Below are 243,280 nucleotides of genomic sequence, written 5' to 3'. Positions count from 1 at the left end.
AAAACTTGGCATATCATTCATTCATTCATTGCCAGTGCAAACTTTACGTGGAAGTCATGTGCTATCCCCCTCGAGAACAAATTTATGATGTCAAGCAACTTGGTCTGAAAAGCTAAAATATCAGAATCCTCGAACTTTCTTGTTTCTTCTTCTTCTTCTTCTTCTTCTTCTTCTTTTTCTTCTTCTTCTGCTTGCTTGTTTCTTTCTCGTTTCATTGTCTTCTTTTCTGTTCCTCATGGAAGAAAAAGCTCCAAATCGAAGCAATTTGATGGTGTGGCAGATCCTGATCATCACCTCTCTTTCTATTTGAATTTTTTCCATGGATATATGTATATATATATTTCTTACATATTTTTCATGTAAATGTGCACAGATATGTTCAAAACTTACAATACTTGCAGTATGACTGTCATCACCTCCACCACAAATGTTTAACATAACTTGGGTCATCATATTATAAACACTATCATCTTAATCATCACTGTACGATCACCATAAATCATTACATCAACACAATCATCATTACCATTATCTTCATTTTCATCAGTTCCGTCGGCCATCATCTCTATATTTATAGGAGGAGCCTCGTGCGCTGAGTATTCTTTTGTTGAAACTAGTTTGAATTCGTGATCAACCACATGCTCATAGAAAGAACTGCTCATGTCAATTATTAACTGTCACAGGCTTTTGCCACTGTTGGAAGTGAGTTAGGTTCCTTGAACGATGCTAGAATCAGGCAAAATACTTGGAACAAGTCTCGATTTGACCATCTTCAGAGCTTGGCTAGCTAGTGCAAGGGTCAAAAAAGAAAGAAACCTTGCAGAACTGCACTATTTGCATCCTCCTCCACGTTCAGAGATGTTGCAGGAGCTTTTGCAAACACTGTGGATGGTCCTCCACAGTAAAGAAGTCAGTGAACTCAGATGCCTTTTACTGGGTCCAGGTGTGGAGAGACCACTACCCATTTCTGAAGTCTGACTGGTGTCAAATGAGTATGTGGACGGCGTGGCTTGAATTCCAGCAAATAAGAGAGAGAGAGAGAGAGAGAGAGGTTTAGCTGAAATAGGTTAAGCTGTAGGCTTGGAGATCAAAGACTTCGATGTTAAACTGGATTGGATTGTTGTGTTACACAACAAGGGGAAAAGAATGATGAGTTATATGAATGCCTGATTGAGTTGGAACAACTTCACCCATTCATTCCAAGTCAATAAGAAAAGTCGATGTACGATGCTAGAATGATTATTTCATGATAAAAAGGATTGTCATTTGGGGAGGTACTTCAGGATGTGATTGAATCTATACTAGTTTGAATTAGATAATTCTTTTACACTAATTATGCAATCTTATTGATGCAACTTTCACTTTTAGATGTTACAACACATAAGTAACCACATCAATAAATGTAGCAAAATATTGATCAATTAAACTTTGGTCTTTTCAAATCAAATTTCCAATGATTTTGCTAGTAATTATAATAACTTCACTGCATTGTGATTTATAAGTAGTAATTCCTACAAATATGCCCAAAACAATTTCATTTGATCAGTTTTGAGTTATGGGGAACTATGTAATCAGTTATGTTGTGCTTACTCCTAAGAAATATATGTCTTGTGATATCAATAGCTTTCATGGCTATATCATAATAGATTGGTGGCTCATAAGATCATATGAGGCTGTCACCTTGGACTGTTAAGGATGGCAAGTCCTGTCATGGCATCACTTGGTTCATAAATTAGCATCTTCTGGTGATCAGGCAAAGAGCGGTGGCTCAATCTCTGCATCAAATCACTTGTTTTCCCTATGGTTGAGAATTCACAGTAAAATTAGCATGTTTTCGGGAGCTCCCACTCACCACAACTTTACATCACACTAGGTAGTGTCAGGGAAGACGATGAAAGCATTGGCTATGCTTCATGTGTCAATCCAAAGGTGGCATTCTGCCCATCATTATTCTCCTTAGTCTTGTCATTCCAATTTATGTTTAGCTCTATTTTGTTGATGAATTGGTGTACAGACTTGGACAATCTTACAACACTCACAACCTGAGAAACTGATCATCCATCTATTTCTTGGTACAAGACTTTGGTACCTCAAAATTTGATGGGTTTTGAATTAAGGCAAGCAAATGTACTACATAAAATTTAGGTTTTTTCTGTGTATATTGTGACGAAGGCCATCCGAATCTTTTCAAAATTAGCAAGGACATTAGCCAGCCGACACGATCGTATTATCGATAGTCGAAAGCACTTCATTTGGACTGATGTCTCGAGTACAATTCTTGTGATTACAGTTTGTAGTGGTCCAATTTTAGAGCTCACAGTGTGACTTTTGTCCAAGGAGGACTCAGACTTGCATAGCTGCAAAAGTTCCACACTATCATTTAACGCAACTGTTGTCATGTTTTTTATGCATGTCGCTTCTCCTCTACATGTTAGGGTTTTTTGTGTGTGTGTGTGTGTGTGTTCACAGAAAGAGAGAGCTGATGGAATTTGATGCTTTTCTAAGAACAAATGGGTCTTAGCCGATGAGAATGTGAAGGCAGACTTCCTTTCCGGGGAACAGCAGATATCCCACATGTTGGAGATCAGACCACACTATGTGATTTGTCTACACCAACTTGAAAAGGCACCATGGTATCGTGTAGCCACTGATCGAGTTGGCTGATGAGAGAGAGAGAGAGGTCACATCTTTGCTTCTCTCATCCAAAGCCTACAATGATTGATTTGTTTGCTCCACCTTCCTTTGAGCCTGCAGAATCTCCTCCCCTTCTGACCTGTGTGTCTCATCCATCCCTTTCCATCACCCATTTCAGCCTTACACAGGCCTCTCTTTCTCTCTCCAATGGAGAGAGTCCACTACGATCCTTTCCGCTCCTTTTTTATTTGATCTTTTTTGACCACAGACAGATGTTGGAAAGGTGCCATTGTGAGGTTGAGCATTGATGTGGTTTTGTTGCAGAGTGGGCTACCCTTGCAGGCATGCACAGGTGTTAGGTTTGGAATGAGTGTGCCATGACAAGGACTTGAGGTTGGTCATGCAGAGCTGGGAAGAAAAAGGTCAGAGGACACGAACAAGGAAGGAAGAGAGAGAGAGAAGGGGAAACACTCAAGGGTGGAACATGTTAGGGCTGAAGCTCAATAATGGTGGTGATAGGAGGAGAGGTGGTGCATGGCTTTTGCTGGGTCCCAACTGCTCCAGCCTCTCTTGTTCTTGCAGGAGAAAAGGAGGCAGCTCTCACAGGTTCAGATCCTCATCATTGTACATACCTTTGACCATTGGTCTCCCTCTCCCTCTCTCATTTCTTACCATTTACATTTACATCATCATCTTTACCAACTCACACAAAGTGCGAAGCTTTCGATCCCCCCACCTGCAGCATTGTCCTATAAATCCGTTAACCGTTGTAACGGTATATGCCTTGATTTCAAAGAAATCATCAATCAATTGGTCTTATTCATCTTATTTCTGCAAATGCTGTCAGCTTTTTTAGCAGGCATTTCATTGTGCTCTTTTACTGCATTGATGTACTGCAGACTGATGCAAAGAAGCAGTGAATTGTTCTACCTTGTGCATTATCATCTCACTCTGTTTTTTTCTTCTCTCTCTCTCTCTCTCTCCGAGGCTAAACAAGAATCCTGATTAGATTCTATTACTAAAACATCAATAATCTCCTTTTTTATAAATTGAGTTTACCCCAGCATAAAATTCAGATCATCTTACAGTTTTACTGTTCCACCATAAACCTCATGTTACTCCCGCGTTCTTCGAATCGGTGCTAAATAATCACATATGTGACCTAAAAAAGCACGTAATCGTTCCGAGTATTAACGATGATATCAACCCAATGGTCAAATACCATACTACAATAGGCCTCTAGGTATATTCTCTAAGGCTCTTACCAATTTAAGCATGAGGAAAAGCCTTGGTTTTTTTGTATATAACATCTCTTATCGAATTCATTCATCTCTCGACATCAATTTTGTGATAGAGATGACGAAATTATGATTTCGGAGACAAATCTACTTTGAAAATATATCAAAAGTCAAACCCCTTAATTGACTTCAAAGAGCAAATGCTGACTTTTCACGGTCCTTGCACATCATGATGCGTGCACTGTGCATGATGGGCTGATCGAGATTCCCACTGCTGCAAACAAGCAGCAGCAGCAGCATCACCATCATCAGTTGGGCTATACATTCATGAGCGACAAAAAGGATGATATCCGATGCGGGCTTCCTCATCATTTGCTGCTGAATTATAATGTTTTATGCTTCCACGGGAACAAAGTTGGTTTGCCAATGTCAAAAGAGTTGTATATATGAAGCCAGGAATAGATCAACTAAATAAGTCATTTATTCATGGGTACAACATCGAATTCAAACTAGTCACAGTTTGTGTAGCAGTCGCAACGAATTTTTAAGTAGCACTTGCCTCCCTCGAACCCTAAGCTTGTACACTCTTCGTTGCAGACCTTCTCAACGCAAATTTGCCATATCTTCTTCGTCTTGGGCGTGCACAGAGTTGCATCATCAACCTTTGTCAGTGCCTCTGATGAAGAAGACCATGGAAAGGTAGGGGAGAAGGATCAGAGAAAATAAATAAATATATGGATGTATGTTTTGAATGTTCATGGTTTTGATAGATCTGTTGTTGTTTACACGAACAAAACATATCGATTTATATAAAGTAATAATGAAAACAAATTTATTCCTTTTCTCCATGTCTGATACTAAAGTTTAGACAGGATGAGGAACCCTAATATCTGAGCAAGTGCAAGAATTCTCGTCGATATTGAAAAGAAGAGGAGGAGGATTACTACCCGAAGCAAGTAGGAAGAAGAACAGGAACACCAAAGTGATGGCCACACCCCTTTTGTCCATTCTCGAATACCACCTTCTACCTGCAAGAAATCCTTATGCTGTTATTTATAATGTAAATCGATAGACCATATGTATCTACGTGAAGGATCCATCAGATGCGATCATGCACTTACTGCACGTAGGAGCATAAATGGAAGATCAAGGGTGTTTGGCAAGAAATAATATGTATATTTCATGCCGATGTGGCATATACCAAGGATTCTTTAGATGTTTTGCATCTTGAAAGAATACATCGTATTTGAACATCGCTCTTAAGCTTGGTCCAAATCTTCCCTTGTGATCAACATCAATTATAAGAATAATGATCCATAGAGCCTACTATAAAAGGGCCCCTTAGGTGTGTTCCTGATAGATATATTTGTTGAACACCACTCTTAAGCTTAGTCCAAATCTTCTGAATCTCCCAACTAATTTAAGTATTGAAGAGGTATTTATCGAAAATACCCCCAATGTAGTTTCATAGGGTTTAACACCCCGATGTAGGATGAACATGCCTTAAGTCAAGATTGAACTAAGACAAATACCAAAGAAGGCCTTGATTAGCTCCGAATCAACATCCAGCTCGGACAACCAATATTTGGCTTAACAAGAATGTGTCAAATACTTTAGATACTCTTTTTATTTTAGATTGATGCATCATGTACAAATGAGACCCTTTAGAATGTATTGAGCACTTCAAATATTATGTTTCTTTTGCGGACATATTACACACAAATGAGATGCTTATGATATTTTTGTTCTTGGTTTTTGCACCACTGGTATAGGACAGAAACGAAAAGAAGAAATTACTATTAGAAAAGATTCTAGCAACTGACCTGAGAAAAAAACACCACCTTATATTGAGTTTTCGATGATTTCATAGATTTAGAGGAGGCCTTTATTTATTCTTAGGTTTAGGCTATAAAAAATAACTAACTAACAATGTGGGATTATTGAAAGAAATATAAAATATAAAAATTAATAATATGGGATAAATAAAAATGATAAGTGGTAGCTTGGTCTTTTGAAAATAGTCTTCTTTTGCTTGTTCCGCATTAATCCCCTCAACTTGAGAAAAAACTCACCCTTGAGTTTTATGTCTGGATTCGATGGATTTTCATATGGAAAGTAGTTATGTAAATCTGCAACATTGAATATCTTTGAGCCCTCCAAATCATATGGTAAATCAATCATATAGGTATTGTTATTTATTTCCTTTAAGAGCTTGTAGGGACCATATTTCTTCGGATTCAAATTTTATAAGTGCCTATAACCATATCTCATTCTTTGAATATATTCTCTCTCACATGCTTATCAGTTGCTTCTATGTACCTGCCATTAATAGCTTTTAACTTTTTGAGTATCAATAAAGTTGGGATTGCATATGGGCTCATAATTTTTTGAATGTCGCTTTTACATCAACTCTTTTACCTTGTCCCTCAACGTCTCGTTCTCTTTTGGGTTCATCTAATAGTGAGATAAATTTGATAGATTTGCTCCTAGAGTTAAATTAATTTGGTGTTGAATATCTCTCAGTTCATCTGGTATCTCTTCAAGGATGATCTCTTTGAATTATTCTAATATCGATCTCAGTTAGTTTGAAATATTTACTTTAGGTGATTTTTTTTCTTTTATAATAAGAGTATAGCATATTCTTATTTATTTAGAATTGGCAATAAATTCCTTAACAGAGTTAGAAATAGATAAGAGAGACTTTCACTCTACTTTAGAAGTATTGGTTTCATCTCCCTTTTTATAGTCAATAGAATGACAATCTTCTTTCCGTTCCATAAAAAAAAATATATATATTATTTTTTCAAAGTGGGTTACATTCACATCATACTACTATGGTCTTCCAAGTAGTATATGACACATATTCATGTTAACTACTTCACATATAATTTCTACCTTGTAACTTTTCCTAATTAAGAGAGGAACTCTATAGATCTTAATTATAGTGATAGTTGGGCCTTCTTTAATCCATCCTACCTTGTATGGTATTGGATGAGCTTATGTGTGTAATTTTAAGTGTCTTATCAATGATTTGGATACAATATTGTTACAGTTTCCATTGTCTATAATTAATGCAGACACTTTGTTATTAACACTACATCGAGAATGAAAGATTTTTTGATGAATCTTCTTGCCTTGAGGTGAGTAATAATCTTTTCACAGCACATGAGATGTGTTCCCCTTCTTCCTCTATTATTTTAGCTTTGTTAATATCATCAATCGTATCATCTTAGGTATCTTCTTCTTCAAAATTATATTTATGATTTGTAAGGTTAGCATGACACTCGTTGGAATGATGACCAAGCTCCCCACATTTGAAACACTTCTCAACTAGGGGTCGAGCATATGGATTCTTTGTGATAGTTAGGATATGCTTAGCTTGCCTTATTACTCCTTCGGTATTTGTGCCTTGAGTTATAGGTTGCATTGATTCAATCACAACTTGCTCCTCTTTATCAAGAATAGGTGGTATTGTCAGAATAGAGAATTGCTAGGCAGCAATTGGAGGTCGAGTCAACAACATTTCAGTCTTTTGACTGAAATGCATTCTATCTTTAATTATAAATTTCAGTTCGTTGACGTACCTTATTATTTGCTAGTCTTTTGACTCTTATAAGTTACAACTAGTTGAAAGGTGTAAGAATTTATCAGTATACTCGGTTATAGATCGAGTGCCTTAGATACAGTTTTAGTATTGTTAGAACAATAATTGTTCATGGTTTGGGTGTAGGAATCTTCTTTTGAAATGTTGCTTTATCTTTCGTCATGTCTATGCTCGTATTTTTCCTATCTTCTTTTGTTATTTTGTAATGTATCCCACCAAGCTGTTACATCTCCTTTCAACTTGTATACAACAAACTTGACTTATTTGTGATCAAGAGCATCCATCACCTCGAAGAAGTTCTCTAATTCATAACACTAATTAAGAAAAGTTTTAATGCTAAGATGGCCATTAAAATTGGGGATGTCTGCTTTATGGCAATAATATTCAAATAACCTATTTCGTCTAGGTGGTGCTTGATGTCTTCTGTACCTTTCACTATCATTTTTAAGTCATCATCATATACTATTGGTTGGTGTGGGTGGATAGTACCATGTGGGTGAAAGTGTTGAGGTTGAGTTGCATCTACACCTCTTCTTTGTTTAGTTTTGTGATAGTCCATAATTTTATCTTCTTCGTTTGATACACATCTTCATAGGCTGATTGCATATGTTGGATTGTAGGCTTATATATGCTGGCCTTAAGCATCAACTCTAGCATGATTGATCCTACCATAATCACGAACTCTATTAGTGCCCAAACCCAAGTTAGTGAGCATGTCATAAATCTGTCGAAGTTCCTGGGTCCTCCTCAATTCTTATGCTTTGAACGCTGCCCGTAAGGCTGGCACTCTCTGATCATTACTATTAGGGTTGTTGTCATTGCCTCCATCATGAAGGATGTCACCATTAAACTTGCCACTGCCATCATCGATAATGTCATTGCCGTTGTTGGCATTATTACCACTAGACCTTATCTTGATGGGTCATAGGACTATACTTAACAAATTAAGTTTTTGATATGCAAAATCCACTATACGTGGCGAGTATAGAGTATACTCCTTAATTTCCTAACCACAAACCTTTTATGTTAACATCAAGAGCAAAGCTATGATACCAACTAACGTAGGACGAAAACAAAAATAACAACTAACCTGATGAGGAAAAGATAACTCCTTATAGTGAAAAAACCTTCGCAATACTTAAATATATTATTTTTTATTTCATAAACTTAGAGGAGACCTTTATTTATACTAGTTCTAAGCCATCAAAACTAGTTAACTAATAATATGGGACTATTGAAAAAAATATAAAATATAAAATATAAAAATTAATAATATTGAATAAATAAAAATGATAAGTGAGTAACTTGATCGCATCGAGCTTTTAAACTCAACCCTAATATTGATAGAGTTGATATTGTATATCCCTGCATGTGATTATCCACACGGGCACAGATTAACACGTGGTACTCCACAATGACACTCGTATACCCTTCGACATCAACTTCAGAGTCGCCTACATGCAGCATGCACGCCATGGGTGAGAGCCACTGCATGTTATTCTCTACTCTACGTAGCTATGGCATCGTTATCACATGCAAGAAACATCTCTATCTTTCCTGCTCAGATTCGACACTACACACAATCGCATACGTGGCCGAAAGAAGCACATAACCATTCTGATTATTAACAATGACATTAATCCAATGTTCAAATATCATACTATAAAATACCCATGAAGTTCTTAAGGGGGCTCATTTTTAGTAAATTATTCCATTTATATTCAGTATATGATTGAATGCTTCAAACTCCTTAATACCTCAAGCATTGGATGGTTTTATTGGGTATGTCTCTAATATAATAATTCTTTTTTACACCATCTTTTGTAGAATCAACTCCAACTCATCTCTTGACATCAAGTTCATGACATATCTGAGTGCAAGAGCAACCCTTGTAGTTGCATTATATCACCCTTTATAGTTTGACATAATTGAGAAATATGTGAACCCTCGAAAAAGGTTATTCCTAACACCAACGTGACCAAACGCCTCAACAAGACAACTTCCTATACTATAATGGTTGAATCATCAAAGAGGTGATTTCAGATACTAATATGGTTGAACCATCCAAAGAGGTGACTGCCCACACCATAATAGTCGACCATATGAAAAGGTGGTTCCCTATCCCAACATAGTTGAATTGCTCGAAAAGATGACTTAAAAGAGGTGACTCCCCACACCATAATAGTTGATCTTCCGAAGAGGTGGTTCCCTATCCCAATATAGTCGAACTACTCAAAGAGATGGCTCCTAATATCAACATGATTAAATCATTCAAGGCAACTCCAAATAATAATATGACCAAACTCAGTCATAAATCATCCCTCCACAATGATGTGCATTCTTTTATCATGATGTGATTGAACATGGTCATAAATCATCCCTTAACAACAACACATCCTAACTTGACAAAAAAAGCATTCTTCTATAATAATGTGATGGAATTCAATCATAAAACATCCCTCGACGATGATGCAACCTTCTTAGTTCAAAAATATCTCTTAATAGTGGTGCAGGCCAAATTGACCATCAAGCTTCTCTCAATAACAACATAGGCTAAATTGGCTCAAAAATATTTCTTGATAATAGTGTGATTAAATAAGTCTAAAGTGCTTCATTAGATGATAGCACGATTGAGATGACCCAAAGCGCTCACTTTGACGATAGTGCAAACAAAACGGCTTAAAGCACTCCCTTCAACAACATAGTTGAAATGACTTGTAGTGCTTCATTTGATGACATTATGAACGAAATGATATAAAGGGCTCACTTCGATGACAATGCAGCAAAAAGAATCCAAAATATTATTTTTAATGATAGCATAGTCAAAATGGTTTGAAGCGTTTCAGTTGACAACAATATGCCTGAAATGACGTGAAATGCTTCATTTGATGATAAGATAACTAAAACAACCCAAAGTGCTCCCTTTGATGACAAAATAATTGAAATGGCCCAAAGTATTATCTTTTATAATAGCATGATCAAAATGACCCAAAGGTCTTCCTACGATGACAGTATGATCGATACAACCTAAAGCGCTCCTTTTGATGATAAGATTATTAAACCATTTTTCTAGGATCAATAGTTAAATAGAAGTCATATCATGGCTTGAAATTATTGCATTTATCGAGATATGATATAGGAATAATGACATAAGAAGGATGGACGACACCATAATGTCATATCACTTATATCTTAGTACTACATGACTAACACCTAATACCACGTGCTGGACACCTCGCAACCATATGGTCGACACATTACAACTATATAACCTACACTTTATCATCATGTGATTGACACCTCATAACCATGTGGTCGACACTTCACCACCATGTTATCGATAACTCATGACCATGTGGTTGATATCTCATCACCACATGGCTGACATCTTGACATCATATACGTGATGCATCCCGTTCAAGTGTGTGGCAATTATCTTAGCCCTATGAAAATTGGTACACAGAATATGATTCAACCATGTTCCGTGGATTTGATGCTTCAGCATCGCATATGTGGCCCCAAAAAATATATAATCATTCTAAACATTAATCATGATCTCAACATAATGGTCAAATATCATACTATAAAAGACCTCCAAATATGTTTTCAAGGGGACTCTTCTCTCTCTATTGAATGACACTTTATATTTGGCACTTAATCGAATCATTTGAATCCCTTTATAATTTAAGAGATCAAAGAACCAAATTATGCTTTAATACCTTCCAAGTTGGGATTTTGGAGAATAGTAATTTAATGTCTTCTCACATATCCAATTTTGTCTGAAAAATAAACTAAAGTATCTTTTCTTTTATTTGAAAACACGAATCAGTAAAAACAAATCTACGCTGAAAATTTTCTCAAAAGCCAAATATCTTATTAATTCACTTCAAAAATAGAAATTACGAAGGATTTTGTGTTGGATACGAAGAATAATATTCTTAGCAATAAGATTCTTAATCTTGATCGATTATTGAAACATTGCTATGACATCCACATGAAAGAAGTATACTTAATCTATGATTTCCTTATATTATGAAGAGCCAGCGTTGCGTGAAAAATCGAGGATCATTTGAATTCTAAGTCTTCACACTCGATGTTGCAGACCTTCTGAACGCAAATCTGTCATATCTTCCTCCTCTTGGGGAAGCAAAAACCTGCATCAACCTTTGTTCGTGCCTCCGATGAAGAAGACCATGGAAAGGCAGGGGAGAAGGATCAGAGAAAATCTATCCATGGATGCATGCTTTGAATGTTCATAGTTTTGTGATACCTCTGTTGTGTTGTCAACTTGCATAAAACATATAAATTTGCTGAAAGTAAAAATGAAAAGAAATGAATTCCTTTTTCTGAGACTAAACTTTAGACAGGATGAGGAACCCTAATTTCTGAGCAAGTTCAAGAACTCTCTCAGTATTGGGAAGAGGAAGAGGAGGATCCTGTCATGTGATTCAGATTTTTCTTTAATATTTTGGATATATCTTTTTGTGAGATACCACACAAGAAATACTTTGAATACCTTTTTGTCCTATAACCATCATTGTCCTTTCCAAAGAATCCAAATCAACAACTATCTACTCTCGTCTGTAAAAGGAAATCCTACAAATAGATTCTCCATCTAATTTGAGCATTAGAATCATCCTTGTCTCATCGAATCCTCAAATGGGAGCCCTATCTTGGCATGGGAGGTTTCTGAGACACTGCACCAAGTGTTCTAGACGTACGATTTAGATCATAGCCAGCAATTGCAACCTTTAGAGATATAAAGATTACGAAATCATCCATTTCAAGCATGTTTTTGGAAAGAGAAACTCCCAAATCAAACACCAACTCTTCCTCTCAACCTAAACACCAACATGGAGTTGCCACAAGCGAGAGTACCTCAACCAACACTTGGGAGACTCCATCAGCGGAGCAAGGTTTCTGGCAGAGACAGCGGCTGCTGGCAACCCTGCAACAGCAATTGAATCAGGTATAAGAAATGACAAAGAGACTATGGTGAAGCTAAAGGAAAGAGGACAACACGAAATGGAGAGAAGATACCAGGCTGAGCAGTATCAGCAGGAGTGCACACGAGATTGCTTCTTTTATCTTTGCATTACAGTAGTCTGTTGTATAAATGTTGCATGACTACCAAGAGGAAGAATAGTCTGTTGCATTACAATCATGATAGATGTCCTTCAAACTCAAACTAAATCGTAAAAATGTTGAGCGAATCCAGAATAACATTTTATTTCATAATGTGGAAACAAAAAACAACTAAAGCCCCTCATCAAAATTGTAGCTTAGATATAGTCCATTTGAGCAAGCCAAATCATATCTCAATGTTTTGCGTTCACCAGCACCATATGCTCAATCAGGTCTAGCACTCGGTTGCTGAAAAAAATAGTGTTAAGGTTTAGGTTGATGTTGCAAAGATGGAAGATCATAAACAAATAGTTAGCAATGTCCTAACCTGTAGCCCCACTCGTTGTCATACCACGTCACAAGTTTCATAAACGATGCACTTAGTCCAATGCCAGCCTTAGCATCAAAGATACTTGACCTGGAAAAATAGAATGGGTGTAGTTTAGAACCTATGCAACAAGTCCAAGTAGTATAGAAGAGTTGAACCAAGTTTTACCTTGAGTCACCAACAAAGTCATTAGAAACAACATCCTCATCGGTGTATCCAAGTATGCCTTTCAGAGGACCTTCTGATGCATACCTGAAAGATTCTCAAAAAATTACATGCACATCTCATGAGATAAATTTGGGGGGAAAAAAATGGAAGAAAGAAAACAATGCTTGCAGGTAAACAGATGAATAAAAAATAGAAAGCAACTTATATCCCTGTATGAATGCATGCTCAATATGAGAGTTTCGACAAAGTCCACTGGGATACAAACTGACATAAATTACTAATGTATTAACTCCTAAAATTTCATGCATATCTTTTTATAATGGCAATGCTTAAAGTCTCATAGTTTGTTAATTACTTCTTAAAAAGGGCTCCTTTTCCACTAAATTGTATATGTGTATGCCATTTTTCATCAACTGCCAGTAAAACATTTTAATTCCATTAAGATCCCATATGCATACATCTGTATCTCTGACACAGGTGCAACTTTCCTTAAGACAGGAGTACTAACTTAGGTATACGTTTACAATTAATATCAAAAACACCTGCCACCTTGAAAAGAAAGTTAAATCAAATGTCGATGTCTCCAATAGCCAAAGAAAAAAATCAGTAAATAAGGGCACAAATAGAGTCCCATGTCTCCATAGTGGTCTTTCAAGCTTAAGCATTTAACATAAAAACACTGATATACATTAAAGAAAAATGTATGACTACGAAACTTAGGTGCCCAGCTTGCATTCTATAAGCTGTGATCGAAAAATAAATTTATTAAATGGAGCCAAAGACAAAGTATGGGATTGATATTATTGAAAAATACTGTAATACCATTAAGAAAAACAGTACTGACAAAAACTAAATCAATTTTAGTGGTGTCAGTAAAGCCAACCAAATAAAATCAAATGACTAACAAAAAACCAAAATGCCTCATATTAATGCTAATTCAGACAAAATGACAAAGAATATTTTAATATAATCAGGCATTCAAGTAATGCAGTCAAAGATGATGATCTGCAAAATATCTTAATCAAGCATGGTTACATACTTAATTGATGCCTTCACGTCATCATACGAGGCACTTTTCTCAAGTCGACAAGTTAAATCCACGACAGAAACATTGGGCGTAGGAACTCTGAAAGCCATACCGGTCAACTTCCCATTTAACTCTGGAAGCACTTTTCCAACCGCCTGCAAACACAAGATGAAAGTTATTTGAAGTAATAGTTGCATTACAAACCATTTCAATTTTTCAATTTCACCTTTGCTGCACCAGTTGAGCTAGGGATGATGTTTTGGCCAGCACCACGGCCCCCTCGCCAGTCTTTCATTGAAGGACCATCAACAGTCTTCTGTGTTGCTGTGAAAGAACAAGGACAGCCATATATAAGCATCATGATGTCAGAAAAGAAGGCCCTAAAGGTTGCAAAGCACATTCTGGCAGCTCTGATCTGTCTATGAGTGCAAGACAAAGACACCTGTGGTTGCATGAACAGTTGTCATAAGGCCTTCAACAATGCCAAACTCCTCATGTACCACCTATAAAATGCGACAATTGTTATTAAGCACTACACTTTACAAAGTTATGCTTCATGTTGCAAGAAACTCAGGTCCCAAACAGGCATGACAAATGTGCATATAATGACAAAAAAGGAAAAGAAAAAAATCCCTAAAAACACCAAATACAATTATAGAAGTTTATCAAGCCTTACAAGATGCCTGATAATTATAAATTTATAATAATTATCAGAGATTATTGCAAATTAAAGGGATCTTTTAAAAGAGAGGCTCTATGATCTAGATTTAACATACCTTGGCAAGAGGAGCAAGACAGTTTGTTGTGCAGCTAGCATTAGAAACAACATTCATGTTTGGCTTATAGTTCTTCTCATTTACTCCAACAACAAACATTGGAGCATCCACAGATGGAGCTGATATTACTACTTTTTTGGCACCACCCTGTGGGGAAATCAGAGAGAGGAACATCCTTTAGACCCTTTTTGTTACTATAAAAACAAATTTTAGCACCAAAAATAATATAAAGAAGTTTAGCATGCAAAATAGAATCTGCATACCTTCAAATGTGCTGATGCCTTATCCATTGTTGTAAACACACCAGAAGATTCAACAACAAATTCAGCACCAAAATCACCCCAAGGAATGACAGCAGGATCTCTGGGAAGAAGAATATTCAGTTTATTTTGATCTGGAAATATTCATGTAGTTCCTATCAATGACTCATAAGCTATCAACTGTCCACATAATCTCTCTTATATCCATGAGCTGATAATAATTAAGACATCAAAATCTTCTACAACTACTTCAGAGTCCTAGAATGAAAGGAAATGAAGAACATGATAAATGATTGCCATTTATGTTGAATAAAATTTCTAAAAGGAGTTTATTACCTTGTGGAGTAACTAATGCAATCAGTAGTCAATTAGGTTTAAGTTAGATCCTAGTTATACACAAGTCCAGTCAAAACTAAGACCAAATCGGGCTTTCTGTTTCTTGAATATTTACTTATAATATATTTGAATCCGAGTTTAAGTTGTATTGATACTTATGAGTCTTATTTCAAAATATTCTAGATCAAGAAAGTTATTTATTAAGTAGGATATAAGATTGGAGAGTTCTATGAGAAATTGAGACTTTGTAAACTTAGGTATTAAAGAAATAAAAGTCTTCGATTATGAAATTCAACTGCCTTAAGAATCCAAATTTAACTACAAAGTCAGTCTATGAAGTCAAAATATTAGAAGACTGTTGGACTAAGAAAAATCCATAATGTACATAAAACTTTTTTAGTTTAATATTTCATTGAAGAAAGGACCTTTTTTTTCCTCTCTTAATTTTTGAATGTTTTCATGCTTCTACCTAAATATATCTTCCTTGGCACCTTTCTAGTCTCCTATATGTCATTACCTTCCTATTGTTTATTATCTTGTCAAATTTATATGTTATTCATGTTTCAGTTAACCACAACGCGTGTGTCCAACTTGTGTCAGTAATGCTACAAGATACTGGGTTGCTTTCTTCCACTGACACATTAAGTTTCTTAAAGGAGCCTATTTTTGTATATGAATACTTGGCTCGTAGAACCCCTTGATAGGAGGAAAAAGGAACAAGGAAAATAAATTTAAAAATTATACACGAAGGAACCAGAAGTTACATCAGACCAATCTTGAAAACATATGTGAAATACCTTTTGCTTGTAACTGCAATCCTTTTCCCATTGATTTCTAAGGTGGACCCATCCACAACCTTAATCGTTCCCTTGAATATGCCATGTGTTGAGTCGTACTTAAACATATATGCCTGAAAAAAAAACGTTACTATTATTTTAATAACTCATACATATTGCCCAATCCATATAAATTAAGAAACATGTTACAGCTAACAAATGATGAAGGCTGATTTAGTATCTCAGCGATACGTGCAGTACCACCAGTCCACCACTGATTTAAATGCTTGAGAATTATCAAGCATTTAAATCAGTGCTTACCTAATTGAATTCAGCAAAACCCATTTACGTGCATACCTTAACTCTTTCTGGAATCCGTTCAATTATAACACATACAAATTATGCCCATTTGAGTGGACCCATCAAAATTTTCTGTTCCGGTGATACCATTACAAAGTTTGATTGTGCTGGGAGAAAAAAATGTAAAATTCACAAGCTAAAAGTACTAAACAATTTGTGAATTCAACTTTGGTCAGAATGCTGATTGATGGGATATATCTTATTAATCTAACCAAGCAATTATTTCACTATCCTCTCGGGTCCCAAATTTTCAGCAAGATGGTAAAGGCTACTGATAGTGTGTCTGATGTTTTTTTTATCCCTCTAGAAGTGTGATCCTCTAGAAATGGCTTTTACTAGAAATCTTATCTAATAGGAAGATTCACAGATCACCAAATAATATATATATGTCAAGTGTTTTCAGCAATAATATGGTCAATATACCATATAGCTTTACCAACCAGAAACTAAGTAAAAAAAAGCATAAAACAAACAACAAATCGAGATACAAATTACAGACCAAAGAGCTAAAACTATGAAGGAAACTTAAAAATAGATTGCATAACAACTCAAGCATAGTGGCCATTACTTCAAAGATGCTTAGCCCACTAATTTTCTATCTCAAATGCAACATACACAATTCACTGCTTTTAGTACCAATACAACCCCACAGAACCAACAAAATGACCAAAATAAGAACAAGCTTCCTCACCATGTACTTAGCATCAATGAAGGGGTCATTTACTGCTACTACTTCGATATCATCTCTTGTGGTGGCAATGCGCAAGACAAGTCTTCCAATACGCCCAAAACCTGTATGAAAATACAACTCAAACTTACCAGAACTATGCAAAAAAGTAGCAGCAAAAATTTTCAATATTTAAGACAAAAGAAAGCCTTCATGATTATAGAATATGAAACTAAATATTCTGAATATATCAAATATATTTTTTACTTCTTTAAATTATTCCATTATAGAACGCCAATTCATTATTAAGATATATATCTGATCAAACAAATATTCTAGAAGTTAATACACAAACACAATTAGGCACAGAACATGTTGCTTTGGCATTTCGCATTTGTTAGCTCCTGGCTCTCACTTATTCACATAAAAGATCTTGAATGCACTGACACCACTAGAACATCTATGGTAAAGCCAATTAAACTCTTTTGACTATAGGAAAATGTACATTTCATATAATATAACAAGGCTTTTATCTAAGATTTTTTACCTATCACTCAATTAGCTAAGCACTTAACATTCTCATTTGAAAAAAATTCACAATTTTTCTAGGAGAATGACAACATAGCCACCCCATACTTCCCATGAATATAAAAAGTTGACCTCGCTAGTTGATTATATAAGTAACTGATGCTTCAAAATACACAGTGAACAATGAATACTACAACAGGGAACAACATGAATTGGTGCATGAGATGACGAGAATACCTGCAAAATGCAGATAAGGTTCAATGCCTGAGACAAACCTTTTCCATAAAGCTATAGATGTCTATAAGAATATGGAAGATAGTTAAATTGGTCTCCGTACTCATTCCTAGTGGGCTGTCTCAATCAATACTGATCTTGTAACACCCCCAATTAGTCTCACATCGGAAGTGGACAAGATTAAGATTGACTTCTAAAATTCTGATAAGTATACTACTATCAACTTCAGTTTAAATATTTTGGTCAGTGGTTTAGACCAAACAAAGTTGATAGGCCAATTAACCCATCAGGCTCGGGTCGTGACAGATCTAAGCATGGAAGATTAAGCAATCACATTTAAGTCCACAGAAGGTCAAAGGTTAAGCGAAAGGAGCACATCTTTGTAAGCAATGAGACCACATGTGCTTCTTTTTTATATTCTTGGTAGTTGAAATATCAGAAGTTATCACGTGTTGGATGTACAAAGAAATTTGGCTTACTAATTTTAATGTTAATATTTGATAATGAAGGTGAGTTATGCTGTATATATACATCTATATATAATAGAATAATTCTGTTAAAATCCAAATCTGAATGGAGTCACAAAGAGGAAGAACAGAACATTAAGAACCATTAGTCCCACCAAAGTTTATGTCCACAAATTTTAGCAGCTAAATTGAGACATATAACTATATAGCGAAACATGATGATGACATGGATAGCATGACTGTGTTAAATACAGATTAAAGCTACAGGCTACAACTGAATTTACCATTAATTCCAACTTTCGTCCTGCCACCACTTGGAGAACCTATAAATAGAGCACAATGAAGAAATCATTATCACGACAGTGAACGTATAAGTCAAAACTACCAAAGCAACTTACTTTTCACAAAAGGAGGAGCCTCGGTTGCTGTGGCCTTGATAGGCTGATTGTTTCTTGCACCAGATCTCCTGAGAACATTAGAAAGTCCTCGTTAGCCTGCTCCTAAAAAGAAGATAACAGCAGTATAACTACCAGTAGAAGCAATAGAACCAGACGTTAGAACCTACTGCGACGAGTAGGCTTCCACGGAGGGGAATGAAGTGCCGAAAATGCTTGAACGATTCCCAGCTGATCGAGGACTCCGAATGCAAGATATCTGAGCTCGAACAAGATCAACAGAAAAAAATTATGGCTCAAGAATTGAACATTGTAATACAACTAAACTAAAGAGATCAAGTCTGTCAACAAATCATTTGTATAATGAGAAAATGGTAACTTGCAATTTCTTTACCAGAAAAGAGTAAAAAAAAGAGGCCATTTTTGTCTAAATATCAGCACACAATACCCAAACAACGTCAGATCGAGTTGGGGACTAAGCTCATCAACCAAAGCAAGAGAGAAGCCACGAGGGTAGACACGAGGGGAGGAGCCCAGGATCGAACCTTGAAGGATGGCGGAATCGGAGCTCCGGAATCGGAGGGGAAGCGATCGCAAGATCCACCGAGAGCCGGAGCCGCGGATCTGAGGAGAGTGGAGAACGCCATCGAAGAGTTTCTCCCCTCCTGTCCCTCGTCTTCTCGTCTCTCCCTCGAAGAAATCGCAGAATGAATAGAACGACGAAAACGGGAAGCAAAAGAGAAGCGAGGTTGTCGACGACTTCCCCTTCCAGTGTTTTAAGCCTTCAATGCAATGAATCGGATCCTAATCTGGGTCAAAAGCAAGAGATCCACGGACCCGCAAATAACCCATAAGGGGAGCACGATCCGTTTAGAGACAGGTCCGGTGCCTCCGCGAGGAACCGAGTCATGATCGTCTCCGCTATCTTTGCCGACGAATCCGTAATCACGACCATCGATCGAACGGCTAATAACTCTCGAGATGCCTCCTATTACCTTGCTCTAGCGGCTCAGTGTACCGATTAAAGATCACGGCACGAGCGAAACGTGAAGACTCGAATCAGACCGGCGGAGTCACACCATCAACACCACCTTTACCAACCAATGTGGACCCTACCGCCGCTGAAAGCAACATATGCGGGACCCAGAAAACGGGTATAACTTCGTCGTCGAGCAAACTCAAACATGACACACGTCCATCATTATAATAATATATTATTAATATATATTCACAAAACAAAAAAAATCAAACATTGTTAAATGACTAATCACAGCACTGCACATGAAACGAGGTGGCGGATCATATAAAAAATCAAACAAAAATATAATTAATGGAAACATTGAAATATTTAAAAAGAAATCCTACAGAAAATGGGGATTATATATATATATATATATATATATATATATATATATAGGTATGATTTAAAAAAAATAAAGACAATTATTTGATAAATATTCAAAATGTAGGATTTTTTTTAGGAAATCGCCCTTCTAACTTCTTCAATCTTTCCTTTTTTCTTTCAAGAAAAATCTGTGCCAAAAAATATTCACTAGTTTTTCCCTCAACCCTTAATTCCTAGTTAGATCTCTCACTTATCAGAAACATAGATATGTTTAGCACAAGAGATCACTTCTTCTTCCTCTTCCAGGGTTAATGTTTAAGTTAAAATTTTGTTCACAGAGTTCATGTTGAATTCTCAGTTATTTATGCCTTTTTTATTAGATATCTACCAAAGTTATGTGACTTGGTGTTAACTTTGGAACTTACAGCAGCTTCCAGCGTGAGTACAAACACCAAACACTTGTTTTGGTGCCAAATGCTGCTCTACTACACGTTTAAGCAGGACAGAATCTTGCTACAGAATCTAAGATAAAGGCAGGCACTTTCTCGTCCTTGCGTACCTTGCCCACCCAGAGAGTCCATGCTCGGTGCACCGCAGATGGATTTCCTCTTTATGGCAGGAGTGTCCAGGGCTCAGTGGATCTTCCCAGCTGCAGCATTTGCTTGCGGGAGGCTCAAAACTTGAGCTCCAGGCATCACTTGGCTTTACTCTCTCTCTCTCTCTCTCTCTCTCTCTCTCTCTCTCTCTCAGCATATTTCCCGATAGAATGGAAGTCATTCATTCATCTACATTAAGATCAAGTATAATGAATTTTGAATGGAATAATATGATAAAACATGAGATACAATGGTTAGGTTGACGAGATACAATGGCCGTCAAGGAGGAAGAAGATAATGGAGGAAGACTATTAAGGCTGGCTGGTGTTGGAGCGCACAATTCTATAGAACTATGCAAGGAATGCGTGTGTTTGTTTGCAAATCTACAGATAACTATCTTCTAATTACACTCGGCAATCATACAGCAAAATTGAACAAGATCTAAACCATCTTTCATCGATCTGTCCTCTTTTTTTGTCTACAAATAATACCGATTCACACGAACCAGATATGATAATTATTCATAAACAGCATCTGTTCCAATAAAACAAACATTCTTTATGCTTGCAACCCCAAACTAAGATGAACAAGTACCTATTGGCTCCAAACAGCAGGCATTCAACCACAGCAAAACCACTTCCGCTGAACCAAATCAAAATATCATGGTTAGTTGGAGCACTGTGCTTGTGTCGACAGAAAGCAGCAAAAGACGGTTTCAAACTAGTTTGACTTTGAAATAAATATCATCATGGATAGGAGTGCAGGGAATCTCTTACGACTGCATAATCAAATCCCAATGATGGGGTTTTCAATCTTTTTCTTTCCTAATCATCAGATCCAAATTTCAGTAATGATTAAGGAACAGAAAAGCATAAGTTAGGATCATACACTTTTTCTTGGATGCTGATAGGTATCATCTTGTTGGAAACCACCTGCATCATTTCTTGGTGGTGTTGCTGTTGCCCCGGAGTTGGCACCTGTCTTCTTTTCATCTCGAGCTTTGTTGAATATAACAGTGAACCCCTCAGCTGAGGCAGGATTGTTGACATCCCACTCTCCAAACTTGGGCAGTGGTTGACCCTTCTCCTGATGCACTCAAAAGATAAAAGACTGAACGAAAACCGAAACTGTAAATAGGTGAGGAAGAAGCTTGAAGTAGCAGCAATAATCAAGCAAGCAATTGCTAGTTAATTTTAAATGACAGTGAAGAACCTGTAGTCATTGGTTAACCAGTCAAACTAAGGACCATCATATCTATTCTTTCTGAAAATTACTTTTAATATCTTCCTTTACTTCTCCAAACCAATGCATCTATAGGTCTTCTCTCAGTTTTATCCTCATTAGAACTATTCTTAATGGTTCATAAATGTATAATTTTTCTGTTCCTTCATTATTACAAACCCATACAATTTATGTATCTGAGGATCCTCTCAACAGCCTAACTTTTTGTATAATATCTTCCACCTCATCTGACATAGGTATACATGCTTTAACAAAGAAAGAAACACATTTCTCAATTTTCCCAATGGAACATCCATTCTGTTGAATTGCTGACCCACCTGATGTCAGTGAGAGATTGTAGCTTGGAATTTGAATGTATTAGCATCTAAATTTACAATTATTAGAACAAAGAGTAAGGACTAAGGATCATGTCATGGCAGAGTAGCAATCAACAGGCAAGCTTCTTCAACTTCTCACTATTAAAAAAAAAATCGAACCACCTTAGGAACTACATAAGTTTAAAAAAGGAACAAAAACAGCCTATGAGCACATTGCAGTTAAGCTATGTTAGCATGTCTATAACCACATGTCTCTTTGTTATTAATTATTCCTAGTTCTCAACACAGAAGATTAGCACAAGTTTTTGGAGTCTTTATTCCTTGAATAAACTTCAATTATCTCCTTAAATAAATTTTAATTCACTTGAGTACTCCCATAAGCAAGAGTTCGAAAAGTGAAGGTTCACTCAAGGACATGAAAGCACAATAATCCTTCTCACAAGTATAACAAAGTAAAACTTTGAAAAGAAACACTTCATTCAAACACATAATTTGTCTGACATGAAAATACAACAACGTAGAAGATTGAGAAGGCAACATACATAAACTATAAAAAACCTAACAAATCGACATGTGAGATGAAATCTGTAAGATCAGGCATTGATTGATTTATTTATTTCTCCCAGAACTATGTTTTATCTGGCAACTCATCGGGCAATTGTATGTACTATGTATATAACAAATGGTGAAGTTGGAGATGAACAAGGAGCTTACCAGACACAGGTAAAGCTAGTATTATCAATGGGGCTTCAAAATCATCTTTGCTACAGTGTGGAAAAATACATGTAGAGAATTTATAGTTATAGTTATGAAGAGCAAAGAATACCATAATAACCTAACCAAAAAATTCATGGCTAAATTTGAGATAGAGTTAATTTTTACAGAATTTGCAAAAAAAATGGACCTACTGATTTGGCTTAAAACTAATCTAATTATCCTCAGTTAGCATTACAACCAAAAGAGAGTATCCTCTTATATTAATCCATGATTCTCTTCATCCCACCGAACTTAGAATAGAAAACACCCCAGGAGCCTCAGATGACAGAGTAGAAGACACTCCTAGGAGCCTCAAATGAACCCAAGACTAATTATTGAAGAGATCCTATTATGTTAAATGTGAAAAGAAAGCAGGATTATTTGTGTTGTCAATAAGAGTTGAGACAAGATGAATTATATCAAAGCAAAGTATACATACATGGTTAGTCCAAAGAATATGCAGAGTGATTAGTAAAGTTTGTGTCTGCAACAAGAAGCTAAATTGGTAGATGCTCATGAGAAGAGCATGTTGCATAAGAAGAGATTATTAGGTTTTAGCTGTCTTAACAATTATATAAGGTTTAAAGAAACGCAGAGAACAATGTAATATGGCAGCCAATTGCAGCCAATTATATAAGGTTTAACTGATCTTCACTATAAGTCCAGAAGGAATAAAGTGGAATGGAGGAGCAAACAAAGAAAGAGGAAGGGAGGAAGGAGGTGGGGGTGGAAGAAAGAGAGAGAGGAAGAGGATCAAATTGATGCAAATATTTTGCAGATCCCTTATGTTGGTCAAGTTTTAGTGAAGCTCCTATATTGGTTCTTATGGTTAATGAGTTTTTAAAGACTGGTGGTACTAGAATTTATAAGACGGATTGCTGTTTTTATGGTTGTTGTAATTTGCATGTGGATCACAAAATAGAAGTAAAAAGTTATGTTTATCTTTAGCTATCAAACAATTTCACCATTGCTTCAATAATAAAGTTCTTCCAGTGGATGTAGTAAAAAAACCTAATCGAACCAACATTCCAGTATCTTCTGCAGCTTATTATGTTAATACTTCATTGTTTCATTTTTAATACGCTCTAAAAAATTAAGGCCAAATGTCCCTAAGAATTTCCCAAAAATAAGAGACATTTTTTATAAGAAACATCATACCAAATTTATTTATTTATTTAATTCCCGCTTGGAGAAGAAAGGACAGTGTCATCCTCTTACATTCAGTGTGAAGCTTGACAGTAGGCGCTAAGCTGAAAAAAGTGAGAAGCATGATATACCTAATTCTAGGTAGCTGCTTGTCCAGCTGTAACTAAATCAAGTATCAACAGACATTTCTAAAACCTGTAAATATTTTCAAGTTAATATGATCTGTATAAGCACTCTAGGTCAAACAATCTCTTCAGACACTCCAAATTGAAGTCTTGGGTTAACAGAAAATTATCTTACACAAACAGGTAATGCATGTCTGGATTTCAAACTTCTATCATAAAGCCTATGACCCGAATTACTTGACGTCATGCACTTAGAACATGAAAATGCATCAGAAATACTAATTAAACAAAAAGCACAAAAGACAATGAAAGACGACACATCATAAAAAAACTGGGTTTTACAGAAATAAACCTAAAATCGTCAATTTCTACATATATGTAAGAACAATCAAGTTCCATAACCTATCAAATCGATACACCACAGTCATTCTCCCGCAACATTCTGCTCATCACCAAACGGGGCAGGAACCAGTAGGCGGACCTAAACAAACCACTCATTTCCCAAATTTCCCTCGATTAGGAAACTCCGAGGAAAGTATCACACTTGTTTGCATAATCAACATCCGATTCATCGATGTCGAAGAAAGAAGAAAAACGAACATTATAGCACCTATCGATTGCAAGAAGAATGCAACCCGTGGGTTAACTCGACCGAAAAGGGATCACAAGTCGCACAGGAACTCCGTAGGAGGATAGGATCGCTTACCGAAGACATGATCGACGAGATCGGACGCTAGGAAGCCCGAGAGATCGGAGGCGAAGAGGAAAGAGAGCGGGGGGGGGTGCCGTTGCAGAGGATTGAGAACGAGAGCGACGCCTTCACGTCTGAAGACGACTGGTTTATATATACATATGTATATATATATATTTATTTATTTATATGTCGTTATTAGTATTCAGCTCCGTCGTTCTACCCAAATGAAATGTTCTAGGGCACTGACCTGCGGGGTCCGAAATGATTCTTCAATCACGTACGGGTAAGAATAAGGGGTTCGATTATCTAAAAACCAGAAACTGCGGGAACCTTTCGTCGCTTGTTTCGGCCGCGGAGACAACGGTGCGCTTGCCGTCGCGAGCTCCAACGGATGTCGACTAGCCGTTGGATCAGAGAGTCCCCGCTTTAAGATTCGGTCTTACTACCGATGAAGGTCGCGATGTGGGCCCGACGTCAGAGTTGGCGCACGATAGGAGCCTTTTTGCTGTGTATTCGAAGATTGGGCACCAAGATTTTGACTTTGACCATGGGTATATTTCTCCTTTTTCTTTTTCTTTACGATATTTCTTGATAGCCACAAAAATGTTTAATGGAAATGCGACCGATCACTTGGCGAAACATACGGATGATTAATGAAACTGCAGAACAAGCAGTCTACTGATGATATCCAAAGACAGTTACTGCAAATGCATGTCCATAGTAACTGTTGACGACAACAATGAGAGACCACTGACATCAAACGCACAACACGAAGTTTAAAGTTGAACTATGATCGGTGCTGCACTGTTATTTTAATCGGATACAGAAAGCAAGCACGGTATGTGAACGCTTTTATTGCCTCACTTGGTGAAGTCAATCCGAAGACCGCCGACGGAAACCTTGCCCTTGCCTGCCTTGGGCACGATGGTGACGAGCACGCCGTCGTCGGCCTCCCCGCCGATGTCCTCGAGCAGGTCGGTGATCCCCAGACACAGCCTCGTCGTCCCCTTGTTCTCCTCCTTGAGGTGCCTGTGCCTGTGCGGGGCGTTCACGAAGCTGCCGGCGAACTCGCTGTCCGCGGGCGTGATGCCGTCGCCCTCCGTCGCGTTCACGATGACGTCAAACTTGATGAACTGGTCGCGGTCGAACTCGATCCCCTCCACTATGAGTACTTCCTCCTCCTCTTCCTTCTCCTTGCGGCTCCTCCCCACCTTGGGCCTCTTCAGCGTCGCGCTGACCGGGGATTCCAGCGTCACAGGGAACTGCGCCTCCGCGGTGGGTTTCAGCGATCCGCTGGCGGCTTTCCTCGCCTTGGTGAGCTTGGGAGTCGGTCGGGCTTTCACCCATGGGATCTCCACGTCTTGGTACTTGTAGCGCAGCCACCGGGTCTTCAAGCAGTCCTTGACCTTGACCCGAACTAAGTCGGCGTTCTCGTCGTAGAAGAGGAAGGAAGTTTTCAGCCAGTCCGAGTCATTGAAGTCCCGGTGCTTACGGCTGAGCTTCTTCCACAGGGACCACATGCGATCGATGTTGGCGTGGTGGGCGAAGAAGATGGGGTCGCGTCCCGCCGAGTAGAAGGTGCCCATGTCCTCGAAGTCGGGACGGGTACGGTCGCCGGTCCACGTGTGCACGTTGTTGTGCGGCGTGTTCTCGACGGAGCCCCCGCCGGGGTTAGGCTTGTCGCCCCCGCGGTAAGCTGAGCCTAAGAACAGCAACGGCTTCTTGCCGTTGGAGAAGAATTGGCGGTACATGATCTTGAGGTTGTGATCGATTTGCTGGGCGTCGGTGAAGCCTGGGTCGGTTTCATTGAAGTCGAAGTCGACAAGGAAAGGAGGTTGGTGCTTGGCGTCGCGAAGGTTGTCGTAGAGGGGCGACGAAGGGTCGGCGTAGATCGACGGCAGCATCATTCCGCCGAGCGAGTCCCAGTTCCAGAAAGGGAGCGTGAAGTTGTCGTCGCCGATGAGCTTGCCGAGGATCCTCTCGTTGAAGTAGAGGTACCAGCGGTGCCAGGGGTAGAAGAACCAGTTCTGGTGGACTTGGATGTCATGGTCGGGGATGCTGTCGCAGTGAACGCAGTGGACGTTGGACTGCTGGATGAAGTTGCGAGGGTCGTCTGCCGGGAGCGCCTTCATGAGCTCGATGGCCTTCTTGTACTTGGCCAGGTACTCGGGGTCGACCAAGTGGGCGGCGGGGCGGACGCGGAGGGGGGAGGACCGCGATGGCCGCTTGAAATCCACAATCTTCGCACCGGGACGGATGGGCAGGCAGCAGTTGGCGGCGCACTCGCCTCCTTGGGATCCTAAGTTTATACACTCGTTGTTGTTCTTGGGGTCGCAGAAACTTGCATCAACCTTTGTCAGTGCCTCTGTTGAAGAAGACCATCAGTGCTCCTGTGTGTCTGTGTGTGTGTGTGTTTGTTTGTTTTGAATGTTCATGAAGATCTGTTGTTATAGATTTATATAAAGTAATAATGAAAACAAATTTATTCCTTTTCTCCATTTCTGATACTAAAGTTTAGACAGGATGAGGAACCCTAATTTCTGAGCAAGTGCAAGAATTCTCGATATTGAAAAGAAGAGGAGGAGGAAGATTACTGCCTGAAGCAAATAGGAAGAAGAACAGCAACACCAAAGTGATGGCCACACCCCTTGTGTCCATACTTGAAGACCACCTTCTACCTGCAAGAAATCCTTAGTGTGCTCACTAGATTTCTGGTATTGTCACCAGGAGTAAGGGTATGTTGTTATTTATAATTTGCATCGATCGACCATATGTAGCAGTAGAAAATCTCATGAATGCAAAGATGGTTAGTAGTAGATAGATACAAGGTATCCAAGTGAAAGAGATATATCTGATGCCACCATGGAGTTACAGTGTTCATGCACGTAGGAGCATAAATGGAAGATTAAGGGTATCTGGCAAGGATTAATGCTATTATAACCTGCTCACGTAACATATACCAAGGATTCCACATGTCGATGCTTTACGTTTTGCATCTTCTGCGGACACATCATATGTAAAATGGGACATTTTGGATTTGCTTGGTCGCATCAGACACTTCCAATGTTTTTCGATTTTAGACGCAAAGAGATACTTAAGAATTGATATACGAGTGGAGGCATGGTTGACACTTCAACATTGTGGAGTCGACACATTAATGCTATGAGGATTGATACTTTAGCATCGCATGGCTGATACCTCGATATCATGTGATTGATATCTCAACACCACGTTATCGTCAACTTTTTTGAAACACCTCTTACGATAATATCATCGACTTAGTTGGAACTGCCTAAGTCATGAGGCACAATTATACTAATATTATGGACTTAACTAGAGTTGTCTAAGTTATGAAACATCCTTACGCCAATGTCATAGACTTAACTAGGATTGTCTAAGTTATGAAACTTCTTTGCGTTATCTGTCCACAAATGATAAGCCTAGCTACAACATTGCTCGGGTCTCATAGGACCTATAAAATAGTAAATTGATTAGTTGGAAAGAGAACGACGAATAAGTCCTAATATCTTACGAAGAGGGTAGCTTTACAAGTAATTCACCAAACACTCGATATATAAGAGAGAATGATGAAAACAAAGACTTTAGAAGACAACCGAGTAATTACAAGTCCTTAAATGATTGGCCATAGGATGTCGAGCACGATGGCAAGTTCTCGTAGACTTAACATGCGAACTTGTGAAATCTAATTGACGCCCAACACAACAACAAATCTTTATCTAGCCAAATGCCACCTAAGGGGTTCTAGGATACTAATATAGCTGATGTTTTGCATCGCACCATAGCTTGAAAAAAACAAGCTGTGACACACAAAAACGAATCTATTTTGTGGAAGTTTTGCCCATCATGATGAGCGATCGCTTTGTAATATTTCAATCTATTCTTGCTCATAATTTTCAAGTAAAAATATACAAAACTAATGCAAAACATACTATCAAGCAACTATACAAGTATACAAAAGTGACGAACGATTCATTAACGAAGATGTTACGAGTGCGCAACGACCATTCATGATGTGGAAAAACATCTCAGCACCACATGACTGACACGCGATCGACACAAGACCAACAATTAGATGACAATGATAAGATCAAGTCAATCTTCAAGGTTTCATTACATCTCGCGATGCGATGAGAATGATTAAGTCCAAGATAAATGCACAATCCCCTCATGATCAACATCAATCATAAGAAAAATGATTCATAGAGCCCCACTATAAACATATTTGAACATTGCTCTTAAGCCTTTACACGATTTGGTATACACTGAGCCTCTCGGTGTATGCAAAAGAGATGCTTCGACACTCTCTTTTTTATCTTTGAATTCAAATCTCTATCTTTATAATATAGTAACTTTTTTTTAACTAAAATAATAATATCTTTTTTATAGTGTTACTAAGTGATGAAAAGTCTCATCTATCCAAACCTTCGACATATTAGAAAGTAGTAAACTACTCTAAAAATAAATATATGATAAAGAAACATCAACAACCACACATGTTCATAGTAATTTTTAAAAAATTATAAAAATAATATCTAATATTCATAAAATATATATAAATATCAATAATTTAACATGAAATGAAAGCATACCAATTCATTATGAAACTCATGTATAGGTAAATAATAATAATTTTTATACAGTAAACAAAATAGGAAGATCAAAGTGATGGCTGCATCCCTTCTGTCCAATCTTGAAAACCACCATCACATTCAACCTACAAGCAATCTTTAGTGTGCTCACTATCTTCTTGGTATTGAAACGAGGACTTAGGGTATGTTTTGTTCAAGTAAACAACAACAGATCTATCAAAACCATGAACATTCAAACATATATATATATATATATATATATATATATATATATATATATATATATATATTCAATAATTGATCAAGTTTAAGATTAAAGAATCTTATTACTAAGAATATTATTCTTCGTATCCAACACAAAATAATTGATAATTTCTATGTTTTGAAGCAAATTAAGAGGTTTGACTATTGAGAAATTTTCAGTGCAGATTTGTTTTTACTAATTCGTGTTTTCAAGTAAAAGAAAAGTTACTAAATTAAGTTTATTTTTCATACAAAATTGGATATGTGAGAAGATATTAAATTATTATTCTCCAAAATCACAACTTGGAAGGTATGAAAATGTAATTTGGTTGTCCAATACATGGGGAGAATTTTGGAGGCAACCTTTGTTGATGTCCAAGTCTATCAAAAATTTGATATCGGGCAATGAGTGGGTTCAATAAGGGATCCTGAAAAAAAAATAAAAAATACTACGTTATACCCAACAAAAATGGGTTCGAAGAATTTGGTCAAATATCAAATAAGAAAAATGTAATTCAACATAGAGGGGAGAGCCCCCTTGAGAACATACTTTGGAGCATTTTATAATATGGTATTTGACCATTGGCTTGAGATCATAATTAATGATTGGAATGATTATGCATTTTCTCCAACCATATGCGATCATGAAGCGCTGAAACCGCCGAACATGGTTGAATCAAATTATGTGTATCAATTTTCGCAAGGTCGAGTCAATCGCCTCATCACCCATCTAATGTCAAGTTGTCGGCCATGTAGCGATGAGATGTCGACCACACAATCATGAGTTGTAGGTCACATAGCGGTGAGGTGTTGAATACATGGTTATGATGTGTTAGTCACGCAATGTTGAGATATATGCCATGTAGTGGTGATATGTCGGCCATGTGGTGATGAGGTGTCAACCACGTGGTTGTGAGGTGCCCATATGGTGTTAAGTGTTAGTCATATGGTACTAAGATATCAGTGATATGACATTGATGTATCGATCGTCCTTCTATCATTATTCCCATAGCATGTCTCGATGAGTGCAGCGGAGTCAAGGAATGATATAACTCTTACTTAACTACCAAACTAAAAAAAATGATTTATAATTTTATCACCAAAAGGAGCGCTTTAGGTTGTATATATTGCACTATCATCATAGGGAACATTTTGAGCCATTTCGATTGTGCTATCGTTAAAGATAGCACTTTGGAACATTTTAATTACATTGTCATCGAAGTGAGCACTTTGGATTGTTTTAGTTATGCTATCATTAAAGGAAGTATTTTTGGGTTCTTTTGGCTGCATTGTCATTTAATTAAGCACTTTAGACCATTTTGTTCAGCATCCTCAAATAGAGCACTACAAGCCATTTCAACTATGTTATCATTGATGAGAATGTTTTATGTTGTTTTGGTTGCACTATCGTTGGACAAAATGCTTTGGGTCATTTTACTTATGCTATCATCGAATGGAGCGCTTTGGACCGATTCGACCACACCATTGTCGAGAGATGCTTCTAAGCCAATTTAGCCTACGTTGTTACTGAGAGACGCTTCTAGGTCAATTCAGCTTGCACAACTATCAAGAGATGCTTTTGAGCCGAGGTTGCATCATCATCGAGGGATGTCAAGATTCGGAGCTAACCGAGACCTTCCTCCTTATTTGTCTCGTTTCAATCTCATTTCAAGGGTTGGAAGGATTCGAACCAAGCTTAAAAGCGATGTTTAAATGTATATAGGGAACACACTTGGAGAGCTCTTTTATAGTGGGCTCTATGGACTGGTATTCTTGTGATCGATGTTGATCACAAGGGATTGCATGTTCATCCAAAACCCAATCTTTTCATTATCATCCAATTGTCAATCTCATGCTGACTATGTGTTGGTCATGCTGACAATTGTCAATCTTGATTGTGTCTCATGTTGAGATTCGCGGTGCTAAGGTATCGATGATGTGATACTAAAGTATCTATCACATGATGTTAAGGTGTCGATCATTCCTCCTCCACTAATACATCAATCCTAAAGTATTTCATTTGTAGATAATGTGTCCAAAATGATCCTTATTTTGCATATGATGTATCCGCTCAAGCTACAAAACATCTAGTGCGTCGACACAATCAAGCAAGTCCAAAACGTTGCTATGCAAGCAATGCGTTTTCCCATGACAAGAAAACAACTAAAACATAACTTAATCATTTTCTAATGCATGTATTAGTGGTCGATGTCATCAAAAGGATATTAAACTCCAAAAATGAATAAGTCCTTACTTCAAAGCACAATTGGAAACAATGATATAATCATTATTTTCAGCTAATCGATACTTGACATGTGGAATCCTTCGTATATGCCATGCCATCATGAAGTATTTAAGGTTACAATAGCATTATTCCTTGCCAAATACCCTTGATCTTCCATTTATGCGCCTCCTACGTGCATGAACATGCTAAATTTTGACTACGGTTACTGCATGGTAGCATCTGACATATCCTGCGATTAGGTGCCTTGAATCTACTGCTATCTATGCATTCACAAGAATCTTTCCTGCTATATATGGTCGATCGATGCACATTATAAATAACAACACACCCTAACTCCTGCTGACAATACCAGAAATCTAGTGAGCACACTAAGGGTTTCTTGCAGGTAGAAGGTGGTCTTCAAGAATGGACACAAGGGGTGTGGCCATCACTTTGGTGTTGCCGTTCTTCTTTCTATTTGCTTCAGGTAGTAATCCTCCTCCTCTTCTTTTCAATATTGAGAATTCTTGCACTTGCTCAGAAATTAGGGTTCCTCATCCTGTCTAAACTTTAGTATCAGAAATGGAGTAAAAGAATAAATTTGTTTTCATTATTGCTTTCTGCAAATACATATGTTTTGTTTAGGTAGACAACACCAGCAAGCTAAGCTATGAGAGTTTCGACAAAGTCGACTGGGACACAAATATATATCTTTTTATAATGATAGATATGCTGACAAGGAAGTTGAAGGCCGAGTCACCTAGAGGCAGTGTAATCGAGATAGTTATGACTTATTAGCCCCCATAGATAACAGTCAATGAGAGACCATTCGGACTAGCTCTATTGGCCTCCGTGGACAGCAGTCCACTGGAGATTGTTCAGGCCTGCCCCCTTGGTTTGCCTCCATGGACAAACAAGAGGGCATTATAGTTGTTACAAATAATTCTCTCGACCAATCAGATATAAAAACTGATCCAAGAGTCGAATATCTCTGCAAATAATCTCTTACACTACATATCACTCTAAAGCTAGCTTGAGTATCGGAGGGTCAATTCAGGAAACTCTTCCTAACACTGACCTTTATTCAGTAACCCATCGAGGAGTCGAACTCCACCTCAACCTTCCCTCAAGACCACCTTGGACATTCATATTTTACCCCACGACCACCTCGATGCCTTGGTGCCCCATCAACTGCTTCATTAGACGACCACGAGGATTCCTCAGACAACACTACACCTTCGAGTCAAAACCAAGCCGTGTCAACTCATGATTGATGGTACTTTCCCTACAACACTTTGGCATTAGGAGGGCCCGAATATCGTAGAAATATCTGCCTATGAACTCTCTCAATGAGTACTCCAACGATGAGGTATTATCCCAACTCATAGTACTTTCACACAAGGCAGGCAATTTGCCTCCATCCCTCATGTGAATGCATCCACCTCCACTCAAACACCGGGGCATTACTAGCGCTTATTTAACAACCCCAAACTCTCACTAGAGGGATGAATGCAAGGCACCTAGTTGTCCTCGCTAATTTATTATTGAACCTCACTCACCAAATGCAAATGTTCATGGGGATGATGTAAGTTATCGCCCAACTTCTACCCCAATTAGCTCAATAGACTACGGTGCCATTACAACCATGATCGGTGTCTCAACCACTATTAGTACTAGCGCCCACTAGGGTTCCCCCGACTGATCCAGTACTGGCAACCTAGGATTGCACTCGACCAACTGAACTACTGACAAGAGCATCCTCCTCCCCAAATAGTGGAGTTCAGTGTGCCATTGCACCAGGGCCCAACATTACTTGAATCGAAGACCTAATTGACAGATTCAATGAACGACTCCTTGAGAGCCCAACTACGATAGATGGACCAACACCTAGATAAGATGCATTAAGAGTTCTAATAGTCCAAAAGGGAAGATGTAGATGACCCCACCTTGGGCCGCTCCCTTTTCGTCCAAAGCCTCTAGGAGAAGCTGATGTCTGCAAACTTTTGTCTCCCATAATTGGAAACCTTCAACGACAACTTTGACCCAACAGAGTATACTGTCGCTTTCCGAGCTCAGATGTCTTTATACGATATATCAGACGCTCTAATGTGCTGAGCGGTCCCAACGACACTGAGGGTCTCGGCATGAAAATGGTACAATTATCTTAAACCACTCTTGCTTCCTTCACTTAACTCATGAAAGAATTAGAACTCCACTTCTACAAGAACATATGCCCGAGGCCGTCCACGACAATGCTGGTTGAGCTGAGATGAGACGGACAAGAAAACAAAACCCTCTTTGATTTCGTCACGATGTTCATTGGCAAAATCTTTGGCGGGGACATAGATATGTTTAGTACCAGAGATCTCTTCTTCTTCCTCCTCGTTAACGTTAAAGTTCAAATTTTGTTCATAGAGTTCATGTTAAGTTCTCTGTTATTTATGCCCTTTTCTTAGATATCTACCAAAGTTATGTGACTTGGTGTTAGCTTTGGAACTTATAGCAGCTTCCAGCCTGAGTACAAACACCAAACACTTGTTTTGGTTCCAAATGCTGCTCTACTAGAAGTTTAAGCAGGACAGAATCTTGCGACAGAATCTAAGATAGCAGCTCACTGACGTAAAGATCTCCTGTTGTCTCTTATGCTACCTAACAAAGCTGCTCCGAGATTTCCCTTGCAAGTGAAGATCCTGGAAGAACAAAGAGAATGAGAAACAAGTCACCATTACTCTGCTTTGAGATAAATTTACCTCAAGAAAAGAAGCATCGTCATTGGTGCAACCAAGATTACTGTAAAGTTCTTGATCTCCAGGGCACTGTTTCAATATGCTTGTTTGCAGATCCACATCTCCAAGATGAGCCATAAGTATTAGGTGATGAAGTAGTTATTAAATTTATTGGATGTTGGTTGGTAGATTCCATGCTTGCTTGGTGGATTTGGTTAGAAGAATTTGGTAGCCTAATATGTTCCAAACTCCATGTCAAAGAAAACACGCAGTCTGCAATTCTCTGTCAGCTGAAATAATAATCTTAATTTGTCTTAACAGAATAGTATAAACTAGAAAATTAGATTATATAAAGACAGAGAGGTGAAGAATGACTTGTATATGACCACAGAGAATATATATGCTTCACATGACCTGCCACTGGTGGTCGGACGCCGAATGGCAACACGAGACGTTTCGGCGGCTTGCGGTCGGCAAATATTGAGATGTTGTTTTCATTTGGATTGCCGATCTCTGCCATGTTTCACAGGCAAATCTTGCTCTGCTCTCTTTCTCTTGTCTTCTTGGAGAACACTGGATGACAAGTCTTTCGCCTTTAGCTTCCGTAGCTCATCCATAAACAGAGGGTGCTAATTTGAGCAGATGTTGACTTGCTGGGAAGGGAAGAAATTGCATTCCGAGGAAAAAGATCGCGTCTTTCACTTTTTTCCCAGCATCCATGTACAGTTTATGCGCCAAAGATTTCAGCTTTGAGGCCCAAACCCTATTCCTTTGCCCCCCCACCCCATGTGAGTCCCGAGGAGGAAGGCTCCAAAGGTTTCAGCTTCGAGGACCAAACCCTTTTCTTTTGCCCCCACTGTGAGTCTTCAGGAGGAGGTTCCTTGTCTTTTCTTTTCGTCTGTCTCCTTGCCACCCGATCCACTTCCACTTCCTTCAAAAGGAGGGGCAATCCGTTCGTTCCTTTGGCCCGTGGGTTTTCTCCTTCTATGTCCGCGTGATCGGAGGAGGTTTGTGCCTGAGGAGCACTTGTTCTCTGCAACCATGGTAAGGCGCCATGGATGGCAGCTTCCTGCTCACACCTTCCAGGTACCTCCTCCCCTGTTCCGACAATTCCTTCTTTCCCTTTTGGTTTTGCCCTTTGGATTTCTCGGAAGATGTGGCTTCCGAAGGGTTTAATTGTTTCAAAAAGCCTTCTTGGTTCAAGGTGCATTGATCTTATTTCTAGGTTTTCTTTCTTCTTCTCCTTACACATCGATCGTGCTCTTACACAGTCCAAGTTGGTGTCTTGGATGATTCTTTCTCCCCATCTTATGAAACCGGGGAGCGTGCGATGTCTGCTCACTTTGATTTTTGTAGCAAATCTATACTGATTTCATGTCTGAGCTTTACTTTGTCTTTGTTTGAAATTGGGCCGTTTCATTGCTGAGATGCCATTGTTTAATTTTTTTTTTTCTTGTGGAAGCTTGGCATTAGTTTCGTTTAATAGTTCAGCAATGTTCTTATTGGAAATTGAGAAACTAACTACATCAATTGATTACTTGATGTCATCAGGCAAGCTCGTAACTTCATCTTTACTCACATGTTAAATTAACGAAAACTTTCAAGTGGACCAGTAAGAATGCTTTAAAAGAGCTCTGGTTACATTGTAGATTACTAAGTCCCTAGATCACACATAGACCTTGCATAACGAAAATCAACCATGATATGGAACAGAATTTATTGTTTGTCCACGCAAATGTCTCACTTATAGTTGGGAGATAGTGCCTTGGCAGAAAGGAAATATTGCACATGGTATATGGTTCCATGTTATTAGAGTATTTGAGTGCACTCGTGAGCTAGGACCTTCCAAATCCATATAAACCTACAATTTCTAGCCTGATAAGTTCTTTGTGGGTAAATGCATTTCTTTGGCTTAAATAGTGACAAATTAAATGAATCAGGCTCCTGCCAATGAGAGTCTAGGGAGGGTCAACCTATGTATTTCTCTTCCTTGTTGTTTATAAATGTATGCCTTAAACGGTAGTCGGTCCAGAATGAAAATGTTAAACATTCTTCAGTGGGCCCATCAATATATTCCTATTTTGTAATATCAGGTAGGAAAACTCCCGAAAGAACATTTATCATGGAGTGTTTTGTGAATATATCTTATTGCTATTCTCATGATGGAGTTATAACTTCAAGTGAGATTGTATCATTCTAGGGGAGTTGTTATAACACCTTTTGTCATAATGCATTTATGTATTCCCAGTTTTTTCTATATCACTTTAGTCTAATTGAAATTAGCCTAAATAACTAGCATTAACTAGCAGTTCTAGTTTTTACTCATTTGTGCAACTAGCAATGGTTTTTTCTTTTACCTTCTTTTGCAGGTTGTTGCTATAACAGTGTTCTTCCTCCTGGTTGTTGCATTCTATGCCTTCTTTGCACCGTTTCTTGGTAAACACATCTTTGAATATGTTGCAATTGCCATTTATACTCCTGTGGTGAGTGAGCTCTTCTTATCCCATGATAACACTAACACAGCATGTGTTTATCTTGTATAAATGTCAATTCTGACTATGGTCATGTGGATTCCTCATCTCTTATCACTTTGTTTCAGGCAGTTGCAGTTTTTATACTTTATGTGCGTTGTACACGCATTAACCCTGCTGATCCAGGAATCATGTCAAAGTTTGATAACAATTCCAAAAATCAACAAAGTGATCAAACTGGATTGCCAGGTGGGCCTTTATCTTGTGAAGTTGATAATAATGCAACTGAAGCACATTCTTCTCCAGCATCAGCTTCCAGAAGTTCTTTAGATGGTTCTACTAATAGAAAATATTCAGCTGTCGGAGATGTGAATACAAATATCTCAGTAAGTGTAGGAAAGCAAAGTTCATCTTGCTGCAGCTTTGGAGGATTTATGTGTCCATTGTTTATTAAAGAAGATTGCCGGAAACTTGAAGAAACTGACCAACAAGCTGGCGGCGAAGATGCTTTATTTTGTACTTTGTGCAATGCTGAGGTATATCTTCTAGATGATATAATGTGGATTATTGCTTTTAAATCATCCAATCCATTCTTTTCTACTTTGATAAAATAAGTACGATTGGCTTACTTTCATGAAGTGAAATAATATTATATGTTTTACTAGTTGTAACTGTATGATTGTATAAATCATCATATAATAAAGAGTTCAATTGCAAGTTGTAATTTTATGTGAACTTGTTTGAACATGACAATGGCTAAAAAGGATCAAAATGTTGTAGCTCAGATCTGTCTAATTTCTTACACAAGCTCTTATTACCTAATATTTTATTAGTTCATTACTGATGAAATATTAGGACCTGTTATATTTGATCCTTGTAAAACAAGATTTGTAGGGTAGGACATTAGTATGGGTTTTTCTTTGAGTGGCGCAGAGGAGTGTGGAAATGAATGAATATTTGCTTTCTCAAAATTTGTTTGTTCTCTTGGAACTTTAATTTGCAATATATGCAGAATCCTGACTATTTGAGTCACTTGTGTCGATCTTCTCCATCTACTGAAGTCTGTCCAGGGTAATATCAGACATTATTTAACTGGTGACTCCTTTGGAATTTTAGATATTTTAGACCTCTCCCACTAATTGTCCATTCATGCAAATATATCTTTTTCTTTTTTTTTTAATAGCCCACGCATCCATCTTAACATTCTTGTCTCTAAATGATAATATATATATAATTTCATGACTACCAAGTAAGCATTAATAAATATGTAAATTTGATATTTTCAAGCAAGGCACTTAGATTCTCTGAATATATATGCATACATATATATATATATATATATATATATATATATATGCATATATATATATATATATATATATGCATATATATATATATATATATATGCATATATATATATATATATATATATATGCATACATATACATACATATATACATACATTGGTAATTTAAGACATAATTGTATTTCATAACTTCACAGTCTTGCCTACATCAGGTTCTTTTGTTGTTTCTTATTTACTACTAGTTTGTTACTTATTAAAATCTCTGCATTTGAATATAATGCTTTAGATTAGAATTACATACTAAATAATAGTGACTAAAACTTGTATCTCTAGCATCTGATTTCCTAAGTAGCCACTAGATGAAAATTAGACAGATTATCCTGGGTGATGAAGTATTACCACTGGTTTCTCTTGTCTGTTTGTGGTTACTATTGTTAAGCATCTAATCATAATGTTGCAGAATGTTCTTTTTTTTTACTTTGTGGTACACGGCCATTTCAGTTTGGACTTCTACTTAACATCATCATATGTTGAATCTTTTTATTTTGCAGGTGCGCAGATATAGTAAACACTGTAGAAGCTGTGATAAATGTGTGGATGGGTTTGATCACCATTGTCGGGTAATTTTGTCTTGAATTATTTTCCTTGTTCTCTGTTGAATACTAAGAATTTTTATCATTTATATTCTCAATTGCTTACAGTGGCTTAATAATTGTGTGGGGAGAAAAAATTATGTCACCTTTATGGCTCTTATGGCCACCAGTCTCATCTGGGTATGTGGAAGATGTTACCATTTTGACTATTAATATTTTGACTTGTGAATCAATATGCATAGAGCTTGTCCAACTATAACATTTTCTCCTTCTTTTTCTTTTTCACTGCCATTTACCAGCTTGCACTGGAATGTGGAGTTGGTATTGCAGTTTTTGTACTTTGCTTTGTCGATAAGAACAGAATGGAGAACGATATGGAGGAAAAGCTCGGAAATGGTTTTTCTCGTGCTCCATTTGCGACTGTTGTGGTAAGTTCAGCAGATCAAAGTTGATATTGTTTTATTGGTATGATTTCTTTTTTCTTATGGACACCTTTTTTCCCTAAAAGATGTCCATAATTTAAGGCCCCCTAGACACAACTGTTGTTTGTTTTGCACATAGTTCACAAAATTGGTATTGGGATTGAAAAATATTAGAAATGATATAATCATAATCTGCATAATTGATTAGATTCAACGAACAAGAATGACATCAATTGAGAAAATAATTTTAAATGTGAATACAAAGAACATAATAGCAAGGTTTGCCGTACCGGACTGTACCGCCCGGTACGGGCGGTACGTACCGGTCCGATAGGCCAGCGGTACGCGGACCACTCCGTACCGTACCGACACTGTAGCAGTGTACAGTAACACTGTAGCAGTGTACAGTGCTCGGTACACGTGAGTGTACCGCTCGGTACACCTGGGTGTACCGAGCGGTATACCGTACCGTACCGGTACCGAGCCCGGGTCGAAACGCCGGTACGGTACGGTACGGCGAACCTTGAATAATAGTAATAAATTATTTTAAATTTAATAAATATAATATGGTAAAATGATTCTTTCACACAATATTTAAAATATCGAAGACAAGATTTTTATAAAAGATAAAAATGGTGAAGTTTTAATTGATTAATAATAACTACAATATATTTAATAAAAAATTATATATATATATATATATATATATCATTAGAAGGACCCAAGAATGTCACTTTGAAGGTAGGTTGGGTACAAATATTCCATTCAACCCAAAAAAAAAAAAAGGTTATGTTGCTCGTTGAAATGTCCAATTTGCTTGCTAAATGGATAATCTTCTCTTTGTGATGGGTAGGTAGGTATTTTGTATTCTTAATTGAAATTGGAAATTCAATAGCAAGATTTTAGTACCTATGTACCCACTCAACTGTTGTAATATTTTCCTCTTTGAATGTCCTTTTTGGTTATTTTTAGTTTAACAAACAAAATGAATTGGTTCTAGAATATGTTTGCTCAGTGAATCCAGCAAGAAGATAACAGCTTTAATCATGGCATATTCTTGCTAAAACTTGGTTTTGTAGGCTGTTTGCACTGCAGTTTCAGTATTCGCATGTGTACCTTTGGGAGAACTTTTCTTTTTCCACATGATTCTGATTAAAAAGGTTTGTCAAACAAAGCTCAAACCTATCCAGATTCTTCGTGCAACAAATTTTTATACCTTTCCCTCCCTTTACCAGGGAATTACGACCTACGAGTATGTTGTGGCTATGAGAGCGATGAGCGAGGCACCTCCAGCATCTGTTGATGAAGAAGCACCAAACCCTGTCTATTCTCCAACTAATTCTGCAACAACCGGCTTAAGTGGTGGAAGTTCCCTTGGTTTCCAGTACAAAGGTGTATGGTGCACCCCTCCAAGGATATTTGTTGATCAGCAGGTAAGCCTTCATTAGATACTCATATTCCTGCTATAATTATTAAAAGTTTTGCATGAGTTAGTCATAGAAAATCAATTCGTCAAAGGTTACTTTTCATCGTACTTTGTGACTTATGCCTGCTCGTGTCTATGAATAAACTCCAAAACAGGCTAATGTTTCTCAGCTGTCCATGATCTTGGTTGTTCTTAATCCGTGTATACTTCATTCCTAAATTTCTGCTACAGGATGAGATTATCCCACACTTGGAACCTGGAATGGTACCATCAACTGTAGATCCAGATGCAGCTGGGTATGTGGAAAAGGCTGCCAAGTCCAAAAAGGCTGTTAAGAGAAATCCTTGGAAGCTTGCCAAATTGGACCCTAGTGAGGCCATGAAAGCGGCAGCCAAAGCCAGGGCATCTTCTTCAGTTCTTCGGCCCATGGATGCTCATCGTGTGCTTGTTCCTGATCTAAGTTCCAGTGTAAATGCAAGCAGCAGGAGTAGTTTAAGCATAGAGTACAATGCTACTAAAGGATCAAGAGGGGAACTAAAATTATCTCCCCTAGGAAACTCTTATCCGCAAAGTATTGCTAGCAAGGATGATTATGAGACTGGAACACAAAGCACAAGCAGCCTGAGCAGTCCGGCTCATACTCATGAATTGATTGCCCCGAGCTCACTTCTTGTGCAGCATTCGCTTCCTGATCGACCTCCGCCATATATTCCAGCAGGACCTCCTCCTGCCACCCAGCTCGCCAACACAATGTTCCAATCTGCCACGGCAATGGCCAGGGAGAATAGAAGGGCTTCTGTTGTTTGGGATCAAGAAGCTGGTCGCTATGTCTCGGTACCAGCAACTGCTAGAACTGAGAATAGTGCAGAAGCCCCAATTAAGACTTTTTGGATTCCCTTGCCTATTTCTTCTGCGGAAACTGGTGCTTATGGGAGGAAGGCTTCTCAACCTAATGTTTCTACATCAGTGACGCCTCCTCTACAGCAACAAGAGAGTTTAACCTACACTGGGCAGTCTATTTTCTTTGGCGGGCCTCTTCTAAATGCCCCTCTTAAAGATACTAAGAGAAGCGATGGCAGCACCATAACAAGACCACCGGAATCTGAGAGCACACCAAGTACGAGTCGCGACACAAGGGAAAGGGCACAAGCAGTGGACTCATTCCCAGTGTTTGCTCCCGGAACTTTCCAGAGAAACCTTCCATCTAACCCCAGGTGATCCCTTCTCCTCATCTGTGGCTTCATCGTCGTTGGAACTTCCAAGTAGCTACGTCGAAATGCTCTCTGGGATTCTGAGGTAATAATGCATCAGCGTGCCATCCTAGAACCTTACCGAGAGCGTGCCATCCTAGAAGCTTATCCACCTGACAACAGAGCGATGACATAACTTGTTCGATAGCACGAAACTTATCGAGAGCGATCGCCTGATCCTCATGTTTGTCGTAACTTCGTCGGTATCGGTGTTCATTGGTGCTTTTTCTTGTCATCAGACACTTTCTCTAGGTAGTCACCAGTTGTAAATTTCTCTGAAAACAATGCTGTTCTGATGTACACATTTTTCTCTTCATTTCTCAATTAATAAGTTTATTCCCTGATTCAATTTGGATAGTGCAAGCGTCTACTTCTTAATGTTCAGAAGAAGGAACATTAAACTATGGAGTGTGGCTGAACTTGATTGCTTAAACTGTGGTGGTAATTAAGGAAATGAAAAGCTCAAACTACAATGATACAGCAATTCAATTCATAACTGATAAAAATTAAGAAAAACTATTGTATTTTGGTTGAGAAAAAATATGGTCGGGAATGATGCAGAAGATGTTGTTCTATGACAATACTAAGCTAAATATTGCAGAGCAAATTTCTTTTCTGGAAAAAATCTTCTTGTTAATAAAATTCTGATATGATGGGGAATAAAATTTCTATGTTTTCTCTGCCACCAATTCGTGCATAAGACCTTTCGTTTGTAGGGGGAAAAAACAAAAAACAAAATAAAATATGCAACATAGCATTAATAGAAAAGAACTTTAAATCAAAATAATATCATATAAGATGAAGAGAACAACAAGTAACAATTCAGGAATGGAGAGAGAGAGAGAGAGATTAGTAATTAGAGTTTTCCTGAAAACTAGAAATCCACGAACAGGTAAATTTAGTTCTGATTTCTTCATACAAAGAATGAATCGGATTTTTCAGAATAATTTACTTTCTCTTGCAGGAATTTTAAAATAAAAAAATTAATTTTTTAGTCTAATTATAAATTAGACCTCTATACAATCAAAATCTCGAATCTTTTGATTATTTTGATTTTTAATTAAATGTTTGATTAATATTACTCTTTTTTCCTTCATAATTTATTCCCTTATAGACTAAATCAACATTATTTTACTTAATAATTAGTATAATTATATTAATTGATATAAAACGTGATGAATGACACTAAATCTAAAGGGGCTTACTATTTAAACCCTTCTTCTTATTATTTATAATCTTTATTATCGTCTACTCTTCCCATCACATAGTAGTTTATAAAGACGTAGAATATAATTTTTACATTAATATAATTGACCTACAACATAATATCTAGAGGAACATTATAGAATTTATGTAATCCTAAAAATATTAAATTATTATAACAAACAATAAAAATTAATTTTCATCTCCTCCTCTTTGTTCTTCGGCTCACCTTATTTCTATCATCTATTTTTTTCCATCACTTTATATCACCTCAAATATATATATATATATATATATATAACAAATAAAAAATAAAATTAAGGATTTATACGTCTATTTATTTATAAAAGAATAACATTAGGAATCGTCGACTTCTTCTTATGAGACTATAAATAACAAAAAGAGTTGCAAAAGAGTAATCTGCAATCTAAAGGGTAGTATAGACATTTCCCCTACACGAATTGGGTGATCCGATCCAAGCCTTTGTTAGAGCGAGGAAGCGTTCTTGCTCGCTGCCATGGCCTCCACCGCAGCCTTGACAACATCCTCTCTTCTTCGGTACTCTCTCTCTCTCTCTCGTTCTTCTTCTTTCTCTCACATCGATGTTGGCAGGCGTTCTCGTGCGCTACGAGGCCATGTGTTCCCAAAACCCCTACCAAATCCATCATCCATCAACCTCGCCCGGCCTCCGCCCGCCCTTCTTCGCCTTCGCAGGTTCGAGATCTCTTGCAATCTTTCCTTTCATCTCTCATTGCCGGATTTGGCTGTATGCTACTCAAAAGTGCAATCTTGGCACACATTTACGTGTTGTGCAATGACGATCGAGAAATTCTTTGGTGCCTGTGAAAATTTCTTACCCTTTTTGTTTGGTACAACGAGTCAGGTTTATGTGCCGTAATGCTGCCTCGGGCGATGAAGAGGCTGCTGCCAAAGCAGCTGCCGAGATTGCGGATACTGGAGCTCCAACCATGTATAAGATGGATACTGTTCCTTGCTGGATAAAAATTACATCTTGCAGTGGCTTGATGTCCTACTCTTTTTACATAGTTGACTGATTTAACATTAGATAATTAATGTATCTATCTTTCTTTTTTCTTGTTTAGATTTGATAAGATAATAGCAAAGGAGATTCCGTCCACAATTGTTTACGAAGATGACAAGGTATTGGCGTTTCGAGATGTTAACCCTCAAGCTCCAGTTCACATTCTGGTGATTCCAAAGATAAGGGATGGATTGACCCAACTTGGAAAGGTGCCTTTGATCGCCCGTCCTGATTTTTATTCTTTTAATTTATAAGATAAAGAAAGTAATGCTCTTGACCTATTACAAACATTTACTGAATTGCTACTTGCCAGGACAACAGTATACAAAATTTTCCCACTTATGCATATATTTCGTTTATCGCTTATGTTAAGCATATATGAAAATGGAGAACTCTTGATGTTTCTTAAAAGCCTTTATACTCTATCTTGGCAACAGAAGTTTTCTGAAGATGGTCTACTATGAGATCCGGAAAAACAGTGCTTCTGTGGTACCAGAAACAGTAAAATGCTTTCTTAGTCGGCTATATAAATACTCTATTATTGCTTGATATGTTCTAATAGTAAATTCTGCAGTTAGAAAAAACAATACTAGTACTCACATAGACAGAAGAAACAGAAAACAACATATACCGAGTGCCTCTGATTTAGTTAACCATTGCCTTGGTTTAGATCTTTTACTAATGAGACTTTAGAGACCTCAATCTGAATTTTTCCATACACTTTGCTGTAATAACAGCTGTAAGTAGTCATAAGAGCTCATTAAGATGATCTAGATACAAGAATACTGGAGCAACTTAACTAGAAGGTTTGGAATAAATCTCTGATAAAGCCACTGTCAAACTAGATGATATATTTCAAGACAGCATGAACAGGGAATAGCTATAATCAATAATCTTTTGAGAGGTTTTCCAATGAATCCTGTAAACAAATCTGTTCCTTCATTTCTCATGCAAGGAACAAATATCCTACTTCAATGGTTTTTGGTAACATGTCATCCCATCTTCTTTGTTAAGCCCCTAAGATCATTGTGAATTACTTGTTTCCACAATTATTTATGAGAATAGAATACTAATACACTGGGACATTAACCTCCTGATATATTTTTTATAACTGGGAGCTTGGCATTCTGCATCTACAACTCCTTTATCCACACAGTATAGTTTCCTGCACCATTAAATTGCGGATGACAAAATCATAATACTGTACCGTTGAATTTTAGCCCATGTGTTGTTATTCTCTAAGTTTATAAATTACCGTGTTGTTCAATATATTTTTTGTTATGACTCTCCTAGAGGCTCCTGAATTTTGTGCATAACTTAAAGATAGAAAAAACTATTTTCCTTGACTTGTCAATTTTTTTATGTCAGTTTTTGCAGTTCAAGTTTGTTTAGAAACATATTTCTATGCTCATCTGATACTTGTCTTTGAGCCAGGTTTTTTGACTTGTTATGATATATAAATGCCTTCCTTAGTCGCTGGCCCACATACTGCATCTACGAGGCATAACAATTTCAAATTTTTGTGTCTCTGCCAATGACATTTATCAGACAGTATTTGACACATGTTTGAAAGTTCAACATATTACGACCATTGTACCATACAAGTTTAATATATCACACATAGGTTGGACACTTAAATCATATACATAAAGCTTTAACATCTGCAGGGTGCGTAACAATTTCAAATGTTTGTGTCTGCAATGATGTTTATCAGACCGTATTCAACACATGTTTGAAAGTTCAAACATATTACGACTATTGTACCGTACATATTTAATATATCGCACGTAGGTTGAACACTTACATCATATACATAAAGCTTTAGCATATATATGGGGTATTGGTGATATGTAGGTAATTGATAACTTTTAAGTTACCACTTGCTGAATTTGTTAGTCACACAAATGGTAGTGATGCTCCTTTTGAGTTTTATACAGTATGATCGATCAGAGATTGCTACAATGTAAGAAGTATAAAGTTACAATAATTACTGTGTCCATGTTGTTTTATATTGTGTTTTATAAGATTTATTGCTTCAAATGAAGGTAAAAAGGTGTATATTACGAGCCAATCAACGACCACTTTTTTGAGTTTATATGTGCCACAATTAACTAAAATTATTACTTTCTAGTTTCTACATCAAAGCAATTGGGTTCTAGTTGCTAGATGCTTGGTGCCATGCTACTCTTGATTGTTAGAAGGTTAAAGGGCATACACTTGCAGACATCAGACCATGAAACATCTAATTGAACAAGGACTATACAGATAATCTGCATTTAATAAATTAACATAGGTGGACATCATCATGTTGCCTTTCATTTTATCGGTCACCACTTCTTTAGAAATTAGTAACAACCCGACTGACTGCTTACTTAACTGCTTGACCTATTTCTTTACCTTTTATTTTGTTGAACAGTTTTGATACTTTGGTATATAAAAGCAATGAATCACATTGAAGGATGGATAGCAATTTCTTGTATCATGTGTTGAGTATATGTTGTCGAACTAATTTATTTCAAGATTGATTTTTTATTCTCTGAGGTGCTGAAGCAGAATTTTTTAAACATGTGATTGTCTTTTTTAATTTTTATCTATGTATTGTCTCGATAAGCTTCTATCCCGGCTGCATGTTTAAACATGTTCACGAGCTTGTTCAGGCTGAACCGAGGCATGCTGAGGTATTAGGTCATCTTCTATTTGCTGCAAAACTAGTGGCTGAGAAGGAAGGTATAGTAGATGGTTTCCGTGTTGTTATCAACAACGGTCCTGAAGCATGTAAGTCTCTCCAATCTTTCTTTACAGATTGTTGATATCTATGGCTTGTCCGCAGCATCATGATCATGTCATTCTGCTTTCAGGTCAATCAGTCTATCATCTACATTTGCATGTACTTGGTGGAAGGCAGTTGAAATGGCCTCCTGGATAACTCCACTGCTGCTATAGATGCTTCCTTGCTCATTATCTTCTTCTAAACTTGTCTTCCGATTTTATGTTCTTTATGGTTGGTATCATGAGATATCAGTATGTTATTGCTAAAGCCATGCTCTGTTCAGTCCAATGGCTGGAGACTATCAAAATGTTAATACCCATAATAAGTTGTTCTTCATGTTTACTTAGTGAACCTTTGCAAAATGATCTACAGAGATGTGAAACTGTTTTCCGTGGAAGTGTATGCTTGCCTTTTCTAGTTTGCTCTCCATAGAACTGTTGAATGGATGATGCCTTCTCTCTTAGTTGTTGAAACATGTCCCCATGCAGAGCTTAGGAAATGGATATTGTTCTTGCCAATGCTGTCAGAAGCTATCTATGTTGTCGTCAATACGGGATCTGGAAAAGGATCAAAATACCTAGTCTTACCCCCACAAAGCAATCTATGTTTAAATGGATCCAACTCAAATTTGATTTGAGTTCGTGAACAAGAGGAGAAACTGTCTGTAGTGTCATTACAGTGTGCATATATCTCATGGATTACTGGATTAAACTGTCATATATCAAACACATTCCTTGCCTCCTTGTGCATTGATCTAATTACAGTAGTAACTTGCTCGATCTGCTCGTCCGTGGTACAAGATGCGAGCAGCACTTTGGCGGTCCCTCCATCGGGATAGCAGCCCGCATCAATCATCTCTTCGAAGATCTCCAAGCATCTCTTGTACTGCTTCTTCCGTGCATATGCGCTCATCTTCGAAGTCCATGTCACCACATCAGCTTTCAGTCCCCTGCTCGTAAGGGACCGAAAGAGCTCCTCCATTCTGCTGAGGAATCCCGCCCGACCGTAGATGTTGATCAAGATGTTGTAGGTGCTGATGTCCCCTTCTAACCGACTGTTCTCCATTGCGGTCAGCACTTCTTCCATCTTCTCAAAGCGACCGACCCTGCCATAGGCATTCAGCATCGAGTTCAGCGCGAAGGTGTCGGGCTTGAGACCAGATTTGTGCATCTGGTTCATGATGAACTCGCATTTGGGGATGTTTCCTGCCTTTGAGTAGGCTGAAAGGAGCAGCATGTGAGACTTCATGGTTGGTGTCATGCCTTGTTGCTTCAGTTCTTCAAACACAGCCTCGGCTTCTGCAGAAAAGTTGTGACAAGTATAAAATTTCCGTCACCACCAATCCATCTAAAAGCTTAAAAGCCTATAGATGCATAGTAAATTCGTTTAGTTCTTCCAAGTAATAAAGTAAGTTGATTATTTTCCATTACTTCAATGCATCAAGGAATGTTGGAGCGCAGAGTGATAACAATGACCAAGAAGCTTGTTGATTGCAGATGTATATTAGAATTAGGAAATGAAACAAATGATTAATAATGAACAAAATTAGTTCCCAATTGCAGCTACTATCCAGCATGGAGACCACAAGTAAATTATTCCATCCGAAACAATTTATCATTCGTCGTATATATGTAATTGTGTAAGCATAATCTATGTTGTTAGACACCACAACAAAATAAAGGAAGAACTCATAACATATGCCACTATCAAGAAAAATGCTCTTACCTTCATGAAGACCAGCTCTTCCAAATGCATCAACCATAATGTTGTATGAAGCTGTGTCTGGTTCACATCCCATGTGTTGCATCAGAGTGAAGATCTCATAGGAACCAAATGGAAAACCTGCACGGCTTTTGTATCGGAAACTCATAGGCTCACTGACTGCATGATCATTGACTCTAATTACAGAGGATCATCTTAAGTTCATCAATTTTACCTGTATGCTTCCATGAGGGCATTATATGCATAAACATCAGGCTCATGTCCAGCTTCTTGTAGCTCCTCAAATATTTCTTCTGCCTTCTCACAAAGTCCATCTCTTGCAAATGCATTGACCAAAGCAGTATATGTACATATATTTGGCTTGCACTTCTCAGTTTTCATTTCATCAAAAACCTTTAAGGCAATAGCTGATTGATTAGCCTGCCATTGCAAGAATAAATCCATCAAAAATATACGAGAAAGGGATGGATTTGCATGCATCGGATAAACAAATTGACGCACCGAAACATTACCTTCCCATACAGGTTAATCATCATTGTGTATGTGTCTGTAGATGGCCGGCACTGATCACTCTTCATCCTCCGAAAGATCTCCACAGCCTTTACAGTGTTCCTTCCCTTTAACAACCCATCCATGTATGCATTATATACAACCGCACCTGACCAAAATTGATGCTCTTTCTGCATAAACTCGTGACTTCATAGCTTTCAGAAGATCTTTACAGAACAAATACAAATTGAGCAATATGCAAATACCTCCGAAAACAATCTAGAGCATCCAAGTGTTATAATTCAGTGCCAAAAGGATATCATCTAAGAAGGGATGTACCCGGAGGAGTGCCATTCTTTCGCATCTCAGTAAGGACAGCCTCACACTTCTCAAGCAATCCACATGTGCAGTAAGCCCTCAAGAGAAGAGCATAAGTATCCTCGGTTGGGATGCAGTGAGCTTCAAGAAGCTGCAAGTAAACTGACTCTGCCTTCTTGTGTTGCAACTTCTGGCCATATGCATCTATAAGCAAGTTGTAGCACAGTACATCCGGATGGAAGGAACTCTTGTACAGTATCCACTCGCAGACCTAGATATGACAATTCCAAGAAGTTAAACCTTCAGACATGAACAGAAAAGAAAAGCAAATATGTAAAGACCTTTGTGATGTGTGATCAAAAGAACAAGAATTTAGATATATTCGGCATATATTAAATACACAGGACATTGTTTCTGACTAACAAAAGAACTACTCGTGTACATGGGCTAATTGATTCAAAATTGGAATCCAATCCAGCAGCCCTTCTGGGACTACGAATTTTTGATCCAGAGTATACATCAGAATATGTACCAGGAGCTGACACACTGTCCTCGAAAGTAGAATGTCAATTAAACGGTGACCAGGTGACCAACCAAATCAGAAAAAATACTGAATAACTATGAAAAAGTAAGGAGGAGGTTTGGACAACATGAACAAATATGTATCTAACGCATCATTAATTCACAGGTGAAATGAGTGAAAACGAGAGTTTCAATAACAAAATGGAAGATGATCCTTACGGAGATAATAGGATCCCAATGTTTGTTGAGACGAAGCTGAACAGATATACTAATAAGATCATCCCACAAATTATGAGTAGGAGGGAGAGTGTCAAGCGAAGCCCAAATTTTGGCAGCATCGGATTCCCTCTGTACAAACTTTAGAATCTGCTGAGCCATGGGACTCAGGACAGGGAAAACTCCATCTACAAAACCAGATCCATATTTCCATCCCCGTCCCCTTAGCGAACCACCTAATAAGAAAAAAGATTAATGTAGTGCTAATTGTTACGAAAATGTTTGCGATTTGAACTTAAACTAAGCTTGTCAAGAACACAATGAAATCAAATTTAACTATTACTAAAAAGGCACATAAATATAAATTTATGTACATGTGAGAAGTTCTATCCAAAAGTCCAGTGAAATTTTATTGGCTACTCCAAGTAGCTTCTATCAATCAGGTTAAACTGCTGTGACTTCGAAAGTTATCATGTACCAATTAATTTGATGCCACTGCATTGGGCAATTCACCAACATCTTGCCCCAAAATAATATCAGAATTAGGTGTTTCTGAGGTACACTAAACTAGAAAACTATATAGTTGTACAAACGAAAGGAGCTTTGTGGTATGCAAGGTTGCAAAATTAAGATATAACAGTTTTACAGTGATTGTTTTCTCGGTTGCAGAAAATATATTGTCATACCCTTTTTCCTGGACAACTTTTTGGGATTAGAGATTCTCCATTTCCCGCGTTTGTCAAGAAAAATATTCTGTTTTCTCTCTTCCCCAAGAGTGATGCTGGGATCCTTGCCTCTTTGTCTTAAAGTCCTTTCGGAGCCACTTACGCTGAATCTTGATCTTGGAAATGGACCATACAAGACAGCCTCAATGGTAAACCTACAAGAAAGGGTACCAAGAAAACAAATCATAATTAAACAGACTGACTCCAAATACTTTGATAGTCCATGAAATAAGCTTTCTAGAGGATAACCCATTTCCATAATAGGGCATTACAGAAAGTTGGTAAACTAGATATCAACAATTTGAAGATCTTAGACTTAAGAAACCATATTACCAATATCATATCTTCTGTTAACTAGATAATAAGATACCATGATTTCTGAACCAGTATGCAGCACCAGGCCACAGGGCCATGATCCTATACTGCAGCACAGAGAGCTAATGTTCTCTGTTTTCTAGCCCGAACTCTGCTTCCCACAGTCTCAACTAAAGAATTACAAATCTTTACAAGAAGACAAAAGACAAATGTTCCTGCTTTCTATGTTCGAAAGAGCATAAAATCTAAAGCAAAAAGGGTCCGGTTCTCATTTGCAAGGCCCAAGCAAATCATCGACAAGGGTTCTTCAACCTCTTAATCATGTCTTGACCCCCCATAATTTCAGAGCTAAGGGATCGATCACCTTACAGCTATTATTAAGGTAGCCGTTCCCAACGCAAGCTGATGGCTTATTTACCCAATAAAAGAGGGCAAAATAGCCCTTTTTGTATTGTTTTCACGACAAAGATTCCACCTCGAGAACACATTCCGCGCAGACAGATCGTGCATGACACTAAACATAAACTAATCCCAAAATGCTCGACAGACTCGTCGTAAGAGCTTCATCAGAAGAAAACCGCAGTGTCGCCGGCCACAAAGTGACCATCAGTGGAAGCAACATCAACAATGAAAGAAAAGATTAAAGCGCAAAAAGGCGACATTTTTCTCCCCCGCTCCGCTTCAGACGTAATCCAACGTCAAAACGAGAAAAAGAATGTGAAGAATCATGGAGGAGAAGCGACTGACATGGATGATACCGAGCTTGTGAAGGGAGCCAAAGAAGCAAAAATCAATTGCACGTTCCCATATCGATATGTGGGAAGGTGATACCGAGGAGAGAGAGAGAGAGAGAGAGAGAGCGAGAGAGCGTGTGATAAGAGACGAACGATCGAGAATGTCTCCAACAATATCTGAATGCGGAAGCATTCTCGTTTCTTTTGTTCGTTTGTGCTTCGTAAGGCTTCCTTTTTTTCCTGTTCTTTTTCTTTGTTTAATTAATCACAAAAAATGTCCAAAAAAATCTGAATATGATTCTTCCAAATCCCAAATAAAAAAGTCAACTTTTTCCAAAGATATATATATATATATATATATATATATATATCTTACATTTTATTATTACATTATATATATATATATATGCTCTATACATGTTACATTTTACATCAAAATGATTAAGATCAAAAGCACTGTGATTGGTTGATGCAGTGGGAACATAGTAGTAGCCCAGTAAGAACACACAAGGAAGGAAGAATTAGCCCACGACAGGTGAAGTAATCTGGAGTTGACCATCTTTGAAGATTTTGTTAATCAAGCAGAAGAAAGAAGAAGGAAGACTTCTTCTTTTCATTCAACACTTCAGTTCCTCGTCATCATCAATTCAATAGGATGATCCTGAAAACTTTTTTTGTCACCTGTCAGAGCCATTGAATATGCTTTGCCTCTTGGTGATCATCCTCTACAGTATGTGTGTTCTTGTGACAGATGCTTATCACAAGAACCATTCGATAATGGCTACAATTATCTGCATCTAGAAATGCACAGGTTGGTGTCAGCGTGATGCTCACTGTAATCTCTGTATCTTGCTTGCCAAGATCCTGCAGGTTGGTACCCGAAGCTGATGAACGCTGCAGTAATGATGGTAAGCAAGACCAGACCAGTATCGATTAGAATGAAGAGGAAGAGGAAGAGGATGAAGGAGGAAGGAAGGAAAAGGGAAGACGGGCAGCAGCCATCCGATGGTAGATTGATGGATGGGTGGGTGGGAGACGACGAAGATAAGGTGGAGATGTGCAGCCACTGGCAACATATTGCGACTGTCCGAATCATTTAGGCTATGGTGATGGAAACCAAACCAAACCGCAACAATCAGTGATGAGTGAGTAGAAAAACGAAGACGCTTTTGTTTCTGAGATGAAACATCAACATCTTTTGGTAGCGAAAGGAGTCTGTGGGTTGCAGTGGCTTTGTGAGGCAAGGAGGGGCAAAGCACATGCTTGCTTAGGGTTAATTGGTGGTGTTATCAAGACCTGTTGCACCAACTCCTACCACACACATGTCCCTTCATGCTCTTTGCCAACATGTATCCAAGGAGAAGAACACGACATTCTTGAGACATCATGATGCTGACATTTCATTCAGGCCTGAATTTTTAGCTGAATTCATGTGTCCTCACCATCCTTCTTCCTAATATTCTGAAACTTGTTCTGGTTGGTGTTAAAGAGTTCTGTTTTCTTGTTCATCCGACCCTTGTGCAAGATTGATCTCATGTTCCCAATGAGAAGCTTAAAACATGGATGAGAAACTGAGATCTATTGGTCTTCTTCTATATTTTTGTTCTCTTTCTTCCTTCACTCAACACACATAATTCCAAGTTAAAGTGTGATCGAGTATCATCATAACTAAGTCACAGTGAATTGCCAATGTAGCAAAAGAAAGATCAGAGCTTTCTTTTAAGCAATAGAATGATGTTCTTCTGAGTTGGCTTATTGTTGTGGATGTGGAGGAAGCTCATCAGTTCATCTGGTAGGGATGGGGTTGATGAGCAGGATGTCCTTGCAGTATGTTGGTTGTTCTCTAGGTTTTGTGGTTTCCTATTTACTATCCATAACTAGAAAAAAAGGTGCAGAATAAATCCACCTGTGTGATTTCAGCAGGGAAACCATGGCATTGTGGAAGGAACTGAAGCAGCAAACAAAGGCACATGGATTGTTTTTCTTTTGAGAAACACATGAATTGCTAGCATTATGAGGAACAGTAGAACTGCCACAGTTGATGCAGCAATGTCTGCCAATGGAATATAAGCATTAATATTTTCTTGCAGAATGCTGCTGCATATGCAGCATACACAACAAACAGCAGATCTTTGTGTATCCAGGAAAAAGGTTGTTGTCTCATGCTTTAATTATGTATGTGTCTTCTGCTTCATTTTCATCTGCATTGCCTAATCTTTCTTCAGATGAACCATTTTGTATTGGATTAATTATCCATTTCCTTCATTTAAAGATTGCTGCAAAAATATAAGAACACATTAGTTTCACAAACCAGTCCAACTCACTCCTAATCACCTCGATCCTTACCTCACCTGACTCAACCTAGACTCAAAACTGAAACTGGCTGCATTGGGAGAACAATATTTTTCCGCGTTTCTTCGAAATATTTAGACACCATGATACACAAGGATTTGGATCACTATCAGGACCTTCAATTTGTCTTTTCTTCCTGGAGAATGCTAGGAGAGATTACTCACTGATCCAAGTCCTTGGAACTTCCCAAGTGAAAAAAAACAAGGATCAGGAGAGTGTCTTACAGATTGTTATGCTGATACATTGAGAAGCCAGGGTCAGCAGGGAGGTCAACCATATGTCAAATCTTTTGGGTACCAAAAGTTTATGATCTTATTGAGAAGACAATGGGGTTAGAAGGCCAGCTAGGATAACAGTCACAATTTTGGACTATTAGGCAAGACATTCTGAATTAATCTTCTGCTTGTTCTTCAGGTTCAGAAGCTGAACACAAAAACAATTGCCAAGAAAACTGTGTATGATTACTGAAGTGAGTAGTAATTCACTTACTCCCTTTATGCTGCTCCAACCACTGTGTGATAGTGCTGATGGTCATGGAGTCCAATAGCATTTTAGTTTGCTGACAACAATGAAAGTAGCTTCTCTCACCGCCAAATTGGATCTGTAAGATTGTTTAGTATAATTTACATGTATGCAGAGACTCATCTGCATTCTAACAATGAGTAAAACTTGTGTGATCTACTAAAACATGAATGTTCACCTGATACTACTCAAATACCTTACCTTTAGGTCTTATGTATCATTATAATATCGTCCCCCCGGATAAAATTGTAATGAATTCACAGCTACATATATGTGGTGTCAAAATCTGATGGGGGCAGACTGATGGATATGGTGATGATAGTGTCTGACTAGAATTCTGAAACACCAGTGATGAGATTTCAACAATATGGAATGGTGTTATTTTTTATACATGTCCATTACATTCTGTCATATGTGGGCATGAGTGGACACCACCAAAATTTACCTGTGTACTAATATGCCTTCTGTCTCATCCTATTCTATTCTCTAAACCATGGAACAGAGCACAGAGTTTTCATCCAACCCTATAGTCTGTCTGTATCAGAGATGTGATTTGGTGGATCTGTTGCTAATGTGTATACATGCATGAATCTTGACTGTATATTAACTTCAATTATGATTCATTGCTGACAGAGAATGGTGAGGATGGAAAAATCAACAGCTTGATATGTATGTATGTATGTAAAAAGAAATCAAAAGAAGAAAAAGATTGAGAATACTTTTGCAGATAGTTTGTACCTTTTGTGAGCTTTCTCTGCAAATTATGAGCAAGCATTCAGCCTGTCATGAAGAGAACCAGAAAGTGAAACCTTCTGTTGGTGAGTGAGTGATTGAAACTGCCAGATGATCTGATGGAGTCCAACCAACTGGTCATCTTTCTCTTTCTTCCTCACTCTCTCATGGTGGAATGGAAGCTAATCTAAAATCTACTGGTTTTGATCCCATCACCATGATCAGGCTGAGTAATCTTCCTACAGCTAATGCTTATGGGAGCTCTAAAGTCTAAACCATGAAACAACAACTCTGGACCAGATCATGCTGGCAGCTTCAACCTCTCACACCAACAAAGAGAATTATAAGGCAAGAACTGGGGGGGGAGAAGAGGGTGTGAGAACCAAAAATGAGAAGATTGATGAGGGGAAAAAGAGAAGTGTGGGCTTTGACATGCCACCACCACAGGGTGGTAGAGGTAGGAAGCAGATGAGAGAGTCTGCTCCATCGCAAGCCATGCATGGTGGTTGCAGCCCAGAGGACTCTTCTATATCCTCATACAAATGCACCTCGTCACCAAGAATCCCCCTCTTCTTGCAATATATTACTTCAGTGTATCTATCTATCGGTGGCCTTTCGGTCCCTTCCTACAGCTAGTGACAGTGACTCTGGTCTCTCTACAAAACAACGATATCGACAGACACTCACTCCTCTTATATTCAATCCGACATAGTTTTACGCTGGTCGTCACTGATCTAACGCGATCCTGCGTTACCCGAACTCGAGACAAAAACTGAACAACACAGACAAAAGTTCTTCCCTCGAGACGATACAACTACAACATCATAACAAAAACTTGTTTTAGAAATTACAGCAATAGTAGCCATTTTGCTGATGGAATGATTTTGTTGGTTTCATCAGCAGCAGCAACTACAGAACAACATCGACGGGGAGGACATCATGCAAAACAAAGTTACGTGAGCAAAGATGTGAGGACCTCTTTGGCTGTCTGAGTGCATCTCTCATTTGATTGAAGCAAATTGTCCTTGTTTGGCTTTGTGTAATGTTGTTCACTTCATTAAATGCTTGCAGTAAAAGAGAAACGAAACAAGTTCTTCCATCTCCCCCCTACGCAGGCAAACATCGTATGATTACAACATGAGGACCTCACGATCGAAGATGATCATGAAGGCTTTGTACACTGGATGGAGAGAAGCAACAGTAGTAGAGCAGCAAATATGGTATAGTGTACTGGTTTGTGCTCTTGTCGTGCTTGTTATTGATCTATGGATGCAAACCCTCTTGAAACATACTCTGTTCAGCTTGTCATCTATCTTGAGCAGCTCCTATGGACAACAGTCCATCTGTGCATGTCCAGTGTCCAAAAAGAAAGATTTCTTCTAACAGGAACGCCCTAAAGACATTGAGATAACAATGTCAGTGACAGCATCTAAGCTCCAAATGCCAATTAGCTTAGTGTCTTGTGCATGGATTAATGTATGCTTGTCTTTTCCCAAGGGTGGTTCCAGTGTCATGCAGATGACAGCCATTAGAGACATGGGCAAAGCCCTCAAAAGAGGGACCACATGCCTCTGCATATGATCAATAGAGAGAGAGAGGCACATGGCTGCCCTTTGTACTGTAGCCAAATTAATCCTTCCTATGGCTGAGTTTTGTGGACAAAGGACTTGGGGACTTCACCTCTTCCAACCCCTTTGCTACTAACCTAAGGCTTATAGGATATGTTGTGTTCCACCATGTTTGAGGTTTTGTTGGATTTGGAGTGGTGAGAGTTCATTGGATTCTCATCCTTGTTATCTCTAGCTGGGTAGTTCTGGCAAAGCTTACTTCATTAAGGCCAATGTTTGACCATGTGATATTTGTCATAGTTTCATTTCTGTATATCTCACAATATGCTGGAAAATAAAATTTGACATTTAGGAAAAATTGGTCTGGTCACTAAAAGATAATTTATCAATGCAGAAACTTTGTAACCTGGTCACATAATTGCATTACAATGGGCATGTTGTGGCTTGACAAGAGTCTCATTTTGTACTATCTTCACAGTAATATAAATATATGTCTAACTATTTATTACAGTATGTGCTTCAATGGCAAGATCTGTGCTGAGAGGCAAAAATCCTTCTGGTGCCATGATACATGGTGAGTGCTATCCAATTTCAAGCATGCAGGTTGCAGGTAATGCTTCTGTTCCTGCTAAGATATTGAACACCACAGCAAGTGAAAGAATGACAAGAGAGTAGCTATCTGAACAATTCAGAATTTGCATTCTCTGAGGCTACATCTTGAAACAGAACATATTGAGCAAGAGAAACGAAAAGAAAATATTCATCCAGAATTCAACCCATTTGCACAAACTGCAGATTTAGGTCTGGTATACATCAAGTGCCAGTTCATGACCTTGTTACATGATTAAGTTTAAAAATGAATCCAATTCCAAATTTACAACCCTTCATAGCACATAAAGCAAGAGAAGAAAGAAAAAAAAAAGAAAAGAATCTTCATTCATGAACCAACATATCTGCACAGACTGCAGATTTTTAAGATGTGGTACCTAGCAAGGCCTGTTCATGTTTCCCTACAGCTAACAACATGTCAAACAACAAACTTTACCTTCATACAAGCATCGATATCAATTGGGTAGGACAATTATCTCAATAATTCTCGTAGCTTCACCGAAGCAAAAATCTCATTCAAGTACATTTAGAGTATCCTATATGAATTTATTATTTGGCATTGAAAAAAATGTCAACCATTTTTCTTAATTCATTATTTGATGTGTAATCATCCAACTTCAATTAGCCTAAAAGCTAATTAATCATGAAGAAACAAAGCATGCCTGAGCAGTTACGGCACACTGTTTCATGCAAAACTTGTTAATATCATCATCAAAAGCTATGGATACATTAAAACAATTTTAGATTGGATTGCCTGATGAATGATCAAGCTGATTTAAAATTAAAAAAAGACTAGAAGCTTGTGTATAGTATGAGCAACTTGCAATCTACTTAGGTATAACTACAGGAACTAAGATTTGATACACCGTAAGCCATCAGAATCCTTCTTCCAACAGCATAATTCCATATTGTACTGAAGACGAATGGAAAACCACACACAAGTAATCGAATCAATATGGAGTGAATCTGTCCATACTTGCACTCAAAACCTCAGAATCTGAATTTAAAATTAACTTGAGAAATCAAGAAACATTAGAAAAAGCCTAATTCAGAAATATTTTGGTAACTTTAATAATAAATAAATAAAACTTGGCCCAAGTTTATACAGATCTTCAGCATCAATTTCTGATGTACTGCAGTCAAGTATAACAGCAATAAGGTTAACCTGATACCAAGATGTAAACATTTGTTGACCGACCAGTAAGCTTTTGAAGGATGTCAATATACAACAAAAGTAAATCCAGACTCGATTGAACAAGCAGTTGTGCTGAATGAGTGCAAGAATATGCTATCCCAATTCCACAATCTGTTATCAATTTGCAAGACAATTGGACTCCTCAAAACTCCTATAGCATGCTCAATCTTCTTAGGTTGCCACAGTACTAGTCCTCTGACTCTATTGGTTCCCTATATAGAAGCTTCCTGAAAACCATAAGCATGCGATTAGAAAAACTAAATAAAGCAAACAGATGGCTTTAATTACATATGGTGTAATATACCTTTGAGGCAAAAGCTTCTCATCAGATAAAACCTTATCTAATCTTTCTTCGAAAGGCGTCGCATGCCAACTAACTCGCTGATCCTAATAATGAGAACAGAATTTATTTTAAACCTTCGTAACAACGAAGCACTTGTTGTAAAACAAAACTAAAGAATAAGTACCTCCTTATACTTGGTTGTTGAATTTGGAATTCCATTACCATTCCAATGCCCGTGGGAATTAGAACAGGCATCGTCGTCAGTCCAATGTGCAGCAACAGTTCCGATTATAGGCCTCTCAGCATCAAAATTCATCACAGGACAAGACTGTTCATTAGAAATGAAGGCAGTAACATCAAAATTCCTATTTTTAAGAGGCTTAGGCTTCAGCCACCGAGATAAGCTTGAGATTATGAGCTCTGGAGTATCTGGTTCAACGTCTACTCGATCTCTGCCACTTGAAATTAGTGTCAAGTCAGGTGGCATTATCTTGTCAACAGATTTCTCTGTAAAGATTCGGTCTCCAACTTGATTTTTCTTTCCACAGGAAGATAGCAACCATGAATTGATAAACTGTGAATCCTGACGAGCTGGAGTCAGGAAAACCTTTTTTCTTCTCTCTACACTATCTGTTCTGGAACTCAACTGCTGCTCAAAGGAATCATCCGACTGAACATGCTGGCAAGAGCCTCGTCTCAGTGCATCCCACTGAGGTAAATTCTCCACGGGCTTCAAAACAGGATATACATATTGTGTGCGGATCCTGGTGTGCTTCCCGGTTCCAAGACTATCCAGATTCACTGGATAAACTGTTCCAGGGGTCTGCATTTCATTGGTTAAATTCAATGGAGTAGGATAGGGTGAATCACTAGAATCAAGTGTTTGAGGCTTGCTACCACCACGAGAAGGAGAAATATCCAAATTAACAAGATCCGGTGCAGGATCTACTTGAGATACATGCTTAGTCACATCAAATTGCAGAACCTTCCTTGCTTTCTGTTGTTCCTCTAAGATAGAGCTACATAACATTCAGAAGTATAATCATCAGCGCTAAAGGTTAAAATTAAATAAATAATAGAACTTGTAGATATTTAAACCTATAAGGGAAGAAAAAATTTTACCCTTCAAATTCATTTTCTGACAGTCCAAAACGATCGTCCAGTTTCTCCACGCTGTGCGCTCTTGGATCACTCTGTTCGTCCAAATTATCATCTATTCCATATAATCCAGGAAGTCGCAAGGGGAAATTAAGAGACGAGTCATCCTTAGATGCCTGAGAAAATATTTTGTTTGGCGTTCTCAGTATTTCTTCAGGAATTTTTGATAGTGCACCACAATTCTTTAGAAATTTAGCCTGGCAATAATTCATCAAAAAATATAGTGTCATTCTTCAGTTAACTTGAAAAACTAAATGATTGTTGTATAAACCAAAGCAATATGAATATGATATTTAGCCAATTATCAAGCAAAACAAGTTAAGACCCAAATGCATATGATAGGGTTAACATAACATAACAAGTTAAAGACTCAAATGCAAGGCCATGAACATTATCCTCAATAATAAATCCGACATGAAGGCCATGAAATACATTTCTTAATAAGAACAGAGTACAAGTAGAGTAGTTGGTTTACATGAATTATACGTAAAAGTAATCATAATATTGTAATCAATTAATAAATTCAACTATCCAAAGCATGCACGAGGCGTTCATATCAGTACGTGATTGAACTAAACTAGCAAAATTGATGCCTAGTGACATGGTAAACAAGACTTGCTGCTTCATCCACACCTGCAATCCATGATGGCAATATCAGTCTAAAGTGAGCAGATTCGATGCAACAAATCCTATTCAAGAACAAACGGGATCGCAGTTGCACACCTGAATCTCAAGATCCTTCTGAAAGCTACTTTCTTCAATATTCTCCACGACACACGAATATGCTTCTTGCTCTGACCGAGAAAGTTCAGGATTTGTTAGAGAAGTTAAAGTCGAGATTCAAGCCACAAACCATTCAAAATAACTATCTTTCCTTTCAAGGATCAGACATTTACCTCGAAACAAGGAATCAGACGCAAGCTCCTTTGTTGATACCAAACAAACCTAATAGATCACATAATAACACCCCATAAATACCAGTGAAAGACACATGATTCGAACAAACAAAGAGCGGACAAGCATCTCATACCCTGTCCTCGGAGGAGATCGAATTGGCGCATGAATCGGTCTTCCTCCGAGCATCATCTTTGATCCGAAAGCAACCGAAGAAGCAACTCATCAGCACGGATTCGAAGAACCCCAGGACCTGTTCGATGACGCGGAACTTGGAGCGCTTCATGGGGTGGAGCAATCGAGGGAGATGACGGGAGACTCCTCGGAAACCCTGCGCGATCAGAGTTTGCAATCGCCTTCTTTCTTCTCGTCCGTCGTCGAGGGCTTTCGTTTCGACCGGAAACGGGAATTTGAGGAAGAATGGGAGTGGATTTCGAAATTTAAATCGGTCTTCTAAGAGGGAAACGGGAAAATTGAGAGAGAAAACCGGACCGATTTGCTTCCAAATCTGGACCGGTCTAATCAACCGGTCCACCACGGCATTCTCTTCATTCAGGACCGAGTTAGATTAATATATTTTGTTACATGCCCCTATTTGCTAATATTTTTATCATTATATATATATATACATATTATGTTTTTAAATATAAAGTTGAATATTACAGAACGTATTATGGAAATTGAAACGTTGAGCTTTTAATGTTATCTTAATAGAATGTGTAATACAATTAAGATTTAAATTGAATTTTTGTCTTTAAAAAAGGTAAGATTGGATAGTAATAATTAGTGTATCCATGCCCAACTCATGGGATCTTAATTTAGGATCAACCATATACTTGAAGGTCGATAAAGATCATTGTTCATTAAAACTGAATTTTATTTTTAATTCTTTTAGAGATTTAAATTTTTATTTTGACAATGAATCCGTGATTATGCCGTCTATCTTGACTTGACTCTTGATCATTTTTTTATTAAAATATTTTATGAGTCAACTATTTAATCTTTTGACTAATTTGAAAGCGTTTCTTCGTGATCTTTCAGAATATAAAATAAAATTTACGAGACAAGGAATCAACTTTTGATCAACAAAGATTTCTAGAAACAAATTTAAGATGGTTGATTATAATTTTTTTTATAGAGGATTAGTTTCACAGAATTGTATGCATGTAATCTAGGTTTAGGGTGACATGGTGAGCAGTGTTCCAAGATATTTTCATTAGCAAAAGTCCAATTATCTACTTGTATGTTTTGCAGCCAAAAGTCAACCACATTTACACCATTTTCCTTGGAGTAGTTGGGTCATAAAAGATAGCATGTAAGTCTCCACATTTGCACTAGATTGCTGTCTCTGATCATTGCTTTCGAGACTCTTACTTACCAAAGAGAAAAGAGTTGGGCTTCAGCAGTCTTTCTATTCTCCTACATTTCAACCAAAATCATGATGTTTTTGTTCTTGACATAAAAGATGAGAAATATTCATTTGTAGAAGGAGAGTTTATACAAAGAAAAAAAGAGAGAAAAGACCAAAAAATACAAGTAGTGACAGTATATAACAACAAGAGCAAGTTTTTAGAGCACAAGTCAATCCAGTCGAGTACGAAGAAGTACAAAATCTATAAGATAATTCTCTGAATAAAGTTCTGACAATCCTTCTTGATTCATTCAGTTTCAAGAGATCCTTCCTCTGAAGTCAACCAGAGGAAGGAAGCAACTCGACAGTACAATGAAGTCGACGCAAAGCTAAAGCCAAGCTTCTAAGGTCATTCACTGCAGTCTCATTGACAATGCCTGATTGAAGATGATCCACTCTCATCAACTAATTATAATTCTCTTTTCTTTTCCTTTTAATTAAGTTGATATCGAGTGACCAATTCGAAGCCTCACGACGTTCTACAAATATTCTCTTACCACATTCTATTTCAGCATTTTCTTAGCACTGTTTCTTCTGAAGATACATCACACACAACCATTTTTATCTCAGACAAAAGCTTAAAGCTTAAACTGATAAATGTCGAGTCTATTCATACGTTATGATGATTTATAGTCTTTACATGTTAGATAGTACCGAAAGTTCTGATGCAATCAGATCTTTTTGTTTATCTTCTTTGAAGTCTCATATCCTGTGGTTGTGGCTATAAAAAGGATTATTCAACCTTCCAATCTTTGGGACAAATAGGAGTTGAATTTTCTGAGCTTTTTTTTATTGGATTATTTGAATCGAACTAATTCGTATCCTTCTAACTCACATTGTTGACCCAAAAGCTCAGGAAGCAGCTGTGCTGCTTTTCTTATTGGTCTTTTGGTGGTGCGAAGAATGTGTTGGTTTGATGTCCTACTAATTCTCCTTCGCTTAATGACAAGTTGATTGGTTTGGACACGGCAAGCAAGCAAATGAAACAAGTTCAAAAGTAGGCACCGTCTTTGGATTACATGGAGTGAACTCATTGGATAGATCGGAGGAATTAATGTGTAAAAGTCATATCTTGAGGTTGATGGGTAAGCTTTTCGGCTTTGGGTTTCTCCCATAGTTATTGTTATGTGAGTCAAATCATAAGCCAACAAAAAGGTGGTTGAACACTATTTAGAGATCGGTGAAGCGTGAAGAAGAACCTCTCTAATGGAAATCTATCTCTACTCCAATTCATTCAATGGAGTTCAGCAGTGATTTCCTTTGTTCTATCTCAGTTTTCAATTGTTATTTATACATATACGAAAGTCACGTAAATTACGGAGATAATTCGATCTAGTTTTAGATGGCAACAATTATCCTCGACAGATATTTCGATTAGTGGTGGAGGAAGAAAAGTCTGTTGATAGGATCCGAAAAGGTGAGCTATGCATTTCGGAAAATTTTAACCTCATGAGAGAAGATCTAAGTGTATTCAACTCGATCCTTTGGATGTCTAAATCAAACAATTTTTCTAGATAAAAAGTAGGAAAGAGAGAGAGAGAGGAGAGAGAAGATCTTTGGTTATGACGGGTGATTGAGATTAGGCTCTGACCATGTTGATTGGATCCTCATCTTGCTGGGTTGGTGCCTGAGAATGATCTCAAAGCCGTTCTCGATTGAGATGGCTATCGTTGACGACGCCGCCGTGCTGTTTGCTTCTCTCACAAACCTTCTCTCTGTTGTTGTGGACAAGTGAGCCAAAGGCGGCATCCTTTGTCAGCATTTCACTCCCGCAAGGCTTTCATGTCAACCACAAGCTGCATAAAGTAATCCATCAGCTTCGAGCCATGAAACAAGCACGACGAAGACGCACCATTCCTAGTCGTCCCACCGTACCAAAAGATCTGTTTCTGTACGGAAATATGATCCAGAAGAGGGAAGAGAAAAAGTATTCTTGGACCTCCGCGATCCATCTGCCATTTGCTACAGTGCTTCATGTGGAAACCGATGCTTTACGCATCCATGAATAGGGAGGGAGCGATGCCATTCAACGCATTTGTGGGAACGAGGTCTGTGGAATCATTCAACCATTGACAGTTTCTCTTACATGGCTGGTGGCTCTTTGAGTCCTGACAGCAATGCTAAGCTTCGTCTCCATATTCAAAAGGACATGGTATTGTACTGGCGTTGCTGTTCTTTTCTCGAACCGCAGGGCATTCCTTCTACCTCTTTGGAGGGCTGTGGGAATGTTTGACCGAGTCCTGTCGTAAAGATCAGAAGCCTCCCTCCTACATAAACAACTTCATCGGCTCGGCCAAGATATCAATATACCTCGGGAAGGGGGAGTACGGATCAAGGCATGCGATTCTTGGGAAGAAGGGTGAGGCAGTACAACAGAACCGACGCTCCTCGCATGCGATGGACGGAGGAGCTGCATCGGTGCTTTGTCGAAGCAGTCGATTGCCTCGGAGGAGAAACGGGTAAGTCGCCAATGACTGCTTTCTCTCACGAGCACATAAGAGAACCATACACTGCCATCGGAAGACTCTGTTTTCCTTACTTCTTCTTCTTCTTCTTCAAAATGTGCAAACAGACTAAACCTTTCTTGTTTGCATACATACATTCCTGCAGAAGCAACTCCAAAGAGAATTCTAGAGTTAATGGGCGTAAAAGGAATAAGCATATCTCATGTCAAAAGCCATCTGCAGGTAATTTGTTCCGATCCTTTTCCATGAGAAAACAGTAATGATTGTTTACTTCTTCTGCACACTCCAATTCTTCTAATCTTCATCTTACCACATCTGTCACATATATCCATCAGTAATAGAACAGTCAAATGATCGGAAGAAACAAATGTTTGGTCACAGCTTTTTTAATGTTCCATATCAATTCCAAAGGTAAGAGAGAAGTTGGGTGTGTGAATGGTGAAAGAGAAATGTGAGTCATATCTCAAAGTCAAGGCTGCATGTTTCGGATTCACACATGCCTTCTGATGCCTCTCTTGGTTCTTCTTCTGGTAGCAGATGTACAGAAGCACGAGCACCCACTGCGAGAAGAACCGAAGCACGCAACGGGAAGCACCGCGGCACGACGTCCTCATGGATTACAGTCTGCCGAAGCAGAGAGCGGACGCACACCTCGGTCTCACCCGTTCAATTCAATCGTACGTGGGTGTCCGGCTCCTTCACTTCTCTCTTTCTCTCTCAGTGTCTTTCTTGCAGCAGACATCTTCTTCTACCTCTAAAGCGTCGACTCTGGATTGCAGGCCGACGTTTGAGGAGCTGCTGAGAGACTGGGCAGCAAAGAACATGGCCTCCATCTTTCCAAGAGACACGTTGACCGAAGACAACAGCCAGGTTTGACACCCTCATCATCACATTCATTGTCCTGATCACAAGCGGTCGATCCCACTGTTCCTTCGTCGTTGCAGCTACTCCAGCTCGCTTATTCTCAGCGATCGCCGCCGAAGGAGACCAACTGCGAGCCGAGCTTATCGTCTTTTGCCTACCGGAATCAGAGAAGCATGGCAGACACGGGCGACCGGGGATCAAGTGCAGCAAAGAAGCACGTAAACTTGGAGCTGACCATCTCATCACCTGCCTGTTCCTGACACGATGCTTGTAGTCAACCATACAAGTTAGCAGAAGACGAGCAGATCAACAATGTTTTCTTGAATCCACTTCGGACGACCCGAAGGATCTAAGAAAGATTGTTTAGATGTTCGTAGACACTTGTAAATTTGTTGTAGCCCTAAAAACAATAATTGCATTTTGATCAGTTCATGCGAGTACAATCGAAATCTCTCTCTCTCTCTCTGTCTCTCTCTCGTCTCTCTCGTCTCTCTAAGGTTGGGTTGGGCCGTTTCAAGGACGGGTCAGGTTTTAATGAATGTTTGGTGCTTTGGATCTGTACATATCCACACATCCTAAGGGTGTAGATGTGGGTTTGCTTTGAATGTTTGATATTTATATCTAGAATATATATGAATATATTTAATAGTGATAAAAGATTCTCCATCTTAAATAATTAAGATTTACTATTTGATTGGTATTGTTGCTGAATATATATCAACATAAAATTCAAAAGATACTCAATAGTGCCCTTATTATTTTTATTATCATTTTTTTCCGAAAGATGCCCTCTTTTTTTTCCCTCAAATGATGCTTCTATTTTAAATAATATCAAAAATATCATTAGGGTGCAAAGATATTGAAAATAATATAAAACTACTAAAAAAACATGTAAGTGATTTCATATTATATCTTTAAGTTTATAGTTAGTTTGGGAAGATCAATAGTCCATTTGGATTATTTATAATATTTTAAATATATTTTATAGTATTTTTATTACGATAGTCAAAATACGCGAAACAAATTATAACATTCACTTGAACCAAAATTAGATGGAATAATTAATATCTTAGGGCTAGTAAGGGATATTTTTAGTTTTACTCAAAATAGAGATACCATTTGAAAAAAAATTAAAAATATGGTACTTTTGAAAAAACAAAAAAATTCAGAAAAAATAGCTAAAAATGTAAAGAGATGATGTTGAAATTTTAAAAAAATAGAGATATTATATATATGATAAGAAATAAAACTTGGTTGTATCTCATATTCTTTATTTATCTTTATATTTTATTAAAAAATTGAGAATTTGTCTGAAATTATATATATTAATTTTAATAAAATATTTCCATGGTCTTAGATACATTGTGGCACGTTGTTGCTTTTAATAAAATATTTTATTTTTGGCACACAGAAAGAGAGAGAGAGAGAGAGAGGTACATCCCAAGGAAAACTAATATATAATCTTATGACACACCCAACTGTCATTTTAGTGGGCCCGCTTGGTTTGGTTTTGACCGTTCTTTATTGATGGCGGGTGGGGCCCGATTCGTTTTCGTGGCGTCAGCTACTCACGCGCGGGAAGAAAACAAATGGCTGCATTAATTGACTCGCCACGTGTCACGATCAGGCGCCCTTCTTCCTGCATTAAATGTCGGATAGGGACATCCGTCATTTATTACAGACGGAGTATGCAACAGTCTTTTTAAGTTGAGCTGACGGCAGACGACGACATTCCCTTTTCACCAATTAAAAAAAGCAAGAAAAATATTAATATAAATAATTATTTTCAAATATTAATTTATATTTAAGATATATATATATATATATATATATATATATATATATATATTTACTGCATTAAAATGACTGCAGAGAAAGTCCAATTCAATTATTTAGTTGGTTACAGTAGTCTGTCCCATTCCTTGTGATTGTTACGCGTCCTTTTGGAGGCCCCCATTAAGGCTTCCGCTGTACAGTCTCCGCACCCGCATGGCTATGTGCAAAACACCAACCAAGCAAATCACCGGTGAAGGGTTGCATCAAGAAGGAGAGAGCATCCTGTGACAAGTGAGATTTGAACCCCCAAAATTTAATGGCAGGTTTAATGCCCAGAGAAGGGCAGAACAAACTGCTGCACGATGATCTCATCTCACGGTGGAACACCATGAACCGAGAACAAATTCTTACAGGCGCCAAAAATGGAGAGGCCTTTCTTCTTTTTTTGACCCTTGTAGTAGTAATCGTCTTCTACGCTCGGGAATCGAAGATTTGGGTCTTGTTCTCGCTTCTGTGCAGGTTTCAGTGGGATGGGAGGGAGGAGTTGAGGTCGATGCGCGGCTTCTTCTTGAGGTCGTTCACCGGCACATGCGCCGCGCACCTGGGGCACCTGGGCTCCGCCTTGGAGACGAGCACGTAGAGGAGGCACACCGGGCAGGTGGCCACCGCCATGGTGCTTCCCGCGGCGCCGACCTCGTCCGGCGAGGTCGGCGCCCGACGCTTGGTCGAGGCGGCGGAGGAGGAGGAGGAGGAGGAGGTGGTGGTGGTGGTGGAAGAAGGGGGCGGGGACGCGGGGTTGGTGGTGGCGACGAGGCGCGACTCCCGCTCCAGCGCCGACTTGACCTTCTCCAGGGTGCAGACGCTCTGGTACTCGGCGGAGGGTGACGCCAGCTCGAGGGCGAGAGAGGCGACGGACGGCGACGGCGGCGACAGGTTAAGGTCGTGCAGATGGCGGGGAGCGGGATTGGGGTCCCGCTGTTCGAGGCTCGCCTTCCCGGACTGCAACCATGGGAATCGAGATGCTCTTAGTCGAATCAAAGCAAGAATGAACTAGGACGACTCAAATCGGCAACTTCGACACGAGTTCATGGGGAAAAAAAGGATTCTTTCTCATCGAAACAGCTTCTTTTACCGATCGAAAGACCAAAAACAGAACCTTTTATTACAATTAAATATGCATCGAAAGCGCGAGCGACAACTAAATAATTAGGGCGCGGAATCGGCGGGGAATAGGAGATCCAGTACGAGATAAAATGGATGCGGCTGTACGATCCACAGAATCGTTCGTTTGGGATCAAAAGCAAGAGAATCCTTGGTGCTTCGGACTCGAAGGACCACAGCAATCCGCACCGACGATAATCGATTCAACGAAACGATCCAAAGAGGGGAAAAAAGGAGAACCTAAATCTTGGAATCAATGAAGGCCAGATCAGATTGGAATTCCAACAAGCGACGCGACGAACAGTGAATTGAGCTACGAGCAGCGACACATACCGGGAGGTCGATGCGGGTCGGCCAGCCGGCGGGGACATGGAGCTGTAGATCCACGTCGCCGGCTCCGCCGCCGCCGCCGCCGCCAAGCAAGTCCCGGGTGACGAGCTCGCTCTCTCCATCCGCTTCCTCCTCGTATGCCCCGAGGGTTGTCGCCAAGGAGCTCACCTCCGCAGCCATCCCCACGTCTATTTTCTCTGCGAGTCCTGCAGCGAACAGCGCAAAAGAGAGGGGAGAGGAGAGGTAAGTCATAGAGAGGCGGTAACTGTGGCGAGGCCACCTACGTATTTATAGACGTCAAGCTTCAAAGTAACTCGTGGTGATGAGATTAAATGAACAGTTAATTATGTAGCGGTGTTCATGTTATCATGTGTCGCAAATAAATGCTGCTTGATTCCATGACAACATGTCAAGGAGTAAATAATAATAATTTTATTTTGGCCAACTATTTCGAGTAGTTGACTAGATGGGCGTAGTTATCAGAATCAGATTCTATAAATAAATATATATATATATATGTATATATTTATATGTATGTATATGTATATATATTTATATGTATATATATATATGTATATGTATATATATATACATAGATGTATATATATATATATATACATAGATGTATATATATATATATATATATACATAGATGTATATATATATATATATATATATATATATATATATATACATAGATGTATATATATATATATATATATATATATATATATATATACATAGATGTATATATATATATATATGTATATGTATATATATTTATATGTATATATGTATATATATATATGCTAATTACAGGTAAATCTTTATTTTCTAAATAAAATCGAGTTATAAAATGGGTATTTGAGTAATATCATCATTGAGTAATATTAAATGGGTACCTAATCTCTAATTAAGCAGGGAAAAAAAAGTGAAGTTATATAATTAAAATAAATATATAAATTAATTTATATAAGATGATGATAATGTGAATATGACATGTAGATTATAATCAACACAATATGTTTGTCGATTAGCATCGATAAGATTCTGTTGCTATTGTCACAAGCACATATATTCAACATGTATAACATAAATAATGTGTTCATTGCTATTGTCACAAGCACATATATTCAACATGTATAACATAAATAATGTGTTCATATCAAAGCCTATTTTCAACATATCGAAACTGAAGTAAACAAATATAACATCCCTAATTAGTCTCACGTCGAAAGTGGACAGGATTAATATTGACTTATAAGGGTCTGATGAGTTTACTATTATAAATTTCAACTTAAGTATTTTGATCAGTGATTTAGATCAAACGAAATTGATAAATTGATAGACTAGTTAACTCATCAGGCTCGGATCGTGACAACAAAGATAAAAAATAAATCATTGATAAATCTTTACAAATATAAATCGGTTATAGACTAATCATTACCGATACTAATATGATGCTAATAGACCATTTGAAAAGAATCACTAATTATTTTTTTTTGCCCATGCAAGCATTTAGTGTAGAACTGTTTACAAGCTTTGCTCTTCACCAAATTCTTCAATCTGCTATGAGTTAAAACACATCATCATAACCATACAATTCCAAACTCAATTTGTTGCCCTGAACTCATTCCAAAACAGTTGCTGAATATTTATGGCCCCTTTGGAACCTAACACACACACACACAATACAAGTGATTCTGCCTTCTCAGAGTATAAATTCCATGGAAAATAATTTAGTTGCATCATGACAATGTCATGAGAAACCACTACAAACTGGATTATACCGCAGAGTGAAGCTTAACAAATGACATTTCTAAACATAACGGGATTACACTGCAGAAAACAGCCAACAATGGCAACATCCTAGTATAAACTTCATTTTTTAGCTCTGGCAGCATTGTTTCCCTCGATTCGGGCACGGTTATCCAGCTTCACGAAGCGTTTAAGGTCTTCAAATGGGAGAGATTCCGAGTCCTTCCGCCGCAGTTCACTCAGCGTTGGGCGTTTGTCTAGCAAGCGCCACAGCCAGTCTGGGTGCTCAGAATCGGGCATTATCTTCGGATCAGTACCATCCTTGAGGATATTGGCTCCAACGACTGTTGTGCTCTTTACTTCATGGCTCATAAGTGAAGCTTTAGGCGCATCATTAGCGCCACCTTTCGGGCCCTTCTTTCCCTTGCCACTAGCTATTGCGAACCCTCTCACACCCACCAATTGAGCAGCCCTGTTAGTGATGCTGATTCGCCTTGAAAACCAAATGCAACTCATTGCTATAATTGTCTACTTTGTGTCAATTTTGCTGCAGACAGGCATGGTCAAATACAGATATTTATGATATGAATCTGACTTGAATCACCAATCAAATAACATTTCCACGGGTATAACACAAAGGTGTGGAACATAATTGAATTAGGTAGAGTTTTCATCAATATAGCAGAATAGTATGAATAACTCAACCATTCTTTAAATACAAACTAAATAGATAAGAATCAAGTATTTCATCTTTCATTGTATGTCAAAAATAATAGGAGGATATTTAACCAGGATGGCAAACACAAAAATGTTCCAATCTCGCAAAATGGTTTCCAGTCTGTAAGTGTTCCACTCCGGTCAGAAATAACAGGAGGATCTTTAACCAAGATGGCAAACACAAAAGAGTTCCACTCTGGTAACAATGTCTGCTAGAAGCAATGTGCACACGAAATGGTTCTTAAAATACAAACTAAATGAATTAGAATAATATATTTCACTTTTCGAGCATGAAAATATAACAAGAGATTCATCATCAACTAGGATGGCCAATTAGAAGAAAACCACAAAGAAGCACCAAAATGATCTACTCTAACAAATTAATATCTACTGCAGCAGAACACTTGAACTGAAAATCTTCATATTTTTTTTATTCCTCACAAAATTATTAGCATCTTGACAGGTCTCACAAAAACCCACACACACACCAAGGCCATCATCTAGGGAATAGAGGTGTGATTCATTCAAGGTAAACATGAAAATATACAAAGTATGCCCTTCAAAAACAATCTACAAGACTCAACTTTTTCAAGATATAAAAGCTCTTTTCTCCCTTCATCCATAACAAAAGAAAAAGAACCTGATCTAAACCCCAAAACAACAAAATCACCAAGGACAATCAGAAGGCAAATGACCAAGGACAAGACTCAACTATGAAGATTAAATAGTTGGCTCATAAAAAATTCTAATAAAAAATTGATCAAGAGTCAAGTCAAGATAGACGGCATGCATAATCACAGATTCATTGTCAAAACAAAAAATTAAATCTCTAAAAATAATAAAAAATAAAATTCAGATTTAATGAACAATGATCCTTATCGACCTTGAAGTATACGATCGAATGGTTGATCCTAAACTGAGATCCCATGAGTTGGGCATGGATACACTAATTATTGCTATCCAATCTTACATTTTTTAAGACAAAAATTCGATTTAAATCTTAATTGTATTACACATTCTATTAAGATAACAATAAAAGCTCAACGTTTCAATTTCCATAATACATTCTGTAATATTCAACTTTATATTTAAAAGCATAATATATTATTCTATTATGTTATATCGGTCATTTGCTGAGGGTTGGGTTTTGGCCCAATTATCTGATAACTATCGACCCATTAACCCAATTTAGCAGGATGACACGGTGTTCTTCCATCGGACGTTGTCCTTTCTCACATTAGCTAAATTAGGTTAGCTTCCTTCTCTGCAATAAATAGGAGCGAGCGGTGGGTTTGAACCCCTCGCCGCTTTCAAAGCCGCTTCCGGATCGATTGGAGCAGCGACGTCGAGCGTTTGGGAGTTCCCAAGAGATGAGGGCGAAGGTAAATATTTGATGTTTCCCTCTGTTCATTCTGCTTTAATCGTTCTTTCACTTGCGATTGTTTTGTTTCTGAAGGTATATTAGCTTCTTATTTTCTTTATAGCGGTTCAAATCGTAATAGAGTAGCATCGTTTGGCGATCTGATAGCAGGCTGTCGAGAGTTCTCTTTGATCTTTTAGTGTTTCAGATTACGACGAGATTCTATACAATGATTGGTTTCCCCTTGGTCTCTCTTTTTCTCATTTGGTTAAACGCATCATTGTTTATGCGGGCAGATCTTGTGTTTCTATTGCTAATAAAACTCCACGTACCGTATGATGAAGAGACTCATCCCTTGTCCATCTCATGTCTAGAAGTTGAGCCGGCATAAGAATCATCAAATCCATACCGAACACACGCAAAGTTGTTGTCTTTGTACGCATATGTCGGTTAGGTTGTACTTGAACCTAAACGTTATTTAGCAGGACCTTTTCTTATAACTTCTAATCTGAATGTTTTTCTTTTAATAGGATCATATATTTATCCATTTTATCATCGTTTTGTATCAACATAACTAATCTAACTAAGCCAATGTAAGCTAAGCAGATGCACTTTGTGCTGATAAGATTTGTTCTTGAATAGATACTTTAGGTTTTGTTAATTGAGTGTTAATTTAGTTGATACTTAATAGCTTGGAATTTGATTGTATTTTGTGTTGAACTAAATTACATATGCCACGCAAAGTTTCACCTCTATCATTAACCTCTCTCACTATATGTCTTTGTCGCTTTTAGTGTAATATTCATTTGTATTAGTTTATAATATTACCTTGTCAAGTTAAGAGGAGTAGGAGAACGAGGGGAGTGATCGAAGTGATGAACCTTCTTGATTTTTTTTTATTTGGATGAAAATTTGTATGGATCAGATAACTTTGTCATTTTTCCTGGTAAGCTAGGCCAATGCCATGCTGCTTATAACCTATAACCTTGTGAATACCTCTATCGAAAACAGAGAAACCCAAAAATAAGGTTTAGCAGGAAGAATTAAATACCAGGAAAAATGACAAAGTTATCTGATCCATGCAAATTTTCATCCAAATAAAAAAAAATTAAGAAGGCTCATCACTTCGATCACTCCCCTCGTTCTCCTACTCCTCCTAACTTGACAAGGTAATATTATAAACTAATACAAACGAATATTACACTAAAAGCGACAAAGACATATAGTGAGAGAGGTTAATGATAGAGGTGAAACTTTGCGTGGCATATGCAATTTAATTCAACACAAAATACAATCAAATTCCAAGCTATTAAGTATCAACTAAATTAACACTCAATTAACAAAACCACAACAAAACCTAAAGTATCTATTCAAAAACAAATCTTATCAGCACAAAGTGCATCTGCCTAGCTTACATTGGCTTAGTTAGATTAGTTATGTTAATACAAAACGATGATAAAATTATAAATATATGATCCTATTAAAAGAAAAATATTCAGATTAGAAGTCATAAGAAAAGGTCCCGCTAAATAACGTTTAGGTTCAAGTACAACATAACCGACATATGTGTACAAAGACAACAACTTTGCGTGTGTTCGGTACGGATTTGATGATTCTTATGCCGGCTCAACTTCTAGACATGAGATGGACAAGGGATGAGTCTCTTCATCATACGGTACGTGGAGTTTTATTAGCAATAGAAACACAAGATCTGCCCGCATAAACAATGATGCGTTTAACCAAATGAGAAAAAGAGAGACCAAGGGGAAACCAATCATTGTATAGAATCTCGTCGCAATCTGAAACACTAAAAGATCAAAGAGAACTCTCGACAGCCTGCTATCAGATCGCCAAACGATGCTACTCTATTACGATTTGAATCGCTATAAAGAAAATAAGAAGCTAATATGCCTTCAGAAACAAAACAATCGCAAGCGAAAGAACGATTAAAGCAGAATGAACAGAGGGAAACATCAAATATTTACCTTCGCCCTCATCTCTTGGGAACTCCCAAAAGCTCGACGTCGCTGCTCCAATCGATCCGGAAGCGGCTTCGAAAGCGGCGAGGGGTTCAAACCCACCTCTCGCTCCTATTTATTGCAGAGAAGGAAACTAACCTAATTTAGCTAATGTGAGAAAGGACAACGTTCGATGGAAGAACACCGTGTCATCATGCTAAATTGGGTTAATGGATCGATAGTTATCAGATAATTGGGCCAAAACCCAACCCTCAGCAAATGACCAATATAACATAATAGATTAATATATTATGCTTTTAAATATAAAGTTGAATATTACAGAATGCATTACGAAAATTGAAACGTTGAGCTTTTATTGTTATCTTAATAGAATGTGTAATACAATTAAGATTTAAATCAAATTTTTATCTTAAAAAACGTAAGATTGGATAGCAATAATTAGTGTATCCATGCCCAACTCATGGGATCTCAGTTTAGGATCAACCATTCGATCGTATACTTCAAGGTCAATAAGGATCATTGTTCATTAAATCTGAATTTTATTTTTTATTATTTTTAGAGATTTAATTTTTTGTTTTGACAATGAATCTGTGATTATGCATGTCGTCTATCTTGACTTGACTCTTGATCAATTTTTTATTAGAATTTTTTATGAGCCAACTATTTAATCTTCATAGTTGAGTCTTGTCCTTGGTCATTTGCCTTCTGATTGTCCTTGGTGATTTTGTTGTTTTGGGGTTTAGATCAGGTTTTTTTTCTTTTGTTGTGGATCAAGGGAGAAAAGAACTTTATATCTTGAAAAATTTGAGTCTTGTAGATTGTTTTTGAAGGGCATACTTTAGATATTTTCATGTTTACCTTGAATGGATCACACCTCTATTCCCTAGATGATGGTCTTGGTGTGTGTGTGTATGGGTTTTTTTGAGACCTGTCAAGATGCTTATAATCTCTTGAGGCATCAGAAAAATATAAAGATTTTCAGTTCAAGTGCTTTGTTGCAGCAGATATTAATTTGTTAGAGTAGATCATTTTGGTGTTTCTTTGTAGTTTTTTTTCTAATTGGCCATCCTAGTTGATGATGAATCTCTTGCTATATTTTCATGCATGAAAAGTGAAATATATTATTTTAATCCATTTAGTTTGTATTTTAAGAATCATTTTGTGTGCATACTGCTTCTAGAGTGGAACAAAGCACTCTTTTATGTTTGCCATCCTGGTTAAAGATCCTCCTATAATTTCTGATCGGAGTGGAACACTTATGGAGTGAAAACCATTTTGCCAGAGTGGAACACTTTTGTGTTTGCCATCCTGGTTAAAGAAAGAGCACCTGCTCGAAGTGGGTTGACAAAAAGAGATAGGAGTAGGAACAGGAAGGGCCAATAAAAAAAAAAAGAAAAGAGCCTCATCAAGCTTTGACAAGCTCATATGTTGACAACCATGGGATCCACGTACCTAACCACTCCCCTCTTCTGCTATGTTTCTTACAAAATCCTCAATTGCTATTTTATCTTCCTCCGTTGTTTGGAGAAAATAATAAAAGGGAAAAAACTGAAGCTCTTACACCAATTAGCCGACCATGGCCAATGCCATGCCGTTTATAACCTATAACCTTGCGAAGACATCTATCGAAAACAGAGAACCCCAAAAGAAGATTTAGCATTGTTCTATTACATCCATGTTGTTTAATTAACAAGTCCATCATAACCAAAGCAACCGATAAATGCAGTAAACAGTTACAAAGATCGCTTGAGATATAATAAGATAAGATGGTGTCAAGTTAGATATTAAAGAAAAGCTTAGAAGCGATGGGAATAATAGAAGAAGAAAGAAATCAGCATATCTCACACCTCAATATCGCAAAGCAGATTCAAGGATGGGGTTCTCGGTGAAAAGGAAAAGCTTCAATAAACAACAATGTGTTTAACCGAGAAAGGAAAACCAATAATCACGATTCTAACCCTAAAACTCAAAGACAAAGATCTCGATAGCCTGCCTACTTCATTACGATTGGAACCGCAATAAAGAAAATAAAACCCAAATCTGCCTTCCGAGACTACAAATCGCAAGCGAAAGAACAATGAAAGCGGAATGATCGAAAGACAAGATCAAATCTTTACCTACGCCCTCATCTCTTCGGAACTCCTCGCGAACCCTCGACGATCTCCGTCGGTGCTCCTCTCACCTGAAGCGAAAAGGGGGTGACTCGCCAAGGAAGCCAACCCTAAGGATAATCTAGTCAATGTGGAAATTACTCGTAGGATGGATGGATGGATGGACGGACACGATGCCATCTTGTTAGAATGGGCCAATGGGCTGAGGGTTGTCTCAGATAATTGGGTTGGTTTGGTCCCAAAATCCTTAAATATCTATCTTGCAATTGGGATTAGTATATTTATCCCTATAAATTTATATAGAACATATATGTTCCTGTAGAAGCTCTTACACCAATTAACCGGTCATGGCCAATGCCATGCCGCTTATAACTAATAACCTTGTACCTCTATCGAAAACAGAGAAACCCAAAAATAAGGTTTAGCAGGAAGAATTAAATACCAGGAAAAATGAAAAGTTATATGATCCAGTGATTTAAAAAGCGCTAGGCGCCAAAAGGCGCCAAGGTCCACAAACGCCCGAGGCGCTAGGCGCTCGCCCGAGTGAAGCGAGACGCTAAAATATAAAAATATATAATATAATTAATAATTTTAAATAAATAAAAATTAATAATATTAAAATCAAAAATAATATATTATTAATCTATTAACAGAAAATTAATCATCGAGGAAGCAGCGGCGAGCGGCGGCAGCAGCAGCGGCGAGCGGTGGCAACAGCAGCGGCGAGCGGCAGCGGGAAAGGGAAAGGAAGCGCAAGGCACGAGCAGCGGGAGGGCTCGCGGGAGGCGCGAGCAGCGGGAGGGCTCGAGGGAGGCGCGAGCAGCGGGAAGGCTCGCGGGAGGGCTCGCAGGAGGCGCGAGCAGCGACAGGGCTCGCGGGAGGCACGAGCAGCGGGAGGGCTCGCAGGAGGCGCGAGCAGCGACAGGGCTCAAGGGAGGCGCGAGCAACGGGAAGGCTCAAGGGAGGCGCGAGCAACGGGAAGGCTCGCGGGAGGCGCGAGCAACGAGAGGGCTCGCGGGAGGCGCGAGCAGCGACAGCGGCGAGCAACGGCAGCGGGAGCAGGAGCGACGAGCAGCGAGATCGCGATCGGGATCGGGATCGGCAGCGGCAGCAAGTTAGGGTTGGGTAAGGGTTAGGGTTGGGGGTATATCGGTTTAGTTGGTTCGATTGAACCAACTAACAACCGAACCAGGACTGAACCAGACCTAAAAATCTGGTTCGGTCGCCTGGTTTAACCCAGGCGCTCGCCCGACGCCTGGGCTCGGGCGAGCGCCTAGGCGGCGCCTCTTTGAAGTGAGGCGCCTGAACATGAAGCGAGGCGCTCAGGCCTCGCCTCGCCTCGCCCGAGCGCCTATTGAAATCACTGATCTGATCCATACAAATTTTCATCCATATAAAAAAAAGTCAAGAAGGTTCATCACTTCGATCACTCCCCTCGTTCTTCTACTCCTCCTAACCTGACAAGGCAATATTATAAACTAATACAAATAAATATTACACTAAAGCGACAAAGACATGTAGTGAGAGAGGTTAAAGATAGAGGTGAAACTTTGCGTGACATCCGCAATTTAGTTCAACACAAAATACAATCAAATTCCAAGCTATTAAGTATCAACTAAATTAACAAAACCACAGCAAAACCTAAAGTATATATTCAAGAACAAATCTTATCAGCACAAAGTGCATCTACCTAGCTTACATTGGCTTAGTTAGATTAGTTATGCTGATACAAAACGATGATAAAATGGATAAATATATGATCCTATTAAAAGAAAAACATTCAGATTGGAAGTCATAAGAAAAGGTCCCGCTAAATAACGTTTAGGTTTAGGTACAACCTAACCGACAAATACGCACAAAGACAACAACTTTGCGTGTGTTCGGTACGGATTTGATGATTCTTATGCTGGCTCAACTTAGACATGAGATGGACAAGGGATGAGTCTCTTCATCATACGGTACATGGAGTTTTGTTAGCAATAGAAACACAAGATCTGACCACGTAAACAACGATGCGTTTAACCAATGAGGAAAAGAGAGAACAAGGGGAAACCAATCATTGTATAGAATCTCGTCGCAATCCCAAACACTAAAAGATCAAAGGGAACTCTCGACAGTCTGCTATCAAATCGCCAAACGATGCTACTCTATTACGATTTGAACCGCTAAAAAGAAAATAAGAAGCTAATATGCCTTCAGAAACAAAACAATCGCAAGCAAAGGAACGATTAAAGCAGAATGAACAGAGGGAAATATCAAATATTTACCTTCGCCCTCATCTCTTGGGAACTCCCAAATCTCTGTCGCTGCTCTAATCGACTTTCTCCTCTCCGGAAGCGGCTTCGATAGCCGGTAAGGATTCAACCCCTTCGCCCGCTCCTATTTGTAAGCAGAGAAGGAAAACGTAGGATGGACGAACCGCATGCCATCCTATTAGATTGGGTTAAAGGGCCAACAGTTCTCAGATAATTGGGCCGAATTGAGCCGAAACCCAACCCTCATTAAACGACCGATATAACATAATAAATTTGGGATTAGCATATTAACCCCTATAAATTTACTATAACGTAATAATTTCTCAAAATATTAGCAAAATATCCATCCAATAACGTTATTATTCACATTTTGTATTGCGATTGACGTTAGTTTGTTTGAATTTAAAAATATATAAAAGCATACATTATATATAATTATCTCATTTTCTAAAATATCATTAAAGGGTATTTATATCAATTAAACTTTCAATTATTAGTTCCATGCCAAGCAACCAAGTAAATACCAATTTCCAAGTTAATTAGTAATTCCACATATGTATATATATGTATATATATATATATATATTATATTATATATATACATTCACATATACATACACATACAGCTAAAACGAATGTGAAAAGGGTTTGGATCAAATGATTAGAAAAACCAAGGAAATACTTTAGAAGTCTCCGATAGAAACATACATATTATTGGGCATTGTCACCAAAACTCATGAACTCTCAGCATCAGTGAGATAATTTAGTTGCATCATGACAATGTCATGAGAAACCACTACAAACTGGACTATACAACAAAGTGAAGGTTAACAAATGACATTACTAAACATAACGGGATTACACGGCGGAGAACAGCCAACAATGGCAACATCCTAGTATAAACTTCAATTTTTAGCTCTAACAGCATTGATTTCCTTGATTCGAGCATGGTTATCCAACTTCACGAAGCGTTTAAGGTCTTCAAATGGGAGAGATTCCGAGTCCTTCCACCGCAGTTCACTCAGTGTTGGGCGTTTGTCGAGCAAGCACCACAGCTAGTCTGGGTACTCAGAATCGGGCACTATCTTCGGATTAGTACCATCCTGGAGGATATTGGCTCCAACGACTGTTGTGCTCCTTTTACTTCATGGCTCATAAGTGAAGCTTTAGGCGCATCATTAGCGCCACCTTTCGGGCCCTTCTTCCCCTTGCCACTAGCTATTGCGAACCCTCTCACACCCACCAATCGAGCAGCCTTGTTAGTGATGCTGATTCCCCTTGAAAACCTCATGCAACTCATTGCTATATTTGTCTCCTTTGTCTCAATTTTGCTGTAGACAGGCATGGTCAAATACAGATATTTATGATATGAATATGGCTTGAATCACCAGTCAAATAACATTTCCATGGGTACAACACAAAAGTGTGGAACATAATTGAATTAGGTAGAGTTTTCATCAATATAGCAGAATAGTCTGAATAACTCAACCATTCTTTAAATACAAACTAAATAGATGAGAATCAAGTATTTCATCTTTCACTGCATGTCAGAAATAACAGGAAGAATTAAAAACCAAGAAAAATAACAAAGTTATCTGAGCCATACAAATTTTCATCCAAATAAAAAAAAATCTAGAAGGTTCATCACTTCGATCACTCCCCTCGTTCTCCTAATCCACCTAACTTGACAAGACATTATTCCAAACTAATACAAACAAATATTACACTAAAACGACAAAGACATGTAGTGAGAGAGGTTAATGATAGAGGTGAAAGTTTGCATGGCATACGCAATTTAGTTCAACAAAAAATACAATCAAATTTCAAGCTCTGAAGTATCAACTAAATTAACACTCAATTAACAAAACCACAGCAAAACCTAAAGTATCTATTCAAGAACAAATCTTATCAACACAAAGTGCATCTACCTAGCTTACATTGGCTTAGTTATGCTGATACAAAACAATGATAAAATGGATAAATATATGATCTTATTAAAAGAAAAACATTCAGATTGGATGTCATAAGAAAAGGTCCCGCTAAATAACGTTTAGGTTCAAGGACAACCTAACCGACATATACGCACAAAGACAATAACTTTGCGTGTGTTTGGTACGGATTTGATGATTCTTATGCCGGCTCAACTTCTAGACATGAGATGGACAAGGGATGAGTCTCTTCATCATACGGTACGTGGAGTTTTGTTAGCAATAGAAACACAAGATCTGTCAACGTAAACAATGATGCGTTTAACCAAATGAGGAAAAGAGAGAACAAGGGGAAACCAATCTTTGTATAGAATGTCGTCGCAATCCCAAACCCTAAAAGATCAAAGGGAACTCTCGGCAGCCTGCTATCAGATCGCCAAATGATGCTACTCTATTACGATTTGAACCGCTATAAAGAAAATAAGAATCTAATATGCCTTCAGAAACAACACAATCGCAAGCGAAAGAACGATTAAAGCAGAATGAACAGAGGGAAAGATCAAATATTTACCTTCGCCCTCATCTCTTGGGAACTCCCAAACGCTCGACGTCGCTGCTCCAATCGATCCGGAAGCGGCTTCGAAAGCGGCGAGGGGTTCAAACCCACCGCTCGCTCCTCTTTATTGCAGAGAAGGAAGCTAACCTAATTTAGCTAATGTGAGGAAGGAAAACGTCCGAAGAAAGAACATAATGAAAGAACACCGTGTCATCCTGCTAAATTAGGTTAATGGGCCGACAGTTATCAGATAATTGGGCCAAATTGGGCCAAAATCCAACTCTTAGCAAATGACCAATATAACATAATAAATTTGGGATTAGCATATTAACCCCTATAAATTTAATATAACGTAATAATTTCTCAAAATATTAACAAAACATCCATCCAATCACGTTATTGTCTGAATTTAAAAATATATAAAAGCATATATTATAGAGACAAAGATCACTTGAGATATAATAAGATAAGATAGGTGTGGAGTTAGATATTAAAGAAAAGCTTAGAAGTGATGTGAATAATAGAAGAAGAAAGAATTCAGCATATCTCAAACCTCAATATCGCAAAGCATATTCAAGGATGGGGTTCTGAAAAGGAAAAGCTTTAATAAGTAATGAAAACTAATCATCGGATATAATCTCATCACGATTTCAATCCTAAAACTCAAAGACAAAGATCTCGATAGCCTACCTACTTCATTGCGATCGGAACCGTAATAAAGAAAATAAAACTCGAATCTGTCTTCCGAGACTATAAATCGCAAGCGAAGGAATGATGAAAGCAGAATGATCGAAGGACAAGATCAAATATTTACCTACGCCCTCGTCTCTTCGGAACTCTTCACGAACTCTCAACGATCTCCATTGGTGCACCTCTCGCATGAAGCGAAAGGGGAGACTCACTAAGGAAGTGAACCCTAAGGATAATTTAGCCAATATGAAAATTACTCGTGTGATAGATGGATGGACGGACGAACACGATGGCACGATACCATCTTGTTAGAACGAGCCAATGGGCTAAGGGTTGTCTCAGGACCAATTTGACTCCAAAATCTCAAAATATCTATCTTGTAATTGGGATTAGCATATTGAGCCCAATAAATTTAATATAAAGTAATAATTTCTTAAAATATTAACAATAATCATCCAAATAATTGACTTGTTTTTTATGCATGCATTACATGCATGGCTTACCAACATTAAATTAGGCAGACGTTTCACAGCACTACTGCTTTGCTCATTTCATGCAGTAGTACTATTCTCTCTCTAGATTGATTCAGATGTCTGTGTATGTTTTCCTACTTAGGCATATAGTAGATTAATGAAGGAATTGTTGAACATTTGCTATAGATCTTTTGTTGCAGAAGTGTCCTCTGCAACAGTTCTCACTGTCGAGCTTAGATGCATGGCATTCATCGAAAGCAAGAAGGTTATCACAGTCAAAGCCATCAAACAAGAAGCTAAGCATTTGATTGCAGTGCCATCTCCACTTCTACACAGAGAATTGGGATCATATTAAGGGATCACCAGCCAACATTAAGTTGAGGAAGATGGATCATACGGACTCAAAAAAGAAGGTATGCAGAAATACTTCACAAGAGTTCACAGAAGAGGTTGCGGATTTAGGAAGTAGAACAGTTTATATATGCCTATTGACAACAGTGAGATCACAAACTAGTACTATGATCCACGATGGAAATGGAAGGCTGCATCTTTCCGATGGATTTGGTCATCCATTCCATCTCTGTGATGATGACCTCTTCGGCAATTTGACTTGTTAGTATCTGTAAGAAGCATTTGTGATTTGGTAGTTGGTTTTGATCGATGTGTGTTGGCAGGCCTATCTTAGTTAACTCTCTGAATATTTGAAGAATCATGATCTATATTCATAGCCAAATGCATCGATTATAGGTATTACGGTATCAAAGTTTGACTACTTAATAACAACAATAATAAAAAGTAACTAGGCCAAGAAAGCATTGTAATTAAAGCAGAAAATTAAAGGTTCAGAAATGATGAGAAGATACAATATTCTTAAAGATTAAAGGGGAACGTTAAAGGAATAAGTACGAGAGAATATCATGAGCACAATATGTTCGATATAATGTTTGTGTATATTTGTGTCTTTCGATTTTGTTCATTCTTTACATGGCATGTAGAGGATTATCAGACCATCTTACTTTTGTAAATACAAATTATGTGTCATCGTTAAGTAAAGATAAAATTTTCAAGAACATATTATCTAACCACGATTATATTGGGAGTCTTCTAGCTCCGCTGAGTAATGCAAAGTGTAAGCCAATATACCACTCTGAAGCTACTCGAATAGCATATAAGTGGACGAGCTTTTGAGGTATTATCTAAGGCTAATTTGTTATCTTGTCCTGTGATGATGTTATGTTGAAGACTTTTGATCGTGATAGATCACCTCGGATCTTTTGTCACACGTTTATTCAGAACTCGTAAAGTTTATGTTTGTAACATATTTTATTTTTTAAGTATTATTAATATGTTTACTTGTGAAATCTCGAGTTAAACATTTTCTATCCGAAGCTATCTTACAAAATAAAACGAACAGGAAATATCAAGTGAATGTGAATAGGAGATAACATTATTGATCAACCAACTACTTTTCTTGAAAATGGAGCTTCACGCTGGGCAGAGATGTCCATTATATAGAATGTGTTGTGCTCACAGAACTGTTGGCACAATGATCTTTTCAATACCTAAGTGTAGTCTTTCGGTAACATTAAATCTCCATGATGAATATGATACAAAACATGATAACAAACAGTCAATTCAACATAAAAAATGTTTACTTGATTAAGACTGGTAAGCAACAAAAAAAGAGAAACGTCTCCTATTTGCACTTCTGTGGATATGACTACAAAATGCAATCCTTGATTACATAAAAGTTTGCTTAACATGGAGAGTATGACTCTCAGCAAATCAGATAGCAGCAGTTTGTTTTGTGTTCATAAAACTCTACCATATAATTGCTCACCCACAGCCAAGCCAAAAAAAAAAGCATCCTGCAATTGTTGTCGTTTTTAACACACAGTAAAATGGTCTTCATAAATCTCATGTCAATCTGGTGCCCAGATGTAAAAGGCTAGCTCATGAGGGAAGATACCTTCATAGGAAACACATTTTAAAGTGTCATTTGGCGGCTCGGCTAGCTCTAGAACAGTTTTTCCTGGTAAAAGGAGGCAAAAGACATCGATAGGTTAGGTAATATCGATTACAGATTTTGCGTATAAATAGTGCTGGCATGAAGAGTCAATAATCAAATAAAAATCCTCTTGTTGCACTTCCGGAGACATCTCTCATTGGCAATTTTCAGCAAAATGAACTATGGAGTTTTAATTAAAAAAAGTCGTCTTTGGTTTTCGTACTTTTGATTCTGGCAACATTTGAGCAGAATACTGGATTGAATTAAGTTTACCAGTTGATACCAACACTTGTTTAAGCTAGCAAGAACAGCTAAATAAGCACAAGCAAAATAACTTATGTTAAAAGACAAAGATCGACAACAAGTATTCTGAATCAATAGACAATAACTTGAAGTGAAAACCGGTAATCGCCACACGATCTGAAGTTTAAAAAAGCAACGAATGTTGCTATTTAGCAGCCTTGGCAAAATCCTGACATACATTGGCTTTTCAGAATGATTAAATCACAAACAATTAGCTAAATCTCTCAAAAGAATTAGAATTCTTCAATGATTCCGAGAAACTATTTCCTTTTTACAAGGGAAGGATCACTAACATGACAAACTTCTTAAGATTTTGTACCAAGGAGTTACAGTCACAAGAGATCAAGCATAAAAGCTTTAGTACTGGGAAAGTGATACAACCACTTGCCTTTTCTGATGGTAAAATAGCTTTGGAATACCAACACCAGCAACTGTCTACAGAGAACAATGTCGAAGGCCTTTTGGCTCTCGAGGAAATCTTTGAATCTTGATGGCTACGTTAAAGGTTCCTCATCTCCTTCTCGGACAAATGGGAGTGAGAAAGACACATCTGCGAATCCTAACTCACCACTCCCAAAAGAATCCCCATCTCCACTCTTCCTGTATGCTTCGTGCAGGTGCAAGACATATTCCAAGTGCCAAAGTACCTCCCCCATTGTAGGTCTGTTCTTTCCCTCGTCTGCCAGACATTTCTCTGCAATCTCTCCAAACTTCTTCAGAGACTCCAGAGAGTAATCTCCTGCCAATCTGGGATCCACAATCGACTCAAGTGACCGTTGCCTTTGCCATCGCAGTGCCCATTCAGCCAGGTTTATTTGATCCTTCGGCAAACTTGGGTTTATCACTGGACGAGCACAAACAACTTCAAAGAGCACAACTCCAAAGGAATACACATCTGATTTTTGGGTTAACTGCTGCCTCCGAAAATATTCAGGATCAAGGTAACCAAAACTCCCTTTCACTGCAGTACTCACATGGGTCTGATCCACAGAGGGACCGGCTCTTGACAATCCAAAGTCGGCCATCTTTGCGACAAAGTTCTCGTCTAACAAAATGTTTGTTGTCTTGACATCTCGGTGGATAATACCCCTGTCTGCACCAGTGTGAAGATAGTGTAGACCGCGTGCTGCACCAATGCATGCATCAACCCGCTGTTTCCATGATAAAGCTGGAAGAGCAGTGCCATAGAGATGGCTTCGAAGTGTCCCATTTGCCATGTACTCATAAACCAAAATCATCTCTCTTTGCTCCTCACAGTAACCGATCATCACGACGAGATGCCGATGCCGAAGCTTTGACAGCATTTCGATCTCTGTTTCAAATTCTGCTAGGCCCTGCTGTGACTGTGGATTTCCTCGCTTCACAGCAACCAGTATCCCGTCATCAATCTCACCTTTGTAGACCTTGCCAAAGCCTCCGGTTCCGATGACCAAGGAATCGTCAAAGTTGCTTGTCGCAGCTTTAATTTCTGCTAAAGTGAATCTTCTACCAAGCCTATAAGAAGCTGCTAAACCATCATTGATCAAAGGCAGTTTGGATGTGCCAGCATTTGTGGTGCTTGCAATTGTCTCATGAAGGAAAAGCGGATGCCAACCAGGAGGATTCTCCTTAACACCATCTGCTTTCCTTTTCTGAATTCGGTGGCAATAAAAAACACATGCCATGGAAATGGTAACCACAGAAATAATACCACCGGTGGCTGCCCAAAGAACTTTACTTTTTGTCCTCTTTGTACCAAATCCTTCCCCACCAGTACCAATCCTCTCTGAAACATGAGCTAAATTTCCATTCCTGCTGAGCTTGAAGATCTCCACACCGTTGAGGATCGCATCAATACCCAAAGCACCTATCGATGAATCAGGCCCTAGCTGAAGCCAAAGGGTGTCTATCTGCTGTGGTACAATATCAACATAGTCTTCATGGTAGGCTTTGTTCATCCCTCCTGCTCGCATAAACACATCGTATTCTTCCGCCGCAGTTTTATTATTGATGTAGATTCTGAAAATTCTCTGGTTTTGCTTGTCATAGATCAACTCACAGAAGTGCAACCGGACCAAGTAGTCAAAGTTGGGATCTATGTCAAACCTCCATGAGACATTGAATCTCTTCTCAACAACTTCATTATCAGACATTATTCTGGCTGTCTCATAAACCAATAGAGGTGCAATCGAAGAGTCATTAACTGATGAATAGCTTATCTTGGACATACTACTAATTGCAGTAGCAGCATTCACAGAAAACATAAATCCATCATCCGGCTCCCATGTTCTCCACAGATCTCGATCTTTGCTTGATTCAAGTGCCGGCCCTCCAACATTTAACCGGTACATCGTCTCAATTCCAAGGTCATTCAGACTCAAAGGAACCTTCTCCTTGCTGCCTACTCTGTTGACAGAGTCAACAAACAAGTTGTTGTGTATTTCGAAAACCTCGATGGCATTGACAAATGCAAATGACCCTGAGTTCGGTACAAACCGAATTCGCAGTTCACTTGAACTGATGTAAAGGAAGTACTCTTTCACCAGGGAAGTAATGACCGAGTTGTTTGTGGTGCTCCGACATGAGATTTCTGCCAGCACATTGAACTTAGAAACCAACTTGAGCTCGTTCGCGGTTACGTCAAACACTGAATCATTGACATTCAAATTTACAAACGAGAAGGGGTAGAAATGAAGCCTCAAGCAGTAACTCCCAGAAGACACATTGAAGCCATAGTGAGATGGAGTATCAAATATTCTAGCAGTCTTATATAAGGACTGGTAAACGGAGTTTTCTTCCACTGTGGAAGTCGATGCAGTAGTTCCAGGATAGCTCAGGGAAAAACCATCACCGGAAGAATCTCCAACCCATTTCCTACCATTAGCATCAGTGGTGCTATAATTAGAACCACAATCGACGAGAAAGCTGTTCGCTTGAGCATTTCCAGTTCCAAAAGAAAATGATGCAAGACCCAGAAAAAGAAGCCCAAGAAACGTCATTCTTTGATCCAATCCAAATCTTTATCTGCTACCAAGCATCCTTCAAGAAGATCTACCAGCAATGCTTAAGAACGTAAAAATTAGAACAGCAAAGAGACAGAAAAACGAGAGTTTTCCTTTTGAGATGCTCCCAAAACCCAGAAATCCGAGGAATTGACGTGAACGAGGCAAGATCTCAGACGATGAAATCCTTGACACGATCAACCGATCCGTACAGATCTCCCTCCTGTTGCGTCTGATACACCAGCTTTTCTATTCATCCGAGCAAAATAGCTTACAGATCTGATACGAAACGGTCCTCCGACCAAGAACAAACTGAGAACCCAGCAAAGACCGGCGAAAAGAAGCGATCTTTGCGATAAAGGCAGGAACTTTCTCGTCCCTGCGTACCTTGCGACGACGAGAAGCCCACCCAGAGAGTAGATGCTCGGTGTACCGCAGATGGATCTCCTCCTTTATGACAGGAGTGTCCAGGGCTCAGTGGGTCTTCCCAGCTGCAGCATTTGCTTGCGGGAGGCTCAAAACTTGAGCTCCAGGCATCACTTTGGCTTTACTATCGCTCTCTCTCTCTCTCTCTCTCTGCTGCAGCTGTGACAGGGGATGTGGGTGCTGACATCACCCAAGTGAGGGAGAATCCACACTGAGGGTGATGGGGCACATGCTGTTGCTGCTGTCTGCGGGTGGATCATCACAACCACTGTCGACAGACTTATCTCTCTTTGGCTTTTCTTCTTCGTCATAACTCAGCTACATATATCCATCCCTGTTATGTGAATCACCCTCGCTCACAAGGTTTTGCCCCATCCGATCTCTTCGTCACCGAACATCCAATTTCTTGATCCATCACAACCTTACTCGACTCCATCCGGAGTCTGTCACAAAACATGCATCCATGCTAATCATGTCCGCTGCTTCGATCCTTACAAAACAGTGCACCTCTTGATCTATCAATGGATGGGAGCTTCATATCATTTTCCCAACACGCAGTAAGAAGAAGCACAACACATTTGCATGGAACTTGAACGACTAGGGACCGTGTGCTCTGGCACAACATCAGGCCATGATTCGTGTGGAATGTGGTTTTCCATGTTGCTCGGTGGCTGGAAATGCCAGCCAAGAACAGAGAAAACTATTTTGCCTCCGGACTATGTCTCTGTCATGGGAATTGCTCCCAGATTCAGACCTTCAGTAACAATCATAGGCCCTAGAAATTTCTACAATATTATGCCATAGAGAAATGATGTGTAGATTTGAAGAATCTTGAGAGTGTTTCATAAGATTTAGGACAACCAATCATGGCAGAGGTTGAACTATTGGAAAGATTCCTTGGGGCCTTATCTTTTTTAATGGCTGTAGCAGAAATGAGGCATGTGAGGTGTTGTTGGCTGAGGTGACTTTGGTTTGCCCCCTTTTTTTTTTTTTTTCTTATATTTACACTTTGGAGTTGCAATTAATATGAAAAATGCATGGGAAGATGACACATTTTGGACCTGCAATTGATATGATAATGACTTGGGAAAAACATGCATAATATGGATTAGAATTTAAAAGTATCGAAAAAGGAAATGGATACTGAGTTGGGAAGAGCAAATATAATTAAATAAACCCAAAATTGCATATATATATATACATCTTCATCATACTCCAAAGTAATTACTGTACTTTGCCTCTTTAAGTTTACGTTTAATAAACCAACATCTATAGGTCTCGACAACTTAAATATATGAAATCACACTTCATTTCTCTCAGAGCATATTTCCCGATAGAATGGAAGTCATTCATTCATCCTCAATAAGACCAAGTATAATGAATTTTGGATGGAATAATATGATAAAACATGAGATACAATGGCCGTAAAGGAGGAAGAAAGAAGATCATGGAGGAAGACTATTAAGGCTGGCTGGTGTTGGAGCGCACAATCCTATAGAACTATGCAAGGAATGCGTGTGTTTGTTTGCAAATCTACACACAACTATCTTCTAATTACGCTCGGCAATCATACAGCAAAATTGAACAAGATATAAACCATCTTCCATCGATCTGCCCTCTTTTTTTGGTCTACAAATAATACCGATTCACACGAACCAGATATGATAATTATTCATAAACAGCATCTGTTCCAATAAAACAAACATTCTTTATGCTTGCGACCCCAAACTAAGATAAACAAGTACCTATTGGCTCCAAACAGCAGGCATTCAACCGCAGCAAAACCACTTCCGCTGAACCAAATCAAAATATAGTGATTAGTTAAAAGAAGAAGAACAGAGCACTGTGCTTGTGACGACAGAAAGCAGCAAATGACAGTTTCAAGCTAGTTTGAGTTTGAAATCAATATCATCATGGATAGGAGTGCAAAAATAATATAAATATGGGTTTTCGATCTTTTTCTTTCCTATCATTAGATCCAAAGTTCAGTAATGATTAAGGAACAGAAAAGCATAAGTTAGGATCATACACTTTTTCTTCGATACTGATACGTATCATCCTGTTGGAAACCACCTGCATCATTTCTTGGTGGTGTTGCTGTTGCCCCGGAGTTAGCACCTGTCTTCTTTTCATCCCGAGCTTTGTTGAATATAACAGTGAACCCCTCAGCTGAGGCAGGATTGTTGACATCCCACTCTCCAAACTTGGGCAGTGGTTGACCCTTCTCCTGATGCACTCAAAAGATAAAAGACTGAATGAAAACCGAAACTGTAAATAGGTGAGGAAGAAGCTTGAAGTAGCAGCATTAATCAAGAAAACAATTGCTAGTTAATTTTAAATGACAGTGAAGAATCTGTGGCCATTGGTTAACCAGTCAAACCAAGGACCATCATATCTATTCTTTCTAAAAAAATATTTTTAAGATCTTCCTTTACTATAGGTCTTCTCTCATTTTAATCCTCGTTAGAACTATTCTTAATGGTTCATAAATGTATAAATTTTCTGTTCCATCATTATTACAAACCCATACATTTACGTATCTGAACATCCTCTCAACAACCTAACTTTTTGTATAATATCTTCCACCTCATCTAACATAGGTATACACGCTTTAAACGAAAAAAGAAACACATTTCTCAATTTTCCCAACAGAACATCCATTCTGTTGAATTACTGACCCACCGGATGTCAGTGAGAGGATTGTAGCTTGGAAATTTAATGTATTAGCATCTAAAGTTACAATTATTAGAACAAAGAGTAAGGATCATCTCATAGCAGAGTAGCAATCAACAGGCAATCTTCTTCAACTTCTCACTATTAAAAAAAAAAATCGAATAACCTTAGGAACTACACAAGTTAAAAAAAAAAAACAGCTTATGAGCACACTGCAGTTAAGCTATGTTAGCATGTCTATAACCACATGTCTCTTTGTTGTAGTTATTCCTAGTTCTCAACACAGAAGATTATCACAAGTTTTTGGAGTCTTTATTCCTTGAATAAACTTCAATTATCTTCTTAAATAAATTTTAATTCAGTTGAGTACTCCCATAAGCAAGAGTTTGAAAAGCAAAGGTTCACTCAAGTACTTGAAAGCACAATAATCCTTCTCATAAGTATAACAAAGTAAAACTTTGAAAAGAAACACTTCATTCAAACCCATAATTCTTCTGACATGAAAGTACAACAACGTAGAAGATTGAGAAGGCAACATACGTAAACTATAAAAAAACCTAACAAATCGGCATGTAAGATGAAATCTGTAAGATGAGGCATTGGTTTATTTATTTATTTCTCCCAGAATTATGCTTTAGCTGGCAACTCAACTGGCAATAAAACAAGTTCACTATTGCTTCAATAATAAAGAAACTCATTGTTCCTTCAGTGGATGTGGTAAAAAAACCTAATTGAACCAACATTCCAGTATCTTCTGCAGCTTATTATGTTAGTTCTTCATTGTTCCATTTTGGATATGCTTTAACAAATTAGGTCCAAATCACCCTTGGAATTTCCCAAAAATAAGAGACATGTTTGATAAGAAACATCATGCCAAATTTAATTTATTTAATTCCGGCTTGGAGAAGAAAGGACAAGGAGTGTATGGAAACAAATCAACACCATCCTCTTACATTCAATGTGAAGCTTGACAGTAGGCGCTAAGCTCAAGAAAGTGAGAAGAATGATATACCTAATTCTAGGTAGCTGCTTATCCAAATATAACTAAATTACATATCAACAGACATTTCGCGGACCTGTAAACCTTTTCAAGTTGAAGTCTGTCTAAGAACTTGTAGTCAGCACTCTAGGTCAAACAATCTATTCAGACACTCCAATTTGAAGTCTTGGGTTAACAGAAAATTATCTTACACAAACAGGTAATGCATGTCTAGATTTCAAACTCCTAACATAAAGCCAATGACCTGAATTACTTTACATCTTGTACTTAGAACATGAAAATGCATCAGAAGTACTAATTCAACAAAAAGCACAAAAGATGAAAGACGACACATCATAAAAAAACTGGGTTTTACAGAAATAAACCTAAAATCGTCGATTTCTACATATATGTAAGAACAATCAAGTTCCATAACCTATCAAATCGATACACCACAGTCACTCTCCCGCAACATTCTGCCCATCCCCAAACGGTATAGGAACCAGTAGGCGGACCTAAACAAACTCACTCATTTCCCTCGATTAGGAAACTCCGAGGAAAGTATCACACTTGCTTGCATAATCAACATCCGATTCATCGATGTCGAAGAAAGAAGAAAGACGAACACTAAAGCACCTACCGATTGCAAGAAGAACGCCACCCGTGGGCTAACTCGACCGAAAAGGGATCACAAGTCGCACAGGAAGTCCATAGGAGGATAGGATCGCTTACCGAAGACATGATCGACGAGATCGGACGGTAGGAAGCCCGAGAGATCGGAGGGAAGGAGGAAAGAGGTGGGGGGATTGAGCACGAGGAGCGACGCCTTTTCTGCTCTCAAGACGACTGGTTTATATATATATATATATATATATATATATATATATATATGCATTATTAGTATTCTTTTCCATCATTCTACCGAATCTAAAAGTTCTAGTTTCCCTCATGCTTATACCATAATCACTGACCTGCGGGACCCTATAAAGCCTTGTGGAGATTCTCCAATCACGTACGGGTACGAATAAGGGGCTCGATTTTCTCACAACCCGAATACGATGACAGCGGGAACCTTTCGTCGCTTGTTTCGGCCAAGGAGACAACGGGGCGCTTGGCGTCGTGACCTCCACCGCGTGGCGACCAGCCGTTGGATCGGAGAGTCGCCGCGTTAAGATTCGCGATATGACGGCCGAAGAAAGTAGCGATGTGGGCCCGACGTCAGAGTCGGCGCATGTCGGGAGCCTCTTTCCTGTGTGTTCGAAGATTGGCCACCAAGATTTTGACTTTGACCATTGAAATATTTCTCCTTTTTATTTTTCTTTTCGATATTTCTTAATAGCTTCAAAAATACTACTGGAAATGCAACCTATTTAACTTCGGGAAACATACGAAGACTGATACTGCAAATGCATGTCCATAGAAACTGTAAACAACAACAATGAGAGACTACTGACATCAAACGTACAACACGAAGTTTAAAGTAGAACCATGGTCGGTGATGATGCACTCTTATTTTATTCGTACATTGAAAGCAGGCACGGCACGTGAATTCTTTTATTTCCTCACTTGGAAAAGTCAATCCGAAGACCGCCGACGGACACCTTTCCTTTGCCTGCCTTCGGCACGATGGTGACGAGCACGCTGTCGTCGTCCTCCGCGCCGATGTCCTCGAGCAGGTCGGTGATTCCCAGACACAGCCTCGTCTTCAGCTTATTCTCATCCTTGCGGTGCTTGTGCTTGTGCGGGACGTTCACGAAGCTGCCGGCGAACTCACTGGCCCCGGCCGTGATGCCGTCGCCCTCCGTCGCGTTCACGAAGACGTCGAACTTGATGAAGTAGTCGCGGTCGAACTCGATCCCCTCCACTATGAGTATCTCCTCCTCATCTTCCTTCTCCTTGCCGCTCCTCCCCACCTTGGGCCTCTTCACCGTCACTTTGACCGGGGATTCCAGCGTCACAGGGAACTGCACCTCCGCGGTGGCTTTCAGCGATCTGCTGCCGGCTTTCCTCGCCTTGGCGAGCTTGGGAGTCGGTCGGGTGTTCGCCCATGGGATCTTCACGTCTTGGTACGTGTAGCGCAGCCACTCGGTCTCCAAGCAGTCCTTGACCGTGACCCGAACTAAGTCGGCGTTCTCGTCGTAGAAGAGGAAGGAAGCTTTGAGCCAGTCCGAGTCATTGAAGTCCTGGTGCTTCCTGCTGAGCTTCTTCCACAGGTACCACATTCGGTCGATGTTGGCGTGGTGGGCGAAGAAGATGGGGTCGCGCGCCGCCGCGTAGAAGGTGCCCATGTTCTCGAAGTTGGGCTGGGTGCGGTCGCCGGTCCACAAGTGCACGTTGTTGTGCGGCATGTTCTCGATGGATCCCGCGCCGGGGTTAGGCTGGTCACCGGCACGGTAAGCTGAGCCTAAGAACAGCAACGGCGTCTTGCCGTTGGAGAAGACTTGGCGGTACATGATCTTGAGGTTGTGATCGATTTGCTGGTCGTCGGGGAAGGTTGGGTCGGTTCCATTGTAGTCGAGGTCGACAAGGACAGGTGGTTGGTGCTTGGCGTCGCGAAGTTTGTCGTAGAGGGGCGACGAAGGGTCGGCGTAGATCGACGGCAGCATCATTCCGCCGGGTGCGTCCCAGTTCCAGAAAGGGAGCGCGAAGGTGTCGTCGCCGATGAGCTTGCCGAGGATCCTCTCGTTGAAGTAGAGGTACAAGCGGTGCCAGGGGAAGAAGAGCCAGCTGTTGTGGACTTGGATCTCAAGGTCGGGGAAGCCGATCTGGTCGTAAGCGCCGTCGCAGTAGGCGCAGTGGACGTCGGCCTGCTGCATGAAGTTGCGAGGGTCGTCGGCCGGGAGCGCCTTCATGAGCTCGATGGCCTTCTTGTACTTGGCCAGGTACTCGGGGTCAACCAACTGGGCGGCGGGGCGGACGCGGAGGGGGGAGGACGGCGACGGCCGCTTGAAATCCACAATCTTCTTGCCGGGACGGTAGGGCGGGCAGCAGTTGACGATTGGCACGCCGGTGGGGAGGTCGGCAGGGCCGCACTTGGAGAGATCAGGGGCCTGAATGGGGTTAGCGAGGGCGGCTTTATCGAACCCGCCAAGGCCAGCGGCGGCTCCGCAGAGCCCACCGAGGCCCACGAGCACGTCGCGTCGGTCGACCTTAGCGGCGATCTCGTGCTCCTCGCCTGCCTTGCATGCGATGTTGGGACGAACATGGAGTGCTCTTCTGGTAGGGTAGGGGAAGACAAGCCCCTTGCTGCGGAAGGGGCATGCAAAGGAGTTGGAGGAAGCGGAGATGGTGGCAGGGTGAGGAGCCGAATAAGGAAGGCCGGCCATGGTCGTCGCTTTGGACTGGTAATCGATGTGGGACTGGGAGGGACGTGACCTACTTATAGTGGGAGAGGGACGGGGAGCCTGCATGCTGTCATTTGCATGACTTTTTGGTTACGTGCAGTTCGGTCCTACACATGAATTTGGAGACCAACGCGTGACTAAATGGGGCAAGTTAACATCGAGGTTTAATTACGTGCTGGAGTTCTCTTGTCATTATTGTGGTAGTTTGCTAGGTTGGTGTTAGAACCCAACTTCTTAGAAGATGATCCATCTTAAGTGATTAATCCACACCATTATATATATATATATATATATATATATATATATATATATGAATGTTAACAAGATTTGTCAGGAAGCACAATGGGAACAAACGTTGAAGTGCATTAACTAGAAGGAAGGGAAATGTAGGCAAAGAAAAGTCTAAATGCTGTGTCTGACTTGACGACGATGAAGGAAAGAGTTCCCACGAGACCAGCAGCTCCTATTGGGGAAGGACTCTTGATGTGGATAGAGACAGGACTTCATGAATGGGATGGTTCCTGTGAAAAGTAGAAGTTCTTGTGAAGTAAGGAATAATGAATGAGAGGATGTTATCTACCGGCATGAATAGTGATTTTGTTTTTTCTTTATAACATGCGATTAGGTGAGTTTTTGTTAAAGCAATGAAATTGAAGTATCATTAAATGCATTGACAACTATGAAGATGTGGACTTTTCTTGTAATCTACTTTCGATGGCTAGACTTGTTTCCGTCCTCTGGTTTGTGTGTGTGTGTTGGAATATATTGCACGTTTCTTCTCTCTCCTGTTCTCTTTTCTCTATCTTTGTTGCTTTACCTAACACCCTATTCAGTCAGCTGAAAATGACTGGATAAATGGCATCACAAAGATAAAGTTGAATCCTTTTACATGTATCAAAATGATAGGATTCATCCCACCAATTAAGATTGATACTGGAGCTCAAATGGCTTATCTGAATCTTCAATGTGAATTGGGGTTTGGAAGCATCCTCCAACCAAACACAGTCTTCAAGTTGTTCTTTGCTAAGAGACACTCAATCTGAGCTCTAATTATCTAAGAACATTTTTTGGAGACTAAGAACAGATCGAAGTTGGAAGGATTGATATCGAAACATCCATGTCATCTAGTGACATAAAGTAACACTTTCTCATCGCACTCACTTTCATCAACCAAAGATTTGGTTGTTGAAACTTGAGCTGGATTCAGATAATATTCAGTTCATCCAATAGTGAAGCTTGGTCAACTTGCTGTTGATTCCTTGAAACCATGTTCTCTGACTTGGCACCAGATCATAACTTGTATAGGATAAAGCCAATATTGTCCAATCAGTATCAGTTTCTTCAACGCTATTTGCATTGTTCATGAGATAATAACCTCCATAAGATAAAGTTGATGTCCTTTTTGATCCAACCTAAGGTCCTCATCTCAATGTCACTACTTCAGCCTAGTTAGTTCACATGGCACTATCAGTCGATGCATGTTTGCTGCTACATGGCTACTGATCTACCAGAGGAGTGGGACATGTTACCACATCATACCTTCCATGGGATGAAGCTGTACATCTCTTGAATTGTTGGGTGTCTCAATGCACCTCGTTCAGAGATACATCGATGAGGTTGCTGCCATGAAAGAAGGTTTTGTGGTTTCAGGGCTTGTTGTCTTATCACAAGTTGTTTTTACTCCTCCACCATGCTAAACCTAATTGGAAATCAAACACAATGAGATCCAAAGATCACAAATGATAATTAGCTTTTATGCTATCAAGGAGGCAGGTGAAGCATAACTTTGACTATTCTTATCAAAATAGGACATTACATTAGAGGCCAGTGGAAGTCTTTATAAGCAGCAGTACTTCCGCATGATGGTTGGAAAAGAGCCTCTGAAACACATCACACAGAATACTGTGCATATTGTTGATGTCTATCTTAACTTTGATCCGTGTGGAATATGCCATACTCTTTGCATTGAATTACCAGCTCGTGTAGTTGCAGATCAGCATCGAACATATAACATGTCTCCTCGAGGGAAAAAGGAGGCAGAGCAAAAGTATCCACAGCTAGACAAACTTGACTCTTCCACAAGAGTAATGCGATTGCTTGCAGACATACCTTACACGGACCAAAAGGTCAAAGAGTTATGTTCTTTAGTGGTGAGCAATCTAGGATTGGTATATGTCATTTAGAAGACATGGTCATATGCGTGTCCTACACACCATGCAAGTTGGCAACGTACTTGGGAACTCCATGTTCATTGCCTTTGATGACTCGGAGAAAGCGTCAATTGCGTCCATTGATGGATAAAATCTTACATGTTGAGGATGTTCTTCGCATAGAATAGGCTTTCGAGTTCGTCTCCTTATCTCTCTTATGCTTGCATCCGAAGTTTCTGCTGAATTTTCAATTCAACCTAAAGATTAGGTAATATTATCTCATGTAATTTTATAATATTTTTGGGCACTTCTTCTTCTTCTTCTTCTTCTTCAACGATAAGAACTAATATTTTTATTATGGGTTATTGTAATAAAATAAAAGATCTTAGTTGACTTGTTTAATTTTATAAAGGGTAAATAACAAAGATATGATTTGGACTTAAGACTGTACGATCCAATCTTTCATCGCCTTATCTCGATTTTTAAAGATTATGTTGGAGTTTTTATAATTTAATTTATTTTGAACAACGTGTCTATTTCTTTGGTAGAATCTTCGTACATGAGATCACGTTGAATTGACGTGATCTCATGTACGGTGGGCGTGGCGGTGGTGGTGGTTGCCGACACCGATTGGGTCCGTCAACGGGAGATCTGATCCGTGAGCACTGCACTTAAAGCTTTTTCTGTGTTGTTTTACCCCGTAACGCGCAGAGAGAGAGAGAGAGAGAGAGGGTTGGAATGGATGATACCAACGTTGCGTTTGTGTTGGAGAAGAGAAAAGAGAGAGGAGAGTGAGTGTGAGAGAGAGAAAGAGGCCTTTAGTTCACTATCTCTTTCTTATTCGTCGAAAATGGAGGAGAGTATGAAATCGAAAAAGAAAAATGTTTTCACATAAGTAAAAAAAAAATTAATATCGATGATAATAGCATTGTGAAATTACCTTTTAAACCTTGTTTTAACGTTATTTTTCGGAGGATAATCCCGATGTAATTTTTAAAAGTATAAAGATCGATATACTAAAGATAATTAATTACATAAATAATATATAATTAATCGAATTGCTTCCCGATTCAGTTCGGATAACTATGGTTGCAGTTGTCATCATCACCGACTGGAACAAGAGAGAGAGAGAGAGAGAGAGAGAGAGAGCAGTGCAATCGATGGTACAGAGAATGCTCATCGCTTTTGAAGACTCTTTGGCAAAGCTTTAAAGTGGAAGAATATATGCAACCGAGAAGCTGCTCGCTGAAGCTCCCATGTCATTCCTAGTCCACATACATCTCTCCCTCCCAGAGCTGCGTGATGACCTCCATGTTCTAACAGGCCACTGCTTCTGGAAAGAGATTTATTCTCCGCATAAATAAAGGTGAGAGCACTACGAGAAGAACACAAGAAGTTTCCTCTACAAAGATGAGCATCTACCTATCATCTACAACAATACGAATAAATGATGTATTTTAATGCTAATTAAATAGTGAATACAAGCTATCCATTTTTCCTCGGATACACAAAAGACATTACTAGAAGAATATAAATCAACTTTCTCTCATAAAAAAAAAAAGAGTATGAACATTCAAAACATCAATCATTTCCGCGGAAAAGATAAAAATTAGGTTTATTTCATGAGGTGAAAGTTTAAATATCTTGTCGAAAAGCATATTGATCAATATAGATTGTTAGAGATTATAACAGTAAGTTTTGTGAAAATGAATAGATTAAAAGATAATTTAGATTTTTCAATAGACCTCAACATAAAAAAAATCAAGCATTAATGAAAATAATAAGATCTATGCTTGATGAAATGGGTTTACCTAACATCTTGTGGGTTGAAGTAGTGTATATAGTGATTACTGATTTCAAATGGTTCTATAAAGTGATTATAATGCCATACGGTTTGACGAAAAAAAATAAAAAGAACCAAAATTGATGACAAAAGATTACTTTGCTTCTTTTTTTTTATTACAGCAAAGAGTATTTTTTATTATGTTTATATATTTTTTGCAAGTATTATTTTCTTGTAGCACAATATTTTTGCAAAAGTAAGGTATATTTCAGCATGTATGACTGACTACTTCTCATATAATCTAAGTAAAATTCTCAAAAAATATTGAAGAACAGCAAGAAATATTTTATGATAATAAATTAGCTATAGCAATGGTTAGAAAACTTATATGGGACATACATATATTACACTTTTCATAGATTGAATGAAAGACTCAATTGGTGGGGTTGTATATGAAAACAATGAAAATGTAATGTAACTGTAGTTCATCCATAGATTGTATGAGAAGAATGGAATCAAACTTTTTCTCTCTTCCTCCTCTCTCTTCTTTGAGATCTCTAATCTATTGTACCAGTCCTACAGATCAAGCAATCTCCATCATTTTATCCAACCCTAACGAGTACACTCCACCAGCTTGGAGTCTTAGTATTAGAAACCCCATCTCTCTCTTTCTTCCTCCCTATATCTTCTGTGTAACAGTGACATGGGCAACGTGGTGGCTCGGTTTCTAGGATGCCGGCCCAGCTTCCTGGACGAGGACGAGCAGCCGACGACCGAAGATGAAGCTTCCAAGAGGAGTCGACGGAGGCAGAAATACGCCTACATCCCTGACAACTACACCTCAATCGAACAGGTTGGGTGTCATGATGTAGATCTTGCAGGATCTCCTTGGTCCTTGCTTGCGCTCCTGTTACTGTCAACACGGCGGATTTGATCTGTTCTTCCACGGGCGTTGATTGCTCAGGTCGCCGATGCCTTGAGAGACGCAGGTCTGGAGTCATCGAACCTCATACTGGGGATTGATTTCACCAGAAGCAACGAGTGGACAGGTTTGTGTGACGCAGCCCGGAAACATGGTGTTCTTCCTGTTCGATCCCGCTAACGACGCTGCTCATTTCTTCCAAGGCAAACGTTCCTTCCACGACCTGAGCTTGCACAACATCAGCAACCACCGGTTGAATCCTTACCAGCAAGCGATCTCCATTATTGGGAAGGTTTTGGCCTCGTTCGATGAAGACGACCTGATTCCTTGCTTCGGATTCGGCGATTGTATGGCCTCCTCCTCCTCCTCCTCCTCCTCTGCTGCTGTCGCTTGGTTTGGATGTGATATTTCCCTACTTCTTCTTCTTCTTCTTCCAGCGACCACCAAGGATCAAGGGGTGTTCAGCTTCCGCAGTGATCGTTCGCCCTGCCATGGATTCGACGAAGTCTTGCATTGCTACAGGGAGATTGTGCCACACTTAAAATTATCAGGTATGCCTCTTAAATTCTCCGCTTGCTGTTCGTGTTGTGGGAATAGGGTAATCCGCACATACGATCTGGTTCGTGAAGGGCCTACTTCCTTTGCACCGATCGTGGAGACCGCTGTCGACATTGCCGAGAGCAGTGGCGGGCAATATCATGTGCTGGTCATCATTGCAGACGGCCAGGTTCTGCTCTCCCCTGCTTTCCGTCCCTTGTTTCTCGATCGAGCTTTGAACACCTGCCTCCCTCTGCTGTGAAGGTCTCCAGAGACCCCAACAAAGAACCGGAAACAATCGAGTCAATCGTGAGGGCAAGGTACGTGTGTACATATTACATGATCGAAGTTGCACGCTGGTGCAGTTCATGATAGCTCATCTCTAAAGCTGACAGTGCTTATCCATTATCGATTGTGCTTGTTGGAGTTGGCGACGGACCATGGGATGACATGAGGAAGTTTGACGACAGGATCCCAGCGCGTGATTTCGACAATTTCCAGGTATTCTTCTTCTTCTTCTTGCAGCTATTCCAAGACTCAACATGCTGTACTGGTCTTCAGCTTCTGTCGCACGTACGATGCAGTTCGTTAACTTCACTGATATCATGGGGAGCAATGCAAACGCAGCGGAGAAGGAAGCAGCCTTTGCCCTCGCTGCTCTCATGGAGATCCCCATCCAATACAAAGCGACGGTGGAGCTCGGCATTCTCGGGTAAGACTGCTGAACCCCAGACTTCTCCTGTGTCACACAGCCTCTCTGATCCCTGTGCACGTTGGTCAAAAGACGTGAGACAGGGAAGCCCAAGCGACGCGTGCCGCTGCCTCCTCCATTGCCGCCCACCTGAAGACAGAGTACAACAAAAGCCTGAGCCAAAGCAGTGACGAAGAGAGGTAGGTAACACAAGCTGTTTCTTCCTCGAGTTGTACGGTCATCATCTAAAACAACCTATCATCTTTGTGTTGTAGGTTTGCCCAATCTGATCGACCGATGCAAAGAACCGAAGGCTTTGGCTGAGGCCGCATGGTGAAACCCCATCACATCAGCCTTCTTGTGTTACCTCTCTCCCTGTAGTATCTGTCCCAGCATGGCATTTCCTTTGACTGTGTGGCACGAACTGTGGTCAGAACTTTGACTATGCTTGTGATGAAGGTAGCCAGCCTCTCGAGGAGATATCTATACACATTGATATGGACTCAAATTAACCTAAATTAGGGTTTTAGGAACTTTAAAATCCGACTCAAAACCCTTTCCCGAATGCAATGAATGCATTTGCCAAGTTTCAAACAATTACTACAATTTTATTATGGTTTTAATATGCGCCTAAAAATAATTAATTCATTAAATGATAACAGTCCCTGGAATTCAAAAACTGCAATTTTTAAGAACCATTTACCCATCTATACTAACTTCAAAATAACCGTGATTCGTTACTGGTTGATAGAAATGGCCCCGTGTATATAGCAATCGAATAACAGGTAAATGTTAGGGTAGATTTCAGCGGGTAGGTAAACATATTCCTCGACGAAAACAGCCGACACTGCACCCAGACGGCTGTCGGTGGGCCAATGTGAGCTGTATGGACACGTGCCGCGTCTCCATAGGGTGGGTGCGCTGGATCCTGCGATTCCGATTCCGGCAGGTATAAAAGACCTCCGACCGCCTCTAAATTGTCGGTAGCTAAGTCTCGCCGAGCCGGAAGAGGGAGGGAGACGCGGGCGGCGGAGGTGGCGGCGGAGATGATGCGGCGTTCGGGCTCGGAAGGGGGGTCGAGTGGGGGGTCGGCAGAGGAAATGTGGGGGGAGGCGGCGGGGTGGGAGATGAGGCCGGGAGGTTTGCTGGTCCAGCAGCGGGCTCCGGTCCCCGGGAGACCGCCGCCGCCGCAGGTGCGTGTCCGAATCTCGTATGGCGCTGCCAGATACGAGGTCTCCGTCTCCTCCGTCGCCACCTTCGGTAAGTTTCCTCCTCTTTTCTACTTCGATTTGCTATACTAATTAGTTCCTTATCGTTGTCGACGCTGTTCGCGAGTGAATCCTGATGTCAAGCTAGCTTCTTCTTTGGTGCTTCTCTTGTCGTTTGATTTCGTTCTCGCTTCCAAGCATTTCCAATTCGGGGTCAGTAATTGTGTGAAGCGATCAAAATTGGTCGATCAATTAGCTGGAAAGGCTATAGAAGGGATTAAAGTTATAGTCTCTTTTTTTTTCCCTTCTTGTCCGTTGCAGATTATTTCTCCTAGTTCCTTTAAATTTGTCGTTTTCAATCTCCTCTTTCACAGTACAAACGGCATAGTTCTTCCAAGAATCGAAAACATTGTTCGCTTGTTACTCGATAAGTTCAACAAACTCTTAGAAATAATGGTTGGAGGTCACAGGTTCCCATCTTTCGTTGGGATTCTACACAGCTGGAACTTGAGATTGCTTTGTCACTTTAATATTCAATCCAGTAGTCAACTTGGAATTAATTATGTAATTAGATTCCCAAACCAGCAATTTTCAAATGGGCAGCAATTTCTTTGTTGCGTGAGCCATTGAAATTATTGGATTCTGTTGATCCAACATCCTAAATTTATTGGACCAATGGTGCAGTCCACCGACAGTTTGCCTATGCCCCACTTAATTTAATATAAAGGTGACAGTTGATTGTGGTAGTTAAGTACTAAATTGTGAGTCTTCTTAGTAATTCTCTAACTATCTGATCTCTTCTACTGTAGGAGAATTGAAGAAGCTTCTGATGGCCGATTCAGGGTTGCAGCCTGCCGAGCAGAGGCTGCTTTACAAAGGGAAGCAGAGAGGCGACAGCGAGTACCTTGATGCATGTGGTGTGAAGAACCGGTCTAAGATTGTATTGGTTGAGGACTCGACAAGCTTGGAGAGAAGATATACTGAGATGCGCAAGAATGCAAGGATGCAAAGGGCCCACCGAGCCATCTCCACCATTTCACTAGATGTTGACAAATTGGCAGATCAGGTGCAACAACCTCATCCCTTGGAACTTTGTGTTATGTACTAGGACATGCAAGAGTAATCTTCTACTTGATATTATTATAATGTTGCTGCAGAAATCTTATAATTGAAGTTAGGTGAAATTCTTAAGTGTATTATGTATAGAACTCATCTGCTAAAGATACATCTTTTGCAGTGTCCTACAGCAACCTAAATGATTTTCCATGAGCTGATAATAATAGAAAATGTATGTATAGAACATAACTCGCGCCCACCTTTTTTTTTGTGTGAAAATGATAATTTCAAAATGGTCATTATCCATTGATTGCTTGACTATGCAACTGTAGAAGTGACCTTTTAATTGCCTTCACAGAACATTAATGTGTATGTAAAAGAATAGATTTGTTTTAGTTATTTATTACTGCTGCTACAAATTTCAAATAGTTTGATCGTTTTTTTCAACAGTATTGTCTTTGACTTACATGCTTCTATTTTTCTTAAAACTTTTGTGCTAGGTTACTACCATGGAGAAATATATTAGAAATGGAAATAAAGTTGCTGAAGTACAGATCACAACATTAATAGAGTTGCTCATGAGACAAGCTATTAGACTGGATAGCATTTCCGCTGAGGGAGATGCTTCTTCCCAAAGAAATCTGCAGGTTTGGGTATACGGAATTATTTCTTATTTTATTTCTGTGTAGTTCAAAATTTCAAATATCAATATAGTAAGAGGTGTAATGTCTTGTATATATAGAATTTGTCCAATCTGTATCTTCTTTGATTTCATGTTGTTATATATATATATATATATATATATAAATAGTTCAATCAGTTCTCTGATCTCATGTTGCTTGCCTGTGCTTGGTATATATTATAAACCCTTTCCACAAAAAAATATAGTATAAACCCAGGAATCATGTTATCTGAGTAAACCCATGTCATACGCTGATAGCAGGTCGAAAGCCAGCATGCTTGTGGAATAAGAATTTTCAGATATCATATTATCCTTGTGTTCATTATGGACTATTCAAATTCTGATTAGAAATTTTCTGCATTATTTAGTCAGTGAATATGCAATTGAATGGAAGAAAGAGTTAGTGTTAGATGAGATATGAATCTATGCAGATTAATGGAGCTTCCAACTGGAAGTAGAGTTATTTTTAAAATAGAATAAACTTTATGGCATAGTAAATTCTGCACTATACTATCTATATATTATAGTTTATTGTTCACAACATCCGTTGTTAGAAATAGTCAGAACCAGTTTTGAGCTGTCAAAACATTTTCTTCTAAAAAACAAAACAGTCGATGCAATCTCTGGTGCTGTCGGTTTGTCATTTTTTCTTTGATGAGATCTGAAAGACATCAGTAGGGCTGTGGTTCATGAAAACGGAAGTTTGGTGCTGTTCTTCTTTAATCACTTTGAGCTAAAAGAAAAGGCGGATTTCTGGTTCTTGACAACTTAATGGACTTTCTCATGTTATTATACAAGTTTGATATTTGTCTTTCCAGATTAATTCTCTTGAATATAGTTTTCAATTCTATATTGAACCACACTAATGTTGTGTGTTATTCTCCAGGCTAAAAGAGTACAAAAATGTGTTGAAACACTGGATGTGCTGAAAGTTTCCAACACCAAATTGAAGCCAGTGGTAGTGACAACAAAGTGGGAGACATTTGATCCACCAACAACAACACAATGGGAGTATTTCGAGTGATTCTACTCTTTCTCCTCCTCCTCTCATTCTTTTGGTGTATTGTTCAAGTGTTCACCAGGTATGCAGTAGACAAATTGAAGTGTTTTCATACATTGATCAGCTCAATAACAATTGCCTCTTTGTTTGCCATTTCCTGGCTGTTTTTCTTTCGGAGAGAGAAAATGCCTACAGCAGCCACATCAGAAGGTTTCCGCCTGATGTGTCTGATCCATTGAGATGGCAAACTTTTGTATTAAGTAAACTCTTCTTCCTCAGGCCAAGCGTAAAAATATACTCATTTTTTATGCTTAGCCCAAGATATTTTTCTCAGGCTAGGTTTTTAAAAATGCATCCGAGATGTCTCTCTCAGTTAAGTATAAAAATGTGTCTAAAATATCTTCCTTAGGCCAAATATGAAAATATGTTTGAAACGTGCTTAAGTATGAAAATATTTTGGAAGATGTTCTCTCTTAGGTTAAATGTGAAATATATCTTCCTTAGGCCAAACATGAAAACACACATTGTGAGAATACACCTTTTTTTTTTCTAGTCTGTCTTATTTTGCCAGCTATAACTTTACTTTGGACACATTTGTATGACTCAATGTTGTCTAGCATCAGCATATTAAAATCTTTAATAATAATAATAATCATCATTGGTAGACGGATCAAATCAATCAAATGGGTGATCAGACAAGAAAGCAGGTATCTCTGATGGTCACATTATTTAAGACCCTCAAAACATAAAATATTGCAATACAAGTTAGCTCAAAATTAATGTTACCTCATGTTGCTTAGATCGGCTCAACCTTCTGCCAATTCAATGTGCTATCTCCAATGATACAAAACTTGGGGATAATAAATAGTATAGTAAAATATCTATTGAATATTTGTTTGTCTATTTAGGAAAAGACTTATTCATAACATATTTTGTTCATCCAAAGTTTGATATATATATATATATATATATATATATATATATATATATATATATAACTATAACTATTTACAGCCCTATTTTTACTATTTACAACACCCTTATTATTCATGATCCCTTAAAATATTTAAAAATAATAATATTTTACTATTTACATCCTCTCTTATTTCATTTTTACACATTCTTTTTTCTCGATAGCTTTCGTTGATGCATCTACCATAATTTACAAAGGTCCAGAATTTAACATTTTAACTGACCTAGAAGATGATGTCTTCTGGATTATTATAAAATATATATAATAATAAAAATGTTAAATTATTATAATAAATATCAAAAATATTTTTTACTTTCTTCTTTTTTGATCTTTAGTTCATTTCATTTCATCATTTATCGGTGATTAAAAAAAAAAGGAAGATGTGGAGGAAGAGAAGGGGAAAAATAAAAAGAAAAGGATGGTAGGTAAAAGGTAAAAATATTGTATCAAAATTAAGTTATAAATTGAGGATATATATGTGTTTATTTACGAAGGGATAACTTAGAATTATTCAAAAGTTCTTAACATGGGATTTTAAACAACACTAAAAGGATTGTAAATAATAGTAATCTCCTTCTATTAATCATATTAATTTTAAAATATCTAAAATACCCTTTAATACTTTCACTAGTCTTAAATTTAAAAGGATTAAATAAATATACATATTACTAATTTATATAACTATTTTTGAAAATATCAATATCATTTATAATTTCAACATCATTATGCTAATGATCCACTAATTGAGAATAACCACAACAGCATCTACATTAGACTCAAAAATCACTAACTTAGACGGATACATAATATCCTACAGCTTTGGCTATATTTTCTCTGGTGACCAGCCACAGAGATAGATCGGCAGAGGGCAAAAGCATCGGAAGTCCCCCCCCCCCGTCTCAGAGGCCGTCAAATGTGGGGATTCCTGCTGCGTTTTGTTGTCATGTTCAGCCCACTCGGTGTTCGATGAAATGCCACGCCAACCACAGTAGTGAAAGAAAGGATAATGGCGGAAGCACAAGGAAGCCTTCTTATTGGAGAAGAGGCGGTTGCAGGAATCAAACCTCCTGTGGTCCGATGCTGGGCTCACTGTGCAAGGCCACCAAGCACGGGTGAGTACTGAAGCGATGCAACTTGTACTTGAAAGCCAAATTGGTGGCCAATTATAATTCTTGTCATTCATTCACTCATTCATTCCACTTCATATCATGTCAATAAATACAATAATATATAATTTATATAAATTATAAAAAAAATATTAAAACTGTTTTGAAATATCATTATAGTATTTTCTCTAATTTAATAGCATAACAAATATAATAAATGAATCAAAATCGTCAATTATTGGATTTTCCACATTTGGTTGATTTTTTTTTTCTTTTTTGGCTATCTAACCCTTATGACTCATTGAAATCTCTTTCTAGGCTTAGCTTCGGTCACTGGGGGACATGTTTCTGAGGCACATTTGGAAGGTTTGCTGTCATGCAAGTAATGACAATGCTAGCATATGAAATAATACACATGAACAAAAATGTAGAGATTGAAAGATAGTAGACAAACGTAGTCCGTATAATACTACTAACTTACCGCTACTCGGCTTGTTATTGTAGATAACGCTGGCCCCACCAGGTACGAAGACGGGTGGTTCGATAATCGAGTCTACGTTGTAATCAATAATTCGTTCGATGCTGATGTTTGATCTGGCCATATCATCTATCATCACCATGATCATGATCAGTTATCGTTCATCATTCATCGTTGCCTCATAAGAGCGTAAGGGAAGCGACAAGCGGTCGACGACGTCGCCGTCTCCTCTCTCGAAACTCGTAAGCGCTTACCTCCGCCGGGTGCCCGCCATCGTCGATCGCTGCCGCCTCCAGGGAAAGAGAACCATTAAAAGGATTTCGGAAGCAGGGAACCTCTGTTTCACCGCACCCGGTGTAATGATAAAGAAGGCGAGGACGTTCCCCACCAAAGGCACACGGGATTGATGCCCACCACCGGCCGGCCGGCCGTCCATCCCGCCTACCTTCCCCTGTAGGTATTGAGTCGTCTTCCGCCCCGGACTCTGGATTTTGTCCTACCGATTCTTCTTTTTTGAGTTGGTGCACAATCTCCGTCTCGAAAGTTGTGCGAGATCTGGTCGCTTCAGTTCCACTTATTGCTCTTGTTTCTACGCTGTTCTTCTTTTTTTTTCGTTTTTGTTTCTTGAAAGAGACGAGGAAACAATCCTTTTTTGCGTTTGGCAGATTCTGTTTCCGGAGTTTGTGTGGCTCTGGTCAGGTTCTCCTGGATAAGCTTTTCACCAATTTGACTTTTTCGTGTATGTCTTTAAGGCCAAGATGGATTCTTTTATCCTTTTGGTGTGTCCGCTTTTTAGTGTGAAAAAAGTTGGGGCCATCTCAAGAAGTTGATATTCTTCTTGTATATCTTTGCAGGCAAGATGATTTCTTTTTTCCCAGTTCTTGTGTCCGCTTTTTAGTGCAATAACGGTTTTCTTTTCAAGAATCTGAGTTTTTCTTGTATATCTGAGAGACTGAGAGAGAGAGAGAGAGAGAGAGAGAGAGAGAGAGAGATTTTCCTTTCCTTAAGCCCGCTTTTTCAGAGGGTTTGGTTCGTTGACGCGACTCTTATGGGCCTATTTTGTGCATTCAGTTGATTGATTCTTGGAGTTGCTATTTGAGGTCTGCTCAGTGAAGGAGTTGCGGTTTGAGGTTCTTGGAAGCCATGGGTTTCAAGCCGCTGGTCTGGTACTGCCAGCCAGAGAAGAATGGAGCTTGGGCGAAGGTGGTTGAAAACGCATTTGGTGCGTACACACCCTGTGGCATGGAGAGCTTGGTCGTTTGCATCTCTCATTTGGCCCTTTTTGGTGTCTGTTTCTATCGAATATGGAGGACCAAGAGGGATCTCACCGTCCGGCGATACTGTCTGAGGTCTCCATATTATAATTATTTGTTGGGCCTGGTTGCTGCGTACTGCACAGCGGAGCCGTTGTTTAGGATGGTAATGGGCTTTTCGATCACAAACTTGGATGGACACACAGGTCAGGCTCCCTTTGAGGTGAGTGCTTACCCAGTCTCGTAATTAGTCTTGTTTTATAACAACTCATTACCTATAATACTGTGCCTTGCATGCTAAAATGGGCTTACGGATTTTGTTGGAGTGATTTTTCTCCCTGATCAGTGTGACAAACTTCATCATATGCACTTAATCTATATGGTTTCAGTGGTTGTAATTTTGCTTGCAGCATGTCGCTGAACAGCTTTAAATTGGGATGCTAGAAGATACTCTTTAAGATTTTATATATATATATATATATATATATATATATATATATATATATATATATATATATATATATATAAAAGGGTCGATTACATCAATCATAGTACTTCTCACACTGGTAAACTAGGTTTTTATCACTCTCACCTTCTAAGAAAAAAAGTAGACAAATAATTTCCTCCATAAGTGTTAGCGTGCATCTTACTTCATGAGCATCCTCTTTTAATCTTTCAGAAGCCTCTGCATTCATGTCATTTGAAGTGTCACTATCTAGAGGAGCTTCTTCACCAGTTGGTTCTGGACTTTTCCTCTTATGATCCATTTTTTACTGATTTTGATTTTGCAGCACGAGGTATCTGAATTTACAAGTTAATTATAATTTATGAACTTCTTGCAGGTACTTTCACTGCTCATCGAGGCTGTTGCTTGGTGCTGCATGTTTGTGATGATAGTACTGGAGACGAAGATTTATATTCACGAGTTTCGGTGGTATATCCGTTTCATAGTTGTCTATGTACTGGTTGGTGAAATTTCTATGTGCAAACTTGTTCTCTCTGTGAGACAATACTATGACAAGTAAGTTGCTTGAATATTCATTTTTGTTACTTTTTAACTGATTGATTATTTTCTTTGTTGCTGTATGCAAGCATGTAAAGGGAACCAATTGTTATAGACATCTAAAGCTTTTAAATCCTGAGAGTATATTGATCCTACTCAAAACCAATTATAGCTTTCAAATGGTTTTACAATGTCTAGTACATGTGGAAGTTGATCCTCATTGGTTTACAATTTCTATGCATGACTTGCATTATCTGACTATAATACTTTACATTTTAGAACTAGAGAATCATTTATGTTATTTTTATTTTCTGCAGATCGATCTTTTACCTGTACACCAGTGAGATCGTGTCCCAGGTATTTATATTTTTCTTCATTTATCTTACTAATATGTCATATAAATTCTGTTTTAAATTAGTTAAAATTATCTTTGAAGGATGAAATATCATCTTAGAAGTGTTTTAATGCATGCGATGCTTACACTCGATAATGGTCTTTGAAGGATGACATCTCATCTTTGAAGTGTTTAGGGCACATGATAATAACACTTGATAATCCTTTGTTCACAATGTCAGCTCTTCAGTGCATCTATTGGCATGGTGGAACTGAGCTTTAAATAGATCTATTTTTGTGTTCAAGGACATGAATTTTACTTAGGACATTCTTTTTTTTTGCGATGCAGTTTTTGTTTGGTATCCTTTTGCTGGTCTATGTTCCTAGTTTGGATCCTTATCCTGGCTATACTCCAATTAGAACTGAGGCATTGATTGATGACATGGACTATGAACCACTTCCTGGAGGGGAGCAGATTTGTCCTGAGAGGAAGGCCAACATACTTTCCAGTGAGTATCTATAGAAAACTGATTCTTTATGTAATGTCTTGAATCTTGATAGTGGTATCTTGGACGCTCTTGGATGCTCACTTACTGCTTTTACCCTAGGAATATTCTTTTCATGGATGACTCCTCTCATGCAACAAGGCTTTAAGAGGCCCATCACTGAGAAAGATATTTGGAAATTAGATTCATGGGACCAGACAGAAATACTGAATAGCAGGTTTGCATCCCCAGTCTCCGTGGCTAGTTTCTCATAATGTCTCTCTTTTCGTATCCTTGTAATGCTCTCTTGTTTCAGGTTTCAGCAATGTTGGGCTGAGGAATCTAGGAAACCCAAACCTTGGCTGTTGAGAGCATTGCACCGCAGCCTTGGGGGAAGGTATAAACTACTAACTGGTTGAATTTTCATATTTCTTGGAGACATCCGTTTTTTGATTTTATACCCTGTAGATGACCTTTTTGTTCTATTTTTCAAACACTTCAGTCACTTTTTTACTTTCTCTACAGATTTTGGCTTGGTGGCTTTTTCAAGGTAATAAATGAAAGTTTTTGTTATCGTTCTGTGGTGTCTCTTTTGATTGAGTTCTTCTCTTTCACTTGAACTTAAAATAGAAATAAGAACATTGCAATTGACTTGGTAACAACAAAGCTTTTTGTTATCTTTTATGTGAAAGTTCCTGTTATCAGATAATAATAAATATTTTGTTTAATGTTTCCGGCAATTCCAACAATTCATGGCACTTATGCTGCAAAACCTTTTCTTTAAATTTTCAAGCACAGATTATTCGCTTTTTTTTAATAATGGGAAAGAAAAGGATCCCTGCATTTAGAGATGTCAAATAATAAGCTTAGGTGACATGACGGATTAGTCGATAATGCTTGTAGCCTTGAACATTATATGAATTTTAGGTCTGTTTAAAGTTTTATCCAGATGAGATGGTTCATATCTCTATTTGATCATAATTAATTTTCTCTCAGCAATACAGAAAATGACAGAAAGAAAAGGATTCTATTTAGATAAGTCTTGACTTGTGGTCAGAGTATCTTGGTAATTTAATTGCCGTGCTTCCTCTTTCCTATGGAGTTTTCTGATGAAAGCTATATATTAGTTTTCCAAGAGTAAAATTTTTTTTCCCTACATCAGCTTCTCTCCTGCAGTGCCACTAACTGTATTACCTGAAGATATCTTGTAAATTAGAAAGAAATTGCCAATTTGTTGCCAGACATATACTTGCATACTATCAGTAGGACTACAATAATAAGATTGATGCTTGTTTGAGTTAGAATTCAGTTAAAAATTATAAGATGAAGCTCCTTTAAGGTTACTGCTTCAATATGTAGAAACTCGATTCTAGTATACATTTTCCCTATTGCAAACAATACTTATGCTAATGTGAGTTTGACTTGATGCATGAGTTGGCCATGTGATCAGTATTCAGCAGTGAGCATTCATTGTTAAAAGTAGCCCAGATGCATCTTTCCCCTTACCTAGGGTCAATAATTAGAAATCTATTTAGCTGGATTGTGTCTAATAAATGAACTTAATTTTGATTAGGTATGAATTTATTCAGGGACAAGAAACATTTTTGATATATGATAATTGTTGATTTATGGCGGTAGTCCAATTACTTTCAACTAGTGATCGATTCATAAAGTAGCAGTGAACCAAGTTGATGGAGAATAAAATGGAAACCACATTTTGCAAATTTCCGACTCTTTGTATGGCAGTCTTTATATATTTCATGATTCTTCTTGGATAACTTTTTTTCTTCTACTTGGCTCAGATTGGTAATGATGCATCTCAATTTGTTGGTCCATTAATTTTGAACCGTCTTTTGCTGGTAAGTTCATTTTTTTACAATAAGCATGCAAGTGCTGTGCTGTCTCTTAATTTATGAAGCTTTTGACATTCCCTCTTTTTTGTGCTTGTATACTGGTCAAATATTTATTTGTTGTCTAAAGTCTAAACTAGCAAATTCTTGAAGTTGCTAGTCTTTCATGATTGAGTTTATTGATCGTTTTTTGTTATGGCTGAAAATTTTTCAGAACACTGTCATGCTCTATGAACCCCTCTTTTTGTATTAACTAAGGGTGTTCAAGGTCTAGTCAACTGGTTGCTACCAAGTTTTACTGGAGTCTGAACCAGGTTGAGTTTTCCCTTGAGCAAAACTAAGAACTATTACTGTCTCAGTGAATTTGTGGACCAATTTGGTTCCTTGGTTTCCCAGTTATTCAAGTTGAGTTATACTTGTTAGAAAAAGGGCACCATAATGGTGAAGTATAACATAGCCAGTGGTGGTGGTGTGAGATGATTCCTGTTCCGTCGTCATAGTAGAGCTTGCTTGTACATGTGTAGTGACCTTGGAGACCGGAGAAGTGAGAAGACCACAGCATAGGCACCAACAACAGAATGAGGGTGATTGAGAATTTGAAATGGAGGAGGCACCTAAGATATCGAGTGGTGTTTATAGGGAATCATGGTGATTATGGACCTTAGGGCTACTGTTGCAGAAGAGCACATCTCTAACAAGACTTTGGGATTGTAGAAAGAAGTAAATAACTCTCATGTAACAGTGATTTTGGAACTATGATTATAACATTCATATACTTGTTTCTTGTATGTGCATTTGAGTTAAAAAACTTCTGTTCCATTGGAACTTAAATTGTCCTAACTGTACACTATTAGGAAAAGGATATCTGTATGAGTGACTCTTGGATGCTTTTTGACCTCTCCCCAAGCATGGACAGTTGAGATGAACATTAGACATTATCTAGGTTGCACCATGAGATCACATCCTTAATTCTCCCATTATGTATGTAGGCACACAGACACATATGTTAGACGTGATTCCGCTGTCAAGCATTTTTCCAATTTCAGGCGAATATGCCGTCCAAGTTGTCAATTAGAAAATATAACTACCAAGATAACAATTTTTTATAGAAAGAACATCCAAGCATGAGCTTTAGGCTTGACAAGCACTTATGTTTACTACGACTTTGTGGGAGGGAAGTTAGTCTTGTTATCCTACAAAATCTTACCAAAAGTAATCTTTACTATTCTGAAATGTGAATCTCAAAATTAAAATTTTTTGTTTTATACTAGAGTATAATGGGGCTTTAGAACACCAAGTGGGCTTAGAAAAGACTATAAAAACTTCCTAAATCATCAACTGAAAATAATGACAGAACGACAATAATAGAAAAATAAAAATTTATTACTACTTGGCATTGGCGAGGTGGGCTTGATCAACCCTCCCCTTTCTTGACTAGGAGGAATGAGTTGAAAAAGCTTCAGTCACTCTGTGGTAAGGTTGTCTAATGCATTGAAAAAGCTTTATATATGTCATATATGTATATATATTCTTACAAATATATCATGTGTAAGAATATATATACATATCTGATATATATATAGAAGTATAAACATAAATGGGTTATCTAATGCATGACTACTAATAATGCAGGTCTTGAAAGGATCAATATATACAGTCTTATTCCTACAAGTAAAAAGGTTGACTTAAACCTTGGTCAGCTAGATCTCAAAGGAGCAAGCTTATTATGATCAAGGTTTGCGATTTCGAATCGTACTGCCCGTATCAGGCGGTACGTACCAGTCCGCCCGTGAATCGGTATGCGAACTGCCCACTATGGGGGTCTGCTCGAGTTCGATACGGGGTTATTTCGGACGGTATCAGCCTGGCTGCGGCGAGGCTAAGGGAGAAGCATTGAAGAAGGAAGAAGGAAAGTGCGTTCGAAGAAGAGGGAGAATTGGGAGAACCTCGACGTGAACTTGTTTCCACATCCTTTCTCGATCTCGATCCGGTGTCACGTCCCTCAACAATCTCGATCCAGGAGGTAACGATGAGGAGATTCATAAAGAGGAGGATCTAGAGGCGCGGGGATCAGGAGAGGCGGTGACTAGAGCAGCGGAAGAGGTGGTCTCTTTCATTGCCTCGTCTATGACTCTGCGGCCTTCTTCTTCGCTATGTTCTTCGCTGAAGTGTCACGGACAAACTTCTAAACAAGATGTTGGATGTAATGCTTATGTGTGTCCGTGTCTTTTGGCATGTTCATGCCTTGTACAACATGTAAAGGGGCGGCCGAAGGCTTAATAGTCCCATTTTAGTTGGGTTGGTGGCCTCTTTAGGCTTGTAAATAAAGGTTGTGTCATGTGGACACGCGCGAGAGCTTTTCGGTCTGTAATGGACCATTTTACCCTTTGTTGTGCAACTGTTCAGAGCTTGTAAAGTCTGTTTGTAATTTGCATTGTCTATGAAGTGTTTTTCGGAGATGTTTGCTTGTGGATCCTGATTGAGGCGTTCACTTTAACCCGTTCTCTCTTTTGTTGGTCTTAAGGGACAATGGGAGGCTTCGGGGAGGTTGACCTTTGCGGACGGACGCGCGAGGGTGCCGCACGACTTAGGCAAAACCAGCTAAGTCCGTGACAGATGGTATCAGAGCGGGACAAGCACTCATAGAAACACTTGACATGCAAACGTGGGGGACCTAGCAGGGCTGCGTTGAGGGCAGTCAGCAACGCGCGACCATTTGAGGGAAAACGGGCATGGAGATGTAGGGAAAAGAGTCGCTCAGAGGAGCGGGAATCTAACATTGGCATTCAGAGGAGCGGGCATCTAACATTGGCATTCAGAGGAATGGCCAACCCTTCGCGCAAGAGGCACCACGAGAACAGGCAAGCTTGGAAGAATGCGGAGCGCACAAAGGTTGGGATGGCTGAGTTTGAGCTACGGCTCAACGTTGACAACTTTACTTGATGGTGCTCAAGGCAAGCGTGGCGCTTGGCAAAGGACGAGACCATGCAAAGTGGAATGAGTTGCTCAGCGACCGAAAGAGTTGTGCAAAGCTCACAGAGGTGAGGGGAATTGCTAACTCGAAGAATTCGGTACTCATCCATGGGCTTGTATGCGGACGATGGAATGTTCGTGGCCATCCCAAGGCGGTCGAGACTCGGCGCCATGGAGCATTGAAACTTTCTCTTCGGCATGCGAAGGATACGTCCAGAGGAGGCTAAAGTGTGCAACGAGTTCAGCATGTTGCTAGACCTTGAGGGGTGCAGCGGTGGCTGTATTGACGTGGAGGCGCAATCTAGCAAGTGCGTTTGCAAGAGGCAGAACAATGCACAGTTTGTTTAGCAGATCGGAGTAGTCTAAGGGGATGGTGGTCTCCGAAACGAAGAGAGTTGTTGCTCCAACGGGACAGTTATCCAGGAGGGATAAGTCTCGGCACTCCAGAGGGAGAATCATGTGAGACGGACTTCACATGTTGAGGAGGAGTACCTCACAAACAACAACTCCACGAAGCTCAATGGACCGAGCAAGCAGCGAGGAGTTGCCGCATGATCTCGCTCGAGAGAATGCATTGGTGGATGCATTGCGAGATCAAGTGGGGGAGCGACCTGAAGCAACTTAAATGAAGGCACACTTAGAGTCGATATGGAGATCAGACTCAAGGGAGGGCTGACCCGTAGAATGGTGGGCGCGAGGGCCACCATCGACTCAATGCAAAAACGAGGAGTGGAGCAACTTGGGTGTAACTTGGCGAAGTACCCAAGCCGCATAAAGGGAGCCAGCAGAGAAGTTGGAACATGGAGCAGAGGCACAGTGCTTTTCTTAGACAGAGGTCAAGGACATGAACTCTTGCAGAGGCAAGAGCAGGACCATGTTGTTCCATGGGTCCTTCATTCTGACGGAGTGGACTCATCTTGCATGTTGCCAAAGACGAAGGGAGCTTCTGGGCACATGCACCTTATCTCGGAGGAGCATTTGATGGAGGAACTAAGGCGACTCAATTTGCAGAGGCGAAGTTGAGTTCAGAAGACCTTAGCACGGGGCAAGAGGACGTAGAAGCGGGTACTCTTGAAGAATATGCCACAGTGTTGCCATTCGAGCTGCTATGAAGGAAGCAGTGCGCAGCGGAGATTGTGCTGGTAGGGGCCGAGGCCCAGGATCCAAGCAATGGTGCACAAATTACAGCGAAGTCAGTGGACTTCGGGAGCTACTAGGCGACGGACTGTCCTAGAGCGGTGCTTCATCTAGGTGTGACCCAAGAGTGGGTGGAAAAAGGTCGATTGCCAAAGGAGCGAACAAAATCGAAGGTGGAAGAGACCCTGCGATGTATTGGCAGAGGCCACACATGGAGGGTTCACAATTCGAGTTTATTCCACGGGGATCAGAATGCAATGGAGATGTCACCAGTGTTGAATCTCGGATTTTGATGATGAAGTCAATTGTCATTTGTTGTCTAATCTATGTGTTGAGATAAGTGTGCAGGATTAACTACGATGAAAGTTAGACAAGCAGCAGGAGTTGCGCCGGAGTCAAGATCATGATCACGTTGGGAGTTCGAGAGTTCGACGGAAGTTCGGACGGTCGTCGGAGGTTCTGCGAGAACAGATCCGAGAAGTCCAGAAGCTTGCCAAGCGAAGCTCGTCGGAACTCGCCAAGTGGATCGTCGCAAAGTCCAGGAGTTTGCCGGAAGTCCGCAGAAGAATCACCGAGGGTTCATCGGATGATCGACGGAAGTTCGCCGGAAGAAGCGATTGACGCATCGGAGCAAAGCTGCAGAAATTGTCTTAGATTTAATCGTAGTTAGCACGTTGATTAAGTTGGAAAATGGGAGGTGATCCCATTAGCTTAATCTTGGGGCAATTGGGCCCCTGAAAAGATTGAAATTGGGCCGAATGGAGCTAACCATTCAGACCCTGATTGCACCAGGAGGTGCAACCGCCTAGGCCAGGAGGTGGCACCGCCTGGGCTAAGTCTCCCAGCGAGACTGGGCGGTGCAACCGCCCCAGCCAGGAGGTGCAACCGCCTGAGCTCAGTCTTCGAGCTAGACTGGGCGGTGCAACCTCCCTGACAGAGAGGTAGCACCGCCTGAGCTCGGTCTTCAAGCTCTGGTAGAGAGGTGCAATCGCCTCAGTCAAGAGGTGGCACCGCCTGGGGCTCAGTCTCCGAGCCAAACTCAGGCGGTGCAATCGCCCATGACAGAGAGGTGCAACCGCCTGGGCTCAGTCTCCGAGCTTTGCCAGGCGGTGCAACCTCTCCAGTCAGGAGGTGCAACCGCCTGATCCCGGAATTCCGGGATTTAATCGTTTTGGGCTCCAAATTTGAACTGGGTTGGGGCCTATAAATACCCCACCCATTCAACACAGAAATTATATAGACCTACACCGAAATCTTGATTCTTTCTGTGATTCTAAGAGCTCAAAATTGTTGTAAAGCCTTTAAGTCTCCTCCTTCTGTTCTTTAAGCTTCTGAATTGTAAAGTGAGGAAAGAAAGGTTCTGTAAGGGTTGTCTCCTGAGCCCATCAAAAGGAGTGAAACTGTAAAAGGGCAGTTGGCCTTCGCCCATTGAAGGAAGGCAGCTAGTTGACGTCGGTGACCTCGTCGGAGGAGGAAGCCAAAAGTGGAGTAGGTCAAGACTGACCGAACCACTCTAAATCTCTGGTTTGCTTTTATTTCGAGTACCTTATCATTACTGCAAACCTCCTACATAACTACTGCTCTCTGCGCCTTTACGAACAAGTTCTAAGTGCTGATCTTTTCGAATATGCATTCAGACGTAAATCTGTGTTTTTCGTACGATCAGCTTACGTTTGTGTTTTGATTCTGCAAAACTGTCTTCTGCGCTTTTTATGAACTAGCTTCTAAGTTTAGATCTCTTTGAAACTGTTTTAGACGCAAACTACGTTTAGACATAAAACTGCGTTTAGACGCAAACTGCGTTTAAACGTAAACTGCGCAAACTGTGTTTAAACCAAGGTTCGCCGTACCGTACCGTACCGGCGTTTCGACCCGAGCTCGGTGCCGGTACGGTACGGTATACCGCTCGGTACACCCAAGTGTATCGAGCGGTACACTCACGTGTACCGAGCACTGTACACTGCTACAGTCGGTACGGGCTGGTCCGCGTACCGCTGGCCTGTCGGACCGGTACGTACCGCCCGTACCGGGCGGTACAGTCCGGTACGGCAAACCTTGGTTTAAACATAAAACTGTGTTTTAGACGTAAACTTCTTTTAAACGTAAAACTACGTTTAGACGTAAAATTGCGTTTAGACGCAAACTGCGTTTAGACGTAAAACTGCGTTTAGACGTAAACTGAGTTTAGACGCAAAACTGTGTTTAGACGCAAACTGCGCAAACTGTGTTTGGACATAAAACTGTGTTTTAGACGTAAACTACTTTTAGACGCAAACTGAGTTTAGACGCAAAACTGCGTTTAGACGTAAAACTGTGTTTAGACGCAAAACTGTGTTTAGACGCAAACTGTATTTAGACGTAAACTGTGCTTAGACGTAAACTGCGCTTAATCTTGAGTAATCTTAGAATCGGCTTTTACATCAAAATCATTTTTATCGGACGAACGCAGCTTTCGTTTTTAAATCGCTGAAAGATTTCCGCTGCACTAATTCACCCCCCCTCTTAGTGCTCTTGATCCTAACAACCAGGAGGCGACATGGTGCAGCGGATCGTGGTGGAATAGTTCGTGGCAATGCGATACACACAATCTAGTCCCGTGAGGGATAGATCATACGGAGGTATGTTCGGGAGCTACTGGGAGCTCCACTTCGGTGAACAACACGACGACAAGAAGGGCTATGGATTCAAGGAGTGAAGGCCATGGTACCGCAGAGGCGGGTCTTCCGTGCGTGCATCGAATTTTGCATCGGATGAAAACCTTGGTCATCAGCATATGGGGGCTGTGTTCCACCAAGGGAAAAGTTCGAATGCAAGTACCAGTGAGTCCCATGGGAGGGACTTGATCATGCAGAGGTATGATCGAAGCAGCTGGAGAGTTGGACTACTCCAGAGCTCATATTCGCTTAAGGGAGCCCGACAAGTCAGAGGACAAGGTCGAGTAAGCGAACGCTGCTACCAAGGAAGCTAAGGAGAACAGAATCGGTGCAAACCCTACAATGTGATGGCAGAGGCCATGCATGAGAGTTGCAGTCTGTCTTTCCATCGACCAAACAGACTGCTTGGAGAACACAGAGGTGTTGAAGCAGGAGGTCGAAAGGGGCGAGGAAGCGACGACGAGTCCAGAGGGACTTAGCTACCCAAAATCAAGAATCAGTGAGAATGGAGGTGGACTCAGAGGAGTGTCACAGAGACATCTATTGATCGTGAAGAAAAGGGATGCAGATGCGAGGCGACGGATAGTAGGGCCATGGGCATGGCAGCGCCATGGTACCGCAGAGGCGGGACTTCCGTGCAAGTCATTGATCCCTTGCTCTCATGGAGGGAGAGCGCTTGGTCGTGAAAGGGGCCGAGGAGGTAGAGCATGCAGAGGCAATCTCCAAGTACCGAGACAAGGCTGAAGGGCAGAGGCCAAGAAACTTCGTAAGACCGGTGTCAACAAGTTTCTCATCAAGATAGCCGTAAGTGAAGGATTTCGGGTCATGCAAGAGTGCACGACCAACGAACGAAGCAGGCAGTACGCGGTGCTGCAACTTTGCTACTCAGTGGAGTAGGCGGCAGGGTTGATGGAGAAGACGGTACAATCCCAGAGGTGACCTCATCTATCAGAGAATTACTCCAAGTTGGGGTGAAAACTTCCTGCATTCCAGAAGTTCAATGGCATTGAGAAGGTGAATCACAGTAGCTAACTCAACGCAAGGAGTGCAAACACTTCAAGTGCTTCAGAAGTGTGAGTAAAGAGCAGACGAAGGCCAGTAACCAGCTCGATGCATGAAGTACAACGTCGAGGAGGCGGGCGAAGTCAAGTAACCTTTGCCTTCTCAACTCTTAAGAGAATGGGCGAAACCGAGTACCCCAATTCTCTTATCTATCCAGCAGAGGAGCTCTGCACAAGTTCAAAGACCCTTTGAAGAGAATGGAAGACAATAGTTGTCAAATCCTCACCAACGGTGATCAGTGCTACTGAGAGTAGATTGTCCGCTTCATTTCCCAACGAAATGCCAATCGAAAGCGGAAGTGATGCGAACCTACTTGGATGTAACAACTAACTGAAAGAAGAGTCAATGAGCAGATGTTGTGGAGGAAGGACCCAAAACTTCAGAAGTTTGCGAGGCGATGCTCGTTAAAGCTCCAACAAGCATCCACCCAGTTCAAGCAGCATGTGGAATTTTTGAGAGACTGGCGCAGTAAGGATGGTCTTTTCCTTCATTTGGTGGATCCACAGGAATCAACGAGGATCAACACAACTCAGCCAACCCCACACCAGAGTCAGAGTCATTGGCTAGTTGAAGCAGCATGGCGGATCAAAGGTTCGACTACTCAAAAACAGCAGCGGAGAGCAGCTGGGAGCCAAGAGGCGCATTGCAGCTGGAGCAGAAGATTGAAGACTCAGCAAAGGCGAAGAGTTGCAGTGTTCACAAAGGCTTCGACGAGGACGTCGAAGGAATAAGTGGGGGAGAATGTCACGGACAAACTTCTAAACAAGATGTTGGATGTAATGATTATGTGTGTCCGTGTCTTTTGGCATGTTCATGCCTTGTACAACATATAGAGGGGCGGCCGAAGGCTTAATAGTCCCATTTTAGTTGGGTTGGTGGCCTCTTTAGGCTTGTAAATAAAGGTTGTGTCATGTGGACACGCGCGAGAGCTTTTCGGTCTGTAATGGACCATTTTACCCTTTGTTGTGCAACTGTTCAGAGCTTGTAAAGTTTGTTTGTAATTTGCATTGTCTATGAAGTGTTTTTCAGAGATGTTTGCTTGTGGATCCTGATTGAGGCGTTCACTTTAACCCGTTCTCTCTTTTGTTGGTCTTAAGGGACAATTGGAGGCTTCGGGGAGGCTGACCTTTGCGGACGGACGCGCGAGGGTGCCGCACGACTTAGGCAAAACCAGCTAAGTTCGTGACAGAAGGTCGAAGACGTTTGCAGCCTTCATCGCGTTCTTCGCCGAAGGCCAGAGACGTCTGCAGTCTTCGATGTCTTCGTCACCTTCTTCGCTGAATGACGTAGACAAGGCGACGAGAAGAGGAGGAGGCGATGTCGCCGAGGCTGCGTACACCTTTTTTTAATATTTTTATATTTTTGTATATTGTTTTTATATTTTTATATATTGATTTTTATATTTTTAGATCTATATATATAAGTGTACCGCTCGGTACGCCGTATCATACCGTACCAAGAAAGCTCGGTACACTGGTACGATATGAAATTTCGAACCTTGGTCATGATACTAAGGCCTATCCTCTATATTCATTTGTATATATACCTAGGTATATTAACACATACACATATCTTTAAGACTATAAGTAAGTGTTAGATGGAATTCGGTGAAAACTTTGTAGCAAAACAACATGGATGGTTTGATTACCCCTATTGTCTGGTTTGTTTTTCCCTGTTTAAAACTGTAAGCTTTGGTTCCATGGTAAGGTTGGTCCTTTGTTATCTAACCGATCAAGTTTCAAATTATAGAAACAAACACTTAGCTTGTAGGGGTAAAGGGGTAAGATTGTGTGCATTGATCACATTGACTGCACTGATGGAAGTCCCATGCATTGTCCATCCTTCTGTTCATTTCAGCTCCAAATCATGCTTTCGATTTTTTTGGTTTTCTTCTAATATCCATTGTGTTTACTTACTCTTTGGTTTTGGTGTTGTTATGCAACTATTCACATTTGATAAATTCTTTTACTTTGTATCTGATTTTAATTACTCTTAAGATAAATCTAAGAGAACACTGGCATGATTTGCAGTCCATGCAACAAGGGGAACCGGCATGGCATGGATACATTTATGCTTTCTCAATTTTTGCTGGAGTGGTATGTGTTCTATCTTATGCAGGTCTATTGTTCTTAGCCCAAGTACTTTTACTGCATAATGTTGATAAATGTGATTGAATAATGGTCTGTGCTGTGTTAGTCCACATGCTGTGTAGAAAAGGATGCATGTTTTTGTGCATGTTCATGCATTTGTTGATATAAAAATTCTTTCCTCTTTGTTGAAGATTAAACATTATTTGTGTTTAAACCTATGTACTCCCTGATAACCTATAAGTAAAAGCACTTAGCATATATTTGGTGGTTCATTAGGAGGTTGAAAGTTTCTCTTATTTGGATGGGAAAAATATTTTTCGGGAGATGTATTGTGGTATTATAGTGCATCTTATGGCAATCTCTGCTGGTTATAGCAGTGGTTGCTACTAGTGTCTGCTTCAATGAAAGCCCACATTCATCACAAAGAACTGTTGGCATAAGTTGGAAAGCATATGACCCAACTATAAGCTGGCAATAATCCCAGGTCCATGGCTTTGTTTCCTGCATGGCAACAACAGTAAAAAACAGGTTCATTATGCCGGTATGCATACATCTAGATTTATTTATGAAGACCAAAGCTAGGAGCAATATCTAGGATCATCTGCACCATAAAAGTTGTCCTGTATGGACATATGCATGGACTAATAGAAGTATGCTTCTGAAAAGGAAAGGCTACACTGAAGCAAGGAGATTCATGTGGTTAGGAGTGACTTGAATGTTGGCCTTATTTGCTCTTCTTCATACATTAATGAACACATGTGATAAAGAATATATAACAGCAAAAAAAAACTGTCACAAAAATAGAGTGAAGACCACATACTAATAGAGAATATAATTGACCCTCTAAGGTGCAACAATTGAATATAATTGTAGACCATATGCCACTATTTTCAAATATAGCCATGTTCATCAAATGCAAATGGCCAAACTATGAGAATTGTCTTTTAAACTATTGTTGATAGCAGTTTCTCTCTTCAGTGAAGAGTATGTTATACCTCTCTTTTCTCTTTTGAAGCTTCAACATAGTGCATACAAATATGAGAAAGATTAAAGCACTAGTTATTTGCTTGCTGACGAGTATTTTTTGCTTTCAGTCATTGGGAGTCTTATGTGAAGCACAATACTTTCAGAATGTCATGCGTGTTGGCTTTAGATTGAGAGCTACCTTGGTATGTTATTCGTATTGCACATCTTTTGCTGTTATTAAACTCTATGATCAAAATATTGTACATATTTTGATGTTATCACTTATCATCATTGTGCTAGCATTTTTTGAGTTCAATACAATGCTAATAGATTTTCTTGCATAGATGATATGGATCCATGCATTGAAGTATTGCAGTGCACCAGCTGTATTTTTCTGTTCTGACCCCTTACTTTTATGTAATATACTGACTGTAGTGTACCACGTCAAGTATCCTGAATCTTCTACTATTTTTTTTGAATTTATTTTTTGAGTATATGGAATACTAGATTTAGTTCCTTGATGCCATCTACATGCTCTTCGTAACTATGACCTATGTATTTCTTTCTTACCATAAGTTACTTGGAATTATGCCATGGTTTTGGTATGCTTCCTGGGTACGATCAAAACAGGTTGGTCCACATCTCATCTAGCTCTCAGACCTGTACATTCCACCCATGTTATACCATATCAGGTGGTACCACAGTTTTATACGACATTTCTTGCTCTAAAATGAAAACAATTCTTATTCTCTCTTTTTATTTCGGCTGCATGAGCTCTTTGTGCATATTGTTTTTTAGTTGCATAACACTTTGATTCATAATGCATGGTTGGCTTTTCAGTTGTCTTAGCCTCTTAGGGAAACATAATAGATGCATCAAAATCCCTTGGACCCTTCTCCATTTTAAACACCCAAATTTTACAATATGAATAGTGTATTTACAATGTCTTCTTCATGATGAATAATAGATCCAAGAGGACCAAGACATTCTAAAGCTTGAACTTAGAGGAGCCTTGTGTCCATCCATCTTAACTATGCCCTCGTTTCTTTTGTATACACAGGACTTAATTCTAACTAATTTATAATCTTTAGTTTCTAAGATTTGTGTCCATCCAAAACTAAGGTTTGTATGTATATGTTCCCTTTTTAAAACCAAATCGATCTGAAAACTGGGTGGTCGGCTTACCGTCCGGTTTGTATGTGTACTGGTCGTATTTTGATCAGTCAGCATGGGACAGTAAGTGTACCGCTTGGTACCCCCTGTTTCTAATTAGACCAGCTGAGATTGGCTGGTCCATGTGCTAGTCTTTTGTCGATATGTACCGGGTGTACTGGGTGGTAGACATGGAATTTGAAATGTCACTTCCATCTATTGTCTATTTCTAAGGCTAAGTTATTAATAGAATGTTGAATAGTTTATAGAAATAATTTCTTCATCTACCCTTCATATCGTTAACAAGTGCCTTTTGATTTTCATCCTATAATCTAATGATATTAAAATTTAGGTATCCAATAAAAATCCTTATTTTATAAACTAGGATATGCCTTGTATTTTGCCAAATGCAAAGCTTACAACTTCTTTTGTCTCATTTTTAGCTACTATATATCTTTTAAAATTCTTCTCATTTTTATAGATTTGTCAATATTGAAATCATTGTGTTTTTTTTTTTTTAACATTCTCACGTTATCGCCAACTCTCGCGTGACGTTGCATCTTTACCTTTAGATTCTTCAAGAGGCTCTTTTGCCACATTCCTAAATTAATCAGTCATCAAAATTGATGTCGTATTAATATTGTCTTTGTTTAAATTTCAAACATTAGACATTATTGAAGTCCAAATTTGGATTATTAATTTAGTTATTGGATTTTCCTTGAAAGTTTTTTCCATATGTATCATGTTGTTTTCTAGAGAGTCAATTGGTGAAACAAAAAAGGAAAACACCTTTTCTTAATTCTTATACTAAATAGTTTTCTTAATTATTGCACCATTTGCTTCTAAAGTAAGTGCTTTGGCTGAGAATATATATGTCATTATGGTATGCTTAATGAGTTTCATTTTGTATTCACTTCACATATTTACTCTGTTTCATTTTGGAATATTATTGTTCTAGTATGACAATTTGATTTATTTGCCTTCAAAATTTTGAGACTGCTATCGTATTGGGACTACGTTTGTTGCTTTGATTTCTATGATTAGTTTCATTCCATGCCTGCATTCTTCTAAGGGAACTGACTTCCTTTTTTTTTTCTCATTACAGGTTGCAGCTGTGTTTAGGAAATCATTACGATTAACCCATGAGAGTCGCACTAAATTTTTATCGGGAAAGATTACCAACTTGATGACAACTGATGCAGAGTCACTTCAGGCATATTCTTTTGCTATACTTTGAGATGTGTGTGCATAAAAAGATGATGTCAAAGAAAAAGTTACTTCAATTTACTGAACTTTATCAAGAAAGTTTCCTCAAAATATTTGTTGTTGAAGATATGGTATGTAGTACCGAATGGTACTGCCCGGTACGGGCGGTATGTACCGGTCCGACGGTATATCGGTACGCGGACCGCCCAGTACCGCTACAGTACTATAGTACTATAGTATGAAAAAATATACTGGTACCGTACCGTACCGAGCCAACCTCGAAACATCGGTATGGTACGGTATTGCATACCTTGGTTGAAGATATTATTGAAATAATACTTGTGTTCTCTTACCTGAATCAGGGAATACCTCATGTACCCTGGTTCTATATGTTAATAGGGGTTAACTATAATATATTTCCTCATGCTTGATAGCTATTTAAAGGATAAACATAGTGTCTTATGACTAACAAGTTAAATCAACTGGATGACTGAGTTGTCAAATTTTATTCTATTAGGTTCATTAAGGTTATTTGGCATAACTAAATATAAATTGTTGCATCTTGCCATTTTTTTTGTACAGCAAGTGTGCCAACAGCTCCATAGTATATGGTCAGCTCCTTTTCGGATTACCATTTCAGTTATTCTTCTTTACCAGCAGCTGGGAATTGCATCTCTTGTTGGTGCATTTGTGCTGGTTCTTCTAATTCCTATACAGGTAATCTCTTGTGACATTGTGTTTTGTGGGAACTTCCCTTTCCTAAGTTTGTGTTTGTATATCTTCGCTTTGCTTATTGAATTAAATTAGATGGAATATGCAATTACAGTGGTAAAGCATGGTCATCATTGAAGATATTAGGTGAGTCACTAGTGTTTAAGTCCAAACTTAATGCATATACAAAGTAGTGCTACCTTTTGTAGTTCACAGAAGCAAATCTTTTCAGGTTGTATAACTTCAGAATATGTCTGACCTGCCTCTACCTTGAAATTTGACAGAGAATAGAAGATTAGAGATTTTTACAGTGATTCTTATAAGTAGTAACTTTTTGTATCTCCTGGAACTAGTTATTCAGAAGCTAGTCCTTCCAGATCCTATTTTTTGTGCATTTTTGTTTTTTTAATTTTTCTTCTAAAATTCATGTCCAGTTGAGACTGGAATTTCATGTCTGAAACACATTTTCAGCTCCAAAATCAGACTTTTGTTGGCAAAGAATTCTTCAGGTTCTCTTTTATCAAAGGAGATGCTATTAAAACATCTTTATTTTTTTAATATAAATGAGAGCATTGTTTTGGACCTTGCAGTTCTCTTTATACTATACTTTTCTGAGAAATTCCACGGTTCTTCTCAGTATTATACATGTCTTCCTTTCTTATGCTAATCTTGTGTGTGAGTGATTTACTTAATTAGAAAAACACATCCCTGGGCAAAACATGTTCCGTGTTAGCTTGCTAGAGCAGCTAACCAGAATCCATGTTTATGGGTTGTTTACATTCAAAGTAGTGCTTGGAGTTTGTCATTTGAATTTATACATGGTGCCATCTTTTTCCACTTGACCAACATGATTACGATTTCCCATATTCTTTTTTATTGGCATATTTATCAAGCTAAAGAATAATTTTCATGGGAAGGCTAGTACTACTAGTTCTTTTGAGCTCAGTAACAGCTAGCCTTATATTTTTCCCACCATTCTTACTTTTTTCTGGTTTCATGTGGAATCAGACATTTGTGATAAGCAAAATGCAGAAACTTTCAAAGGCAGGTTTGCAACATACTGACAAGAGAATTAGTCTTATGAATGAAATATTGGCTGCTATGGACACAGTGAAGTATGTTTTTCATCAAATGGAATCCTTTTAATAAATATAATTTTGGTTGATCATATCTACTCATCTGGTGTGGCAGATGTTATGCGTGGGAGAAAAGCTTCCAGTCAAAAGTTCAGAGTATTCGTAACGATGAGCTTTCATGGTTCCGCAAGGCTCAGCTGCTAGCAGCGGTAAGGTCCAAAGAAAACATTTCTTAAATTTCCTAATCAAATAAGATATTTTCACTGGTGAAAATGTCAATTTTATTCCTTTTTTTCATTTTTCTCTTAGAAAGTTATACATTCTTCTGACTTACTAGTTACTACTGTGTTGTGCAGTTCAATAGTTTCATTCTGAACAGCATTCCAGTTTTGGTTACAGTGGCCTCTTTTGGGGTGTATTCTCTTCTTGGAGGGGATTTAACGCCTGCAAAGGCATTTACATCACTTTCATTGTTTTCAGTGTTAAGATTTCCTTTGTTCATGCTTCCGAATCTAATAACTCAGGTGTGATACTTCCCCAGAATTTTATAACTTTCTTACAAAAGTCTTGCTTTTCCATGTGATGATAAGGTACTGCAAGCTGTTCTGTATACCTTGAATTTTCGATAAATTGAAGTACCAATCCTTGTATATATATAAAGATATTAAATTTACCTTGCTGCAGGTTGGGTTTGTAACTAGATTGTTGCACACTGCTGATATCAGTGATAATCTCATTTTGACCAAATTAGCGAGTAGTTATTTGTCCTATCTATGAATTTGATTTTTAGATTTATACAGCTTTGTTATTCTGCTACAGAAAGTTAATTTTGTTAATATTTTTTCTTGTTTCTTTGTTTTCCTGATTTTTTTCTAGAATCTTTTCTGAATTTCACTGTAGAAGAGACCATCGAGATAAATCATCTTGCCAAAATCTTAGGTTCCAAACAGTTTCTTCAAGAGAACAAGGGGTACCACTCAGCTGATTCCTGTTTGATGAGCTAATATGGAAAATACAATGCTTGTTGCAAACTTCTGATATCATTGTAACCCAGTTAGTGAGAAGTAGTTATCTCTGCAGCTGATTTTAGATTTATACAGCTTTGATGCAGTGATGTGTTGTACTGTCAGCATAAAGCAGGGGAAAGATGAAGTGTGAGACGAAAACATTGAGCAAAGAATATATAATATATATAATGCTTCCTACTTTTATCTTTGAATATATAATTGATGAGGATCCCACTTTTCTAAACCAAGACTGGATTATGCATGCCAACTTCTTGGTAAAATGTCCCTACCTTCTCTTCCGTTTAATTGATAATATCCTTTTGCATTGAAGATGTTCTGATATAAAAATATCTACCTTCTTCTTGTGGAATGATATGTATAGCATAGCTTTTGATTGTCATGTTGGTAACTTGCCAGTCATTTATTTTGATGTAAAGCTCTGCAAGCTTTTTGTCCAGAAGAATCAGCATATTCTTAATGTGGAGAGCCAGACAAATGGGAATTGTATTCTTTTTGGCTAGTTTCTCTGAAGAAATGTGGTTCTAACTTCTAAGTTCTTTTAGGATGACATTTTATTTAATTAAGTTCCTGAACTTGGATAGTTGATTATAATCTCAAATTTTTGTGACCATTCATTCTTCCCATTGTGTGGCAAAATCTTTGAAGAACATCTGAAAATAGAATCACACGAAGAACTTAATACCGAACAGGCACACAATGCTCTTATAATGCTTGATAGTTATTTGTTTTTGGCAGGTTGTCAATTGCAATGTCTCACTTAAACGTCTAGAGGAGCTTCTCCTAGCTGAAGAGAGAATTCTTTTGCCGAATCCACCTCTTGAACCACAGCTTCCAGCAATCTCAATCAAGAATGGATACTTCTCTTGGGATTCAAAGGTCTCTTAAAATTATTTAATCTTCCTTAGTTGATTTGGTATTATGTCAGAGTTCTAGTAAACTGGAGGGAGAGGACCACTTTCTCATTATTTATTACCACGCTTAGTGATGCTTTTCTCTTGGCCATAGTCTTCATGGTATATACTAAAATAATACACCCATTTACATTGATTTGACTTGTTTTATTTTTTTCTTTTGTCGAGGCACTTAAATATATAACTGTTGTGCATGGCAACCATTCCCCACCTGACTGAAGCTAGTCATGCTTTCCAATATCAAGCGTCCTTGTAGCTGATTCATGGAGCATTTGCAATTAAGAAAAGTCAATTCTAAATTATTCTTTCTAATTCTTTTTCAGTACTACAGTATCACATAAGTTTTGATTTTAAGCCTGGAGGCTGGAGCCTCAAATTTCTTCTGTGTTTTCTTTTTGTTTATAACTATCTACTATTCATATATATCACTTTTCTTTTCTTCTTTCGAATTAAGAATAGGGACTTGAAATTTAAATCTTCAAGAAGTTTTGGAAGCATCATAATCTTTGGGTCTAAAGAAATGCAAGGATATTATATATAAATCCTCATAGAGGAAACACATATACGTTAAAAAAGTCAAATAATCCATTAACTTAATTTGAATAGAAAAATGTAAATCTTGATTTTTACGTTGGTAATAGATTACACTAGTTTGGTTATTTGTTTTGAATTACCCAAATTACAAAAACCAAAGACTCAAATAATCCATAAACATGATGTATATAAATATAATGTAAACCAAAGAGCACAAGAATTGCACTAGTTGTAAATTTTGGCCAGCTTGTTTTTTTTTCCATGATTGAAATGCTTGGATTTCTATGTTATTCATTATCCTAAGTTTCTGTACAACATATTCTTTAGTGCAACTGAGATGTAAAAGAACACTGTTTTTGAACCTTGGTCAGGCATATCTCCTCTTGCGTTGGAACTGCTTGAGACTAATGAAATAAGCAAATAGGAAAGAAACAGATATTATGTGCGAATTGGTGATAACTTTTTGCTGTTGTATCTTAAAATTAAGGTCATTTTCTGTAGTCTTCCGTCCAATCATGTGAAAAGAAGGCATTCAATGCAGAAGGCTCCTGCTAATGTGGGGTTTGGGAAGGATCAAAACATGTGTGGTCTTATTTTTTTACTCTTATAGAGAGACTCTTCCTTCCAAATAGGTGCTAGGCCTAGAGTTAACTGCACATTCTTCCTCTATGGACCCTGCATGACAGGCCCAACTTTCTTCAATAGCTAAACATTTCACTTGGTAGGATGATTTTAATTACTGTGTTATATTGACTATACTAGTGCACTGACACATCAAACAATTTTTAGTACCTTTATAAGTCTACTTAGGCCTACTATATTGTATTTTTGTTCTGGTATTTAAAACATTGCTTGCTGTATTATAAATCCATAGGGCCTGATTTAGGAATGTAATGTCATTTTTAGGGATACTTACCACATTTTTTAATAATCCAACAAGGACGTGCAAAACAATTTAATAATTATATACTTATGATAGTCATCACTGCCTTGTGGCTTATAAGATTTATCTGTCACTAGAATCTTTTGTATAAAGCAATGGTCACTTCTTATCATCATCATTATAATGTTTTTCATCATATATAACAAATACTTTTGCTTGGTTTTACTTAAATGCACAACTAGTCTCCTACAGTGCTGCAATTCGCACCATTACTAACACAACAACTGCCAAACTCTTTGAGGAGCTTGTTTCTTGTCCAGGCCCACATCTGACTCATAGTAAAATCATCAGCCTGTTTCTGATGATGACAGTTATAATCCTGTGTTCTGTGTAAGTTTGTGCTCCATGTAGCTTTAAAAAGTTGTTGACTTTTGCTAGGTGCCAATCTCAAGCTAATGTGATTGAGGTGTCCACATGTTATAACTAATGAGTACTAGCTAGATGAAAACCTTTTACTGGCTGATAGCTCCACATTGTTATGATTTCCAACTTGTTGCTTCCATAGTGTGATGTAGTTCCTGGTGAGAAAAAGCCCTAATGTACATTCTGAATCTCTTCTTAGTGTCAATAATTTAATCTGTCAAACTGTTTCAGGCAGAGAGGCCTACACTATTCAATGTGAATGTGGACATACCTGTTGGTAGCTTGGTTGCAATAGTTGGAAGTACCGGAGAAGGAAAAACATCTTTAATATCAGCAATGCTAGGAGAACTACCACCGGTGGCTGGAACTGAGACATCAGCGGTCATACGAGGAACTGTTGCTTATGTTCCACAAGTTTCATGGATATTCAATGCTACTGTCAGTCATAATTCATGTGTCTTTACTTTTATTGAACTATCAAATAGATAGTTACTGTAACTTTTTCTTGTCCAATACAGGTACGTGACAACATATTGTTTGGATCTCCTTTTCAACTATCACGCTATGAGAAGGCAGTTGAAGTTACTGCATTACAACACGACCTTGATTTGCTCCCAGTAAGTGCGGATAAGAGACGCGTGTTTGTGTTTCTGACTCGTGCAACTCCCTGCCCTCTCACTCTCACTCACGACATGCACAGAAACATTCACTTTGGCATGCTTGCAGCTAATTATATTGAAAACACTTTCATGCACATGGTACGATGTTGACATATATTCCTGGTCCAGAGATTTCAAAAATACCAGAACATGTATGCCTCAGCAATCAAATAAGTAGGAATCCTCATTCACACATATATAACCCGTGTGCTTAGTGAAATTATCTAGAATCTTCCATCATTCCAGTTCTGCTATCTGTGTGAAACATGTCTTTATAATTTCCTTTGCTCCAGGGTGGTGATCATACGGAGATTGGTGAAAGAGGAGTCAATATCAGTGGTGGGCAAAAGCAAAGAGTTTCCATGGCAAGGGCAGTATATTCAGATTCGGATGTATATATATTCGATGATCCTTTGAGTGCACTGGATGCTCATGTTGGTCGACAGGTAATACTGGTCATTAAACATTAGGAAAATTATCTTATCATAAACACTGTTATTGCTGTATTTGGTGACCCATCATGTTTAGTAAACACCTTGCCTAACATTTACATTGTCAAAAGTAACACAAAGTTGGATAATTCAGCCTTGCCTTTTTTAGCATGAACTTCTGGTCTTTTAATAATATGACTAATTTATTCACTGTTTATTTAAATTCGCTCTTTTGATTGCATCAGATGCAACTATGTATTGAAAGAACCATGTGGAAGAAGAAGGAAAAAAGGATGTTTGTTTTCTTTTGGTTTTTTCTTCTTCTTTTTTTGTTGGGGTTGTGTGGGTGGGTGCGTGGTGGTGGTGGGGGGGCAGACAATAAGGGGAAAAAGGGAAAAAAAATGATGCCTACTCAAATGAAATGCTGACTGTATAGTTTCTAATTTTATCTATCTGTTTCAAGTATAGTAGCCTTCCCTTAAGCACTCAACTTGAGGATCTAGTTCATCCCTTTTTGTGCTGGAAATTTAAGAGAAATAGTTGACAGAAACATTCAGCTTTTCTTCGCTTTTAAATTCTCTAATTGAGTGTGAATGATTAGTGTTCTCTTTATAACATTCTGATTTGGCTCTCTATTGCATCCAGGTTTTTGATAAATGCATCAAGGATCAACTGAGAAATAAAACTCGAGTCTTGGTAACAAATCAGTTACATTTTCTACCAAATGTGGACAAAATTATCCTGGTTCATGAAGGAATGGTGAAAGAAGAAGGTACATTTGAAGAACTTTGTTCTAGTGGAATACTATTTCAAAAATTAATGGAAAATGCTGGGAAAATGGAAGAGCATGAAGAAGAAATACAAGGTGAAAGTGCTGAAGAGAATGCAAAATCTTCTGAAAATGGAGAGGTCACAAAGATGGTGAATGCTTTATCAAAGAAGGAAGAGAAACCGAATAAAGGGAAAGAAGGAAAAACTGTGCTTATCAAACAAGAGGAACGTGAAACAGGTGTTGTTAGTTTGAAGGTTCTGGCGAGGTAGATTTTGACCCACTAATTTAATCAGATTTCATATCTTTGAATTGCAATATTTGACTTTTAGTTAGTTTTTTCATCTTAAGACTGAATACTGAAGAAAGCTTTTCATCTTTATGTTCTAACTTCAATTCAGAGTGTTGTTAACTTTCTACTGAACTACTTCCGTATTTAAGATTGCTACAATTTGTCTTAGGTGCATTACCCTTGTTTCAACCTTTTCTTGATTGATCCACTGATTGTACAAAGTTTTTCTAATACCTTTGGCCTCGGCCTATTCATGCCTCTTGTCTGTGATGATATGTTGGTGTTCTAGCTTTGGTATATCAGATTGAAGTTCTGCATGTTCTATTCTTTTCAATGCTTTTAGCTTATTTTGTATGATTATGGAATCTCACCCCCTATGAGTTCTCAAATTCTCTTGTATTTGTTTGATTGCACACTAAGACATTTTTCTTCAATACCAAGTTATATGGTGATGGTAAATGCTTTTCTAGTTCTAATATTTTCTTTTGGAAATATTGCCCCTTAGTTTCTCACAGAAGTAAATACTTTATTCTGTGGATCAATTATAATCTGGAAGTTCCTATGTACTAGAATTAGAATAGATGCATATGATAGCCCATGGTTTATGTCATGTTCATCGTTATTGGCCCAACTTCTTGTATGAGGTTAAGATTCTAACTTTTACAAGATTTCAATAATTTCATGTTTTTGCAGGTATAAGAATGCGTTGGGTGGAATGTGGGTTGTTCTTATACTTTTCTCTTGTTATACCTTGACTGAAATTCTACGGGTTTCAAGTAGCACATGGTTAAGTGTTTGGACAGATCAGAGCTCTCTAAAGAGCCATGGGCCTGGATTTTACAATTTGATTTATGCATCTCTTTCTTTTGGTCAGGTACTACCTCTACCATGAAAATTTTCAAAATCATAATGTTCATAATTAACTTCATACTTCTTAGTTGCTCAGGCTTTACATTTGCCAGCAGCCTCAAGATTGGTAGAATATCTGCTTAACAAATGCTTCTCTGGAGTCTGATCTTTAATGTTTTAATGTTTATCTAGGTACTTGTGACTCTGACAAACTCTTATTGGCTCATTACTTCAAGCCTTTATGCAGCCAAGAGGTTGCACGATGCCATGCTTCACTCTATATTAAGAGCCCCAATGGTGTTCTTTCATACCAATCCACTTGGACGCATAATTAATAGGTTTGCGAAAGATCTTGGTGATATTGATCGCAGTGTTGCAGTCTTTGTTAATATGTTCCTTGGACAAATCTCGCAACTTCTCTCAACTTTTGTTTTAATTGGCATCGTGAGCACTACTTCTCTGTGGGCAATAATGCCACTTCTGATTTTGTTCTATGCAGCCTATTTATATTATCAGGTATAAGATTTATAATCAAGTTTAAACATATTTTTCACTTTGGTTTAGTGTAGTGTGATATTTTGTTTTCTTCATGTAGAACTAGTTCTCTTCTACATTCATATGAGTTAGCAAGTTATGTCAGTGATTATATATCATGCAAAAGCATTGTTTTTGACTGCCTAAGATATCATGAGTTATAGTGCAATAGCTTGTTCTATCCAGTAAAGAAAAACATAATAGGAGAGTAAAATTAAGGTAATGCTTCTTTGACTTTCTTGTGCATTATGTTGATCTAGAAACACAGGTTTGTTTGATATAAAAGGTGCAACAAATATTTGTAAAGAAAAGGTGTGGTTTTCACCTTCACTAATCCTTGTTAATTTCTTCATAATAGGAATAATAGGCAGCCTTACATCTGTGGCAAAAGTTTCACTATAATGCATCAGATCTTTTTATGATTATATATTTTCAGACTTGTACTAACTTTGCAAAGTTTTGCCCTCTCTATTTCAGTCACTTGTTGGCCATACCTTCACCTAGCATTGTCACCCTTTTTTTAATAAACCTACATGTAGCTATGCTTTTCCTGTTCAACTTGGCTTTCTTAATGAAACATCGTTTACATACTATTTGCCTTCATTCTCCAAAATGTATTTCTTAGTTAACTCAATGAATGAAACTTAATTCTAGTGGTTCAAATTTCTTGGTCAACTTGAGGGTCTTTCTTTTCAAGTCAGCTTTATACATTTTAAGACAAATTTTTAGCTTTGAACCATTGAAATTCTGCAATAAACTTATATGCAACAGTGTGGTTGAGTATTGTTCAGAGATATCACCAACCTGGAGTCCTTGATTGTTACCCAGTTAGTCATGTCATATATGATGTCATATCATATATTTTAGTGATTGAGGTCTTATATGCCATATGAATCCCGCATATTTGTATCTAGTGTGCCAAATACATGTCATTTTGTCTCCTGGCCTCCTGGGACCTGTGCATCTCTGGATTTGTTTAGTTGGACAACATGTGGCACACCATTGTTGCATGACCATTCAATATCCACACGTGACCTGTGGTCTCTTAGTCGATGATTGTTTCATTGACTCTGGTGTCTGTTTTGGGATAACAAATAAACAGACCTGTTTGTCTTGCTGTAAACCAGAAGATGGTTCAGTAGCATACCGTTAAATGACGTGAGTTGTTTAACAATAATGAGTTTACTTAACTGTTACTGGTTGCAATTTACTTATTTCAACTAGTTAATGTTGGTTACATCAGTTTCTTTCTTATCTTAAAATTATATTCTCCAGAGTACAGCACGTGAAGTGAAGCGTTTGGATTCCATTACTAGATCACCCGTTTATGCACAATTTGCAGAAGCATTGAATGGTTTATCAACAATCCGAGCATACAAAGCATATGATAGAATGGCTAGTATCAATGGTAAATCAATGGATAATAATATAAGATTTACACTTGTTAATATGGGTGCTAATCGGTGGCTTGGCATTCGGTTGGAAACATTGGGAGGCATCATGATATGGTTCACAGCTACTTTTGCTGTCATGCAAAACCAACGTGCAGAAAATCAGAAAGCATTTGCATCAACTATGGGTCTACTTCTTACTTATGCTTTGAACATTACCAACCTACTTACAGCTGTTCTAAGACTTGCAAGTCTTGCTGAAAATAGTTTAAATGCTGTTGAGCGAGTTGGAACTTACATAGAGTTGCCTTCTGAAGCTCCTGCTGTTATTGAAAACAATAGACCACCTCCAGCTTGGCCATCATCTGGGACTATCAAATTTCAAGATGTCGTTCTTCGTTACAGGCCAGAACTTCCCCCTGTTCTTCATGGCATATCATTTACAATTGAAGCAAGTGAAAAGGTTGGAATAGTTGGTAGGACTGGGGCTGGTAAATCTAGCATGCTCAATGCTTTGTTCCGCATAGTGGAGATGGAAAGAGGAAGAATATTTATTGATGATTGTGATGTTTCTAAGTTTGGCCTTTGGGATTTGCGAAAAGTGCTTGGAATTATTCCACAATCACCAGTTCTATTTTCAGGTACCATGTTTACTTCCATCACTATGGGCTACTTGAATTAGAAATGATACTATTTATGCAAGTTTTGTTTAAAGCTAAATTTATACTTTTTTTTGTATAATGAGAACTCCTGCATGATAGTCTTCCATTAATCGCTCTACTCGAGTCTTTTAAATAGGCATTTGACAATTTCAGTAGCAATGCTGTGTCCATATGCTTTGTTGACCACATTCAGGATATTCTCAAAGATTTAAGGTTTTGTTGTTTACCAGTTACATCACATAGAGGTACTGGCGAGAATGGAATGATGCCTTATAATACATTAACTCCAAACAGGTGAAGTGTGAGTTGAATAGAACTATTACTACAAAATATTTTGGTAGTGGCAAAAATTAACAATGGGGTTGGCAAGTTTTTCATGGACCTGATTTTCATAAAATTGGCTGGATATATTACAAGATATATCAAATTTATTTATCATAATGTTAAAATAGAGATGATTTTCACAACTCACAAGAATGTTGCTATGATTTTACATTTTGGAGATTGATGAAATGCTTTTGTGGTTTATTAGTTTTGTTATATATTGCCTAAGAAGAAGAGAGAATATTATACAAGGGAAAAGTGAACTCTTTTTGCATGTGATAACTATGACCTAAGAGAGAATATGATACAAGGGAAAAAGAGACTCTTCTTTTTCTTATGATAGCTAAGAGTTAAGAGCTCCAATACAAGGATTCATAGATTAATTCAAAGTTGTTCCTCAAACTCCTTTCCCCTCTCCTTTTGTAAATGACTTGCGCATTATATATCTTAATTATCACCTACCCTAATCAATTACTTTTACTCTCACCAACCCCTATTAATTATCACAAGTAACAAAAGCGCATTAATGGACCACAAATTACAGAACAGCATTTGGTGCCTCGGGACTTAGTTGTCTAGAAACTTGATAATTTGATTTGCAGCTTGATGGCTTTGCCTTGAAAGTTGAAACTATATATTTTGAGACTTAATAGTTTGAAACTTGAGATTATTAATTCATGTTGCTGCAATCTCATTCTTCAATACTTCTAGTTATGCACTACATCAAGTTGTTTATTGTAAAAATTCTAATCATTTGAAATTGTTGCAGTTTTGGGTTGTTGGCTCCTGTATTATCTCAAAAATCTAGCAGTTCAAGTTCTGCCATTGTTTCGCTTTAGCCTGTTTAGGAAATATATGACTTCATCTGTAGACCAATGTTTCTTTTCCTATCTATGTGTGTGTTTGTGACTGTCTGGAACAAAAAATATTGCAGGAACTGTCCGATTTAATCTGGATCCCTTCAGTGAGCACAATGATGCAGATCTTTGGGAGGCTTTAGAGAGGGCACATTTAAAAGATGTCATTCGGAGGAATTCATTGGGACTTGATGCAGAGGTATTCTACATTTTGTTCTATGTATTATGCATCTATGTTATTGTATGCATTATAATGATTCTATTGTTTTCTTCTTGTGACTTATGGCAAGGGATGCTTAACATTGAAAGAACTGATGCTAGATGATTCTCTGTTTCTTCCTAATAATAGTTAATTCTACTTGAATATTTATTAGTTGGAATATAAAGCATGACTGCTCTAGCAATCTCAAATAATTTCTTAACATGACTTATGTTTGTTTCTTCCAAATGTTATAATTATGCCTGGAATTGAAAATTCAAAGCTATTGTTTTATATCTTTGATCGCCATTAAATAAAAAATTATCTTATTATGATAAAAATTGTCACATAGAACAGCATATGATGTTTCTTATATGTCTAAACTTGTGAGAGCATCTCTCTTTGGGTTTGTCTTTTCCTGGGCTTTTGTTGATACTGATATAGCGTCAGTGATGTCAATAATAAGCAGATGCAAGTACGTTTCTAGAAGTTCAAATTTTAAGTAATGTAAATCAGGGTAATAAGCATGTTGACTGCAAATTTTCCTTTTTTCTTTGTGATGATTTTGCACATTTTTGGCTGAAAATATTACCTCTCAATGTCATTATTCATTAGGTTTCAGAAGCAGGTGAGAATTTCAGTGTTGGACAAAGACAACTTCTGAGTCTTGCTCGAGCATTGTTAAGGAGATCAAAGATTCTTGTTCTGGATGAAGCAACAGCAGCGGTGGATGTTAGGACTGATTCTCTTATTCAGAAAACAATAAGAGAAGAGTTCAAATCATGCACAATGCTCATTATAGCTCATCGTCTGAATACCATCATCGACTGTGATCGAATTCTTCTCCTCAGTGCCGGACAGGTATCCAGTGAGACTTTAGTTTTTACATCACAAGCCTACCAGGATAAATAATATGACATCCAGAACTTTCTTTCCCTGATCAGGATAGTATGATTATCTTGTTTTGATTTTATCTAGGTAACTTAATGCAATTTAAAACCAATTGTCCACTCCAATTCCTAATGTTCTATTATAAATATTCTTTAATGTAAAAAAGGATTTCTTTTTGGTTTTTTATTTATTTATGATCTTTGGATGCTGTGGTCAGCCATTAGCATGTTGAGGATTTTTCTTTTTTTTAAAGTAATCATAACAGATTGACATATTGACATGAAAACCATAGTGTAAATAGTTAAATTCAAACCTTGCTTGGTCCAGCCAAGTTGTGTCAATGTTTATGTTGTGTTTGTGTCTGCAAGGATAAATCTGTGGATGCCCATCAGGTTAAAGTAAAAAGAGGTTGTGGGGCATAGGTGAGAGGAGAGAGAGAGAGGATCTGGATGTGGGATGAGTATAGGACAAACATACCCCAATTCTTTGAAGATAATATTTATTATTTTCAAGGTTCGCTGTACCGTACCGTACCAGTGTTTCGACCCGGGCTCAGTATGGTATGGTACCGGTGTACTGGGCGGTACATTAGGGCGTACCGAATAATTTTTTTTTATACTGTAGCAGTACTACTGTATAGTACTGTAGTACTGTAGCGGTGCCGGACAGTCCGCGTACCGATAACTTGTCGGACCGGTACATACCGCCGGGTATGGGTGGTATGCTTTGGTACGACAGACTTTGATTATTTCTTTTGCCATATAAGTTCTTTCGTATTTGTTCAAATTAAAGGGTAATTTCTAGCCAAAGTCAACAAGACAGACATGATTTCAGGTTTATGGTTTTGTTATAGATCAGTAAGAATCTGCCATTTTTCTTGTGAAATATCTTCCGAAACATTAATTTGTGTTCAAGCATTTTCATTATCATGATAATATTGACAGAAAATATACAAGCATGATCAACATCAAGTTCAATGCACCCATCTTGCACTATAAAGCTTTGTCTTTAATCTTTATTATTAACAACATTCTTAATTCTTATACCGAGTCGTGAAAACTACCAAAGCATGTTGATCTCTATCATAAGACAATAATGATTATTATTAGACTTGACCAGGTTTCTTTTAGAGTAGCTGAGAATTTTATGTAAACCTTGCTAAAAGGTACTCATCGTTGTTGTGGTCCTTCCACTAGGTTTTTTTTAATTAAATTTTTTTTGTTACATCAAATGCATACATGACGCTCACACATGGACTCGATCCTGAGACTTATTACTTGTACAATCATGCACAAACCAATTCGGATGTCTCAACAGAGACCTCCTAATTCAGATTATTATTATTAATGAATTTTTTTATTTAAGATTATTATTATTTAACTTAATTGGTTAAGTGTGCATGCAGAACTGTACTCTCAATAATCTGAACCTTAGTAGCAGGAATCTGGCTTATGTCCTAAGTTACCCACACTCAAGTATCTTTGTTCAGATTTCAAAACTTTGCAGTAATAATGATTCCTAATATTTGGAACTATAACATGTAATATTTGGAATTGTAAATCCATCAAACTGAAATGTACAAGGGTATTAAGAAGTTCGGAGCCACTTTTTAAAAAAAAAATTACATAAATAGAGTACAAAACCTTTCTTCAGTCTATGTATGTTTTTAATTGCAAGTAAGTTAAAGAAAAAAGTTAGTTAAAGTAAATTGATTGCTTATCTTTCTGGTCTTATGTTTGATGAGTACATTCGTATATTAGTGAAAACATGTATAAATTGATACTTCCAGGCTTCTTTATCTGTCTGCTTCTAGATACTTACATCTGAACATGTATGGTGCTCACCTTCCAGTTAAATCCTGTTTAGTGCTTTACTAATATCTATGAGGACTATATTCATTAGATTTCACTGATGCATATCAGCTGCACCTGACTTTATTGGCAGGTTTTGGAGTTTGACACTCCAGAGACCCTTCTATCAAATGAAGAAAGTGCTTTCTACAAAATGGTTCAGAGTACTGGTGCTGCCAATGCCCAGTATTTACGGGTATAAGCACATGCCCTGTTCTTTTTCTCTCCTTTATTTTCTTGTCTAATAGTGTTTGTAAATAATATATTCTCATATGTTATCACTTTAATCCAGACATTTGGTCTTTCCTTTTTTGTCTTCATGTTTCATGAGATGCAAATTTTAGAAGTATCTTAGTAGACTACTGAGTACTGACTGCATTTTTTAACCCTAAACTTCCAAAGAACTTTATTAGGCTTGTATGACAAGGTTTGGTACTGGTCCTGATCTTGGCAATTGATGCATACCGGCCCTACAGGATATCATTATGTTTGTGCACCAACATTACTGATAAAAATCATTGCAAACAATTTTTTAAGTATTCTTTCAGCTGTGTACTGTACTATTCCACGAGGATTATGGCATAGATATCAGGTACTAGCATGGTTCATCTTATCGATCTGTACCAATATACCGTCCAGTTGTCAGTACGGTATGTTCCGAGCTATACTAAGTATATCGACACAGTACATGGGGGCATGCCAATGTACGGCTTGTACCGGTCCCCTATCGGACTGGTATGTATTGCCCGTACCGAGCAGTATACTGCGAAATGGTGAACCTTAGGTACTAGTACTTGATTACTTGTTTATATAAATTTGTTTTCTATTATGATTTTGTCACTCTTTAGTATCTTAATTAATCCATTTTAACCACAGATCTTTGGAGGAAGGATAAATTTTAATGCTTTATAATTAAACTTGACACAGTATTGAAATCTCAGGTTGTATATCACTATATTGTAAATTTAGCTTTATTACCAAAACAATAAATACTCACTTAGGAACACCCTCTATTAAGATCTAAATTTGTTCTGCTACTCCAATTACATTAGAATCATGGCTTGTCGAGGAAATCATTTGTTCCAATTTTCGGTTGAAGCATCTACGTTGAACAACAAAGGTGACATGAATCTGATTACCACGAATTTAAAATTTTGACTTGGACTACTTACCTAACTAAACATCTGAAACATATGCCAGTGTCATATTGAAGAACTTCAAAGTTTGTTCATGATCAGCTTTTGCATTTATGATCTAAATCACACACAACAAAAACTGCTGTGCAAGAATTAGAGTTGGGCTAAAATTGTCGCATAGAACTTTAAAGTTTATGATCAACCCAAAATTTATAGACAAAGCGGAAATAATTCCATTCAGGGAACAGTCAGGATTAGCTCCTGATTCTGAGTTCTGAATATGAATGTTGGCTGTTTGTCGAGATTATACTTACCACAGACATTCTGAGATTGTAATGATATTTCTGGATTCATTTGCAGGACTATAATATGCAAAAACATCTTCTCTAATTAATCTGAAAAGGCTATATATGTATTGACTTCCTGATCTGGATTAAGTTTGTCTTGGTTTATCTTTCCTCTTTGAACAACATAATTAATAAAGATTTAGTAAGAAATGATATGACAATCTTGCTTTTCGAGACTTCTTTGTCAACATCCTAATCTCTTCCAGGTTTGCTATTATTTTTACTTGTTGATAGGATATTAAGCAAATTGCTAATTCACCAGTTCAATCAGTTATAGATTTGAGTATGCAGGATTATCAAATATTCTCTTTTTCTTTTAGACCACAAGTCAAAATGGGTATCCTGGTAAATGCAGTGTGAAATCAGTTAACCACTTTGAGGGCTCTTCCTGCTCAGTGCTATCAGATGGTGTTTTGATGGTACAGATCCAAACTCCTCAATGTTGAGAGGGTAACTGATTGAAATAGGTCTAATCAGTGTAACTCCTCAATGTTGAGAGGGTAACTCATTGTATCTTATGGGAATGGATCCCGTGAAGGCCTGTAATATCTTATCATGCAGGTCCTAAGTGACACTCTTTTTTCCTTTTCTTCGGGGGACGGGGTTAAATAAGTTTTAACAATCCATTCAACTGAATACAAACTAAGGTGAGATGAAGTCAACGCTTTGTTCCTAATTGCACCAGCATTTGAAAATTGTTACTAGTAATTGTTGTTACCTTGTGAACCTTTGGCAGTATTGAGTATTTAGGTCTTCTGGGCTATATTTATGTTGCTTATCTGCCTCTTTTTTAGAATTTTAATTCTGCACTTTTGGCCTTTGGGGGAGAAAACCACAGGGTCTGGTCTTTGGAGCGGGGGAGAACAGGTCGAGAAGGGAGGAGATCAAGAGACAAGAAGGTGAACGGAGATGGCTGGCGTCTTCACGCTGGGTAGCTGCTGCCCAATTTGCACTTGCGGTCAGCCTGACATCCTCACAGAATGACCTCCATCAGCTGGAGATTGATGATGAAAACAACATCCTTAATAGAACAAAGGATGCCGTGATCACATTGCAGAGCATTTTGGAAGGGAAGCATGACACTGAAATCGAAGAAAAGCTTGAACAGCACAATGTCCCTAGCAGTAGATGGTGGTCATCACTCTATAAAGTGGTTGAAGGTAAATCTTTGGCACATGCTTTACTCGTAAAATGTCTGCTTGAACAGAGATTGCTATGGTCTGTGGTGTTGATTTTACTTTTAAAGTGCTAAAGTTCATTGCATGATGAAAACACATTTGTTAATTGCATGAGTTTCAGCACTGCACTCGGCTAGTTAGGAGTTTTGTCAGGTATGTGTAGGACTCGACAAGACGACTACAGGAGCCACCTGGCAAGAGTTCAAAAAAATTGGGAACCAAAAATTAAATTTAGGGGTTATATGATTTATAAAGTGCATGTCTATTCAAGCAAAACATCATCGGTACTCTTTCTTTTGATGGTAGAATGTGACAAGAAAACCATGTATTAGATCATCGGTGGCTTATATATATTATTTATCACTTTCAGGTCTTGCAATTATGAGTAAACTGGCACGGAACCGTCTCCAGCCTGGTTCCGAATTTGAAGACAATTCAATCGATTGGGACCAAGTGGTGATGTAGCAAATGCAGTCATCTTCCCTCGATGATCGCCGGAGTTTGGGAGGATTCAATGGTGCTTTTAGTGCAGATGCATAACCAAGAATTGCTCCCTCGGTAAGCAGGTGATTTGATTGTTCAAAACACTGATCTGCTTTTGTATGAGGTGTCAAGTAGTCTTCAAGAACAAAGATGTTAGTTAGTGTGCTTCTTTTGACAAAGGGATGAGTTATAAATCAGACTACAACAATATGCATTTACATTAACAACTATAAAAGGCCAATGCAGTTAGCCTCCTGCAAATCTGTTTGTGTGTGCTTCCAAAGTATAAAAAATTTGACAGGATAGGATGCAGCATCCTTGTTGGCAAATCTTTCATGCATATGTATGTCAGACAGAGGTTTTGTATTCCTCAAATTGTTTTTGACTATATGCATATCCCTCTTAAAACCTCAAAAATAACAAATGCATCCTTTGTCGCTGGTGTGGGTGGGTGAGGTCAACCAAAATTTATTTTATTTTATGTAAAAGGGAAAAATCATTGAGGCACAGATTCTCCTCCTTCCTAAATGTTTTGATATTTTATTTTGTTTTGATATGCATCCTCTCTCTCTCTCTCTCTCTCTCTATCTCTCTCTCTCTCAATCGAAACCCTCCTGACAATAACCATAGTCATATTTTATTTTGTTTTGATATGACTGATAGAGACGTGGAAAAGAATAATAAAATCCTTCTTCTTCTTCTTCTTCTTCTATTCCTTACCCATCACCGGATTATGCTGTGATTTATTTGCAGAAAAGGAACCTGAACACTTAATTTGCCATTTCTAATTGGGAAATCATCTCGCAGATTAGCGGGATCGGACGGTGCCCGTCCGCCGATGCGATCCACGGAATCGGGGAATCTGAAACATAATCTGAGCGACGCGTGTCGGTACGTAGGCGTCGCAATCTGGGCAGTCACCGGCTGTTTCGGTCAAAGCCGCCCATAAATATCGAGCTGTAGCCTACCCATGAATACCTGCCTTTTGGAACGGATGGGTTCCACGTAGGTAGCTTCTATCTCTCCAATCACACGCAGGTAGATCAGCGGTGCGTGTCGCTGGGGTAGCTGTAAAAATGCTTCGAGCTTTATACTCGGAAGCGGGAGCCTTTGAACTCTCTCTCTCTCTCTCTCTCTAAAGATATTTACATGTGACTGTTAGAATCTCCGGCACCCTCCCTCCCTCCCTCCTCCGGTCATCTCCTTCGTTCCGGCTCTGCATATTCCTCCACAGGTAACAATGGCGACATCCATCTATCTCCTCCTCATACAACTGTGATCGCGTCCTGTCTTTGTCTCTCTGTTCTTCTTGTTCTGTTTATTATGCATAATTTGATGCGTTCTTGGATTGAATGGTTGATCTAAAACTGTCACAATGCGACATGGAATTCTTTCTTCATGATTAATTTCTACCGAAAATGTAAAAAGCTGTTCTTTGTGGCCTTTGATTATTGCTTAATTGGAACAATCTTAAAGCATGAGAAAGAAAAATAAAATAGATTGAGAAGTTCCTTCTTCTTCGAATCCTACCGATGACGAACTCCCATGATCTGGTAATTGGAATTCAAGAACAAGATCATTAATGGATCTTCGTATGCCTCACAACATGTCTCGTGATGTGTTCCGCTATGACTGAACCCAAACTGAGACCCGCATTGTAGTGTTTGACAGTGCTTGAAGCGAAGACCACATTGGAATGGGGACTATTGCCACTGAAAGGAGAGGAGGAGGAGGAGGAGGAGGAGGAGGAGGAGGAGCGAAACAGAGGAGGGCGGGCTGCTGCTGCACCAAAGATGAGTTCCTCCCCGATGAATCATTCCAGAGCTGGGCCAACTACATGAAGGCTCTGAGAGAGACCGGAATGCGGCTCAAGAATCGGATCGCCGCCCGGTCCATGGACGACACAGAGATCAACGAGGTTCGAGCTAGGAGCGGATACGAGATGAAGCGGAACCTCTCCTGGTGGGATCTCATCTGGTTCGGCATCGGTGCTGTCATCGGCGCCGGCATCTTCGTCCTCACCGGACAGGAGGCCCGCAACGCCGCGGGCCCTGCGGTGATCCTCTCCTTCGTCGTCTCCGGTGTCTCCTCCATGCTGTCTGTCTTCTGCTACACCGAGTTCGCGGTGGAGATCCCTGTCGCAGGTCCGGGCTGTGTTTGTGTGTCTTGGTCGCTTGTTGCTTGAGCTGACGGTTGCGTCCATGCATGGCTGTCTCAGGTGGCTCCTTCGCCTACCTACGCGTCGAGCTGGGCGACTTCGTGGCCTTCATCGCTGCCGGCAACATCCTCCTCGAGTACGTGGTCAGCTGCGCCGCGGTCGCCCGCTCCTGGACGTCCTACTTCGCCACCCTCCTCAACCACCAACCCGACGACTTCCGCATCCACATCGCCTCGCTCTCCCCCGACTACAGCCGCCTCGACCCCATCGCCGTCGCCGTTATCGTCGCCATCTGCCTCGCCGCGGTCTTCTCTACCAAGGCCACCTCTCGGTTCAACTACGTGTCCTCCATCATCCACCTGGCCATCATCGTCTTCATCATCGCCGCCGGCCTCTCCAGGGCCGACCCCAAGAACCTCTCCGACTTCATGCCCTTCGGCGCTCGTGGGCTCTTCTCGGCCTCCGCCGTGCTCTTCTTCGCCTACGTCGGCTTCGACGCGGTGTCCACCATGGCGGAAGAGACCAAGAACCCCGCCAAGGACATCCCGCTCGGCCTCGTCGGTGCGATGTGCATCACCACCCTCTGCTACTGCCTCCTGGCGTTCACCCTTTGCCTCATGCAGCCGTACTCGCAGATCGACCCCAACGCGCCCTTCTCGGTCGCGTTCGAGGCCGTCGGTATGGACTGGGCCAAGTACATCGTCGCCTTCGGCGCACTCAAAGGCATGACGACCGTCCTGCTGGTGTCGGCCGTCGGCCAAGCTCGGTACCTCACCCACATCGCTCGCACGCACATGGTGCCGCCATGGTTCGCTCAAGTCCACGCCACCACCGGTACCCCCATCAACGCCACGGTCGCCATGCTCGTAGCCACAGCCACCATCGCCCTCTTTACCGAGCTCAGCATCCTCTCCAATCTCCTCTCCATCTCGACGCTCTTCATCTTCATGCTGGTGGCGGTGGCTCTCCTCGTCCGGCGATACTACGTCAGCGGCGAAACCTCCGCGGCCGAGCGGAACAAGCTGATAGTTTGCATCGTGCTCATCCTGGGCTCCTCGGTGGGGGCTGCCGGGTACTGGGCGGCGGGTGTCGACGGGTGGGTGGGCTACGTGGTGGCGATACCCGTATGGTTTCTCTCGACGGGGTTCCTGTGGCTGGGGGTGCCACAGGCGAAGAAGCCGAAGCTGTGGGGGGTGCCGATGGTGCCGTGGTTACCGTCGGCGTCCATCGCCATCAATATCTTCCTGCTAGGCTCGATCGACGGGCTGTCGTATATGAGGTTTAGCATATGGACGGCGCTGCTGCTCGTCTACTATCTCTTTTTGGGGCTGCATGCATCATATGACACCGCCAAGGCTGCCGCTGCCGCTGCCGCCGCCGCCGCCGCCGCCGCCGCCGCTGCCACTGCGGAAGGTGCAAACCGTAGGTAGAAGTCATCTCAGTGTTACTACCTACTTGTCTTACAAGGTTTAATTGTATGTGTATTTATTTTTGGAGATTTCTATTGCCTTTTCTTTTTTAAGGGTTATTTGCAATCCTTTTACTCCATACAATCATTAAAAAATAATAAAATATAATTTTACTAAGAATAATTCCTCAATTACTAATCATATTTTTATATCTCATAATCCGTTGCTACGATACAAAAGCCTAGAATATCATATTTCCAATTTATAACCTAATATTATTATTTATAAAAATATTAAATCAATCGAACAAACTTAAAATATAATTTTGATATGGATCATTTAAATTCTTATGGTTTACTCAAATTATAGTACGTAAGCCTCTCTCGTTAAGTCAATTAACAAACGTTAGAGTCTTCTTACTTGATATGCTGACACATAATAAACTATTAATATAATTTAAATTAAAAAAAATATATTTTAACCTTATAATTTTGGTCATGGATCATATAAGCCCTTATGGTTTTGTTTGTGTCTAAAATAACCCTTATATTTTAAAAAACATAGCGTATAAACTTTTCCTATCCAGTTTGAGTTAAAAGATATTAGAATTTGTTTACGTAGTATATTGACTTATAATAAAATATTAATATAATAATATTTATAATTTAAATTAAAAAATTAAGACCGTCATCAATGGCGGGAGGAGACATTATCGTGAAAGCGACCACTAGTAGCAACACCAGTCATTGCTACCAGCAAGGCATCATACGTATGCATCCTCTCTCGTGCTGACGACAAGCTTAGGAGCTTATGATCTTACCTCAGGTGCATGTGCGTCGACTAGTTCAACGCTAGGCATACAATGATCTCCTGATCCCTCTTCCTTCTCTTGGGTTTCCTCATCCCCGCCACCTCCCATTTCATCCTCTCTTACGCCCCCACCTATCGCGCCTATGATATGGTGGTCTAGCTTATTAGGATCAAGAGCACTAAGAGGGGGGGTTGAATTAGTGCAGCGGAAAACTTTCGACGATTAAAACTGCGTTCGTACGTTGAAATCCGATTCCGACGTAAAAGTCGTTTCGTGCAGATAATAACTTTGAAAGCTTACGGAAACGTATTTGAAGTAAAGTAAGGAAGGCAGTTTGCAATTAAGATAAATAACACAAAGGAAAATGCAAACCAGATTTTAGAGTGGTTCGGTCAAACGTGACCTATATCCACTTTCGGCTTCCTCCTCCGATAAGGTCACCGGCGTCTACTAGGGGCCTTCATTGAATAGGTGAAGGTCAATCACCCTTTTACAGTTTCACTCCTTTTGACGAGCTTAGGAGACAACCCTTACAGAAATTTCTCTCCTCTCTTGAAAGATCAAAACTTGGAAGAAAATAGGGAGGAGAACTTTTAGCCTTTACAACACTTTTGAGCTCTAAAAATCACAGAGTAAGATTGGATTTTCAGTCCCCTTTCATGCAGGAAAGGGTGGCGTATATATAGGCCCCAAATTGGTTTGAATTTGGAGCTCAAAAATATCTTTTCCCGGATTTCCGGGGTCCTGGCGATACTACCTCCTGACTAGGGCGGTACAACCGCTTGGCAGCTCGGAGACTGAGCCCAGGCGGTGCCACCGCCTAACTGGGGGACCATCTCCTGGGCGGTGCCACCGCCGACACTGGCTGTGCCACCGCCTGGCAGGAATTCTAGTCCGATTGGGTTGATCCATTCGGCCCAATTTGGGTCTATCAAGGGCCCAATTGCCCCCATATTAAGTTAATGGGATCACCTCCCATTCCTAACTTAATCTATATGCTAACTACGATATTTCTTAAGACATTTACTGCAACTTGCTCCGGTGCATCAATCGATTCTTCCGATGAACTTCCGACGAACCTTCGGCGATGCTCCGACGGACTTCCGGCAAACTCTTGGACTTGCGACGATCCACTTGGCGAGTTCCGATGAACTTCTTTGGCAAGCTCCTGGACTTCTTGGATTTGTTCCCGCAGAACATCCGACGACCGTCCGGACTTCCGTCGAACTCTCGAACCCCCAACGTGATCATAGTCTTGACTCCGGCGCAACTCCTACTACATGTCTTACTTCCATCGTAGTTAATCCCGCACATGTAAAACAAAACTTCGATCGAGACAATTAATCTGAAGCAATTAACCAAGTTGTCCGGCATGTCATTGGTCCCTCGACGCTTCGTCCGATTATTCGGCGCATCGTCCTCTCCTGCGGCCTATTGCTCAATCGGTCAGTTGACTCCGCAACTCCGATATCCTTGGCACAATACCCGCTTTTCTTAGCCTGATGCCCGAGTCCACGGCCCGAAGCCTTCTGTCGATACGTCGACCGATCCACCGGCCCGATGTCCAATCTTCTGACATATTCCTCCGACACAATATGATTTTTTCTGCTTTAATTGTCTCATCTTGATCGAAGCATCCTGCGTCACAAAAAACGCAGATTAAAACATAAACACATAACAAGTGGTTTAATCATCAAAATACGAGATTCAACATAGCTCTCTCTCATCTTTGTCTCCGACCTCTTATACCTTTGCCTCTCCCCCTTCGTCCACCGCTATAGCCTCTACCGCTTCCTCTTCCTCGACAAGATAAATTTTTTTTTAAACTTAAATTATATATGTTATTATATTAATGATTTATTGTGAGTTAATATGTCAGACTCGAACGTCTATCAACTCAAACTTATATACTATATTTTTAAAAATATAAAAGTTATTTTAGATATAAAAGAATCATAATAACTTTGGTCCATGATAAAAATTAATTTTATTTATTTAAATTAAAAAAAATGATCCACGACCAAAACCACGGACGATTTCCATTTGGAGAGTGTCCCGGAAGCTACTGGTGATTTGGTGCACCTGAGATACATGGAAATCCAACGCAGGAAGAGAGTGAGGATGCCGCTTCCGGAAGCCTTGAGACGACCGACGTGCTGCTCTCTGATCCTATGCCACTTCCGGAAGGTGCAAGTAAGTAATCTGATCAACCTGCGGCATCTGAAAGCACATCCAGCATCAGTTGCTGCAGTACCAAGGATGGGGGCGCAACTATCTTCTCTTCAGGAACTGGGGCAGTTTCATGTGGAAAAGGCGGCCGAGGGGTTCGCGATCGATGATGAATCGAGTGGACTTCAAGCTGGGGGTGCACGAGCGGAAGGGATATAGAAGCCCGGAATCCCGAAGAGATCTTGGAAGCACTCGGACCGCATCAGCAGAATCCGATAGAGCTGCAGATTCCACGATATATGGGTTTAGAGTCTCCGAGTTGGCCGGAGACATCATGGGCGTCAAATCTGGAGCGCATCCCGCTGTCGCGTTGCTACCATAGAACATATCGGGGTGGAGTTCTACGGCGTCGCCGGAGGAGCTCAGCTTCGACGAAATGTTCGAGTGGAGGGATTGGTCGGCGATCCAGTCAGGCCGCGACTCGTTTCCTTCCCTTGCTGAACTCTGCATCGCCAGCCGTCCCAAGTTGAACGGACCCCTACCCATGCAGACTTCACCAAGACAAGACAATTTGCCATCGTCACTTCGACAAAAGTATAGACAAAGCTCCAAGAGAAGAAGGGTTTTGCCCAAAGAAAAAGAATCCAACATTAAACTCGACAAGGAAGAAGAATGACCTTAAGACCTTTATTTCAGACTATATCTACTGCAGCTCACAAGCACAGGAGGAGGAGGTTTGTGAGCCCACTCAAAAAAGTAAACAAAAGTTCTTCTCTCTCTCTCTCTCTCTCTCTCTCTTATTTTAGTGATCTACATATTTAGATGCATCTATCTACGCAAAAAAAATTGTCTCTCGACCCTGTAAATATCAGCCTGATTACACTGTTGCTTCAAGCGCCTCGTGCGAGTGCGTAAACCTGCTCTGCTCTCGTTACAGGACCTTCCGAATCTTGTTTAGGTTCACTGTTTTGCCTGCATAATAGTCACCAAGAATGTCAGCTTCTTTCACCATTGATTTTTAAGAGCATCACAGCTATCGAAAATACAGACTTGATATTCTCAAGACAAGTAATATATGCATTGTGATGTCAAATTGTAACACATGAATCAGAATCTCTTTGTAAAACATTGTCTTGACAATAATAATGATCATAAATATTAAAAATTCAGACACCAAAACATTGACATCCAGCTTATCATAATATGCATGGCCAACTAACTCAAAGGTCATATGCCTATTCATTTTTTGTGTACATCTATCTATCTTTCTCTTGTGCCATTCAGATCAAGTGGATGGTCATGACAAGAGCAACAATAAACCATTTTTAATAGGCCGATCAGTGATTCTCACAGGCAATGGGCAGCATCCATCAGTGACACCGGCATAGATTAAGTGCATCTTTTTATTCTAATTTAAAGAAATAAAAATTGTTAAGCTTATAGAGAACTATCTTGGCTGAGTCCTAAGTGGGAAGAGATAAGGAAAAAGAAATCAGACAAATATACTACTAATAAAATGTGACCGAGTCAATGAAACACTTCCCCTCTCTCTCTTTCTCCTTGAGACACTTCCCTCCATCATCTTTCCTCTCCATGTCTCCTTTCCATTAAAAACAAAAAACAGCAAACCCATTGTGGATTTCCGGGTTACACATCGACAATATGCAACTAAAAACAATATAAAATCTTTATTATCTGGACAATGTATATAAGAACTTCACATTTCGTTTTAAGCAAATATACAAGTGATATTTCATGCAATCTGCTTGTGGCTTTTCAGGCATCTTAAATGGACCATCTAAAATCCTAGTCTCCACAAAAAGTAATGATAAAAATTTACCTGGGAATAGAGGAAAGTTCCAAGGATAGCAATGGCAGCTCCAAGTGCATTGACAGGTTGAACAGGCGTGTGGAAGATTATGATGGATGAGACAATGACAGAAATACGCTTCATGGTGTTCCCAATACTAAACGTCAAAGGAGAGATTTCATCCAAGGACATGTATGAAACCTGGTTGTACAAATGGTAGAAGACACTCTGGGCAGCCACCCACCTAACAGTTTGCAGTTTCATAGCCACATCAATTTAATAGAGTAGCTAAAAATTATGAGGTTACACAAACGACATGGTATCTAGCACAGAAGTCAAAAGTTAACCTCTAAAAGAATATAATTATCTAAAATAGTGGCAGCATTAGACATGTTTAGCATGAAGATGAGTATAAACTTGGAGTAAAATCAGAAAAAGTCAAGGTTCTGAAACAACTAAAGCTCGATTTCTGATCTTTTAAATACACTAGTTCTAACTTTTGAACGTCAATCAAGTGACGGAAAAGAAACACTCGAACATAAGGTGAGGAGCACATTTTAAATTTTAATATAATCATACCATGAAAAGCTCAATATTACAAACAGACTAAATAGTTTCCTAGCAAAAATTTGAACACAATGGATGCTTGGTTTGCTGAATGCAGATCGGGCCATTTTAATAACAACTTTCCAACACAAGCCACTGGGAGTACACAATGCTAAGGTCCTGCAACTAGCAAGAGTTAATTTTTGACAGGCAAATAGGAACAATGGATGTTTAAGCTACTGCATGAATAAAAACAAAATTCATAAATGAGACACACCGATGAAAAGGTTATGGCATACCAGACGAAATGTGGACCAATCTGTGAAAGTGCCTTCTGCCAGCCAGCAGTCCACATCTGCGGGCCCTCAATTGCAATAGCAAAAGGTGTGAGTATCAACAGGGATAGAATCGACAGGCAAGCATAATAGTTCATCCCACCAACTGACTTCCCTTTCATCCCCTTCTTAGAAAATATGTTCCGAAACACAAATGCAAGATTCGATATCATTGCGCCCACAAAACCTGAAATAGGAAAAAAATCACAGCTAATACTCTCACCAATAAGTTCATAGAGGATTGATTACATCTAAAATCATAAAAATTATAATTCCAAGACAGCCTTCCAGTATTAGAATGCTTTGGTTCCCTTGACCAACATAATTCAGTGAGATTACTTTCTGAGTCATTTTCATAGACATGGCTCACATATGTAACAGTAATACCGATTAATAAAAAACTCTTAGCAGTTGCAGCATGCTCATGTAACTAGGAAGCAAGCATCAACAAACTAATTCAGCAACAGCGGCATCTAAATTAGGAAATGTTGAGATAGCATAGAAAGCAAGGGATATAACCTGAATAAAATACTAGAATGCTTGTGAGCAATAACTTCATACTGCAGTAATTTGCTTGTCATTGACCAAGCAGTTTGATCAGAAAATTCACTAATTTCTGGTTTAGTTAAAATAGCTCAAAATTGCTATTACATATGAACAAAGATCCATAGAGGTCAACTTCATGAGTTAAGCATTATTGTATCTCTTCTTACCGGTCATGTTGAAGTTGAGCTCGGTCACCGCCGCCAGGGCACAACCGCCAATGATGGGGACCAGTGACAAATACACCGGCAGAGGGAAAGTTTCACCCAACAGCAACCTCGACACCAATACACTGAATGCAGGCTCTCCACTCTTTATTATGTGGGTAAATGACACCGCCACCTTCGACATGCTCACCGTCGCCGCCACATGGCCGATGGTATGAGCGACCGCAACCTGGTCAAAGAAAATCCACCTGAGAAACCGAACTAATCACGAAAATCCCTTGTGTTTGACCAAAAGATCTCATTTTTCTCACCGGTGCAAGCGCCTTCCAGAACTCAAAGTCGGTCTCGGGGGCCTCGGCTATCCCGGTGGCCCAGGAGACGAGCATCATCAGCGAACCCGTGGCGAGGGAGAGAGTGGAGGTGAGCCAGGGATACGGAAATGCGTTGAGGACCTTCTTGTTGTAGATGTTGAACACCACGTTGAGAGCCCACCAGGTGGCGAAGTAGATCCCGATCCTTAGCTTCTGACCCGCGGCCGACCGAGCTTCCTGGTGCGAGATCTCGATGTTCTCCGACCTATCGGCTTCGAAGGCCTCGCGCTTGAACCCGAGACCCCGAGGCTTCACGACCGACGGGAAACCAAGTCCCTCCAGGGAGGGGAGAGACAGGGGCTTCCGAGTAGAAAGCTGGAAATTAGAGTTTTTGACAGCACATATGGTCGGAAGGATGCTGATTCGAGGTGCAACGAGCAGAGATTTGGGCCTGACAAGATCCGCGGCGCCCAACGCTAAAGCGGATTGCTTCACAGCGTAGATCATATCGAAGTATCGAAAAAAGCCGATTTCTAGGGCTTAGAGAGGCCGGGGTAGCGATTCAATCAATCTAATAAAGCTTGCACCTTTCCTCCCTCTCGATCCCGAGACACTCGAGAAACCCAAGAATGTTCCCTCCTCTCTCCAATTTCGGATCTATAGAAGGAGAGATCTCAAGGGCAAGCGACGTGGGATCGAAGGTGGAGGTCCGCCCTCATATAAAGACCCCGGAAAAGTGGAAAACTAGGTGTGCCGGAGAAAGAGCCGGGAGAGACGAGGTTCAAGGGAGCCATTCGCGAGGAGGTGTCCATGTCGTAACTGCCATCTCCATCTCCACGCAAACCGCAACGGCGTTGAGTGAAGCCGCGACGTAAGTTGTAGCACAATGGGCGGTCGAGCGAGGGAGGTTTTAGGTTTGCGGCGAGGAATATTCCCATGAAATTCCAGGGTGGCCTTTCATGGGCGACGTGGACCATGACCCTTTGCCACCGAGGGAGGTCACCCATGACTGAATGATCCATGATACTGAAAGATGGTCTGATTTGATGAAAGGCCATGAAATCAAATAATTTGATGATCTGATTATTAATCACCAATTTTATGGTATCTGAATCCGGTTTAAATGAATCGAGCTTTCGAGCTTTCTTAGAAAAATAAATTTAACGATGATCCGATTCGTTTTCGGAGTATTATCGTCTTCAAAGAAGAAAATATTATTTCTTGAGAGCATGATAAAAAGGCACCTTCAGTTGCATACATAAACTTTGAGTAAATATTGGCAATTGAGAGTGAAGGGAATGGAAATCCACAAAAGGGAGTGATAGATGACAATATTTTACCTCTGTAACATATAGTTGATGTTAGGGTTCATGGCTATCTAATATAGAGTACCAAAAGGGTGTGTGACTACATATCCCTGTGTAACTTAATTCAGTATCTCCATCATGGGTCTCAGACTGTTCTTCTAAACTTGCAATAAAAGAAGACATAGTCAGCTGAGCTTGACAAGTGATTAGTGAAAGAGCACACCCAGCCTCCATATCATCAAATTTGGATAGGGTTATCATTCAAATTGCAGACATGGATTCTGGGTGTTCAGTGGGAAAGAAAGTGTGACAATCTGGTCTACTGAACAACTTTAAAACTCGAAAAGATTGAACAAATATTTTTTTGAAAGAAAGGCAGATGAGAATATCCAATCCTTTACATGTAAAAGATAACCCTAGACCAATCGGAATTCCCTTCGCGTCTCACCGAAATCTTCAAACGCAGTGGAGTATGAATCTCTCGATGCTGATGATCTCGACGATCTCGCTGGTGATGGGGATTTGGCCTTAGCCTTCTTTGGTTTTCTCTTCTTAGGGGCTTTTGGTAAGTCTGGGCAAGGATGGTCTGTGAAAATCTCAGGTGGTGGTTGTAGCTCTCTTTGCTGATCAAAATCTGTTGCGGCAATAGTTAGTAAGATAAAAGTAGAATAATTCAGAGAACAAGAACAATGACAAATCAAGTGACTGCTTGGCTGTTAATTGCTTTTACAGGAAACAAATCAAGCTAATAATGAGATTGCACATGTGAATAGCAATCGCATGTAGCATGCAATGACTCATCCATACTTAGTGCTATGCAGTAACAATGCATTCCTTTTAAGGAATTCTTCTTTCATGCTTGCAAAACATGCTACTCGGTTTATTTTTGCTAGTGCTAGGAAGGTTCGTTAAAAGCTTGTTCCGCATTACTATGCTCCTCACATGCATGTAATCGTGGTTCATGTCGGGCTAAATAATGTAAGCTCCAACTCATCCATACTGGTAGAACATATTATATGTGCAGACCATGAAAGCTAACTTGTTGAGACATGTCAAGTGCAATCCAAGTTGTAATTAAACAAGAGTTGTTTCTGGCTAATGAACAGTATAGAATTCTTAGTTTCATGAATAATAATGTTCCTAGGAATCCTTCACCACAACAAATTATCATGGTGTGCCTACCAACCTAAATATGCAGTTCCATGCCAAAAGAATGAGAGTTGACATTTCTATCTTAGGTTGGAATACAATATTTCCAGGACAATGTGACCGTTGATTCAACATAATGTTCTGGTAATTGACAGTAATTAACTGCAACAAAAGTTATATTCTCAATCTTAAAAACACAGAAAGTTTTGAAGAAACATTTAATGGCATACCTGAATAATCTTGTGGAAGGTGGGGATAAAGGAAAAAAGGTAATTTTTATCACAATAAGTTGGAGTATAGAAGCCTTAGTGGAATGTACTCAATGAAGAATACAAAGTGATCACAATCAAATGATAATGACTAAGCTCAAATATCTCTCCTTTTCGGATCTTCATATCAGTAACAGCTTACTGCTGTTTTGAACTTAGGTTATGCTAGCTTGCCATTTGGCTAAAGTAAATTCTTTCAACTTGTTGCAAAATATATTTATTAGATGAGTCATGAGTGTAGCAGAATTTGATACATAGAAGAGAACTTCCTCTGAAATTTTGTCTTGTTTAACATAATGATAGCTTAATGTTGGTAGAGAGATGGATACTTGTTTTATTGCACAAGACTAATCCGTAGTCATCAGCAGATGCCAATAAAATTAAGTCGCTGATGATGTCGTCTACCACAGTCATGAGTTGTGTTTTCTTTTATGGTCCTCATTTAGGTTAGTGTTGGTTTATTATCTTGTACTGTAGGTCATCATATGTGTAACGTTATGATTTTGTGAAAAGCCAACATGTTAACAAACAATTATGATTTAGTTAGTTAACCTTAAAACTTCAAGTTATTGAGCTTTCAAAAAAGATCATCTTGTGAACTTGAGAACTATGGAGGCCTATATTTCAATAAAAAGAAAAAGAACTACAGAAGTACATTACTTCAAATATCTTAGTATACTGCAAAGTAGAGTTGCAGAAATCTCAACAAGAAACCTAACTCCTTTAGTGGCAATTGGCATCATTGTTGGGTTCCTAAATCTTACTACTGCTTTCTGGAAATATCATCTTTGCATTCCGTTTAAATCCTAGTCAATATTTGCATCCTTAGTAATTATAAAGTACCAAATTACATTATCCATCTTCTAATAACAAAAAATATCAAAATAGTGATCTAATACTAAGTAGATCACCAAATGAGACAAATGTTTCAAAGAAGTGATCACAAATGGTAAGAGATGCAAAGAACAAACCTTGTGAAGCCCACGAGGGTTCTCTCGATCCGAAGTTGCTAAGGGAACCTGATGAGAAATCAGGTGATGTCTTGTAATCATTCATCTGCACCACAAAGTCATGCAGAACTATCAGCACAAATCAACCTCCTTGTTTTGGTTTACAAGATCTCCTCAAAGGTTTTAAAGAGATCACACAGAGACATAAGCATAAGCTTTTTAGCATTAGACCATTACCCAAGAGGGAGAACTCCCATACAGGTTGTCGAAGCCAACATGTGCAACATGCTTTACATCTGTTGGATACCCTATTTCCATCTCCTGCTCCTTGTGCACTGCAAGAGAATCATCACAGAAAGTACTCCAATAAGAACACACCAGATCTTAACTGTGATCATCTGTTATGGAGATAGTAATAGAACAAAGAAAATTAAAGGAGTCAATAAAAGCAGTACCAAATATATGAGAGATGTATTTGATTCCCTTGAGAAGCCCCTTCATCTTAATTGCCATTGCACTGAGGCTTTACAGAACATGCACTTGACAATAAGAATCTGAAAGCAAACAAGATTAATCATGCAGTTCATTGCCGATGTAGACTGGCAGGGAAGCCAAGGAAGCATACCTTTAATTTATGGCTCCAAGCCAAAAGCTATATTCCCATCCATCTTTCTCTCTAAAGTTTCCAAAGATGATGGGGTTTCAAACTTCAAAGTACCCAAGAAAAATGAAGGAACAAAAAAGAATTGGTTTTGGCTTTTAGAGAGAGAGAGAGGAAGGGGAGGAGGCCAGCAACAATGATGATAGTTTACAGTTGGAGTAGGGGGTCAAAAGGAGAGCTCTTGATGTCCCAATGCATATATAGTTATGGCAGGTGGGTGGTCCTTCCAAAAGGAGGAAGCCTTTAACTTGCCATTGAATTAATCTTTGTTGGAATATCTAAATGATGGAGATGTCATCCTGCTTTGGGTAACCTGCAACAAAAAATCCCACTGAAAAATAAGGCGGTCTGCTCCTATACTGCCCCACACCAAAAGCATACAAACAAACAAAAAATGATTTTCTTTTGAGCTGATTAAAATGATATTTTCCTTCATCAAGATCTATCTGATCTAATATTCAAGAAAAGGATCTCACCCAAGGAAGAATTGTCTTATTAGCAAAAATGATATTTCTAACTATTTCAGGTTGAGTAATACAAGATGCAAAGCAGGTTACCTTGATTTGCTTCAATTTGTCCCTGTAAATGGGTTATACTGGTGCAGCAAATTTTAAATATCTAATGGCTATATACAAAAAATGAGAAATGCATTGGAGATTGATGACATTATTTCAAGAACACGAAATGCTAGACCTTTTATCATATTAGATGGAGAATTTTTATCTATTCTTGTCCATGCATAGGACTAATCTTAGATTAAGGAGATTTTTCTTATGGTATCTGTTGAAGATCATTATAATTTTCCTCATTTAAATTGTACAAATAGCTGTAGCTTTGTATCTATCTATAGCTGGTGTAGGAATGTTTATGTGCAAGAAAGGTGCTCTGTTTAATATCCAGTTGCATCTGAACCATATCTGTGGAGGATATCTCTTGTCTATTAAATTTGTCTGATATATTTCTGCCTCCACCATTTCTGGGGATTCAAACCTCTCCTTGAAGTCCACATCATTCTCATGTGAGCAACATCCACCATGATTAAAAAATACCTACAGAAGCATATTATCAGATACATAATCTTTGGGCTTCCTTCTGAAAAAGCTTGGCAAGAAAGATCTTACATCTAACACACAACTGCATTGAAGTAAAGAATAGAAGTAGGTAAATAAAATGTATACTTTATTTCAAGGATCAGAAGATTATTAATAACTCTCAGAGACAAACTATTAGAAGAGAAAAAAAATAAACAGTTTACTTATTCCAACATGCTTTAGCAGAATGCATATCACTGGTTAGAGACTAGTATACTCATAAGGAAAGCTTTCAATAACCAAGTCATCATTAGAAAGAAAATAATTTTGAATAGAAGATATTATTAACTCACATTATCTAATTCTTTCTCCTGTTTTATAATCACATACTGCATATCTGCACAAAAACCAGCTAATAGTTCTGGAATTTGAAAGTATCGGTAGTGCAGTTAGTGGACATCATCGATATATGGCAAATTGATGGATCAGTCTGTTGGCCCTCATATCAATATAAGTGGCATTCAACCACTTAAAAAAGAGAGAGAGGAGAAATGTTTTCTTAATTACACTAGACTAGTTCAAAAGTTTATCACAAAGAAAATTCAAGCCTCATGGATGATGTGATGAGGCTGGTCTGACAGAGGACAACAGGAGAGTTATTGTACAATTCTGACTCAGACTTGAGTTTGCTTTTATGGTCATGGTATTGAAATAAAGTATGACTTCAAATTTACAGCTGACAAAAGCTCTGCATAGAGACATTTAATATAGACTATTGAAGTGATTTCAGGTTAATCAATATCAACTTGCATCACTAGGTAGCAAAAAATCAATAAAAACCAAAGTTCCAAACCACTTTCTGGATATTTTTCTTTTCCCCATTAAAGAGTACTGTCCTCTGTCCTACCCCAAAGTATGTTTCAATGAACTTTGAAGATTGTTTGACAGGTGAAACACTCTATTGAGCACTTTCAGTAGGTGCAGTCTCGAGCACCCACAAGTCATGGGAGATAATTATCTAGGTTGCCAATAGTAACATACATAAAATTGTGCAGGTAAGTTTAATGCAATTTTTTGGACAGGCATGGCTGCACATCCCCCATACTAAATGGATGCCAATTCATCTGTCATTCACTGACATATGGATCTGTAGATCTTGTAGGAAGCCTATCAGCATCAGAACAACAGAGGAACATAAACAATTCTTCTGATTTGATTTGGCTTCATCTCACATGTGCTTGACATGCCTTTCTGATTCACTGGGTCATGTGCCAATGGAAGCTCCCCATGCTTCTGATATCATACTGGCAAATCATCTGCACCCATGTTGTTCCAACAAGAGATCAACATGTTGCAGAAATTACAATATTGTTTTGGTGCAACAACTAAGAGACATCTGTATTGTTTTATTTTTATATTCCACAAATGTCTTTGTTGTTGTCACAGCTTGAGGCAATGCATTGTTTTGTCTAGGGAGTTGTCTGATGGTTGGAGCCATGTCTTGGAGGTTGCTGCTTGGCCAGTGACAAGTTCAATCTTTGACACTCCATTTTTAGAGGCATAACAGTTGACCCTAACCTAAAAGAAGGAATGCTACTGTTCTATATTTATGAATAAATATACGGTATGATCTAGTAATAATATTTTTATTAAATTTATTATTTTCAGTATATATACACACACTATACTAATTACTAAATGGATTGCACAGCCTATAAATTCAAGGAAACCCTCTAAAATATTCAAAAAATGAAAAAAAAAACTTCTTAGAAAATGTAGAATTTTAGACAATTATGTGCATTTAAATCTCAACAAAAGCAAAGTATATAAGACATCTATCCAAATCTTAGTTGATTGATTTGCTAATATTGAAATCTAAAACATAATAAAGTTTGAATTTAAATCTTTCTTAGTCAACTAATATAATGTTTAAAACTGGTATAAAAAATCAAACAAGTAATTCTAAGATTGATGAGAGAAAGTATGAATTATCTTATAACATTTCATGCTAAAATTGATCATCGTTCCTGTAGAATTGCAAGAGCAGAATACTCGGTAGATTTTTGTCTTATCATTTTGTAAGTTAACTCCGACAAAATGAGCAATTCTAATGAGTAAAAATTTGATAAACCATTCATTGAAATTGCCATACACATAATTATCTTCCCACTAACTCTAGGACTGAAAGAGTGTCACATAGTATATGCTTGACAGTTAAACTGAGAGAGTTCCTAAACTTCTCAGCCATGTGAAGTGCATGGCCAGCAACTGTAGCTAAGCATGAGCACCCATTCCTTACATTTGACACTAATAACATCAGTATCAATAGGAAGTGGACTTCTTATTGATATATAGGTATCTTGACAAAGTCTCAATGGACTCAAACTTCACAACATATGACTTCACACTGACATATAGTAGTCATCAGAAAACCATAAAGCAGCAGTTTTCCAGTGGTGCCACTCAGAACCCATGCTTGTACTACCATATTAATAGTCCAGGTAAATCTGCATGACCAAGCAACAAGCAAGCAACTTAGGTGACATAAAAGTTACATAAATTATATGTACCTCAAAATTTTAGCAGTCCTTGCTTCAAGTTGAATTTCTCTGTATGATTAATAGAGTGAAGGTCAAGAAAATGAGCAACAGGCAGGAGGAAGAGGAAGAAGGAACAGGAATGAGGAATAAAAAGGAAGAGGAAGAAGGGGAAGAAGAAAGAAGGAAAAACAGGAGGAAAAGAAGGCAGTGGAGGATGCAAAGGCATACTGGAGCAGGTGAAAGACACATGGGCAGTGGCAGGCCACGATCATGCAAACAGCTCCTCGGTTTTTTAGCTGGTCCTCCTCCTTGTGACTCCTCAGCTTCCCGACTCCTCACAACAGTTCAGTCGAACCCTGGGTAAAAGAAAACAAATGGTGATTTCTCCGGAAAAGCCTCACTTTATAGGTTCTTACCTAGAAACACCCCGCTTTTCATAATTTACTTAAGGGCAAACAAATCTGCTCAAATACCCAAAAAACCCCAAATCAATTGACTAAACTACCAATATAAATGAACTGAACCAATTCATCCTGCACTCACTTCTCCCTCTTCTTTGCCACCATCACCATCGGGACCCACCTATGGCCTCCTCCATTCTTCCTTCATCATCCATCTGCTTCACCAAGGTAGAGAAGACATTGGAGGAGAGGAAGAGACATGTGCAGCGAAGGTAGAGAAGGAGATCAGGGTCAGTGGAGGAAGGAGGAGGCTGCTCAATTTTGGATGTTTTCAGAATAAAACATCCAAAAAAAATATTATATATATTTCAACCAGATTGGACTGCTTGATTTGGGATGGTCCATGTACAGGTTGACAATTGGACGAGCAAATACCAATCAAATCATACCGAACCAGCCAGTTAAGAAAACCATGGTGGCCGTGGGCATGATTGTCGTTTGCAACTAATGTCCATCGAGCAACAAGGAGCTTGCCCAATGGCATACAGTCTTTGGGCTTAACATGAGAAAAAGAGAAAAGAGAGAAGAAAAGGATTAAACAAGAGAAACAGAAAGAGAAAAAAATATCACCAAACTGAGAAAAAAACATGATCATTGTCCGGAAATGAAGATGCAATATACTATACTAGGAAAGAAGAAACACTCTTCTGCTGATCAGCTTGGAGCTGAATAACCTACAAAACAATATGCGATACAAATGCATAAGATACACAACAAAAAATTGACAAAAATGTCAAATCTGCAATTAATCAAATGTTCATTAAAAAACTGAATCAAAAGCAGAAACTATAGAGAAGAACACAAGTACCTGGCCTAACTCTGGATCCTGGACAACATAACCATTACGATAGAGCTCTTTCTTTAGGTCCTTCAAGATCTTGTTGTAGCTGAACTCTTTCTATAAACCCTGCAAAGTAGTTAGACATTTCCATTCGCTGCACTCAAACACGCACATACTCCTTTGAACCAACACCTGAGTCGTCAACAATTGCTTCAGCAAAGGGATCTGCAAGCAATACATTAAGAGCTCAGGCTTACATCTTATTGGCAAGCCATTTCTCAATCAGAAAAAATCGTATAGTCAACTTACCAAAAGCACTAGGGAGCTGAATGTTTAGATCCGACATGAACTCTTGAGAACTGAAGACATCAAGTGAGATGTGCTTTTCTTATCAGTTCAAAGCTGAAGAAGGTTAAAGCCAAAACATTGTTAATCACAATTTGCAAGAAATTGAATGTGCAAATCAAATGAAAAGCAACAAGATTGATGTTCATTTTCCTCCTTTTCAGGTAACAAGTCATTAGTTGATGAGGTGCCAAAAGATCAAGTGCCACATAATAGCTAGATGGAATGTATCTAATAACCTTCATTTTTATTGAGCTAAATATTCTCAAAAAAAGAAACAAATTCAGTTCTCATGATTGCTTCGTAGAATGAACTTTATGACTTAAATAGGATAGCTTCAGCTAACTTTGAAGCAAAGGGCACAATAAACATCACATTATGTAGCCTAGTCCATCCCAAAGAAAGCAAGTGCTTCAAATGAACATCTTAGCAGCATTCACACCTAAAACAAAAAAAAATTCTTGAGCATCAGTGATGAAAAGCCTGACCCACCCAAGAAAAGTTGGCTTCATGGCAGAGATCTTTCATGCAACAAAATTCAGTAAAACAAACCCCAATACAGTACCACCCAAAAAGCATAGGGCACCATGATCCACAAGCTTTTTGGCATTTGCAAATGGTTATGTGAAGCTTACTTGTTGATCTATTATATCTTCTAATTCAATGGCTTCACCAGTTTGGCATTTAAAAGTGTAATTCATAACTCGCTTCTCTCCAATCTCTGATGCTAACTGTACATTTGCCAACCACACACCCATTGCAATCTGCAACTCTTGCAATTTAATCTTTATTCTAAGTGTGAGGTAAAAAACAGACTCGGATACCAGCACAAACTGTCACTCAAACCACGTCCCAACTGTGAAGGAACTAAAATCAAGGTTTATATGAAACCACATACTCGAATATAACATGGTGGAGCAAGCCTATTGTCATTACAACATTACCTTTTAGTTGTCTAGATATAAAACCATATTTATGGTTATAGTGGTCATATTGACTTTTCCTTATCAGCAAATGATTTTGAATTTTCTCATCCATAGTCACATTAATCTGTGCTCTGAGCTTCCCAGCACATTGATGATTTTAGAGTTGCCTATCAGTTATCATCCAGGTTGGTTTGGTGTATTGTATGTTTTCTATGCACACCCTGTAACGAAATGGGGTATGGGATGTCTGTGGATAACAAACTGGGAAAAAAGACTGCAACAATTGAGCTAACATAAAAGAGAAAACAAGGAAATTCATAAATTGTATTGTGCACACCAAAGAATTCATTATATAAGAACTTTTGCACTTCTAGCACTCCTGATAAATGTTTGCATGCCTCATACATCACACCTACAAGGTTATATGAATGTGCGTAGAACAGTAAGGATTTCAAAGGAATTAACACAAACAAATTTGTGGGAACTAGGTCAGGAAGAATCTAGTTAAGAATCACTCCAGTGAGGCTAGAAGGATCCAGGATTAAGGCACTGGAAGAAACTTGAATTGGTGGCCATGTCATAAAATAACATTTCACAACTGACAGCTTATTCCAAGCCTGAAGCTCAATCATTACTCGAAGCTTTTCTTCTAAATTGGACATACACAACATGGTATGTTGAACCTGTTGTATGGCCTCCTACCGCCCTCTTTCTTCCAACCTCACACCTTATTTATTTTTTTGCATGTATAATGAGGTTGACCGTTGACCAAATCCTAAACATAATTAATTCTAAAAAAATCAAAATTAGATAACTAACTAACTTAAAAAAGGAACAAAGAGAAGGAAACACAAACTTATGCAGAACAATTAACAAAGGCCAAATTACAAAGCTAAACCTATTTTATCCCTAGTCAAGAAAAAATATCCAGACCATTTCTTGATGTACCAATCCAGAGGCCACACACTGATTTTGGTTGATTATGAATACAATTCAGAATCCTCATTGAAGCACAAAAATAAGCTCGTACTACAATTTGAAGTAATTAAGGCTAGGCTAACTAAGGCTTCATCTTTTTGGAGAGGGGAGTGGCCCTCTCAGTTGGCATGCCTTTTGTGCTCTGACCTACAAGTTTAATTAATATAATCTGCTTTCTGGATAAAAAAAAAAGTAATTAAAACTGGGCCATCTCATTACCTCAAGCCTTGTCTCTCTAATTTTCAATGAAGGAACAATTTCTTCTTTCATTTTACTCTCTATTTACACATAAATGTGTGGTTTCCGCTATCAGTATTACGATACAGGGATATACAGGCATAAGTACAATTCCCCGCTATATTTCTTGAAGGGATAACTATGCCAAACAACACAGGAACTAAAAAGAGCCGATCCCAACTCCCAAAACCAAAATCCATGGACGACTCAGGCACGACAAAGTGCAACATCAGCAATAGCAGGTTGACAAAATCAACCAACAACAAAGAACTCTCCTTTTTCGCTCAAGGCAAACTCTATATGTCTTTCAAGAAGCACAGATAAGCAGAATATATAATCACAATATACCTAATCTACAGATGATCCCACAGCATGAACCACCAACGAAACACTCGCAAATTTCAAGAAAAAATCGTAAACTAATCCAAGCCCCCAGATTCAATAAAAGCCTCAACAAAAACCAGCATAAAACCCTAGTTTTCTATTTTTATTTTCCCGCTATGTTTCTTGAAGACATAAAACGGACCATAACACAACTAAAACAAATCGATCACAAGTCTCAAAATCAAAATCCATGAACGATTGAACATACCAACCATACACAAAAAAAAAAAAAAAAACTCTCCTTTTTCGCTTATGGCAAACTCCATGCGCCTTTCAAGAAGCAACATTTAATACAAGAAAAGCTCAACAGAAACAAACATGAAACCATGGAACGAGCAAAAGCTCGTTCGAAGAAGTGGCCGCTCGTACCTACCTACCTAGAGATTAGGCTTCCGAACTCGTGAGAAAAATCGATACTTTCGATCTTTTGATCGGCAAAACTGGAAGTAGAAATCGAGGTACTATTGCTACAATACAGAGGAAGTGACTTCTAATCGAACTCGTACATATTTCCGCATGCAACTCTATATGCACATTCATTACCTACCGTCCATTTCATCAAGGAAAAACCATTGATGGTGTGATGCTGGAGGCTTGGATTCTTACTCGCTCAGGGGGTCTAATGCTCTTGCATGCAACACATTCCGAAAGCCACAGGAAGAGGCAAACGATACCTTCTTTGAGATGGAATCGCATGGATTACGATCCGCCCGTGACGCTCCCGTTGAAGATTTCGATGGTGTCGCCCTGCTTCACGTCGTGCCACCTGAAGGACTTGTCCTCGTCCATCACGTTCTGCTTGTAGATGAAGAAGTAGCCGTCGGTGGGCAGATGGAAGTTGAAGACGCCGTACAACCTCTGCAGCTCCTTCCTCAGCTCGCTCACGTTGTCCGACGCGTTCACGTCCACCGGCACCTTCTTGGTGCCGCACTTGGGCAGCACCATCAGCCGCAGCTTCTTGGAGCCCTGGAGCGGCGCCGACGACGAGGGCGGCGACGGCGGGAAGGGCCTCACCACGAGGCTCACCTCGGGGTCGTCGGCGACCCCGCAGTCGGCCAGCGTCTGGTGGTCCTGCAGCTCGGCACCGCCGTGGAACAGCATGAACCTGCTGGTGGGAATGCCTTCGAGGTCGTGAATCCTCGCCTTGAGCTGCCCCACGGTGTCGGTAGCGTCGGCGTCCAGCGTCAACTGTCGCTTGGACACGGTCACGTTCACGACGACGTTGACGCGGGGGTGGGCGTCGAGCTTCGCGGGCGGCGGGGCGGAGTCCTGGTCTGAGAGGGCGAGATGGATGCGGGAGTTCTGAAGGATATCGTAGTGCTCGGTGTTGCGGTCATCCTCCAGCTCTTGCCCGTTGAACACGAGCTTCTGGGTGGAGACGGGAAAGCCCTCGTACTTGTGGATCTTCTCCTTGATCTCGAGGACGGTATCGAAGAAGCCGATCTCGATGGAGAAGTGCTTCCCATTGGAGGTCTCGAAGAAGACATCCATGGATGAGCTGCTGCACGACAGGAGGCGGTCGCTTGGTCTTTATAGGCGCCCAAAGTTTGATCCTAACGAATCGCGATTCGCTGCCCACTTATTTCTCGCCACCGTTTCCTTCTCCCACACAAAAAATGGTGGCTTCTTTCTTATTGCATCCGTAACATCTAACGATGTAATACTTCAAATTTCTATCGTATCTAATGTGGATTTGGTGGACCGTTAATAAGCATATCAAAACGACATATTGCATGCTGGTCACGTGGGGGATTCGGGATGCACATCGCCTATCCGAGCCCGAATCTTAGCGAGCTCGGGTCTATCCAACCATGTTGGAATATTATCGATCATATATTACATTGATTTATTTTTCATTCACTTACCATAAAATAAATCATAAATATCAAGTATTATGATAAATATCCTCAAAAGATATAGTTCCAAATTAAATGATGCATGGCCTATGTGACTATGTGATATTTACTAATAACCTTTAAAAATCTAAGTCAAATATGAGTCAACCCAGAATTTATATCAAACATGACTCAAAACAAGGCTAATAAACATAATACTGTGGGTTGAGTTAGACTGGAGTACAATAAACACTTGGGAAACTGTCAACTAGGCGACCGGCCAAGGCTAGACCAGCTAATCCAGCCGCGAATCTCTAGTTAATAAAATTCATGATGAATCACTTATTCAAAATAATCTACGGTATAAATGAATAAACTATCATCAATATTACTATTTCCTTCGGTGTAGTTGATCGAAAAATCAACATGATCCTTTTCGATTTCGAATAACATAGATTCATCCTAAGGGGCTCGTGTCGAGGCGAGAGAGATGGCTCAAGTGAGCAACGAAGGTGGTAGGTGGACACACGATGTATTACAAGCTCTCGACAAATGATCCATGATCATCTCGAGGAGTAGCTTATCTATTAGAGGAAAGTCGGGATCGTGACGAGATGTGTTTTAGTCCTTTGGAAGCACTTAGCATTGTTATAAGACACCTTAGACATGCTTGGGCCCTGTATAAACGATCAACATCGAGGACATCCCGACCTGACATCTCTAATGCTCAAGTTAGTAGAGTAGGTTGAGGAAGTTTAATAAAATTCAAAAGAGTTCATATAATGCCCGCTTACCTTTGTTTGGTTTAGGAGCTTGGGTTTTATACTTAAGCGATCAGTGACATGAGGCCAACAATGAGTCAAGGTATCTCTTTTTCGACCCGGGGATCATTGATGATGGTAGCTGATGAACGTGTCTTTCGAAGGACAATTGTGATGATATGTTTTGTCAGAACTCCTAGCTTATCTGGGATAGACAGTGGATGGTCCCTTGTGTCGTTCATCTATAAAAAGGAGCTAGGGTTGTCGAGGGTTTTTTTTTTTTTTTTTTTTTTAGTTGAGACAAGTATGGGTCGACGGACCATTTTCCTACCGATGGCTACATAAGATTAGCATGAGTTACCCATATCTTTACTTAGATGACTTTCTCAGCCCTAGTGGCAGGCGAGTTGATGATGCTATTATTTTTCTTATCAAACATCAATAAATATATTCAACATGATGCTCAATATGACATCAAACGCATGGTTTAGTTAGATTGATAAAAAAAAAAAAATTTCGTTATTGAAAAAATTGTCATACTCATCAATTTATAAATCATAAATTAATAGCATACCGTTGACATAAATTCAAACATGATATTCAAATTATTTAAAAGCATGGCATCATATGCATAACTTACTTTCCTTTTTAAACTGAAAATAAATACGTGATTGATAAAAATATAGTTTTTAATCAAATCCGTTCTAATATACTATGATTATCTAACACGCGGGTCGGGGGTCCACAGCTGATGGTGATCCACTTTTGAGATCATTTTAGATTAAGGTGTTAGAAAGTCAAAAATTATGTGCCGTGATCATTGAACTTGGATGGTTTGATCGAATATTAAATTTAATGAATGTACTCAATCACATATGGGTGATCGTTGAGTTCAATAAACGTCAAGAACGAATCGTTAAAATTATGATTACATAATATTAAAATTATAAGTCATGTAAATAATCTAGTGGGATCAAGTCGACATTCTTATTGACACCACGTTATCGATCTTTTGAGGTTGAGATTTCATTTGATTTGTCAACGAGTAGATGTGACACGTTGACGAGAACCTATATGTCATGTCTCTATTAAAATTAAATTACATATTTTTTGATAGTTATAGAAAAACAAGAACATACTAAATATCTTAACATATCAAATAATTGTATTTACGGAACCTAACTAATTCCTTAACAGCCAACTGTCTTGGCTAGATTAGGTTACCATGTCTGTTCTTTAGCTTTCATATATATCTTAATCGGTAAATTGTGGGTTATAATTCTAGCCGACGTCACTTATCTCCCAAATACGTGGCCGACGGTTGGCATCACCGCAAACGTGGTACTTCCTAGTTGGTGCTCGATGATCAAAGTTGCGGCCACGAGGGTCATTGTCATCTGGAGACCCGAAGGTGGGTCCCTGGACGTGTCGACACAAGGAAGGATACAGGAACCTTCCGGTCGGTGCCATACGATAATTAAATATCGCCTCGAGCTCATTATATCGTGTCGTCATGCTATATAAACGATCACCATCCTCTGTATTATTTATTGATAATTACACGACGACATCTTTCCGAGAGCGCCCTTTCCGATCCGAGCGCGGCGGCGATCGAAGAGCCCCCGACCCATGCTGGCTTTCTTCCTTATCTCCGTCGGTGCCGTCGCCGTCTTCCTGTCGCTCAAACCGACGGGTCCCGCGGAGGGCGAGGGCGCAGAGGCCGACGGCTTCCCGTCCGTGGGCCTCCAGTTCGATACCTTCGTGCTCTTCCTCGTCGGCGTGGCCATGTTGTTCGTGAGGGTGTGGGTCGCCGACGGCCCCCCCGAACGCCTCGACCGCGTCCGCGCCGTCGCCGTGGCCGCCGCACGGGCCGTCGGCCTTCCCCGCGGAGCACGTCGGGTCAAACCCGACGCGTGAAGTCGCGTCGCCCGGATGTTCCAACGATACGAAAAAATGACCCGTTTCCGTGCACCCGGTCGGCTACCGGCTCTGTCGCCCGTAAGGATATGCTCGTGGGTCCCGCTTTCTGGGCCCACCATAAGGTACCCATGTGTTTCCCGTCTAAAGCGACCACAACGTCACTGTTGGCCGGCGGTCTACGCGGGACTCGCCTTCTTGCGGGGCCCACGTCGGTGAAGCAAAACGGTTGGAGAAGCATTTCCCGCTACAGTGTTCACGTCCAATAAAGTCCCCATCTAATGGTGGCGAGTTGTGGGTCCCAGTCCTCCGACACCGACCGCAAACCACTGCGGTTACCTCATTGGGGCCCGCTGCCACGGTCATCAAGAACACGCATTTAGCGCGTTATTGAGAAACTTGTCGTATTTTTATTTTTAGTAATAAAAATAGAATGAACAGGCCGTTTTGTCATATCGTGCCAAAAAGTCAGAATTGTTGACCGCATAAGTTACGCGTCAATTGTGACGTGGCACGTTATGCACCGTGACGTTCGTCTATTATCCATAGCTGCAGCAGCCTGATCACGCCGCCCGGATTACATCCGGCGCTTGTGGCCACCTTTCGCAGCTTCGATCGCCCGCACGGCAGGGACTCGCCTCCTCCGCCGACGGCCGGGCGGTAGAGCCCGTCCGGGGGTGGGCGTGGGGACCCCGTGCCAAGTGATCTCTCCAGGGCCCACACCTCGAGACATCCTTTTTTGCAACCCTTTCAGCTACTCGTCCACGTATGTCAATTGCGATGGCACCAATTACGAAAGGGGTAGGCGGCTGGGTAAACGGGGAACGGGTAGGAAGTAATCTAAACTTATCCTCGTCGCTACGACTTCATTCTGCACTGATGAATTCGGAGACGATGACTCTTATCTATGGAGCTGAATACGACCGAATCGGATCAAATCTCGTATGGATTTTAATGTGTGATCTCTAATTTTAACTGAACTCGAGTCAGACACGGGTTCAAATTCGAGTTGATCGGGAGCCTCCGTCGCACGTCGTTGGACCGGAATATATGCCATCACTTGCTAAATGTAAAGAGTTTGGTCCAAATCCTCGCGAGAGTCGAACCCGACCGCTTAATTTTCTTCGACCAACCCTCCCCGTTTACTCGCCTGACTTAAAAAGACTAGACTACCCCTCCGTCCAAGGAACCTTCCGATCTATAGGACTTGCTTGAGGCAGATCGGGGCCGGTAATGGCCGATTCGAGGACTCTAGGGTTCATCTGAGTTCAAGGAGTCGGAGGCGAGACCTCAATCCATGGCGGAATCGACCTCCGAGTCCTCGGACCCGGCGAAGGGGGAGGAGCTCCGGGATCTGGTGCAGCGGTTCATGGCGTCGCTCGCGGAGTTCTCCCGGCGCCTCCCCTTTGATGTCGATCTCCAGGTTCCGGATTTTCGTCCTCTTACTATCCTTTTTTACTTCATATTTGCACCTTGTTCTGCATGATTAGGAGCTGTGCCTGATTCGATTTGGCTCGTCTGTTCATTTGCTTGTATTTTCGTCGGATCTTACGTTTGTTTTTGGTCGTACGATGAAGCTAGCTTCGTCAAGGATCTCAATCGGGAATTAAGAAGGGAAAAATAAAAGAGGGAAGAATACTAGATGTTGGTGTTACATACAATGGAAAGCCTCGGTAATCGCAGCTTTCCCATTTTTGGAAATTCTACTTGCTGAATTTGACTTGAAACTGACATCTTCTCTTGGAAGATTTTGACGTGGAGTTTTCGTCTAGCGAATCTACTATGCTTCCAGTTGTAAGAAAAGATAGTTTAACAGATTCGTTGCCTGAATATGAGATTTGCGTGGGTTGCTAAGTATGAGTGCGAGCTATTCAAGGAAATGGTTTTGTGGAAGAGTAATCGTTCTGAGAGGAAAAATCAAATGAGTTGCTAAAGGGTGAATGGTTATGTATTCATTCTCCTTGGTTTGCACCAAATAAGGTCCTAGGTGTGAGGCATGAGAACCTATTCGGTGCTCTGACCATAAAATCATGCAATTTAGATTTCTCATATCACTGTGTCTAGAGATTTCGGAACTTTGATTTCAGTATACTTATTGAAACGAAATACCAAAAAGAAAAATGGTGAGCTTATTTCACATGTACATAATGTGAAGCCTTGTGTGATCATCGGATACCTTTGAAATTACAAAAAAAAATTTATAAGACAGTTGTAAAGCCAATATTGTTTTATGGTTCTATGTGTTGTGCAGTTAAGAAACAACATATAGAAAAAGTTTGTGTTGCTAAGATGAGAATATTGAGATGAATGTGTGGAGTCACTAGGAAAAATAGGAAAAAAATATTTTTATTTATGGAGAATTAGGTATTGTGTTGACAGAGGATAAAATAAGAGGGAATCGTCTAAGATGATATGAACATGTGCTTAGGAGACTTATGAATGCAGTAGTTAGAAAATTTAAATACTCTAAACTTAACTGATAACTATAAATGAAGATTTAAATATTCTAAACTTAACTAAACATATGACCTTTGATAGATCTCAATGATAGCAAAAAATCTATGTAGCTGACTCCAAATAGTTGTGACTTATAGCTTTGTCATTGCTGTTGTAGTATAAGAAAAAAAGATCCATGTGGATTCTAAGAACTGTATATCTGCAACTTTCTACTGGAACTATGACACTTGAATCATACTTGTAGATAATATTTACAATTATGTTATCTAATAGATATGTATATGTAGATATACATTTATGTACACATATACTTATATATACACACTAGACCGTGGCAACTGCCATACGCATGATGTAGTGGCAAATTTTCAAAGAGAAGCACGTCTTATTTTTCTGAGAAGATATATGCTGCATGACTCAATGGTGGGATCATCCCTTAGGGTGACAAAGGCTACTATACATAGTTGTCATTCTTGGGCATGAGTGCTAGTTGTTGTGTTTTGTTCACCTACTAATACAAGGTTCTGTACATGTGATAGACATTTACACTATATTAGAATAGAATGATGTGTAATGTCCCAGCTTCACCTGATGTGTGAGTCCCTCATGTCAGTTTGTGAGAGACGCAGCTACGTACCTGCCCAGTTGGCACTCAAAGGTCATTATCTCAATGTAAAAATATCTATTGAACAACCTAGCTATATCAGACGTTGAAAATGTCACTAATGACTGCTAGGAGTACACAATTGCGTGTGTTCAGATTAAGTATATGCTATGGGTCATAATGAACATTGGAGCCAGCCCTTATTAAATGACCAAATGGTCTTTGTTCATGCCCTTGTTTGCTTGAATTCCAACAATTATCTTCTTTTGATATGATTGAAAAGCACCAAGAAAGTCAAATTACATGCATTATGAGGGACTGATTTATGCCAAATAATGTCAACATCATCATTTTTACATAAATCGGGATTGTATGTAAAAGGTGTTAGGTAATTGTGTGCGTCGGGGTTGGAGGATAGGGGGTTAGTTGTCATCTAACTTTACCGTGGTCATATGTCATATTTATACATTTCTGCATACCTGTGCTAATAAAAACATGCATTCATTGTTCTCAAATTCTTAAGAACATCATCTTGTCTATTTTTTATGCATGCATTCACACTTTTCTTTCATTGAACTTTTTATATAATGTACTCGTGGAGGATTTTCTTTCATAGCGATGCGAACTTTATTCTTTTGATTGGCTTCAGAAACTTTGTTCTATCACAACTCTCGCTGCTCTTGCTATTACACTAGCTTTTGCATGGAAGCTTTTGAGAACACCCCCAGAGCAACAACGAAGGCAACGCAGACGACCCTCCTCATCACCTAATCTTTCTATTAACAACTTACATTCTGATACAAGCCTGCGATCCTCTGAAGTTTGCTCTTCGTCTGGAGATTCAAGAGCACAATGTGCAGTGAATGAGTTCTTCCAGCCACTAGAGGTATTTTTGGTTTTTTTTTCTCTGGTGCATCATATGCTTCATAATTCTTGGCTGAGTCTAAAAATGATGGTTTCATGATATTTTTTCTCTGGTGCAGCTAGCTCTGGAACAGCTTGTGAGGCGTAAGTTGAATGAGGGACGAAAGGTGATTAGCAAGCGTCAAATTCTTGCTTTGAATATATTCTATATGGTTTTCTTTTGGCACTTTGGTAGATCGTCATATGTCAAGTGTTATAACAGAGGCATTTGCTATCAAAATTTAAGGACCAAGGTCTGCTGAGGCCAACAATATAAGAATATGTGGAAAATTGTATACCCCAAGACCATTATTTTTTACATCAGCAGCCAACACTACACAAACAATCAATGAATCAGAATATGTTAAACAAATATGGACATTTCAGTTCTAGTGCAGTCCGACTAACAAATTTGTAGAAATATAACTTTCCTCATCTAAACTAATGTGAAAGGATCTGGATCAAAATTTAAGAACTTATTCACGTAGAACAGAGATTATATGTGTGAATTTAACTCGTAAAAACTGAGGATCATACAAAAATGTTGTCATTCAGCTACTTAAAGTATTGGATAGCTGAAATTTCTTTCTTGATCAATGCCACTTTAGCTACTAAAGTTGCATTATCGAATGGATGAAGGCTTATGTGGACCTCCATGGACAATTGATGTTTGCTAACCGGCACCTGTAAGACTGTAACAGATATTGGAGTACTTAGTTCTCGAAAATACTAAAGAATTTTAATAGGAACCTGTTGTCAAATATCTTATAAGTAGCCTCAAGTGCAAAATCAGGCTTTGAAATTTTCATTTGTCATTTTCTTTCCTCATAGGAAATACACTTATCCAACTAATTATATGTTGCACTAGGTGATAATTATTTCAGACTGAAATTCAACTGCATGATTACATTAATCTCATTGGATCTTTTTAGGTTCTCAACTGTGTTAGATGATTGACATCTTGTGTTGTAGCATATGCGATTCTTTATGCATGAAGAATATTAAAACTTTCCATGATCAATTGAGTTGCTGTATTGTGCCAGCTGTGCTGTAAAATATGCCATATGGATGGTACAAATTTAGTGATTAATTCAGTTACTTTTTTGTCTGGTTAATTTGGAAATCATGCTTATAATCTTGTCATGTTCTAGGTAACATGCCGGTTACTCGGTGTAGTTCTTGATGAAACAACTCCAGAGGAGCTCCAGGTTAGCGAACATGCTGCTTCATCTTGTATTTGAGATGTCCAACAACTAAATGGACCAACATTCCCTAGTATTTTCTGGCAGAAACAAGCAACAGTAAGGTCATCCGTGCTGGAAGTGCTTTTGCAGATCGCAAAATTTTGTGATGTTTATCTCATGGAAAGAGTTCTTGATGATGAAAGTGGGGTTAGTGTGCCTGAATCTGAAGTTACTAGTCCTTATTTGATTTGTCATGTCTTCATCATCTTCAGTGTATTTGGTTGGGGGCCTCATATTTATGATGCAGGCTGCAACTTCTTAAACAGTGAATTATGTCTTGACCTAACATTATAACCTCTACTATAATTTGAATGCATGATTCACATTTTCTTCTTCTGCATGATACTAAGTCTTAGATGGTTTTCTCCATGTATGATTCGTATTCCTACTCAAACAAAAAATGTTGTACTCTCCTTTGTAGTTTACTCTTGAATTAGGTAATTTTAGCATGCATAACTCAACTCCACCAGCTACCCCCACCCCTCCAACCCCAAAGAAAAATTCTTTATATGTCCTCCATCTCCATAAAAAAATTACCCTTGTCCTGTGCATCCGGCAACCCATTTTTTGGTTACACATCTGCTATGTTGGTATCTAATCTCATACATGCCAGGCTTACCTTTAGAAGGAAAAAGCAGATTGCCATTGTCACAGGCATACAGATATCCTAAACTATGTGCATGTTTATTACCCTTTTATCTATGTAAAATATCAGTTTTCATGTCATTCAATTATATTGTAATCATTTGGCAAATTTGAGTCTTCTAGGATACTTTCAGCTTTATGTTGCATCATCTCTTGGTTTTTGTTTGACAAATAGAATGGTCTCTTATAATCATGTAGGCATATCTAAGGGCTTGGAAATAACTTTGCTCTCTGTTGTTATGGTAAAGTCGTATAGTTTGTGACACGGTATGTGATGCAGGAAAGGGTTCTTTCAGCGCTAGATGATTCTGGGGTCTTCACAGCTGGTGGTTTGATAAGAGATAAGGTAGGATGCTTGCTGTGATATTGTACCTTTCTGCATACTATGGGAGATAGACATGCTGATTAAATTATCCTCCAGGATACAATTTATTTAGTGGGTAGAAATATGTAGGTTGCAATATATTTCATTTGGTGACTAACAGTTATTATGCCTGTTAACGAGCAAATATTATATACACATTGTGCAGTTGTTTCCTTCAAATACCTAACATGATAGACAATAGCAGAATTGTTCCAGTAACATTATGCATGAAGTTAAAATATTCTGTTGTTAATGTGTTTGCTAACCTGGCAGTTTATATATATATATATATATATATATATATATCTATATATATATATCTTTTTAGTTGGCATGGGTAACAAATTACTAACTTTAGCAATTTTTTTTAAAAATTCCAGACCTGGATCCATATATTAAGTAGATGCTCTATTACACATGCTTCTTCTAAACTAATATAAAAACTAATAAAGCAGGCGAGTCAAAGTTTATTGTAATTTTGATGGTTCATTTTAACCACATAAACTAGTGTGCCCAGAATTATGTAAGCAGATTATGAAGTGTAGGGACTTGATTCTATGTGCCATTTGTTAGAGGCTATATTACAGGTCCTAGTCGGAGATCATGATGTAATATTTCTACTGCTGCTCTTTCAGCAGTCCAGATGCTGCTGCTTTTTGCTGCATTTACTTTATTATCTATAGAAGAAATTAAAGTAAACTAGGAGAATAGGGATGGAAGCCACTGCAAGTTATTTCTGTTAAAGTTCAAGAGATAACTTGAGTTTCAAATCATTTTTTTCTATTAACTTACACATTGATATTAAGGAAAAAAGGTTAGACATTAAAAAATGCTATGAGAGGGAAGACATTCACCGTGTAGATTATCTCAAGAAAGTTGAAATAGAAAAGAGTTTATTTTTGATGGAGATATCAAGCCTTATTTTCAGATTGACATTTAGTATGTGTTGATAAACCTAATGGTTCATTTGTTGAGTCAACTTTATCATAATGTTGAGGAGCTACTGTAATCAAATAGAATTTTTTGCTCCATTGGTAATATTGATCAAATTGCATATGATATTCTGGTATTTTGATGGTACATTTCTCCGATCCTTATTTTTTTGTCCAATTTGTAGGTTCTTTTCTGTGGCACTGAGAATGGGCGCATATCTTTTGTTCGGCAATTGGAACCTGATTGGCATGTTGATACAAATGCTGAAATTATACACCAATTAACTGTAAGTTAAAGGAGTATGGTAATTCTCATGATTTATTTATAACTATTCACATTATCATTGGATAATTCAAATATAATAGTGATGTTCTCTAAGTATTCAAGTCCACATTTATTCTCTGTATATGACAGATTTTTAAACCATCACCACCTATAAACTTAAGCTTTTGGGTTGAGATGATATATATATTTTTAATTTATTGACCAGCTGGTGGCAATCCAAATCCTAGATCCTCCCATTCCTGATTCCCACAAAAGGTGTCTATTCTCTCGAGTCAGCAGACTTTCATGTGACTTGTATGTGCTTGTGCTTAATCCAAGCTTTCAAGCTTGATGGACTTGTGTCTGACAGTATCTTGAGTAGACTCTCTGCTTTGAGCATCTTTAGCTTGTAGTTTCCTAAAACATATTATACATCCCTCTAGGATAATGTATGTGCCTTATACAATGTATGCATTACATTGTATTAAATTGAATGTTAGCTGAAGCCATATACAAGTCTGATTTTATTTGAATCAAAGATCATATTTGGTCTCTCTCTTAGTTGAGCCAAATCAGTTATTATTTTCACCGGATAAGTGTGTGCAAGTTATTGAACTATTCAATTTCTACTATAATTTAGAGTTATTTCTCCATCATTATTCTCAATCTTTTTAGTGATGCCAATTTTTAAAAGAGATCTCTCTATTTTCATCTTGCACTGTGCAAGTCTTTTGCTGTTCTGCTCTCTAAATTTTTGGCTGCCAATATGGATGGACTACGTTTTGTAAGACTCTTTGTTTACAACAATATAAAATGAGTCTAGTCTGTTCAAAATGCAGTTCTGAAGGTCAATTGATATGTTTTGTCTTTATGGGTGCAGAGGTTCATTAAGTATCTACTTCATGTTACTCCGGACAGACCACAAAATACTGCTTCTAATGTGTTCATTTCGAGAAGTTTGGAGCAGTTCTTTGGTGATCTAGATCAAAGATAAGTTACGTACTTGTACTTCATCAGTTGAAGACGTCAGTGCTTGCAAATATACATGCTCCACTTTATTTAAATTGACACTACTTGTGCATTGTGTTTGAAATATGTTTGACATTTATATGAAATTGCAGAAACATATCGTGCATCCTGCTCCATCATTCTTAAAGCTATTATAACTCCTTGTGGTTAAATTTTAAGTGAATCATGTGCTCCTATACCACAATGAACCTAGATTTAACATGCAAGCGTCTGCAGTGATTAAAACCAGTGATTTTTCAATTCATTTCTCTCTGTGAAAATGTCATAGAAAAAGGGTGATTTTCTTCATAACACGACTAGTTTAGCCAAGTGCTGCTGAAGATTATCCTTGTAGTTATACAACATAATTTGTAGCATGATTAAGTAAATCATTTGCTTCTCAAGCAATTAATTAGCAGACCTTTTGTCAAGTAGTTTGAGAATCTGGATTCTGTGACCATGACAATTGGCTGTTTACTTAGGGATCATTATTCTGTGGCCTTATGCTGTTGTCTATTGCTACCTCGTGGATGTTATATTTGGAAGCTGCAGGTTGTTTATCAGGTTTTATTGACTGTTGTGTGCAGATGAAAGCCCCCATCAGGCTCTGTACTTGTTTAATGCTATTGTGGAGCGGCATGTTGTTCAAGATTGTCCATTGAATGCAGGGCTTAATTTTCTTCAATGATTTAGCCCATGTTGGATGTCATAAAGGGTGTAAATATAGACATGAGAATGATACTTTGTGGCCTCATATCCATCTATATTTGTAAGAGTTCTCCACCCATGACTTTCCATGTCCTGCAAGTTACTAACGAGGATGTTTTTTAAACAATGTTACCAATCCATATTGATGCACTTGTTTATGTATCATAGGTTGTAACATTTGAGAATTTTGTTGCTGTTTTGCAAGAGTGCAGATTGTGATTTACCATTTATTCCTTGTTAGCACATCATTATGTGTAAGATGGCATTGATAAGCTCTTTATTTTTCTAAATGCTTGGGGTATTTGACCATTAATCGAACAAGCAAATTTAGGTGTGAAGACCTTATGTCTTACCTTTCATCCACATTTTTCATTTCCACCTTATGTCTAAATATTATCAGTCATATATAGTATAATAATTAGTGGTGGATAGTTCATATACTCAGTCATATTTTTCAGATTTTTTAATGAAAATTTATAAATAAAATCTTATATATATATATATAATATATATATATATATATATATTTATATATATATATATATATATGTTTGCATCAAGAAAAGAAAACACAGACAAGTCGTTGGAGGTATTTGTCAGATAGTGCGCTCATTTTAAATATCAATCTCATGATCTTACGGCCAGAATTGCTTCGCTCGTAAGATCCAACGGCACAGATAAGTTTAAGCATCGAATCCTTCTTAACGGAACGAACGCCTTCTTATGATCCTTATTTCTCTTTGCTTTCTCCCAAATCTGTCTCTTCTTCCTTCGGACAGGCGAGAGAAGAATTCGATTCGTAGTCGCTGTCGGAAACGCTTTAACTCCTTTCATCTGTCGATCTGGATGTCGATTGCTGTTCTTCCCCTTCGGTTTCTTCTCCCGATTTCTGGTAGCTCGGTCGTCTTTTGAGCTCGCGTTAGGGTTTTGGCCTTGAGCCCTGGACTGGGGAGGGCGGGGTCGTAGAGGTAAGGAATCGACGAGAGCAGTGGAAGCAGGAGGGGAGGATGATTACGGAGAAGCCCGGTTGGGTTCGGCATGAGGGGATGCAGATCTTCTCCATTGACATCCAAGCCGGAGGGCTTAGGTTTGCGACTGGCGGAGGAGATCACAAGGTGGCTTTACGCCTTTTTCCTCTTTATTTATCATGAATTTAGCCAGATTGCACTTTTTTTCGTGTCAAGTTCATGTCGTCGCTTCTAAGCTGGCTTTTGCTTGTACCACTTTACTAAGGGCTTTGAAGTAGATCTAATTACTCTCTGTTCGTCGTCGTGGATGTTTCTGAGTCGTTTTGCGGTAAATGATGTCTGTTCGTCTGTTGGAATTTTATGTGATCACTTCGAAGCTGATGTCTCTCTTTTGCCACCTTACTAAAGGGCTTGGGAGTAGATATAATTGTTCGTTTTTCTTTTTCTTCTTCTCGTTCTTCTGACGCCAACTAGTTTCAGGGGCAAAATGATATCTGTTTGTCTGTTTGAATGATCACTCTTGATAATTGATCATCTTTAAGAATATAAGTTTGGAGGTTGATTTATAAGTACATTTCGAACGAAGGTAATATGTTTAAGTAGTTTCATGTTTGAAATATTCGGAATTGTAATAATTATGGTGTATAATTTTGTACTCCATTAACATGTGAAAAAAAACCACTTCAAGATTCTCATTTGAGACAGCTTGATGGTTGTAAGGAGCAAATTGATCTAGCATCCATGTTTATGTGTTTGGTAGATGTGCATCGGAGGCATGTATTCTTTGTTTTGAATGTATGATTCATTGATTGGTGGTAAAAGTTATTGTTATACTAAATGAAATTATAGCTAGCAGTTCAATGATTTATAGTCTCTACTCTCTAGATCGATCATTTGTTTATATTTTTAATGAAAAGTTAAGTCTTGAAGTGACAGGAAATTTGCATCTAGTGATAGTACCACGAGTGTGTTTTGGACACTTGATAGATTCTAAACTTCTTCTGTTTCAACATAGGTTCGGATATGGAATATGAAATCAGTAGGGAAGGACTCTGAAAATGATGCTTCAACCTCAAGATTGCTGGCCACATTGCGTGATCACTTTGGATCAGTAAACTGTGTTAGGTGGGCTAAGCATGGTAGATTTGTTGCCTCTGGATCAGATGATCAGGTTATCCTTATTCATGAGAGAAAACCTGGGTCAGGTACAACTGAGTTTGGCAGTGGTGAGCCTCCGGACGTAGAAAACTGGAAAGTTACTATGACATTGAGGGGTCATACTGCAGATGTGGTAATTAAGTCATCCATTCTTTATATATCTCTCTTTCAGACTTGGCATGCTTCAATACATAATTAACTCTATCATACTAAATGATACATATCTAAAGGAGGAACTTTTTTTATGCTTGAAGTAGGTGGATCTTAATTGGTCTCCGGATGACTTAACATTGGCTAGTGGTAGTTTGGATAACACTATTCACATCTGGAACATCACTAATGGCATTTGCACTGCTGTACTGAGAGGGCATTCCAGCTTAGTCAAAGGGGTTACTTGGGATCCTATTGGTTCTTTTATAGCAAGCCAGTCGGATGACAAGACTGTCATCATATGGAGAACCAACGACTGGAGTTTGGCACATAGGACTGAAGGCCACTGGTCCAAATCGGTATGTTATATACTCTTTATTCTTCTACTCTCTATACTTCTATGTATTTCAAAAGACATTAATTTTTATTGGTCCGTTTCTTAGGAATTTTGCTTTTTTTCAGCTTGGCTCTACATTTTTCAGGCGACTTGGGTGGTCGCCTTGTGGCCATTTCATTACTACTACTCATGGCTTTCAAAAACCTAGACATTCAGCCCCTGTTCTGGAAAGAGGCGAATGGTCTGCTACCTTTGACTTTCTAGGCCATAATGCCCCCATTATTGTGGTAAAGTTTAACCACTCTATGTTCTGGAAGCAATTTTCTAATAGCCAAGAGGCAAATGCTGCACCTGTTGGATGGGCTAATGGAGCATCCAGGACTACAGCAAAAGAATGCCAACCATATAATGTAATTGCAATCGGAAGTCAGGATCGTACTATAACTGTATGGACAACGGCGAGTGCTCGCCCTCTATTTGTTGCTAAACACTTCTTTACACAAAGCGTTGTTGATTTATCATGGTAATGCATTAGTTGTTAAGGATTTAAGCTTTTAATTTCTCTTGATGTGTAGTTCATGGTTTCCAACGTAAGCCACACATTTGCTGTAACAGGAGTCCAGATGGCTATGCACTTTTTGCTTGCTCTTTGGATGGGACGGTGGCCACTTTCCATTTTGAAGTGAAGGAGCTAGGGCACCGATTAACTGATGCTGAGCTGGATGAGATAAAGAGAAGCAGATATGGGGATGTCAGAGGAAGGCAAGCGAATGTAGCTGAAAGCCCTGCACAATTGTTGCTAGAAGCGGTATGTGCCAAGCAATCAGCAAACAGAAAGGGAACATCCAATGTTGAGCAAAATCAGATAACAGGAAAGGCTTCCATCGAGCCAGTGAATGCAATTAACAGTCAGTCAATTCACAAGGCTACTGAACCCCAAGTTAGAGATAGCAAGAAAAATGGAGAGGGCAGTGTGGATGATTTAAATAAAATTTCATCTGTTCGGTTATCAAGTCCACCAAAACAAAGAGAATATCGTCGTCCTGATGGGCGAAAAAGAATAATTCCTGAAGCAGTTGGAGTACCTGCACATAAGGAAAATCTCTCTGCAGCCCAGGCTCAACTAGTGGAATTCTCTTCCTTGGCCTTGGATCAAGCAAAGGGTGATCGTAATGCTGTTGCTGATGGAGTTAAAGAAACTTCCCTGAAGAGACCATTCAGTGGAAGTTATGATGCATATAGCTATCCTGACAAGTGTAACAACTGTGGATCTAAGGAGCGTTCTGGAATCACTGCAAGGGCTAATATTAATGAAAGCCTCATCATTGAGAAAGCACCGACTGTGTCAAACATTGATGCGAGGACAAATGTAGAACATATGGGCTCTATAGGCATGCCAAGTTCATTGACATCATGTAATGCTCTTTCTATTCGGGTATTCAACAAGAAAGACTGTGAAGATAGTTTACCAATTTGCCTGGAGGCTAAGCCCATAGAACAATCTGTACATGATGTAATCGGTGTTGGTAATGCATTTTTTACAAAAGAAACTGAAATAAGATGCACAAAAGGATCTGAAACCCTTTGGTCTGATCGTATATCTGGAAAAGTAACTGTTTTAGCTGGAAATGCCAACTTTTGGGCTGTTGGTTGTGAAGATGGCTGCCTACAGGTACTCCAATAATTGTTACACAACTTAAAAGCTTGCTGAGATATTGAAACTTGTTATTTTATTAGTCATAGTTCAGTGAGAACCTATAAAGCACTAGTTTGATGTTTTTCCAACTCTTCAAATTTGTTTTATTTTGAGTTAAAAACACAAAAATATATAGTTAGTATAGAAAACGATGGCCTAATTCAAGGGGCTTCTGCCAACGCGGGGTCTAAGGAAAGTCAATCTATGCAACCTTGTCTTTGCTAGTAGGGGGTTGTTTCCATGACTCAAAATTTTTGTGTTGGTCTATCATAAATCATAAAGGAGCATGATTTAGAACTTTGGATTGTAAAACATTTATTTCTGCAATCAAATGGTGCCTTTGGGTAAAAATGAGGTTCTCATCTCATATTATTTCATTTTGGCTTTTGGGTAGTCTTTTTAATTGAATAGGAGTTTGTAGCTTTGATATGGTTTGAACAAGAGTAAGTATGAATTATGACAAGCAGTATGATTTCGGTCTCCAGATGTTGGATTTTTTCTTGTTGGATTAGAAACTTGGATCAGCTGGAATCAAGGATTCAAATATGCTCAAACAAGTACATATAGATCAATAAAAACTGACCTGACCAAGGATTGCTACTGAACTATAAAGTTGCTACCAACTGGTAATTAATTTGTGGTGATACTGGAAAGTACTGGTTGGTATCAGTTTGGTATACTGGTACCACTTGCGGAAGCCCGTATTGGATTGAAAATTGAATTCTTGGTTGGAATAATTTATGATGAGGTCATTATAGCATGTTATAAAGATGTCTATACTGAATGTTATTCTTAATACTTGAACTACATGTGCAAGCTTTACTTAAATGGCTATTATTCATAATACATGCATTTTCTATTTTTTTGGAGACACATTTGAAAGCCAAATAAATGTGAATGCTTATGGAGTTTTAGATTTGCTTAGAATATATAATACCCTTTTGGTTAGGCGATTTTGCTAATTGTCTAGATGTGGAAAATTACAAGTTTGCAAAAGGAAAGCACAGTGCTCAAGGCCCTTGCCACGGCAGGATTTGGGAAGGGTCAAATATATTACTTATTTCAATGGACCAAGTTGACCAACACTACCATTGCTGGAAGGTTTGCCTTCAAAATTATGATTGTTGATAATTCGAATTAAAACTTTTATCTGTATCTTATAAGTATTTTAAGCTGTTGCAATAATAATGTCACCTACTCAACAGTTTGTGCAACTGTTGTCATGGTCAATGTTTTATGCCATAAGCTAATTGTAGAAATAATAAAAGTAAAACAGGAAGAAAAGAAAGCCATGTCATCCTACTAAATCATTTTCTAAAAAGTAGAACAAATTTAAGTGACAATGCTTATAAAGGTAGCATTTTTTTTATTATAAGATCTTACTCGGGTTAATAGTTTGTTTCTTTTGTGACTTGAAGGCATTTTAGCAATAAATCTGTCTTGTTTAGTGACTGCAAGGCATTTTAGTAAGATATCTGTTTCATTTAGTGCTTACCAACTGCTGAACATTAATTTCAGAGTTAAGGTAATCAACATATTTTGAGCTTAAATTTGTTTTCAGAAAGAAGCTTATTGTTTTGAGCCATATCCACACAGTGATTTTCTTTCTTTATTTGACAAACATGTTATAATGCCCACTTATTGCTTCCACTCTAATTTGTTTGTACCTCGGAATGGAAATAAATATATCCTAACTTGTTTACTTACCAATCCTTTCCTTGTTTGGTCTCTCTCTAAATTAGCTAGAATTTACAAAACCTCTTTCCTAGTTCTCTCTCTAGAGCTAAGGAATTAAATTTTGTTTTCTATTTGTGAATTTTTGCCAAAATTATAGAATTACGATGTCATCTGAACCCCTATGGTCTTTCTCATATCATCATTTATTTATTTATTTTTGAATTACAATTGTTTAACCATTTAGAAATAGGTTTTGTTAACTTTGGTGACATTTGGCTATTGATACAAGATAATTTTGTCGTTTTTTTATTAATGAAGCAAGGTCTAATAAATTAGGTGAAAGTTAAACAGTCTCAGACAAATTTTTGGCTTTGCCATTGGAAATTGGTTTGAGTCAGGTGGAATTTATTGTAGGATAGAATTGATTAATCTGGATTGCATAAAGCTGTTCTGGTTGACTCCTAAGTGGCATTGCCTTTGACGGAACTTTTCATGAGTCATATTTTTTCAAAGAAGTAACTAACTTTATAAACTTTACATTTGCTTGATTGGCTGTTTTCGGATGATTACTGCAGATCAATTTTTTTCCTTCTATTTTGTTGAGATCTTTTATAATTTTTTTCTTTCGGATTTGACTTGCTTTACCAACTGTGTCATGTATTGATCGCAGCCGACTATCCTTTGTACTAACTGAATGTCTAATTTTAAGATATATAGAAATGGCAATCATTGCCTTTATTGGTACCATGCTGAACTTAATAATCATTCCAGTCAGATGTAGACCTGGCAAAGTTAGTATCACCATAACAAAGTGCAATGTTTCAAATACCAGCTAGACTGGTATATACCAACTGATATTTATTGGTATATACCAACTTGTATATACCTGCGAAATATATAGTTCAGTACCTGTATATATAATTTTTTATTTTTATTATTTTATTCAATGTAATAGATGGTTTAGATCAGTATATCGCACAGTGTACCAATTTGTACCTGTCTAATAGGTTACTGAATTGGTACCGGATTTGTATTTAAATCCCTGATAAGGAGCTGATTTATCTTCACTATTCTGGAAATTAGCTGCATTGAACAATCCAACATTTTCTTGCATCCATGTTTCAAGCATTGAGAATATCCCATTTCTCTTAGATAAATTCCCTAAAGGTGGAGCTTATTGTTCTTGTTTTATCTTACATTAGGTTATTGCTGATTGTAAGTCTTGATGAACATTTATTTCGTATAGCTGTTTAGTCTGTTTAAAACAGCCTCTTTAAATATTTACTTAATAAATATTTAAAGGCAAGGGTGTGTACATTTACTCCACCCCACAGTGGTGGTAGTTTCGTGCATACACCTTTCTTTTTTTCCCTCTTGTTTAACTTATAAATAATGGTTTTACATTTTCTTTTGCAAGGTATATACTAGATGTGGAAGACGAGCTATGCCGGCCATGATGATGGGCTCTGCTGCAGTTTTTGTAGACTGTAATGAGTCTTGGAATTTACTCCTTGTAACAAGAAGAGGTTTGCTGTATGTCTGGGACCTTTTTAAGAGGACTTGCATTTTGCATGAGTCTTTAGCTTCTCTAGTTACTTCGAGGGAGGATTCTTCAACAAAAGATGCTGGTATAGTCTATAGAGTTTCAAGTTTCAACTACATAATTTTGATTTGAAAAAATGGAAATAGTCCAGGCAGTCAATGATGCTCTTCAATTTTGCTTGATGTAAGTTGATATCTTGATATGTGCTTTCTCATGAGTCAGGTACCATAAGAGTTATATCCGCAAGATTCTCAAGAGCTGGTTCTCCCCTTGTTGTTCTTGCCACACGCCATGCCTTTCTGTTCGACATGAGCCTGATGTGCTGGTTAAGGATTGCTGATGATTGTTTTCCAGCTTCGAACTTTGCGAGTTCCTTTAACTTAAGTTCCATTCAGAGTGGTGAACTGGGTAAATTGCAGGTTGATGTTGGCAAGTTCATGGCAAGAAAGCCAAGTTGGACAAGGTAAGCTGCATGTACATGCATCAATATCTATCTGCATTTTTTTTAATGAAATGTCCATGTGCATTTATAACAACAAGAAAGCATCATTAATTTTGTGCATTTGTAAGTGTGTTGTCTTTCAAGTTTGTCATATTTTATTTAGCTACCAACCTGCTAGGGAATTTTTTTTGATGCACTTACAGGGTGACGGATGATGGGACACAGACACGTGCACATTTGGAAACACAGTTGGCATCATCGCTTGCCTTAAAATCACCTAATGAGTATCGTCAGTGCCTTCTCTCTTACATACGGTTTCTTGCAAGGTTAGTTCATTATTACTGTATTATCAAATATTAAGTTCTGCTATGATGATGCTCTTATTAAGTGGTCATGTGTTTTTTTTTGTCTTCATAGTTTACTGTTTTTAACAATGTAATTGAGTTTCCAGTGATATGGATAACTTGATTTTTGTCCTTTATGAGGACATTGTGAAAACTTGAAAGTGGCATACTAGCATTTAAATATGTTCTAACTTTTCAATTTGATAAAAAGAATTTAGATAAACTGTAAATGCCTAATATACCTATGGTCATACTTAGTTCCTAATGCATGAATGTTATGCAATATCTGATAACAGATGGATTCAACTTAGTATTGTCTACAGCCATATGTTTACCTAGTTTTTCTGTGAGTACAAAACATGTATTAATAGGATTTAGTGTTTAAATTATAAAATAATTTAATATTTAATGTATATATTTTGATGATCAATATGTAAGGAATCCCAAGGTGGATTCCCATCAGTCAAATTGATATTAGTAAATATTTATTCAGTTTAGTGGCCAGCAAAAGAACTCAAAGGAAAGGACATGACAAAAAAAAAACAAACAATTTATGTTCACAAAATGTTATATAAGGGTCAGACCCCATATATTCTTTTTTCCAAATAGGTAAAATATATCACTCAACTAATGGCTGCTGAACTTGTACAAGTTAACGAAAAATCACCACAGTGGTGATTTGCTGTATCCCTAGTGGCGGCTGAACTAGTGTCAGACCCTATAGGTATCCTGAGGATTTGGTGTATTAATATGTAAAATAATTCAAACTTCAAAGTGAATTTCCATTGGCCAGCATATAATAAAATATTAATTAAATCTGTCTATAAGACCAGCCAAAAAGTCCTCTGGAAAAAATAAAAAGGAAAAATTGAGACTCTGATACCATAGTATTCTTTAGAGTATTGTCATGTCTTAGGTTCCACTACCTAGGGTCCAATGAATAAAAAAAAGGTTAAAAAACACACCCAAGTTTTATTAAATTTATCTCAATGCCATTATCGAGTTTCATATGTAAAATACAATCCTAGTTGCATAATTGTCATTTACCGATGAGATTAGAGGTTCTGGGTCAGGTATTTCAGTGATCAGTGCCTCTGAGTTACCCCGTTGGCCATTTATCTTAGCAACATTCTCTTCTACTGATATATTATTTTTCAATCTTAACAAAAGATGACAACTCCACCCGCTATTTTCTTAAAACATTTTATGAATTTTCTTATGCTCTACTGTTGCATGCCAAGCTGTTATTTGCATCATGGCATTATGGTAATCTTGGTGAGACTGATAACCATGTGATTTTGTTAAATGATCCTCAGAGCTTTTTATTGGTGGAAAAATGTGTATTGTCTCCTAGCACGGCAAGACCATGGCTATCAGAACCCAACCAGCCTGTTGGATCTAATAACTCATGAAATGTCTACTGGTATTGTTCTGTTCAAAGATTAGAGAAGCCAAAAAATGGGAGCAAACCAGCCAACCTGACCACTTTTTTAGAGGAGGCTAAAGACGAGCAGTGGTAAGGAAAAGGGGAAAGAGGAAGAGAGAGAAGAAAAAAGAACAAAAAAATGAACTGAAAAAGAAACAGAGAACAACAGAGTAGAAAATAGAAAAAAATATTAAATAATATAATTTTAATATGTTTTATTAAGTATGCAATTTATCCTGTTGATGAACTGGTCTAACCGGTGACCTAGCGAACCAAAGCTTAGTTGGTATGATGACCAAACAGTATTGGTAGCTATGAGTGGGACATGTGATGTAGAACCAAAAAAAAATGAAAAAAATAGTACAAAGGAGCTAGACTTTTGAGTGGGACCTGTAAGGGATCATGAAAGAGGCATGTGGAGAATTTCAGGAACATTCATTGACAAGAGACACCTGATGATGATCACCTAGTCTAGTGACACTACCAATATCAATACCAATCACATCTTTTACTATATCCAGGTTCCCCATCTACAAATTTATAGGTTCTGCCCATGGAAAAAGTTAATGTCTAGGCTCTTTTGTAGTAGGCTATATATATAAAATGATGATGCTAGTTCACAGCAGGATGTTTGAGGAGACAGAAGCGGTGATCCAAATGCAGTCTATGCAACTGTATATGGATGGGTTACACAACCTTTGCATAAGGCCGTGTCTTCATATGTGCATAACCATATATGTGAGATATGTGGCCATATAGAATGATTGTGTGATATGTCAGTGCATTTCGTTTATGTTTTCTCATGATCACTACAAATCTGATTACCATTATTTTGGTACCCAAATACATTGACCATGATAATCTTATACTAAGCATCGAGTCTTCACCCACTTAGAGAAATTGGTTGCCGAATGTGTACATATGTCATCCCATGAATTCTTGATCGACAATAGCATATATGTGACAATAATTTAAACTTGGATGAAACTCATAGTAATATTTGTATATAGTGGTGCAAACCTGCAGTATCTATCTTATCCTGGTAATAAGTTTTCTTATCACATTCTCAATTTGGATAAGTTTTTTTTTCACTGATCAAGTTCATCTTAGGATAGGTCTCTTTATCCACATGTCTATCGAACCCTATGTACTGGTTTTCATCTTCCATTTAGGGTGTTGGTTGCTTTTCACAGACTGTGTTCGCTTAATGTAGCATTCTTGGCAATATCTAGGCACAGTTTACAGAATGAGTAGTGAGATGAACATTGTCTTGTCTTGCAGAGAAGCTGATGAGTCTCGGCTGCGTGAAGTTTGTGAGAGTTTTCTTGGGCCTCCTACCGGAATGGCTGAAGTTACAGTTGTGGATTCAGAGGACCCAGAATGGGATCCTAATGTGCTTGTGAGATTTCTTTTAATTCATGATCATCTTCGTTCTTATTTGTGGTTTAAAATACAGCAGAAAATGATTACTTATTTGATTTCACATTGTGCTTGGAATATTTGTCATTTGAAATCTTATGTTCAGTTAATTCCCATCAGTTTCAATTCATGCCTAATTGATCTTATGTCAGGCTTGTGTTGGGCTTGAGTTCATGAACATGAATATCCTCACTATTTAAGGTGGTTTAACTATCACTTACACATTTGACAGAAGCACTTTATGCTATTCTCATCATTTGAAATTGAAATCACAGATCCAATAAAGGATTTGGTGTGTTATAGGGATTTAAGGAGATCCTTCTCTATTTTTGAACTTTAGGTCTTAGTCCTAGGTAAAATCCTGCAATGTTAAACACAGTATGCGAAATGATTGGCCTTAAAAGATTGGTTGGCGCAGGATACTATTAGATGAGATATTCTTTATTTCTATTTTACTGTTCAATATCGGCTCACTTACATTAGAGTATAGCTTATCGAAGCCAAGAACCTAGTCAAGATTGCACTCCTCTCAAGCATCTAGGTTTCGTTGGTTGCCAGCTTCGCTTCTGAGACAATGTATCTATCGATGCCAATGTAATCGATGAAAGCATTATAAATGACAAGGAGTTACCTTTGATGTTACATTGATGTGATTCCATTAGCAAATATTTTCTACTGTATCTCAGCCTGCTGAGCCAATCTGATTCGATAATTTTGTTCCTTTTACTATATACTTTCCTAATGGCTGATACTTTTGACTCGGATTTTATTGCAGGGAATGAAAAAGCACAAACTCCTCAGGGAAGATATACTTCCAGCCATGGCATCTAACAGGAAGGTCCAACGGTTGCTAAACGAGTTCATGGATCTTCTTTCCGAGTATGAAACCAGTGAAACTAATGCAGATCATATGGACGTTGTCCTACCAACAAATGATGCCAACTCATGAAGTTTTCGCATTTGGAAGCATCATTTACCATGGCAGCACAGAATCAGTCGACTGTTTTTGTGGATCGTGTAGGATGATGAGGGACACTACTGATTTTGTCTTAATTCGCCTACTAGTTCTAACCATCATGTAGCAATTGGCAACTTATGTGCTACATAAAAGCCATAGTCAAATCCTTTCCTTCTTCCACTGTATCTTCTCATCTTATAGTGCAGTTTGTGAGCCTTCTGCCAATCATTCGAGTTGTTGGAGGAAACCAATTAGGGTTTTCGTCTTCTATCATTAACCAGTTAGGGTTTTCAGCTTCATCTTGATGTTTGGAAAAATGAAGACGAAGAACTTTCTTGGAATTTTAGATTGATCGCAGTAATTCTGCCTTTTTACTTGCACACACCATGAGCTTTGAAAATATTCAATTAAGAAGTTTGCATCCAAGTATTATATTATGAGCATAATTTGTCAGATTAATTCGTCTTCTATTAATCTGTCAGAGTGTACTTGCAGAGTTCGGTTCCAAGGATGATCTGTCAGAATGTAATGGCTATATATGTATGAAATATTCTTAGCTGTACGTACATGAGGCAGAGGGAGAACTAAAATAAATTATATTAAATAAATAATGATTTTAATTCAATAAATTAGTTTATTTTGTATAGAATTTAAAGTAAAATTTTGGAAAAAAAAATTCTCTTTTATGTTTTTTATTATAAAAAGCTCTTCATTTTTAGATTTTTTTTAAATTTTTTTTGCCTAATAATATCTACAATATTTCTCTTTTTTTTTTTTTCTTGAATCAGCTTAAATCGGTCCAAGTATAATGTTTTATGATATGTTACAATGTTTTCAGCAATACTATAAAAATATGGTATTTTTATATTATTATAACGTTATAATGTTTTCAATAATACAAGAAAAATATTATAATGCAATATAAAAAGATTGTAACATGATATTTTTATTTTTAATAATAATAAATAATATTATAGCATAATAGTTGTTTACCAAGTTATAGTATTTTTTTTTATATTATTAAAACTACTATAACCTAATTTAAAAAATATTATAATTAGACTAATTCATCTTATAGACCGATTCTAAAGGAAAAAAGGAAAAAGATAGTTATTTGAGGTAGTAGAAAAAAGAGGTATTGTTTGGAAATTCTAAAAATGAGAGGTGCTTTTCGAAAAAAAAATTCAACATTACGTAGTTTAAATTAAAGTTAGAAGCAATTAATTTGAGTTTTTGGATGTTAACAAAAGACTATGTATGGCGTATTCGTAATTTCTGTGCTTTTTCCAAGGATCGATGTGTCTAAACATCTCAACTTTTACGACCCAATTAATCGCCTGTTACGCCAAATGTCACCTCGCCCCCTTTCGCCTCTCTCTCTCTCTCTCTCTCAGAGACGCCCCGCCCCCGAGAACAACTCAACTCCTTGCAGGTGGCTTCCGATTAATCTTTGGTTTGCCCTCTTCTTGCTTGCTTCTCCGCTTTATTTTCGTCCCATGTTCTCCGAATCGAGTCCTCAGATCGATTCGCCGTTCGTTTGTTAGTGTTCCTAAGCGCATTGGCATTGCTAGCGGCCTGATCGATTCTTTCTTTTCTTTGTTGCATTTTGGATCCTTTTTCCCTCGAGAAGTAGGTTTCGGAGACCAATTAATCGATGCCACTGCAAATGCTTTAGGAGACACCGTTGTTTCCTCGAACCCTTCTGAGATTTCGTGTTTCCGTCTTGATGGCGACGCCCCGGGCGTGCATTTCGCCCCTACATGGTCGATGCTCTGTTGGTGTTTCCGCGGTTCACGTGGGAAGACCCCTCTTGGAGGGACGCCCAAGCAGCATATCCGGCATCTTCCTGCGCTTCGACCCAAAGGATGTGTCGAGTTCGCGTCTTAGATGTTCAGCGAATCAAAACAGCTTCGGCTCGTACCACGACAAGGACCCGTTCTTGCATCTCCATCCCGAAGTTTCGTTGCTTCGAGGAGAGAGAAAAGACGCAGTTAGTGACGCGAGGAACGACAAGTCAGGTGCCAGCATTGTCGAGAACTTGAGGGACTCCGCTGCTCAGGACAATTATAATGAGGCCAAGATCAAGGTTATTGGTGTCGGCGGTGGAGGCTCCAATGCCATCAATAGAATGATTGAGAGTTCAATGAAAGGTGTGGAGTTTTGGATCGTCAACACAGATGTCCAAGCGATGCGGATGTCTCCTGTCTTTCCCGAGAACCGTTTGCAAATTGGTCGGGAGTTAACCAGGGGACTTGGAGCTGGTGGGAACCCAGATATTGGTATGAATGCCGCCAATGAAAGCAAAGAGTCCATTGAGATGGCGCTTGCTAGTGCTGACATGGTTTTCGTCACAGTAAATTCATCCTACTCCCTTACTGTTGCTTAGCATTTATTAGTTTTTCTGGGTTCCTAGATATGTTTTTTATGACATAGTAGGAAGTAAAATATTACTGTTTGATTTTGGTTCACACTTATCTCGTCGGTGTTATGACATAATGAATATTTTTATTTAATGTATCTAGTTAGCATGTAAGTTGCCCTGTCTTCTGGTTTCTTATATTCTCCTGCCGTACAACTCTACACGAGGTTTTCAATTGCAGATACCGGATCCATACCAGTCCATGGCAGGTACAGGTCCAACCCGTTTTGACATACCGAGATATGATACGCTGAAATGGATTACAGTACAAAGAAGGGGGAACGGAGGAGGGAGGAGGAGGAGGAGGAATTAGAGAACAAGATAAGGCAATGATGGAGAAGAAGAGGGGAAGAAGCAACAGAAAAAATAGGTTAATAGAAACTGGATATAGTGGCGTCTAGGCTTATCTAAAATCAGAATCAGACAATAAACTCCATTCACAAGACTTAGTGGACAATAAGCTCTGTTTCACAAGTGGACCACCCGAAACCAGACGGTCCATGTTCTGGTTCACGAGAGGACCAGTCTGTGCCAGGCATACCTACTAGTTCACTTTGTTGATCCATGACTCTAGTGCAAACTTATATTTCTCTTTGATGCCATTTATTATTATATCTTATTGTATTTTTTGTGCCTTAGGGACTTTGGATATTCTCATATTTGATAGGATTGCTGGTACATTTTTTCTGTCATTGGTCATGTTCTCATGGGATAATTAAAGAAGCAGGATCTAATGGTGATGTTCACAGCAAGCAAATAGTAGTGCGCCAATTTATATTTGATTTTCTTTGAGAAATGGTACTGCCATGATGACTACCTAATCAGAACATAGAGCAGGCTACTTTGGAACATCTTAAAACTTAAATTCATCCTAATCGTTTTACTTACTTTTTCTGCACAATGTTAATTTACTTCCCATGGATAAGATGGCACTGACACCACCGATTACTATAGCTACACCTTTAATATAATTTACGTGTTACTTGATCTTGGAAAATACACTTGTGCTTGGGCATCATCCAATGTATGTGTATATGTGTGTTAAGTTCTTAAATTTTCTTTGGATAGGATTAATGATTAAGAAACGGACTTGTTGATCATATGCAAGTAATCTATTTTTAGTTCATCTGTTTTATTTTGTCAGGAATGGGCTGAGGGTTGTTGTAGTAAGTGTCATCTTTTTATATTTGACATTTAACATATTTCCTCTCTCTTTCCGACAGGTAAAAGTTCTATAATACAATCGTTTGACACTTTATTAATGCTGATCTACTTCTACCTCCTGATCTAGTTTTCATTATAATTGTCAGCTGAACCTTAGCTGGATAGTTATTCTAGTTTTTTTTCATCAATAATGCTCATCTACTTCTATCTCGTGGTCTAGTTTGGCATATCCCCTCCACTTTCTCTTATTTACTCTGTCATATATGAACTGTTTTGTTTTTCAACATGTTTTAGTTTCAGTGATTCTGCTAGCATAATGGCAATGTCCAAATATGAAAAGACACCTGTGCAAGAAAGATATATGCTCACTACATATTGTTGTATGATTCTAGTGACTTTTTAAGTAGAGAAATTATTTATTAATCAGTAAAATATCATGTGCAGGCTGGAATGGGTGGTGGAACTGGAACTGGTGGTGCTCCTGTAATTGCAGGAATTGCTAAATCAATGGGCATCTTGACTGTTGGTATTGTTACAACCCCATTTTCATTTGAAGGACGAAAGCGCACAGTTCAGGCACAGGAAGGAATTGCAGCTCTGAGAAACAATGTTGACACCCTTATTGTAATACCGAATGACAAATTATTGACTGCAGTTTCTCCAAATACTCCTGTGGCAGAAGCATTTAACTTGGCTGATGATATTCTTCGACAAGGTGTTCGTGGCATCTCTGATATAATCACGGTAGAAATCCCTGAAAAGCTTATGGTTAGATGATAGATACATTACCCTTAATTTGATTGGCATGAAATTTGCTTAACTTCTTTGCATCACGAGTACTAATTCATAATGTTTACCGTGTAGATATCTTGAACCAGTTTTTGTGGACGTCTTCCTTCCTTTTTCTTACTGGAGCATTCACTTAGTTTCATCAAGTATAACATATTATGAAATTCATGAGATATATGCTAAATTACCATATTCTTTTTTTGTAACCATTTTCTCCTTGTTACAAGTACATCAATACTGCTAATGAAGGGAGTGTTTCATGTCCTGGCAGTACGATGTCAGCAACTAGTTTGTAGGATCTTTTTTCGGTAAATGAAATGAAAAGTGATCATCATTATCTCTACGTGCTGCATATATTATTTCTTTTCTAGGAATATGTTCTACATAATCTGTTACATATATGCTCTTTTGTTATTGGTATAATGTGTTTATTTTGTTTAAAGAAACAGTGTGTTGTTGATTAATTGGATTAGAATTTAGCTATGTGATGATTAACATGATGACAGACAACTATATGACTTCGTTAAATGAGCTATAATGATGTCATGTCAGATATGTTGTTTTAAGTTTTAACAAAGACCAATCACTTATTTTGTTGATTAGAAGATTATCAGTTCAGGATCCTTGTTAATTTTGTTAAATCTGTTGCTCATTTACTATAAAAGAATTAATTTAAAAAGAAATATGAGCCTAATATCATTCTGCAGCAACACAATACATTGCCTTCAATTACTACTTTACAATTGTTTACTACAAATATCTACAGATGTGATAGAATGACACCTGTTTGTATTAGAAATTCAATGGTTTATATCGGATGTGAATTTCAGAGAAAGAATATGAAAAATGTTATAGAATGTCCTCGATTAGGCCTTCACATTGTGTTATCTCTATCTGCCTCATGCACATCAAGCACATTTTTTTATCACCAATGTTATTGGTCGCACCCTGAAAGATTTTCTGGCTGATGTTTCTCTGGATGTGTATCTGTTAACTGCACTGTGGTCAGTAACTTTGGCTTTCATTTAGTTTAGCTTATTGTTTGGTTGACTTGATGGACCAAAACAATCCATTGAATTTGTGGAATAAATATTTGCTTCATGTCATCTTGTTCTAACCTAAATTGGGTGACATCTTTAATCATTGCTCCTCACCTTAGGAGTGTAGGTTTCACTATTTTGTTTTTGAACCTCTATTCTCAGTCTTCCTGCCTTTTATTATGCTACCTGAAATGCAAATAATTTGAACTGTCTTTCCTGATCCTCTGTTGTAATAACTTGCGGTCCTAATATATGGTTCTTTTATCACACTATCAGATGCATGACCGAAACTGCATTTGTCATGGATTGCATTCATCCAACAACACAAATTATAGAGGGTTGCACATGCCAATTTCTGACATGATCACTTTTTTCAATTACAGGTTCCAGGTTTGGTTAATGTTGATTTTGCTGATGTACGTGCAATTATGGCAAATGCAGGTTCATCTCTAATGGGTATAGGCACTGCTACAGGTAATTAAGCAGGAACTGATTTCTGTATGGAATCAAGAATCTTGATAACCATATTTTGGAACTGACCTTTAAGCTACTAAGGAGTTAAATCAGATTTGTTAACACTTCACACCTTGGTAGCTCCTGAGAAAAACTACCTAGCAGGCTTTGTGAAATATTTATGGTTTAGTATGTTGTTCTAAACTTCTAATGGAAGTTTATCTCCTTGATGGCTTGGTGTTTAGTATCTTGTTTTATTGGCAAGCAATCTCCTTGACGGCTTGACTTATATATGTTTTTCCCTTTCAAGACATTAGTCTATAAGGACCCAACTTCTGCATTAGTAGATTTGTTTTCTGCCTTTCAAATTGCCAGCAACCATAAATGATTATATAGGGAACAGTTGTACAGAAAATGGGGCTTTTATGTCTCAAATTTATTTGTCATCCTTGTTTCTGTTTAATCACATGAAGAATACATACATACTTGGATAGTTTTCTTGTATATACGTTTTCCAATGTTTTAAAGATTACAACCACTTAAATTTGTTATCTCTTCATCAGTTGAATATGCATTTCTTGTCGAAGGTTTATATCTTTATTCCAATTGTTGTTACTGTTTTCACAATTGATAGTTTAATACATCTTCCCAACTGAACACTGAAAGGAAATAAAATTGAACAAAAGAATTAAGTAGTTGAATCTTATTTGCAATTTTACCAAAATTCTGAAGGACATGCTAATTCGAAAGGACTTGGGCAGGCAAATAGATGTAGTTTAGATGATGAGGAGTTGTGTTTGGATATGTATTATATGATTTATTTTTTATTGCATGTTTGAGCTTGACATGAGCATGCATCAATGGAGCCAATTTTCTTCAGCCATTTGCAAGGCCCTTATACATTTGTACTTATAAGAGTTCAAAAGAACATTTAGTTGTTTATTGATATCTTTTGGAGATAAAAATTGCATTAGATTCTATTTACTACCGACTATATTCTGTATTCTTATATTAAGGGACACTTTTTACTATTTGAAAAGTTCTCTGAATCTAACAAATCTTTTCTGATTAGTCTGGAACAGAGTAATTTTGCATTGTTTTGAGATATCATTTCGGTCGTCTGACCTCATTTTGCAGGGAAAACAAGGGCAAGAGATGCTGCTCTAAATGCAATTCAGTCACCATTGCTTGATATTGGTATTGAAAGGGCTACAGGAATCGTTTGGAATATTACTGGAGGAAATGATCTTACATTATACGAGGTAGTGTTTCCTCTGCTGCTTCGATTCAAGTAGTGCAAGTGGAAACACTTTTTTATCATCTCTAAGACTAATATTTCAAGACATGTTACATGACATCTATCACATCGAGTTATATTGATATGTATTATTGATGCATGCAACTCCATAAGATGTTGGTTCCAGTGTTCTGGTGAGATTACTTTGTTAAAATACTTAAGAGTGTAACATAGTTTTCGTGCTTTTTTTGAATGTTCCGATCAAATGGATTAAGATGGTTCTACACTTCAAAAAACTAAAGATTGAATTAAATTGTAAGCTGGCACGCAAAGAGTAAGGACAAGATACAGATGGCACACAGGTTATTATCAAAATGGCTGATATCATATTCTTTATTTTGATTTTTCTCTGTAGAGTATACATCTTTACCAATTCATATGCACCATCTTCATTTTTTGTTCTGGGGGACTATTAGATATTCCTATCGTTACTTGTGTATTTAAGGACTCTCATCACCATAAATGGTGTGGGTAACATTTTCCTCTGGGTTTTTCTTACTTATATAATGCAACACTTAATCCAGGAGTTCTCTTGCAATAGTTACTTTTCCACCATTGTTTTAAGGGCAAAATGTGTATGCTGTGTAGAGGACAAGCTCTTTCACTAGAATATACATGGTTTCATGACAGAATGGTTACTGAGTAGTTTGGATTTGTGCTCTTCTCTTCAGGTCAATGCTGCAGCAGAAGTCATATATGACCTTGTTGATCCAGGTGCAAATTTGATATTTGGAGCAGTTATTGACCAGTCACTTTGTGGTCAAGTAAGTTTATTAAGTCCACATATGTTTTGCAATTTATTTCGGTGGACTGTTTCATTTGTAAAAAATTTACTGTAGGACTTCATTTCTGGTATGCATAGACTGGTCATTTTCAACAATTTTATTTTTCTTTGACAAACGTAAAAGTTGTTTGGTTTTCTAATCTGCCTAGTGTACAAGTCCTTTCGTGTTCTAAGAAATTGGATCCAGAGCAGAATGCAAGGCTGCTTTGTGTCACATATAAGTGTTAATTTAAATGATCATGGGGAAAACAAGCTTAAACATCAATGTGATAACAAACACTCTTGTTCCTATTCAGGTGAGCATAACACTGATTGCTACTGGTTTCAGACGCCAGGATGAGAGTGGAAGTCGACCATTGCAGGTAGATTGTTTTGTGAATGTCTCAAAGGTATCTTTATTTATTAATGTGCATCGTTTACTAACAACTGTAAGATTCTAGGGGGCACAAATTGGTGGAGATAACCTTGGAAAAAACCGACACACTTCGTCTCCTCTTAATGAAGGTAGCATGATCGAGATTCCTGAGTTCCTCCGGAAAAAAGGACGTTCACATTACCCAAGAGCTTGATATTTGTCGTCTGTAAAGTTTTTTCTTTTTATACTTTTCTCATGGATATAGGTCCTCGCAGACCCTCACCTTTGTGGGAGCCTTGCGCACTGGGCCACATTTTTTTTCCTGTCATCTTAGGTATATGTTATAATAGCATAATGGTGCCAGCTGACATACTATGTTTCTGGCTAAGGTTTTGAGTAAATTCATATTTATCTTGAAACTACTATCAAACTTAGCAGCTGGTTGCTGGGTGAATGTCATGCTTGGGAGTGGATAACTGCAATAATGAGCTATTGCTACATCGGAAATGGTGGTTACCATGGTTATTGCTGTTGTAGCATTAGGCTATATCATTCATTTTTTGCAGGGTAAGATTTAAAGACAACCATGATTTGATTGATGCTGTTTGTATGACATCTTGGCTTGGCTAACAAGAGGGTTGCTGATGACTGTGTGATCTACATATCTGCACTCAGACACTAAGCCTAGCATTTCCTGTAGGTAATTCTATCTGATGAGCTCTCACAATCATGCATTCATTACAAAGCTGTAATATCATGTGCATCCACTGAACACTAAATCCATTGGTTGAAATTTGGAGTAGTTGCAAGAAAACAACACTATGATGTTTCTCCATTGAAGCAGACTGTTTGTGCCATCATCATGACACCAAAACTTGGTGGCATCTATTGGTTGGCTTGAGTACAACATTCTCCATGGCATATCATGTCTGCACCCATTGATCTTTGTGGGGGACATTGCTCTGCTACCAGTTTCATGTATTGTAAGGTACAGTTGGCATATCTCTAAATGACATGGTGATGAACAAGTTGCTGATTTGCTAATATATTTGGCTGTGCAAACATGGGGAAGTTAGTCTCAGAGAGGGTTGGCAGGCTTGATTCACATGGAAAGATCACTCTGGTTTGTCTTAATTCCTTTGGAAGCATTCAAGGAGTTAATTTGTGAGACTTAATACCATGCTAACAAGGGAAATTAAGTCCAATTACACTGGTTTGGGGTAATTTGAATTCCTAAGTTCCTCAGTTGAATTAACAGTAAGAAAAAGAATGATCAAGAAATGAGACTGAGGAGAAAAAAATAGTAAGAGGAAGAAGAAGAAGAGGAGATGGTTGAGAGGAGAATGAGGAAGAAAAGAGGATATTTATATTCACTTAGTTTAGAAATAATAAAATATTTTAAAATAAGGTTTTGATATAGTAATAAAAAGGTTACAAATAATAATCTCCTTTCATTAATGGATTATTTTTTCCTAATGTACCGAAAAAGCCCACGTTTACGGCTCGAAATGCCTGAGGTGCCACCCCCTTACCTTTTATCGTGGCCGTAGGATCTTGAAGGAGCGAACCGCTGCGATCTTCCCATCGAGCCGAGAGGTGTCCATTCAATCAACGGTCCGGATCTCTTTATCGACGTCCTGGCGCACGATAGCGGAACCCCAGCCTAGCCCTACTCCCGTCTTCGAAGCCCTTATTTATTCCCCTCGAAGGGGCTTATACGCGACTCCACGGCTCGGCAGCGGCGGAGGCGGCGTTGTTCTCCCTTCTTCGATCGAAAGAATACCTAGACGTCTGCAGCGATATGGTAATCCGATCTCTATTCTTCGATCGGTGGTCTTCTTTCTCTTTGATCTCTCTCAGCTCGATCTGTTTCTCTCTTCTGCAGGCGCCGAAGAAGGACAAGGCTCCGCCACCATCTTCGAAGCCCGCGAAATCCGGCGGTGGAAAGCAGAAGAAGAAGGTGACCTTAGGAGATTAGGATTATATTAGGGTTCAGTTCGATGTCCACCTTTTTTGATGGGTTTCTTTCCTGAAAGTACGAGTTCTTTGCTGATTTTTTGAGCGTGAAATTAATATGATTAGGGTTTTGGATGCAGAAATGGAGCAAGGGAAAGCAGAAGGAGAAGGTGAATAATGCCATTCTCTTTGACCAGGCGAACTATGATAAGATGCTCTCCGAGGTCCCCAAATATAAGCAGATTACTCCCTCGGTGCTGTCCGAGAGATTGAGGGTATGGATACCATTTTCTTCAAGCTTTTCTGCTTCATTGTTTTAGTTTCTTGTGGCTATAATTTGTGTGAATTGTCATATATTGATATTTCTGATGAATTAGGTGAAATATGCATATTGCTTAGGGTATAGTAACTCTGCAAAAGCAGATGTCCTCTGTCTTCTAGTGGTTTGGTTGGGATCATCATGTACCGGTTACTTGTGTAGTTTGGGGTAGTTTATTTATATGGACAGCTGCAGGGATGAATTCTTGTTCTATGATGAGGTTGATGACTGATTAATCAAACATATTTCCTTGTTGATTGCTTTCTGTGCTTGTATCAAGATCGGTATGAATACGAAGAGCCATTGTGTTTGTGGATCCTTAGGATAGTTTTACATGGAACTGTTGAATGGTTAGGGATGCATCCTTGAGCTAAGAGAGCAGTATGCACTTCGATAATAATAATTATGGAATGGATTGTGGACCTAAGTGAAATGGTATGTTGAGTATTTTGTTTCATCACTTTTGTTAACTGATCTCAAGGAAATCAATTAGACATTCTTTTGATAGGATAACCCAACAAGTATTTGTAAAGCAATTTGTGATGCTTGTTCTATATCATGGGTTTTGTTGTTCTTTTGACCAAACCACTAGTTGATTCTGAGTCACCTTTAGGTGGAGAATCATTTTATGCTTTTCTGGGGAAATTACTCATTCTTGTGCAATGAATATGTTATGCTGGTGGTCACAACCATGTGGCTTGTCAGCAGTTACAGCAGTATGAGATCAGTAGTTAACTTGTCCCTGCCATTCAACAGCAGCCCAAGAGAACAATTCTCTATTTGTTAAATGTAGGGTATGTCTAATATCTGCTCTCCTGACTAGTAGAAGGGTGTGATGTGTAGCTAATCTTTTTCCTTGTTTTTTTTTTTTTGCTAGGTTTAATTGTGGACCTATTAATATATATTGATTCATATCCAACTCGTCCGAACTGAACTACCCGGTAGCATAAACCCATCGAACTAGGATACAAATTAGACTTGGAACACAACTAAATCCATGCGATAAATATTATGTAGACCTAACAACTCATAATCAACATGATTAAACTTTTAACTATTTTTAACCTCCTTGTGCTCTACTAACCAAATCTAAAAATATCCAGAAAATAGAAAAACGAGACATGATCCAAACTAACTCAAGCCTAACACTACTTTCAAGCATACATGTTTTCAACCTGTATGCAATAAGGTAGTCAGTAGAAATCAAACTCATGAATGGTTTGGATCTGTTAATCATTGTTATATTTTTAATTTTTTGTTGATGTGTTCTGTATGATAACATCATATTCCTCTGACTTGTTTGCAAAATTGTCAAAGTGTTTGGGCAGCAACCCATTAGATGGCCTACTTTGAAGGCCTAGGAACATAGATAGGCATCTAGAATATTGCCATAAAAGGCCTAGGCCGTCTACTTAAGTTGTTGGAAATAAAACAAGAGGCTAATCTAAAAGTCCAAATACCAAATCCTAAAGGTTAGGATATAATGTCATACATCAATGTTCCTTCCGTGTTGGAAATCCCTCCTTAAGTTGCTGATAAATAAAAGAAGAGGCTAATCTAAAAGTCCAAGTACCAAATCCTAAAGGTTAGGATATAATGTCATGCATCACGGAAGGAACATGCACAATAAGTATGGATTAACAAAGCGATATATTTATATTTTGATCGTTCACATATGCAAGTATGTGGAACACTTTTTTTGTGCAACATGTCACATGCATCAATGTTAAGTAACCTTGCTTTTTTTAATCCCGTTTTGAGCGTATGACTTGTAGCATCAAGGTGGTTACTTAGGAAAGAATGAGCTGTAGTGTCTTTGGTGGCTGACAAATAAGGGACACAGGCTAACAGCAAAAGCAAGTTTTGTGCTTGGGCTCATCCAGGCGCATGCTAGGCACCTGGCATTTAAGCTGTGGAGGTAGCTTAAGCACCTATGTGCCTGGATAGCAGCTACCCATGATAACATTTCTCTTTTGGTTTGCCGTTAGCTCTAAAGAAGGGTAAATATTTGGATAGCTACCCATGTACTTGCAAGGTCTCTTAGATTGTTCACGTTAAGGTATTCTGATATGGCTAACAGCAAATGATATGTATGAATTTGAAATACTTTATTGTACCTTACTTTTCAATTCATATGTCAAGAAGAAATTGTTATGTATGTGACAAATAACCTTGCATTAGACACGTGGTAGCACAAATAATTTAGTTTTTTTCCTCTCCTATCCATTGCTTATATACTGTGGTTGTAAGGTGAGGTGTCGGTAGAATTTTGTCCGTAGATTTCCAGGGCGATTATAGCACATCAATATCTCTCATTGCATGCTAAACAATTGTTTTTGGTCGGTTCTGTTTTTTGATGTATCTGAGTCTCTTGTATATCAAGCATTATGCCAGCATTGTAAATGATGTAAATGTCTTGTATTCAGATCAATGGGTCACTTGCACGAAGAGCAATCAAAGATCTGATGGCAAGGGGTGCCATCAGGATGGTGTCTGCACATGCTAGCCAGCAGATCTACACCAGAGCCACCAACACCTAGATGGTTTTCATTTAGACCAAACTCCCAAATATGATTGATTAGTTTCTTCTGCTTGGGCTGTTTAGTTTACCATTGCTTTCATTCTCAACTCAAAAAAATCAAGTTTTGTTAAAGCACATCAATCCTTTTCTTAATTTTGGATGTTGAGATTTTGTGTCACATTGAACTCTCTTATGTCATTAAATTTGGATGGTTAAGATTTACTTTCTGTGCTGCAGCTGGAGTTGCTGAGAGTTACTATATTATGGCCTCCCAAAGGAATACCTTGATTGGGTTGATCAATACATTTTTTAGAGAACAAAGAGCGAGAGAGATTGTCTGCCTAGTCTGTAAATGTGTATGCCAAACAAGTAGAAGTGATTGCGAGTAAGCTATAGCGTTTGCATGAATGATACAAAATTGATGAGCAAAAAATAATTTTAATAGTGGTGTCGTGAATAGTTGTTGTGATAATGGTTAATAAGAATGGTGTGGTGGTTAGTGTTGAACGTTGATGATGTGAAGAAAGAGGAGGAAGAGCGATGAGACATTTGTGTCAATGTTTTATCGTTTTGCCTCAATGTTTTATCGTTTTGCCTCTTCTTTCCTTTCTAAGGTAGATGAGACATTCACGAGGAGGGAGGAGGAAGATGAGTCGGAGCGATGATGTCTCATTGACGTAGATGTTTTTTGCTCTTTTGCTCTATCTTTTTTTATTTTTCATCGTCAATATTTAGATCGACATGATAAGTTTGATCATCGTGTTATTTTTATCAATCATCATCATAATAGTCACTCATAATATCATCTTTCATTATCATTAAAATTATTTTTTTATCAATTATTTTTGTATTATTCATTCATATACATATATCAAGATTAAATATTATTAACTATTGTAATTTTAATATATGGGATAGTATATAACAAAGTCTGTCATATTGAGGTGTATTGCTTGTATCGGGCGGTATGTATTAGTTCGATAGGTTATCGATACGTGGATCGTTTGATATCGTTATAATGCTACAGTGTATATTGTTATAATGCTATAGTATTATACTATAGTACTGTTACAGAATTAAAAAAATATAAAATTATTCGATACATCCATGATGTATCGCTCGATATGTCCTGATGTACCGTTCGGTACATCGATACAGATCGAAACGTCAATGCGATACGCTACGACGAATCTTGACTAACAAGCTATGCATTTTATAACATCAACTTATAAACTCTATTATTTAAACAGGATAGTATATAACAAAGTCTGTCATATTGAGGTGTATCGCTTGTATCGGGCGGTATGTATTAGTTCGATAGGTTATCGATACGTGGATCGTTTGATATCGTTATAATGCTACAGTGTATATTGTTATAATGCTATAGTATTATACTATAGTACTGTTACAGAATTAAAAAAATATAAAATTATTCGATACATCCATGATGTATCGCTCGATATGTCCTGATGTACCGTTCGGTACATCGATACGGATCGAAACGTCAATGCGATACGGTACGACGAATCTTGACTAACAAGCTATGCATTTTATAACATCAACTTATAAACTCTATTATTTAAACAGGACATGTTAAAAAGGGAAGATCTTCGGACATAATTTGTCTTCCAGTAAAAATACTAGAAAAAATAAAACAGCAGCGTATATCTTAAAGATGTGTAAGAGTTGAACGTGATCAAAGCAACGATTAGATCCCATCGGTAAATTTCTTCCTGATGCCCCTATGCTTCTTTTAGCTTTTTGGTCACGACAAATGCCACACCAACAGCCGCGGCGACCACGCCGGAGATCACCAGAACGGACATCAGGCTGCCACCGAGGTCGCTCTTCTCCGCCTTGTCCGCTCCGCCACTTCTCGTCCTCGTCTCGCCCTCCGCCTTGCAACATAATTTACATACAGATGCGTATAAAAATACACATACTATAGTCACATCAATCATCGCATTCTCTCGCCTTTACTTTTTCTCAGTCCATATGATTTTTTATCTGAACTCCTCATTCGATTCTCCATGTCTATATATTACCTTGAGCTCTTCGGTGGTGGCATGGTCGGATGAGACGGAATCCACCGGGAACTCGTCAGGCTTGCGGAGGTTCAACTCTTCGTCGGCGTTCGCTGCAGGGAAGGTCGGATCGTCTCCCGCCATTGCTTCGAACAGCTTCTCTCTCTCTCTCTCTCCAGGTACGCGTTACCTGTGAGGTCGCTATCCTCTCCCTTCTGCCACTAGTACTATAATTTAAGGCGAGGGAGGAGGAGAAGAGGAGAGAGACCGTCGGCCACGGCTTAGAAAACGGAAGACCGAAACAATCGGCTTCTCGTTGACCGGGTAACAAAGCGGAGCGAGGGTTGTTCGAAGAGCTGCTTCTCCTTGTGGAGCTTAGAACATGGAAGACTGAGCTCTCTTCCCAGTTAGGGTTTTCACAGAAATCCCTCCGCTCCCTCGCGACTCGTCTCCACAGGGCGAAACGGTCCGACCATTCCGTTTATGGTGCCATTATTACTAAATTACCCTTACGGAAACATGTAAAGTACTTTAATTGTTTTATTTTAGAATATGTTCCTCATGATACATTATCGGGTTGGCATCGTGTTCCGTCGACGACCCACGGAAACGAACCCATTTACGTGGGAGAAACTGATTGGGATAAAAAAAGATGTTTCCTGTATCAGGGATGCAGCTGTCTTGGAGCATCGGCTTCGAAGCCTCCCTCCTTGGGCGAATCTTCAATTCAAGGAACCCAAACTCACCGGAGGGCGATCGCAGGAGGGAGAGAAGGATGCAGCTTCCATGGCGATCCTCTGCGCTGTGGTGGATAGGGTGCGGTGCTGCTCGCGGAATTCTCCGCCGTCACCGGCAACGATACATTCGGGAGTGAGTTAAATATCTCTTCCCTTTCTTAGTTTCTTTGAGCTTTGTGTGAATTCCCCTTCTTTTTGATGATTTTTGCTCGAGTTGGTGCCGGATTTTGGCTTAAGACGGTGATCGAGAGCAAGTGTTGGCGGAAATTGCGACGTTTAGGGGGTTTTCAATCATTCCAAGGGTCTTTAATTTGCACCTCAAAACCAAGAAAAGTATCCGAGGGCCGAATATATCAGCTCCGTTATAAACCTTCCTCAAACGAGATGTTATAATCTCCATACAGAGGAAACAAAACGATGGCGTTATAAACCCGCGGGCCACATGATCCCTCCCCCCGTCATCAGCTTCGTTATCCCCCAAGCCTCGCTCCACGCCCTTCGAGCCTTTCGTCCTGCCATGAACAGTACCCCGGTGCACCGATCAAACAGCTGATGGATTTGCTCTTCCTTCCTGCTTCCTTCTCTCATACGAATCTCGCCGCGAAGCCCTGCCTCCTCGTCCCTCGCGCATCCCATAAGCTCCCGCCGGAATCCGCCGCCACCCGGCTGCCCTCCCCCGCCGTCCGCCGCCCCCTCGACCCCTCGTCCCTCCGTCAACCACCCCCCACCGCACCGACCCCCTCGATCCCCGCAGTCCCTCCCCCTGCCCCCCTTAACCCCCCTAAACCCTCCGCTGTCAACCCCCTATCCCCCAAACTCTGGCTCTCCAGTAAGCTTTCCCCCCCACCGCCTCCACCTCCACTGCCTCCCTCTCCGGTGGAAGCCTTTGCACCGGAATCCAATGTCGAAGATCCTCCCTCAGTTGCTTCTGATCCTGGTTCCACGGCCGAGGCCTCTGAATTCCGAGTGAAAGGTAAGATATTTGTTGGAAATCTTCCAAAGTGGATCAGGAAGAATGAGATCGCTGAGTTCTTCCGGCAATTCGGACCATTGGAGAAAGTCGAGCTGATTAGGGACCACGATGACCCCGAGCGCAATGTTGGGTATTGCTTCCTGTTATATGGCAGCCCCACTGCGGAGGACTCGGCGGCCAGGGCGGTGGAGTTCGACGGAGTGGAGTTCCATGGAAGAGTCTTGACGGTAAGGTTGGATGATGGCGGTCAAGTGAGGGCAAGGAAGGAGGAGAAGGCGAGGTGGGTGGCAGGGACCAACGGAAGGGAGTACAGGTCAAAGTGGCATGAGGAGAGGGGGAATGCTAGCGTTAGGTTTATGAAGGTTTTGGACACTAAGCCAGAGGATTGGCAGGCGGTGGTGTCGGCATTTGATAAAATACCAAAGGTAATCTGCTGTTGCTCTAGTACTCTCATTTGGATGTTCTATTGTTTGTATAATTATTTCAGTGAAGCCGCAGAAGTAAGAAAAAAACACTTGAGTGAAAAAGTGTAGTTCTTTTTTTGAGGGAACAGATTACTTGCATAATGACATGTCAGCACAAAGTTTTAGATTTTTCAGAAAACTTGGCATGTAGTAATCTTCATATCATGATATTTTTCTTAAAACTACATTAGTGAACACAATACTATTGGAGAAAAAAGTGATGTAGGAAAGTTTATCAAAGAGAGACTTAACACTAAATTTTTGAAGAATGGTTGGAGAATAAAAAGGTGCTTCCTGGAAACATGGCCTTCAAAATTTCGGGCTCATTCAAATATTTGCTAAGGAAATATTTTTTCCTAATTTATTATCAGATCTGGTTATGTTCAACGGAAATTTTAAAAGAATACTTGCTGAGGTAGACAAATATAAATCCATAAGTCAGTGATCTGATTCAATTTTGGTTTTGAACCAAGCTAAAAAACAAATTTGGAGCTTGCAGTACGTTATGACAATGGATAGGTACTCATGTTTTAAATATCTAGACAGCAATTAATGACTCAAAAAAGGTAAAAATAATAAAAAAACACTTTGTTGTTGATTCAGAATCTTAGATTGGAATATGTCAGATTTGGAGATATCCCCATTACTAGGTAGAAATTTGTGATCCTATAGATTGATGATCCAGTGCTCAATTTAAATTGTAATTGAAACCAAAGCAAATAAAAATAAGGAGTAGGGGTACTCTAGAATTTATGACTGTATGTACTTAGGTATTGAACACTAAACTAATAACCAACACTGATATAAAAGTATGAAATAAAGATCAGTGCTCTATTTTAAGTGGGGCTTACTGTTTGTCACCTGATTAAATGTGCTGGAAACTTGACAGTATATTTTCCAACATAACTAATCTATATTTGACTTCATATAAGTTTGTTGACGATGTACTTTATGATTCAGCCCTCCTTAGGAGATTACCGTTTGATGGTGAAGTATTATGCAAGAAGGGGTGATAAGCATCATGCACGAGCAACTTTTGAGAGCATGAGAGCCAGAGGAATTGAACCAGATGAACGCATCTTTACAAGGTATGAACATTGTTATTATTTATTAGACTTGGCTATTGCAACAAATGCACTTTGTTTGTAAACAGAGATGGATAGAGTTTGTTATATGTGTTGTAGTTTAACTTAGACCAGAGAAAACGAAGAAATTTTGATTAAATGGTCTCATCGTATGCATGTATTTAAGGTGCATTTGTATGTTTTTTGCAAAAATATATTACAGAACTTAAAAAGGCACATATGACATCAGAACAGCTAGAACTGATCAAATATTTGCAGGTTCACTGTTAAACAATGGATGCCATTGAATCTTCTCGTGTTAAAACATAACATAAGAGGGAGAAAATGATTTTAAAATCAGAATCTTTTCACAAACTGCTTAAATTCAAGTCAACGAATCTTTTTTATTGAAATAGGTAAAATTTTGTGTTCGATTATAAACTTAATGAAGCCTGAAGTGGAACTTTTTAAGCATATTTTTTGGTTTATTTTTAAATTCTAATTTTGATGTTCGTGCCTTTTATTTTAGTCTTTAGTTGCTTTAATTCCTTGTTCCTGTAATGCTTATTATCAAACAGTATGATATTTATAATGTTTATCATGATATTATATTAGTTTAGAAGGAAGTTTCTTCATTCTGAAATAATTTCAACAATTCACTAAGAGATAGTAATTCATAGAAAAAGCCCTCTGTCCTGTTCTGTTCGAGTTTCTAGATACCACTTCATTACCTTTTAATTCTGCTGTAATTTTGTTTCTGTCTATCCATATCTCATCCTCTTCTGCCCCCTTGAGTAAGAAAACCATGACTTTCAGTATCTTCCAAGAAAATTGCTTTTTACACCTATAAAATAAGACAATGATCCTAGCCCTCAATTCCATCAAAACTTAAGGCATGAAGCTGAAGCAGTGGCGCCGTGATCAATTCTCTGGCTTCTTCTGTGTTGCTTTTTCCTTATTGATGCTTGAAGCTTCTACAACTAGGCCCCATGTGACTAAAGGGTCTCTTTACTCCATATTTTGTTTAATTTAGCCTTGCATTGAATTGCACATAAACAAAATTACTCACCTTTTAAGTTCAAGCTTATTCTTTTTTTTTTTTTTTTGTATGAGTCTGCAAGTCATCATGTAAACATCAACTTGTAAACAAGAACCTTACACAAGAGAAATTTTAAAACTTCTAAACTTAACAAACAAATTTGCCCCTTCATGTGCACTCCTATTACTCTCACACCCTGTTGAATTACATATCAAACTAAGAATTTATAGCCATTGATTGAAAATGTGTCCCATGCTTAATAAGTTGATCACCAGTGTGCTATTATATAAGATATTGTAATTCACAAACTAATTGCAAATTTAAGATTTTACAGTTAAAAACATTGTGTAGATAGATTTTATCATCATCCTTTGATAAACCCTGCTTGTGGCCTCCACAAGTAGTGATCAACAGAATCAAGATATGACTTGTAAGAATTTCTCACATTCTTGTAGATATCTCTTTTTTCATCTATGATACCACCATATACAAAAACCGCAGGTGACTGCCCTATGGATTTGTCCAATATAGTTCCATTATGGATTGACATACAACGTATAGGATGATGTACTGTCCTGATACAGGTACTAGGCTGTTTACAACTTAGTAAACCTAGTATGCTTACTGCTGAGCTTACCAGAGGGTATAACCCATATCAGACCAAACCAACCCAAGCAAAATTTTTAATATCAAATATTTTGCTAATATTTTCTCATGGCTTTGGATTTTCATGCTGAATCTTTTCCTTCTTAATCCAAAGGGACCTTAGATTAACTGATTTTGTTATCCATTTTCCTTCATTGAAGATAATTCATTTCATGCAGCCTTGTTCACGCTTATGCAGTTGCCAGAGATATGCAAGGGGCATTATCTTGCGTGGGTGAAATGAAGACTGAGGGCATTGAGTTGACTGTGGCAACATACAGTATCCTTATAGCTGGTTTTGCCAAAGTCAACGCTGCTGAGTGAGTATCAGCATTTGTTCTTCATAGTTTGTTGTGATCCTGTTTCATTTAATTTGTGTAGCCTATAATGCCAATGAATATCTTGATCCCTATTCACATTAACTGATCTGGTGTTAAGACATAATAAATGTTATTTTGTCAAATGGAAGACTTTACATAGATACATGTTATTGATCATGCCTTTTATGCTGAAAATTCTTATAGTCACAATAAGTAGAGTTTGGTAGAAAATATCATGAACCTGGTTTAGTCAGCTGAGAGATGCATAATCTGATGAGGCAGATTGTGTTTTTTATAGAAAAATTCAAATATTGTTTTATTTTATTTTTCTGATATCAAATACTTTTCTATCTTAATCAAGAGTTAGTGATGAGATATATATTAGCTTTGATACTCACTAATGCTATTTCTTACTTTGGAAGATCTGCAGATAACTTCTTTATAGAGGCAAAGCAGAAACTTGTGTCCCTGAATGCCATCATATATAGCAACATTATTTATGCTCATTGGTTAGTATTTTCATAGTAACACTAATGACCATTTTGTTGTGCTATTTGATATTGTGCATTGACATTTGTAAGATAGTACTCCAGTTATGTTTTACTACATGTTGCTAGTTATGCATTTTTCATTTGAGCACATGCTGCTGTCCAACATTCATGATTCCTCAAAATTAGAGTGGTAATTAACTGAATCTTTGTAATGCATGTTGGAATATCCGCTTCATAAAGTCATGTAATAAACCTTCAGTAACACTAACAAGAAATTTGTTGTGGCGAATCCTGTAATTTACCTGCTTGATATGTTGGCATGCATCTTTGGAAGTTGGGTAGTATTATAGCAAGGACCCTTAGTCACAGAAGTAGTAGAAATGTTATTAAGTTATATTTTCAATAGCAAACACCCCATCAATTTCTAACACACAGAGAGGCATCTTTTCTTCATTCTTATCTTTTAGGCAAATTTTAGATTAAATCAACGTATATGGTTTGGTTATTAATTTTCAGAATTCTTGTTTTTTGCTGAATATTTTCTCATGCAGTCAAAGTGGCAATATGGCTCGAGCTGAAGTTTTGGTTCGAGAAATGGAAGAACAAGGAATTGATGCTCCTATTAACATATACCACACTATGATGGATGGTTATACCAATATTCGGGATGAGAAAAAATGTTTGATTGTATTTGAAAGGCTTAAGGTAGACTAAGATTGTCATTTAGTTTATCTTATAATTCTGATCATTTTGGTGTCTTCTACTTGCTCATGGAGATATTTTGGCATTTGGCATTTATTCTCCTTGTTATTTTATGGTAAACTGGACTTGTCTTCATATCTTGTATCTTCATGTATTTCTTGAAAGAATTACTTCCTTTTTTCTCCCTTATCTCTGTTTTGTTATCTGAGTTCCTTTAGGAGAGTATAGCTAGCTGCCAGAGAGTTATGACGAAAAAAACCTGATTATCATGCATATATTTATATCCTCTCTGAATGCTACCTATCACAAATGAAAAAAAAGTTGCCAAAAAATATTTACTTTAGAGAAAGAATGCAAAATAGATGTAGTATATAATTGTGATTGCATATCCAGCAATTGTAGCAGATCTCTTCTGTTAAATGATACATCTCTATTTTGGGTTATTCTCTCTTGTTTTAGATATCTCCAAGTCATTGATGCGTATCTTATATCAGTATCTGTAGCTTGATGAAGTTGAAATGTAAACTGGTCAGAGAAGCATGAAACAGTTATAATCAAACTATTGGGGAGTAGAGTAATTAAAATTTAGTGCTGATATTTTGTAGTCTGAACTGTCTTATTATTTGAACTTTGCTTCTGTTTGTGTGTTCTGCAGGAATGTGGATTTGCACCTTCAGTCATCAGTTATGGATGCCTTATTAACCTGTACATTAAGGTAAAGAAAGTTTGCTACCATTTAGTTCATCTTTTGACTTTTGGAATGTATTTTTTCCTGACATTGAAAATGTTGAGTTGTATCATCGTTCCCTGTGACTATCTGCTTTAAACAACAGCTAATTAAGGGCTCAAATTCAGATTGGAAAAGTTTCCAAGGCCCTTGAAGTTAGCAGAACAATGGAGTTGAGTGGAATAAAGCATAACCACAAGACCTACTCAATGTTGATCAATGGCTTCATCCGATTGAATGACTTTGCTAATGCTTTCGGCATTTTTGAGGAAATGCTAAAATTGGGGCTGAAACCTGATGTCGTTCTCTATAATAACATTGTATGTGCATTCAGTAAGATGGGTAATACTGACCGAGCCATTCAGATTGTTCATGAAATGCAGAAAGGAAAGCATCGGCCTTCCACTCGCACATTTTTGCCTATCATAGATGCCTTTGCAGCAGCTGGTGAAATGAAAAGAGCTTTGGAAATTTTTGAGTTAATGAGGCGAAGTGGTTGTGTGCCAACTGTAGAAGTTTACAATGTTCTTATTCACGGCCTTGTTCAGAAGCATAAGGTAGTTGACATGGTTAGTAGTTTATGCTTTTTTCACATTGATCATTTACATATGGATGCTTCTCTATATTTTTTGTAGATGGAGAAAGCTGTTGAAGTTATCGATAAGATGTCTTTAGCTGGCATAAAGCCAAGTAAGCATACCTACACGACAATCATGCAAGGCTATGCTACTGATGGTGATATTGGTAAAGCTTTCGAGTATTTTACCAAAATCAAAGAAGCAGGTTTAGAGCTAGATGTTTTCATTTATGAAGCACTTCTCAAGGCATGCTGCAAATCTGGAAGAATGCAGAGTGCTCTTGCAGTCACAAGAGAAATGAGTGCTCAAAAGATAGCGAGGAACTCATTTGTCTACAATATATTAATTGACGGGTAATATTGTCAACCCAAATCCTAATTTCTTGCTCTACACTGTTTTTTTAATTTTCATTGCTGTATTCACATCTTTTTCATTTTAACATGGAAATTGATTGTACATGAAGACAATTCATAACTTATAATACACATTCTTTCATTTGGAGATGGAGGCATATATAGTGTGGAATTTTATTTTTTTTTAACTTCTTATGAATACTACTTCGAATGGGGTTCTCTGTTTGCTTTTTAAAATGTGAAAGCGTTTTGGACAGGGTGGTGTGTGGTTGGCATCTGCTATAGCATATCGTGAGTGTCAATGCACACACACAATTGATATCACCAAATCTAGTCAGTAGACTTCGAATGGGGTTCTCTGTTTGCTTTTTAAAATGTGAAAGTGTTTTGGACAGCGTGGTGGTTGGCATCTGCTATAGCATATCGTGAGTGTCAATGCACACATAGAATTGATATCACCAAATCTACTCAATAGATCATCTAGGAAAGACAGACATGAACCAAACAATGAATTATATGATATCTGAAGGATAAATCTGTTAGAATTTTACTGTAGCAGCCATTATATTTCAGATATATTTATTTTTTCTGCTGAAGATTGTATATCTCTTGGTCCATAGTCCTTATTTCAGTTATTTTTTTTAGTAAAGTGACTAACCAGTTGTCACATTATGCAGATGGGCCCGAAGAGGGGATGTTTGGGAGGCTGATGATCTGTTGCAACAGATGAAACAAGACGGAGTTCCTCCTGACATTCATACATACACTTCCTTAATAAATGCATGCTGCAAGGCTGGTCATATGCCGGTAACCAGAAGTGCTTTACACATTACACTAGGACATATTCCCTTCAAGCATTGCCATTGTTATAAAATTTTAGTACTATATCACATGCTGCGTTAAGAACTTATTGATTTCATTGGTGTAGAAGGATAAAATACTTCATTTGCAAGCTGAATGAGAGTGAAGTTAGAGAGTACGATGAAAAAGTAAAAGTTATGTCATGCAACTATTAGTCCAGTCCATTTTTTAGGAGACTTAAGTAGGCAAACAAATAGCCAGAGGATGCTTCCAATTGATCAATAAAAGATATGAGAAAAGGGTGGAGAAAGGAAATCTATACCCTTTTATTTTTTTAGTTGCTTTCCACGAATGTCTATTCTTTGCTCTCTAATTAATGGATCTTCATACTTTTCTGTCTCTCAACACTTTGTTGAAATAGGAAATCATGAGAAGTGAGAGATAATATGTATGAGTTATTTATGTAGAGTGTATCATTAAGGGGCTATTATAGATCGTGTTCCACAATATAATTTAATAGTTTGTCACAGGCATAGTTGTAAACAGGGTGTTCGATGTAATGTTTGTGTATATTCGTGTCTTTCAGTTTTGTTCATGCTTTGCATAACATGTAGAGGATTTGCAGTAGGTTTAGTAGATCCATTTTGATTGGCTTTTGTGGTTGTTTAAGCTGTCAACGTAGGTTGTATGCAATCGTCGCATAGAGGCAAAACTACCTAGAAACAGGTCATCCAAGTAGCTATTTTAGGGGTTTTCTATCTCCGTAGAGTGGTGTAGAGTGTCAGCCAACACAACACCCAGAAGCTACTCGACTGGCACATGATCGGATGAGCTTTTGGGGTAGTGTCTATGGTTGGTTTGATGTCTTGTTCCATAGCAATATCATGTGGGCACTTGTGGGGACTTTTGGTCATGGCGGACCACTTTAGAATATTGTCACATGACTGTTTAGAGGTTGTGAAGTCTATGTTTGTAATTTGCATTGCCTATCAAGTGTTTGTTGAAATGGCTGCTTGTGGATCTCGAGTTAAACGCTTTCTCTAACTCGTCTTCTTTTTTGTAGGTCCTTAAGGGACCATAAGAGATTTCATGAAGGTTGATCCTTTGCAGAAAAACATGCAAGGGTGTCGCACGACTTAGGCAAAACCAGCTAAGTCTATGATAAATGGTATCATAGTGGGACAAGCATGCTTAGAAACACTTGGCATATAAACGTGGGGGACCTAGCGAGGTTGCATTGAGGGTAGCTAGCATGCGTGACTGGTTGGGGGAAATTGGCATTGAGATGTAAGGAAATGAGTCGCTTAGAGGAGCGGGCATCCAAGATTGACATTTAGAGGAATGGCCAACCCTTCACGCGAGAGGCACCACGAGGATAATTGAGCTGAGAAGAACGTGTAGTGCATAAAGGTTGGGATGGCTGAGTTCGAGCTATGGTTTGACGTTGGTAACCAAACTTGATGATGTTCAAGGCAAGAAGGACGCTTGGTAAAGGATGAGACCGTGCAAGGTGGGATTGGTTGCTCAACAATCAAAAGAGTTGTGCAAAGCTCACAGAGGTGAGGGGAATTACTAACTCGAATAATTTAGTACTCATACAAGAGCTTGTATGCGGACAATAGACTGTTCATAGCCATCTCAAGGCAATCAAAACTCGGTGCCATAGAGCATTAAAACTTTCTCTTTAGCATGGGAAGGATACGTCCGTAGGAGGTTGAAGTGTGCAGCGAGTTCATCATGTTGCTAGGCTTTGAGGTGCGTAGCGGGGGGTTGTATTAGCAAAGAGTCGCAATCTAGGTAGTGCATTTGCAGGGACGGAATAGTGCATAGTTTATTCAGCAAGGCGAAGTAGTCCAAGGGGATGGATGTCTTCGAAACTTCCAGAAGGAAGGATGTAAAGAGAGAAGTTGTTCCAATGGGATAGATATCTAGGAGGGATAAATCCCGGTTCTCCAAAGAGAGAATCATGTGCAATGGACTGCACATATTGAGGAGGGGGTACCTTAAGACAATAACTCCATAAAACTCAACGGATCGAGCGAGCGACGAGGAGTCATCACATGATCTTGCATGAGGTAATGCGTTGGTTGATGCATTGTGAGATCAAGTGGGGGAGTAGCCCAAGGCAACACCAAACGAAGACACACTTAGAGTCGATGTGGAAATCAAACTCAACAGAGGGCTGACCCGTGGAATGGTGGGCGCGAGGGCTACCATCAACTAAATGCAAATCGAGGAGCGGAGTAACTTGGGTGGAACTTGGTAAAGTGCTCAAGCCGCATGAAGGGAGTCGACATAGAAGACGGAACATAGAGCGGAGGCACGAATCCTTCCTTAGAGGTCAAGGGCATGAACTCTTACAAAGGTAAGAGCGAGATCATGTCATTCCATGGGTCCCTCATTTTGGAGTGGACTCAACTTGCATAGTGCCAAAGTTAAAGGGAGCTTCGAGGCATATGCGCCTTATCTTGGTGAAGCATTTGATAGAGGAATTAAGACTACTCAACTTGTAGAGGCGAAGTTGGGGTCAGAAGGTCTTGGCACGGGGCAATAGGACGCAGGAGGCGGGTACTCTTGAAGAATATGTCGTAATGCTGCCATTTGAGTTGCCACAAATGAAGTGGTGCACCGCAGAGATTGTGCTGGGGGGGCAAAGGCCCAGGATCCAGACGATGGCGCACCAACTTTAGCGAAGTCCACCAGCTACTAGGCGACGGACTATCCTAGAGCTATGTTTCATCCGGGTGTGACTCGAGAGCAGATGGATGAAGCTAGATTACCAAAGGAGCGAACATAATCGGAGGTGGCGGAGGCCCTACGATGTGCTGGCAAAGGTCATTCATAGAGAGATCGTAGTTCGAGTTCATCCCACAAAGATCATAATGTAATGGAGATGTCACCAGGAGGTGACATAGGGCAGTGGATCGTGGTGGAATAGTTCGAGGCAATGCGACACACACGGGAGAGGTCTTACGAGGGACTAGATTATACGGAGGTATGATCAGGAGCTACTAAGAGCTTCACTTCGGTGAACAATATGACAACAAGAAGGGCTATGGATTCAATGAGTGAATGTCATGGTACCGTAGAGGTGGGTCTTTCGTGTGTGCATATTGGGGCTATGGATTCAATGAGTGAATTTTGCATCAGATGAAAGCCTTAGTCATTAGCATATTGGGGTTGTGTACCATCGAGAGAATTCTAAGTGCAAGTACCAGTGAATCCCCCATGGGGAGGCTTGATCATGTAGAGGTATGATCGGAGTAGTTGGAAAGTGGATTGCTCCAGAGCTCATATTCGCTTAAAGGAGCCCGACAAGTCAGAGGATAAAGTCGAGTAAGCGAATGCTACTACCAAGGAAGCAAAGGAGAACATAATTGGCGCGAGCCCAATAACATGATGGCGGAGGCCATGTATAAGAGTTGCAGTCTATCTTTCCATTGACCAAAGGGAACTGCTCGGAGAAACACAGAAGTGTTGAAATAGGTGGTCGAAAGAAGCATTGCAGTGTCGTGGTACCGAAGAGGTGGGACTTCCATGGAGTCATCAATTCCTTGCTCTCATTGAGGGAGAGCACTTGGTCATGAAAGGGACCGAGGAGGTGGAGAATGTAGAGACAGACTTTAAGTATCAAGACAAGGCTGAAGGGCAGAAGCCAAAGAACTTCGTAAGATCGATGTCAACGGACTTCTCATTAAAATAGCATAAAGTGGAAGACTTCGGGTCGATTCAAGAGTGCTCGACCAAAGAACGAAGTAGATACTACGCGGTGCTATACCTTTTCTACTCAAAGGAGTAGGCGGTAAAGATGATGGAGAAGACGGTATAAGTCCAGAGGCAACCAAAACTATTGGAGACTTGCTCCAAGTTGGGGTAAAATTTTGCTCTTTTCGAGTAAAACTTCTTGCATTCCAGAAGTACAATGACAATGAGAAGGCAAATCGCAGTAGCTAACTTAATACAAGCAATGCAAACACTTCGAGTGTTTTGCAAGTGTGAGCAAAGAACAAGCGAAGGCTAGTAACCAACAAAGGCGAGCGAAGTCGAGTAACCTTTGTCTTCTCAACTCCTAAGAGAATGGGCAAAACTGAGTACCCGAGTTCTCTTATTTATCTAGCAGAGGAGCTTTGCATAGTTTCAAAGACCCTTCGAAGAAACTTAGTGGAAGACAACATTTATCAAATCCTCACTAGTGGTAATAAGTGTTATTGAGAGTAGACCGTCCGTTTCATTTCCCAACAGAATGTCAATCGAAAGCGAAAGTGAAGCGAACTTACTTGGAGGCGATAACTAAGTAAAAGAGGAATCGATGGGCAAATTTTACGAAGGAAAGACCCCAAAAATTTTAAAGTCTGCGAGGCGATCCTCGTTAAAACTCCAATAGGCATCCAGTAAGTTCAAGCAGCATGAGACATTTGAGAGACTGACACATAACAAGGAAGGTCTTTTCCTTCATCTAAAGGATCCGCAACCAACTAGGATCAACACAACTCGGTCGACCCCACACCATAGTTAGAGTCATTGGTGAGTTGAAGCAATATGGCGGATCAAAGTTCGACTACTCAACAACAGCGACAGAGTGCAGTTGGGAGCCAAGAGGCTCATTGCAATTGGAGCAAAAGATTGAAGATTCAGCAAAGGCGAGGAGATATAACGTCCGTAAAGGCTTCGACGAGGGGAGAATGTCATGGACATATAGTTGTAAACAGGGTGTTTGATGTAATGCTTGTGTATGTCCGTGTTTTTCGGTTGTAAACAGGGTGTTTGAGAAAGTCATCCAGGTAGCCATTTTGGGGGGTTTTCTAGCTTCGCAGAGTGGTGCAAAGTGTCAGCTAACACAGCACCCAGGAACTACCAGAGTGGCGCATGGCTGGATGGGCATTTGGAGTAGTATATAAGGCTAGTTTATTGTCTTGTTCCGTAGCAGTATTATGCGGGCACTTGTGGAGACTTTTGGTCGCGGCGGACCAAGTTGGACTCTTTGTCGCGTGACTGTTCAGAGCTTGCGAAGTCTATGTTTATAATTTGTATTGCGTATCAAGTGTTTACTAAAATGGCTTCTTGTAGATCCCAAGCTAAACGTTTTCTCTAACCCGTCTTCTATTTTGTAAGTCTTTAAGGGACCATAAAAGATTTCGAGGAGGCTGACCCTTTGTGGACGAACACGCAAGGGTGTCTCACAATTTAGGTAAAACCAGTTAAGTCTGTGATAAGTCGGGGAACAAATTGCTTTGTTATTGCCCACCTGCTTAGGAATTTGCCTAATTGTTGATCATTAGGCAGGCCATTGAGGCTCTAGGTGAGTCATGTGCATGACTCATCTTATGTAAGACAACTGTCTAATTGGTTTATGTTGACATTTTTGTAAAAGAAAATTGTTGTGATTCATAAATTAGAAAAGAAAATAGGAAATTTCATTTGACACTTAAATAAGAAATATGTAGTCTCTGCTAGAAGTGAACTACAAGGTCTTGGACAAATGCTTCGGAAACCTTTTCATGATAATGAAGATATCATGGTAATAGTCTTCCATGGAAGAACTATATAAGCATTCCATTGTTCTCAAAGGAGCAACAACAACAACAACAAAGATGTGTCTGATCCTTTGCCGTCATTGAGATATTTTAAAAGCTATATGTTTAATATAGTTTTGAGTTAGGTCACTTCTCAGCAACCTCCTAGTCTACCGTTTGCAATTCGGGATACCTAAGTGTTGAAGGTGCCTCGCGTCACTTTCGGGCGACGACCCAACTCTATATTGAAATCGATTAAAATCCATATTCATGAAATCTAACATAGATAGTTTTATGTTGGCTGTTAGTGACCTAACGTAACCCTCTACCTTTTTCATCCGGATTTGGGACCGACATTAGTGGTGTTATTTTTCTCGGAGAAAGCCATTAGCTAGAAGCCTAAAATGCTTATAGTTTACTCTTTGAGGACAAGATATGTAATGCCTATCAACGGACGTTGAGTATTTGATCATTCTATATGCTGTCATTGGATGATCTCTTGGACTTTGTACTTTTAACCACTTTTGTAACCATTCTACACTGCAAAAGATTTTCATTTTTGTAGCAACTTGGCGCATGCCTTTTAATGTGTTGGCATATGTGTCAGATGACATGGGCTCCATACCAACTGGCAAAAGCTGTCTGCTAAGCTAACCCTATTTACATGTGTGATGGTGTTGATTTGTCTCAATCTTTGCTTTCACTGTGTCATGGTAGTGACTTGATTTCTTTACATCAGCACCAGAGCTTCTCTCTAGATGGCATATTTAAATCTGGCTTTGCTTTCAGTTAGATTTTTTCTGTGCAGAGAGCATCAAAAGTGATTGAAGAGATGGCGGCTGCTGGAGTGAGGCCTAATATTAAAACATACACCACACTGATCAGAGGTTGGGCACGGGCTTCACTTCCTGAAAAAGCCATAGAATGCTTTGAAGAGATGAAATTGGCAGGTGTAAAGCCTGACAGGGCAGCATACCATTGCCTTGTAACTTCTCTGCTGTCAAGGGCAACTGTTGCTGAAGACTACTTATTCTCGGGAATTTTACGTGTTTGTAAAGAAATGGTAGAAAATGATCTCACAGTCGATCTAGACACTGCTATTCACTGGTCCAAGTGTTTGCGCAAGATCGAGAGAACCGGAGGTGAACTTACAGAAGCATTGCAGAGAACTTTCCCTCCTAGTTGGACTTCACATGAGACCCCCGAGACTTGTGATTAAGTGAGCAGCTTCTGCACCATGCTTGTTCTGGCGTCGGCATCGGTGAAAATGCCCATGTTGATAGTCCAGTCGCCGAACATTTACAGCGACTGGAGTAGGAGTAGCCCAGATGCTTTTGATCCGCATAAACATGTGGCTGGACAAATTTATGGAGCATAATCAAGCTTTCGACAAGAGCCATTTACGGAGCTTAAGCGAGAAGTAAGCTCTCGTTAAATCTCTTCTGTTATCATATCTTTCATGTGTGTGTTTTATCTTTTTATTACGTCTGTAGAGCAACAAAACCATGCTGATATAATAATCTTAGTCCTATTGTTCTTATTGCCTGACAATAGAATATCTTCTGAAACAATAGAATGTCTATAAAACAATTTATCAATTTCTTGCCACTGATGGAAGTGTTTCCTAGTGTTGCTAGATAGCGTCTCTGTTGAGTCACAGTAGATGTTGTTACTAAAGAGTCCTCTGTAGGTGTATCTCATAAACCTGTCTGTTTATAGGGGGTCTAAGGATAAACTCTAAATTACTTTTCTTAGAGCCTCTCCCTTCTCAAGATCTTGTGAATAAAATCACACAATAATCTACTTCATATTGTTATAATAAATAGTCAGAAATATTATTATCTCATCCAATATATTTTTAATTTAGCTGGTGAAACTTTAGGATCGGTATGTATGTGATAGTATCGGAGGGCGGTCGTCTGTAAGAGAGGGAGGGCATTGCACCGAACAAGCTTGGATAATATATCCCGACTTTTCTGGAATGAATCCAATCCATTTCTTCTTGCAATCTCGAAAACCTATAGCTAATTCATGTAACCCACAAGTTGATCACTCCTAATGTCATTCCTCCCAATCGTATAGTACCCAAACTCGTGATGAGCGGCGTCAGTGGCTTACAGGACGAGCCTCAGACGTCGACGCTACACCAAGTGGCGTGCTGGAAGTGGAACGACGGTGCATCGCCGTTGCTGCCGCTACCGTGATCGATCCCCATGAAAGCGGGGCAGGAGACATGGATGTGGTAGTGGCCGGAGGTCCACGTGCCGACCTTCCACCGGAGCCGCCCCTCCACGTTGATGTTGACCAGGAGGAGGCCGGCGGCGTTGGCCTGGTCCAGGGCGACGGAGAGGTAGGGCGTCACCGGGACGGCGGCGCCGTACAGGTAGGGCGACCACACCACGACGTCGTTGTGGCCCTGGTATCCGGTGGGGAGCTCCGTGGAGGTGGTGACCCGTTGTTCCTGGTACACGGCGAAGACGTCGAGCTTGTCGTAGTAGATGCCGATGCGGTCGTTGGGGTTGCGCGAGGAGACGGTGACCTGCATGATGGCGGTGAGGAGGTTGGTGCCGGCGGTGAAGTTGAACTGGGCGATGGAGGCGTCCTGGAGGTAGAAGCTGGGTTTAGAGGGGCGGAGGACGAGCCAGATGATGAAGATGGCCAAGAGGACGAGGATGATGAAGGAGAGCGCGCCGAAGAAGATGTAGCGGTACCGCTTTTTCCAGTGCCAGTACGAGTGCCCGTGGTGGTGGCTGCAGCCCTTCGCCGACATGATATGTAGTCAAAGAGGAAGAGAAGGAGATCAAATTGTCGAAGAGGAGAGGAACAGAGGAGTGGTGGTGGTGGTGGTGGTGAAGGGTTGCGGATGCTGTCCGCTAATGGTTCTTATTTATAGCTGCAGCATATGATATATATATATATATATATATATGCTTTTATACTTAATCTCAATCACATAATTGGCATGACTACTACAACACGTAAATCTCAATTATTTTGGATTAGATTATATGGAATTTTTTTAACCATTGAGATTCATAAAAAAATATATATATTTAATTAAATTTAAAATATTTAAATATTTATTTGTAGTTTTATTAAATTCTTTTATATCTTTTCTTTGATATACTCTCATACCACTAATATTAATCATATACATAATTAGCATGACTAAGACCCATTAATTTTTATTGTTTATTATGATGGTAAGAAATATTTCAGAAATGTTAATTTTTATGTATTTTAAATTCAAAACATCTATCATGACTATAATTTAAAGAAAAAGCTTTTTGAGTTTTTTTTTTCAAGGAAGTGTGTGAAATATAATATTTAGAGGAAAATGTATATTAAAATTTGTAAGAAAAAAAACGTTATTTTCATAATTTGTACAGATAAAAATCTCATTCTGTTTTTTTTTTTTTTAAAGAAAAATAGAACTACAGAAAATTAAAAACAAAAAAGAAGAAGCCTTGACTCCATAGGTCAATTGCGTGCATGGCACTCCAAAGGAGCTCAGAGACATGTACCGGAAGCAATTTGTTCTTCAAGACCAGCCAAAAAACAAGTCAAAGTCATGGCCACATGGTGGTTGGTGAACAAAACAAAGTGATGGAAGATTCATTTGGTCGGATGTGTTTGACGTAATGATTAAGACTTCCTTCGACTATGGGAATATAAATCCATTCAATCGCCCTCGAGTTGAGTCAATTCCTCCACCACCAACTGTGAATCCCTAATCGGAGACATTAAGATAAAAGACTAATCCATGGAAGCAGTTAGCTGACACCCACACACACACACATCCACTATCTATCATAGTTGGTCTTTAATTGTCTATTCCAGTCTTTCACGTAGAAGATTCAACGGAGTGTGATGTCTCAGAGTTTCCGGTGACGAAGTCAAAGTTCGTCTATGGCCAGCCAAAGAAGGTTCGGTGAAGGGTGAAGGGGGGATGCAGAACTAAGTTGGCTTGATGGCGTGATTTAGATCGATTGATAGGTCCATGACAGTGATGCAGTCACATGCCGGCCGGTTCAACACAACTATTGTTTACGTGATATTAAACCCCGAGGAGTACTCTATTAGTCTATTTGTCTCAAATAATAGACCACGTTTTGAGTAGCATGCAGTACATCAATCATGTAAACATAAAAAATCATAATATGTTACTGTTATATGAAGAAATTTTAATACCATTAAAATCAAATAACAATAGATCAAATTTATAATACTTATTTTTCAATATCATCTAAAAAAATCTTTATTTGATCTATAAGAGCATCGGTCTATGAATTCAAATATCACAATCATATCGATACGTAAAGAGAACTGAACTCTCATTCTCTAGAAAAAAATTATATCTATTTATAGATGAGAATAAAAGATCTAGAATAAATAATTAGAAGAATCTCTCTTATTTCCTAAGAAATCTTATCATAATTAAATTTTTTTTATTGATTGATAATCATCATCAAAATCTAATTAAATCTATAACATATCTTATCTAATTAGATAAAACCACAGTATAACCATCCCAACTGTAGCTTGAAATATGAATCAAGGAAAGGAAAGCACCTAGCAATTCAACTTTCAATTACTTTCACTTTGGGAACTCTGATTACCTGAAGATACATCAATCACAAGCAATTAGATATTTGTCAGTCCAACCAAGCACCAATATCAAAATCTATAACTTGATACTAGGACAGATATAGTGTATTTATATTTACATTATTATTTGTTTCAATGATACTGAGCAGTAGTATGGATCGATATACCTGTATATCCAAAAAAAAAAAAAAAGTCTAGAAGTGATTTATCGTGGAACAGCATCTTTTCAAATTCAAGAAAAACTCAAGAAATCTCTTACCTGCAGTAAAATCTTGGAAGGGCCAAATTCTTGCAAATGTTTCTTCCATGCATTGCTGCCCAAGATAATTCAGTGTGTATCATTCAGGTGAGCAATCCTGTCGATACCTTTAGCTTGACTTCAGAAGGTCAAAAACCTTTTGCTGGTGGCAGCTGGACTCCTCACCACATGAAGTTGAGATGATTGGGACTTGGTAGCAGCTGGACTCCCCACCACATGAAGTTGAGATGATTGGTACTCCATCGGTGGCTTGACATGGTCCAATCCACCTTAATCACATGGAAGAGTAACATAAACAAGTCAGAATGTTAGGTCAAGGTAATGGTTGCAAAATTTCTCCACAGCAAGCTATGCAATCAATCTATTCATCAATAAGCAGCCAAATTGCCGACAGAGTAGTCCTACTTCTTACACATTATTCTTTCAAGTGGCTACAAGTAAATGAGAAATTATCTATGAAAGAATATTCGTAGTTGAGCAGGTATTAATTACTTTCTAGTCACAATATCACCACCAGAATCTACCAGTGATTATCATGTATTCAAGCATCTAAACAAATAAATACTATCATTCAGCTGTTTGGCATAGATTAATCCATATGAGTTACAAATAATAACCAAGAAAAAGAGAGTTCCATAAATAGACCATACAAGCTCAACTTAGTACAGTGTACAAGTAACAAAAAAAGAATGCTGCCTTCGAATTGTAGTTCTATTGGTCTACTGCTTGGATTACATCTCTAGTGGGAAAACATAGCATGCACAACATTAACAAGCACGCAATTCTTCACACCTTGTAACATGCACCAATATTTCCTTCTGGCTCCTGAAATTGACTGAGATATCTTAGTGTGTAAAAGCTAGTTGTTTACGATAGCATAAAACAGAGTATTGTTAGAATAATCTTACGTGCTATTCAACAAAGTATATTTTAGTTCATAGATCTTAGTATACATTATTTCTTCACCAATAAATACCAGAAGAAAAAAAACTGTGCAAATTGAACAAAAATAACAGAATGACCAAGTCGGCGAGCTACCAAGCAACGAGAGAGAAGAGAAAAGTAATCCAAAAAAGAATGATGTGAATCCTCATTATTTGCAGTTGGTGTCCTCACTCATCATCTCCTTGAAGCTCTTTGCTAACCAGATTGCAGTTTCTCTAGGAGACACCTTATACTTCCCGAATGGCCTTAGAACTACAGCAAGTTCCTCCAACCTATTGTGCTGCAGAAGATCTGCCGAGAGCTCTAACAAACCTTCGAGTGCCTCTGCTCTCTGCCTAAAAGATTTTACATCTAATGTTTCTTTAGCGAAACCTCCTTCTTCCTTTGACCTAAGCAATGACTCCGACGAAACAGATCCAACGTTTGTAGACGTTGGTCTCACAGATTCTGAGCTGTTTGGTTTCTCCTTGATGATGCTGCTTTCTGAAACATTCGATTTAATACGCACAGAATCAACAAATCTTGGTGGTTCTAGGTTCTGTGAGATGTTTCTCATATCCACCTCGTCCACCACATTTAAGAGTCTCCCAGGATCCATGTTTTGGATGCCTTTATCCATGCTCTCCGGCACAGGCTGGTCACTGCCAACGCGGAAGCTGCTATGCCTTATAACATGAATGACATCTTCAAAAGCTGGGGTTATATGAGGTGCTTCTGGCCTTTCCAAGATCTGATTTGTGATTGGCGCCTTCTCCGCAGGTATGTTCTTTGATGATGCTGGAACAAAAGGTGCAATGTCTTTTATGGATGAAAGAAGCTCTCTGACTATAAACTTGTCATCACCAACTTGTTTCACAATTGGATTTTGGTTAGACTTGCTCATAGAAATATCATCTTTGAAAACAAACTCTTGTTCCGTTCCGGATAAGGACAGCTCTAAAACTGAACTGGAGGTAATTTTATCATTTATAGTGCTCTGCTGTAAGTCCAATGTATTGATCTCTAAGTTTGGAAAAGGTCCACTGTCATGCTCTTGACTATCTGCAAATGAATAATCAAGCCTTGAATGTGTGCAAGAGGAACATTTTGTCGGACTGGATTCTGAAATTTTAGCAGGTGAAGATTCATCAGCACAATCATCCGTGCAGTTTGAGTACAATTTGCTCTGCTCCTTAACCCTTGCCATCAGATAATCTTCAGTATGAACAGGTGGCACCTCTAAATTATCTTTATTAATCTGCATTCCTTTAGAAGGACTAATAGGAATCATCTCTGAATCTTCCATCAGGCTGATGACTTGCCTGGGGCTGTAGATTTTTTTGTTTGGACTAACACCTGGCTCCTGAGTTAATTTGTTCGAAGGACTCTTGTTCCCGTTATCCACAGGACTTGGATTGTCAACTCCAGCAGCGTTTGGAGCAGGGAGTGTTGGCCTTCTGGTGAGGCTGGGTGGTAATATCCTTTGCCTCCTCTTAGGAGGAACATTGTCTTCCAGAATAAGCTTAACAGGATCAGTTCGTGAAGCCTCATCATATCTGGCTTTAGTTTTGGGAGAGGATTCAGATACAGGTGACTGCAACATGAAAATTTGAATGATAAATGGAGAGAAACAAAGAAATTTGTCAAATGACTACTGGGAAGATTATCTTACCAGGTGCTTAAAGCTCTGCAAACCTTGCACTTGTTTTTCAGAATCACAAATGTTCTTGATTGGTTCATCAGGTGGCGCTTCTGCATTAGGCTTTGGCTTCGAAAAACTGGCACCAGTGGGTTTGGACACCTTAGGTGATTGCTCTGTACTACTCCTATGGTTGGATGCAGCAACTACTTTTACTCGACTTGCTCTCACAGGAGAACTGCTTTCTCTAGCTTTAATACCCTCTTTAAAAGCGGTCAGCATATTTTTGGAAATTCTTGGTTGCCTGGACTCAATATTTTGTTGCTCATCAACTTGTAAAACTTTTGATGAATCTTGTCTCTCTTTAACAATTTCAGAGATTTCAGTACCACCCCTAGCATAAAAAGGGGAATTACTGTTATAATCAGAAGCTACCCCATCATCAGTTGAAGCAGTGTCTGGTTCAATTGCCTTTTGGTCCCCCTTCATTGACAGTTCTGATGCATATTTGTTGCTCGACTGTGAACTCTCCTTATCACTGCCTGAAATACTGCTACTTTGGCTTTCGGACATATTACTCTGACCTCGCAAAATTGAGATGGGCTTTTCTGGTGATTGTGACACATTTGAAGGATCATGGCATGGACGTTGTTGACTGACATATGGTTGCAAACATGGATGACGTAAAATTTCAGATGCCTGATTGGATTCAATCATAAAATAATTAGATGATGTTGTGGAACAACACTAGATACACCTTGTTAGGCAAACGCAAAAGAAATGATAGCTTGCTCATTATCCGTAAAAGTAACTTAAATGGCTTACACTTGGCCGATTCTCTGGGTTCTTCCTCAGCATGCTTTTGATAAGAGTTTTCCTGCAATAACAACAGAAACATCAGTTTTCCTAGTCAGTTTGTGTCAAACATTCTACTTATATTTATGAAGAACCTAAAGCTCTGAATATCTGCCATAAAATTGTGGACAATTTTGCATCAACAGCAGTAGAATATAATATAGCAGAACCTGTTTTTATCAGAATTATTGCACATATAGTATCTACCACATCATCTAAAATAGCATCCTCTATCTCTAGTACAAAATTTTCCACCATTATCATTGGTGAATCTGGGAGAGGGGTGAACTTATTAAGCAGCCATCAAAGCACCTGCAGTCCATATCCACACAGACAAGGATTTCATAATTGAACAGTCGATGTAACCAGCCAAGCCCATACCTAAATAGCCCATGCAAGCCCACCAAGTACAATTCATAATCTAGGACAATAAATATTAGCAAAATTCCAAAAATGAACTAAGTAGATACATTTAACTAAAAGTATTATTACTTAAATGCAAAATGCTAATGATGTTGAGATTGAAGTTTGCTCTAAATAATTTACTCAAGGTTAGGTCACCCAAAAACATAATAAGTACTAAGTTAATAATTGCATAAAGAACTAATGCATAACAATTAAATACTTAATCCTAGACATTGACATAGTTAAACAGTAGGAACTAGCAAACTAGTGTTAAAGGGTTCAATTGATTTAGTTTTTAACATTCCAAAACTGCATCAGATACTTTAGAAAGTGGATTCAAAGAACCAGAATTATTACATGCATGGAGGGAGAACCACACTAATGGAATGATATAGTAAATCATTTGGTACAGTTAATTTATGATGAACAGTTGTTGTGATGATGTTAGTGAAAAGGAATACTTACAAGGAAGAAGAATAACATGCAGGTAAAGGACCAATAGATGACCGGTTAATCTTAGTAATCAGTCCAGCCATATCCTGCAATAATACTTTCAAGAACTATTACTTTAATACTTATAATTTTCACAAATATGCGAGATATAAATCAGTTTAAGTTAAAACCTCTGAAAGCCAATAATATTAAATGAAACCAAGGAGCCTGAAAAAGAAATTTGTTTAATCTGATACCAGATGGACTTACTATTTGTGTGGGTCAAAGAGAAAACAGGTTCTATCACCTACAACTGTATGTCTTTGGTTGACAGTAGGAAATGAATAGTTCCTTCAATCATGTTAAGAAGAACTAAAAGAAGCCTTCAGAGTGTTTGCTCTTGTTGAAAGCCTTGGTCACACTTTTAATTAACTCTGTTCGAAAATCCTTAAGATGCCAAAAGTGAAACAGCATATGTTTAGGTGGATAAACCAGATCTAAAGATGGATCACAACACTATCTGTATAACACAAATGGATCCTGCCATCAAAAATAAAGGATGGAATAAGAATAATGACTAGGCTCTGATATTCTTAATAGTAAAGTGCAATTTTAATTTCTTAAACAGCACCCTAAATTTTTGGGCATGTCTTGCCGAATCTGGATGCCTAAACTTTAGGAAGTACATATACAATGGTAATGGTAAATATGATGGTTTATCTGAACCCGATAAATCTTTAAAGAAGATTGTGGAAGATGTGATTTCTCATTGTAGAGAAGAGGCAAATTGACAACCATTAATTGAAGTAGTTCCAGCCATGAAGAAACTAGGGAGAGGAGAAGATTCAGCATCTGCAGTTTCGAGCATTCACAGTTCAGCACAGCCGAGGATTCATCATGAGGTCATAGAATTAATACATCAATGAATCGTACCACATCATTACCAATGAATTAAAAAATGGTGCCACAAAAATACCTAAAACTAAAGCTTTAGACAATTTAAATGCTGGCAGGAGAATTTTAAATAAAGGGCAAATAATCTTTGCAGCCTTTAACATTCTAACCAGTCACTGGGAGTATAACACCATGAGGGTACCTATGATAATTTAGAACAGTTGAAGGGATCATATAGGGATATTTGCAACTTTGATGATGTAAACATGAAATTTGACTATTTTACAGGGTACAGCAACAAATTCCCCGAAATTTAAATATCACATCAATATTACTTTTACAACAGTCCACAAAATAATGTAGATAGTTGAATATGCTAGAAACTTACAAAAGCTTTAAAAGCAGGTCGATGAGCAGCCATCTCATACATACAGCACCCTGTCCAACCAATTTTCTTAAATCAATGATCTAGCTAATTCAGTGCATTTTGTATAACAAATATACAACAGATACATCATACCTAGAGACCAAATGTCTGATTTAAACCCATAAGGAATATCTGCAAGAAGCTCCGGGCACATATAGTTGGGGGTTCCAACAACCTACAGAAGAAAATAAACCCAATCATAAAACTTTATTGAAGACACAGAAGATTGACTCATGTTATTGTAACATATAATTAAAACAACCTTCCAACCTGTCACCAACTGGTTTAGGTATGTGGAGGACTAGAGATTCATTCACCTACCTCAATTAATTGTATTTTTAGAAGGGGTTTTAATAATAGTAGGTCTCTTCTTTATATTTTCTCCCAGTCATTAATGAACTAAGGTATTGTTTCTGAATTTCTGTACATCACATGATGGACTTATGCTTTGCTGTGAAAAAAACTCTTTTGAGGCACTCAAAATTAAAGTGAAGTAGTACATACAGAAGAAGCCAAATCATCTGCTTTTAAAGTTTTAGCAAGTCCAAAGTCCCCTGAGCATGAAACACACAGGATAAATATTAAGGCATAATACAGAAGAAAGACAATCCTAATTATGTAGTTACATCAAGAGAAACTAACCAAGGCGAACATCCTGATCCTTGGTCAAAAATATATTTGAGCACTGCCAAGAAAGTGCAAGAACATACCAGCATAAAATCAGTCAAACAATATACCAATTTGTAGAGAGAAAAGAAAGCATCTTCTTCTCACAAACCTTGATGTCTCGATGCAAAACGAAGTTGGAATGCAAATACTCAACAGCTAATAGCAGTTGAGTAAACCATTTCAGCAATTTCTGGTGAAAAAGAATTACTATGTCAACAGCCACATGGTTTCCAAACATAGTTACAGACTTATGAAGAAACATGACATTACCTCCTCTGGAAAGTATGCTCCGTTTGATCTCTTCATCAACTCAGCCCTTTAAGACACACCACATCTCCAAGATAAACACAAATACCATGATGCCATCCAAGAAGGAAAATGGAACATAAAGACGTAACAGCTAGTGACTTACATGTCTCCACCTTCACAATAACCCGTGACGATGCAAACATAACAGCCCTGCATTAGGATGGATTGAGTATACATGAATTACCGAAGTCGAAGTACATATGACTTCAAGCAACTTGTTTCCTTACCTTCTCCACCCAAGCTTCCTTGAACTCAACAGTAAAAGGGTGTTGAAGTCGTGCAATCAGAGCCATCTACACTCAAATTTCCACGGTGTTGAGAAAATTGTTCACGACATACACAAGCTAGATAATGAACTCATCCGATTCACAAACCTCTTGATGAGCAGACCTCCGGCACCGCTCTGTTTGCCTTGCAAGACGGATTTTCTTCATAACATACCTGACGTCCAAAACCCATAAGCAACTAAAAGATGATAGATAATATAACGGTGATTAGCAACTAAGCAGTGAGGAGTTGGCTTGAACCTACTTTTTCTTCTCCACCTTATGGTTTACCAGAATTGCGGCACCAAAGGCTCCTCGCCCAATCTGCTCCAGGATCTCGTACTGATCCATTCGAGACTCCATAAACTCGATCTAGAACACTCCACTTTCTTGAATCAATCGAACCACCTGAAAAATATTCAACTCCCTCTCTCGGTCCTCTGACAGAGGTGCTTGCTCCATGCCCGCAATCTACATTTCACTACGTCTAGATCCAGAGACTACGACCAAAACAAAACCCGAAGCGCTCGGCCTCAGATTCACCTTTGAAGAAGCTAAAGACGAGCAGATTCAGATCGATCAATCCTCATCTGCGTCATTCCGCTGTCCCAGTGACATGACGAGACGATCCTCCTACGCTTCCCGAAACGAAACCAGCAGGAGCTAGGGGCGCGATTCGACGTCTCGACATCCCATCACCGCACCGCCTACTGCAGCCCGCACCATCCGAAGCTCCGGTTACCAACGGCGATCTCGGACTCCAGGGAGAGGATCGGACGGCCTCCGAAAGGGAAGCCAGGGAGCGATCGAGGATCGAAGAGGGCAATGCGGGTTGGGGTTCGGGAGAGCGAGAGCGAGAGCGAGAGAGAGAGAGAGAGAGGGGTTTGCGGCAATCGCCTCCCGTTCTTTTCCCCTTCTTATTTGGTGTCGTCTCCGAGTGACTTAAGTCAGGAGGAGTGAGTAGTTCTGTGGAAGGCTTAGGTAATTGAATTGAAAGGGAAGCACACTGACAAAGGGAGTAATAGTAGTCGTAGCTGTTAACCGTTGTTGATTGAATATTTCATATTTATTGTTATTATTATTATTTTTTCTTTTTTTGGTTGGCAGTTTATCTCAACGATTATTTATTTTAAAGGTAAAATTATTGGATGAATTTTTGAATTTTTTTCTCATTTTAGGCTTTTCACTATATATATATATATATATATATATATATATATATATATATATATATATATATATATATATATATATATATATATATATATATATATATATATATATATATATATATATAATTTGATTATTTAACTAGTAGCTAAAATCCTAAATAATATAAATATTTTTTTAACTTATTATATGATGATTAATACAAGAGATACGAGCGAAAAATCTTAATATTTAAATATATTATATATTAAAAATCAGAATCGATCTTGTATTTAGGTTTGACGAGAGAGCTCAAGTAGAAAATGATTATCAGTGGATAGAGTCAAAAAATTTATCATGGCGTGAAGCCACCACTAGATTATGCCTCTTATGCACTATTCTAAGATTCGATCGAGTTACGTTAGGTCTTGAGGAGGACGTTAAGCTATTTAAGTGGGAGAGATTCTAACACCCTCAATTAATCCTACATTGGAAGTGAGCAAAAATTAAAATTGACGTATAAGGATTCGATGAGTGTATTATGATAATTTTAACTTAAGAATTTTGATTAGTGGTTCGGAGTAACATAATTATATATCAAGTTAATGAGCTTATAATTTTCTTGTTATTATTTTAAATAAAAAATATATCAATTAGTATTCTTCTTAATTATTATTTTAAATAACAGGAGTTATTTAAAAATAATAATAATAGTATGACCGACTAATTTTGATAGCAAGAGAATTAAATGGATTTCAAGCATCAGAATCTATCATTTTAATTATTCTGATGACATAAAGAAAAATAATTGTCGTTATCAAACCTCAATCAGTACATCATCACATTATATATAATATTGCAATGATGTGAAACAATTATTTTGAATTATTTGTCATGACATAAGGCATTATAATTTTAGGAATTAAAGCTCACGACAACTTTCTTTTAACTTTTATATATTAAATAAGTGGGTTTTCATCAACAACTAAAGCATCTTTAGGTATGGCAACAACATAAACACCAAACCTAACTAGCTTACATTGGATCCGAATGCTTGTTGATTGAGATATAGATGTATGGTAAGAAAATAAATCCTTAAATTGAATTTGTTATGGGTTTAAGATGAAATATATTAATTCTTATTATTACTATTAATATATAATGGTAGATCACCTTTTCAAATATTTATACATATTCTATTGAAATCATAAATAATTTTGATATTTATTTTCTTGAAAGGATGTAACATAAAATTATAACTAGTTAATGGAGAACGTCTCTCGAAAATAAAAAAGTCTTTATAATATCACGCATCACATAATTTGTTCTAGTCGATTCTTATAAAAAATTATGTAAACTAACAAAGACCCTTTTTATTATTATATTACGGTCAAAAAAAGATTCATTAGAAGTTCCAATATTAAGATTTAATTGAGTTAAGAATGAAAATATATTTAGAGATTACGTTACATAATGTTGGTTCTATGATCATCGTTTGTTGCCTACTAACCTAATGTATACAATTAGTGTATTAGTATCTCTCGATTGACTAAGTTTCATATGTCGAATCTTGATTCAACGAAAAAATATTATATAAGATCTAAGTAGATTAGTATATAAACTGAATTTATTTTGAGATAGGAGAAATGTCAAAGCTTGTGTTATTATTAATCATGAATTTTTTTGCATTTCATGAACTAATATATAATTTCCCCTAATTTTTTCGTTTTCCCTAAGTTAATATTCTCCTTGAAGAAATCATCTAATGTGTGCTTAGGTTAGACCTAATTATTAGCCTCCTAATAGAATCATATAAGGCTTGTCATGCATCTTCATTATAGAGAAGAAAATTTTATTTAGATTGGTCCTACAAAACAAGTGGAGGGGAAAATAAAAGAACCAAATAAAAATGTAGAAAATAGTACTACAATTTTTAAGATCCTTCATCAAAATTGACTAGCCAACCACTTGGTTGGCCAAAAAAAATAGGTTTAATTGATTAGATACATTAGATGTGGACATCCCAAGCCATTGGTTGGGGAGTTCCCCCTAACAAACAAATTGTCAATCCATTTCATTTAGCTGCCCAATAGTGAAAGTCCATGTATATTCCTATATGTAGCCTTTTGTACAATAATATGATGGGATTGATACTATTATCTAGTCATAGATCTATTTCAATTTTGTACACATATGATTTTGAAAGTGAAAGGATGGTTATGATAATATATGAAAGTAGGCATGTATATTATTATTAACTTGAGTTTAAAAGTTTTTATATCATAAAATTAACATAGTAATTCCTCTAGATAGATCATGATTCATGATTATTGATTTTAGATCGAAAAAAATAAGGAATCCAAGTAAGAAATTTTTTTATTAATTTATTACATGTTTATCAATTTTATTATGCCTTGATTTGGGATACCCCATGTAGGGCTAGATGGATAGATAGGTATGCATTCTTTTGTTTGGTTGGTGGCTTCATGTGAGAAAGTAGCATTGTGATTAGAAAATCCTTGTAAAGTGTTCAATGAGATAATGATGAGTCATTATTGATCTTATCAATGAGGAATTCATCATGATAAGAAAAGATAATAATAAAATATTTATTAGTCAAATCACCACATAATAAAATGCATTATTCTTAAGTCACCCACATGCATGATCTCCTCATCATAATTAAAGAAATTAAAAGAGAGAAATAAAAGACTCTATTATCTTATAATAAAGAAATGAAATCCAAAATTAAGAGAGGTGTTTGAGATCTTCATAATTAAATCATAAAATTGGTTCCATGATCATTGAAAAGTATTTTTTTAGTTCTATTGTTAAATAATAAAACTTGATAAAGATAAACTAATATGTAAACCATCCAAATAATTCTGAATAGATGAAAGTGTTTATACATATCATAATTAACGATAGATCTCATCGGACTATACTATCATAAAAATTCAAGACAATGGATTTGATTTGACAAGATCCATCGTGCTTAATAATAATCATTATAACATTTAATATATTCTCGAAAGAAATTTTCTCTAATTAACATATTGAAATCATTAGGATAATAATTATTTATCATGATTAATTGTTGATGGGGATGGAAGATTCTTCTACCTTATGCCGACACTACAAAAGACGCATCCCAACATGGTGTGTATCATACACTTTTTGCATGTTTCAATGGTGGAGAGGGAAAGTAACATTTTGATTTAATGTATCTTTCTAGCTATAAATGAAGAATGATCCTATTCGAATTTATAGTGTTTTGGGTCATATAAACACCAAATCCAATTTACAAGCATCCTAATCTGACTTAAAGGAGTCTGAGTAATCTTAAGTTTTAGAAAATCCAACCTATCATCAACTAAAAATTACAATAAATAGGTGATAATTTGACTCTACTCATTCCTCATTATCATTAACTATAAAGGTTCAAACTCTCAAGATTTAGGCATAAGATCCAAGAAAACCTAAAGCTTACTGCAACAATGGTCAATCATTCTTAAGGCACTCATGAAAAGCTAAAGCTTAACGATGGATGACTGACTGTCTCCATGAATGACATGCTTTAATCTTCTCTTTCCTTCTTTTTGGTGCTCCATGGTGTCATGCATGACAAATATAGGTAGCAAAAGGATAAAGCCTTGCATCAGCACAAGCCTCTTCTTTTATTTTATTTTACTTTTATGTTCATTGAGAGCCTTTTAGATCATGAAGAATTTATGTCTACCTGAATGCCAAGAATCAAGTAGTTGAAATATGATGGATGAGCAAGTTATGAGTTGCCAAATCTCACCAAGGAAAAATACCATCAAGTAATGGAAGTGTATGAGTTTACATCATCAAGAGAGAAAAAGACTTACACTTATGCAATTAGTTGGAATAGTTTGGATATATTGTGCATTAGATTATAAGTTTAGTTCCTTATAATCCATTTCAAAGCTGCCTTTAATTTTCTCTTAATGAGAACATCACTCTTGCTGCTACTCATATATCTTCCAACCAAAAAAAATATTATTTAGTAGAGAATTGTTGGACAATGAACTACCACCTATGAGACCAGATAGGTGAAGATGCACAATCAATGAATCTTTTTCTCTCTCTCTCTCTCTCTCTCTCTCTCTCTCTCTCTCTCTCTCTCTCTCTCTCTTCCAACCAAAAAAATATTATTTAGTAGAGAATTGTTGGACAATGAACTACCACTTATGAGACAGATAGGTGAAGATGCACAATCAATGGATCTCTCTTTCTCTCTCTCTCTCTCTCTCTCTCTCTCTCTCTATGTGTGTGTGTGTGTGTGTGTTCCCAAACCACATTATTTGTCAAGGAAATAAGTTGCTGAAAGATATGGAAATACCTTTGTAATGTTATCTTTGTAGATATAAGTTTCATGTATGCAATGACCACTGTAACAAGTTTCTTGGGAATGTCTTGTTGTTTGGTACATATGATGTTTAGATTTGAACAAAATCAAGACTTCAAGATATTCCTCGCAAATGCCTAACATATCAATTAGAATGAGTTGATGGCTCTTCTTGTTTGGTCACATCTTCTTCATCAAATCCATGCTCAGATGCATCCAAGATTTTGACCTAATTTATTGTCTGAAGCTGGGGATTACATCCAAGTATTTGGATGTTAAATGCTGTGTCAATGTATATCGCGAGAAAATATCTTTCTAAATAAAACGATTAAAATAAAGCCTTCGAACTTAAACTTTGTCGATGAATAGCAGCACAAGAGAACAATAGGATCAAGAGTTCAAATTGACTTTTTCTTTTGCTGACATTACAATTTTATTGTGTGAGCTTTGATTTCATGTTGATGAGTCATGAAAATTGCATTTTGCTGCATGATTTCAACAATTATGAATATTTTATGACATACTAGAAGAGGGTGTAATGTTGAAGCCAAAGATGAACAAAGAGACATATATATATATATATATATATATATATATATATATATATATATATATATATATATATATATATATATATATATATATATATATATATATTGCACCGTAGTTAGAAAATTTCAACATGAATTTTCTAAATGAATGTTAACGACAATGGCATATGTGTCAGATTTTTTAACACTTAAGGGAATAAATATGGTACATAAAGATTGCAATGACAAATATGTTGTTCACAAACTTTAACAAATATGTTTTTACCTTGTAATAAAGCATATTCACAACTACACCTCATCTTCCTGATCATGATATGGACAAATAACCTCGAAGATAATTGGTAAATAAGGTATAAAGCAAGTAAAAGATACATCAAGCAAGCATGGGAGTTAATGGAGCTTGATTTGAAGCATTATATTTCTTTGATATATTTGTGTGATATTGCTATTGTCTTGGTGTCATTGACTAGAGAGTTAATGCAGTCTGATTTGAACTCAAAGGTGTAAGTCTATCAAAAGAGTCTATACGAGTCTCAGGAGGATAACCCGAGTGGGAAGCCAATGTGATAGGCAAATCCCTAAAGTGTTATTGGCCTATTGAAGAGGATATGATGTTGTCTAAAGACATGTCTTGATCCTGTCATAGGATACTCTATGTTCTCCCGAGAAATGTTTTAGCAGTATCGAGGTCATATACAAAGGTTAACGTCGAGGATGTTCCGACCCGATCCCTTCGATGCTTAAAATAATAGTATGAAAAAATAGAAAATGTTTAATAGAGCCTATAAGAATATAGATAGAGTCTGCTTGCCCTTGTTTGGCCTAAGAGCTTGGCTTTCATGTTTGAGTGGTTCGTGACATGAAATCGATGGTGGGTTATGGTACTCTTTATCCTATCTGAGAATCATTAATAGTGGCTAATGAAGTAGGGGATGGTCTTCTATGCTGTTCGTTCGGAAGGAGGAGATGGGGAAGTCGAGCTGTGCCATCATGCTTTAATGCATATAAAAGCAGGCCTTCCTTCAATCATGGTTGGGGATGCCAATGGGCGAAAGATGAGGAGTGAGTTTTGTTGGCTTTTTTTTGGGAGACGAGATAGCGAACTGTTCGGCACCTACAAAGGGTTGGTGGGAGTTACCCTTCTCTTCAATTAGATGACTTCTGCTTGGTGGCACTGTCATTTCTCTATCAGATACATATAAATATAAACAGGCCATAGTCACATCAATATTATGTCAACATTTGAACTATGATTTTGTTTGAAATGTTCAATAAGATTCACAGAGTTGGCCAAAAAAGATTTAAAGAATACGACCCAATAAACAGTTGCATTATATTAAACCTTCCATTGGAGATGCTAATGCTTGTTCCATAATGAAAATATAATCAATTACAGATAATTATTTATACAAAATTTTGGCAAAGGGTAATTTTCTCATTTTCCATGGATTATTACTCTTCTGGTTCATCCATTACTGCCATAAAAAGTTAGGGGGGAATGATCATACTCAGCAACTCTCTTTTTGATAATGGGATGTTTCATTGAAAATTATAATTTGATTGAAAGCATATGCCATCAAAAAATTTTAATTCAAGGGGTGTATTTTTGTAATTTATAGTCGATATTGTGTTCAATATATGACAATTTCATAATATTATAAGAAAATTGATGTGTCAAATGTGACTTTTTCTTACAATTATTGCAAAGTTCTCAGCTAGCTTGTCAAAATTTTGGACCATTAGTGCTGAATTCAAAGCATATTGATCTTGTAATAGTGGCTTCTTTCTATCAGTTCTTAATTATTCATATTCCCATGATGATATTTAGCAACTCAAAATGCTTAGTTTTATTTATGCACAATGAAAAGAATTAATGGCAGAGATATTCGTAATTGACATAGCAAGTATTTATGTTTGGCAAAACATATACATATGAAAATATCTCATCCACCCAATAAAAAATAACATTATTGCTTAAATATTCTCTCCATTAATAAAAAGAAAAAGAAAAATCTCATCCTTGAGTAATTGGATACTCATGTGATTTTTATGAGTTATGACATTCATGATATAGCATACTATTTCAACAAAAAAATAAAAATAAGCTTCAGCCCATACACATGTCAGTATCATCAAAAAAATAAAAAAAGTTATAATTTTGATAATAATAATAATAATAATAATAATAATAATAATAATAATACTAATAAATAATAGTCCAAAAGTTATTGAGATGCATGCATGCCCACTATTCTTACTTTGCAGTCAAACATCACAAGTACTACATAATGGTTCCACCAAACAATGTCTTGTGGTGGTACCAAAGAGAAAAGGAGGGGAGAAGAGGCCTTCCTTGTGGTGATTTGATGATGTCTTGTGGTGGTGCCAAAGAGACAAAGGGCAAAAGAAGAAGCATACTTTGTGGTGCTTTGATGATTTCTTCACTGCCATGCAC

The 243,280-nt window shown here is 38.5% G+C and overlaps 22 protein-coding genes, 3 long non-coding RNA genes and 2 pseudogenes across 46 annotated transcripts; 12 read left to right on the top strand and 15 right to left on the bottom strand.

Moving 5' to 3' along the window:
* Window positions 1-12,208: 12,208 nt before the first annotated feature.
* LOC135678222 (glyceraldehyde-3-phosphate dehydrogenase GAPCP2, chloroplastic-like) lies at window positions 12,209-19,680 on the bottom strand. The gene is made up of 15 exons (XM_065190763.1): window positions 19,468-19,680; window positions 19,093-19,181; window positions 18,926-18,993; window positions 18,812-18,850; window positions 17,323-17,423; window positions 16,293-16,405; window positions 15,163-15,262; window positions 14,900-15,046; window positions 14,566-14,626; window positions 14,350-14,447; window positions 14,136-14,278; window positions 13,097-13,180; window positions 12,929-13,018; window positions 12,517-12,849; window positions 12,209-12,424 (listed from the first exon to the last, which is right to left on the bottom strand). The coding sequence occupies exons 1-14, from the start codon at window positions 19,567-19,569 to the stop codon at window positions 12,795-12,797; spliced, it is 1,290 nt and encodes a 429-aa protein (XP_065046835.1). The 5' UTR covers window positions 19,570-19,680; the 3' UTR covers window positions 12,209-12,424; window positions 12,517-12,794.
* A 1,613-nt stretch (window positions 19,681-21,293) lies between these two features.
* Window positions 21,294-25,272, bottom strand: LOC103990741 (uncharacterized). The gene is made up of 3 exons (XR_010514855.1): window positions 25,156-25,272; window positions 21,752-21,949; window positions 21,294-21,505 (listed from the first exon to the last, which is right to left on the bottom strand). It is a non-coding gene; the product is annotated as an uncharacterized LOC103990741 (long non-coding RNA).
* Window positions 25,273-26,003: 731 nt separating this feature from the next.
* LOC135680092 (polyphenol oxidase, chloroplastic-like) lies at window positions 26,004-35,466 on the bottom strand (annotated as a pseudogene).
* Window positions 35,362-42,763, top strand: LOC135678221 (probable protein S-acyltransferase 19). The gene is made up of 9 exons (XM_065190762.1): window positions 35,362-36,032; window positions 37,316-37,429; window positions 37,546-37,953; window positions 39,275-39,343; window positions 39,425-39,496; window positions 39,616-39,744; window positions 40,818-40,898; window positions 40,974-41,171; window positions 41,396-42,763. The coding sequence occupies exons 1-9, from the start codon at window positions 35,988-35,990 to the stop codon at window positions 42,380-42,382; spliced, it is 2,103 nt and encodes a 700-aa protein (XP_065046834.1). The 5' UTR covers window positions 35,362-35,987; the 3' UTR covers window positions 42,383-42,763.
* A 1,288-nt stretch (window positions 42,764-44,051) lies between these two features.
* Window positions 44,052-47,826, top strand: LOC103990739 (14 kDa zinc-binding protein). Of its 2 annotated transcripts, XM_009409984.3 has the most exons (6): window positions 44,052-44,175; window positions 44,230-44,331; window positions 44,501-44,587; window positions 44,721-44,868; window positions 47,317-47,434; window positions 47,518-47,826. In XM_009409984.3, exons 1-6 carry the CDS (start codon window positions 44,135-44,137, stop codon window positions 47,583-47,585), a joined length of 564 nt encoding a protein of 187 aa, XP_009408259.2. In that variant the 5' UTR covers window positions 44,052-44,134; the 3' UTR covers window positions 47,586-47,826. The 2 variants fall into 2 exon arrangements, with proteins under 2 accessions (XP_009408259.2, XP_065046832.1); XM_065190760.1 differs by having other exon boundaries at window positions 44,097-44,331.
* A 205-nt stretch (window positions 47,827-48,031) lies between these two features.
* On the bottom strand, window positions 48,032-52,632 carry LOC135586054 (pentatricopeptide repeat-containing protein At2g35130-like). Of its 2 annotated transcripts, none has more exons than XM_018828860.2 (8): window positions 52,484-52,632; window positions 51,383-51,576; window positions 50,700-50,932; window positions 49,980-50,229; window positions 49,664-49,809; window positions 49,366-49,571; window positions 49,155-49,279; window positions 48,032-48,727 (listed from the first exon to the last, which is right to left on the bottom strand). In XM_018828860.2, coding segments are annotated over exons 1-8 (1,740 nt in total). In that variant the 5' UTR covers window positions 52,486-52,632; the 3' UTR covers window positions 48,032-48,143. The 2 variants fall into 2 exon arrangements, with proteins under 2 accessions (XP_018684405.2, XP_065046831.1); XM_065190759.1 differs by lacking the exon at window positions 52,484-52,632 and adding an exon at window positions 52,106-52,477.
* Window positions 52,633-54,419: 1,787 nt separating this feature from the next.
* On the bottom strand, window positions 54,420-56,614 carry LOC135679845 (uncharacterized). Its single transcript, XR_010515346.1, has 2 exons — window positions 56,083-56,614; window positions 54,420-55,423 (listed from the first exon to the last, which is right to left on the bottom strand). It is a non-coding gene; the product is annotated as an uncharacterized LOC135679845 (long non-coding RNA).
* Window positions 56,615-59,300: 2,686 nt separating this feature from the next.
* Window positions 59,301-62,175, bottom strand: LOC103990737 (protein JASON-like). The gene is made up of 7 exons (XM_009409983.3): window positions 61,920-62,175; window positions 61,786-61,834; window positions 61,613-61,683; window positions 60,854-61,086; window positions 59,916-60,750; window positions 59,753-59,835; window positions 59,301-59,675 (listed from the first exon to the last, which is right to left on the bottom strand). Exons 1-7 carry the CDS (start codon window positions 62,067-62,069, stop codon window positions 59,636-59,638), a joined length of 1,461 nt encoding a protein of 486 aa, XP_009408258.2. The 5' UTR covers window positions 62,070-62,175; the 3' UTR covers window positions 59,301-59,635.
* Window positions 62,176-65,270: 3,095 nt separating this feature from the next.
* On the top strand, window positions 65,271-66,955 carry LOC135679844 (myb family transcription factor MOF1-like). The gene is made up of 5 exons (XM_065193828.1): window positions 65,271-65,653; window positions 65,805-65,881; window positions 66,197-66,336; window positions 66,439-66,529; window positions 66,604-66,955. The coding sequence occupies exons 1-5, from the start codon at window positions 65,533-65,535 to the stop codon at window positions 66,781-66,783; spliced, it is 609 nt and encodes a 202-aa protein (XP_065049900.1). The 5' UTR covers window positions 65,271-65,532; the 3' UTR covers window positions 66,784-66,955.
* Window positions 66,956-68,584: 1,629 nt separating this feature from the next.
* Window positions 68,585-70,068, bottom strand: LOC103990735 (uncharacterized). Its single transcript, XM_009409981.3, has 2 exons — window positions 69,794-70,068; window positions 68,585-69,298 (listed from the first exon to the last, which is right to left on the bottom strand). The coding sequence occupies exons 1-2, from the start codon at window positions 70,040-70,042 to the stop codon at window positions 68,822-68,824; spliced, it is 726 nt and encodes a 241-aa protein (XP_009408256.2). The 5' UTR covers window positions 70,043-70,068; the 3' UTR covers window positions 68,585-68,821.
* A 1,414-nt stretch (window positions 70,069-71,482) lies between these two features.
* LOC135678219 (uncharacterized) lies at window positions 71,483-77,900 on the bottom strand. The gene is made up of 2 exons (XR_010514854.1): window positions 77,722-77,900; window positions 71,483-72,095 (listed from the first exon to the last, which is right to left on the bottom strand). It is a non-coding gene; the product is annotated as an uncharacterized LOC135678219 (long non-coding RNA).
* A 2,749-nt stretch (window positions 77,901-80,649) lies between these two features.
* LOC135679843 (uncharacterized) lies at window positions 80,650-81,688 on the bottom strand (annotated as a pseudogene).
* A 3,563-nt stretch (window positions 81,689-85,251) lies between these two features.
* Window positions 85,252-93,839, bottom strand: LOC103991115 (probable receptor-like protein kinase At1g30570). The gene is made up of 4 exons (XM_009410472.2): window positions 93,720-93,839; window positions 91,365-91,562; window positions 86,317-91,128; window positions 85,252-85,649 (listed from the first exon to the last, which is right to left on the bottom strand). The coding sequence occupies exon 3, from the start codon at window positions 88,904-88,906 to the stop codon at window positions 86,423-86,425; it is 2,484 nt and encodes an 827-aa protein (XP_009408747.2). The 5' UTR covers window positions 88,907-91,128; window positions 91,365-91,562; window positions 93,720-93,839; the 3' UTR covers window positions 85,252-85,649; window positions 86,317-86,422.
* Window positions 93,840-94,382: 543 nt separating this feature from the next.
* On the bottom strand, window positions 94,383-96,334 carry LOC135678218 (polyphenol oxidase, chloroplastic-like). Its single transcript, XM_065190758.1, has one exon. The coding sequence runs from the start codon at window positions 96,311-96,313 to the stop codon at window positions 94,550-94,552; it is 1,764 nt and encodes a 587-aa protein (XP_065046830.1). The 5' UTR covers window positions 96,314-96,334; the 3' UTR covers window positions 94,383-94,549.
* A 4,466-nt stretch (window positions 96,335-100,800) lies between these two features.
* LOC135581660 (E3 ubiquitin-protein ligase RGLG4-like) lies at window positions 100,801-102,926 on the top strand. Its single transcript, XM_065190757.1, has 10 exons — window positions 100,801-101,117; window positions 101,229-101,313; window positions 101,390-101,533; window positions 101,624-101,737; window positions 101,816-101,913; window positions 101,988-102,043; window positions 102,119-102,224; window positions 102,308-102,435; window positions 102,508-102,614; window positions 102,690-102,926. Exons 1-9 carry the CDS (start codon window positions 100,968-100,970, stop codon window positions 102,566-102,568), a joined length of 942 nt encoding a protein of 313 aa, XP_065046829.1. The 5' UTR covers window positions 100,801-100,967; the 3' UTR covers window positions 102,569-102,614; window positions 102,690-102,926.
* A 155-nt stretch (window positions 102,927-103,081) lies between these two features.
* LOC103990744 (BAG family molecular chaperone regulator 1) lies at window positions 103,082-108,481 on the top strand. 2 transcript variants are annotated; one of them, XR_010514853.1, is made up of 5 exons: window positions 103,082-103,674; window positions 104,432-104,688; window positions 105,179-105,325; window positions 106,247-106,442; window positions 108,179-108,481. XR_010514853.1 is itself a non-coding variant. In XM_009409991.3 (4 exons), the coding sequence occupies exons 1-4, from the start codon at window positions 103,461-103,463 to the stop codon at window positions 106,382-106,384; spliced, it is 756 nt and encodes a 251-aa protein (XP_009408266.3). In that variant the 5' UTR covers window positions 103,082-103,460; the 3' UTR covers window positions 106,385-106,674. The 2 variants fall into 2 exon arrangements, 1 of the variants encoding a protein (XP_009408266.3); XM_009409991.3 differs by lacking the exon at window positions 108,179-108,481 and having other exon boundaries at window positions 106,247-106,674.
* A 586-nt stretch (window positions 108,482-109,067) lies between these two features.
* Window positions 109,068-145,754, top strand: LOC135678217 (ABC transporter C family member 2-like). 5 transcript variants are annotated; one of them, XM_065190752.1, is made up of 29 exons: window positions 109,068-109,370; window positions 109,989-110,393; window positions 111,013-111,191; window positions 111,491-111,530; window positions 111,856-112,015; window positions 112,115-112,229; window positions 112,308-112,388; window positions 112,517-112,541; window positions 113,794-113,850; window positions 123,698-123,763; window positions 124,852-124,926; window positions 126,981-127,088; window positions 127,664-127,798; window positions 128,801-128,907; window positions 128,984-129,077; window positions 129,225-129,392; window positions 130,632-130,772; window positions 132,879-133,085; window positions 133,166-133,264; window positions 133,600-133,752; window positions 134,383-134,774; window positions 135,492-135,672; window positions 135,840-136,163; window positions 137,457-138,213; window positions 139,493-139,614; window positions 140,230-140,475; window positions 142,450-142,551; window positions 144,677-144,998; window positions 145,387-145,754. In XM_065190752.1, the coding sequence occupies exons 2-29, from the start codon at window positions 110,061-110,063 to the stop codon at window positions 145,479-145,481; spliced, it is 4,884 nt and encodes a 1,627-aa protein (XP_065046824.1). In that variant the 5' UTR covers window positions 109,068-109,370; window positions 109,989-110,060; the 3' UTR covers window positions 145,482-145,754. The 5 variants fall into 5 exon arrangements, with proteins under 5 accessions (XP_065046824.1, XP_065046826.1, XP_065046823.1 ...); XM_065190754.1 differs by having other exon boundaries at window positions 109,068-109,374; window positions 110,018-110,393; XM_065190751.1 differs by having other exon boundaries at window positions 109,068-109,374.
* A 1,493-nt stretch (window positions 145,755-147,247) lies between these two features.
* On the top strand, window positions 147,248-149,087 carry LOC103991116 (cationic amino acid transporter 1-like). Its single transcript, XM_009410474.3, has 2 exons — window positions 147,248-147,643; window positions 147,718-149,087. The coding sequence occupies exons 1-2, from the start codon at window positions 147,337-147,339 to the stop codon at window positions 149,085-149,087; spliced, it is 1,677 nt and encodes a 558-aa protein (XP_009408749.3). The 5' UTR covers window positions 147,248-147,336.
* Window positions 149,088-152,643: 3,556 nt separating this feature from the next.
* LOC135678215 (glucose-6-phosphate/phosphate translocator 2, chloroplastic-like) lies at window positions 152,644-156,617 on the bottom strand. The gene is made up of 5 exons (XM_065190750.1): window positions 155,759-156,617; window positions 155,451-155,676; window positions 154,702-154,924; window positions 153,887-154,100; window positions 152,644-153,018 (listed from the first exon to the last, which is right to left on the bottom strand). Exons 1-5 carry the CDS (start codon window positions 156,263-156,265, stop codon window positions 153,007-153,009), a joined length of 1,182 nt encoding a protein of 393 aa, XP_065046822.1. The 5' UTR covers window positions 156,266-156,617; the 3' UTR covers window positions 152,644-153,006.
* A 758-nt stretch (window positions 156,618-157,375) lies between these two features.
* On the bottom strand, window positions 157,376-169,268 carry LOC103990748 (ubiquitin-NEDD8-like protein RUB2). Of its 6 annotated transcripts, none has more exons than XM_018828767.2 (11): window positions 168,452-169,268; window positions 165,217-165,309; window positions 164,935-165,132; window positions 164,209-164,800; window positions 163,894-164,021; window positions 163,696-163,734; window positions 160,059-161,143; window positions 159,889-159,987; window positions 159,671-159,768; window positions 159,455-159,539; window positions 157,376-157,699 (listed from the first exon to the last, which is right to left on the bottom strand). In XM_018828767.2, the coding sequence occupies exon 1, from the start codon at window positions 169,266-169,268 to the stop codon at window positions 168,477-168,479; it is 792 nt and encodes a 263-aa protein (XP_018684312.2). In that variant the 3' UTR covers window positions 157,376-157,699; window positions 159,455-159,539; window positions 159,671-159,768; window positions 159,889-159,987; window positions 160,059-161,143; window positions 163,696-163,734; window positions 163,894-164,021; window positions 164,209-164,800; window positions 164,935-165,132; window positions 165,217-165,309; window positions 168,452-168,476. The 6 variants fall into 6 exon arrangements, with proteins under 6 accessions (XP_018684312.2, XP_065046819.1, XP_065046817.1 ...); XM_065190747.1 differs by having other exon boundaries at window positions 163,696-164,021; window positions 164,209-164,622; window positions 164,748-164,800; XM_065190746.1 differs by having other exon boundaries at window positions 157,377-157,699; window positions 160,059-160,407.
* Window positions 169,269-173,066: 3,798 nt separating this feature from the next.
* On the top strand, window positions 173,067-181,582 carry LOC135678214 (peroxisome biogenesis protein 22-like). Its single transcript, XM_065190744.1, has 9 exons — window positions 173,067-173,713; window positions 176,001-176,237; window positions 176,335-176,382; window positions 177,406-177,462; window positions 177,544-177,645; window positions 178,424-178,489; window positions 179,625-179,726; window positions 180,585-180,699; window positions 181,300-181,582. Exons 1-8 carry the CDS (start codon window positions 173,588-173,590, stop codon window positions 180,696-180,698), a joined length of 852 nt encoding a protein of 283 aa, XP_065046816.1. The 5' UTR covers window positions 173,067-173,587; the 3' UTR covers window position 180,699; window positions 181,300-181,582.
* A 573-nt stretch (window positions 181,583-182,155) lies between these two features.
* On the top strand, window positions 182,156-193,991 carry LOC103990750 (protein HIRA). Of its 2 annotated transcripts, XM_065190742.1 has the most exons (11): window positions 182,156-182,535; window positions 183,404-183,679; window positions 183,804-184,055; window positions 184,159-184,556; window positions 184,649-185,705; window positions 186,717-186,830; window positions 188,824-189,034; window positions 189,172-189,412; window positions 189,595-189,717; window positions 192,443-192,560; window positions 193,356-193,991. In XM_065190742.1, the coding sequence occupies exons 1-11, from the start codon at window positions 182,428-182,430 to the stop codon at window positions 193,527-193,529; spliced, it is 3,072 nt and encodes a 1,023-aa protein (XP_065046814.1). In that variant the 5' UTR covers window positions 182,156-182,427; the 3' UTR covers window positions 193,530-193,991. The 2 variants fall into 2 exon arrangements, with proteins under 2 accessions (XP_065046814.1, XP_009408275.2); XM_009410000.3 differs by lacking the exon at window positions 186,717-186,830 and having other exon boundaries at window positions 182,157-182,535.
* Window positions 193,992-194,850: 859 nt separating this feature from the next.
* On the top strand, window positions 194,851-202,261 carry LOC135678212 (cell division protein FtsZ homolog 2-1, chloroplastic-like). Of its 4 annotated transcripts, none has more exons than XM_065190740.1 (8): window positions 194,851-194,970; window positions 195,172-195,891; window positions 197,566-197,865; window positions 199,334-199,424; window positions 200,541-200,665; window positions 201,372-201,464; window positions 201,781-201,846; window positions 201,925-202,261. In XM_065190740.1, the coding sequence occupies exons 2-8, from the start codon at window positions 195,265-195,267 to the stop codon at window positions 202,051-202,053; spliced, it is 1,431 nt and encodes a 476-aa protein (XP_065046812.1). In that variant the 5' UTR covers window positions 194,851-194,970; window positions 195,172-195,264; the 3' UTR covers window positions 202,054-202,261. The 4 variants fall into 4 exon arrangements, with proteins under 4 accessions (XP_065046812.1, XP_065046810.1, XP_065046811.1 ...); XM_065190738.1 differs by having other exon boundaries at window positions 194,883-194,991; XM_065190739.1 differs by having other exon boundaries at window positions 194,883-194,991; window positions 195,169-195,891.
* A 1,235-nt stretch (window positions 202,262-203,496) lies between these two features.
* On the top strand, window positions 203,497-206,857 carry LOC135678211 (small ribosomal subunit protein eS25). The gene is made up of 4 exons (XM_065190737.1): window positions 203,497-203,643; window positions 203,725-203,799; window positions 203,936-204,070; window positions 206,541-206,857. Exons 1-4 carry the CDS (start codon window positions 203,641-203,643, stop codon window positions 206,652-206,654), a joined length of 327 nt encoding a protein of 108 aa, XP_065046809.1. The 5' UTR covers window positions 203,497-203,640; the 3' UTR covers window positions 206,655-206,857.
* Window positions 206,858-208,704: 1,847 nt separating this feature from the next.
* On the top strand, window positions 208,705-224,674 carry LOC135678209 (pentatricopeptide repeat-containing protein At5g04810, chloroplastic-like). 3 transcript variants are annotated; one of them, XM_065190735.1, is made up of 11 exons: window positions 208,705-208,838; window positions 209,328-210,794; window positions 211,794-211,921; window positions 213,761-213,901; window positions 214,324-214,410; window positions 214,944-215,097; window positions 215,750-215,809; window positions 216,187-216,378; window positions 216,457-216,752; window positions 217,430-217,559; window positions 223,875-224,674. In XM_065190735.1, the coding sequence occupies exons 2-11, from the start codon at window positions 209,949-209,951 to the stop codon at window positions 224,283-224,285; spliced, it is 2,445 nt and encodes an 814-aa protein (XP_065046807.1). In that variant the 5' UTR covers window positions 208,705-208,838; window positions 209,328-209,948; the 3' UTR covers window positions 224,286-224,674. The 3 variants fall into 3 exon arrangements, with proteins under 3 accessions (XP_065046807.1, XP_065046805.1, XP_065046806.1); XM_065190733.1 differs by having other exon boundaries at window positions 215,950-216,378; XM_065190734.1 differs by lacking the exon at window positions 208,705-208,838 and adding an exon at window positions 209,044-209,180 and having other exon boundaries at window positions 215,950-216,378.
* A 342-nt stretch (window positions 224,675-225,016) lies between these two features.
* On the bottom strand, window positions 225,017-225,947 carry LOC135678210 (NDR1/HIN1-like protein 1). The gene has a single exon (XM_065190736.1). The coding sequence runs from the start codon at window positions 225,834-225,836 to the stop codon at window positions 225,195-225,197; it is 642 nt and encodes a 213-aa protein (XP_065046808.1). The 5' UTR covers window positions 225,837-225,947; the 3' UTR covers window positions 225,017-225,194.
* A 1,722-nt stretch (window positions 225,948-227,669) lies between these two features.
* LOC135678208 (serine/threonine-protein kinase Nek5-like) lies at window positions 227,670-235,710 on the bottom strand. Of its 4 annotated transcripts, none has more exons than XR_010514851.1 (16): window positions 235,019-235,710; window positions 234,862-234,928; window positions 234,715-234,780; window positions 234,591-234,637; window positions 234,449-234,494; window positions 234,288-234,368; window positions 234,152-234,194; window positions 234,014-234,063; window positions 233,603-233,684; window positions 233,471-233,520; window positions 232,222-232,295; window positions 231,322-231,373; window positions 230,530-231,195; window positions 229,050-230,451; window positions 227,934-228,202; window positions 227,670-227,685 (listed from the first exon to the last, which is right to left on the bottom strand). XR_010514851.1 is itself a non-coding variant. In XM_065190731.1 (15 exons), the coding sequence occupies exons 1-15, from the start codon at window positions 235,114-235,116 to the stop codon at window positions 228,054-228,056; spliced, it is 2,973 nt and encodes a 990-aa protein (XP_065046803.1). In that variant the 5' UTR covers window positions 235,117-235,710; the 3' UTR covers window positions 227,744-228,053. The 4 variants fall into 4 exon arrangements, 1 of the variants encoding a protein (XP_065046803.1); XR_010514850.1 differs by lacking the exon at window positions 227,670-227,685 and adding an exon at window positions 227,744-227,841; XR_010514852.1 differs by lacking the exon at window positions 227,670-227,685 and having other exon boundaries at window positions 227,744-228,202; window positions 228,972-230,451; window positions 235,019-235,709.
* Window positions 235,711-243,280: the final 7,570 nt, after the last annotated feature.

Source organism: Musa acuminata, chromosome BXJ1-7 (genome assembly GCF_036884655.1).
Source record: "Musa acuminata AAA Group cultivar baxijiao chromosome BXJ1-7, Cavendish_Baxijiao_AAA, whole genome shotgun sequence".
In the NCBI taxonomy this organism is placed as follows: domain Eukaryota; kingdom Viridiplantae; phylum Streptophyta; class Magnoliopsida; order Zingiberales; family Musaceae; genus Musa; species Musa acuminata.
The sequence above is the reverse complement of the archived record's forward strand: the minus strand, read 5'-3'. Positions and strand labels throughout refer to the sequence as shown.

Bases quoted from the DNA above. Each gene is read 5' to 3' on its own strand.
- LOC135581660 (XM_065190757.1), top strand. From the start codon at position 100,968: ATGGGCAACGTGGTGGCTCGGTTTCTAGGATGCCGGCCCAGCTTCCTG. The intron at 101,314-101,389 runs GTTTGTGTGACG...ATTTCTTCCAAG, and splicing joins CAGAAGCAACGAGTGGACAG to GCAAACGTTCCTTCCACGAC. The intron at 101,738-101,815 runs GTATGCCTCTTA...TGGTTCGTGAAG, and splicing joins GCCACACTTAAAATTATCAG to GGCCTACTTCCTTTGCACCG.
- LOC103990735 (XM_009409981.3), bottom strand. From the start codon at position 70,042: ATGACTTACCTCTCCTCTCCCCTCTCTTTTGCGCTGTTCGCTGCAGGA. The intron at 69,299-69,793 runs GTATGTGTCGCT...CCATGGTTGCAG, and splicing joins CGACCCGCATCGACCTCCCG to TCCGGGAAGGCGAGCCTCGA.
- LOC135678214 (XM_065190744.1), top strand. From the start codon at position 173,588: ATGGCGGAATCGACCTCCGAGTCCTCGGACCCGGCGAAGGGGGAGGAG. The intron at 177,463-177,543 runs GTTAGCGAACAT...ATTTTCTGGCAG, and splicing joins CAACTCCAGAGGAGCTCCAG to AAACAAGCAACAGTAAGGTC. The intron at 177,646-178,423 runs GTTAGTGTGCCT...TATGTGATGCAG, and splicing joins TTCTTGATGATGAAAGTGGG to GAAAGGGTTCTTTCAGCGCT.
- LOC135678222 (XM_065190763.1), bottom strand. From the start codon at position 19,569: ATGGCGTTCTCCACTCTCCTCAGATCCGCGGCTCCGGCTCTCGGTGGA. The intron at 19,182-19,467 runs GTTCGATCCTGG...GTTCGAGCTCAG, and splicing joins CGATTCCGCCATCCTTCAAG to ATATCTTGCATTCGGAGTCC. The intron at 18,851-18,925 runs GTAAGTTGCTTT...CTCTATTTATAG, and splicing joins GGCTCCTCCTTTTGTGAAAA to GTTCTCCAAGTGGTGGCAGG.
- LOC135678215 (XM_065190750.1), bottom strand. From the start codon at position 156,265: ATGATCTACGCTGTGAAGCAATCCGCTTTAGCGTTGGGCGCCGCGGAT. The intron at 155,677-155,758 runs GTGAGAAAAATG...TTCTTTGACCAG, and splicing joins TCTGGAAGGCGCTTGCACCG to GTTGCGGTCGCTCATACCAT. The intron at 154,101-154,701 runs GTATGCCATAAC...GCAAACTGTTAG, and splicing joins ATTGGTCCACATTTCGTCTG to GTGGGTGGCTGCCCAGAGTG.
- LOC103990748 (XM_065190745.1), bottom strand. From the start codon at position 169,268: ATGGATGTCTTCTTCGAGACCTCCAATGGGAAGCACTTCTCCATCGAG.
- LOC135678217 (XM_065190752.1), top strand. From the start codon at position 110,061: ATGGGTTTCAAGCCGCTGGTCTGGTACTGCCAGCCAGAGAAGAATGGA. The intron at 139,615-140,229 runs GTATTCTACATT...ATTATTCATTAG, and splicing joins CATTGGGACTTGATGCAGAG to GTTTCAGAAGCAGGTGAGAA. The intron at 140,476-142,449 runs GTATCCAGTGAG...CTTTATTGGCAG, and splicing joins TTCTCCTCAGTGCCGGACAG to GTTTTGGAGTTTGACACTCC.
- LOC135678221 (XM_065190762.1), top strand. From the start codon at position 35,988: ATGGTAAGGCGCCATGGATGGCAGCTTCCTGCTCACACCTTCCAG. The intron at 39,344-39,424 runs GTAATTTTGTCT...AATTGCTTACAG, and splicing joins GGTTTGATCACCATTGTCGG to TGGCTTAATAATTGTGTGGG. The intron at 40,899-40,973 runs GTTTGTCAAACA...TCCCTTTACCAG, and splicing joins ACATGATTCTGATTAAAAAG to GGAATTACGACCTACGAGTA.
- LOC135678211 (XM_065190737.1), top strand. The intron at 203,800-203,935 runs GTGACCTTAGGA...TTTTGGATGCAG, and splicing joins GTGGAAAGCAGAAGAAGAAG to AAATGGAGCAAGGGAAAGCA. The intron at 204,071-206,540 runs GTATGGATACCA...TCTTGTATTCAG, and splicing joins TGCTGTCCGAGAGATTGAGG to ATCAATGGGTCACTTGCACG.
- LOC135679844 (XM_065193828.1), top strand. From the start codon at position 65,533: ATGCGATTCTTGGGAAGAAGGGTGAGGCAGTACAACAGAACCGACGCT. The intron at 65,654-65,804 runs GTAAGTCGCCAA...ACATTCCTGCAG, and splicing joins TTGCCTCGGAGGAGAAACGG to AAGCAACTCCAAAGAGAATT. The intron at 66,530-66,603 runs GTTTGACACCCT...TCGTCGTTGCAG, and splicing joins TGACCGAAGACAACAGCCAG to CTACTCCAGCTCGCTTATTC.
- LOC103990750 (XM_065190742.1), top strand. From the start codon at position 182,428: ATGATTACGGAGAAGCCCGGTTGGGTTCGGCATGAGGGGATGCAGATC. The intron at 185,706-186,716 runs GTACTCCAATAA...GAAAATTACAAG, and splicing joins GTGAAGATGGCTGCCTACAG to TTTGCAAAAGGAAAGCACAG. The intron at 189,718-192,442 runs GTTAGTTCATTA...CTTGTCTTGCAG, and splicing joins TACATACGGTTTCTTGCAAG to AGAAGCTGATGAGTCTCGGC.
- LOC135678210 (XM_065190736.1), bottom strand. From the start codon at position 225,836: ATGTCGGCGAAGGGCTGCAGCCACCACCACGGGCACTCGTACTGGCAC.
- LOC103990744 (XM_009409991.3), top strand. From the start codon at position 103,461: ATGATGCGGCGTTCGGGCTCGGAAGGGGGGTCGAGTGGGGGGTCGGCA. The intron at 103,675-104,431 runs GTAAGTTTCCTC...CTTCTACTGTAG, and splicing joins CTCCTCCGTCGCCACCTTCG to GAGAATTGAAGAAGCTTCTG. The intron at 104,689-105,178 runs GTGCAACAACCT...CTTTTGTGCTAG, and splicing joins TTGACAAATTGGCAGATCAG to GTTACTACCATGGAGAAATA.
- LOC135678209 (XM_065190733.1), top strand. From the start codon at position 209,949: ATGGATTTGCTCTTCCTTCCTGCTTCCTTCTCTCATACGAATCTCGCC. The intron at 210,795-211,793 runs GTAATCTGCTGT...TTTATGATTCAG, and splicing joins CATTTGATAAAATACCAAAG to CCCTCCTTAGGAGATTACCG. The intron at 215,810-215,949 runs GTAAAGAAAGTT...GCTCAAATTCAG, and splicing joins TTATTAACCTGTACATTAAG to ATTGGAAAAGTTTCCAAGGC.
- LOC103990739 (XM_065190760.1), top strand. From the start codon at position 44,135: ATGGCCTCCACCGCAGCCTTGACAACATCCTCTCTTCTTCGGTACTCT. The intron at 44,332-44,500 runs GTTCGAGATCTC...ACAACGAGTCAG, and splicing joins GCCCTTCTTCGCCTTCGCAG to GTTTATGTGCCGTAATGCTG. The intron at 44,588-44,720 runs GTATAAGATGGA...TTTCTTGTTTAG, and splicing joins GATACTGGAGCTCCAACCAT to ATTTGATAAGATAATAGCAA.
- LOC135586054 (XM_018828860.2), bottom strand. The intron at 49,572-49,663 runs GTAATGTTTCGG...TTGCAATGGCAG, and splicing joins TGATTAACCTGTATGGGAAG to GCTAATCAATCAGCTATTGC. The intron at 48,728-49,154 runs GTAAGAGCATTT...ACTTTTCTGCAG, and splicing joins AAGAGCTGGTCTTCATGAAG to AAGCCGAGGCTGTGTTTGAA.
- LOC103990737 (XM_009409983.3), bottom strand. From the start codon at position 62,069: ATGAAGCGCTCCAAGTTCCGCGTCATCGAACAGGTCCTGGGGTTCTTC. The intron at 61,835-61,919 runs GTATGAGATGCT...GTGATCTATTAG, and splicing joins CGATCTCCTCCGAGGACAGG to GTTTGTTTGGTATCAACAAA. The intron at 59,676-59,752 runs GTATATTACACC...TATGGTTTTCAG, and splicing joins GAGAAGCTTTTGCCTCAAAG to GAAGCTTCTATATAGGGAAC.
- LOC103991116 (XM_009410474.3), top strand. From the start codon at position 147,337: ATGAAGGCTCTGAGAGAGACCGGAATGCGGCTCAAGAATCGGATCGCC. The intron at 147,644-147,717 runs GTCCGGGCTGTG...TGGCTGTCTCAG, and splicing joins GGTGGAGATCCCTGTCGCAG to GTGGCTCCTTCGCCTACCTA.
- LOC135678208 (XM_065190731.1), bottom strand. From the start codon at position 235,116: ATGGAGTCTCGAATGGATCAGTACGAGATCCTGGAGCAGATTGGGCGA. The intron at 233,685-234,013 runs GTATGTACTACT...TTTCTTCTGTAG, and splicing joins CAGATGATTTGGCTTCTTCT to GTTGTTGGAACCCCCAACTA. The intron at 232,296-233,470 runs GTAAGTTTCTAG...GTATTATTGCAG, and splicing joins GACCTGCTTTTAAAGCTTTT to GATATGGCTGGACTGATTAC.
- LOC135678212 (XM_065190740.1), top strand. From the start codon at position 195,265: ATGGCGACGCCCCGGGCGTGCATTTCGCCCCTACATGGTCGATGCTCT. The intron at 195,892-197,565 runs GTAAATTCATCC...TATCATGTGCAG, and splicing joins CTGACATGGTTTTCGTCACA to GCTGGAATGGGTGGTGGAAC. The intron at 201,847-201,924 runs GTAGATTGTTTT...GTAAGATTCTAG, and splicing joins GTGGAAGTCGACCATTGCAG to GGGGCACAAATTGGTGGAGA.
- LOC135678218 (XM_065190758.1), bottom strand. From the start codon at position 96,313: ATGGCCGGCCTTCCTTATTCGGCTCCTCACCCTGCCACCATCTCCGCT.
- LOC103991115 (XM_009410472.2), bottom strand. From the start codon at position 88,906: ATGACGTTTCTTGGGCTTCTTTTTCTGGGTCTTGCATCATTTTCTTTT.